The sequence below is a fragment of the Rhinolophus ferrumequinum genome, chromosome 7 (genome assembly GCF_004115265.2).
Source record: "Rhinolophus ferrumequinum isolate MPI-CBG mRhiFer1 chromosome 7, mRhiFer1_v1.p, whole genome shotgun sequence".
In the NCBI taxonomy this organism is placed as follows: Eukaryota; Metazoa; Chordata; class Mammalia; order Chiroptera; family Rhinolophidae; genus Rhinolophus; species Rhinolophus ferrumequinum.
In genome coordinates this window covers 71314573-71602930 of record NC_046290.1, presented here as the reverse complement: position 1 = coordinate 71602930, position 288358 = coordinate 71314573, and positions in this window count along the sequence as shown.

Here is a 288358-nt window from a genome sequence, read left to right as displayed (position 1 = left end):
TTGCTGGTTTCTTCTTTTAGTTGCGCATATATAATTTATATTTCCTCAAACAGAAATTCTCCTTGATGTTGACACTAGGATTAATGTGCCTATCAGGCAGTTAGCCCAACTTGCCATTAATAATGGGAAGGTCAGGGGGTCTACTATTCATTGGCCAGTGAGTATTATATCATTTTATGTCTATCATAAACCTCTAAGCTCGGCTGGGCATTTTATAAAATGCATGAGGCTAAAATGGGAAGTAAAATGTAAAATGTAGATGGATCAGCACAAACAATTAGGAAAAAAAACTGCTTAAAGAGCATGCCCTTTGAATCAATAACATCATCTTTGTTTAATAAGCACAGCCCCTTGATTTATCAGGAAAAACTCAGATTCATTCCTCATTAACAGGAGATTGTACTGCAGGCTTTATTTACTTAGAAAACCAAATTGGAGGAAATGCTGCGAGGTTCTACTTGTATGTGGTCTTAATAATTTGCAGTGAGCCTTGACAGACCTAGGAAGTTGCAGCCTTGCAAACTAGGAATTACTTCATATGATGTAAATTATAGAAAAAAAGAAATCATCTCAATTTTAAGAAAAATCCATAATTATTATTTCTTAAAATAATCATCTGCAAAGTGTAATATTAATACAAGGCTGGTCTAAAATAGAGCTGAAAATCCCCCGTATCGATACTTTGGGTGTTTCCAGGAACAAAGTGACAAAAAAATGTTAGGTACAGGACATTGAAATGCAAGATTATACAAAGTTTAAAGAAACTGGTGAAATGGCAAAATCATACACGTTAGTCTAAATGAAGGTATATTTGATATGTTAGGTAAGTAATTAGGCAAAATAGGTAGTTCATACATTGTCCAGAGAATTAATTTCACAGATTTGTCTCTGGAAATGCATATTAAACTAAGAACCCATTTTGAATTCTCTGATTTTCAGTCAGTATGTACCTTTGGCTAATGCACAGAGATGTGGGTAGGACTTGACATTTTAGTTTTTAATTAATTACCCCACTAAGTATTCTGCCTGAATGTGCTATAGAAAGTGAAAGTAAGTACTTCTTTGACTAAAATGTCATTATTTTTCACAAACTATACTAAAGGCCAGCTTAATGGGTTACAGTTTCACAAATAATTAGACTAAATTATAAAAATGTCAAAATAAATGAAAAGGCATGCCCTTTGATGTGTTTTCTTTATTTAAAACATTACTAATTTGCAAACAGACTAATTTGCCAAATTGGCAACATTTAGTGCTCTTCCTAGCAATCATGTGAATCATCTTGTTTTATCTATTTAGGTGCTGCTTCCAATTTATAACGTTGCATTACTAAGGTAAGATCCTGGCAGTTTTTCTTCTGCTGCAAGTAAATTTATATTTCCAACTGTATAATAAAGACTATCTTTTCTATACAACATGATTTAAGCAGTACTGTTAAAAACTTACTTAACCAATATCAATTCCCTCATTGGCCTGAAATTTTCTCCATTAATAACTATGGTTTAAATGCTTAAGTGTATATGTGGAGTCTTATTTCCTGACTTATACATTCACAATAAGAATATGTAACCTTGCACACTTTCTCCATTATCTTGTTATATTTAGTCTTAATAAAGTTAATACCTCAATTATTTGGAGCCCAATTATTTGACCAACTTGTCACTGATTTCAATTTATTCTTTCTAGTTCATCTTTCAAGACATTAATACCTGGTTTATGGACCTGTTAACATACAGTCAATGACTTCTCTAAAGTCACCAATATCCTCTATCAATAAGTTCTTGCTTCTAACAAAAACAACATTCTCAGTGGCATACAGAATGCATTTATTTCTCACATATTTGCAGCACAGCTAGAGTGGCCCTGCTGCTCTAGGCTAAGCTGAGGAGGGCATCTCTAAGTGCAGGCTGAGTCTAGGTATGCTCTATGAGTCTCGTATTGTACTTGGACTAGAAACTGGCCAGGGACAGTCTTCTCATGGTGATGGCAAAAGTACAGAAGGACAAGTGGAAACATGTGAGGCCTCTTAAGGCCTAGGTTTGAATTAGTCACTCTCACTTTTGTCCCTATTTAATTGGTCAAAGTAAGCCCCACAGAAGAGCCCCATAACAAGAGGTTAGGAAAATATACTCTGTCTTTTGTGTCAGGAACAGCAAAGTTACAAAGCAAAGAACATCAATGCCAGGAAGGGTGAAGAATTGGGGCCACGTAGCCATGAATAGCCAAAAGGATAATTTCTTCTAATATATCTTCTTTCTTTGAACTCTTTAGAACTCATGGTTTCTTGATCTCAGTTCTATCCTGGTTTTTCTCTGCTCATCATTTCTCTTGCTTCACAAATGACACTTCCTAAGGCTCCTTATCAAACTACTTCTTTTCCCTTCTCATTCTATGCATTTTCCACGAGTAGTCTCATGTATGGCTTCTATTCTCACTTATATTCTGAGAACACTTAAATCTAACATTTTATCCTTCATCTCTCACTTGATTTTCAGCCTCAATTTTCTGAGAATGTACTAGACTTACCAATCCTAAAGGACATTAATAAGTCCAAACTCAGTATGTCCACAACTTAAATGTTGTTAGACATTCTAATTATCAAGCCAATTGCTTCTATTTTCTTTAAATATCTTAATGACACCTTCTGTACCTAGACAATAAAACTTCAACTCTGAGAAACAAACGTAGCAACTTTCTTTACCTGACCTTCCAAATTTAATTAGTTGCTATATCCTGTTAAAAAGTCTACCAAATCCCTTTCTTAATATTTCTGCAGCTCTTCCTCTAATTTATTTGACAAATTTTATTATACCAAAATAGCCATCAAAGCATTGGGTTAAGCCATTAAAAGTCCAGAAAGAAATTAGTCTCATATATAATGTAAATATTAAGATATTGATAAACTACTAAGTAGTGCCTGAAGTATAGAGGGGTAATTTTTAGTGAGGTGAATTCGGAGCAACGTGATAGTCTAATTAGCTTTTGGATTATATTATAAAAAGTGGGTAGAATTTAGATATGTGAAGAACACAAGATGGCAAGCAAAAAGAGCATTCAAAATAAAAAAAAATTGAGTATAATTACAAAAGAAAATTGAAGTATTTAAGATTAAATCTGAGGAAGGTTAGAATGTAGCCAGTATTTGGCCTTCATCCCATTTTATAGGTCCAATTATTAAAGTGGAGGAGTCACACATTTCCTACTCTTTATCTCTGAATCATAGGCACAATTTACACTGGCAGTGTTAGACCTGAGAGTCCTGGACAAGGGCCAATGCCTGGTGGTGGTAATGTGAGAAGTTTTTAGTAGTGACACCAATGTGTGTGAACTATAGAATCACATATTTTATGATGAGATATTGCTTCTGTTGTTAGCTTTCCAGTCACTTTGTTTCTTTCCAATTTTTTGCTCCAGCTTTTAAACTTCCTACTGGTTTCATGATTGACTCAACATACCTCCAAAGTATCCATTTTCTGCTTAAGTTGATTAGGAACAGTGTTGTTTGTTTTCAACAGGGCCCTGTTGTTGGTCAGATTCTCCAAAAAAATGGACTCTATAGTTAGTATGTGTGCTAGAGATTCATTAAGGAATAGCTCTCAAGGTAAAATAATGCGTCAGGCAGAACAGAGAAAGGAGAGAGTAAGCATGGACATGATTTCAGGCAAAGTCCTATGGAGAGTGAGTTCCATGTCCACCCTGTAGGATATTGTATATTGTAAATTATATTTTAGAGATTTTTCTCTTCAAAGCCATGGTACTGGACCGCATACTTCTATGCAGGTCAGTCACTGGAGAAGGTCCAACTCAGGGGTATATAAATCATCAGGCACTTCTAACTGTATGCTTACTTAGGCAAGGCAGCTCCAGTAGTTCAATGGCAGTCCTCCACGGAGAGGTCTAGGTGCATGCTATGAGCAAAAGCAGATTCCAGAGGAACAGAAAAGGAACCCACAGAAAAGACAAGAGAGAAGGTTTTTAGATGACACACTGATAGCACTTGCTATAGACTATATAGTTGGATAACATTTTCATGAAAAACTAAATCTTCATTTGGTCATCTGTCCTACTTAGGGGTACAAGAAAGAAAATGTTGTTAGTATTCAGGAAATGTCATCCAGCAAACCATGCCTTGCAGTGACAGGCAGCATAGAATAATGGTTAAGAGCATGGACTATGAAACCCAACTTCAAATCTCAGCCTGCCACTTTTTAGAGAATGACCTTTGGTAAATTACATAACCTCTTCATATCTCCGTTCCTTCACGAGTAAAATCAGGGTTAATCATACTGCCTATATCAAAGAAGTTTTGTGAGTATTACGTTAGTATTTCTACAAAACTAAAACAGTGCTGGTCTCATGATAAGCAGTAAACAGTTTTAAGTAAATCAATGCAGTGGTGAAATATCAATGACATTATCATCTGCAACTTCCTAACCATTTCTCTAGTATAGAATATTGCAATTGGCAAAGATCCATGACAGGTACATTTAAATGCTGGGAGCTAAAATTTTGCCCACATAGAAATACATTATTTTTGGCTACCTGGCATTAAAATTTTTTCTTCTTGTTGGGGGCAGGGTTCCCAATCTGAAGGAAACCCTGCTTCCTTTTTAAAGGACAAAAGAACCTTGCTTCATTTCTCCTTCTCTCTGCTGGCCAAAGTGTCAGAATATTAGCCCGGCTCACCACTCGAATACTTTCCTTCTAGGACTTTGACTCTGGTGGGAGTGACTAAAGCTAATGGGGCTGCCTTTAGGGAGGCAGAGGTGGTGTCAAGGGGAGGGGTGCCCCGGTAACAGTGTTTGAAATGGACATTTTCCTGTGTGGAGCCGGCCTCATGTGTAGCCTACAGGAGGGCACCATATTTTCTATATTGAACCCTCCTTTAAGGGCCAAATCTGAGACCACATTGGTGGGGTAAAATCTGCATGTGAATACCACCTTGGTGACATCCTGGGTCCCGCCATGCACAGGTAGTACTGCATTGCCAGAGACACTCCAGCTCCTGGGCAGATGGCCCTGTTCCACAAGCAGTGGAAGACTTTTACGCAGCAAACACCCTGCGACAGCCTGGGGAACTTTTGTTTGTGGCAGTGAGACACAACCTGTGCTACAGCCTCTTGTGGGTGGTTCTTGGGAAGCTGAAGGCCTGAGGCGAGTGATGGATGGTTGCAGTGTTCTCAGGGCAAACTGCGAAGTGGTCACAGGCCGGGCAGTGGCCCAAGAACCGAATCAGTATTAACTTTGTAAAAAACCACTCATGATGCCTCGTGAATCCCTGGCCTCTGGCCCTGCCCAGCTGGTGCTGCATCACCCAAAGCCCTCTTAAAACTGGGTTAACCCGCCTGGCCTGCATACCTAAGGTGGCTCTATGAGCGGCTGAGCCTTATGGGCAGCCACCAGGTGGCAAGAGACCTAAAGGGCTCTGGACCTTTTCTAAGCTTCCCCATGCTTGATACTGCTGGCAGCTAGACTCAGTTCTCTGTGGCCACATGCCTCCAGGTCGAACACAGGCAGCAGCTAACCACATATAGCTTTGAAGTTCCTACAAGGTAGCCCCAGCTGGTCACACACAAGGCTGAAATAGGCCTGCAAGAGTGTCTTCCAAGAGACACTAGAAAAACACTGCCAGAGGCCAGCTTCAGACCACACCAGGAAACTACCTGGTTAGCTCCACTAGCGACATACCCAAAGAGTAGTCTTAATAGGCACAAGAGCCAGCAAGAGCTAATCACCCTCTGAGGCGTCAGTCCCCACACAGCAGCTCATACATTGTGGGCATAGTCAATCCTCACAGTTAGCCCTGGAGTCAGTCCCACCCACTGATGCATGAAAAAAATGATCAAGGCTCAACTACAACAGGAGAACAAACACAACACACACAAAGGACACTCCTGGATCACGTGCACAGGAGATCAGGGAGACTGTACCATTGGACCACACAGGACACATACTACATAAGGCCACCCAGCAAAACTGAGAGACACAGGAGATCTACCTGATACATAGAAGCAAACACGGAGAGGAAGCCAGAATGAGGAAACAAAGAAACATGTCCCAGATAAAAGAGAAACCTCCAGAAATAGAACGTAATAAAATGGAGGCAAGCAACCTACCAGAGACAGAGTTTAAAACACTGGTTGTAAGAATGCTTAATGAAATGAATGAGAATTTTAAAAAAATAGTAAGCATAAAGAAGGACATATGAGGTCTGACAATTTCCTGAACTTGTTGCAATGGTGTTGCTAACATTTTTTGATATCAGAGGGATTATTATGAATTTGTACCAACTGGACAAACAGTTAACCAAGTTTACTAGTTGGAAGTGTTAAAAAGGCTGCATGAAAAAGTCAGACACCTGAACTTTTCGCCAAGAATTCATGGCTCTTGCATCACGACAATGTGTCAGCTCACACAGCACTGTCTGTGAGGGAGTTTTTAGCCAGTAAACAAATAACTGTATTGGAACACCTGTCCTACTCACCTGATCTGGCTCCCAATGACTTTTTTCTTTACTCGAAGATAAAGGAACTATTGAAAGGGAGACATTTTGATGACATTCAGGACATCAAGGGTAATATGACGACAGATCTGGTGGCCATTCCAGAAAAAGAGTTCCAAAATTGCTTTGAAGGATGGACTAGGCACTGGCATCAGTGCATAGCTTCCCAAGGGGAGTACTTCAAAGGTGATTGTAGTCATATTCAACAATGAGGTATGTAGCACTTTTTCTAGGATGAGTACTTGAACTTAATTGTCTGACCTCGTATACAGAAGGTGCCAAAAAAAGTATACATGTTTTAAGAAAGGAAAAAAACTGTATTAAATTTACGCTGATGGTAAACACTTTGAGCATCTCTTGTAAGTGCAGAAGTCAAACGTGACTTGTATTCATCTTTTGTTATTGGTATATATTGAGTATTACAGTGCCAATACAGGTTTTCCCTTTCTTAAAATGTGTATACATTTTTTTTGGCACCCTCTGTATTTTCTGTGGAAATATGTGTGTGTGTGTGTGTGTGTGTGTGTGTGTGTGTGTGTGTGTGTGTATGGTCTGAAGGGATCCTAGAATTCTCTGAAATGATTTGTATGATTTCAATGATTATGACTCTATCTGATGGGATGCCTGCTGGGTTGTTTGATTCTGTTTCGTGTAGTAGAAGTAGGTGGACTATACCATTAGCTGAGATGATAAATGGATGCAAGAAGCGTAGGGTGAAGAATAGGGTGGCAGGAGCTTTGCTGACAGAGAATAATCATGCATTGATTTTATCAAGTTAAATTTATTTTTAAAAAGAACCGAAAACAATAAAATTCTACATCATAGTATAGTTTTGACGATTAAATTAGCCTCAGTACTTATAATAGTCATTGGCACATAATAGTGATTATTTAATTATTGTTAACTCCTTCAACCAGTATACAAATAGATAAAAATGATTTAAATTTATATTTCTTTCATACATTTATCATTTAACAGAAATTATGACAATAATGATTATAATGGAGAACATAGTCTTGGAATTTTAATACCTGTGCCTGCCATTAATTGATCTGGATTTTACTTGATATCCCTAGGTCTAAAAATGCAGTCTAATTTAAAAAACTATGGTAATCATAAATAATTAACTGACTGAGAGAAAGAAGATCATTTTCAATACACTGAATATATATTATATGGATATTTGAACTATAACATCATTACTAATATATACTGAATGTATATCCTTATTATTTATTTAAATTGTCAAATTATGACCAATACTGAAAACTATCAACTTTCAATTATGTGTGCGTGTATGTGTGTGTATTCCTAAGAGTTGGTAAGTACAGATGACTAAACAGTAAAGTTGCAGGTTGTCATCCATCATTATTTGTTTAGTGTAGGGGTTCTCAACCTGTATCGCACATAGAATTACCTGGTGACTTTTTAAATAAGACCAGTGCCAAGCACCTCTCTACTCCGAATAATCTTACTGGTGCCCAGGGAATGGTAGCTGTAAAAGATCTCAGAAGGTTTTTTAAGCAGCCAATATAGATAAGCATGGCTTTGCGGGGAATCTGTGCAGGATTTTATACAAAGTGTATACTTGTTGATCTACTGTAACATCCTTTCTTATCAGAGTTCTTTAATCATCTGTGTGGGGAAAGCCTCCATTTGTCTTCAGTGGATGATCTTTGAGTCACCACTAATAATGATGTCATTCAATTTCCAAAGGAATTGGAGTTTATAACTAAGGATCATTAAATGATAATATGGCATAATTTAAGAAATTACTTTAATTAAAATTTTAAAAATTAGAGAAGCTTTAAAAGTTGTCTGATTTCCCAGAAAGACAAATATAATTATAGTTCATGCATATCAGTAAATCGGATATACAAATTTTTAATCTCCTAGTATAGATATATCACTATTTCAGAATCGTGAGTTGGACTTTCCATCTTAAGGGGCTCATATTTTTATCAGTTGGCTTATAATTATTTTAATTGAATCAATTAAATGCATTTGTGCAAATGACTAGAAGGTATTATGTGTGTATTATGGAAAGTGAACTTCAAGGTAATACTTAAAATAACTGCAAGTGGAAATATTAAGTTGAAATATTTTAATGTCTTTTTAAGTATCACAATATACTATAACCACACAGGGACTAATACCTTGACCATTATCCCTGATTAAAACATAAAGTTAGCTATAGCTACTAAAATAATACTTAATGGTAAAAAGAAGATTTGTTCCTATAGGGTGTCAGCAATAGAGGTAAGATTTAAAAAACAAAGTAGGAACTTGATTTTAAGAGAGATTTATGCTGTTCTATGATGCTCAAAAAATTACCTATGCTTAAATATATCCCATATAGACACATATGGTCAGATGTAACCTATATTGAAACAAATTGAGTTTTCAGTGGCAATGTCTTTTAAAATCCCTGTTATTCTCATGATCAAATAATTCTCTCTTCTATAGTTATAAACTTAATTTAATACAAAAAAAAACTGAAAAAAGACTACTAATGTATGTATAGTTTTTAAATTTCATATAAAACCAAATAAGTGTGTTGTGGTAGACAGAATAATGGTTCCCTAAAGATGTCAACATCCTAATCTCTAGAACCTAGGAACTGTCTTATCTTACATGTCCAAAAGGAGCTTGCTGATGTGATTAAGATTAGAAGGGAATATCACCCTGGAAATTTCCAGATGGGCTCAATGTAACCACAGGAATCTTTGTGAGAGAGAGGCAAGAAGGTCAGAGTCAGAAGAAGGAGATGGAGTGATGGGGATAGAGGTTGGAGTGTGGTCATTTGAAGATACAGGAAGTGGCCACAAGCCAAGGAATGCCAGTGGCGTCTAGAAGCTGAAAGGACAAGGAAAAGGATACAAAGATTTTACCTTGGGCCAAAAGAAACACAGCACTGCCAATATTTTGATTTTGGTCTCATAATACTCATTTTAGACATCTAACTCCCAGAATTGTAAGATAACAAATTCATGTTATTTTAAGACATTGAGTTTCTGGTAATTTGTTTTATCAGACAGGAAACAAACAGATCACTACATACATTACCTATTTTTTTTCATAATAATTACTCAAAATAAGAAGACAAACAATACCAACTCAGTAGCAAAGCCCCAATATACGTCTTCTAATTCCTTATAAATCTTACTAATTGTGGTCTGTTTAACATGACTTACTTCCATTGTAATATTTAAATTTCATGATCTAATTTCTGGCTAGAAACATATAATTTATATTGTTTAAATAACTTTATATTTTATTATTTATTATTTTTCACCATAAAATTAAACTAATCTTATCGATAATTCAGAAAATAAAAAATAGTGAAAAGCTTTTCTAATTTAATTTAATACAATAGTTTTAGAATACAGATGTACTTCCTCCAAGTTAATAAAATTCAATACAATGATGTTTCCCCGAAAATAAGACCTAGCCGGACAATCAGCTCTAATGCATCTTTTGGAGCATTATATTATATTTTGGGTCTTATATTAACTTTTGCTCCAAAAGACGCATTAGAGCTGATTGTCCCGCTAGGTCTTATTTTCAGGGAAATAGGGAATGTCTGATATTAATTCTATATTTCTATATGCTTGTTATAATGTTTATGTTATTTTGTATTTTACCTTTACCATTTAATGTAATTAAAACTATGTACTTGATACATAGTTTCATAACCATCATTTAAAATTCCTACACAACATATGCTTCAGTGGATATAGTACCATTTCTTAACCATTTTTCTACTGTAGGACATTTAACATGTTTCCAAGATTTAGCCATTATTAATAATGCCAAACTGCATTTTACTGCGTGCCTTTTTGCGTTTGGTTTCTATAAAAAACAGTGATTTGACTCCCTATGACCTTTTGATAAAATCAGACATGCTGGTCCGAATAAAATTTAAATACTACAATAGTTTCTTCATATACTCAATATACACATACACTCGTATATATTGATATGTATGTAATTAATATTAAGCTTAATGTACCAGACAGTGTGCAAAGTGATAAGTACAGATTGATAAACACGACAGATGTGTTCTCTACTTTTCTGGAATATTCAAGTTATGGTAGTCCATGTGATCAAAACACTTAAATATTTTAATGCCAGTAATTATTTAATATTTTATTCTACTGCCCTTTTCTCACTAGCATGTGACTGAAATTGATTTAAAAATTATTTACCTGTATCTTTGAGTATTTACTATCGACTCTGTTCATTTACACTGGCTATTAAATTAATCACAGATGATTAGTATACCCCCTTGTTTAGATCGGGAGGTTTAGACTTGAGAAGACAAGTACATTACTCAAGGTCATATGATGACTAATTAGCAAACTTGAATTGAAATCCAGGTACTCTGAGTCAGGCAGTCTCTGTCCTGGCACTGCTCTGTTTCAGTAGTTTTGATAGTTTTACATATCTTATGACTAATGACTCCCTCCCAATTTTGCCTCCCACTCTTGGTATAAAATTCTTGCCTGTGCGAAGAAAAGAACTGCACCATATTCCAAACCTGTAACTGTGAACCTGACTTCATTAGCTACAGGTCCTGCCTTCTAACCAACTAATTCAATAAACTTAGAAAATGATGATTTTAAGTTTGTATATTATTTACTCATAGAAATTAGAGGTGATTTGGGGTTTACAAATAGGTTTTGGAAAGCTTTCACCCAGCATCCAATTAGTCTAGGAAGATATTGTGTGAGAGATAGGATTTCAGAATATAAAAAAGGAACAACTTGGTGCCATGAATGGACAAGCAGACAAGAGAAGCAGGAAGGAAATGCCAGGAACAAGAATGCCTTTAGATGTCTTTGCAAAACTTTGGAGCTAGAACTAGAATAACCAAAGGAGACGAAAACTAAAATTCAAACAAAGGACTTCAAAGAGGACAAAATTACGTATTTGATCCCCAATGTACTTGGCAAACACAAAGTTTCAAGTCTATGAAAAGGGCAATGAACAAATTAAGATGTCAAGTTAAGCAGCAGTAATCTCAAAGATAAGATGCCTAAGAGAGGACAGATTCCTAAAAAAAGCAGAAATTTTGGCTAAGTCACTATATGACTCATAAGTAAATATGGAGATATTGCATTAACAGATATAAAAACCTGGCAATAAACAATACATGAGAAGTAAAATACTGTATATAAGGAGTAAAATGCAGTTATTTTAAGTTGTCTTGCTTAATGAATTACATTTTCAGTGCTGATGATTTTTTTTATACTAAGGAGATGTTAGAGGAAGATTTCTCATTAATACTGCTTAGCAATTGTTAAGTCACCCTGAAATTAGGTAGGAGAAGAATGTTCCAGTAAATATAATTTTAATATAAATCTGTGAGAAAATAAAATTGTGTTGGGATCTTAGCAGCCTCTGGGTAGTGTTATGATATACCTTTTTTCTTAAAGAGGTAAAAGACTTAAAATACCAATTGACATTCTGAATAGCAAACAAGAGAATCAACAGGCTTGGAAGTTCCACATAGCTGAACTGGTTCTGTGAGAACACAACTGCTCACCGCCCAGCTCCGACTCTCGCTCCACGTGAACAACCAGCTTAATCCGCAGTGGTAGCCAATCCTCCACAATAGCCTACACCAATCCCTGTCAAGGGTATTCATCCCTTGTGTAACCCCTTCCTACACTGTACCAGGGTTGGTGACCAATATTTTTATATATTCATATGACAGGAGTGATGGAATGTAACTTTACAGTTTAGATTATAAAATACTATGGTTTTTATCTTGGGTGCTCTCTTGTTCACTTGTGCTCACTCTTCCTTGGCTCATTCACTTTGGGGAAAGCCAGTTGTCATTTCATGATGAAACACAGGTAGAATATGAACAGCCCACATGGCAAAGAATGATGGTCTTTGGGCAATGGTTAATGAGGAACTGAGGCCTGCTAACAACCATACAAGTAAGTCTGGAAGTGAATGCTCAGCCAGTATCAAGCCTTGAGATCACTATAGCCACAGACAACAGCTTGACTGCAACCTTGTGAGAGAATCTGAACAAACACCATCTAGCAATGCTGCTCTGAGATTCCTGACCTATAGAAACTGAGAGATAAGATAAAAAAGGTTATTGTTTTAAACTGTGGAATTTTGGGATAATTTGTCATGCAGCTATAGATAACTAATACACCTACCCTTATTGCTGCCTCTGCTTCCTGAATGTAGAGGAGAGAATAGATTCTGCACTGGAGGAATTAGAGTGCAGAAGAGCGGGAAATTTTTCAGGTAAAGGAGGAAGAGGAAGAATAGGTTACCCAGCCAGTGTGGCATTTCCATATGTATCTTCGACTCTCTTCTATCTACTTAATTTTAAGCTAATGAGATAACATAACTTTTTCCCAAATGTACCTTATATGTGCTTACTTATACTATATTTTCCTCAGGGTTTTACTCTCCACGTTCATGTCTGTTTATTCTTTAGCCTCCCTTCCACTTTCCACTCAGAGACCCAATCATCCTGTGAATCAATAATTCATTTTATAATTTTCTCCATATAAAGTAAAACTTTTCTTATTTTTGCTATCAAAAAACGCTGCACATTTCCTCTTCACTTTTTATCATTGGCTTTGTTTTATCATGATTGGTGCAGGTTTTTCAATTAGATTTTAAGCTCTCTGAGAGAAGCATTTATGAATGAATTGTTTGTTTTCTTATGACCAGCATTTGTAGGATTGAATTAAATTAAAATAAACTCTGGACATAAAGTTACGCTAAAATTGTAGTACTATCACTGCATTTCTTCTTGTTTATAATGTAGAGGAGAAACTTGACTTTGAAATCAGGGACATAATATCACATAGATTAACCAGATGGTAATTACATAGGCTGAGCTTGTTTTCCTTTCTTTCTTTCTTTCTTTCTTTCTTTCTTTCTTTCTTTCTTTCTTTCTTTCTTTCTTTCTTTCTTTCTTTCTTTCTTTCTTTCTTTCTTCTTTCTTCTTTCTTTCTTTCTTTCTTTCTCTCTCTCTCTCTCTCTCTCTCTCTCTCTCTCTCTCTCTCTCTCTCTCTCCCTCCCCCTCCCTCCCTCCCTCCCTCTCTCTCTCTCTCTTTTTCCTTCCTTCCTTCCTCCTCCCATTCTTCTTTCGTTCCTACCTCCTTCCCTCCCCCCCTTTTCTTTCTTCTTTTCTTTCTTTTTTATTAAAAAAAGTTTTCCAGAGTCTATTTTTTCATATACAGAATAATATTAGATCTTCCTGAGAAGAACTACAAATCTTAAGTTTTATATATATATATATATATATATATATATATATATATACACACACACGTATATATACACATATATACATATACGTGTGTGTGTGTATATATATATGTATATATATAACATCTTGTTCAATTCATGTATATTATAAAGACTCAATGCAAGATAGAAAATAAAATTGACCATCTAGTTTAGTTTCAGAAATGTAGCTATCAACAGGATGGGTTAACTTTTTGAATTTGTCATATTAGAATCTTGTCTGGAATCTGCATCAAGGCAGCCAGCCAATTAGTATTTAATTCCTAGGCAAAACAAAATTTAGCACTCATTCATTTTCAAGTAGGTATTGCAGGATAAGAAAATGCCACATTTTATGTCGTATTCACATGCTGAATTGCTAGGGTTTGAGCTAGGGTTTGAGACTAATAGAACTACTTGTTCAGTAAGTGGAACTTATAGACAAATGCTTAAAAAGGCTGACAAGTTCTGGCTTGTATCTATTAATTTCGCAGAAGACATGTTTTGTCCTTAAACAAAACATCATGAATGCACAGCTGCAGAATATGTGAAAAACAGTTCAATGGTGCACTCTTCAATCAATGAGGCATTTTAAAAATGCACACAGCATTGTTTCAGCTAATGGCCTGGACATAAACTTGCAGATTTTGGACTAATTCCAGTATTCCTAGAGATTGAAAGAAAATCAGCCATACCTGTGGGAGTTTGCTTACAGACCCTCATATAATAAAGGTCAATCTCACTATCCTGGGGGGTCTTTAGGTTGCTATGGGAGATAAAGGCAATGTTTTCTGTATCCAAGCAGAAGCCCTTTTAGTCAAAATTCACATTTGGGGCAAAATCAATAATGATAAATGATAATGCTCTTTTAATTCCCCCATAAAGTGCACTACTAAGAGACACAGAAATCTATGCATTCTTAGAAATAGTAATTGTTGATGAATATTCATCGCTTAGTGGAGCTTACATTATGTATATTTAAATTCAAAGCATACTTGTAAGTACCTTGAGAGCCTTTAAAAAAAAAATCAAGGTGATGTAAATTGTCACATTGGTAGCATTATTATTTTTGTTGATACCGCTCCTCAAATAGCTTAGCTTTACCATTTTTTTAAAAAATAATCTTTTATATTCCTTCCAGAGAATGAAAAACATCTAAAATAAGGAGAATATTCCACAATGTCTTGCACTACGGCCAACCGTCAAATGTGATCTTTGTCAATGCCCACAGTGCAGAGAGCCAGGCCATGTTGTGGGGAAAGCCATCTTCTAGGAGTGACAAGTTCTAGGTACATCAAATCTGTTCTAGTTTGGGTTGTGGTTCAGGCTCTGACTTTCAGGAGCTTTCTGAAGTCTGACCCTGACATTCATTTATTCTTTCTGAGTTGCTTTTTGAATCTATCAACAATAGAAACAAAAATATTTGTTATGGGGTTAATATGTGCCTGGCACTCTGCATGGAGTGTCCAAAAGAGTTTGAATAAGATAGACCTAGCAGTGGGTCTTTTAGGGCATACAACCTCATGGGTGAGACAACTCAGTAGCCTCTAACTGTAATTGTAATTGCAATTGAAATGACAGGCAAATTAAATCTTGCTCTAGGCATTCATAGTTACAGCGCTTAACATAAGGCCCGGTGAAAGGGACAGCAGCACAGAGGAAGTGCCATTTAAGGTGTGACATGAGGGATGAGATATTAAGTGTAAAGCAAAATGCAGATGTGGACTATCCTTATTATTTGTCAAATCGGCTCAATTTTAGAAGCCAAAAGTGACATTTGCATTTACAGGTGTACTTCTTGGATGGAATTATTCAAATCAGCAGTTGAAAATGATTAAATCTGTTTGACTTTACAAGAGGAAACTTCCATTTTACTGGTGAAAGAGTTTGTTTCCACCTGGACAGGTGCATGGGGGGAGCTTACATGCTATTCTTGTATTCTATACAGTGGATACATTTCTTTTATTATTTAAAGTTAATATAATAATATTCTATGAAATATTTGAAATTATTTCTCACTGGGCAATTCTTATTTAAGAAAAAAATCACATTGTTGAAGCTAAATATACCTTCCTATTTAACGTTATTATTTAAAAATTACATCGAAATATATTACTATATTTAAATATATATTATTTTTCAATTATAATTAAATATAATTCTATTTTAAAATATAAAATCCAGTTTTATATTTTGGAGCAGACAGCCTTATTGGCTATTTTAATCTGAAGCAATCACTTCACTGAATAGCTAACAAGTCTCCTCTCCTGTTCTACCCTCCTCTCCTACAACTTACCCAAAATCAGAAATGATAGCAGGGGTTTTCTGAAGTGAAAATAAAACATTGCCACTTGTACCATAGTACTGGACTGAAATGAAAATCTAACACATCAATAAGAGTTTAAATGAATAACTAGCAAAAATAAAAACAAATGCCATAGTTCACAGACAGCTCTGTCTTTTGGGGGCACAGTGGAGTACAAGATCAGAGTCATGTCAGGACAGAAAATTCTTGAATTAAGACAGAGAGATTTGAGTAAGAGTATGAATAGTTCAGCATTGCTTTTATTCTCCACTCCCCTTCCCAATATAGAATTCAGCTTTAATAATGATTAAAGAAAGAATAATGCCTGAACTCCATCCGAATGGCTTTTGAGTAATCTATTCATAGCACTGGGCTTGTAAGGGGGATTGAACAGATCTGCACAACCAGTCGTGGGATATTACACTGATACTTCTTCTCCAACATCAATACCAATTAAGGCTGCAGAGAGAACATTGCATATTATTTTAATAGGATAGGAATGTTTAATCCAGTCAGGTGGTTCTAGATGAATGTGTTTGTATGTCTGTCATTAAAATTTGGTGGCTCTTGCTGCTCAAAACAGACACATGTTGAATGTTTAAAATTTCCACAGATGTTATTTATTCATCAGGATGGAAAATTTCCTGCTCTCTACTATATAGATTCTGCCTCATTAACATAAAGAAAAAATTAAGCATAACAGCAATCTTGCTTAATGTGTACACATAGAAATATTGTCATAGGCATCTGGCAATTGGTCAGGATGGTGAAACTGCTAAATGAATGAAACTGGCAGAAGTATGATATCCTTTTCTCTGGAAAAAAAGCTTATTAGAGATTTTGGTTCTATGTTGTATTGCTCTTTACTTTCAATGAGGTTGTGATCAGCATCCACATTCAGATAAAAGATGCCTTTACCAATTACTTGAGATACTAACATTTATAAAAAATATTCATTCTCTTGAGAAGTAAAAATTGATTTCTCTTAAAGGCATTTTTTAAATAAAATCTTAAAAAAATACTAACTTTTAACATCAATAACATCTCACAAGCTTGTACTTGAGATCATAATCATAAAAGAAATCCAGCTAACAGACACATATCCTTTGCTACATTCAAGAAAATATCATTACAGAAGTTTGATTATTACTTCTGAAATTCCCTTTTCTGTCCATTAAGAAATACTTTGTAAACTTCTGTAATGTAAGGTATGTCATAACAGTAGAGTTTGGTTTTGACTTGACTAAGAAGTTGTAAAACAAACAAACAAATGAACAAACAAAACAATGGGAAGATTTGCAACTGATACAAGCATCTTCCACTATCTTTCTTTAGACAATGTTCACTAGCTTGTTGCTCTATGCTAATTCTTTTTATGTCTGTCTTCCCATTTAGGCAGAAAGCTTCTTGAAAGTAGGGACTATATCTTATTAATTATTGCAGGTCGGCATGGAGGAGGCATGATATATTTTTGTTCAAGGAGTAAATAAAAACTCCATATTATTTTCCTGGGGTTATACTAAATTATATCTTTATATTGGCAAGAAATAAAAAATAAGACATGGATACAAAATTCATTATACAAGTTATGATTCCAAAAATATTATTTCAAACAAACATAGAATATTTTAGCTTTTGTAAAAAACTAAAATATCCAATATATAAGCAATGGGCAAATGGAATTTGAAATTAAAAACTCATTACCATTTACTTTAGCATCCCCCCTCAAAAAATACTTTACAAATGTACAAGATCTATGTGAGGAAAACTACAAAGTCTGATGATAGCTATCAAAGAAGGCTAAATAAATGGAGACATATTTCAAGTTCACATATAGAAAAACTCAGTATTATCACAATGTCTATTCTTACAAATTTCATCTATAAATTCAATGCCATTCCAATTAAAATCCCAACAAATCACTTTGTAGATATTGACAAATTCATTCTAAAGTTTATATAGATAGGCAAAAGACCCAGAATAACCAACAAAATATTGAAAAAGAACAAGTAAGAGGACTAACACTACCCAACTTTAAGACTTAATGAAAAACCATAGTAATCAAGACTGTGTGATATTGGCAAAAGAAGATACAATTAGATCAATGAAACAGGATACAGAGCCCAGAAATAAACTCACACAAACATAGTCAACCGATCTTTGACAAAGGAGCAAAGGCAATACGATAGAGCAAAGACAGTGTTTTCAACAAATGTTGCTTAAACAATTGGATATCAACATGCACAAAAAATGAAACTAGACACAAGACCTTATACCCTTCAAAGAAATTAACTCAAAATAGATCACAGGCCTAAATGTAAAACACAAAATTGTAAGACTCCAAATAACATAGGAGAAAATCTAGGTATCCTTGGATATGACGATAACTTTTTAGATACATATTTGTTTTAGATACAACAACTTATTTTCATGGAATAAATAATTGATAAAACCATACTTGATTAAAATTAAAAACTTCTGGTCTACGAAAGAATGTTCAGAGAATGAGAAGATAAGCCATAGGCTGGGAGAAAGTATTTCCAAAACACATGTCTGATAAAAGGTTATTAACCAAAATATATAAAGAACTGTTACAACTCAACAAAAAGAAAATGAACATACTAATGAAAAAATGGCCCAAAGACCTGAACAGATACCTCACCAATAAGGAAAATAAGCATATGAAAAGATGTCCCACAGCATATGTCACTAGGAAATCGCAAATTAAAACAACAATGAGACATCTCTATATACCTACTTGAATAGAATTCAGAACACTGACTAAAAACTAGTGAGGATATGGAGCAGCAAGACTGCTCATTCAGTGCTGGTGAAAATGCAAAATGGTACGGTCTCTCTGGAAGACAATTTGGCAGTTTCTTATAAAGTTATACTCTTAATATAGGATCCAGCAATTGTGTTACTTGGTAATTACCCAAAGGAATTGAAAACTTATGTTCATGCAAAAGCCTGCACATGGATGTTATAGTAGCTTTATTCCTCACTGCCAAAACTTGAAAGCAACTAAGATGTCCTTTAATAGGTGAATGGGTAAACAAACTGTGGTACATCAAAAAATAGGATATTGTTCACTAATAAAAGGAAATGCACTATCAAGCCATAAGAAGATATGGAAACATCTTAAATACATATTACTAAGTGAAAGAAGTCAATTTGAAAAGGCAGTATACTTTATGATGCCAACTATATAACATTCTGGAAAAGGTAAAACTATAGAGACAATGAAAAGATCAGTAGTTGCCAGGGATTAGGGAAGAGAGAAGGATAAATAGGCAGAACACAGAGGATTTTTAGAGCAGTGAATATACTCTGTACAATACTATGATGGTGAAATAATGTCATTATACATTTGTCCAAACACATAGAATGGACCACAACAAGTATGAACCCTAATGTAAACTATGGACTTTGGGTGATGATGTGTCATTGAAGGTTCAATAGTATAGTAACAAATGTACCACTCTGGTGATGGGGATTCCTAATGGGGAGGCTGTGCACGTGTGGGGGCAGAGGGTGTGTGGGAAACCTTTGCACGTTCTGCTCAATTTTGCTATGAACCTAAAACTGCTCTAAAATAAACTTTATTAATTAAAGAAATTTAAATTAATTTTTCAGGTGAGAAAACAAATTTGAACCATACTCTACTAAAAAAAAAAAATAATACTTCAAGTTACTCACCTGTGTTTATTTTTCCTGGTAGTTAAACTTTCAATTCTCATTGGAAAAGAAAGTGAACTTTGGCAAGTATTGTGCTTTTTTTTGTATTGTGAAGGGTTATGTCAGGGATTGTTAATTCCTTCTTATGACATAGGCAGACTTTCTTTGCACTTAATTGTAAGCAGTAACTACATTATTTAGGGTACTGTTTGCAACCAACAGAAAGCAACTTTTAGTAGTATAAGTAGAACATTAATTTCTTAAAAGGATGTTTTAACACTCATGGAATGTCTGAGAGCTCTGAAAGGCTGGACATGGAAGCAAAGCCAGAAGCAGTACTTCAGACCTCACTGTTGATCTGGTTCTATGAAAACACAATGGGAACTATCTCTGGCCACAGATACTACAGCTTGCATTCCCAACACCACCCATTTTGGACACACAGTGCCTCTTCTTGAACTGCAGCCATTGATGTATCTGGAAATTGTGTATACTACTGGTATAGTTAATGTCACTTCTGACATTCTTACCAGAATCGATTCTGTTTAGTTCCTTCTTCTTTTCATCATTAGTTTTCATCATTAGTTTCATGCCTTACACTGTGTCCCCGATGCAAGGAAACTTAGAAAAGTAACTTTCCTGTTTTTTCTATTTCTATGTGGAAAACAGTTCATATCCTGCCTACTCAAGAATATATATGCCATCAGCCAAGTAAATATACTTTCATTTATTTTTAACCATGAAGTATGCATCTGGTCTCCTTTTTGTTGGTATTCTGAAAACATATATATATATATATATATATATATATATATATATATATATACATTTATGTTTATATATATGTTTATATATATATATATATATATATATATATATATATAAATGATGCTATGATGTTGTGGTTTCATCCTTGTTTCCTTTTAATGGACACATGTCAGTGTGGTATATTATAAATTGGAGAAATGAGATTTTGGTGGCTGGGAGAAATAGAATTAGATAACTACTAGTGAGAATGGATGCAAATGTTTCATACATTTATTTAGTTGGTGAGTTAATTCAGAATTCCTTTGAGAATTAGTTGAATGCTTGGATCTTCATCCCAGAGAATGCACATACTTACAAAATTGTGCAAACCATTTTAAATAAATAAGCTCTGGATCAGCAGAATTTAGATTTATCAACTAATTAGATGTGGAAAGTGAGAGAACTGGAAAATTCTCAAATTCAAACCTGGATGATAAAAGTAAGCAAGAAAGTGAAGAATAAGTTTTGTTTTGTTTTGTTTTGATGAAGAAGTTTATATAGTGGCAAATATATTTGGTTTAAAATATAACTAATACTTCCCATTAAATTGCAATCTATGATAAAACCTGTTTGTTGCAGACTGGCTAATCTTGAGGAGAATAATAGATCAATTTGCTAGTTATTAATACGATAGTGTTGAATTGTCAGCCAAGTCTTTAATATCACGGTGCAGAGAAGTTGGAGGGTGCATAGTTTGGGGGCACAACATAACTTTTGGATACATACATTGTATAGAACAGACATTGGAGGAACGCAGCAATGCTAAGTATTGGGGCACTGCTCTCCAACCTCTTAGAGTGAAGAAAATGAAGAATGGCATATAGAATAAGCTGAAAGGTTTCATCACTGATAGTCCTGGTTATATTCAGCCATACATTTTAGTAAAAATGCTATGTCTTCAGCCTTTAAAGAGTTGCACAGTTATTTCCTAATAGTAAACTAAGCACTATGAAAAATTTGCTTCATTTTGATTTTCATGTTGCAATAACCTCTGTCATTGTTGAAGGAGGGTAAATTTTCATTGCTCCAGCCATGGCTAGATTTTTATTATATTGCATTATCAAGTAAAGAAACAGAATAATATTTCTTGAGATCATTTACAATAGGATAAGATGCCATCAATTTAGATCGTTTATTGTCAGTCTCATTATAAGTTGAAACAGACAAGCTGACCTCTCAAATTATTTCTCAGGATAAATTAATGTGCTTTTATGAGATAGCTAACCCACAAACTCATTATCTAGCACTGCTGTACTAGTCTTTTTTGTTACTTATAGAATACAGTGAGAAACTAGCTCCCTTATTTTTCTCCCTTCACTGGGATTAGAACTGGTAAGTGACACAGAGAAATAAAAACCAAAAATTATAGCATGTTCACAAACAAGGTGGGGTGGGTATTTGATGGATATGGATATCCGAGTGATTCTTCATCTCCACCTTGATTCATCGTTGAGCCATATTGAATTAAATACATGTGATTCATTACATTGTATCTCCTTGAGAAAAATAAAGATTATTTTAATTATGCTATTTTGTCTTCATATAAAATTTAGTGAGGTGTTGTTGCATCATTAGCATGGATTTGAGAATAAGTTGCTTGACTACTTGGCAAATTTTTTAGCACTATCTAAAATTTATTGATTGATGGGAGAATTGGCACTTTCAACTTAAAATTAGTTTGCATATTTATTAAAGGCATTAATAATTAACCTTGAATAGTTAAATAAAAACGAAAATGCAATGGATCCTATGTATACATATATATAATCTGTATTATACAAGGTCTTATAATTAAGTTCACAAACTCATCCTAGAAAAAGTGCTACATACTTCATTGCTGACTATCACTACAGTCACCTTTGAAGTACTCCCCTTGGGAAGCTATGCACCAATGCCAGTGCCTAGGCCACCCTTCAAAGCAATTTTGGAACTCGTTTTCTGGAATGGCCATCAGAGCTATTGTTGTATTATCCTTGATATCCTGAATGTCATCAATATCATCTTCCTTTTAATATTTCCTTTATCTTCGGGTAAAGAAAGAAGTCATCGGGGGCCAGATTAGGTGAGTAGGGAGGGTGTTCTAATATAGTTATTTGTTTACTGGCTGAAAACTCCCTCACAGACAGTGCTGTGTGAGCTGGTGCATTGTTGTGATGCAAGAGCCATGAATTGTTGGTGAAAATTTCAGGTCCCCTAACTTCTATTGGGCACTTTGACGCTTTGTTTCAGGGTCATATTGGTACACCCATGTTTCGTCACCAGTGATTATATGGCCCAAAATATCATTTTGTTTCTCCAAAAGGTCTTGGCAGACTTTGACTCTCCTTTGCTTTTGTTCATCGGTGAGCTCCTTCGGGATCATTTTTGCACACACCTTTCTCATGCCAAGATTTTCAGTTAAGATTTTCCTAACTGTTTCTCTATTGATTTTTCCCTGGTCTGCTATACTTCTCACAGCTGATGATTTCGAAGCACAATTCGATGAATTTTTACAATGTTTTCATTAGTTCTGCTCGTTACTGGCTGCCCTGACCTCTCTTCATCAGTGATGTGTCCTCTCCCCTCAGAAAAACGTTTATTCCATTTGTACACTGCCGTTTTCTTCATAGCATTATCCCCACAAACTTGGACTAACATGTCCCTGATTTCATTTTCATTCTTGCTAAGTTTAACTAGAAATTTAATGTTTGTTCATTGCTCTAATTCAAGCTCAGACATTCTCACAATGACACACAAAAAACACACAACAACAATGAACGCCACTCAGCAAGAAACTGCTACACGTCGACATGATCACAGCTGTAAGACATTGATATACCAAGTGTGGGGACAGAGCCCCAGAAAGCAGTTTCCAGGCTCTCGGCCTCATGTGGAAAGGTGCTGGCTCAGGTAGTAGATGGCCATCAGCTGTGGCTGGTTGGCCGTCAGCTGTAACCATTGAGCCATTGGCCACTAATATAACTGCCATGGCTACAGAGGGAAGTCGAGGAGAAAGGAGGAGACTGAAGGAGAGTGGAGGAGAGTGGAGGAGAGTCGGTCGGTTGGCAGCAAAGTGGACAGCAGGTCGCACGTCGTGTAAACCCAGCCTCCAGTGAGACCATAGTGGTATGACTTCCCTACCTATGGCTCCGTGGGTGTTCCTTTTTGGCCTCACCATATCCTGCGTTCTTGTGTGGTGAGCGGGACCAGAGACCCCACAGGGTCCCCCGCACGACACCAAAGTTAAGAAACCTCACGGAGGTGTTTTGACAGTGCCGCTACTGTAAGCACACGGTGGCAAATTCTCAAACTTAATTGTCAGACGTCGTATATAGGCATATATACATATTTAAAATCCTGTATGTTTATATTTGATATACCTCAAGTGGTATGTTTGTATTTAATAATGAGTCCATTTCTCTAACATGTGCTTAATTAGAAGAATATCAACCAATGTATTGAATCACTGAATTTTAGAGCCAAAAGGGACTGCAAGAATTATACTGAAGTTCTCAACCTTTACTTTACACAGATGATATGAAGGGTAATTAAAAACTTGCCCAATATCATAAGGTTGTTAATCACCAGGGCTCAAGTTCATGTTTGTCATTCAGTCTCTTTCCCAACATCTTGATCTAAAATGTCTCAGATTTTTTGTATTTATTTGTTTTTTGAGCAGAACAAAAATGAGTAACAATTTATGAAGTTATTGATGAAATCATATTTAAGAATATTGAAAGACACTGATATGAAATTATTATTGCTATTATTTTTATCAAGACGGCAACAAAGATATAAATATTTCAGGCTCTGGTGCCAAAATATTGGAGTACTAATCCTTTCCTCATCGCTTACAATCTGAGAGACTTTGAACCAATTAATCAGACTCTATGCCTGTTTTCTTAACTGCAAAATACTGTAAAATGGGAATGAGACCAGACCCTACATCTTAGGTTTTATGTGAAAGGGTTAAATCTGATAAAGCTATATGTACAGCACAATGGGCAGTTATTGATATATAGTGAACACCCAAAATATTCTCTTATAAATTGAATTCTAGTTCTATTTTTATGAGAGGGAATCTCCCTTGTAAATGCACACTCTTGGGGGAATATTTTATTTAATTCATGTGTACTTTAACAATATTATAATTTTTATTTGGAAGAGTGAATACATTTGAAAGAAAGAATTTGTATTCAAAATATAGTTTATATCTGAGGAATCCCTAAGGAATTTATGAGAACCAAAAGTAAGTAAATTCTGGCCTGAAACAATTGCCTCATTTATTAGACAGTATACCTTCCTCTTAAGTGAATGAAATATTTTGATCTCTATGAGAGCTGTAGATAGAATTGAAGACATGGAAGTCTATTAAAAATTGCATTATTAACCTCAATTATAAGTCTGAATCCTAGTGAAATTACTCTCTTACTCTAGATTTTCTGAAAACTGTTTCATGGGATAGTGACATGATTTTCATTTTGAAGGAAAATTAGACTTGCTGGCTCTTGGTACTGTATTTGCATACACACATATAATGACGGCCTGGGCAAAGAAGAACTTCTTTCTTTGTTGTAACAGGCCCTTCAGCCGTATTTGATCTATTCCTTTCATAAAGAAGAAAACAACAACCCTATGGAGTTAAAGTCACACTAGTCCCAGTTATACACACACTGAATTTATGTACAGAAATACTGTCTATGGCTAATTTTATACTCTTTAATTTAGGTGCAAAACTGGGTGAAAAATGTCTCCAAAAGTAGAAATTAAGATAGAGACAATGCTTCTTTCTTCACTGCCTGAGGAATGTCCATTCTGTGATATAGAAAGATTATTTCAAATTCTTGCTTATTTTTTTTTTAATTTTCCTTTTTTCTTGGATATAATACAGTAGTTTTGACTATAATCATAAGACTGTGTTAGATCTCCAGAACTTATTTATCTTTCAGTTGGAAGGTTGTACCCTTTTAGCAGTATCTCCCCAATCCCCATCCCTCAGTCCCTGGTAACCACTATTCTACTCTGTTTCTACAAGTAGGTCTTTTTAAAGTTTCACATATAAGTGATATCATACAGTATTTTTGTTTCTCTGTCTGATTTATATCATTTAGCATAATATACTCAAGTTCAATCCATGTTGTCACAAATGGCAAGATTTCCTTTTTTGCATGGCTGACTAACATTCTATTTGTGTGTGTGTTTGTGCGTGTGTGTGTGTGTGTGTGTGTGTGTGTATCTCACATCTTCTTTATCCGTTCACCCACTGATGGACAGTTAGACTGTTTCCATGTCTTGGTTATTGTGAATAACGTTGAAATAAACATTAGTGTGCACATTTCTTTTCCATATCACGTTTTCATTTCCTTTGGATACATATCCAGAGTTGAATGCTGGATCTTACGGTAGCTCTACTTTTAATTTTTTTGAAGAACTTTCATATTGTTTAATATAGTGGCTGCACTAAATTACATTACCACCAACAGTGCACAAGGTTTACTCCACATCCTTGCCAACACTTTTTATCTCTTGTCTCCTTGATATTAGCCATCCTAACAGGTGTGAGGCAATATCTCATTGTGATTTTGATTTGCATTTCCCTGATGATTAGTGATGTTGAGCATCTTTTCACGTATCAGTTGTCCATTTGGATGCCTTCTTTGGAAAAATATCTACTCAGGTCCAAATTGTTAATTTGTTGTTGTTATCGAGTTGTATGTGTTTTTTAATAACTTTTGGGTATTAACCCCTTATCAGATATACAGTTTTCAAAGATTTTCTCCCATTCCTTACTTTTCCTTTTCATGTTTTTAAATTGTTTCTTTTGCTCTGAAGAAGGTTTTTAGTTTGTTGTATTCCCACTTGTTTAGTTTTGCTTTTGTTGCTTGTGGTTTTGGTACCATATCCAAAAAATCACTTTCAAGACCAATGTCAAGGAGATCCCTCCCTGTTTTCTACTAGGGGTTTTACAATATCAGGTCTTATGCTTAATTCTTTAATTCATTTCGAGTTAATGTTTGTGAGTGGTATAAGATAGAGGTCCAATTTTATTTTTCTGCAGGTAGTAATCCATTTTTCCCCAACACCATTTATTGAAGAAACTATCGTTTTCTTATTGATATTTCTTGGCTCCCTTGTCGAGTATTAGTTGACTGTCTACATAGGGAATTATTTACTGGCTCTGTATTCTGTTCTACTGATCTATGTGTCTATTATTAGGAAGTACATAGTATTTTAGTTACTATAGCTTTGCTGTATAGGTTAAAATCAGTAAGTGCGATACCTCTGATTTTGTTCTTTCTCAGGATAGCTTTGGCTTTTGGAGGTCTTTTGTCGTTCCATACAAATTTTAGTATTTTTATTCTATTTCTGTGAAAAATGCCATTGAAACTTTGGTAGATTACATTGAATCTGTAAATAGCATGGTTATTATAGACATTTTAACAACATTGCATCTTTAATTCAATAACATAATGATGTCAGATACCAGCTATCATCAAACCTATAGGAGATATTTTCATTCATTAATCTGGAGTACATTCCCGGAGAAAGAGTATAGAGTAGGTATGAAATCAAGCATAAGAAATGAGACTCTAATACTCTGACAGTTTAGTCTTGGTTAAAATGAAAATGTTAATATTTTATGCCACAGTTTCCCCTTACAACTTCAGCTGCTTTACCGTTTGAAACTGCTGGAAGTATGAAGTACAAATGTTTACAACAAAAATTGCAGAAATACAACTGCTTGAAATATTACTGTATTGATTATCCATAACTTTCATGTGACTTGACACCTTCAAAAATTAGTTAATGAGTTAAGAAAATTGGTGTACATCCTTTGTATATTAGGTAAGGGTCTAAAATTTAAATTCCCACACAGTTAAAAAAAAATGATCCCACCAACACATAGATAGATCTCTAGCTAGATAATATCCTGATTCTTAAGATTCTCTTTATGGAGACTGAGGTTGTGTCTATAGGAGATTAACATTTCAACACATTTTCCAGCAAAATAAAAATATTCTGTGGTTTATCTCTCATCCCAATATAACAATATAATCTGTATTTCTGTGATTTTTTTGCAATTTCACATTCATCTTCTTTTCCATTTATCATTTTTAAATGAATTGATTGATTTTGACCAAATTTTATATATGATTAAACATATCAATACATACTTGGAGTTGTTTAGTTCCTGCAGGGACTGCCAGAACTTGAAATGGGTAATTTTCTGTAATATTTGATAAATATTTTGTAATATCCTGTAATGTTTTTACTGTAATACTTGGTGACTATTTTGACACAGTTCTCCATATCTGAAAGAGACATCTGAGAGCTCGGCAACACTCATATTATCAATGAGGCTTAGAATGGGACCTACTTAAGGTCACATGCACAGTTAGTAACTTAACTGGGACTAGACCCCAAGTCTGTACTCTTGATTCACTAATCTATTTACCAGTAAAATTGCAATGAACGTTTATAAATGTGTAGAGATTCTGTATATTTTAACTGAGTTTCCACATATATAAATAACTCAGTCACTCCCTAGTTTTTAAAAACTGGCAGGATTTGGTTTGATTTGCCTAATATATATAGAGGGAAAAGAGAGAGAGTGAGAAAGAGAGAGAGAGAGAGAGAGAGAGAGAGAGAGAGAGAGAGAGAGAGAGAGAGACAAAACTCCAAGATACCAGTGTCTTATACAAAATCAAAGGTCATAGACATGTAATGATCATTTAAATTATTTTCAAATAAAATATTCTGGTCAATACCTACTATTCTTTTAATTAGTAGACAGATGTAGAACAGTCCATCATATTAAAGTTTGTTTTGTACTATTTAGAAACTCACCTTTGTGTGGCGACTCCATTGACTCAATTTAGGGAGTTTAGGATATGTTCATTGGCTTTAGTCTCTTATGATATACCTTTCTGTTGTTGTGCTAGAAAGTTGTCCTGTCCCTACTTACAAGTAAGCACCCTGCTCATTATTTAATGTACCCTACTACAATGATTTATCAAAAATCATAATTTCTTATGTATATGCAAATTTGTATCTATTGACTTTGTGATGGGAGTTTGATATATGCATTTTTAATCATCATTCTAGAGTTCTTAATTCAACATTTCAGACATCACCGAAGATGATTTCAGTATTGAAAGAGGCATTTTTGCAAAGAGTGAGAAAATGAAATCTACTTCAAGCTGACAATTAAACTGCATTTTCAAATGTTTCAATATAAAGATGTAGGTTCATTGCTTTTTCAAGTTTCTGATCATTTTGCATAATAAAGAATCCATTTTTTAAAAATAAAATACTACATTTCAATTATCTTGAGTTAATGGGAAGGACTGCAGAATGCCAATATAACATATTTTGTTTTTCCTTTACATTTCAAAGATCTCAGAAATAACAAAATTATACCAGGATAGATTTTCGCTGTTCTTCTCATTTTCAGAAAATATAAGAGGTTGAAAGTAAATTGAACAGGAAATGATGAACATTGTGGTTTCAGAGTGTATGAACATCCTCTGAATCTAAATTTCGAAAATACACATTGAAGTTTGTAAAGCTCTTGATTCACATTGTTTAAAATTTTAAATCCAGATGATAGAGCTTTCTCTGTTGGTACTATAAGATAACCGGTAGTTTCCCTTGCTCTTTAATTCAATTATGCTAACTAATCCCTCTGGTATAATGCTGACATTCTGGTTTATTTCATAGTAAACATGGCTGTTTCTTACTCCATCAAATGTACATATTCACAGCTTGTCAAAAGATTTTATCTCAATTTCATTCTCAGTAAAAGTCAGAGATTAAACTCTTTGACATCTTTTCGGCAACTCTTCTTAGAACTATAGATGACTGAAGCAAAACTCCTAAGTTTTGACTATGAGACTAGGATATATAATAGCTTAACTGCATATGTTAAACTACAAGACATTTTAGCACCATCTCAAGAACCAGGGATAATGGACAAATCCTTCAGAATATGCAGTGAATTTCATTGTCAAATGTTTCTGTTTTTTTTAAGGATCTACATCATATTTGAAAATATTGGCAATTGAAGTAGCCACCACTAACAAAGACAGCTAATTCAAGAAGCTACATTTACGAGGACATAAGAGAACTATGGGAGAACTAAGTTTAATCAGAACAAGGGTAAGACAGTATTTGAGATGAAAAGGAGAAAAAAAAGTATTCCTATTCCTATTCCCTCCAAGCTTTATTATCTGACAGTTTTGATTTTAAAGGGGAGAGAATAGTTCTTTAGAGGGCCTTGAACTTGCTTCCTGAGATAAATGGCATTGCTATCATCTATTACAATATTTCATGGACAGAGCACCCTAAATAATCAGGGAAGAAGAATACATTTAAATCTTTTAAAAAGACAATAGAACATATCAAGTCTTCTTTCTCAGGACTCACCAGGCCCACATGTGTCATATATTATCACAGCCTTCCCCCTATATATTCTAAATCAGTGTAGTGGGTCGAAGAGTGGTCTCCTAAAGGATACATCCACATCAAAACCCTAGAACCTGTAAATTTTGCGTTATTTGGAAAAGGGTCTTCACAGATGTAATTAAGTTAAGGATTTAAGATGAAAAGATTATCCTGGGTAGCCTTAAATCCAGTGACAAGTGCCCTTGTGACAGACACACAAAGGAGATTTGCCAGTAAGGAGAGGAGAAGGTGATGTGGATACAGAGATGAAAGTAGACTGACGGGGGCACAAGCCAAGGAAGCCAATGACTGCTGGCAATTACTAGGAGCTGGAAGAGGCAAGGATTCTTCCCTATAGCCTCCAGATTTCAGACTTCTGGCCTCCAGAACTATGAAAAAATACATTGCTATTGTTTTAAGCTACCCAGATTATGGTGTTTTGTTATGGCAGTCCTAGGAAACTAATACAATCATTAAGTATCCCTGACAACTTATTTTACCAACTCTTTCCTTTTCAAATAAAACGGACAAAGAGTTATTAAATGCCACTCTTAGAATGCTGATGCTTCATCTCAAAGATAATGAATTAGCTCCAACAGAGCCTCTGGTTTTACTAACGCAATCATTATAGAAACATATATTTAATGTACTAAAAGGACCATATGATTTTAAAGTGATCTCTATCTTATTTAACAATTAAATATTCTCTTCTTGAATATGACAGAAAGAGAAGAAAACACAACATAGCGTTAGATTATTATCTGGCTTTGGCATTACATATGAGAATGGCTATCATCAAAATATTTTTCTTCATATTCCAACTTTGTACTCTCTTTTCTTGATTCAGATACAAATATAGTAACTGCTAGAAGTTAGGATCATCTCCTAGGTAACATAGGAGATAGCATCATTTTGATTTACTTATCATTACAATGGCAGTTGAATAGCTAATCCACAAATGTATGTCTGTGCATATAATATATATGTATGCATCAGAGTGTATATATAACCCTATAATTCCTATGTCTTAAATCAATCAGCATCTTTTTCTTGCTTTTACCCTCCATCATTTATGCATATATGTATATTTCCTATGTTCCAAGAACATGTTATGCAACTGATATAATTTTTATCATGCTTAAGAGTATCTTAAAAGTGATAAGGAAGCAAATGCAAATTACACACACACACACACACACACACACACACACACACACACACACACAAAGAAGGTGCCAAAAAATCGTATACACATTTTAAGAAAGGAAAAACATATATTAAAATTGTAATACTCAATATATACCGATAACAAAACATGAATACAAGTCATGTTTACTGCAATTACAAGAGGTGCTCAAAGTGGTTACCATCAGCGTAATTTTAATACAGTTTTTTCCTTTCTTAAAGAGTGTATACATTTTTTTGGCACCCACCCTCTGTATGTATAGCTTTTCTTTCCTCAGGCACTACTAACTTCTGTACTCTTTAAGATTGGGAGAATAAAGTGGCAATCATATCAACCACCTAGCCATCCCAGTTATACCCTGGCATCATTACATCATGTAATCTTCCACTGGGTGTGCACTATTACAATTTCCTCACCCTAATCACCACCCCTTCAGAGTGTGACTTTGTCTTTGTTGTTGTTTTAAAGGGTATCTCGCAGTTTCTTTATCGATACTGGGATCTTGTTACCATTTTGCTCAGGGATATAGTCTGATGTCTTGGAATTCTTGAAGTGGACACAAAATAGGACTCTATGGTGCCTTTTTAATGGAATCTACCTCTACTACAATGGGAAGCTGGTAATATTTTCTCAAACTAAAGGGCAAAGAGTTTTAGGTCATTTGTACAAGAGCCCTGTGGAACCAGATCATTATAACTGTGATTATGACACAGATAAACTTCTAACAGATTTCTTGCTATTTTTTAAGTAAAATAATGAAAATACATAGCTGACTATATGGTCATAAGAAAATGAGGAAATCATATAAAATGGTGGTCTGGAAATAGATCTATGAGCTCATATTCCAATTATACCATCAGTGTTACCCTGGAAAAATAACATGTATCAGCCATCTACAAGAAGAGGACATTTACTTCACAGGATTGCAGTCTATACTACTTGAGTTACTGAACATCAGGTATTGAGCATAGTATCTGCCACCTAGTAAGTGTTCAATAAACCAATCTTATAGTCATACAAATGAAAATATCTGAGTGAATTATGTGAGATGCAAGGGAAGGATATAAATCTCATAAATGTAGAGTTACATATGACTGCATAGCTATATGCACGTCTTTCTAAGTTCTTCAATTTTTGTATTCATAAGTAAGCAATTTAAATTCCTTTTTTATTTTTGTCTAAATGATTAATTTAGGATTTTAAGTCTTTTTTAACATTGTTTTGAAATTATCTTGAATTCCAAATGAAAGAGAACTGAAAGAATTCTTGTATACATTCCATTATGAAATTAACAATGGAGAGAAAACCACATCAGCTTGTTTTAATTGTATGAAGAATTTTCTTCAGAAGTGTTCTCAGTATCCACTCTCAAGACTTATAGTTATGCTTGTTTTCTTTTCATTATGTTTTTGTTGTGTTCTCTAATTTTATTCTTCTAGAACATTTATAGTTTTCACATACTAAATATTTAGCCCTAGCTCTCCACAGATGCAATAGGAGAATATATGAGTGTTAATAATGAATCGCCAGCAGCTAATCTTAAGTTTTCCTTAGTTTGTAATAAACATTGGATACCTGCCGGGAGTTGCCAGTGGAAACATGCTGAGATAACAGCTCTGCTCATAGTCTTTTCAGACATATACTAATTCCACTGTGCTGTGCGATTAAAGATAGAAAAGACAGGTTCATGACTCAGAAAATTTAGGTAAGGCTTTTTCCTCCTCTGCTTAAAAACAAGTAACAAAGCCCATAAAAATGAGTTGCTTGAAAACTATCACTGTACAAGTTAGACTTTAGTAATATGTATTCCTGAAGCTAGGAGGGAGCTGAAGCTCTGATGTGCGTCAGCTCATATAAATCATTTAAGCATCTCTACAAATATTTATTGGCATATGTAAGTAAAAATAATAAAAAAAATCATTTGGACTTGTTAGCACAGTGTAGTTGTGCTACAATAAGAAAAGATAACTAAACAGCAAACCAGTGGCATAGCTGAGTAGCTACCCTGGGAAGTAATAAAAGACAAATAGGGCATGGTAGGAAATAAGCCAATGGAGATAATAGAGAACCACCCTGCTTCACATGGAGAGAAGCTATATAAATTCTGGTACTGGGTGAGCTACATGTGAAAAATGGTTCAATAATTGGGGGTCAGCAAGGACAGGATTCTTTGAGCAGGCTCTGTAATGAGGAAAGATGCTGTAACATTAAAACAAACAAAAAGAAAGAAATAATACCCCCATTTTATAGTACATGGGTGAGGGTTTCACATTCAATGCCGTTTGGAAAAGCCAAGTTGTATAGGTTTCTATGGGGAGCTGAGAATGATTTGAAGATAGAAGTCTAATAGTTTGAAATCACCATCATAGAAAAACGAGAGTGTTCCTACAAAACTTATGTTGGTAACAAACATAATGTTTGTGTACACAAATGTAAAGTACACATACTTCCTTAAATTATGCCTTTTCTTATTGTGACTATTGTTTGGGGAAATTTTGAAAAGACAGATGGTACAGGTGAAAAGGAGATAGCCTTTGAAAATAAAGGTTGTTGCCTAAGTATCTTAGTTATCACCCCATGATGTTTCCTTAAATTTGTTCTTTCCCTGTGTCCCTCTATTCCCTCCACCCCTCCCTTCCTTGTTTTTGATTAGGTCTACATCTCCATTCATTTATTGGAACCAGGAATGCTAATTAAATTTTGAGCTGGGTTCTACTACTGAAGCATCAAGTTGCTTGGTTGCTCTATCAACAATTAAAAGATGTCTTGCCCAGAGCAACATGGTTCAAGCGATTGAATCTAAAGAGAATAGCAAATACTGTGTTTCTCATGTCACTTTCTATCACTGAAGTAGGTGCAGTAGATGCTTCATTACCAGCATTCTCGTCTCTTTATCATTGATGAAGTTGAACAGCATTAGCCAAGCATGAAATATTAGCTCTTTTTAAACAAACACATCAATCTTATGTTTTCATGTTCTCAGTTCATTATTGGAGTGATGGAGTGAAATCACAGCTTCTTTGTAAGGTTAGGATTAAAAAGAGATCTAAACTGGATGAGTGACATTTGGTTCCATCACTTATTTTTGGAGAATAAATAATTACAGAGATATGTAGAGCTAGAGTTTCTGGTCAAAAATAAAAAGTTATGCCTCTAAATATAGTATAAAATAAACATGTATTAATTACAACAACTCTGGATATTGAATTATCATTATTATTATTGTTGTTGTTTCTTTTCTATTGTTTTCCTAATAGTTTTCAAATCAAATGCATATACAACATTGAAAATAGAACAAACTCAGAATTTAGGAAAAATCAGAACAATTTATGAGTAAGAATAAAAATTACTCTTGATTTTTTAATATAGAGATAATCATTGGTATAATTTTGTATGCACTTCTCTTTAGTATCTTCCTTTTTTATAGTTGATTTCATATTTATATATAATTTAGCATTTTCTTATCTTTGGCTTTTATTTCAATTCATTATGTATTTCTACTGCTATTCAAAACTCAGAAAACTCAATTTATATATCTCCATAATATTTCAAAATACATCTGCAAATGGTTAGCTTGCTTTACTCTACACTTTTAAGCATTCATTTAATCCCAATTTTAGCTATTATAAAAATAATGACTATCATCGTGCAGAAATATATATTTCTGATTATTTCTCTAAATTAAGAACCTTTTCTTATCTCTTCTTACATAATGTTAATTTTTTTCACACATCACACAAGCATTAACTCTCCCAGAAGCATTGCTCATTATATGATGCATATGCCTGATTTTAAAATTCTCATTAAAAAACAAAATAGAAAAGAAAGAAAATTAAAACAAACAAAAAAGCTTTTGTTAATTTGGTTAAATACACTATCACCTGTTATACATATTTTTATTTGTTTATTAAACTTTAACTAATCCTCTTTCAATTATTAAATATTTCAATATTTACTTCTCCCTTTTGTGATTGGAACACGGATAGACTTAATTTGGTGCTGAATTCTATTATTGAAGAATCAAAGGTATAATACACACTATTGCCATTTTGTATATACGAGTATGTATGCTCATTACAAGTGATACAGAAGATATGACAGGAATATTTAAAGGGGAAATCCCAGTTTTAAATTTTATTTTCATGGTCATCATACAAGTAACACAAGAGTTTCCTGTGCAGCAAAAATAAAGGCCTGGCAAAATTGTTTAATGAAATGGAGCCCATAAATTTGGCATTCCCGGATGCTCAAGTAGTTCCTTTTCTGGTAAAGTGATTAATTCCTCTGAAGAAATCTTTAAATAGAATTGTTGCAAATTTTTTTTACGAACTTCCTAAAGGAATGCTAATTTTGATAATATATGTCAAATTCGTGTAACCATAACAAACTTGAAATAAAGCGTATATCCAGGAAGTCATGAAAGAGGAATATGAAAGCCAAACTGAACAAATTAAAACAAAGCTTAATCAAATAAAGTTTGCAATTATAGCTCAGGGCACTGTGAGTATACTTAAATGAGATTAGTGAAGCACTGCCAGTGCTTTAAAGAAATATGGAGACTGGGAGAAGTTCCAGAAGATGCACAATAAACCAAATCAAATAACTAGAAAACAAAGTTATTGGTGAGCTTAAAGACAATATTGAGAAGAGTTTAAGAGACATTGTTAAAAGGATGTTTTAGGACAACAAAAACAATAACAAAAATTAGTGATAACTAGGATCTATGTGAATGAGCAAAGAATACAATTTTTCACTAATTGCATTAATATCATATAATATATGTATACACACACACACACACACACACACACACTCACACGAATGTCGGGCAATTAAGTTCACAAACTCATCCTAGAAAAAGTGCTACATACTTCACTGCTGAATATCACTATGGACACCTTTGAAGTACTGCCCTTGGGAAGCCATGTACTGATGCTAGGGCCTAGTTCACCCTTCAAAGAAATTTTGGAACCCTTTTTCTGGAATGGCCATCAGAACTGTCATCATATTACCCTAGGTGTCCTGAATGTCATCAACATGTCTTCCTTTCAATATTTCCTTTATCTTCAGGTAAAGAAAGAAGTCACTGGGGGTCAGATCAGGTGAGAAGGGAGGGTTCCAATAAAGTTATTTGTTTATTGGCTAAAAACTCCCTCACAGACAGTGCCATGAGAGCTGGTGCATTGTTGTGATGCAAGAGCCATTAATGGTTGGCGAAAAGTGCAAGTCATTTAACTTTTTCATGCAGTCTTTTCAGCACTTCCAAATAATAAATGTGCTTAATTGTTTGTCCAGTTGGTACAAATTCATAATGAATAATCCCTCTGATATTAAAAAAAAAGGTTAGCAGCATCATTGCAACAAGATCACGAACTTAATTGTCAAACCTTTTGTATATACATATATATTAGACTAAAAATGTGGTAGATTATGTCATTAAAATGGTGGTGTGAGGTGAACCTTTTCAAATCTCCCCTGGAATTTACCACAAATTGAACAGCTGTAATTCCACAAAGGACTCACTGGGCAGCAGACAGGAAAGAATAAGGCACACAAATGAAATCATTTAAAGGTGGGCAATTTGGGTGAGTGGGGGAGAAAGGATGGGGGAAGTGCGGAGACACTGGCCGAAGGCACAAGAGCAGACCTACTAGCTCAGCGCTCCGAGCTCCCAGCATTCCAGAGCTACCACAGTCGCAGGAGAGGGAAGACTTCGGACTGGTAGTACTCCGCTTATGGCCCACAGTCCAGCCTGAGGGACCAACATACAACAGAGCTGAACCAAATGGAAACACACACAGGCTCTGAATCTGGTGCAGGAAGAGCTTTGGAGCTTCAGAAGCTCTCCACATCTCCCTACAGAGGTGGACACTGTGACCCAGGTGAACTGTTCACAGAGGAGAAGCCTGCCTTCCAAGGAATTCCCCCCCCCGGTGTGAGAAGTCAGAACAGAGCAGAGAAAATATAACACTATAGAGTGAGGGAGAATAAAAGGCTGCAGTCAGAAAAATAAAACATTCCACCAACACCTATTGGAAAACGAAAGACCCTTTACTATCAACCTGTTGCAGAACCCACTCCTATAGATGCCTAGGTGGAGCAATAATAAATCAGTAATTGCCATGAATAACCAAGGTAACAAGACAGCTCAGAAAGAAAATGAGAAGTCTCCAGAAAATGAACTTAAAGACGTGGAAATATGTGGCTTAAATGACAGAGAATTCAAGATTGCAGTTCTGAAAAAAACTCAACAAGATGCAAGAAAACACAGACAGGCAGTTTAATGAATTCAGAAACACAATCAAAGAACAAAAATGAACATTTTACCAAAGAGATTGAAACTTTTAAAAATAACCAAATAGAATTTCTGGAGATTAAGAACGCAATAAAAGAAATGAAAAATGAAATAACCAGCTTACGTAATAGAGTTGACCAGATGGAGGAAAGAATCTGTGACATCAAAGATAGAAATCTGGAAATGACATAGATGGAAGAAGAGAGAAACTTGAGAATTAAAAGAAATGAAAGAACTTTCTCTGACTCCATCAGAAAGAACTGTAAAAGAATAATGGGCATACCAGAAGGAGAAGAAAGGGAGAAGGGAACAGAGAGTATATTCAAACAAATAGTCAACAAGAACTTCCCAAACTTGTGGACAGCACTGGATCCTTGAATACAAGAAGCAAATAGAACACCTAATTACCTCAATCCCAACTGGCCTTCTCCAAGGCACATTGTATTCAAGCTGTCCAAAATTAATGACAAAGAAAGAATCCTAAAGGCAGCCAGAGAAAAGAAGATGGTAACTACAAAGCGAAGCCCTTTATATTGTCATCGGATTTTTGAATAGAAACTCTACAAGCCAGGAAAGAGTGGACTCAAATATTCAAACTATTGAAAGAGAGAAATTATGAGCCAAAAATAATATATCCAGCAAAGATATCCTTTAGAAATGAAGGAGAAATAAAGATATTTTCAGACATATAGAAGCTGAGGAAATTTTCTAACACATGACCGCACTACAAAAAATACTGAAGTAGGCTATTTGGCCTGAAACAAAAAGGCAAAAGAATACAAAACCACGAGTAGTATTACAAATAGACAGACAGAAGCAGGAAATGGCAACTCTTACACCAAATAAGACACTATACACTTAAACATAACATACAGGGTAAAGAAGAAGAAGGAAAAAAAAGAAAAAGAAAAACAGAGAAAAGACAACTTGCTACTGCAGCACAAAAATCAACTCACAGCATAAATAGGGATAATTTGTGACAACAAAACATAAAACAGGGGAGAGTAAGGTCTGAACCGGCAAAAGAAGTGGAGAAAATAAGTATGCTGAAGAAAAGGGAATACTCTAAATATGAAATTTTCCTTTATATAAACTTAACCACTCAAAAAAAAGAAATCCAGAACTGAAATATATAATTTAATAAAAGAAGAAACAGAGGGAAAAATCATAGAATACCACCACACTGAAATAATAGACAGCAACAAAAAAGCAAAGGAACAATGGAGACACAGTCCTACCAGAAAACCAAAGATAGAATGATAGGAAATATTCATATATCAATAATCATCTTAAATATAAATTGACTGAACTCACGAATAAAAAGGCACAGAGTAGAAGATTGGATCAAAAAACTAAACCCAACCATATGCTGCCTCCAAGACATACATCTCAACTACAAGGACAAATATGACTCAAAATGAAAGGGTGGAAACTGACACCCTAAGCAAATGGTATCCAGAGGAAATCAGGTGTATTCATACTAATATCAGATAAAACAGACTTCAGGATAAAAAAGGTAACAAGAGAAAAAGGTGGACATTACATAAGGATAAAAGGGACTATACAACAAGAAGACATAACAGTCATCGATATTTATGCCCCCAATCAGGGAGCACCAAAATATACCAAGCAACTACTAACAGAACTAAAGGGAGGAATTGACCAAAACAAAATTATACTGTGGAATCTAAATACATCATTAAGCTATGGATAGATCATCCAAACAGAAAGTAGAGAAAGAAATAGCAGTCATAAATGACACATTAGATTAAATGGACATAATTGATATTTATAAAGCACTTCATCCTAAAATATCGGACAATACATTTTTTTTCTAATGTACATGGAGCATTCTCAAGGATAGACCATATATTGGGACATAAAACTAGCATCAGCAAATTTAAGAAGATTGAAATCATACCAAGCATATTGTCTGATCACAAGGCTTTGAAATTGGATAGCAACTGCAAAAAGAAAGCAGGGAAAACACAAATAAGTGGAGATTAAACAACATCCTTTTAAAGAATGACCAAGTCAAAGAAGAAATAAGAGGAGAAATCAAAAGATATATAAAAACAAATGAGAATGAAAATACATCCTACTAAAATTTTTGAGATGCAGCTGAAGTAGTTTTAAGAAGGAAATTTATTTAATTGCAGGCCTATCTCAAGAAATAAGAAAAATCCCAAATAAATAACCTCACATTACAACTTAAAGAACTAGAAAAAGAAGAACAAATAAAAGCCAAGGTCAGCAGAAGAAAGGAAATAATAAAAATCGGAGCAGAACTAAATGAAATAGAGAACAAAAAGACAATGGAAAATTAATGTGACAGCTAGTTCTTTGAAAAGATTAATAAAATTGACACACCCTTGTGTAGACTCACTAACCAAAAATGAAAAAAGACACTAATAAACAAAATCAGAAAGGAAAAAGGGGAAGTTATCATGGATGCCACGGAAATACAAAGGATCACCCAAGAATACTATGAAGGACTATATGCCACCAAATTCAATAACCTAGAAGAAATGGACACATTCTTAGAAAAATATAGCATTCCTAGGTTGAATCTCGAAGAACTGGAAAATCTAAATATATCAATCACCAGTAAGGAAATTGAACCTGTCATCCGAAACCTTCCCAAAAGCAAAAGTCCTGGACCAGATGGCTTCACTAGTGAATTCTACCAGACCTTCAAAGAGGATCTAATACCTGTCCTACTCAAACTTTTCCAAAAAATTGAAGAAGAGACAATACTCACTAACATTTATATTATGAGGCCAAAACCTGGTAAGGCTAATAAAAAAAAAATTACAGACCAACATCTCTGATGTATACAGATGCAAAAATCCTAAACAAATTTCTAGCACATCGAATGCAACAATGCATTATACATCATGACTAAGTGGGGTTCTTCCCACGGGCACAAGGATGGTTCAACATAACCAAATTACATCAATTTGATATACCACATAAACAAAATAAAGGACAAAGATCATATGACTATATCAATAGATGCAGAAAAAGTGTTTGACGAGATATAACATCAATTTATGATTAAAACACTTAATAAACTGGGTATAGAATGAAAGTACCTTAACATAATAAAGGCCAAATATGACAAACCCTCGGTAATCTTAGCTAATAATTAGTGGTGAAAAACTGAACACTTTGCTCTACATTCAGGAACACTACAGGGCTGTCCACTGTCACCTCTGCTTTTTAACATAGTATTGGAAGTCCTAGCCAGAGCAATCCGGCAAGAGAAAGAAATAAAAGGCATCCAAATTGGGAATGAAGAAGTTAAATTGTCACTTTTTGCAGATGACATGATGCTATATATAGAAAACCCTAAAGACTCCACCAAAAAGCTCCTAGAAACAATAAATGAATACTGTAAAGTTGCCGACTATAAAATCAATGTACAAAAGTCCACTGCATTCCTATACTAACAATTAAATCTCTGAAAAAGAAAAGAAATCCTTCTGCAATTGCAACAAAAAGAATAAAATACCTAGAAATAAAGTTAACCAATGATGTTAAAAGAGCTGTATACTGAAAAGTGTAAGACATTTTACAAAGAAATTGAAGAAGACACAAAAAAATGGAAAGACATTCTGTGTACATGGATTGGAAGAATAAACATAGTTAAAATGTCCACATTAACCAAATCTACATACGTATTTAATGCAATCCTCATCAAAGTCCCAATGGAATTTTTTAAAGAAATAGAACAAAAAATCATCAGATTTGTATGGAACCACAAAAGACCCCGAAGAGCCAAAGCAATCTTGAGAAAAAAGAACAATGCTGGAGGTATCACACTCCCTGACTTCAACTTGTACTACAGGGCAACAATAATCAAAACAGCATGGTATTGGCAGAAAAACAGACACAGAGACCAATGGAATAGAATTGAGAACACAGAAATAAAACCACATAAATATGGACAGATAATTTTTGACAAAGAAGCGAAAAACATACAATGGAGAAAAGACAGCCTCTTCAATAAATGGTGCTGGGAGAATTGGAAAGTCACGTACAAAAGAATGAAACTAGAATGCTGTCACCGTGTACCAAAATTAACTCTAAATGGATCAAAGACCTAAACATAAGACCTGAAACAATAAAATGCAAAAAAGAAAACATATGTACTAAACTTATGGACCTTGGTCTCAAAGAGCATTTTATGAATTTGACCAGAAAGGCAATGGAAACAAAGGCTAAAAATAAATGAATGGAACAATATCAAACTAAAAAGCTTCTGCACAGCAAAAGAAACGATCAACGAAATAAAGAGGCGACCAACAGAATGGGAGAAGATTTTTTCAAACAACTCCTCCAATAAGGGGCTAATATCTAAAATATATAAGGAACTCATGCAACTCAACAACAAAAAGACAAACAATCCAATTAAAAAATAGGCAGATGACCTGAAGAGACATTTCTCCAAAGAGGACATACAAATGGCCAATAGCCATATGAAAAAATGTTCAATATCACTAATCATCAGAGAAATGCAAATAAGAACCACAGTGAGATATCACCTCACCCCAGTCAGAATGGCTATCATCAAAAAGACAAATAGTAACAAGTGTTGGAGAGGCTGTGGAGAAAAAGGAACGCTCATACACTGTTGGTGGGAATGCAGACTGGTGCAGCTGTTATGGAAGGCAGTGTGGAGGTTCCTCAAAAAATTAAGAATATAATTACTATATGACCCAGCAATCCCTCTCCTGGGTATGTACCCAAATAATATGAAAACATTTATTCATAAAGATATATGTGCTGCAATGTTCATTGCAGTTTTATTTATAGTGGCCAAGACATGGAAACAACCAGTGCCTTCAATAGATGATTCGATAAAGAAGTTGTGGTATATATACAGAATGGAATACTATTCTGCCATAAAAAAAGATGAAATAGTACCATTTGTGACAACATAGATGGATCTTGAGATTATTATGCTGTGCGAAACAAGTCAGACAGAAAGGGTCGAGAACCACATGATTTCACTGATATGTGGTATATAAAACTGAAAACAACAAAAGAATAAAACAAACAAACGAAGAAACAAAATCTCATAGGCAGACAATAGTTTAATGGGTACCAGAGGGTAAGGGGGGAGGAGGGTAATAGATGAGGGTAAAGGGGATCCAATATATGGTCATGGAAAGAGAATGGACTCTGGGTGGTGAACACACAATGTGATATATATGTGATGTATTACAGAATTGTACTCTTGAAATCTATGTAACTTTACTAAGAATTGTCACCTGAATAAACTTTAAATAAAAAAATGTTTAAAAAACTAGAAATAAGTAAGTAAACAATATCTCAGGAGTTTGAGACAACTTCTTATATAATGTTTATGGACAATATGGAGACATAGCAAATATATGACATAATTAAAATATATGATTTAATTAAAAATTAAATTATTGTGTATATGTATTCTCACTACATGAGGGTACTTTAAAGCAACATGGGAAATATAACAGGAGTATCTAAAGGAAAAAACATGTCTTAAATTTTATTCTCAGAAATATTTAGAAACAAGCTAAATAAGTATCAATTTAAGGAAAGTTTATAATAAAAAACTTTATGAAAGATTGTCATAATCAACATTTTTGACAATGATTTGCACTGCAACATGTCAGACAGATAAATACTCATTAATTAAAGTATTGAAATAAAACATTTTGAGAGTATGGTCATGAAGTATACTGATTATGTGTAAGTGGGAAGGATATTTGTTGGTTGAAAAATTATGAACCAGAAGTTAATGACAACTAAAAGACGGTTAACTGTAAATGATGATTTTAAAAATTTAATTGTTTCTATTGATTAAACAATAAATGTGCACTGCTGACTGGTAGGCCTAGACTGGTTTTACTTGGCTTAATTCATTAAATATCTTAATGTTTTTTCCCCTAAACTTGCCTTATGCTAATAATCTAGAAGACAATCCTCCAATATAAAGTTAATAGATTTCTTCACATTATCTTGAGCATCTTACTGGTGTATACACTGTTTTCCTGAAAATAAGACCTAGCTGGACCATCAGCTCTAATGCGTCTTTTGGAGCAAAAATTAATATAAGACCTGGTCTTATTTTGCTATAAGACTGGGTATAATATAATATAAAAAATAATATAAAATAATATAATATAAAATAATATAATACCGGGTCTTATATTAATTTTTGCTCCAAAAGACACGTTAGAACTGATGGTGCGGCTAGGTCTTCTTTTTGGGGAAACAGGGTAGTAGTTTGTTTCATTTGATTTATAAATTAGTTCTGGAGAAATTGACAGCTTTACAGTATTTATCATAGCATATGCCATGTTTCCATTCATGAAATTCATTTTTGTGCATAAGTACAATTTTGTAGTTCTCCTGATATAGTTTTTATATTTATTTTATGGTTTCTTGCTAGGCTAATTATATTTTTCATTATTATTATGAATGAGGGTATTCTTCCATTGTATTTCATAATTGCTTTTTATTACAATACAGGAGAACGTATTGAGTTTTGAAAATTATCCAGTTGGCTTATTATCTAATTAGTCTAAACACATTTTAAATTGATTGTCTTAGAATTTTTAAGGTATAATTCAATATACAAGATGAAACTGAACAACATCCTACAATTAAGTCTGATACAGCAGTTGAAAGAGCTATGGCTTAGGTATAGCAGCAATTATGAAAATGATTTTATCTTAGTCACAGGTAATTATTATTTATGAATGATTATTAAGTGCCTCCTGGCACTATTCTAAGAACTGGTGATGTAGCAGTGAACAAAGACAAAAATTTCCACCCTCATGGAGCTTATATTTTAATATAAATGGACAATCCAAGTCCACACCCTGAGTGAATGAGAAGAAAAGCCATCAGAAAGTTTTGAGTAGAGGACGGACATGATCTGACTTTTTTAAAGGCCCACTTTAACATTTTAGCATTGTATGGAAAATATGCTGTAGTGAACAAGATTTGCAACAGAGACCAGTTAGGAGACTGTTAGAATGATTTAGGTGACAGATGATGGTGGCTTGAACCAAGATGAGAGATTCCATTTTTCACCATTAAAAGGTAGTGAGAAATTGCTGTGGATTCTTCATTTATCAGAAGGAAAACTTGATAGGATTTGTTGGTAAGTGGACATGGGACATCAAAAAATTAAGAGATTTGATATAAATTTGAGTGTAAAATTGTAAATAAAAGATGACTTATTTTAGATTGCATTTTAAGAAATCTCCAGCACGGGGCAATCCAGTTAAGGTGGCAGAGTAGATAAACGCCATGCTTGCCTCTTTTCATGATCACATCAAAATTACAACTAAACTACAGAACAAACCAACACTGTGAATAACCTAAAGTCCAGCTGAACAGATCTATGTACAACTAAGAATACATAGAAGGGGCAGAGACATGGAAAGGGCTGGTCCTACACCGTGTATGACCATTAAAAATCAGGAGGGATATCTTGGCTGTTGAGGTTCCTCCCCTAGAGGAATGAGGGGTCCCAGCCACACATCAGGGTCCCCAGCCCAGGGTTCAGGCCTGAGGAGATAAGTCTCTATAATTTATAGTTGTGAAAACCAGAAGAGATTGTGGCTGAGTGAGACGAAGGCAACTCGAGTCCCAGAAGCTCTCCTCTTAAAGTGCCCCTGTACAAACTTACTTGCTGACGGACTCTCTAGATCAGAGCTCCAGCAGTGGGGTAGCAGCTCAAAAGTCACCAGGGACATAAAGGAGGAACTAAATTGTCTTGCTTCAGGGCAATGGCTGGAAGGACATCTTTCTCCTGGACAGAGGAAATGGCAGAAGCCATTATTTCTTTGTTGATATGTTTCCCATCCTGGTGTGTAGACAGAGGGCGCTACCATATCTGAGTCTCCATCAACTTAGCTAACACTATTCATCCCTCTCACCCTGGTGATTCCCAGAGATCCCAATCTATGAAACTCGTGGGACCACCCACAAGCCATTCCCAGTGTTTTTCTCTGTAGGAATAGTCTGTCGTGGCTCATGCCGCAAGTTTCCTAAAATCTCTCCAAGTTTCATAAAACTGAAATAAGCAGCATCTGAATTTGGCATGTCCTGTACCTCTAGCTGAGCAGCCTTCAGCCCGGCACTACCAGCATCTGGCCTCAGTTCACAGGTTGGCCTCTCAAGGCACCTTTAAGCACAGCACTGGTGGCAGCCATCTGTAGATTGCCTTGTGGCTCATGACAGGTGGACTCAGGCAGGACACAGGCTGTGGCTAAACTTGGTCTATGTTAGGCCTCCTTTCAAACGGCCCCAGGATTGCTATACCCACTGGCCAGCTTCAGACTCATCTGGAGCATCACCTGCCTACCTCTATCATACAAGGATGACACACACAATGGGAGACTGGGCAGGCATCAGAGTCCTGCTAAAGTGATTCCTGCTCCATAAGATCAGCCCCTGAACAACAGCTACTCCACTGTAGTCACAGCTAGTCCTCACAACCAATCAGCCCATGGTTCAGTGCCTCCCATCAATATGCAAACAACAACCAAGGCTCAACTACAACACGAGGGCACACACAACCCACACAAGGGACACGCCTGAAAGACTGTGACCAGGAAGACTGCACCACTGGACCCCATAACACATTACTACATAAGGCCACTGTACTAAGACTGAGGGGCACAGATGTCTTACCTAATATGTGGGAACAAGCACAGGGAGGCAGAAAAATAGGAAGACAAAGAAAAATGTCAAAGGAAAAAAAGAGAACAAAGCTCTAGAAAAAAATTAAACTAAATGGAGACACACAATCTGCCAGATGCAGCGTTCAAAACACTGGTTATAGGGATGCTCAGTAATCTCAGCGAGAATTTCAACAAAGAGATAGAAAACTTAACAATGGAGATAGAAAGCATTAAAAAAAAGTCAAATAAAGAATACAACTACTGAAATGAGAATACATTTGAGGGAATTCACAGTAGATTAAATGAAGCAGAGGATCAAATAAGCCATTTTGAAAATTACGCAGAAAACAATCAAACATAACAGCAACAAGAAAAAGAATCCAAAAACTGAAGATTATTTAAGGGTCTTTTGGGAGAACATCATGCATAACAACATTCACGTCATAGGTGTACCAGTAGGAGAAGAGAGAGAACAAGGAATTGAAAACCTGTTTGAAGAAATAATAATGAAAAACTTTCCTAACTTGGTGAAGGAAATACAAATATAAGCACAGAGAGTCCCCCAAAAGATGAACCCAAAGAGGCTCACACCAAAATTGAAATGCCAACCATAGGTTAAATACAAAGAGACAATCTTAAAAGCAGTGAAAAAAAAGCGGTTACCTACAAGGGAAGTTACATAAGACTGTCAGGGGATTTCTCAACAGAAACTTTGCAGGCCAGAAGGGATTGGCATGAAATATCTAAAGCAATGAAAAGCAAGGATCTACAACCAAGATTACTAAGCAAAGCTATCATTTAGAATTGAAGTTAGACAAAGAGCTTCACAGACAATAAAAGGCTAAAGGAGTTCATCAACACCAAACCAGTGTTACAAGGAATCTTAGGGAGGCTTCCTTGGAAAAAAAAATAAAGATCCTAAATACACATAATAAAATGGCAATAACTATATATCTATCAACAAATACTTTACATATGCTGTCTACAAGAGATTCACTTAAGATCAAAAGACACACACAGACTGAAAGGGAAGGGACAAAGACATTTCATGAAAATGGAACCAGACAAACAAAAAGACTGGGGTGGAAATATTTATACTAGACAAAACAGACTTTAAAATAAAGGTTATAACAAGAGACAAAGAAAGACTCAGTGATCCCACTTCTGGGTATTTATCTGAAGAAACTCAGAGTGCTACTTCAAGATGATGTGTGCATCCATATGTTCATTGTAGCATTATTTACAATGGCCAATATGTGAAGGCAGCCTGGGTGTCCATCAATGGATGAATGGATGAAGAGTAGGTAGTACATATATACAATGGAATATTGTTCAGCCATTGAAGGGAATGGGTTCTTGCCATCTGCGGCAGCGTGGATTGACCTAGAGGGTATTGTGATGAATGGAGTATGTCAGACAGAGAAAGACAAATGAAATGTGATTTAGCTTATATGCAGAATCTAAGGAAAAAACAAACAAACAAAGGAGAAACAAACTCACAGATACAGAGAATATTATGATGATCCCAGATGAGAGAGGGATTCGGAGAGTGGGTACTAAAGGGGAAGGGATTAAGAAGTACAAATTGGTTGTTACACAGTAGTCATGGGAACGTAGGGTATAGCACAAATAATATAGTAAATAATATTGCAAAACTATGTATATTGTCAGATGGGTCCTAGATTTATCAGGGTGATAGATGGGAGAAGGTTAGGGGATAAGGTGAAAAAGGTGAAGGGATTAAGGAGCACGGATTTGTCATCCCAAAACAGTCACGGGATGTAAAATAAAGCATAGGGAATATGCTTTATAAAGCATAATGAATAATATGGTAATAATTATGTAGGGTGCCTGGTGCATACTAGACTAGTCAAGGAGATTATTTCTTAAATTATATAAATGTCTAACCACTATGATGGACACCCAAAATTAATGTAAAATAATATTGAATGTCAACTGTAATTGAAAAGTTTAAAAGGGGGGGGGGGAAAGTTGAAGAGGGATAAGAGGTTCCAGTACATATTCCAGTATATATTAGCTATAAAACTAGTAAGTCATGGGGATGTAATGTATGCATAGGGAATATAGTCAATAATATTGTGATAGTGTGGTACAGTGTCAGATGGTTGCTGGACTTATCATGGTGATCACTTCCTTAGGTATATACATGTTGAATAATTATGGCACATACCTGAAACTAATATAATATTGTATGTTAGCTATATTTTAATAAAAATCCTTAAGAAAAAGAAATCTCCATCATGAGTGTAATGATAACTCCGGGCTCCCGAGTTCATTTCTACCTACAATATTACATTCACTTTTGGATATCATAATTTAAACAGATCATAACCTAACTGAAATGGGCTCAGATGAGTGTCTCCATATGGTCAAGCACTGAAATCATATAGTACGAAGCACACATTAACCTCATTTTTAGAATGGTCAGGTGAGAAATTATGGCTTTTCCATATACTATATTGTGTCATGTGGAAGAAAAAAAATAAGCTTTTTAGGAATGGAGTCCATGAGGCAGAGCTAGAATCTAACGAGTGGAAATTAGAGTGACATGTTTTATACACCCTGTTTCTTAATTGTTAATGTCATGTCTGATCTCGATGAAACAGTCTGTCTCTGGAAACAGAATTCCTGTTTATTCAAGGTATTTAAACCTTGTTTACATGACAAGTTGAGAGAGATATTATAGCAGGATATTAATGTCAGTTGAGTGACCCAATCTGAAGATATTGGTTATTCCACAAAATTGTTTTATTAGACCATTTGACATATACAATACTTATAGCAGGGTATGAATATATAAATATTTAAGGGTGTATTAAAAATTAGTTATCTTGACACATTCAAGATAAGTAATCATTCCATTTGTTCTTCTTTTCCTAGTTCTTTAAGGTGTAACATGAGGTTGTTTATCTGGAATTTTTCTTCTTTCTTGAGGTAGGTCTATCTATGTAATTTTACTAACCATTGTAACCCCAATAAACTTTAATATTAAAAAAAAATAAGTAATCATTCTAAATGACTTTTTTCCAACAATTAGAATTAACAGTAAAATTGCCTCAATTGTATTAATTGTGCTTTGCTGTAAATGTTTCTGCATTATTTCATTTATTTTACTCCAATCTACAGAGCCTTATGTAAAGTAAATCTTCTTTCCAATTTCTTAAGTGAAAAAATATTTTTCCTCCAAATAAGCACAGTAATGATAATCCCTAGTATGTTTATCTCACTTGATTTGAAATAAAAAAATGCCTAAAGACATTTTCTCTTCTTTCACTTCTTCTTTTTTTTCAATTGGTTGGGTTTAATTATAAAATTCATTAGATCATAACAATAAAATTGATATAGTAACTATCTAAGGCAAAAAGTTTTGCAAACCAAATTTCAAATATTTATTTTTTAAACCTTTCAAATAGCCCATCTGATTTTGAAAAGTTAAAAGTTTTTATCAAACTTGCACAAATATTTGACATTTAGCGGCATCAAATTAATAAAGTAATTGAATATTATTATTATAATTTGGAAATTATGGATGACAATTATATTTCAAAAATAACAAATTTATTTTAGAAGAGAAGATGAAGAAAGGCTGCATCAGCATAGAAAGTTTATAGTTTTAGTAGGTTATTCATTTATGGCTTAAATAATTTTACAGTGCCAACTATACTTCTCTGGTACTAAAAATCCTGTAGTTTGATTCCCAAGATACATCCTTAACTTTAATGGTAATCAAGAAAAACATCTGGGATCCAAGATGGTGGAGTAGATAAATCCCGTGCTTGCCTCATCCCATGAACACATCAAAATTACAACTAAATTACAGAACAATCACCCTGGAGAACCATCTGAAGTCTAGCTGGACAGAAGTTTTATAACTAAGGATATAAAGAAGAAGCCACATCAAGACTGGCAGGAGAAGCGGAGATGAGAAACGCACCGGCACCTCCCTGTGGAGGAAGAAAACTGGGAGGGATATCTCAGCCACAGAGTTTCCCCTTCAGAGAAGCAAGGGACCCCTTCCTCACAACAGACTCCCCAGCCCAGAGTACTGGTGCTGAGAAGAGGAGGCCCCACAACATTTGGCTGTGAAAAACAGTGGGGATTCCACGATCCAGATGGGAAGGAAGGGTGTGGGAAACCCAGACATCCTCTTAAGTGGCCTGTGCACCGACTCACTCACTTGCAGGTACTCACCTTGGGCTCCGGCAGAGGGACTGTGACTCAGGTCACTGTCAGAGACATGCAGCGGGGCATACTGAGGTGTGTGGCTTCAGGTGAAAGCTGGAGGACAGTCGCCATTTTGCTGTGTGGGGCCCTCCTCCCATGTAACTGGCAGGCGTGGGCACCATCTTTCCTGTGTTGAGCCCGCCCCCTCTGGCCAAATCTGAATCTGATTGGCTTGGTGAGCTCCACTGCTTCACCCTGCTGACTCACTGGGACCCAGCTATTTACATTTGAAAGAGTGGTATGTGGCCAAGACCAGCTCTAATGGATAAAGATTTCAATATGTGGAGAAGAAGGATGGCATAATTAGGAGAAGGATGGCATAATTACAGAGATATGGCATAATTACGGAGATATGGCACTATGGGGGAGAACAGGAGGTTTGTTTTGTGGAGAACTGGATTCCTGAAGCTTGTGCATCTACTGCTACAGACAAGAAACTGAACAGTTTCATCACAAGGATCCTTCCTGTTGGCCTTTTAACCATATCCATCTCCCGCCATCCTGCATTCTGCCTCTGGCTTAAACATTGACAACTTTAATATGTTCTTCATCTCTAATATTTTGTCATTTCAAAATGTTATATAAATGGAATTATACAGTACAATCTTTTCAGATGGTCTTTTCTAAACTCAAAATAATCCCTGTAGATTCATCCAAGTTGTCGTATGTATCAATAGTATGTTCCTTTATTTATTTATTTATTTTTATGTAACTTAAATTTTTTTTATTAGTTTCAGGTACACAAGACAAAGTAATACTTAGACGTTTATCATTTATATCCCTCACACTGTGTGAACCCCCCTCCCCCATCCACTATCCCTCTGACATCATATAGAGCCATTACATTTCCACTGTCTCTATTCCTAATGCTGTACTCCGCTTGTAAGTATATATATATACATACATACACACACACACACACACACACACACACACACACACACACACACACATATATATAAAATTATAGTTGGCATTATTGTTCAGCTTCAGGTGTAGAGTGCAGTGATCAGGCATCTACATCATCCCTGAGGTGGACTCCCAAATGGGACAAGTGTCTATCAGATACCCTACAAAATCTTTACAACATTATTGATTACATTCCCCAAATTAATTTTCAAAACCCCGTGGCCATCTTGTGGTTACCAACTGTTTTCTAATCCCCTCACCTTCCCCCTTATCCCCACCCTCCCGCCCATCTGGCAACCCTCAGTTTTTCCTCTTTGTCTCCCAAACTGTTTCTGATTAGTTCATTCACTTATTCTTTTCTTTAGATTCCACATATAAGTGAGAGCATGTGGTATTTTTCTTTCTCTGTCTGACTTATTTCACTTAACATAATGTTCTCTAGGTCTGACTTATTTCACTTAACATAATGTTCTCTAGGTCAATCCATGTGGTTGCAAATGGTAAGATTTCTTTCTTCTTTCTGGCTGCGTAATACTCCATTATATAAATGTACCACATTTTCTTAATCCAGTCATCTACCGATGGGCATTTTGGTTGTTTCCATGTCTTGGCTATTGTGTATAGTGCTGCAATAAACATAGGAGTCCATAAAGATTTTTGAATTAGAGTTTTGGATTTCTCCAGATAGATACCTAAGAGTGGAATTGCTGGATCATAAGGTAGTTCCATTTTCAGATTTTGGAGATACCTCCATACTGTTTTCCATAGTAGCTGCACCAATCTGCAATCCCACCAACAGTGCACAAGCATTCCCTTACTCTACATCCGCGCCAGCACTTGTTTGTTGATTTATTGATGATAGCCATTTTGACTGGGGTGAGGTGGTATCTCATTGTGGTTTTTATTTGCATTTCACTGATGGTTAGTGAGGTTGAGCATTTTTTCATATATCTGTTTGCCATCTGTATGTCCTTTTTAGAAAAATGTCTCTTCATGTCCTCTGCCCATTTTGTAATTGGGTTGTTTGTTTTTTTGGAGTTGAGTTGAGTGAGTTTTTTTTAATAAATTTGTGATATTAACCCCTTATCAGATATGTCATTGGCAAATATCTTTTCCCATTTAGTAGGATCCCTTTTTGTTTTATTGATGGTTTCCTTTGCTGTGAAAAAACTTTTTAGTTTGATGTGATCCCACATGTTTATGTTTATTTTTTCTCTTACTTCCCTCCTGCGAGGGGATATATCAGTAAAAATCTTACTCCGGGTAATGTCTGTGAAGTTTCTTCCTGTATTTTCTTCTAGGAATTTTATGGTTTCAGATCTTACATTTAAGTCTTTAAGCCATTTTGAATTTATTTTTGTATATAGTGTAAGGAGGTGGTCCAGCTTCATTTTTTTGCATGTGTCTGTCCAGGTTTCCCAGCACCATTTATTGAATAGACTGTCTATACCCCACCATACATTCTTGCTTCCATTGTCATAGATTAAATGGCAATATAAGCATGGATTTATTTCTGGACTCTCTATTCTGTTCCATTGATCTATATGTCTGTTTTTATGCCAGTACCATGCTGTTTTGATTATTGTAGGCTTGTAGTATAATTTGATGTCAGGTATTGTTATACCTCCTACTTTGTTCTTATTTCTCAAGATTGCTGAGGCTATCTGGGGTCTTTTATGGTCCCATATAAATTTTAGGATTATATGTTCTATTTATGTGAAAAACGTCGTTGGTTTTGATAGGAATTGCGTTGATAGGAATTGTGTTGAATATGTATATTGCCTTAGGCAGTATGGACATTTTAACTATATTAATTTTTCCTATCCATGAACATGGTATGTGTTTCCATCTATTTATATCTTCCTTCATTCCTTTCTTCAGTGTCTTATAATTTTCTGAGTACAGATGTTTTACTTCTTTGGTTAAATTTATTCCCAGGTATTTTATAGTCTTTGGAGCAATTGTAAATGGGATTGTTTTTTTTTTTTTTTTTTTAATTTTTCCTTCTGATGTTTTATTATTGGTATATACAAATGCAACTGATTTCTGAATATTAATTTTGTATCCTGCTACTTTACTAAATTCATCTATCAGCTCTAATAGCTTCTTGGTGGAGTCTTTAGGGTTCCTATATATAGTATCATGTCATCTGCATATAATGACAATTTTACTTCCTCCTTACCGATTTGGATGCCTTTTATTTCTTTTTCTTGCCTGATAGTTGTGGCTAGAACTTCCAGCACTATGCTGAATGGAAGTGTAGAAAGTGGGCAAGCTTGCCTTGTTCCTGATCTTAAGAGGAATGATTTTAGCTTTTCCCCATCGAGTATGATGTTAGCTGTGGGTTTATCGTATATGGCCTTTACTATGTTGAGATATGATCCCTCTATTCCCACTTTCTTAAGGGTTTTTATCATAAATGGATGCTGGGATTTTATCAAATGCTTTTTCTGCATCTATTGGTATGATCCTGTTATTTTTATTTTTCATTTTATTAATGTGGTGTATCACATTAATTAATTTGCGGATGTTGAACCACCCTTGCATACCAGGGATGAATCCCACTTAATCATGGTGTATGATCTTTTTAATGTATTGCTGAATTCTGTTTGCTAATATTTTGTTGAGGATTTTTGCATCTATATTCATTAGAGATATCGGCCTGTAGTTTTCTTTTTCTGTGGTGTCTTTGTCTGATTTTGGGATCAGGGTGATAGTGGCTTTGTAAAAAGTGTTTGGGAGTCTTCCCTTCTTCTGGATTTTTGGGAAAAGCTTGAGGAGAATAGGTGATAATTCTTTTTTGAACGTTTTGTAAAATTCACCTGTAAAGCCATCTGGTCCAGGGCTTTTGTTTGTTGGGAGATTGTTGATTACTGATTCCATTTCCCTGGTGGTAATCAGTCTATTCTGGTTTTCTGTTTCATCTTGAGTTAGCCTTGGAAGGTTGTACGCCTCTAGAAATTGTCCATTTCTTCCACATTGTCAAATTTGTTGGCGTATAGTTGCTCATAATAATTTCTTAAAATTTTTTGTATTTCTGCAGTGTCTGTTGTCACTTCTCCTCTTTCATTTCTGATTTTATTAATTTGGGTCCTCTCTCTTTTTTTAAATGATTCTGGCTAAAGTTTTGTCAATTTTGTTTATCTTCTCCAAGAACAAACTCTTGGATTCATTGATCTTTTGTATTGTTTTTCTGGTTTCTATTGCATTTATTTCCACTCTGATCTTTATTATCTCCTTCCTTGTACTCCCTTTGGGCTTCTTTTGCTGTTCTTTTTCCAGATCCCTTAAGTACTCCCTTCGGGCTTCTTTTGCTGTTCTTTTTCCAGATCCCTTAAGTGTGAAGATAAACTGTTGATTAGTGATGTTTCTTGTTTCTTTAGGTAGGCCTGCAATGCTATGAATTTCCCTCTTAAGACTGCTTTTGCGGCATCCCATAGATTTTGGGTCGTCGTGTTTTCATTTTCGTTTGTCTCGAGATAGCTTTTGATTTCTTCCTTGATCTCCTGGTTGACCCATTCATTATTTAGTAACATGTTATTCAGCCTCCATGAATTGGTGTGTCTTCCAATTTTTTTCCTGTAGTTCATTTCTAATTTCATAGCACTGTGGTCAGAGAAGACAATTGGTATGATTTCAATTTTCTTAAATTTATCAAGAGTTGTATTGTGGCCTAACATATGGTCTATCTTGGAAAATGTTCCATGTGCACTTGAAAAGAACGTGTATTCTGTAGCATTGGGGTGAAATGCTCTGAAAATAACAATTAAACCCAAGTGGTCCAATGTGTCATCTAAGGCCATTGTTTCCATTTTGATTTTCTATCTGGAAGACCTATCCCTTGTTGTCAAAGGTGTGTTGAAGTCCCCTCCAATGATAGTGGTACTGTTGATCTCTGTCTTTATGTCAGTCAATATCTGTTTTATATATTTAGGTGCTCCTATGTTGTGTGCATAGATGTTTACTAGGGTTATGTCCTCATGTCGGATCAATCCCTTTATTATTATATAGTGCCCATCTTTGTCTTTTAATATGTTCTTCATTTTAAAGTCTATTTTGTCAGATATAAGTATTGCAACTCCAGATTTTTTCTCATTTCCATTTGCATGAAATATCTTACTCCAAACCTTCACTTTCAGCCTGTGTGTGTCTTTTAATCTGACGTGAGTCTCTTGTATGCAGCATATACAAGGGTCTTGCTTTCTTATCCATTCTGCCACCTTATGTCTCTTGATTGGAGCATTTAATCCGTTTACATTTAAAGTGATTATTGATAGGTACATAGTTATTGCCATTTTTAAATTTGTAGTTAGATTGTTTTCATCTTTCTTCTATTTACAGAAGTCCTTTTAGTATTTCTTGCAATGCTGGCTTGGTGGTAATAAATTCCTTTAGCTTATTCTTTTCTGGGAAGCTCTTTATCTCTCCATAAACTTTAAATGATAGCCTTGCTGGATAAAGCAATCTAGGTTGTAGGCCTTTGTTTTCCATCATTTTGAGTATCTCCTGCCACTCCCTCCTGGCCTTCAATGTTTCTGTAGAAAAGTCATTTGATAGTCTTATGGGAGTTCCCTTGTATGTAACCCTCTGTCTTTCTCTTGCTGCTTTTAGGATTCTCTCTTTGTCTTTAACTTTTGCCATTTTAACTATAATGTGTCTTGGTGTGGACCTGTTTCGGTTTATCCTGGTTGGAACTCTTGGCACTTCCTGGGTTTGTATGTTGGTTTCCTACATCAGGTTAGGGACGTTTTCGGACATTATTACTTCAAATATGTTCTCAATCCCTTGCTGCCTCTCTTCACCTTCTGGTATTCCTATGATGCACATGTTGTTGTGCTTGATGTTATCCCAGAGGTCTCTTAAACCATCTTCATTGTTTTTTATTCTTTTTTCTTTTTGTTGTTCTTTTTGGGTGATCTCTGCTAACTTGTCTTCTAAGTCGCTGATTCGATCCTCTGCTTCATCTAACCTGCTGTTAATTCCTTCAAGTGAGTTCTTTATTTCAGTAATTGTGTTCTTTAGTTCTAACTGGTTGTTCGTTATGATTTCTACATCCTTCTTTATGTCATCTCTAAGCTCCTTAAACATTCTCATCATCAGTGTTCTGAACTCTGTCTCTGATAGGTTGGTTACCTCTGTTTCATTTGGTTCCATTTCTGGAGGTTTCTTCTGTTCTTTTATTTGGGATATGTTTCTTTGTTTCCCCATTCTGGCTGACTCTCTGTGTTTGCTTCGATATGTTAGGTAGATCCCCTGGAGTTCTTAGTTCTTGCTGGGTTATCTTATGTAGTATGTGTCCTTTATATTTGACTTGCACTACTTCGTTCTTCTCCTCTGCGTGTGCTCTAAAGGTGACTCATGTGTTGTGTATATTGTCCTGTTAAAGAAGATATTTAATTGCTTTTCACTTGTGAGTAGGTGGGGTTAACTCCTAGGCTGACTAGTTGTGAGACTTGGCTCTGTCCACTGCAGGGTGTTCTGTTGCGTGATTATTGACCACTTAAATGTAGTTTGGCCTCTATGGGCTCTTGTAGCTGTAGAGAATTCCCTCTGGGTGTGTCACTTGTAGGTCAAACCTGGTAGTACTCTGGTTTGGTGTGGAGTTGGCCTCTGGGTATTTTGAGTCTTGTGCCTCTTAAGCTGGCCCTTCTAATTTTGTGACAATAATCCTGGCCAGTAATTTAGGAAATTCTTACAGGCAAACAATCAAATTTCCAGGAGTTATCTTTGTCTTTCTTATTCTTTCTTTCTCAAGAAAACAGCTGGTTGTCAGAAGAGCTGTATAACACAATGTAAATTTATAAGTTTTTCCCATTCCAAGGATCCATCGTCTTGATGTGGACAGTGAGGTCTAGTGAGACACACCAAGCAGTCTCTTTACAGCTCCAAGAGACTTCTTAGTAAACCAACCATGTTATCATGAAAATAATTTTGTATGGATGGACTAATACTTTATTATATATACAATATTGAGGTCTCCAGATCTCATATTTCTCATAATCCTCAAGGAGTAACATTTCTGTTTCTCCCATTGGAAAAAGCACTCCTATTTAAGATGTTGAGCATGGAAAAACAAAAATAAGGGCCAGGGGCTAGCTTTTCTGACCATCATGATGGTTCTCTACTTGCACACAAACACAGAACATTACCTTTCTATCTTCTTCCCACTGTAGTTATCATCTCGTAGGCTTAAACTTTTTCCTGGGACTGTGTGTTCCTTTTATTGTTGAGTTGTATTCTGCAGTATGGATGTACCAGAGTTTGTGTAACCACTTGCTTGTTGAAGGATATCTAGGCTGTTCAGAGTTTGGGGATATTGCAAGTAAAGCTATTTCAAATATTCTGGTATAGGATTTTATGTAAACATACATTTTCATTTCTCAGAGGTAAATGCCAAATAAAATTGCTGGGTAATATAGTAATTGTATGCTTAATTTTTTAAACAACTGAAAAACTGTTTTGCAGAGTGGCTATAATATTTTGCATTTTCAACAGCAATGTAGGAGCGATCCAGTTTCTCTGCATCCTCAGCAACATTTGGTGTTGTCACTATTTCTTATTTTATCCATTCTGATCATTTTGTAATGATAACTCATTATGATTTTAATTTGCATTTCCCTGATGGCTAACAATGCTGAACATATTTTTTATGTGCTTATTTGCCATCTGTATATCCTTTTTGGTGAAATATATGTTTACGACTTTTGCCCATTTTCTTATTGGATTTTATTTTTACTGTTGAATTTTGAGTTCTTTACCTATTCTAGATACTACTAGTCTTTTGTCAGATACGTGATTGAAAAATGTTCTTCCAATCTATAGCTTGTCTTTTCATGTTCTTATGAGCTTTTGCAGAACAAAAGATTTTAATTTTGACTAGATTCAATGTCATTTTTTCTCTTATGAATCATAATTTTTAAGTCATCTATAAATACTTTGCTGAAAAAATTATGAAGATTATATTCTCTAAAAGTTTTATAGATTTATGTTTTACTTTTAAGTTCATGATCCATTTTGAGTTATTTTTTAATGAGTTGTGAGGTTTAAATTGAGGGTTGTTTTTTTGTTGTTGTTGCTGTTGTTGTTTTTTTGCCAGCAAATGCTCCAGTTCTATTTGTTGAAAAGGTAATCTTTCTTTCATTGAATTGCTTTTTTTAAACCTTCCTACAAAATCAGTTGAGTATATTTGTGTGGTCCTATTTCTGGGTTTTCTATTTTATTATGTAGATCTATGTATTTATCTTTCTGCCAGAAGCATAATATCTCGATTACTGTAGCTATACAGTAGACTTTAATTATCAAGTAAAATGATTCCTTTCATTTTATTCTTATTTCAAGGTAAGTAGAGATACTAAAGAGCCTATAACTTTCCATATAAATTTAGGCAATGTCTATGTCTACAAAAATCTTTGTTGGGATTTTTGTACAGATCGCATTAAACCCATAGATCCACTTGAGGAGAATTTTTATGTTGAATCTTGCAATCCATGAACTTGTTATCTCTCTCCATTTCTTTGAATTCTTTCATCTGCTATTCCAATTTTAATACACGCATGCTATAAATATTTTGTTGTCTTTCATTTTGTTTCATTATAAATGGTATTGTACTTTTAATTTCTGTTTTTTTCCACGATAATTGTTAGTATATAGAAATGTTACTCATGATTTTTTGCAGGCTAATTTTGTATCCTGTGATCTTACTATTTCTAATTCTAGGAATATTTTTACAGATTCCTTGTGGTTTTCTATAATCATATCATCTATTACTATAGATAGTGTTATTTCTTCCTCTCCATTCTATATGTCTTTTTTCTTGCCTGATTTCACTGGCTACATCTTAAGTATTATATTGAATAAGAATATTGAGAGTTGATGTCTTGCCTTGTTCCCAGTTTTAGGGGGACAGCATTTCGACGTTCACCATTAAATATGATGTTAGTTGTAGGTTTTCAATGTCTTTATCAAGTTGAGTATTTAGTGTGAATGAGTGTTAGATTGGTTAAGAATATTATGCTGTAGTCTCTGCCATTGGATAAAAATCCAATTCTCTGATTTCAGCTATTGAGGTCTCAGTCCCTCTGGTAGTGAGTGGTACACCCTTCTCCCTGTCCTGACCACAAAGCCACTGTGCCTGCTCTGGGAATGTGACTATCTTTAGTCTTTCATTTAAGTCCTTGTAAAAGTACCTAGGAATGAGGGGAAAACTTTTCAAAGCTATAGAAAAGGTGTGGACTGTTTTTATGCACCTTTTATAACACATATTTCTCTTTGCAGGTATCTGTCAAAACATTTGCTTCATTGTAATACACCTCTTTTTTGTTGAGAGAGGAAATAAAGCTCTCACCGAACTACTGAAGGCTACCTAAGTTTGCCAAACATTGTTTTTGGTTGAACAACAGCATAAATTAGGTCAGTTAACATGTGGCTTTGCAGAGATGAGGTTTTGAATTATTTGGCATATGATACACCGCCAGGTTCAATTCTTGTGAAGAACCAGGGGAAGAGGAATCACATCTAAACAGCAAAGTGAGTAAGAGGCAATTTCTCTGAGCAACAATTTCCTGTGGGTGAACTGGTAACAACCTTTTGGACAGGAGGAATATTCTTTGCCACAATAAGACAGTGTCTTCTGAAGTTTTCCTAAAGCACTGGACAGAGTTGGAGAAGCAGTGTGAACATTTTGGAATATGATCTGTAGAAAGTGATTGTATGTGTGTCACAATAATGACAGAGAAAAAAAGAGCATGGAAGATGGATATGCTGAGTGAAAGAATGGTCCATTTTACTTCCCACAAGTCCTAAGGCACAAATCATATCCTCTATCTTTTCTCTTAAGTCCAAACTGGGCAAAATGACCTATTTGACAACCTTGTCATGGTCACTAAAACAAACAAATCATCAAACAGAATAAAAACTCAACTCTGAATGGTATCTCTTTAATTAAAAAAAAAAAAACCATATTGCTATTGAATATATTAAAATAACAACAACAACAACAAAAAAAAAACAAACAAAAAACCTCTGAGAATTTTAGAAATTTGACTAATCTTTTTTAAAGTAACCCATCTCTATTTACAACACTGTGAAAAACTATATGATCTCAGCTTATCCTTGAGTTTAACTAGTGTCTTAAAATCTACTAGAATGAACGTGACCATGACCATGATTTAAAAAAAAAAAAAAAAATGTCTGATGGCAACGTATTAGAATACAACCATTTACTTAACACTTCTACCACTAATCTATTTCTGTCTGGTCCATGGCTACATATACCTCTGGTGCCAAAAAAATGTATACACATTTTAAGAATGTTATCTGTGCTCAGACAGTCTGCCATAATCAGAAGTGTCTGGACGCTGATGGTAACTACTTTGCACTTTGAGTACCTCTTGTAATTGCAGAAGTCAAACGTGACTTGGTTTCATTTTTTATGATCAGTATATATTGAGTATTAATACAGTGTTTTCCTTTCTAAAATGTGTATACATTTTTTTGGCACCCTTCGTAGATTTTGTTTTCTTTCTTTGAATTCCTTCATCTTAATTTTGGAACAAATGCAAAATATTTATACCTTTCTCAGATTGACAGCACACCAATTGATAAAGTATTTAATTTGTGAGTTTTGTTTTTATTGACTTATTTTAACCATTTTTGGTATGCTTTTGTAGTCTAAAGTTTACAAGGCTCTTCAATGAAGGGATTAAATGAGGTCACATTAGTGTTAACACGGAAATTCCACTGAGTTGTTATGTTTCACCTGCACAATTGCAGATCTCATTCTCCTAAAAGAAATCTCTGCAGGTGTCCTGTGACTGCTTAGGGGGTGTTTCACATTCATTCAGTATTAAGTTTACACATTGCAGTATTGTTGTTTTCCTCTTAAATCTTCACTATTGATTGATTGTATCAACTTGTTCATCATTCTGCTGTATTTGCCCTAATTGTGGTATCTCAATGCAACCCCCCAAAAGCCAGATATTAAAAGTCACCACATTTCTTTCTACCATTAAAATGACCTACAAGACAAAACCAGACGGAAGAGGCAATATCCTGTATGATTCAATTTATATGACTTTCTAGAAAAGGCAAATTTATAGGTGCAGAAACAGATCAATATTTGCCAGGGGCTGGGGATAAGGAGAAAGATTGTCTACAAAAGGGAACAGGTGACTTTTTTTATGGAACTATACTTTGAATGTGGTTGTGGATAAGCAGTTGTATGCATTTGTCAAAATTCAAAGATACAAAATTTATCTCAATTACAAAAATATCTTTCATGAAAATATTTCTTTTAACATGCCTACCTCCATAATGGAGTACAAACAACCTCTGTGGCTGAGTTGGATTTTGAGGGGAGGGTAAAAGTTATAATCTTTATCTAATTCTTTTGGCCTCACTCCCTCTCCACTTCTTTATCTCCAAACAGAAGGCTTTACATAAATTTGTTCATAACACTTCTTGGCCCAATGATACCAACTCTAGATACACAATAAAAACTAATATTTAAATTTTCTTAAATTTAATTGCAAACAAGTTTCATTGCAAAAACTGTTTTCTAGTAATGTTCAAAATTTAATCAGTAGGGTGTATAATAATGTTATGTTAAAAAAGACCCATTTGATTGACTTGCTTTATGGCTCATGGTAGCAGTGAATTTGTAACAGATGCATACTCCAAAAACTAAACATGTCTGCAATACCAGATAACATTTTTGCTATCTTGATCTTCCAGTTTCAGTTTTGAACACAACACAAGAGTTATTCTTTCCATCTTCATGCAATTATGAACATTAAATTTATATGTAACAGAAATCTCTCATTTAAAACCACTTTAGTTCTTTTTTTTTTCAGTGTTTCAAGTAGTTCTTATCTATTCCTATAAACACATTTGCAAATATGTGTTTGCAAACATGTAAAGATTAAGATGTCTTTACTGAGTCTTCTCTCCTTCAGCCCGGAGACCTTCATTACATATTATGATTTCATTTCCCTGATAGAAATGTGATCCTTTTTCTTATCTAGTTTATTATCATTGCTATTTTTGTTATTAGATGTATTTTTCATTTTTCATATTTTCTTAAATTTTACTGCCCAGAACTGAACAGCTCTTTAAGATATCTGATTAGAAGAGATCAGAAATATCACAGCTTTCATTGTATACATGTTTCTATATATGTAAACTAAGATCAGATTGATGATTTTTTTGCTTTTTGACATATACGTGGCTTGACTTTTTTTTTTTTCCTGGAGATTTTGGTTTAATTTTCCCTTCTATCCCAGTTTACTATTATTTAGAAATTTGATCAATATGCATTAAAGTTTCTCATTTAAGTCAATGGATAAAGTATTGTCTTAAGGTCCTGGATGAAAGATCAGTGTGATCCATTAATTGGAAACCTCTGGGTATAGTTTCTCATCCAGATACAAATTTACCTAATTGTGTAATCATTCAATTCATATTTTTCCATCTTATTCATAGGATATCGTGAGAGACTTTTAGGTACCTTACTGAAATCTGGATATTTCTTGTCTTCTGCATTTTTCTGATTTTCCAGTCTGGTAAGCCTACCAAAAAAGAAAATGAATTAAATCCAATGAGGCTTTTTCTTAGTCAACCCATAGTACTGATCATTTCTTTCTTTTGTATTTGTTTGCAAACCATTATTTTAACTATCAATTCTGAATTCTTGCCTGATATTGATTGAAAATTCTCTGATTTTAAAAATACAAACATTTTTCCATTTCAAAAATCAAAATTGCAATTTTTCCATTTCCAGTTCCAGTATTTTGAAGTCTATTTTGTTTTCAGTTACTCTTGATATGTTTTTCCCTCTTCAAGGACTATCCCACAAGGGAAATTAAATTTAATAAGGAAATAAACATTTTTTCATTGGTCTATTAAAGTCTTTTTAAATAATTCATAAAAATAAGTAAGGAAATCACAAATTCCCAAAAGAGAAATATGCAAAACAGTGATCCCTTCCAAAAAAAAAAGTGAATGTTTTATTTAATATAAAATCACACATTTAAACAAGTTGCTGCTTCTCACCTATAGAGTTACCAAAAATGCATTATTTCATTTATCAAAAAGTTTTGACTTACATATTTATATCAGGTTCTAGTCTACAAATTAGGGATTTAGTGGTATGATATCTCTATATCTATCTATCTATCTATCTATCTATCTATCTATCTATCTATCTATCTATCTATATCTATCTATCTATACATACATATATTTTTCCTTGCCTTTTTGGCATTCAAATTATAATTCAAAACTAAAGAAAACAAAGCATGGATTCTATAAATAAGTTTATTTCTGATAGTGAAACAGCTATAAAGAAGTCACGATGGGATAGAGAGAGACTGAGATGGCTGTTTTAACTCTCTTTGTCAGGCATCTCTGGGAAGTGTGTAATTCAGCTAAGAACCCAGTGATGTGAACGAAGCAAATGAATGGAGATTCAGGGGAAAATGTATACAGTCAGAGGGAAATAATTTAAAGGCTTTGAGACAAAGGATCAAAAGAAGTCCGATGCGCCTGATGTACAGCAAATTCTGGAGAGCAGAATCAGGAAAAAATCTGGGAGATAGACAAGAACCACATTGTATGGACTCCACAGTGATGAAGAACAGGGACAAAGTTGGAATATAAAAAGCTGGAGAGTGTTATGATTTGATTTTCCTTTGGAAAACAATCTCTTTTACTGCCTTTTTAAAAACTGGCTGTAATGGCTAAGTGTGGAAATAGGAAAATGGTAGGAAGCTCTTATAGTATTCAAGGTAGGAGATGATATCTCGGAGTATTGTGCTAACATTGGAAGTGATGATAAATGACTGGATATGGATAGGTTTTGTACATAAGAGAAGACAGCTCTTTTCTGATGGACTGGATATGAACTGTGAAATCAACAACAAAAAAAGCATACTTTCTAGGATTTATGCTCAGCACCTGGGTAGATGGTGGGGACATAACTGAGAAGAGAAAAACTGGGGAGATGTTAGCTAAGTCATCCATATATTTTTGTTTTGGATTTTGTTTCTGAATGGCTCCTTTTGTGTAACAGCCTATTTTTGCTTCATAAAGAAATATTCTCTTATCATTCTGAGCTATTAATTGTAGTGCTTTTAAAGATGTCTCTGTTTGTACTATTAACTCTGATCTTTTTGGTCTTGGTTCTATACTGTTTTGTGTTTAGTACCTTTTTGAATCAAATGTTTTGTGATTCTTGATTGTAGGCTCTTTTGTGTAATACTGAGATTCTCTATTGGCCTATGAATTATATCAACAAGAATTGTGGTGCTTGGGGTGAAGGTAAGTCAACACTGGTCTTCAAAGAATGAGGGCTCTGGTAATTTGTGAGCAAACTGGGGCACTGGCTTGAGTTGTGATACAAGTGTGGATACTTAACACTTCTGCCCTTGAGCAATTATCTCTGCTGCTTATTACTTGATGTAATCATCCCAGGTTTTGTTTTTGTTTTTCAACAGCATTGCTTCCCCTGAGTCTAGCATAACCCACTGTGCTGAGCAGGGCACTGTCTAACTCTCAGGTTTCTATTTGTTGTAACTTCAGCAAAAATGTGGGTCTTCTATTGAATCTGTTTGAGAACTCTGCTTTTTAGATGCAAAAAGAAAAACAACAACAAAAAACAAAGATGTAAAGTTGTATGATCTCCATCTATCGTCTAGACTATGCCATTAGGCAAATAATAGGTTGAAAGTGGAGTTCCAAATGAGTAGGTGAGATTTCTCTACTCAATGAACAAAATCCTGTGCTGTTATCTTTGTCAACTTTCACTCCAGTCGTATAGTTGAGGTCAGGGTATATGAATGCAGGCAATCTTGCCTTATTTCTAGCACTCACTCAGATTTTCCACTATTTGAGGATCTGCAGTTTCTTAGAGAAGGAGAGAAAGAGGGTGCTGTTACAATTTGTCTTCTGGTCATTGTATAGGGTTGGCGACTATAGTGTTTAAAAATCTTATCCTTGCATTTATGTCTCTCTTTAAACATTTTTAACATGCACTCCCAATATGTCCTTTACTTATTCACTGGGATAACTTTTAAATACATAGTTAGGATTGTTTTCTTGAGGACTTTGACATCTCTTTGGGAAACTCCCTGGAGTTCCATGACATCATTATTTCTGTGTTACTCCCAATTTTTAACATAATAAAGTTTGCATCTTATAATTATAAAACTTAATAATTTAAAGTTGTAAAACATAGCATACCAATTACAAAATGCTTGAAGAATATATAAATCAAAATTAAAATAATCCACAATATAAATATATAGAAAATCAAAAGTATAAGAATTTCTAATACACTATATTCTTCCTGTCTTCTTTCTTTTGTTCTACTTATTCAATAGAAATTTAATTTGTTTCAGAATTAAATTAAATTATTAAAAAATCAACAATAAAAATTTCCTGGATTCCCATAATATTAACATTTTACTTTATGCCTGCTACATTGTCCATGAGCATATTAAATTTTTACATATTTAAAATACTATTATTGAAGTTTGTATTTTATATATCTGATTAAAATTATGCCATGTGTATTATTCCATTTTGCTTTACTTTTATTTATCTTTCTGTACTCTCTCTCTTGTCTTCCAGAGAAAAAGTCTGGTGAATATTATACCTCTAATTATTCATTTTTTTATTATAAATATGGAAATCTCTGTTTACCTACAGTTTGCTTTTTCTGGTAAAATACATCACATGCTTACTTCTATATTGATACCTATAGCTCTAACTTGTTATATTTAATAGCAGAAGAATATTATATACGGCATATGTATACACCTAATGTATTTTATCCTTCCCTTAGTTATGATCAATCAGACAATACTGAAATATATATCACTGCACAGATATGCTGATAACATTTGTTTCCATAGGATAGATTCTAAGAAGTAGGATGGCTAGATGAAAAGTGTAAGTGTCTTAAAAATACGTTACTAAATATTTCCTGATTATTTTTTCATTCCCTTCAACAATGTATGAGACACAAGAAGAGAAGGTGACGTGACCACAGAGGCGGAGATTGGGGTAATGCTGTAGAAAGCCAAGGGTGCCTGGAGTCCCAGAAGCTGAAAGAGGCAGGACGGATGCTCCCCTGGAGTCTCCGGAGGGCATGTAGCCCTGCTGGCACCTTGATTTCAGCCCAAGAACACTGATTTTAGACTTCTGGCCTCCAGGACTGTGAGAGAATAAAGCCACCAAGTTGGTGATAATTTATTACAACAACAACAACAAAGAAAACAATATATGAGAAGACCCTTGTCTCTGCCTCCCTACAAGCACTATTAAATTTTTTACAATCTAAATAAAAAAGGATATATCCTATTTGCTCTACTTTCACCCTAAACCTTAAAATAAGCAAAGTTTTCTTGCTTCCTTTTCATCTGCAGTTCTATTTTGAAATTATTTCTCTACACACTTGTTCATTTATTTTTTTATATATGTATTTTTTAATTTGTAAAAGCTCTGCATATTTTGCTTATAAATATTTTGCGTGTGTTTTGAATTATCCAGACTTTCTTTATTAAATAGTAGAAATCATATATTACGTACAATTTGCAAAACATTTTTGTTACTTAAGATTATGACTATGGTGTTTTTAATTAAGGATAATTAGAGTATTGGAAAATGCCATTCTTAATGGGAGCATAATAATTGCAAACCTGGCCTCACCATAATTTACCCATTTGCCTTATATTTGTCAGAGAGGTTGTTATTTTTTTTTTTACCATGAAAAATAGTGCCTGTATTAGAGCATTTATTGTTTTATTCTTTATACTTTTAGTGTAGGATCCTAGAAAGAGAATTAGTGGATTCCAACACACGAACATTTTAAATATCCTAATAAACATTCCTAATAAATATGAAAGTTATTTCTTTTCACTTTCTTTTACGGTAATTCCATTGGAAGTAATTTAATTGGGAAATTAATATTTCTACCTATTACAGTGCTTTGTTATATATTTTGTTTCACTGGATCTTTGTATAAAATTAAGCATTCCTCTTTTGCTTAGTAGATTACTTCCTCTATAATTCCAGTGGCTATTAGATTCATTCCATTTTTTCCCCCTTTTGAACAATAACTCCCCGTATGCTAATTTTGTGAAAATGGTGCTTCACGTTTAATAAATCTCCAGCTTAGAAGGTTAAAGAAAGCGATTGACGTTCACATGTAGTATTTAAAGATAAGAGTTAAAGATAACTCTCCAAGGTTGCTCTTGGATCCAGGAATTCGTGCTTGTGATTCTTCCTTGATTTTTCCCACCCCCGACTTCCTTGGTCTGCCTTCCTCACTTCATTAAGGTTTCTCCTCAAACATCAGCTTTTCTGAAGGGCCTTTCCTTATCACTCTTTATTAGAGCCTTTTTTCTTCATCCTTCTCTACCTACTCACTTTGCTTTTTCTTTGCATCCTACATTATATTTCAGATAGCAAAAATTGTTTTGTGTTAAATACTTTATTTGCTTTTCTGACACGAAAGTAGATATACCAGAAGAACAAGAACTTTGTCTAATATGTTTATTGCTGTATTTTCAACACCTAAAATATTGTCTTTCAATCATAGGTGTTTGTAGATATTTGTCAAATTAGTAGATATTTGTTAAATTAATGTTGGGCTTTGTTCAAGCATTTGTTATTTCAAAGTGAGTTTTACGCTTATTTTCATGTCAGTAGGGATAATATTGACAGATTGTGGATCTTTTTTTGTTTTCTTGTACTTCTGAGTATTACAAATCTTTTATTTTATTTTATTTTATTTTATTTTATTTTATTTTATTTTATTTTATTTTATTTTATTTTATTTTATTTTATTTTATTTTTATTTATTGGGGTGACAATTGTTAGTAAAGTTACATAGATTTCACCTGAACAATTCTGTATGTACAATTCTGTATTACATCATCCATAAATCCCATTGTGTGTTCACCACCCAGAGTCAGTTCTCCTTCCATCACCATATATTTGATACCCCTTACCCTTATCTCCCACCCCCTCCCCCCTTACCCTCGGGTAAACACTATACTATTGTTTGTGTCTATGAGTTTTTGTTTCTCATTTGTTTGTCTTGTTCTTTTGTTGGTTTTGGTTTATATACCACATATCAGTGAAATCATATGGTTCTCTGCTTTTTCTATCTGACTTATTTCGCTTAACATTATACTCTCAAGATCCATCCAAGTTGTCACAAATGGTCCTATATCATCTTTTCTTACTGCCAAATAGTATTCCATTGTGTATATATACCACAACTTCTTTATCCATTCATCTATAGAAGGACATTTTGGTTGTTTCCATGTCTTGGCCACCGTAAACAAACCTGCAACGAACATTGGAGCACACATGTCTTTATGTATAAATGTTTTCAGAAATTTTGGGTAGATACCTAGGAGAGGGATTGCTGGGTCATATGGTAATTCTATTCGTAATTTTTTGAGGAACCTCCACACTGTCTTCCATAGCGGCTGCACCAGTCTGCATTCCCACCAACAGTGTATGAGGGTACCTTTTTCTCCACAGCCTCTCCAACACTTGTTACTATTTGTCTTGTTGATGATAGCCATTCTGACTGGGGTGAGTTGATATCTCATTGTGGTTTTTATTTGCATTTCTCTGATGATTAGTGATTTTGATCATTTTTTCATATGTCTATTTGCCATTTGTATGTCCTCTTTGGAGAAAGGTCTCTTCAGGTCGTCTGCCCATATTTCAATTGTGTTGTTTGTTTTTTTTGTTGTTCAGTTTCATGAGTTCCTTGTATATTTTGGATATTAGCCCCTTATCGGAGGCACTGTTTGCAAAAATCTTTTCCCCTTCAGTTGGTTGTCTCTTTATTTTGTCGATGGTTTCTTTTTCAGTGCAGAAGGTTTCAAGTTTCATATAGTCCCATTCGTTTATTTTAGCTTTTACTTCCCTTGCCTTTGGAGTCAAATTCATAAAATGTTCTTTGAACCCAAGGTCCATAAGTTTAGTACCTACGTTTTCCTCTGTGCAGTTTATTGTGTCAGGTCTTATGCTTAAGTCTTTGATTAATTTTTAATTAATTTTGGTACATGGTGACAGATAGCAGTCCAGTTTCATTCTTTTGCACGTGGCTATCCAATTCTGCCAGCACCATTTATTGAAGAGGCTGCCTTTTCCCCATTGTATGTTTTTTGCTTCTTTGTCAAAAATTATCTGTCCATATTTATGTGGTTTTATTTCTGGGTTCTCAATTCTATTCCATTGGTCTATGCGTCTGTTTTTCTGCCAATACCATGCTCTTTTGATTATTGTAGCCCTGTAGTACAAGCTAAAGTCAGGGAGTGTGATACCTCCAGTATCATTCTTTTTTCTTAAGATTGCTTTGGCTATTCGGGGTCTTTTGTGGTTCCAAACAAATCTGATGATTTTTTGTTCTATTGCTCTAAAAAATGCCATTGGGATTTTGATGGATTGCATTAAATCTGTATATTGCTTTGGGTAATATGGCCATTTTAACTATGTTGATTCTTCCAAACCATGAGCATGGAATGTCTTTCCATTTCTTTGTGTCTTCTTCAATTTCTTTTAAAAATGTCTTATAGTTTTCAGCATATAGGTCTTTCACATCCTTGGTTAAGTTTATTCCTAGGTATTTTATTCTTTTTGCTGCAATTGCAAAAGGAATTGTTTTTTGTATTTCTTTTTATGAGATTTCATTGTTAGTACATAGGAATGCAATGGACTTTTGTATGTTGATTTTGTAGCCGGAAACTTTACTGTATTCATTGATTGTTTCTAATATCTTTTTGGTGGAGTCTTTAGGGTTTTCTATATATAGCATCATGTCATCTGCAAAGAGTGGCAATTTAACTTCTTCATTCCCAATTTGGATGCCTTTTATTTCTTTCTCTTGCCTGATTGCTCTGGCAAGGACTTCCAACACTATGTTGAAGAGCAGAGGTGATAAGGGACAGCCCTGTCGTGTTCCTGAACGTAGATCAAAGGGCTTCAGTTTTTCACCATTAATTATGAGATTAGCTGAGGGTTTCTCATATATGGCCTTTATTATGTTAAAGTATTTTCCTTCTATACCTATTTTATTAAGTGTTTTAATCATAAATGGATGTTGTATCTTGTCAAATGTTTTTTCTGCATCAATTGATATAATCATATGATTTTTGTCCTTTATTTTGTTTATGTGATGTATCACCTTGATGGATTTGCAGATGTTGAACCATCCTGTGACCCGGGGATGAACCCCACTTGGTCGTGACGAATAATCTTTTTAATGCATTGTTGTATTTGATTTGCTAGAATTTTGTTTAAGATTTTTGCACCTGTATTCATCAGAGATATTGGTCTGTAGTTCTTTTTTTTGTGTTGTCCTTACCAGGTTTTGGTATCAGGGTAATGTTGGCTTCATAAAATGAGTTAGGGAGTATTGTCTCTTCTTCAATTTTCTGGAAGAGTTTGAGCAGGATTGGTATTAGATCCTCTTTGAAGGTTTGGTAGAATTCACTAGTGAAGCCATCTGGTCCCGGACTTTTGCTTTTGGGAAGGTTTTGGATGACTGATTCAATTTTGTTACTGGTGATCGGTCTGTTTAGATTTTCCAGTTCTTCATGGTTCAGCCTAGGAAGGCTATATGTTTTTAAGAACTTGTCCATTTCTTCTAGGTTATTGAATTTGGTGGCATATAGTCCTTCATAGTATTCTTGAATGATCCTTTGTATTTCTGTGGCATCCGTGATAACTTTCCCTTTTTCATTTCTGATTTTGTTTATTAGTGTCTTCTCTCTTTTCATCTTAGTGAGTCTAGCCACGTGTTTGTCAGTTTTATTATCTTTTCAAAGAACCAACTCTTTATCACATTAATTTTTTCTATTGTCTTTTTGTTCTCTATTTCATTTAGTTCTGCTCTGATTTTTATTATTTCCTTTCTTCTGCTGACCTTGGGTTTCATTTGTTCTTTTTTCCCTAGTACTTTAAGGTTTAATGTGAAATTATTCATTTGGGATTATTCTTGCTTCTTGAGATAGGCCTGTAATGATATAAATTTCCCTCTTAAAACTGCTTTTGCTGCATCCCAAAAATTTTGGTAGGATGTATTTTCATTGTCATTTGTTTCTATGTATCTTTTGATCTCTCCTCTAATTTCTTTTTTGACCTGGTCATTCTTTAAAAGTATATTGTTTAATCTCCATGTATTTGTGTTTTTTCCTACTTTCTGCAGTTGATATCCAATTTCAAAATCTTGTGATCAGAGAATAGGCTTGGCATGATTTCAATCTTTTTAAATTTGCTGAGGTTAGTTTTATGTCCCAACATATGGTCCATCCTTGAGAATGTTCCATGCACACTAGAAAAAAATGTATACTCTGATGTTTTAGGATGAAGTGCTCTATAAATGTCAATTATGTCCATTTCATCTAATGTGTCATTTAAGGCTGCTATTTTGTTATTTATTTTCTGTTTGGATGATCTATCCATAGCTGTCAATGAATTATTTAGGTACGCTAGTATAACTGTGTTTTGGTCAATTTCTCCCTTTAGTTCTGTTAGTAGTTGCTTAGTATATTTCGGTACTCCCTGATTGGGGGCATAAATATTGATGACTGTTATGTCTTCTTGTTGAATAGTCCCCTTTACCATTATGAAATGTCCATCTTTGTCTCTTGTTATCGTTTTCACCCTGAATTCTGTTTCATTTGATATCATTATGGCTACACCTGATTTTCTCTGGATACCATTTGCTTGGAGTGTCAATTTCCACCCTTTCATTTTGAGTCTATGCTTGTCCTTGTAGCTGAGATGTGTCTCTTGGAGACAGCATATGGTTGGGATTAGTTTTTTAATCCAATCTGCTACTCTGTGCCTTTTTATTGGTGAGTTCAGTCCATTTACATTTAGGGTGATTATTGATATGTGAGGATTTCCTATCATTCTATCTTTAGTTTTCTGGTAAGATTGCGTCTCCATTGTTTCTTTGTCTTTTTGTTGTTGTCTATAATTTCTGTGTGGTGGTATTCTATGATGTTTCCCTCTGTTTCTTCTTTTATTACAGTGTATATTTCAGTTCTGGAATTTTTTTCGAGTGGTTACAATTAATTTTATGTAGAAGAAAGTTTGATATTTAGAGTATTCCATTTTCTTCAGCATGCTTACTTTCTCCATCCCATATTCTTGTTCAGGCCTTTAATCTCCCCCTTTTTATGTTTAGGTTGCCACAAATTATCACTGTTGATGGTGGTTGAATAACCTCCTTTAGTATTTCTTGTAGTGCAGGTCGTGTATTAGAAAATTCCCTCAGCTTCTGTATGTCTAGAAAGGTCTTTGTTTCTCCTTCATATGTAAAGAATATCTTTGCTGGGTATATTATTCTTGGCTCATAATTTATCTCTTTCAATAGTTTGAATGTTTGGTTCCACTCCCTCTTGGCTTGTAGAGTTTCTGTTGAGAAATCTGATGATAATCTAATGGATTTTCCTTTGAAGGTTACTGTCTTCTTTTCCCTGGCTGCCTTGAAGATTCTTTCTTTGTCATTGATTTTAGACAGCTTCAATGCAATATGCCTTGGAGAAGGCCTGTTTGGGTTGAGGTAATTAGGTGTTCTATTTGCTTCTTTGATTCGAGGATCCAGTTCTTTCCACAAGTTTGGGAAGTTCTCATCAACTATTTGATTGAATATACTCTCTGTTCCCTTCTCTCTTTCTTCTCCTTCTGGTATGCCCATTATTCTTATATTGCTCTTTCTGATGGAGTCAGAAAGTTCTTGTAGAGTTCTTTCATTTATTTTAAGTCTCAAGTATCTTTCTTCTTCCATCTGTGTAATTTCCATGTTTCTATCTTTGATATCACTAATTCTTTCCTCCATCTGGTCAACTCTATTTCCTAAGCTGGCTATTTCATTCTTAATTTATTTTATTGAGTTCTTAATCTCCAGAAATTCTATTTGTTCTTTTTTGAAATTTCAATCTCTTTGGTAAAATGCTCATGTTCTTTGATTGTGTTTCTGAGTTCATTAAACTGCCTTTCTGTGTTTTCTTGCATCTCATTGAGTTTTTTCAGAACTGCAATCTTGAATTTTCTGTCATTTAAGTCACATATTTCCATATCTTTAACTTCATTTTCTGGAGACTTTTCACTTTCTTTCTGAGGTGTCTCATTGCCTTGGTTAGTCATGGCATTTAATGATTTATTATTTCTCTTTCTAGACATCTACAGGAGTGGGTTCTGCATCAATTTGATAGGAAGAGGTCTTTCTTTTGTTTTTCAAAATGTGTTGGTAGAATGTTTTATTTTCTCTCCGACTGCAGCCCTTTTTTCTCTCTCACCCTGTATTGTTATGTTTTCTCTGCATTATTCCAGCTTCTCACACAATGGGGGTATTCCCTGGAAGGCAGGCTTCTCCTTGTTAACAGTTCTCCTGGGTCACAGGTCACCGTGTCCCTGTGGGGATGCGGAGAGCTTTTGAAGTTCCAAAGTTCTTCCTGCACCAAATTCAGAGCCCATGTGTTTCAGCAGTTCTGCTTACTCCTGCATCAATCCATCGAAATAGGTGGGGACAAGGGTGGGGTGAGTTGTGAGAGGTGGTCCAGAGCAATGGTGGCACCCACCACCACAGCCAGTCCTACTTCCACAGCTCCCTCCTCTTTGCCGGAACTAGTTGGGTTGCGAATCTGTGTCTACAGACCACAGTTCTCAGAACTGCAAATATTCTGTTCTTTTGATCTGACACTGCTACTGTTCCTCTTCTAGCACTGGGCAGGTGGGGGCGGGGTGAGCTCTGGGAGGGTAGGGAGGGTGCGGCTAGTCTCAGTGTCTACAGCTTCCATGCTCTGCTCAGCAGTGAGGGCTTAAACCACCGTTTTCAGGCTTCTTCCCTCAGTCTGCTCTGAGGTCTCTGCCATGAGCATTGGGTTCAGCCGTGTTATATACTGTCCCATCAGCCCTAAGGGCCATAAACGGAGCCCTAACAGTCCGAGTTCTTCCCTCTCCTGCAGCTGTGGTAGTTCCGGGATGCACTGAGCTCAGAGCACTGAGCTAGGTCTGTGTCCTGAGCCTGCAGGGCTCCGTCTCTGCACTGTTCACTCCCCTCCTCACCTCCCCCGCCCCAGCGCGATTCGCCCACCTTTAGGTGAATTCAGTAGTGGGCCTCTTCATCTTGCCTGTCCGCTGTGCAGAGAGTCCTTTGTGGAGTTATAGTTGTTTGATTAGTTTTAAATTCCAGAGAAGATTTACAGAGGCTCACCTCATGCCGCCATTTTGATGACCTCCACAAATCTTTAAAATAAAAACAATTGGAAAAATGATGAACTTAATTTGGGAGAGAGACATATTCCTTTTTGAATGTAAATATTTTAATGACTAATGCATAGAAAGGAAGATACAAACTCTCCCATTGTCACTGTTTTGTGATTTTGTTGAGCAGCTTGTCTTCATTTGGACAACCATGTACTCTGTGTTACTGTTGTATTGCCATATCGAGATGGCTGCAGTTGTCAAACAGAGATTCTAAAGGTAATTTACATGTTATATAAAAAGGTTTCAAAAGGATTTTAGAAGCATGCATAAACCCACAAGCAACAATATGTTATTCATTACATACAATCTTAAGAGCTCCTCAGAATTTGGGTTGTGATTGGTTGGCATGCTGGCATTTAATGTTCCGCATGAGCCACAGGCACAGCTAGAAATGCTGTTTAATGTTTTGAATCACCACTTTTATTACCCAAACTTTAAAAAATGTCCTATATAATAAGTGCTTTTGATTTATATTAAAATGCAAAAGGAGTCTAATATAAAATAATTATAGCATCATAACATTTCCGTTCTGGACAACCTCTCCTTCGCTCTGAAAAAAATTATGGTTTACATAATATACAACAGGTTATTTATTATACATAGATACCACCATGTATTCTAACTATTGATAGGCTGAGATTTTCCTTTATCACTATTTTATAATTTCATTTCTTCTGTTACTTCATTTCCTATCTATCATCTGCCTGTCGATCTATCTATCTTTCTACCTGCCTACTTCACTATCTTCATTATCAAAATTAGAAGGGTGTGGTTACACCAATACATTAGAATAATGTAACAAACTAATGGTAATCATCAAAGAGTTCTATAATTCGTTGACTAGATCTCTTAGATTTACACTTCGATATCCCAAAGATTCAGCCATTCTCCCCTATTCATTCAAAATAAACTCCTTCCATGCTAACATTAGCCAGGATCAAATCAGATTAGCTCTCAGAGGAGAGCCTTGAATTATAATAGGGCAAAATAAAAATAAGTGTAAGAGCGACAATTCAAGGATGTTGCTGCTAGGGATGTGCTACAAATTGTATTCCTAGCTTTCAAGCAACCAATGTGAGGAGAAGAGCACAGTTCTAAGATTTATGTCTGAGGTTTGTTTTGTTTTGTTGTTTTGTTTTTCAGCCTTCTGTGGCATTTTAGAGATCTGCTTTATTAGTTACTAGTGTTTCCTGAAGAGACACTATCACTCTTTTTGCCTTACAGAATAACTTAAAAAAAAGAAAAAGCCTAAAACTATAGCTAACATATTGCAAAAGGGACACATTTGTGTAAGTGTTTGTGTGTGTGAATTGCACAGAAAAAGACCTCTTAATACATATCTATAGTAGAAGGGGAAAAAAGAATATGTGTAGAATCTTATGTTTAGGTAATGGTTTTACTGTTTTGCTTTAGTTTGCTGAAATCTAGGGGTTTTCTTCAAGGACAATCTGCAATATTATATTATTTTCTAGAAAATTTATCAACTGACTAATCCAGTTGTACTTATCTTTCAGGGAATACTTAAACAGCGTATTCCATAAATTGGTAGGTTCAAAAAAACTATCTTTTTTATTTCTTTTTTCTTTTTAACTTAGTGTGTGATAGAAGAAGCTAAATAAACATATTTTTGATATCCAGGGGTAGAGATTATATAACTCTTCTTTGCAAAAAACATTCTCCTTAGTAGCTTGGTAGAAAGTTCTCTCTTGAGGCTAAGCTAATTCTCAGTATGATTTAAGCTTTTGCCACCTAATTTGGATAGTACTTGTTTTCTGGGCACTTGGAAAAGCTTCTCAGTGTGCTGGGCTTCTGTTGCATTTTTGGCACAGTGCTCCAAGGTCATTAATTTGTATTACAATGGTAAGTTTAGTGATTAAATATGGTTTTGAAAACATGAACTTCTTAGAGTATTTACTTATATTAAAACTAAATATAGCATTTAGTAAATATTCTAAATCTATGCATTTACTTTGGTAAGTTTGTTCTGAATTTTCCATGAAAAGTTGATTTGTTTTGTTTTGTTTTGTTTTGTTTTTGTCCATAATGAGTAGGTAAAAAAGGCCCATGGTTTTAGACTTTGCTGAAAACTGGGAAAGTTGTAGCTCTTTTGTGATAAGTTTTGAAATATAAATGTCTTTTTAATAAAATCGCTTTTGTGTCCTTTTAGTCTCAAACGCATGTTTAAATATTTGTATGGTTTTATTTTATTGTAGATGGCATAGGGAAGGTTTGGATGTGATTCAGCTGTTTTTGAAATCATTGCAGGCAATTTCCAATGTTGTATTTAAGAGTCTATCAAACCTGTTATTAGGATTTTGAAAATGACGGTGCACATCTAGGTAATTGTAGCTGTGGCACATAACAAAACAACAAAACAAATTAGATCACTGTTTGGTCATTAACCAGTATCTCAGCATTTGACCATTAGGATCAGTGAAAAAAGCTGAATCAAATTGAAATGGTTAACTTCACAGCACCTTTAAGATATGAGTTTTCTGTACTCATTACAAGAATAGAAAATGCTACTGTCATGTGGGTTAAAATACATTAATTCCACATAAAACACCCTACAGATGGAAAGGATATTTGATGTGTATGGCTTTAAAGTTTTAACAGATGAGTGTATCCCTGTGGGACCACAGACCATTTACCATCACTAGATTGATTTCTTTCAATGCTGAGGTCTTGATGGCACTTTTCAGCACAGTTCATTGTGAGCAGAACGATACTTCCAACACACATTAACTAAAGAGACTTCAGAGGCTGTATTGAGGAAATGAAACTCTGAGTGGTAGAGGGGATAGAAGCACTTAATAAGAATCCTTGATAAGGTTTATATAAATAAACTATTATAATGATTTCTAAGTTTCTTTATAGGCATTGAAATAATCAAATACTCTTGTGGTTAGTGCAGCACTAATTTGTTCAAAAATATTTTAAATATTTTTTAGTATTTCTTTTAATTTGTGAAATGCACATTCTGTGGGGGAGGGGAGTGGTAGATGAGGGTAAAGGGGCTCAAATAAATGGTGATGGAAAGAAAACTGACTCTGGGTGTTAAACACACAATGTGATATATAGATGATGTATTACAAAATTGTACACCTGAAATCTATATAACTTTACTAACAATTGTCACCCCAATAAACTTTAATTAAAAAAGTATATTCTGTAATTTTTTTCTGAAGTTATTTTATTTGCAAGATGGATACATTTCCAAGATGAATACCCCAAATGACAATTGATATCTTTTAAAGGGAACATGCACTAATAAATTAACATCTAAAGGATACTACTAACATACATTTTATTTTATCAATCTTTACATAAATTTTAAATGACAGAGAAAATTATGCAGGGTAAGGACACCAAATTAAACACGATAGTTATCTTTGGATGTGAGAATTTTGAGACATTTTAGTTTTCTTTCATGCTTTTCTATATTTTCTACCTATTTACTTTTTAAATCAGAAAAATATATACTAAAACAAGATCATTTTAAGGAGTAAAATCAGTTAGGGAAGTTGTCCAACAGAAATTCTGCCGAATGAACTTCAGCCTATCTTAGAAGGGCTAATGGCTATTAACTTTATTTTGAACAGCAATACATGAAGCAAATGAATTAGGGTGTTAAATTAATTTCTAATGATAACCATTCCCGAATTTGTTTAATTCAACCAGGTTATTTGTGGCTCAAAAATTAATTTAAGCTCCAATAATCATGTTTTTGTACTATGTTATCAAAATTAGTTAATATTCCATGTGATTTTGTCACTTTGGGTTACATAAATATAAAGATAGAGATAGACAGAGATATAGATAGATATAGATAGAGATATATCATGTCTGTGTGTATAATACACACATAATATATATTATATATAACTAAATTATAATATATAATACAAATAATACATTTTATATAACATATTTTACATAATATAATATACCTATATTCTGGGGGGCAGGGTGGAACTAAACTTTTCACACTTCAGTTTATACAAATTGGGTGTTTTTCATTTCCTGGCTACCTCATTCAGTTAAGAGTTCTCCACATTGATTTTGTTCTCTTCTCAAATTCTTTAGTACTTACTGTCTGAACTGTCTAAGTGGAGAGTTTGTTTGTACAGTTTATGTTCCAGTGTATGCTAGCTCTGTCTTTGCAAAGACATAAAATCCTTAAAGTTATGATATCCATTTCTTTTTCAAGTCTTCATACCATGGTAGACACTTAAAAATATTTACTGACATATTGATTTGAAACATTTGGATATCCTGTCAATTTATTATGTTAACGTGCATAGTGCTCCCTCTCCAATGTAAATGTAAAAATAATTTTTTATTCCCATTAACATTCATTGTTTCACTGAATTATATAAAAACACTAATGTTTTTATGGAATTAAACTTTTTGACTTTTAAAATCTGATTTAGTCTGTGGCTTAAAAATCAATCCTGATATAACAGTGTTTCCTTTTCTGAGTTTATCACTAAAATCCATGTAAGAGAAAAAGAGAAATGAAAACAACAACTTTAACATAAATATTTTAGCTAAACTACTGTCAAATTATGAGTGGAGTTAATCACAATTATAAATTCAATGGCAGTAACTTATATCAAACAATTAAACAAGCAAGCATATCAATAAATCTGAGCAAACTAGATCTTGCCTTTTGCTACCTGGTACTTTGTCCCATGAAAGAGAGAGCCTTACTCTTTTATCCCCATCCTCTGGTGTCTGCCTCTTGATTTAAAGACCTATATATTTTTTTCCCCATAACATAAACTCAGCTGTAAGTGCTGCTTTTTGGGGTGCTTGGAAAACTGATCTCTCTCAATTAATGGCTTTCTACATGTCTTCGGAGTTTGAAACTGTCAAAAAATAAAGACAGAAAGTTTCCAGACACTGGGAGCAAAATATATAATTAGGTGCCATTCTCAGTCTCAAATAATTCTCTTGTTTCCAGAAGAGGGGGTGACACTGGGTGGCAAAACATACTGAGGAGGATACTAAATTGTTGTACTTTACTGGGTCAGAAACTACGATTGAGAGGTGGTCGTAGGAACAGCACATCATAAGGACAACTGAGCTATGCTGGATCCATGCTAGGAATGGGACTATGCTAGGGGCTGTGGAAGTAAGCCTTCCTTTGAGATCCAGTGTTAAACAGGGTATTTGGTCTCAGAGTGGTGAGTGAGGGAAGTTGAGGCATATTCAGAATGTCAGCTTCCAGTAGAGACTGTCTGTGGAGACCATTCCTGTAGAGGATGGGGCCCATAAAAACACCATAAAAAGAAAGGAAAGCAACAACAACAACAACAACAACAAAATACCATAAAAGATAACAGCAGAATTTCACAATTTCAAAGTTCATTATTTCAGGTCCAGTTGATAATCTGAGAAAATATATTCTTAACAACAACATCAACAAAAACATTATTTACTACCAAGAAACAAAAATAAAAACTGTAAGAGCCAATTAAAAGACAATAGGAAGAGATGAAAGATTTTCAGCAGATCTACAATTTAGTAGTCAAATTAAAATTTAAATGGGAAGAGGGTGATAATTGTCGCCATGCAGCAGCCTAACCGTTTGTCTTCTTATACTTGCCCCCAAAGAAAGGAGAGTCTGTGAGACGGATCCTTTCAGGGACTTTGCTAAATCTTTGTGTTTACACCTCATGTCTCCCTGTTTGGCCCCCAAAAATGGCTGGTCAGCCAATGACAAGTAAGATTCCCCACATGGGGGACAACTCAAGCCAGGCGCAGTCGGGTGGGGACCGACAGGGGAACCCACAGGGTTTGTGGAGGTGGGCACAGCCCCTCCATCTTCCCCAGGCTAAGAAAAGCCTCTGCCTCTGTGGCTGTATTCCTTCCCAAAACCTATAAGGAAAGAGATTCAATGCAGTGCTCTCCATCTATTCATATGTATATAGGTTTTGTCCCTTGGGGAAGTACAAACATCCTGAGACTTATGGTTCTGCTGCCTGCAGACAAGGGTGATTGGCTTGAATCAGTTTCCTATTATACTGTATGGAATTCACAGATCTTGAGATTGACAAGCTTTATCTCCTTTACTTCCCCAACTAACTAATAAAAGCTAATGCGTAGGCCTGATTAGGCACCACAGCCCAGACCTTGAGGCTGCTGGTCCCTTGGCCCTCGCACTTAAACTCTACCCACGGCTACTGTGTTTTCTTAACCCTGCGCCGCCTTCCTTGCTCCCCACAACCTTCATTGTGCTGGACGCAACAATAATAAGATTGTTTCAGGTAGGCAAAGTCCAAAAAGTATGCTATGGAATTTAAAAATTGCAAGATACAAATCAATGTAAAGGATTCAAGAATAGAAAAGGAAAAACCATGAACTAAAATTCCAGATAATTCCAGAAATACTGAGAGTACTGTGTTGTGTGTGTGTGTGTGTGTGTGTGTGTGTGTGTGTAGGGAGCAGGGTAGGTGGAGAGTGCGAGAAAATCATCTTAAATTATAGGAGTAATCATTCGAGAATTTTTACTTTCTCTATGTCGATACAAAATATGTATTCAAACATATACATTAATAACATATAATAAAAAAAAGTAAGTAGAGAAATAAAACAAATATAGTAAAAAATAAAAATCTACAGGAAAGAATCAAAAGAAATTACAAGGATTCTGAGATGGGACAAAACGAAGCCAATCTATATGTTATTTAGAAGAAATAAATCTAAAACCAAATGACTGATAAAAAAAATAACAGAATCAGTCATTGTGTGCCAGATATAAGCAAACAAAAAAGGATATATGCAAAAAAAAAAAGAAAAAGAAAAAGGATGGTGCTAGTCTAAAGTAGGTTTCCAGTCACAAATGGAATAGTTATATATTGATAAAATATGCAATTTTTTTGAGACGTAGGATTAATTACAAGAAAAGATAACATATTTGGTTACATAGTGTGGTAGGCTAAATTCCAAGATGACCCACGCCACCTCTCCTTATGTAATCTCCTCCCCTTGAATGTAGACAAAATCTACATCTGATGAGATATCACTTCCACAATTATGTTATGTTATAGGGCAAAAATTAAAAAGTAATAATGGTCCCAAATCAGTTGATTTTAAGATAGAGATATTATTTTGCATGACCTGATCTAATCAGATAGCCCCTTAAGAAGAATCGGGCTTTTTCTGGAGAGATTCAAAGCTTGAGAGGGATTTGGCACCAGAAAGGTTCTTCATTGCTGGCCACATGGTAAGGAATGTGGGAGGTCCCTAGGATTTATGCTCAGGCCATGGCTGGTAGCCAGTAAAGGACCAGGGATTTCAGTGTAAAAGTGAAAAACAATAACCTGAATGAGTGTGGAAGTGATTCTTCTTCAGAGCTTCGACAGCCCAGCTAATACCTCATTTCAGCATTATAAGATTCTGAGCAGAGAACCTAACCAAACCATGCCTGGAATTCTGATACACAACTCGGTGAGCTAATAACTAAATGTGTTTGTAAGTGGCTAAGTTTGTGATATTTTGTTACATAGCAATGGAAAACCAGGATACATAGAAACAAAGTGCTCAATTACTGAATTCAGATCTGTACATTGTCAGTGAGGCATTGTGGAAAACAGGTAAGGAGAGGAGGGGAATTCAGAGTGCTTGCAACTACAAATAGTGAACTGAGATCACAGTGGAAACTCAACAAGTAGAACTTAGAACTCAGAAAAAAATGGCAGTGTTCATGGGCACTCTCCTTGTTACTTGGTTATTGGGCCTTTCAGGGCACGGTCTGGCATTTGGGGCATAGGTTCTGTGTTTTCAAGGGGTTTTCATCATAAACAAAGGATGAGATTATAAGGTGATGGTTTGGATCTTTGGGACCCATAATATTTTGTATATCCTGTACTTTGATCATAGCATCTTTAAAAGTAATTATATTTGTGTTTTCATATTGTATCTACTTCTTATATGGTGCCATGTCTCATGAAATGAGACCCTAGAAGCAGCAATGACTAATACTGTATTAAAGTATTTAATGCACGGCATGGTGTTTATAGTTAATAATGCTATATTATGTACTTGAAAGTTGCTGAGAGCAGATTCTCAATGTTCTCAACACAAAAAAAATAAAAGGTAATGGTGTGAGGTAATGGAGGTCTTGGTTAACACTCTGGTGATTATCATTTTGCAATATATATGTATTTCAAATCAACACATTGTACACTTTAAACTCACCCAATATTATATGTCCATTATATCTGAATAAATCTGGGGAAATGGATGTGCCTGGACCCGCAATTAAAAAAAAAAAGTGCTGAAAAATTCTGTAATAAAATTTAAAGCTACAGTGAAAACTACAGTTTTGAGAACACTTTTTTTTGTTTGTTTTGATATACTGAATTTTTTAAAAAAGGACATACACATATGATGTAGAAGATTAATTCAATAAATAAGCTTTTAATAGGAAATAATCGACAAATAAAAACCCTACAAGCCTACAAAGACCACAAATTGCCTTATAAAGTCAATGGATATTTAGATATATTGAAGCCATGCTAAGCCATTAAGAAGAAAAATTCAGATAGGAATTATATGGAACATTTTCTATCTTTGGCATGTAATGAAATTAGAAATTAAGGGTAAAACAAATAAAGTACAAAACTGTCTGAAGCTAAAATATTTTAACCTTTGGATAAGAGAAGAAATTAAAAAGAAAATTACATTTTATTTAGAACTTAATTGTTGTAAGTCAAAATTTATAAAATATGACAAAATACTTTAATTAAAATTAATATACTTAATTATATTATTTTAACAAGTAATAAATTTTAATTATCGTTTACAAACATAAGCTACTAAAATAAATATGAAACAATCTAGGAAAACATAAATATGGCTAACAAAACAATAAAAATTACCAATAAATTTAAGGATTTAAAATACATTACAAAAAGACAGTAATATATGAGTAATACAGTTAACAAACCTATGTCTTTCAAAAATTCAAAGACAGAAAAAAACTCATGGCAAATCAAGTCAAGGAATAAAAAAGAAAATAAACAGAATTTCACAGCATAGAAATATAGAAATCAGCATAACTCAAAATAAGATGCATTCGTTTAAGGGGATACTCTATAACCTCATAATTTTATGATAATTATTCTGATGAATATTTTTATGCTAATAGATGGGTATTGTATAAGAATTCTTTATGCTCATTAGCTTCAGGGCACTTGCACTCACAACTGTTTTCCTTAGTCCTTTGCCAGGCCCTCATAAGAAAGATTGGGAACATGGGAGGGAACTGGTGACAGTTCCCCTTGGGAAATAGTAGGCAGGTAGTGATCCTCATCTGCTTCTCGAGACCTATTCCAATATGAGGCAAAATCTTGAAGCTATTGGTGGATGGGCAGCAAACACTGTCATCTCCATGGTCAAATCTAAAGTTCATTTAGGGGAGGGGTAAAGGCAAAAAAGTCCTCTGTTCTTGAGAAGCATCAAGGAACGCTCTCTATTGATAAGAAGCCGAGGTCCGTTCTTTCTTGGAAAAGGTCAGGAAACTCTGCCCAAGAGCACCACAGACACAAAACAGAAATCAGCTGTCATTAGAAGAGTAGTAGCATTGCTAAGAAGCTGAACACCTAGGTGCACAGATCTCTTAGGAAGACTGAAGCTGTACCTGGGGAACAGAAGCCCCATGGCTCCCACCAAGGAGAAAAGCAGTCAACCACTGCGGGAGGGGTAAGGATGTGGTGAGGGATCCCGTCAGCGGCACTGGTATGAGCAGCTATTGCTGAAAGTTGAAGGTAGAGCTGGTGCAATGAAGCAAACCATCCAGAATCCAAGTCACATTCTACGCACAAGGTAACATCACACCTTTCCTAAAGGAACTGCATTAATGGATGCATTAGTGGTGCATTAATGGAAAGGATAGAAATGGAAAAATGGAAATCCAGTTCAGTCTCTAATTAGTTTGACTTAACCTCCCACAATAAAGGTCTGATAGTAGCTGACACTGCCTACTTCCAGGCATAGATAATACCCCAGTCTTTCTTCCACATACACTGTAAATGTTCAATCAAGTTTACTATACACATATACCAATGTCAAAAAATAAATTAAAAATAATCGGATTTATAGAGACCCAGATATTAAAACATCAGACAGGAACTTTAAAGTAACCAAGATAAATATATAAAAGGCTCTGATGAAAATACGGCTAACATGAAAGAATTGAGCAAAAAGAACCAACATCAAGAAAAATTAAAATGAATACTCCAAGGTTTGATTGAAGAACCATGTAAAAATTATATATGATGGACATGATTAAAAACCTTTTGCATGGATACAGATATGCCACAGAACATACTGGTTTCTGTCAAAACTACCATCTAGATACAATATAAAGCCAATGTATATGTATATTTAACTATCAATGCTTTCCCATCTCAACTTTAATTTTTTTTCGCTCTAATTTGATATAGGAGTATACCGCTCTTTATTATTTCCTTCCTCCTATGTATTTTCCTCAGGAAATTTTGTATATGCTACACAATTTGTCATTTATGTATATTCAGGTAAATATTAGTATCATCCCCTCAATTCTAAGTATGTAATAAGGATCCTAGGCATATGAAAAATATTACTTTGTTTAATTGGAGGGAAATTTTTCAAAAGGTTACTCAAGATTAAGGCAGAACTGACTCTACAACCTCTGAGCATCTCCAATGCTCTGCTACATCATCTATTTGTGTACCTCTACTAGATTTAATCCTTTGAGGGCATGGAACATTGTTTTATTTATCTTTATATCTGCAATATCTAGAAGAGTGTCTAGCATATTCTAGATACATGATAAATTTGTGCTAAATGAATGCATGAGTGAATAGATAAATGAAAAACTGCCTGGGGCTCGGTTGGAGTCTCTAGCATTATCCTCCTGTGTTCATTTGGCCTCAGTACAAATGAATGATCTGATGGTGGGCTGGATAATAATCTGACTAGCTGGTCAGTGGGTACAGCATGAACCCTTGCCTCCTTTCTACATTCTAGAAGTCCTGGCAGAGGCCTCTTCCTTTGATATAGCAACAATCCACACTGTAATTTTTGTTTTTATAGGACCTGCATGATAGAAAGTTGTCATTGTAGTAGTTGTCTTTTTTATTTCCATCACTATGATATTGAACTTAGACTTGCTTAGATGCTCTTTACTATAATGCTGATGAAGATTCTCTTTATGAGCACTTCTTTTTATTATCCTTATTATGTTCCGTAGGTTTTCATGGTGGTATTTCACTACTTGGTAGTAAAACCTGATTATTTTTATTGTATTTATAGCTAATAGTTATTTTCTTATCAAGGTAAGATTTCTATTCTTAAATCTAAATTTCTTTCTATTTTCCTTCATCAGAAAAGAGTGTTATATAAAAGTTTATACTCAGAATGATGAACATTTAATTAAAATATGGAGTACCGAAATTTAATGAAATGCTGCTATTGGATCACTGCGTAGAATATCTTCTAGTTAAATTATGTTGGGATTTCCATTTAGGGAAGTAGAGGCAGGCATGAATTTTATTGTAGTTAAACATTTGCTGACAAGCCAGGCTTTCAATTTAGCTTTGTGCATTGAGTAGATAAATTTTATCTTGTTCAGTTTTGTATTAGAGAATGTTTTCCAGTTAGATACTTCTCTGGGAAGGTCTTGTCCTTGACCAGGAAAAAATCTTCTGCTTTACCATCTTTAGTTGTATGAATGAATCATGTGAAATAAATATTCAAATAAGTAAATAAATTGATATTGATCAATGGAAAAAAATAACCAATATTGTTATAAAAAGTTGTTCTAAGATAGTATGAAAAATAATCTGAATATTGCCAAATGAGCATTATACTGCAGTAATATGTTAATTAGATATCAGCATAATACTACAACAAAGTTTGTTCTTTTGGAATGCATTACATATTTTAATAAATAGATGCTAAATATTTTAAAAAGCATTAATTGAATTTCTAAATGTTTTGAATAAAAATTTCCCTTGTATATAAAACAAAACAAAACAGAAACAAAGCTGAAAGCCATTCTTCCAGTTCTGTACTTTATTGCACATTTTTTGTGAGATAAAATAACAGGTTCTTTCCTGAGTTAAAGTATCAAGTATTATTTTATACATTTACTTTGTCTTGCAAATAAATGTTTAGAAATTTATATTTACCAAATAACCTAGCTTAAAGATTGGTAATTGAATATTTTTTAATTGAAAAATGATATGAAGTATAACAATTCTTTCATGCTTGTAGTTTTTCTCTACAGACACTTGGTGGTGATATCAAGAGGCTGTTTTTAAAAAAAAAAAAACTTCAGAAATTGTTTTATACAAAAAAATATGAAAATAAGGTCTGAGCTTTTAAAGTTAGTGCTTTGAACAAAATGTAAAAATAAATATTCCTAGGGTGGCCGGATGGCTCAGTTGGCTAGAGCACGAGCTCTGAACAACAGGGTTGCTAGTTTGATTCCTGCATGGGATGGTGGACTGTGGCCCTTGCTACTAAGACTGAAAACGGCAACTGTACTTGGAGCTGAGCTGCGCCCTCCACTTGGAGCTGATGGGAGCTGGAGAAACACACTGTTCCCCAATTAAAAAAAAAAAAAAATTAGAAAAGAAAAGAAAAGGAAAGGAAAGGAAAGAAAAACAGAAAGCAAAGAAAACCAACTGTAAAGAACATTATGAATAAACTGACACTCTCATTAAAAAATATATATAAAAATATTCTTGTTTATTAATAATTTGTCCTTTCTTATTTTGGCTCAAAAACACTGAATGCTCAACATTTTGCCTATTTTCATAATTGGATACCCTTTATTGTGAGAGATATTATTGCTTAATATTTATTCAGTCACCCTGGGTATTCCATGAGAAACTTAGATAACAGATTTAACAGATTAAATAATATTACTAAGTACTTGCTTTAATCCAAGCTATGAGACTATAAGGCAAGTAATTTGCAGGTTTACCATATTGTTTATCAGAAAATATTTATCCCTCATAGCAAACAGAACATTTCTATCTCTCCTGACTTCTCTCTGACACTGTTTTGTATTTTGTATACTCATTTGTAATACTATTGTATACCCAACTTCTTCACTCAGAAATATAGTCTAGGTTTTTCAGTTATATATATTCCATGTTTGTATTCAATATATAGATGAACCTTACATTTTAAAACAGAAATACAGTAGCTCAGTTTCTAATTATAAAATATATGTGAAGATAGAGTAAACAATCATTCAATAATAAAGAGCTCTAAAATCTTTCTAGTTTAAAATAACAAAGGCTTGCTGATTTATCATGATACATGTTTATCACAGGTTTCTTGTGGGCTCTTCCTCTGTTGGATAGAGATTGACTAAGCAGTCACCATCTGAAGACTTGCTGAGTATGAATGCAAAGATACATATAGTAAAATATACATTGCTCTTATGAAGTCAGCCCACAAAGGAGCAGGTAATGTGTGCTCATATTTTTGGCAGTGCCAAATTTGATGGGCACAGGAAAGTTCAATTCTACCCGTAAGTTTAGACACTGGGGAATCAGAAATAAACAGTAAACTGCATTAATACAATAATTTATTTTGTAAATCTCTCACTAATTGATATTTGTCTTCTTTCTTTCTCCTTTCGTTCTTTTTTCTCCTCCCTCCTTATTCTACCTTCAGTTTCTCCTTTTTCTTGTGAGCCTGCATTTCAGATATGGTTTCTCTCCAAATTTTAACCCTTCTGCGAACTCCTTGTTACTGCTCTTACTCAATGCTTGATGGTCCTTACTGGGGTGGGTACTCCTTGCTGTCCTGGTTCAGCCTCAATCTTCCGTTGGCCCTATCTTCCTGAATCTCACAAGTGCATCTTTTGCAGTGACCCTGCCCCTTCTGCATCAGTAGGAGACTTCTAATGTTCTGGCCTAGGACCATTTTCCTACTCCTTACTCAAAGATAGAGGACAGTTTTCCTTTTCCCTAGCCATAGGAATAGTGGATCTTTCCCTATGATCTGAAATGGCCCGCTAATTGGCTCTTTTACCAGCAGCTTAAGACTTCTGTAGAGGATAAGGATCCAGATGTTCCCTTGTGTCTTTTCCATAGTGTTAAATGTTCCTCTCCCAGGCCTTCAGCATAATGAATACGTTCTGTTGTTTCTCCTCCTGCCTTCCATCTTTCTCCTGGGCACCCAGTGAGGTTCTAAGGAAAAGAGCCTCCAGGGGGCGCAGTCTGCATTCTCGGGAGCTTTATATTTCCCTGCTAGCCTGCATTTGGCCTTTAGGAATTTGTTAAACATTTTAGCTGAATTCTTCCTGGCTTTTCCTTCCTGGGGAAGAGCCTACACCCCATCTCTTCGTGGAGAGGTCTATCTTTTCTTATACCTCAGCTAATTAGTGGCCCTATGGTCTTAGCTTAGTAATAGGTTAGGAAATTATGATATGGTGAATGTGTAAGGCACTTACAAGTTTTTAATGTTTAGTGGAAGCTAAAAGTCCTGTAATGACTCTGGCTTAACAAATTAAATGAGTTTGTTGTATATTATGTGACTTGATGCCAGGGTAATTTATGTTCACCTTTTATTCCCCCTTATTACAGTAGTTATGGCTCCTTGGAATATAATTTATATACTAAAAATCTAATTCAAACAGGCTTAAGTAAAAAGGAAAGAAAACATAAATTAATTAAGTTATATATCTAAAAGTTTAGAGGGAGCTCCCAGGTTGGTGGACACATGGAGGTACTGGGTGAATAGCACACCCAGAGAGAGCATGGAAACTCTGTGAGCCTTCCCTTAAACCATGCCCTGTGCATCTTTTTCATTTGGCTGTTCCTAAGGTGTATTCTTTTATCATAAATTGGTAACCTAGTTTAAAATATAGAAATAAAAATTTAGTAAATTAATAAAAAGTTTAGAGATAGATTTCATTTTTTTTTCACTTCTAGATATTTTGAACCCTGAATATGGTTCAAAAATGACTAAGTCCCTCCTTTCTGCTCCATATTTTCTGTATTGGCTGCATTTCCAAAGAGATTGCCCTCTCTGGTGGCATAAAGACAGTCATCCAAACAGGCTTAATACCACACAAATTTGTGTACAGCTGGAAATACAGTATATCTTTTCTTAAGTGTTTTAATAAAAATACTTGTCCCACCCATCACTGGCTCTACTTGGATAATATGCTAAACTCTAATGCAATTATGGTGGCCATGGAAGAGAATTTTCCTGGTAACTTAAGCACAAATCACATGGTAGATCCTTAAATATTGTTCAGTGAGTCAATAGATGCTTCGTGGCCAATAACGAAAATGGTTAGCCACATTCTTCCTAGGTTTTATGTGGTATTACTGTGAAAACGATAAACTCAGTCTAACAAATAGCTTATAAAACTTTTCACATTTTCTTCTTGTTTATGACATTGTTATAAGTAACACAGGTGCTGGGCCACAGAGTTTTTTTTCCCAGATTAACTTTCATTTAATAAATGTTGCTCTTTTTGTATTCCTACTATATGAGATACTCCATTTTAAGATTTATACTGTGCCTGTTTTTTTAATACCCATTTGGAGTATCATTTCTTTGGATTTAAACTATTGCTGAGTATCACTTTTAGGATCTGCGAGCATCAAAGGAAAAGACAAAGCTACAAAAGAATTTCCAGTCAAGATGGCAAAGTAGGTAAACACTGCACTTGCCTCCTTTCACAACCACTTCAAAACTTAATCTATTTTCTAATTATTTGTATCTTTAGCATCTGCCTTGTCACTTTAATATTTTTTTTACTTTATAATATCATCCACATTCTTTCTTTAATTTACCTTTTTAACTGTGTTGACAAAGTATGAAACTATGCTACCGAAACTTAAGCCTTTTATCCTGATTTATTTATTTATTTTTAATTTGGAAAATTAGCTGATAAAGAAGCTTTTGCCGAAGTACAAAAGAATGTTTTATTATGTGACTGTTTAAAAATATCTTTAATTTTGCCTTCACTTATATTTGTTCGAGAGTGTATACAATCCTTTACCCTTAAAACTTTACAGATATTTACCTAGTATCTCCTAGAATTTTTGACTGAAATTGAGAAGCTTGACACTAATCATGTTATATTTGATTTTTTAGGTAATTTGTCTGTTTATATGATTGATTTATCAACTTATTCTTGGAATTACAAATTTTACCCTGTTAAAGTTAACTGTTTATGCTAACTCAGTACTCTTGCCTTTCTCTCAGTTCTGGCATCTTCTTTTAAAATCTGGATTTGAACTATTCCTGAGTATCACTTTTAGGATATGCCAGCATCAAAGGAAAATATAAAGCTACAACACAATTTCCAGTTAAGATGGCAAAGTAGGTAAACACTGCACTTGCTTCCTCTCACAAACACATCAGAATTACAACTAAACTAGAGAACAATTATGGAGAATTGTTTCAAGTCTAGCTAACCAAAGTCTTACAACTAAGGGCAAATAGAAGAAGTCACATGGAGATTGGTAGGAAGTGTGGAGCCATGGAAGGGCTGGTCCCACACCCAAGTGTAGTGATTAAAAACCAGGAGGGAAATCTTGGCTGCAGAGGTACCCCCACCAGAGGACCGAGGGGTCCCAGCCACATACCAGGTTCCCCAGCCCAGAGTTCCGTTTCAGGAGGAGAGGTACTGATTGCTCTGGCTGTGAAAACCATCAGAGATTGTGCCTAGTGAGATGAGGGCGGCTGGAGTCCCAGGCGCTCCTCTTAAAGAGCCCACACAGACTTACTTGCTGACAGATTCACTCACTCTGAGCTCAAGTGCTGGGGCAGCAGCTCATAAGGCACCAAAGACATACAGAGGAACTGAATTGTCTGGATTCAGGGACAGGGCTGGAGGGGTAGCTTTCTCCTGGATGGAGGAGCTGGTAAAGCCACTGTTTCTGTGTTGAGCCTGCCCCCACTCCTGGCATATAGACACAGGTGGCTGCCATATCTGAGTCTCCATCAACCTGGCTAACACGCTAGGTTCATTCCCCCCTTGAGGTTCCCTGAGACTGTGCCCCACCCACTTTTTGGGTCCACATAAGCCACTTCCAATGGCTTCTCATATAAGAGGATTGTCTTGGCTCATGCTGTGGACATTCCTAAAATCTCTCAAAAATTCACACAATCCAAACAAGCAGCATGTTGCTTCAGCATGTCGCATACCTCTGATTGAGCAGCCCTAAGCCCGACACTAGTGACAGCCAGCCTGAATTGGCAGCTTGGCCATTTGAGGAACCTCCAAGCCCAGCACTGATGGTAGCCATCTATGGACAGCTTTGGGGCTCATGCCAGGTGGGCCTGAATCTGAACTTGGGCACAGGCTGAATATGAACTTGGCCTAAACAGCGCTTCTCCCTAGCAAGTCTGTTGGCCATCTTTGAACCAAGCTGGAGCATCAGCGGGCCACCTCCAAGGGTAACACACCCAAAGGGCATACTGGGAAGGCACTAGAGCCCTGCTAAAGTGAATCCTGCTCCATAGGGTCAGTCCCTGAACAACAACTCCATCACTGTATTCATGGCCAATCCTCACAATCAATCAGTATGAGGGTCAATCCGTCCCACTGATGTGAAAATGGCAAACAAGGCTCAACTACACACAGCACACAAAAGAGACACACCTGGAGCACACAGCTCAGGTGACCAGGGAGACTGCATCACTGGGCCCCACAGCACACCTACTACATAAGACCACTCTACTAAGACCAGACAGCATAGCAGCCCTACCTAATACAAAGGAACAAACTCAGGGAGGCAGCCAAAAAGGGGAGACAAAGAACATTTCCCAAAATGAAAGAACAAAACAAAGCCCTAGAAAAAGAACTAAACAAAATAGAGACAAGTAATCTTTCAGATGCAGAGTTCAAAACCCTGGTTATAAGAATGCTCAATGATCTCAGGGAGAACTTAAACAAAGAGATAGAAAACATAAAAATGGAGATAGAAAACATAAAAAAAGAACCAGTTGGAAATAAAGACTATGATAACTGAAATGAAGAATACATTAGAGGGAATCAACAGTAAGTTAGATGAAGCAGAGGATCAAATCAGCAATTTGGAATATAAGGTAGCAAAAAAACCCCAAGCAGAACAGCAAATATGAAAAAAAAATACAATAAAATGAGGATAGTTTAAGGGGACTCTGGGACAACATCAAGCATACCAACATTTGCATCATAGGAGTACCAGAAGGAGAAGAGAGTGAGCGAGGAATTGAAAACCTATTTGAAGAAATAATGATGGAAAACTTCCCTAACCTGGTGACAGAAATAGACATATAAGCCCAGGAAGCTCAGAGAGTTCTAAATAAGCTGAACCCAAACAGGCCCACAAAATGACACATCATAATTGAAAAGCCAACCAAAGGTTAAAGACAAAGATAGAATGTTAAAAGTAGCAAGAGAAAAGTAGTTACCTACAAGCTAGGTCACATAAGACTGTCAGGGGATTTCTCAACAGAAACTTTGCAGGCCAGAAAAAATTGACATGAAATATTCAAAGTGATGAATAGCAAGGATCTACAACAAAGATCATTCTACCCAGCAAAGCTTTCCTTTAGAATCGAAGGACAGATAAAGATCTTCCCAGAAAACAAAAAGCTAAAAGAGTTCATCACCACCAGAGCAGTATTACAAGAAATCTTAGAGGGATTTCTCTAAAATCAAAAAAGAAAAAAAAAAAAGATAAGTCTATGAATAATAAAATGGCAATAACTATCAACAATTACTTTAAATGGCAATGGATTAAATGCTCCAATCAAAATATATCGTGGCTGAATGGGTAAGAAAATAATACCGTTACATATGCTCCCTGTAACAGACTCATTTCAGATTGAAAGGCACACACAGACTGAAAATAAAGGGATGAGGAAAAGGTGTTTCATGAAAATGGAAACAAATAAACAAAAAATCTGGAGTAGCAATACTTATACCACAGAAAACAGGCTTTAAAACAAAGGCTATTAACAAGAGACCAAGAAGGACCCAGAAATCCCACTTCTGGGTGTTTATGAGAAAAAACCCAAAACTCTACTTTGAGGGTATGTGTTCATCCACATGTTTATTGCAGCGTTGTGTATAATTGCCAAGATGAGAAGGTAGCCTGGGTGTCCATCAATGGATGAATGGATAAAGAATAGGTAGTACACATATTTAATTAAATATTTCTCAGCCATGGAAGGGAACAGGTTTTTGCCATCTGCTTTGGCATGGATGAACCTGGAGGATACTGTGCTGAGTAGAGTATAACAGACAGAAAAAGACAGATGTAATGTGATTTTGCTTATACATGGACTCTAAAGAACAAAATAAACAAACAAACAAAGCAGAAAAAAACTACAACAAAGGAAAAGATAAAGCTAAATTTATAGCATTAATTGTTCTTGATTATAAATATCTAGAAAATTCTCTAAAGTATCTATTATTTTGAGATATCCCAAAATACGTTTAAGGAAAAAAAAAAAAGAAAGAAAGAAAAAGATTGTCACAGGCCTCCAGCAGGACAACGTGTAATGTCCTATGGCAGCAAGTCTCCAAAATGACTCCTACCCCAAATGCTTGTCTTCTGGCATTCATGAACTTGTTTAATTTTCTCTAGACTAAATAGGGCTGAAGCATGTGACCTAAATTATAGATGTATGACTGCAACCTTAATCTCTTAGCGTTTTCTCTTGGGAGAAGCCAGGGACCATGTCTTGAGAACCCTCTAGTACTCTGGAGATGCTTATGTAGGGATGAACTGAGGTCCATGATTAAACCAACTTGTCAGCCATTGGCATGAGCCAACTAGGAAGCAAATTCTGCAGCAATAGTGAAGCCTTCAGATGACTGCCATCTTATTTTACAACTTGACTTCAATTTTATATGAAGAACTAAGCCATAACTGCCTAGCTAATCCGACTTGCAGAAATTATGAGAGATAACAAGTGTTGATTGATAAATAAATTGATTGATAAATAAATTGATTGATAAAAAAATTGATAAAATATTTTCAATTTTATCCTCCCATCAAAAACTCATTAAAAAAATCAAAACTTCTTCCTCATAATAGTACAAATATTTTTTCCTCTCTTACTTAATCTGAGAACACTTAGGATAAGCAACTATTTCCTTCACAAAATACCTAGTTAAAATAAATTTCTAATGAGCATCAAACTGCCATTTATTAATATTGATAATGGATAAATAATATTTACTAAGTTTTCTTTTTACTAATGGTTAATAGAATTTATACCAAACTACAACAGAGTTTTGTTGAGTCTTTCAGAATAAAAAGACTATTCAGTCTGAATTTCTACATGTGTCACAATTTTATAATTAAGCATGAGATAATACAGTACAAATATTGTTACCACTACTGAATGCCAGCAGACAAGGCCTGCCTGTTGCTATACATCACTGTTAAAATTTTGATCAATTTTCTTCAACCTTCAAGTGATGAATACAATTATTGAATACTTGTGGATACTTAATATTGACTACTAATTGTCATCACCACTGCATAGAACAATCTGAAACTGTTTCCCATCTCAACTGATACCACCATTTTTCCTTACAATATTGAAAAAAAATAGGCTTCTTATATTACTACAATGATACGTACTAGAATTTTATAACTAACATTTTCATTACGTCTATTTTTAAAATTCTGGAATCTTAAATATTTTATTAAATTTAGGTATATACATATTTCAACCCACAGTCCAAAAAAATGGAAAAGGATGAATGATAAACTATAAACCAAATAATTTTATACAGTATGCAAAAAAAATTTTGTCAATGACATTTTGCTGACATTATTCTTTGAAACAAGAAATTGTATTTTAAGAGTAGAGTACGATACTTTGTTTCTCAAACGCTCCTAGTTCATTTGGGAGTCTATGAGTCAAAGTGAAATTAGTTGGCTAATAATAATGCATTAACCAAACAACCAAATTATAAATATATAACTAAATAACACAGTATTTTATTAGAACATCCGAGGCATTTTTCTTCCCGTTTTCTTGGACAGAGTTAGCTTCTACTCCTCTCTTTCATGCATAACAAAGGTATTTATAATAGTAATAAATAATCTAAGGCCTTAGATATGCTGCTTGACAAGTATGCTGATTATTTGAAATTAACTGTGTATTGTAGCTAAATGGCAATATGGGATTTGCTTGGTTTGATCTTTTGTTCTGTAATTATTGTTTGAAAATTCAATAAAATGCAAAAACAAATAAAGCCACTAATAATAAGAATAATTGATGTTTTTTGTGTTGTGTGTATTATACCCTCTATCTCTAGACTGTGAAAGAATGCAGCTGTGTTGATTCATTATTAAAGAACTACTTGCAAAGTTAATCCCCGACCTACCAAATAAGAGATTAGCAAAACAATTAAATTGCTTTAACTCTTGATTATAAGTTTGATTACATTAAAATTGATACTCATCTGTGATGTGCCATGATTCAATTTTGTCCTTCACTGGAACATAATAATTTAATAAAACTGTTGACTATGGAATTTTATCAATATATGAAACAATAAATTCAATTTCAGCTTCAACAAATACAATTGCATTTGTATCATTTTAAAAATATTTACAGATTTGTATCTTATAAGAGAATTTCCAAATTACAAAATTGTCAATATTAGGCTTGTTAACAGATACATAAACTGTAAAATCAAGAACAAAATTTTCATATGTTATTTGTTTCATTATAGTAAAATAGCATATTTCTTCTGAATTCAATGTATAATTTTATTCAGAGAGTAAAATATTAGATATCATCACTAGCAGAATTCAGAAGCCATTTTCACATTAATTGTAGAATTTTTCCATAAGCCATTTTCACATTAATTGTAGAATTTTTTCTTATGAGTTTATAAAGTTTATGTTTAACTTGCAGACTTGTTTTATGAAGTATCACATTATCTTTACAATTACAGTTATGCTACAAATTATGTTCTAATTTACTATAAATTATAACAATCTACTATCACTTTCCTAATTGTTAACTTATTTTTGTGGTTTTTTTTTTTTACAACACTATCTACTTATATCTCTCTCAAGTTTAAGCCTAACACCTTCCTTTGAAAAAAAACTTTTTACATCTGTTTAAGTTAAGGAAGATTTTTCCTGTGATCCAGTGCTTCCATGGGGATACTTCCATGATTAATACCAAGCTGTCTATAAGGTATTGGATATCTAATGATTAGACATGGCTATGTCTGCATCTGAAGTCAAGAAGTCAAGTGAGATATTTAATGGTTTTCTATAGTCAGTTTTAGCAAAAAGAAAACAATTCTTTTCATCCAAATTTTAATTAGAGAATTACTTTTAAAGATTAAAATACTCTTCCTTTTTTTTCATCAAAGAAGATAACACCATCACTGAAAACAGAGAAAAGAGATGGCCAGCTCTGTGCAAATCAGAAAATTAAACAAATCCAGCTTATCGCCAGCAGAATTTAGAAATTGCAAACTTTCTGTGGGGACAAAGCCAGGAGTGCCTCACGTGGAAAGGTGCTAGCTCAGGTAAATGGCCATCAGCTGTGGCTAGTTGGCCCTCAGCTGCAACCAGTGAGACATTGGCCACTAATATAACTGCCATAGCTACACTAGCAGAAAATGGAAGCTAGGATGAAGATTGTGGCTGAGCTAGCAAGTGCGGATCGCAGTCAGCATGGCTTGTTGTAGCTAGCAAGTGAGGTTGGTTGGCAGAGAAGTGGACGGCAGCTTGCGGATAGTGTGGCTCCTGCTTCCTGTGTCTCCAATCCAGCTGCCAGCAAGAATATAGTGGTATGACTCTCCTATATATGGCTCTGTGGGTGTTCATTTTTGGTTTCACCATATCCTGTGTTCTTATGTGGGGAGCGGGACCAGAGACCCCGTATGTCACCCTGCATGACACTTTCTTAGAAAGACTATATTCAAAACTTTAAGAGCAAACCCAAAAACTGTGCTGTAGTTTCTCCTTACAAAAAGGTGGTGCCAGGAACACACTGGAGACACTTGGCCAACCCCTTCCTATCCATTGGAATGGTTCTCCGAGACTGAGGCTTCCGGGTCATACAGGGATGCCCACCTCCTTTAGGAAAACAGAGTGCTTTCCACAGAAGAGGCCGCAATGCTCCAAGAGATCCTGGAAGCCCCAGCAGTGCAGTTAGGAGAAAAGAAAAACTTGTGCTTTCTTGCCACCTACTGGAAAACAAAAGAAAGACCTCTACTCATCAACCTACTAACAGTGAAGTGTAAAATTCTTTAAAAAGAACTTTCATTCTCACAAATGCCCGGGCGCAAAATAGTCCATCGAGCACAATGAAAAACCAAGATAACAAAGGAATTCAGAATGAAAACGAAAAATCTCCAGGAAACAAACAAACGAACAAACAAACAACAACAATAAAAAAAAAGCTTTAAAGACATGGAAGCATGTGATTTCAATGACAAAGAATTCAATATTTCAAGTCTGAAAAAAATCTCAACAAGATAAAGGAAAATTTAGAAAGGCAATTCAACAAACTCAGACATAAAATCAATGAACAAAATGAGTACTTAACTAAAGAGATTGAAACTATGAAAAATAACCAAACAGAAATCCTGAAGATGAAGGACTCAATGAGATGAAGAATGAACCAGTGAGCTTAAGAAATAAAGCAGACCAGATGGAGGAATTAGTGACATAGAAGATAGAACTCTAGAAATGACGCAGGTGGAAAGAGAGCGAGAATTGAGAATAAAAAAGGGGGAAAAAAAAAAGAAAGAACTGTATGAGAACTATCTGATTCCATTAGAAAACACAATATAAGAATAATGGGTATACCAGAAGAAGAAGAGCAAGAAAAGGGAATAGAGAGCCTATTCAGAGAAATTATTAAGAAGGATTTCCCAAACCTAGAGAAAGAACTGGATCATAAAATCAAAGAAGCTAACAGAACAATTAATTATCTCAATACAAAATTGCCTTCTCCAAGACACATTATATTAAAACTGTCAAAAATGAATGACAAAGAAAAAATTCTCAAGGCAGCCAGGAAAAAGAAGATGGTAACCTATAAAGCAAAATATATTAGATTATCATCAGATTTTTCAGCAGAAACCCTACAAGCTAGGAGAGAGTGGAATCAAATATTCAAAATATTCAAACAGAGAAATCATCACCAAATAATAATATACCCAGCAAACTTGTCCTTTAGATATGAAGAAGAAATAGACTTTTCCAGACATAGAGAAGCTAAGAGTATTTATCACAAGAGGTACATACAGGAAATAGTGAAGGGTATTCTTCTTCCACCTAAAACAAGAAGACAGAAGGATACAAAATTATAAGCAAGATGAGTGACAGGCAGAAGCAGAAAATTACAATCCTTTTTCAGAATTGGGTATCAAACACTTAAATATAACATAGAGTTTAAAGGGGGTAAAACATTTTTTTTTGAAGTATATTATAGCTGCTGCAATTTGAAAATGAACTCACAGCATAACAAAGGATAATTTGTGACAAAAAAAAAACAAACATAAAAGGTAGGGGGTAAAGGACTGAACTTACACAGATGAATGGACATAAGTGGCAATCAGAAAATAAATACTGTATATATGCAACTTTGTTCTGTACAAACCTAGTATAAACACACACACACACACACAAATGTAGAACTGGGACATACAACATAAAAAAAGAGGAAACAGAAATAAAAAATCATAGAATACCACCAAACTAAAATAAACAAACAGAAATATAAGGGAAAAGAAACAATGAAGACACAGAGCTACCACAAAACAATAGATAAAATGGTTATAGGAAATCCTCATATATCAGTAATCACCCTAAATGTAAATGGACTAAACTCACCAATTAAAAGGCACAGAGCAGCGGGTTGGATCAAAAAAACAAAACTCAACTATATACTGCCTTTAGAAGACACATCTCAATTGCAAGGACAAACATAGACTGAAAGTGAAGGGGTGGAACATGAAACTCTAAGCAAATGGCATCCAGAGAAAAGTGGGTGTAGCCATATTTATATCTAACAAAATAGATTTCAAAATAAAAAAAAGGTAACGAGAGACAAAGATACATATTTTAAAACGATAAAGGTGATGATATATATGCACCCAAACTGGGAGCACTAAAATATATAAAGCAACTACTAACAGGACTAAAGGGAGTCACTAACAAAAACACAATAATAGTAGAGGCCCTAAATACCCCATTGAGAGCTATGGATAGATCATCCAAACAGAAAATCAATAAGGAGATGTTGGCCTTCAATGACATATTAGACAAAATGGAGATAATCAAAATTACAGAACTTTTCATACCAGAACACTAGAATATACATTATTCTGTAGAGCACATGGAACATTTTCACCGATAGACAATATGTTGGGACACAAAACTAGCCTTATGAAATTTAAAAGGATTGAAATCATACCAAGTATATTCTCTGCCCATGATGCTTTGAAATTAAATCAACTGCAAAAGAAAGCAGGAAAGACAATAAATATATGGAGATTAAACAACATGCTACTAAACAATGACTGGGTCAAAGAAGATATAGAAGAATAGATAGAAAGATATATAGAGACAAATGAGAATGATAATACAAAATATCAAAATTTGGGAGATACAGCAAGAGGAACAATAAGGAGAGTAGTTTATATTATCACAGACCTGCCTCAAAAAATAAGAAAAATCTCAAAAACAAACAAACAAACAAAAACAAAAACAAAAAACCCTAACAGTCTACCTTAAAGAACTAGAAAAGAGAGCAAACAAACCCCAAAGTCAGCAGAAGGAAGAAAATAATATAAATTAGGGAAGAATTAAAATAGAGAAAAAAAAGCCAGAAAAATTAAAGCAAGATAAAACTGTGTTTTTTTGAAAAGATTAATAAAATTGACAAACCTCTGGCTAGAATCACTAAGGAAAATAGAGAAAATCAGAATTGAAAAAGAAGTTACAACAGACGCCACAAATATAAAAGACTATACAAGAATAGCATGAAAGCTATATACCAACAAATTTGATAACCTAGAAGAAATGGACAAGTTTTTAGAAATAAATAACCTTCCTAGAATGAATCATGAAGAACCGGAAAATCCAAATAGACCAATCAACAGTCAGGAAATTCAAAGAGTAATTAAAAACCTCCTAAACAAATACAAGTCCAGGTGCAGATGGCTTCACCAGTGAATTCTACTAAACATTCAAAGATTTAATATCAATGCTTCTCAAAATCTTCCAATAACTGAAGAAGCGGCAATATTTCCTAACTCATTTTATGAGGCCAACATTACCTTGATACCAAAACTGAACAAGTACAACACACAGACAGACACACACACACACACACACACACACACACACACACAATTATAGAACAATATCTCTGATGCATATATATGTAAAAATCCTAAACAAAATACTGACAGGTCAAATACAACAATACATTAAAAAGTTAATGCATCACAATCAAGTGGGATTAATTCCAAGTTTGTAAGGATGGTTCAACATATGTAAATCATTGATGTGATAGATCACATTAACAAAATAAAGGATAAAGATCATATGATCATATCAAAAGATGCAGAAGAAACATTTGACATGATACAACATCATTTTTTATTAAAACACTTAACAAAATTGGTATAGAAGGGAAGTACCTCGACAAACCCTTAGCTGATATCATACTCACTGGTGAAAAACTGAGGGCTTTTCCTTTTAAAGCAGAATCAAGACCAGAATTCCCACTCTCATTACTGTTATTCAACATTGTATTAAAAGTCCTAGCTAGAGCAATCAGGCAAGAGAAAGAAATTAAAGACATCCAATTTGGGAATGGAGAAGTAAAATTATCACTTTTGCAGATGATACGATTCTTTATATTAAAAACCCCCTAAAGACTGTACCAAAAACTATTAGAAACAATAAACAAATACAGTAAATTTGCAGGATACAAATCAATGTACAAAAATCCATTTTCTTCCTATATATTAACAATGAAATTTCAGAAAGTGAAATGAAAACAATTTCATTTCCAATTACAAAAAAAAAAAAAATAAAAAAATAATTAAAGTCCCTGGGAGTAAATTTAACAAAAGATATGAGGAACTATACGCAAAAAACTACAGGAGATTAGTGAAAAAAATTGAAGAAGACACAAAGAAATGGAAAAATATTCTGTCTTCATGGATTGGAAGAATCAACATAGTTAAAATGTCCATATTATCCAAAGCAATATGTAGATTTAATGTAGTCCCCATCAAACTCCCAACTGCATTTTTCAAAGAAATAGAACAAAAGATCATCTAACTTGTATGGAACCACAAAAGACCCTAAATAGCCAAAGCATTCCTGAGAAAAAAGAACAAACCTGGAGGTATCAGACTCCCTGAAATCAAATTATAGTACAAAGCCACAATAATCAAAACAGTATAATATTGGCAGAAAAAACAGATACACAAATCAATAGAACAGAACTGGGAGCCCAGAAATAAACCCATATATATATGGGCGCTAATTTTCAACAAAAGAGAAAAAATCATACAATGCAGAAAAGAAAGCCTCTTCAATAAATGATGCTGGGAAAATTGGAATGCCGCATGCAAAAGAATGAAACTAGACTGCTATTTGATACTATATACAAAAATTACATCTAAATACCCTGTTTCCCTGAAAATAAGACCTAGCCGGACAATCAGCTCTAATGAGTCTTTTGGAGCAAAAATTAATATAAGACCCGGTCTTATATTATATTATATTGTATTATATTATATATATTATGTTATATTATATTATGTTATATTATATTATATTATATTATATTACATTACATTATATTATATTATATTACATTATACCCGGTCTTATAGTAAAATAATACCAGGACTTTTATTAATTTTTGCTCCAAAAGACGCATTAGAGCTGATTATCTGGCTAGGTCTTAATTTCGGGGAAACACGGTAGATCAAAGACCTAAATCTAAGACCTGAAACGATAAATAAAATACATAGAAGAAAACATAGGTACTAAACTTATGGACTTTGACTCAGAGAAGATTTTATGAATTTAACTCAAAGACAAGGGAAGTGAAAGCAAAAATAAATGAATGGGACTACACCAAACTACAAAATTTCTGCACAGCAAAAGAAACCATCAACAAAACAAAGGGAGAACCAACTGAATGGGAGAAGATATTTGCAAACAACACCTCTGATAAGAGGCTAGTATCCAAAATACATACACACAACTCAACAACAAAAAACAAACAATCCAATTAAAAAATGGGCAGAGGACCTAAACAGACACTTTTTCCAAGAAGACATACAGATGGCCAATAGATATAAGAAAAGGTGCTTAACTTCACTAGCTATAAGGGAAGTGCAAATCAAAACTCTAATGAGGTACCACCTCACACCTCTTAGAATGGGTATTATCAACAAGACCAGAAATGATAAATGTGGAGAGGATGGGGAAAAAAAGGAACCCTCATATACTGCTGGCAGGAATGTAAATTGGTATAGCCACTATGGAAAACAGTATGGAGTTTCCTCAAAAAAATTAAGAATAGAGCTACCATATGACCCAGTGATCCCTCTTCTGGGTATATACCTGAAAAATCTGAAAACAGTTATCCATAAAGATATATGTACCCCTATCTTCATTGCAGCATTATTCATAGTAGCCAAGACGTGGAAATAACCCAAGTGTCCTTAGAGGGATGATTGGATAAAGAAGATGTGGTATATATACACAGTGGAATACTACTTAGCCATAAGAAAAGATGAAATACTGCCATTTGCGACAACTGGATGGATCTTGAGAGCAACATGCTAAGTGAAATAAGTCAGATAATAAAGGACAAGAACCGTAGGATTTCACTCATATGTGGGATATAAAACAGAAAGCAACAAACAAACAAAAAATCACTGATACAGAGAACAGTATGGTTTTTACCAGAGTGGGAAAGGGGGTGGGGGGAGGTTGAAGAAGGTAAAGGGGGTCAAATATATGTTGATGGAAGGAGACTAAATTTTGGGTGGTGAGCACACAATGCAATAAACAGATGATATGTTATAGAATTGAATTGAACCCTGGAAACTTACATAACCTTATTAACCAATGTCACCACAATAAATTTCCTATAATGGTATCTTTAGATGGAAAGTGAAGAAAACCTACATATCAAGATTCCAATATCTAATGCTTGTTTAGCAAATCATAGTAATTATTTTTTGAAATTTTCCCATAGATGTTTAGATTTAATATTGCATTGTAGGAATCATCATCAACAGGGAAAATCTGTAATCACAAACCTATACATTTCAAAAAGATTTCAAAAGGGGATTTTTTTCCCTTATACATATTTTATAATTAAATAAATACATCCTTAAAGTTTAGAAAATTTCCAAGATACTTGTTTGCATTGAATTAACAGTTTTAGTTAAAATAATGCCCAGCGAATATTGTTTAGATGTAAACACTCTCTTTGGCAGGTTCTTAAGAAAGTAATAATTTCCAGGATTTTTGAAGTGTGTTCTCCTGAATTCTGTTCCGGTTTTACTTAGAATTATATGTACAAACAATAATAACAAAAAAACTCAATAGAGCGCAGGCACGTCTATCAGTGATTCAAAATTATAGGCATCCAACAGTTCTACTTTAAAATATCTGCTGAGAAAGTAATTAGTGATAGACACCAGGAGATGTATTGAAACTGCTTATAACAGATTTACTCATTCAAGTAAAATATTTGAAGTAAACTACAGCAAAAATCATTGGTGGGTTAAAAAAAATTAAATATAGCCTATGCACTTATTCATGCAAAAATGTTTATTCAATACTCATGTTTTGGTGTTTTTAAATACTCTAGAGGAAATATATGAAATTAATTTGTGAAAACTAGTATATAAAGTCTGACCATGTGAAATTGCCATCAAAAATGGTTAAATGTTAGTAATTTCATATGGATCACCCTAATCCAGGCAGGGAGATCACTGAAGAGGTAGTTTTAGTGTCCCAGGGAGAGAGAACGTGGTACTTTTACTAGTTCCTAGTAATAGATATGCCACTTAGTAAAGAGGCACTTAAGGAGAATCAAAAAGATTTAGTAACTGGATGTGAAGTGTGAGCAAGGGGGCGGTGGAGTCCAAGGTGACTTTCTTGTTTATGGCTTGAACACATGAACAGATTGTCATTTATGAAGTATGGAACACTAAAAGAGGAACAGTTTTGTTTTGGAAGGTGGGGTAGCAATGGTAAATTCAGTATGATTTTGGTCACGTTCACATAGTATTTGAGGTGCCACTAAGACATCCTAGGGGAGGAACATGGATGGTAGTAGGGTAAGCATATGTAACAGTCATGGACATGTTTGCTCTTTAGGCATAGACGTATTGAAACAGGGATGTATAAGATCATTTACATTGTATAGAATGAGATAAGAGGGCCTAGAGCAATTAGAGAATTACCAAGATTTAGGTGGTAGAAGAAACCAAACATTATCCAAAGAAAGAATATTTAAAGTTGTAGAAAACTAAGAGCATATTGTGGTATAGGGAGAATTAGAGACTGTTTTTATTGAGTGGTCAGTAATGTCAAGAAATACAGAGATTCCAAACAGAATAGTGGTTGAAAAGCATCCTTTAATCTTCCAGAAGTAATTGGTGACTCTGATACAAGCAATTAAAGTGCAATAGTTGAAGCACTTTCTTTGCTGGAGGGGTTTGAAGTAGGTAATCAATTACTACAGAGTCATCAAAGATGATGAGAAGATCCATATTTATTTACATGGAAATGTGTTTATAATGTATAAATAAAATTTTATACATCAGGTTACAAAGCAGTATTAAAGTACAATCTATTTTATAAGACTATGTGAATATACACATAAAAGTATGAAATGACTGTAAAAATTGAGCAAAAACTCTACACTACACAGTTTGCTTAGAACTTCATAGTATTGCCTCAGAGGCTTCCTATGAGAAATAAAAAGGATGATCAGACAATGAATAATTAGGAGCTACAATTCTATTCAGGAAGTCTTGCCCCTTTCTCACCAAAAACATCAGTTTACTGAAGTTATATCTGGTTTTGGGTATATTTGTAATTATTTTGTAATGTCTCCACATAACGTAAAAGAAAAAAAAGAAAAAAAAAAAGAAAATGTTAAAAGCCATGTAACAACCACAGAAATATCTCTGACACATAATCTTTCTCATAACACAAAAATTCAAAGTTATGTAATAATGGTTTCACTAAGACTAATTGATGGGGGGAAAGGTACATGAAGAAAAGGATGTTCATATTTTCAATAACAATTCTTCCAGAATATCTAGGCAATGTCCACATAAGTGTTGAGTTTTGTGAGAGTATCTGAAAAGCTTAATGATAATATAAATCTCTAAAATTTAAAAATCTAAAATGGTATATTTAGTAAGATTATGCATTATTATATAGTGGGGGATTTCAAACATATTAAAACTTGTTGGTATGGATGTAAGGTTACAATTATTACAGCTGTGACATCAGTTGGGAAAACTAATCATAGTATTTCTACTGAAATTCCTAAAGATGGATTGTGCTGGATTTACTCAGATAGAAGTTAGGTTAGCAAATGCAAAAAGAAGTATGCATATCAGGTCAAAGTAACATTCAAATGCATTATATAATATATTTCATTTCCTTGAGTTGGCCAGATTATTGTTCCAATTCTTCATTATGTTTCTAAGCATGTTATGTTTAACTATAAATTGAAGTACAATTGTAATTGTGAAACTTTTCTCTCAGGAAAAAAATGGAGATTAATTTATCAATTTCAAAAAATATGATCTGAATTTGGATATATGTGCTAATTATATTTTATACTTAAAACTACCATCTCATGGTTTTGTGAGTGTACTTTTAAAACTCTGTAGTGTGTGTGTGTGTGTGTGTGTGTGTGTCTATATATGACTATGCCCAGATATATAAATAATCTCAGTGGTGAGGTTTTATTCATAAGAATGAACATAGACAATCCTAGATGTTAGTAAGTAGCACCTCTGAAATGTTTCAAGTATTTTTCATTCTGTTCCAGGATCTAAAATGGAGGGTGAACCAGCCACTTTCACGGGTCTGGTTTAATAGGACCAATTTCTCAATAGTTTTTTTCTCTACAAATAATTTCTCACAGGCAACAAAAATTTTCCAGTGGCCTCTATTACTGTGATTGACGGAGAATATGTAGGAAGTTGGCTAATGCGCAACCACAGTGTAAGAAGCAGTGTTCTACTATTACCATTTTCAAAGTGGTGGCAGGTGTGAAACAAATTAACATATAAAGGAGAAAAATCTCTTTGCTAGGTAATGCTTTCACTTCCTTTCAAAGAGGTTATACCAGAAGTTCATTTGGCATCTAGCAGTCTTGCCTCTCTCATTTGGGTCAGAATTAACCATTACCAGGTAAGAGAATACATTTTGAATGTTGTCATCCCACGCATTTGATATGAATGGGGAATGGTATTATAATATTATTTTAGCCTCCAGCACATATTATCTGAGTATCCCAAAAATATTTTCACAGAAAAACATTAACTGAAATAAAAGACTATAAAAGATTTATTCCTATTTACGAAGTTTGTTTTCATTTCACATTACAACAACTAACTACGAGGTGAATAATTATCACATTACTACAATAAAATTATAAGAATCACACAGACATTTACTTTTGTTTGGATACTTCTTTTAAAATTTTGTTCATTAAATCCTTTTATTGAGAGAGCCAATATTTAGTAAGAAGTTAGGCCACGCTACAAATTTTCATAAATTATGTCCATTCCCACAGATTTGCAAAAAATACAACTTTCTTTCCACTAACATGTTCATGCTGCTACTAAGTGTGTTGCAGGTTTTGAACCAAGGTCTGGTTGTTCCGAAGTCACAAAACATCTTAGCCTTTTGAAATTGCTGCAGACATCAAAATAAACAAATATTTTGATAATATAAAAATCACCCACGTGAATGTTTTCATTTACAACACCTAACCCCAGTGACTCTGATATTAATTGCTTATTTTCTTTACAGTACTTAACACATTCTGAATTTTTGATGATATATTACCAATCTCTATTTTCTCTCTCTCCTCAACTTGAGGGCAGCAGGGGCCTTATGCTTTGTTTTATTCATCATTGTATTCACATAATCTGGAGCATTTCTTGGTACCAGGCAGGAGCTCAAAAAAATATTTGTTGAAATTTAAAGGATTTTTAATGGATGATAATTTAAAATTTATTTCATTTTTAGAGTTTTATGTCTTATATTGCTTTAATTGTAAGCAATTAAAATGAAACATTTGTAAATTCTTAGGTAATGGCAATAAAATATAATATTGTAAGAATTGAAAAGCAGGATGTTCTAAAGATGTGGACATTAAAAAGGATCCACGTTTTATTTTTAAAATGTATACCACTTGAAATATATTGCCATTTACAAGTCATTTGAAATTATTATATCAAATACAAAGCTAGGCCTAAGTATCAAAATTCTAAAAAATATAACCTAAAATGTAATATAGTTAGGATAAAGCTATTCTGATATTTTGCTTAAAGCATCATATTTTAAAGCTGATCTCAACCCAAGAATATCAAAATGGATATTAACTATTTTTTCATATTTGAACTTTCAGTGATATCTCCATTCTCCAAGCTCTATCATTCTACTATCTACTTCATTACTTCCATTTGCATTTTGAGAGAATTTTTATATTTGTTTTCCACAAGACTGATTAAAGTTTTACCACAGTTAGAACTTTTCTTTATTGTTTTTGTTAACCAATATTTTATGCAGATTTACTTACTATATTTCTGTTTTGGTTTCCTTGAATTTCTGCCTTATCTCCTCCAATTTTCTTAATACAGCTATATTCTCCTGTAGACTCATTATCTTTTTGCAGACAAGTTACTTTGAAAAAAATGGTTTTATTCCTTGTAGAAATTAATTTGCAGATATGTGCTCCCTCAGACTTTGTGGCAATATTCTCTTTTCCTGAGATCTCAACTGCACACACTGCTTTGTTGTTTACTATATTCATCCTTAATTAGTAAGAGAGCTATCCATGTCAGTATTTGTTATGAAACAATTTAATCGGATGCTTGATGGTGATATACGAACCCCAATTCAGAGCTGAAGTGAAAAAGAGAATTTATTGGCACATCTACCCCAAATTTCCAATGGTCAATCAGGTATGGATGAATCTAAGAACTCAAGTGAGATTTATCAAGAGTCACAGTCTGCATTGCACATTGCTATTCCATTTATTTTGGCTGCATGCAGGCAGGCTCTTTACATATCTTGACAAGATGGCCATCACATGGTTTACCCTCAGGAACATTTGCTCAAAGATCTTCATTTTCCCCATACTGTAGTTTCAAAAATGTTTTTTATGATTCATTTGGATTTTCTCCTCAGGCTATTTGTGAAGCAGTCAGTTTGGCCTGAGGTTTGTGAATATGCTGGTTCAGCCTACGTTTCATGCTCATCTCTAATGAAGAAGAAAAGGATTACTCTTGTCAACTGCATGAAATGAGAGTTTGAGGAGAGTCTCCAAATAAACGTCAACCATGAGGATAGAGTTGCTAGAAAGAAGGAAAACGATTGTTATCCTTCACAGATCATAAAAAAAATACTTCTTGATCTTGCTCACTGTCTAGAAAACTCAAGTTTCCCTGATTCAGGAGCAATGGCTTGGATTTCAGTTCACAATTTCTGATTAAAATAATCTGGAAATTATAATAAGTACAATGGAAGTTTTAAAAAAGTTGGTTCTAATTGGAACATTGGAAGTATTTATATAAACTTGAACAGGTCGTTTGACATTTCAGGATTTCCATTTTCTTAGGTATGAATTTAGGTAATTATACTCTCTGAAATCCTCATTTTATGATTAAATAATCAGGTTGTGAGTTGCTCTTTTGTATGTCACCACCCCCTCTCTCTGTGTCTCAGTTTCTCAAGCATAAAATAAAGTGCACAGTGCCTGTCCTTTCTGACCTTTTAGTGTAAAGTGAAAGGATAAAGTGAGTGGAAGGAATGTACTGTGAAATACGTGACTAAGAAAAGTTTTCACTTTCTCACTGCAAGAACTAAGTTATAGGTCATTCTGTTTAATCGATTTCTACACAGTTCTCTTCAAAACACCTCAAATAATGCAAATTTCTGTTGATGTGATATATATTAGTCATATAAATCCCATTTGTGCATAATTTAATAAAGTCCATAACTGTTTCTTCTCTATCCTCAACCTCTCAAATACTTATGGCACCTTGTAAGTGAACCAACTTATTTAATTGAAAATAATATTAATAATAATAATGGCAGCTCACATTTATTAAGTGCTTATTTTAAAAGAATTAAACTAACATCCATACCATATAATCCACAACACCAAACTTTAATTATATTGGATATATTTATGAAATAATATTTGTGGAAACATAGAGATACCTGATTTACTTTTCAGTACAATAGGGACATATTAGTACAACTACTGACTATTTATATGGGACATTAAAAAATTATGTCATATCTTATGTTAATTAGTGATTGTCACAGTGCTCTTGAGGTGTATATTTTTAGAATATTTTCTGTTGCTTTTATAATACGAATTAAATAATTCAGTTTTTCATTCCCCCCCAGTTCCACTGGAATACATAACACTGAATTATTTAAGTTTTAACCTAATTATTTTTGTTACTCGTGAAACAGTATTTGAGTTTTCTGGCTGTATGAAAAATTTATCAAACTTCCACATTGCTACTAATTTTTACCTGGTAGCATTTAACCCATCAGATATACCATTTAGTATAAATTTTACTCTGTAATATTTAACCTATTTCTGATCAAAGTCAAACATTTTTTTTTAAGTGAAAACCATACAGGCTTTGCATGAACAAAAGCCCTCTCATTCGTTTTTTACTTTCTATCACATTTCCCCATGGTGTTATATATTATTTAATTTGTAAGGTGAGACACCGTTCAGAGAGCCCCTGTGATAATATACATTCATTCTTTGCTTTGTGATGCAGTAACTACTTACAGTGCTACAGTTATAATTATAATGTGAACAGTGCAACTGTCACGGGGTAAATGTGCTCTTTGAGCGTGGGAGGTATGCAGACACAATTTGGAAATTTGCTGAATAGAAAAACATTAAATGCCAATTCATAACGAAAGAGTCCATATAAGAAGGGCAAACTAGAAGGCAGTAGAAATTAGTTCTTTTGATATACTTGTCATCCTCAAAATGGTTTCTGAAGAAATACTGAATTTATTTGTATTTTATTCTTGGATTACCTATTTAGTGACCTCATTTTTAGTGTTTCATGAAATAACAGTGGACTCTCTATTGTTATAAAAATAAATGACAGTTTTCACTATATAAAATTGCATAACACACTGTACACATGTAAAACAGGATCAAGGATTATGTCGTGATGATTTCAGATGAAACAATGCATTTGGGATTTTATTCATAAAAATTTAAATGTCTTAAAATAAGGATAAATTACTTGAAGGTTATATCTAACTTCTTAAAATTAATAACACATATTTCAGGGTAAGGAAGGCAAAAGAATGTATTCAATGAATCCAAAAAATAAATTGAGGAAAATGAGTATTTTTGACTTAAAATATCTGAATTTTGTGTGTTTTTTTAATTTCATTTGTTTGCTTTGCTGCTTTTAACAGTCATCACTCCTTAATTATTTTACTAGATTTCTTATCAGAGTAATCAATGTTATTATACTGATAAGCTAATGCTTCCATAGTTGTATTTCACTGATACATACATAATTTAAAGTACTTGGGGAAACAGATTGAATTCGTCATATAGCCTCAGGAGAAAAGAAATATATACATATATAAACCAAGTAATGTGAATTTTTAGCAGCCTAAAATATTTATAATGGTCAAACTTTGGTTCCTTGTGTGTTGTTATAATGGAAGGGTGTGTATTTTTGTATTGTTTTTTCAAACTGTGCTTTACTTATGCTTCTTCTACTGGTTCAGAAAAGGATTATTTATCCTTTAGATGATATTAGATTAATATACTTTTTACCAAAAGAAAAGCACAAGGCACTAATTCTATGTCATTGGAATGTCTTCTGTAGCCTAAAATACAAATTCAAACAGCAGTTGGGAATGTCAACTGCGTTTGAGACTGGTCAATTGATGAAAATGGTTTGTCTTACTTATTTAATTCCCATAATTAGACCTGTTCACCATGGCTGCCATACAGTGTGCTTTTAGCTACAGTGACCTGTGCTGTTACAAGAAATAAGTTTTGGAAATGGTCTTTATCCTCCCAAATAAAGTTAGTGCATCCAGCTTTGGAAACTGACAGCAGTAATATTCCCCATCTAAAGCTGGAGCTTAGCCCTGTTATACTTATTAAAAAGCCTATTCATACAAATTAAATCCATTCCATATCCTGGCCTCTGATGACAGCTCCATTTTTTTTCCTTGTCTGGTTTGAATTACCTCAAGTCTGTACCCAGAAAAAATTTATCCCTTTCAAGAGACTTCTCCAAGCCTATAATAAATTCACATGGGTCGTCCCATCAATGTAGTGAATTTGCATTATTATTTCATTATGAGGAGGAAAGAAAGCGGATTAGATCTCTTCCAGCATTGGCAGAGCCTAATTCAACCTGAACACATGATTAAAGCTGGCATTTATGGCTATAACTGTCAAAGAAAACTAATTGTAAACTGAGAGCTGTGGGTAATTATGGCTTTTGCTATTAGACCATTTCTCTCCTATTTATCACAGAACCAACGACAGACTTTACTACTGTTTGCATTTAGTTCTCTGATTACTATGAACCTACTTATGCAAATGGAAGTTGATCTATATTTTCAAATTGAGGGCTTTGTGTAGTTCAATCATGTATTTAGTATGTGTGCTTTACTGTTTTTTTTTCACCTTAATTTTTTTTCTTTTTTTGGGGGGAGGGAAAGGAGAACTGACACTAACACCACTGTGTCCAAGACAGAGCATCTTGCATTTTTAAAAAATTACAAACCCTGAAGCAGCTGCTTGGTAATTAGTTTGACATATATGCTATTGAAACTATCTTTCATAAGAGATTTTTAAAAATTATTCTCTATTATGTGCAGATATATATGCTAGGGCCTTTAGAACTATGTACATACATGTTTATATATTTTATATTTATATATGTACATAAGCATGAATAACTATACACATAGAGAATACATACATATAACCATGCGCATAGAAAGATGCATATTGTACACATATCATACATACATATCCACGTATGCGTGCACATACATACATACAGACAGACAAGCAAACATGAATATATCACCAATAAGCATTGTAAGCTCTTAATGATGCAACAAATATCTTTACAATTTTATGGTAGGTAGCTGTATGGGGAAGTGGCTAATCACATAAACTCTAAAGTTTATCTACTTAGGATTTAATTCTAGTTTTACCATTTGCCAGCCATGTACATCTATACAACTTTCTCATTTAAAAAAATGTGTAAATATTATTATGATTAGGATAACAGATAAATGTAAAATAAATTGCCTACAGTAAATGCTCAGTTAATATGACCTTTTAGCTAGTTTTATAAAATGCTATTATTATGACTGTAAACCATTGCGTTTCTATGAATTTGTGCTGCAATATATTTTAAGGTGGAAATATAATAATAGCGATAGACATAATTCAACTATATGCTTCAATTTTATGGGATAGTTCTAATTCATGAAATTGTATTCTATTTCTTAAATGCCTATTACTTAAAAGTTTAAGTAGCAGAAATAAACTTTATAACTGTAAAAATTATTTATGAATAGTAAATTACATATTAAAGGGAAAAAAAACTTATTTTGTCTAGTACCCTGGTTTTCAGTTCAGGGAAGAGTTTCACTAAATCTTATGAAATACTATTGATAATGAGTGGAATAAATCATACTTTGATAATAATAGGCTTTTTAAAAATATCAAACAGTGGAAAGTCTTGCTATTATGGATATTAATACAGTTGCAGTAAGCACCTGCATTTATTTCATTGACACTTGCGTTTTAAGAGAAAAAAGTTTCAATGAGAAAACAGAAAAAGATTTTGAAAATGGGATGGGTCAGCTCAATTACGAAAATCATATTTTATCACTTCTGAGGGTCAATAAACAACATTTTATTCATAATCACTCAGCAATATTAAAAACTAAAACCCATAGGTTATTGGGATTCTGTAACTGTACCAAGTTTTGGTATTTAATCTAGTCAATAAGTGTGAATGATTAAAACCATTAATTTCTACTGTATAAAGTAATGATATTAGTTTATAATCAACTTTAGATGATACATTCAATAAGTAAAAATGGAGACTTTGAATCAGTAATGGTTTTTCTCATGACCTTACTGATAAGTCTTCATGTTTGTGTGTTACCTTTCTATCTCTGCACATGCATTTGTGTGTGCCACTTTTTCACTTTTTATTAGTTAATAGACATTGACTAATGTTTCTACATGATCTCTGTATTATCCTTTAAATGACCTCTTAAAAAACCATTGAGTCAATATGTCATAATTTACTTAAACCTTATGCTTCTACAGACAGAGTTTTAGGTTGTTTTAAAATTGTTATGTATATAGACCAGTATGAAAATCTCAGAGCGTATTTCTTTGCTTGAATTATTTATTTAAGCCTAGTTATTTGGAATCAGATAACATTTTTCAAAAGTATGAAACTATGTTTTTAAAACATTTTTGCCATATTATTCTCCAAGAAAATGGTATAAGCAATATGGTTTTCCTAACAGCATTACAATGTCATTTTGGTTTTACTTTTATTCTTTTGTTAATTTTGCAATGGTATATAAACAATCTCAGTTTAAAAAACTATTTTCTTGTGTAAAGTATTTGTATTTATTGAATTTTTTCTTGTGTATTATTTCCTTTAAAACAAAAAATGTGAATAAATTACAGATCTTATTTAAAAATGCATTCTTTAATGTTAGGTTAAATACCAAAAGTAACAAATTAACAATTATGAAATCAAATTCATTATCTGTGTGTACATTAAATTACATCTAATTGTCTGGTTTTTATTTTCTGACAGCTTCCACTTTGCTTATGGGTCCTGAAGGACCACTGATAAATAAATTATGCTTGCATTTCAGAAGTCTTAATTTCATGTTAAAATGACAACCTGAATCAACACTTGTGATAGAAAGAAATTTTCTCAAGAAACAAAGCATCACTAAATACATTTACCTTCTTTAATTCAAATTTAGCTGAAACCATAAACTAAAAATGTGCTTCTTATAGTGTACAGGAGAACATTTTAGCTTATGTACCAAATTATTATTAAAATCAGTGTTTATAAAATCACTCAAAATATTTATATGTATTTTCTAATTCAGGTCATGGTTTGCATAGATAAAAATTATTTACCCAATAAATCTAGCATTTTGAATGAGAGAAACATATATTTTTTCACAATGATATTGTCATAAATTATTGTAATTCAGTGATGATTTAGTAATAGAGTTTTTGCCTAAAACTGATTCTCAGATGAACTTAGTTTAAATTTTCCACAAGACACAAATTACAGTGTAAATTATATTTCTTCCTTGTCGAAAAAAAAATCTCTAGATCTCCTCTCATTAATGTAAAAACAAAATTTGATTCTGCCAACGTGCTTGTAGTGTCAAGTAAAAGTTGTTGAAAGCATTATTAAACATATTTTATATATTAAGCACTTTTATTAGATATTTTGTTATAAATATAGCCCTTTATTATTTTTACTCATTGAGCATTGTTAATGATGTCTCTGTAAGTGAGTAGCTTGAGATTAAAAGAAGCTATCAAATAAAGCAAGGCATAAAAAATGGAAAATATGTTATAGATTGGATTGTGTTCTTAAGAAGATATGAAGAGAATTTCTCAGAAAATGTAACATATATAATCAGAGTATTGCTGGATTTAAGAGGAGTAATATATCACTGAGCAACTATAGTCCAAAGCCTGCTTTTACATTATTAAGCAAAACAAAATATATAACCCAAAGGATAGTTCAAAACAAAAACAAAACTGAATTCCCAAAATATTAAATGGGATCCTGGGAATTTAGTGAGTCTTAAATGATAGTGACTGAAAAAACACTTCTACACTTCACAGAAATATAGATGCTTTAATGCTTATTGTGTGGGGGTCAGTGCCATGAAGACTGAGGTTTAAAACTGATGTGAGAACTCCTGGTGCTTTGGCTTAAATTATTAAATTATACACCAACATTTTAGTTAACTTTTTCTTCCACTCTAGAATGCAAATTTAAATAACATCTTTCTTAATGACAGCCTTACTAATACAGTGTTTGATGGCATAATAGGAAACATGAGTATATTTCTTTGTTACTATTTCCTTACTTTTATTTCTTAACAGTAATATGTGCCAAAATAACATAGATTTTTTTTTCCTTTATAACTTGCCTTTATTTTAAGTGCCATTTGGCATGAGAAGCACTTGGGCTTTCATTATGCAAATTCTGAATGACACAAAGTGCAGAAGAGGATAAAAGTGCGTATGTCCTCCAGGGAGGGCATACATATCTAAATAAGTGGGTACTCTACAGAAAATGGGGGGATTAAATAAGCAAATTCTGAAATGAATACCATTCTTTCCCCCTCTGTTTTGGGAACACTAATAGCTAGGCCTTTATTCTCTAGCCAAGATCCTAGAATATTCCTCTTTAGAGAAAATACTAAAGACATTAACATTGGTTATTTCCAGCTAGATACTTTCAACAAAGTCTAGTTGATAAGCCCCATTCACATGCTTAGAGTTTCCAGTTGGCTTTATAGCATCTTACTCTTAAAGATGAGATATAAGCAAGGATCACCATATATCTAAGGAAAGCAGAGATCAAATAAGCTAAAGAAATAATTTTAAGTACTATCATTAGTTTAAGTACTGAACTGTCATTCAGTGGTATGCTGAAACTTACTGGTTTCAGGGCAATAGCCAGTCGTTGTATCTTCTCTCTACTGTGCATGCAGTGAGTGTATGTTGGTATCTTGGAATCTGCCGTGGTGGAAGTATTTACAGCATTGAAATATGCTAATTCTAAAAATACAGTGCTATTGTTAATTTTCATAGAAACTACAGGAAATATTATATCTACAAACAAGAAGAGGATGCTACATTTTTAACAAAGAAAACTCAGCCACTAAAACAAAACTCTTCAACATTAAAAATATGAAATATACAACAGAATTTTTGGAAAGTTTTTACTCCTCCAAGAAAGAGCTAAATAAAACAGAATCAAATATAGGACAGAAAATGAAAACAAAAACAAAAGAAAAAAAGCCTGCTAGTCTAGATGTTCAACATTCTATCGGTAGAAAATCCAAAAAGAAGCATCAGAGAAAAATGGGGAAGAGGGAACAATTAAATTATTCCATAATATTTCCCACAGCTAAAAATCATGTTTCCTGATTGGCAGTACTTACTAAATTGATGAAAAGAGATGCATACCATGATATATCACCAGTGAATTGCAAATTATGAAGATAACAAGAAAATCCTACAAGCTTCCCAGGAAGGAGGGGCTTGTCTTAATAAAAAGACTCAGGAAAAATAATTTTTACTGTTTGGATTTCAGCATAGGATGCTTGAAGGCAAAAGAGCAATATCATCAAATTACTGAGCAAAAATGATTTCCAATCCAGAGTTCTACATTTAGTTAAAAACACTCATACAAAGATGAGTGTAAAGACAAATTCAGACAGGTATCTAAGACTACTGAGGTTCTCAATCATAATGAGAAATTAAAAAATAAAAATAAAGGGGAAATAAACATGATGGGATCCAAATACGGCAGAGAGGGAAAAGGAGACTCCAGGATTATAATGTGCAAGGAATCTATATAATTGTTCTACAAGTAGAAGTCAAAGTTCAGATTAGAGCAGGTGAGAAGCAGCCAATATAGGTTCTTTGAGAAGATCCAACTCATAGTTCACATGCTAAACCTGAATGTATTCCAAGGAGATTTGGACAACTTGCTGGATGTTTTAAGTTATATAAGTAGAAAACTATTCAAAAAAGAAAGGCAAGATAAAACAAGATAAAATTTACTCTGAAGTGAATAAGAAGTGAAGAAAAAAAAATTATGTATGCTCCATGGCTCAGTGGTGAATAGTATTTATACATTCATCATTTCAAACACTAGAAAATGTTCTAAGCCAACATTTGATGTAACTGCATTATAGGTGGGGAGGAAAGTGTGCTTATTTGTTGGGTTATGAGACAGGAAAAGAGAAAAGGATAATAAAGTGAAAAATCACAAGTTTCTTATTGAGAAGTCAGTAAATAATGCCTAAAGTTGGGATGTAGCTATATTGTATTATGTATATATTTGGTCATACATTTTAAATATAGGACAAAACTGAAAGTAGATCACTCTGCGAAGGAAAAAAGTATTGCTGATAAGGCGTTTTCATGACAATCTTTATGGAATTATTTGACACTTCAAACTATGTCCATGAACAATTTTGATTTGACTTAAAAAGTAGAGTAGAAAAAAGCCACACATATACATAGGGTAGTACAATATTTAAGAGTACTGGCTCCAGAGTCATATGGGTTTGGCTAGTTCCAGAATAACAAAAAATTGATTCCGTGATCTTAGATAGGTTATTTAATTTCTCTGTGACTCAGTTTCTTACTTTGCAAAAAGAAATGATGCTAAGACTTATTTGCCATTTTTATGTAGATTTAATAAATAATCTATGTAAAGTGAGTAGAACTTCTTGGTACATAGATGTTGTAATTAATACTACTATAACTACTTCATTATTATATGAACTTCTCATTCCAATCATTAGTTCCCCATCCCAGAGTAAGACTGGTAATTTTGGCTGTCATCTAGTGATAGTCCATGTGTATATGTATGTGTATTACATATATTTGCATACATATGGGGGTGTATATGAAAAAAAAAATATATATATATATTCATTTTTACAAATAGAACATAATACAAGTAACATTTTTATCTGGCATATATCATTTAAAAAGTAATTGTACAATGTATGAACCAATAGAGATCTAACTTATATTTGTGCTTCAAAGTCTTCCATTATATAAATATACCATATTTTATCTTCTTTCTTATTGCTGGATATAAATAAAGTAGGTTCTCGTCTTATATTTTGGGAGAGTGGTTCTGTAATTTCCCAAATGAGGAAGCACATCTCTGGTATAATCTAAAAGTTGAAACACTAGGTTAAATGATATGCAATTTTGAAAATTTTAATAGCTGCTATTAGAATTGTAAGAATATTTCAAAACCCAAAACGTAGCATACTGCCTATTCTGCCAGCTTTCACACCTTGAGGACTTAGTGAATGAAGCAGTAATTTCCAGTGTGTGTGCAGAGATACAATATAGGTGACTTTTCATAAAATCAGGTTACCCAGTGTTACCAGTCTGGTGAGGATGCTAGCATGAGGCTACAATGAATGAGCGAACATCGATACAATGATGCCAAACATCAGTACTATATGCCAAAAGTTTATTAAAAAGAAAGAAGCTTTGCTTCTAAGCAAAGAAACAAAAACGAAAGAAAAAAAGTCAAGAATTTTTTTGCTTGAATTATCTGACTGATTTCTTAATTTCTTTTTAAAAACTAAATGTATCTTAAACATGTATGCTATCAGTTATAAAAATACTTTGTTTGAAGAAATACAATATGAATGTGCTTTATTCCTCCTCTGCTGCCATTTTCTGATGTTTTCTTTGGGCATTTACTCTTGTATTATCTACAGCACTAAATGGTTCTGTGATGCCCATGAGGACTCTATAAATGGATGTCCCTATCCCACCAGTAAAATTAATCCATTCTTTATATTGATGTAGTAAAAGGAGCATCAGACATAGAATGTCTGAGAGAAAAAAGTAAAAGTGTTCAATTTTTCAAGGTCTAAAATAAATCAAATGCGATAGAAAAAATATTATTTAATGAACAAGTGTTTAAATGAGAAATGACTGGGAGATTTTACTGACAGAAAAGTAGATGTGCTCTCCATCAGTTAAAACCAAAAAAAAAATTAAGCCTATACTTTCCAGTGAGATTTCTAGACATAAAAGTCAAAAATGAAATATGCCATTCGTGTGCCTATTTTCAGACATAGAGAAATCTAGGTGACGTAAAATATAATAATAACACTGAAGGTTAGAAGTTCAGGAAAACTTCGTATACTGAAATTGTGCTCTTCGGACACAGTTCACAAATGTTTGTTTGACTTGAATATGGTTTTCAAAATATGCCATCAATTAAAATGCAGGAAACATTATATAAAATCCAAAGTTCTGGGTTTTCTTGAACGATTTAAATAGCTGGAACACTGAACTCAAGCTGAGTAGTGGGGCACACTTTCTAACTTGGCACTCTCCATGGCACTTTCCTGACATGAAGTCAAGTTTTACTTGACATACAGCATTCTGTGTCCTCTGTTGCTTTTCTTCTCCTTGGACAATTAAAAGTGGAATATGAAAGAGAAGGTTTTGTGTTTGTAGAAAATTAAGACAGGTCACTTTATCGTGGAAATGAATATTCTTACTTTTTAATATATGCAATATGTGTGCCCAGAAAAATTCAAGATAGCATTTTTACAAATCCAGCCAAATTCCCTCATTTATTTTTTTCTTGATTGGATTGTGTTAGCTTTTTGATTTTGAGACACCTCATTTAAGAAGACTTGAGCAGGGATTTGGGTCCTAGTTAGGAACATAAACGATGATGCTAAATTCTAAAGTCTTCCATGCAAAGTAACCAGAAGAAGAATACCAATAAGTACCCAGTCATTATGCTCCCTGGTATTTCCCAAAGGAGTTGAAAACTTATGTCCACACAAAAACCTGCATGTAAATACTTATAGCAGTTTTATTCATACTTGTTAAAACTTAGAAGCAATGAAATGTGCTTTAGTAGATAAAGAAAGAAATAAACTGTTAAATCTTGAATGGAATATTTTTCAGCACTGAAAATAAGTGAGATGACAAGCCATGAAAAGACATGGAGGAATGCTAAATTCATATTACTATAGTGAAAGAAGATAATCTGAGAAGGCTACATACTGTATGATTATAGCTATGTAACGTTCTGGAAAAGGAAATAGTACTATGGAGACAGTAAAAAGAATAGTGGTTACCAGAAATTGGGAAGGCAAGGGAGGGTTAAATAGGCAGGGCACAGAGGATTTTTAGGGCGATGAAAATATTCTGTATGATGCTATAATGATGAATTGTACATTTTTGCAGACCCAAAGAATATGTAAAACTAAGAGTAAACCCTTATGTAAACTATGAACTTTGGGTGATTATAATGTGTCAGTGTAGGTTTAGCAAGTGTAACAAATGCATAATTCTTGTGGGGTTGTTGATAATAGGGTAGGCGAGCCCTATTGGGGGCAGAAGGTATACGGTGAATCTTCAAACTTTCTTGTCAATTTTACTGTGAATCTAAAACTGCTCTACAATTTTTCTTTGAAAACAAACAAACATCGAGCACATTTTCAGTGCAATAAGAAGTCAGACAAATCTCAAAACTCCAATTACCATCAAGTGATACCAAAAGCATCTGATACCAAAGAAACCATTTAGGGAGCCTGTGAAAGTGATAATGCTTTTGTGGGAAAGAGCAAGGAGTGTGGAGGTGGCCGTACTATGGTAGATCTCTGAAAATTTCAGCAAACATTTGCTCTCAGAAGGGAGATCCACCCTAACAGGGTACCACTCTGAACAAAATTGATATGATAAAGGACTTTAGGCCTTTACCATCTCTAGAAACATGTTCTAGAGATGTCAGATGTCAGAATCTGGCGGCAAAGTACACCTTCACAAATGAATATATCACTCAGGAAGGCAAGTACTATAATCGCTAAATTTAGGAGTACAAGAAACCAGAGAGAAGCAGGATTATGGAAAAGCCCTCTTGAAGAAGATCAGGTTCTATAAAGGTCAATTATAAAGAATGATCATGTTTTATAATAACCTATTCTTATAGTAAGAGATAACAGAGCCCCTAACCAACAAACTTGGAAAAAAATATGTATATGTATGTATGTATGTATGTATGTATGTATGTATGTATGCATACACACACACACACACACACACACACACACTGACATTATGCTAAGTAAAATAATTCAAAAGTAAAAAGCCAAATATTGCATAATCTCACTTACATGTGAAATCTAAAATAGTCAAGCTCATAGAAGCAGATAGTAGAATGGTGGTGGCCACGGCTGTATGAAGTGGGTATTCGGGAGATGGTGGTCAAGGGGAACAAAATTCAGTAGTGGAAGATGAATAACTTCTGGAGCTATAACGTACAACACGGTGACTATAGTAAACCACATTGTATTGTGTACTGAAAATCTAATAAGAGGTTAGATCTTAAGTGTTCTTAATATACAAACAAAAAGGTGGTACCTATATGAGGTAAAGAATACTACTGTTCTGTACACGTGACATTAAAATATATGTTAATTAGCTTGATTGTGGTGATTATTTCACAATGTATATCAAATTACCAAGTTGTACACCTCAAATATATATAATTTTAAATGGTTAATTACACCTCAATAAAGCTGTAAAAAATAAATAATGGGTTTTGATTAAATAATGTTCTAGAAAATTTTAGCAGAAATCTAGAATCACTTAAAAGAATAATATAATGTAGGGTTTTTTTTTCAGGATTAGATTAAGTCAATATTAAGGTATATATTAATATATATTACATTATTTGGAAAGTATGAAAATATCATCTGAGCATTTTTTAATATGGTGAAATGCCTTTAACAAAATTCAATTCACTTCACTTATTAAAAAAAAATCTCTCAAAAATTGAAAAAATAGAAATAGATAAAAGTTTCCTTAGTACAATAAAGTGTACTAATCTCAAACCAAAGGCTAGTATTATCACAATAGGAAGAGACTAGAAACATTTTCAGTAAGGTCAGGAATAAGACAAGAATATAATCTATTACCATTATGATCCAAATAGTCTTTGTAGCTATTGTCCAATAAAATTAGAAAAACAAATATGAGACATATAAACATTGAAGGAGGTTAACTAATAATTAAAGAGAATCAAGTAAAAATAACTTATTAGTGTAGAAGAACAAACAATAGCATATACTGATAGCTAGTAATGTAAAACAATAACTTTTATATACTTCAACAACTACAAGCCAGAAGAAATATGATGCAGGAAATGTCTGATTTATATTAGTAATAGATAAGATAAATTGGATGGAATAAAACTTTGCAAGAAATGTTCAAATTCTACATTACATTTTTTAAAAGTATTCCTGAATGACACAAAGTTGTAAACAAATGGCAAGGCTTAGTTAGACATTTTCTTAGAAAAGGAGTCTCAATATGTTCATCTTGTTTATATATCCCTTCTCTTATTTCACATATTGAATAATATGACACTTAAGATTTCATTAGGATTTTATCTGAAATTACTAGTCGTCACTATTAAATACTTTATTATCCACTTCAGACTAACAGGATAGTGCCCTTCTCAGCCCCTATGAGCAGGGACAACTGAGTCATTCTAGACCATGAAATAAGAATGGCAGTTACTTGTACCCTTTCAACCTAGGAGAATAAAAAGTATATGGGTACTTCTATATCTTTCTTCCACTTGAGGAGGAGGCTTTGTTTGGAGATTAATGGGTCCAAAGATTGGAACAATTTGGATTCTTCAGTTACAATGCTGAATAGAACTATTTGGGAAGTTGTTTGGACATGGCAGAATTTATGGGAGTAGAACAAAACAAAACAAAATAGACAAAATAAACTTTTTTCTTTAAGCCACTGAAAATTTATAATTGTCCATTCCTACTAATTAAACATCTAATTCTGACTAATACACAGGAAAGTTGATACCAGAAGTGATCTGTTTACATAACAGCTATAAAATATGTGACACTGACTTAACAGTAAAAAACTGTTACAAATGTAATATTTAATATATAAATGCAATTAGCACTTCATTAAAATACAAAAATGTTTAGATTCGATTAAAAATGAATTCCAGTCATATACTACTTGTAAAATACATATATATACTAGGAGTGCCAAAAAAATGTACACATTTTAAGAGATGTTACCTATGTATTACTTTTCGAAGTTGAATTGTGTTGTGTTGCAATGTTCAGTGTGATGTTCACTCAAAACATAGTGTTAATCAAATGAATGCTAGTGTCATTCATTGTATTACAATTTTAATAGTTTTTTCCTTTCTTAAAATGTGTATATATATATATATATATATATATATATATATATATATATATATATTTTGGCACACTCTGTATGTAAATTGAAAGTATAAAGCGAAGGTACCTTGGCTAAATAAAATTAAAGAGAAGGCCATTATCACCATTTCTAGTTAACATGGCAGTGGTGGATTTATGTGTTCAAAGACAAAAAGAAAATAAAAGGTGTAAGATTTTTCAAGGACACTAAAGTAGCTCAAAAAATCTTTTGACATTCACAACTATTGTGGTTTTCATAAAAAACATGAGACCCTACTGTCAAATGTATACCATTAATATGAGTAGTATATTTTCTGAACATAATATAAATAATTTAAAAAAAATAAAATTGCATAATATAAATAATTAAAAAAAATAAAAACCAAGAGCAATTTAAAATATATAAAGTATCATTTATAATGACAATAATTATTATAACGTGTCAGAATAATTCAAACAATAGCTGTGCAATAATGTTTATGGAGGACATTAAAAACTTTATTAAAAGACATTAAAATAAATACTATATTGAAATGTGTAACATATTTATGAGAAAAAAATATCCTAACTATGGTAATTATGTACATACTAATTTATAAATTCCTCACAATTTCAACAAAGACTCGTTTAGTTTCTTTTTCTTTTTTATTTCTTTTCTAAATTTGGCAAGCGGATTCTCACCATTATAGAAAAAAGCAAATGGCTAAGAGCAGCCAAGAAAATTTTGTAGAACAATTTAGCAAGGGTCAACTTAGCAAATATTGAGTTGTAATATAAAGCTATGGTAACTAAGATAGTATCTGAAACAAAAACAGTTTTGTTATGATTAATTATTTATATTAAAAACAATAAAATTCCAACCCCATACCATAAACAACAAACTTTAAAGAGTTAAAATATATCAAAGAATACACTGCTTTAGTAGGGAAAAATTTTATAAACAAGATGCAAAACACATAGCATAAAAATTGGTAATTCTAATTCATTAAATATGTATAAATTGGAAAGTAAGTTGGCAATATTTAGCAAATTTGAAGATGTACTCACCATATGACAAAGTAACCACCTCAGGTTACAGACCACAGAAAATCTTTCACGTTTGTACTGGGAAACAAAGCTAAGCATGTTTCTAGTAGCAGTGTTTTTAAATAGTGAAAAAAAAAAAAAAAAAAAAGATGAAACAACTTAAATGTCCATCAACAGGAGAATGGATACATAAACTGTAGTTACTCATATAATGGCTTTATTCAGAGAAGTGAAAATAAATTATTTATTGTTTACATAACAGTACAAATAAATCTCAGAAATGTACTATTGAGCAAAAAAAGAGAGCTGCATGATTTTACATATCTGAGAACATATTTCATAAAACAGTTGTATAAAATACTAATATGAAAGTTTGCATATATATACTTTGCACAAAAAAATGTAAAATGAAATAGATGAGATACAAGTCTTCTGTAAAAGATTGTGAAGTAAGTACATACTCTGCTAGCCTTGTCCCATGAAGACATCAAATTAAAACTCAACTACAGAACAACCATCACTGAGAAACACCTAAAGCTGAGCTGAACAGAATTGCTATAAATAAGGATATAGAGAAGCAACCATGTTGAGACTGGTAGGAAGGGAGAAGAAATGGAATGGGCTGATTCTATACTCATGTGTGGCAGTTAAAAATCAGGAAGGATATCTCAGTTGCAGAAGTCCCCCTTGAGGACGATAGGGTCCCAAATCCACACCAGGATTCCCAGCCCAGGGTTCCTGTACTGGGAAAAAGAAGTCCCAATAATTTCTGTCTGTGAAAATCAGCACAGATTGCTGAGTGAGGTAGAGAGTGGCTGAAGTCCCAGTCACTCCTTTTAAAGGGCTCAACCACAGACTCACTGGCCCCAAGGTCAAGCTTGGGGCAGCAGTTAGAAAGGCACTAGGGACATATGGGGATAAACCGAATTGTCTACAATTGGCTACAGGATGAGGGTTAGAGGGAAAGCTTTCTCCCACACAAAAATGCTAGCAGAAGCCATCGGTCCTTTGTTGAGCCTTCCCCTCATTCAGCAGATGCTCACAAGCATGAGCCATATCTGAGTCTCCATCAACCTAGCTAACATAGTTTGTCCCACCCTAATCACTCCCTGAGAAACCACCCCACAAAACTTGAGAGCCCACCTAACTTGTTGGCCCATCCAAGCAGCTTTCAGTGGCTTTTCTATACAAATGGCCCATCTTGGCTCATGCTGTGGACTTTCCCAAAACATCTCAAATGTTCACAAACCCCAAACAAGAAGCATGTGGCCTCAGTGTGCCCCATATGTCTTACTAAACAGCCCCTGGCACTAGTGGCAGCCAGTCCCAGTTTACAGCTTAGCCACTCCCAGGCACCTCTAAGCTCAGCACAAGTGGAAACCATCCACAGATTAATTGATACCTCATACCAAGTGGCCTTCGACAGATCACAGGCAGCAGCTACACCAGAGCCTCTCTCATAGGTCCCAGAAAAAATATACCCAGAGCCCAGTTTCAGATCATACTAGATCACCACCCAACTATCTCCCAAAAGACAGACTCAGCAGGCACCAGAACCCTGCTGGAGTAAATCCTGCTCCATAGGGTTATCCCTTGCATGACTGCTCCTCTACTGTATTCATTGACAGTCTTCAAACCAATCGGCCTGAGGGTCATTCCCTTCCCTTGATGTGTCAACAGTAATCAAGGCTCAACTACAACAGGATGACAAAGACAACCCACACAAGGGACACACCTGGAACAACCAGCTCAGGTGACTAAGGAGATTGCATCATGGGGCCCCACAGGACACCTACTACATAAGGCCACTCTACTAAGACTGGGAGCATAGCAGCTCTAACACAGAAACAAACACAGAGAGACAGCCAAATGGGGGAAAAAGGAAACATTTCCCAAATAAAAGAACAAAGCTCCAGAAAAAGAATTAAAGAAAATAAAGACAAGCAATCTACCAAAGACAGAGTTCAAAACAGTAGTTATAGGATGCTCAGTGATCTCAGTGAGAACTTTAACAGAGATAGAAAACATAAACATGAGATAGAAAGAAAACAAAACAAAAACAAACAAATAAACAAAAAAAAAACCAAAAAACAAGCAGTCAGAAATGAAGAATACAATAACCAAAATGAAGAACACATTAGAGGGAATCAACAGTAGATTAGATAAAGCAGAGAATCAAATCAGCAATTTGAAAGATAAGGTAGTAGAAAACACCTGATCAGAACAACAAAAAGAAAAAGTAATCCAAAAAAATGAGGATAGTTTAAGGGGCCTCTGGGACAATATTAAGCATACCAACTATCATGCGAGGTGGCTTGCGGGGTCTCTGGTCCCGCTTCCCACATAAGAACGCAGGACATGGTGAGGCCAAAAAGGAAAACCCACGGAGTCATAGGTAGGGGAGTCACACCACTATAGTCTCGCTGGCGGCTGGGTTGGAGACACAGGAGGCAGGAGCCACACGATCCACAATCCACACTCTGCCACACCATGCGTTTGCCAGCCACCATCTTCTTGCTAGCCCCCATTTTCTGCTAGTGTAGCCACGGCAGTTATATTAGTGGCCAATGGCTCACTGGTTACAGCTGAAGGCCAACTAGCCACAGCTGATGGCCATCCAATCACAGTTGATGGCTATTTACTACCTGAGCCAGCACCTTTCCACGTGAGGCCGAGAGCCTGGAAACTGCACTCCTGGCTCTGTCTCCACACCAACATTCACATCATCAGAGTACCCTAAGGAGAAGAGAGAGATCAGGGAATTGAAAACTTATTTGAAGAAATAATGATGGAAAACTTCCCTAACCTAGCAAAGGAAATACACATACCAGCCCAGGAAGTGCAGAGTTCTAAACAAGAGGAACCCAAAAAGGCCCACACCAAGTCACATCATAATTGAAATGCCAACCAAAGGTTAACGACAAAGAAAGAATGTAAAAGCAGCAAGAGAAAAACAGCTAGTTAGATAAAAAGGAGTTCCTATAAGACGATCAGGTGATTTGTCAACAGAAACTTTGCGGGCCAGAAGGGTTTAGCACAAAATATTCAAAGTGAAGGAAAGTAAAGACCTACAACCAATATTAGTCTATCCAGCAAAGCTATCATTTAGAATCAAAGGACAGATAAAGAGCTTCCCAGACAAGAAAAAGCGAAAAGAATTCATCACCACCAAAGCAGTGTTACAAGAAATGTTAAAGGAGAGAGGAAAAAAATATATACGAATAATAAAATAGCAATGACTGCATACCTATTAACAATTTAAGTATAAATGAATTAAATGATCCAAACTAAAGTCATAGGGTGGCTGAATGGACAAGAAAACAGGGCCCTTATATGCTGCCTATAAGAGACTCACTTCAGATCAAAAGACACACACATACTGAAAGTAAAGTGATGAAAAAATGACATTCCTTGAAAACAGAATCAAACAGAAACAGCTGGGGTAGCAATAATTATCCAGAAAAATGGACTTTAAAATGTATAGCAAAAGACTTTAAAACGTATAGCAAAAGACTTTAAAGCGTATAGCAAAAGACGAAGAAGGACCCAATAGTTCCAATTCTGGGTATTCATCAGAAGAAACCCAAAATGCTAATTGGAAGAAATATATGAATCCATATGTTAACTGCAGCATTATTTACAACAGCTAAGATATGAAAGCAACCTAAGTGTCCACATATAGTTGAATGGATAAAAAAGAGGTGGTTCATTTATGCAATTGAATGTTACTCAGTCACAAAAAAAGAATCAAATCTTGCCATCGGCAACAATATGGGTGGACTTAGAGGGCATTATACTAAGTGAAATAAGTCACACAGAGAAAGACAAATGCCATATGATTTAACTTAATGTGAAATCTAAAAAACAAAATAAATGAACAAATGAATAGAAATGAACTCATAGATACTGAGAACATTTTGATGGCTGCCAGATAGGCGGGGTTTGGGGGAATGGATGAAAAAGTGGAAGAGATTAAAAAGTACAAGCAAACTTGTAGTTACAAATAGTCATGGGAATGTAAAGCACAACATAGGGAATACAGTCAATAATATTGTAATAGCTATATATACTATCAGATGGTACTAGAGTTATCAGGGTGATCACTTCGTAAGTTATATAAGTGTCTAATAACTGTGCTGTACCCCTGAAACTAATATAATATTATACATTAACTGTAATTTAAAAATAAAATTTATTAACAAAAAGAAATCAAGGAGAATGACAACATACAAATTTTTGAAAGTGGTTAAGTATGACGAAAAGAGGATGGGAATGATTTTTCTGAGAGCAACGCTGATGGTTTCAACATTATGTGTAAGCTGGGGGTTGGGGATACATAGGTTTCTTATACTAACTTTTAGACTTGAAGGATGTCTGATATATTTCATAATTTTTTTCCTAGAAATAAGGTTTAACGTCTAATAGTAATTAAATATGAAAGACCCAATTAACCAGTTTAATAAAATTTTGAAAAACAACCGTTAAGAATATATGTGTAAGATAAGTTTTAATTTTTAGGGAAAAATATTTTCCTTTCAATTATAACATGAATATTAAAACGTTGTACTGGTACATAATAATCCTGGATAATCAACATGTGTTTTTTAACAGAATAATTATAATTTAGGAGCAAGTGAGGGCTAATTATAAATTAAACCCTGTTTTATAAAAGTAGACGAAATGATGAATGCAATGTTATATAAAGCAAAATTTGCAGATGTTATGCATCTTTTGCCTTACATTTCTAAAGTGAGAGAGCAAACTTACATAAGTTACATTCTTCAATAAACTTCCATTTTGTTCAAGACTGGACAACTAGGCGGCTTAAAGAATATAATGATTCAAGAACATGAAATCAGTAGATGACTGATTCAAAACTTAATAACAGCCAGTTACTGATCCTTAAGCTTAATTTAACCAAGTTGCCCTGACTTACGGTCTCGTCCTTTGCCTTTTTAGGAAGCATCAGAGCTACAATATCTTGAAATATGAGTATATGTGAACTAGCCTTTTCAGGGTAACTTCTAAATATAATGAGTGTGCTTTGGCAAACCCTGGTAGGCACAAGTCATTTTGTCAAGCTATTCTGTTTCGAGTCATGACGATACCTTTGGATTCAAACCATCAGGCATCAGCAGCTGCTGCCTAAAAGGAATCTACCTCTAGTAAATTGATGCAGAAAAGTTCTGCCTTCTCGACAAGATGTTAATAATGAAATACTACATTTGGAATTGACTAGTCCTGGAGATATCTGCTTTAAAATGTCACCTGGATTAAGAAGTACAAACTTCCAGTTATAAAATAAGTAATGAGGATGTAATGTACAGCATAGGGTATAGAGTCAATAATATCATAATAACTATGTACGGTATCAAATGGTACTAGATTTATTGTGGTGATCCCTTTGTAAGGTATGTAAATGTTGAATCACTATGTTGTACAACTGAAACTAACATAAGTCTGTATTTCAATTATAATTAAAAATAAATAGAAATAATTTAAAAAGACTCAAAATTATATGAAACCTTTAAAAAAAACATAAAATGGATAAATATTGAGATCATCCATGGTAAGCAAAATAAGTCAGACAGAAAAAGTCAGGAACAATATGACTTCACTCATATATTTGATATAAAACTGAAAGCAACAAATGAACAAGACAAACACACAAACAACAACAAAAAAATCATAGACACAGATAACAGTTTAGTGGTTACCAGAGGGTAAGAGGGTAGAGGAGTAGTAGAAGAAGGTGAACAGGGTCAAATATATGGTGATGGAAGGATAAATTTTTCTAGAGATGAATAAAGAAACGTATTGTTTCAGAACGAACTCACACACACACACACACACACACACACACACATACACACACACACAGGAAAAACACTATAAAAAATAGCCAGGTTGAAAAGACATGTTGATTATAAAAAGGAGTTATGAGTTTGGCAAAAGACTTTTCTTCTGCAATAATAAATTTAAATAAAAAATGGAGAGCTTTGAGACATAAAAGCTAGTACTCAATATTTTTATACTCAACTATCTTGTTTTTTAGATGTGACAGATAACAAAATACATATTCAAATATGTGGATAGTCATTAAAAATATGAATTACTTTTGAAATAATTACAGAAATTAATGGAAAACGAAGTAAATTAGTGTTTTTTTGAAGAGAAAACTTATAATAGAAAAGAGCTGTCAGTGAACATTGAAATAAATTGTCCATAGTTAAAGATAAGCAAATCTTTCACATAAGGTTAAATCTGAATGGAAAAAAAGTTTAACATTAAAGAAATAATTTAAAAACAATAATTAAGTAAAACTATTACAAGTTGTCTGATATCCAAAAAGTACTAATAAGGAAAGAGGGTACGTGGTTGTGAGATTGTGAGCCTGTCATGAGATATCACAGTACAGAATGACAAAATGACATAAGGAGGGTTCAGGAGGTATTTTTAAGTAGGAAAAATAGGCTCCATTGTATGTAACATATGTCCCTTATATGTTTTATTGTTAGGTATGAATTATTGCTACCATATCATGTTTGGAATGATATAATCTAGATATTATCAGCATTATTTCTATGCATGAGGATTACAGGAAATCAATGTTTATATTTAACTTCTGTTTTTTTTCTAAATTTATCATGGCTGACATACATAATTTTTTAAAATAAAGAATATTACAAACATATCTGAAATAAACATATCAAAATATTTTCTTTGAATATCAGTGGTATCAGAGATTAATGATATATTTTATATTTATCTTAATGTGGTTTTAATTATTAACTCAGAATAACTTTGACATTAAAAATTATGGTAGAATAGTTCAGAGCCCCATTTTTGTTTATAATAAAACTGACTACATTACAACATGGAATAAATTCTATTTGATACTGAGGAATGGCAATGCTTAATAGCAACACCGTTTTGTCACATTAACCTAAAATTGAATTATGGGTATACAAAGTTTGAGAAACAGTTAAGGCAGCATTAGCTCTCTTCTTTTAAGCTATGAGGCTTTGCTTCTAAGTCAACCACCATTATGAAATAATGTGCTATCTTGAAAAATAATATGTGGTCAGCCGTGATTATTAATGCCAGAGCATAATAATTAAAATTCTTTTCTAGGCAAGTAGGTCATATCCTGCTTATATGACAGGATATTTTATGTTTGGTACTTAATACAAGTATAAAATGCAACAATAGAAAAAATATGCGCATATATATATATGTATATATCTGTGTGTGTGTGTGTGTATATATATATATATATAGCGGTAAGATTTGGATTTCTCTGTGGCATTTGGAATTTTCATAATTGGGAAAGCCGGGTGGCCTGACCTCCAGGGAAGAGAGCTAAAGTGAGGGGAGTGGAAACCAAGAATACAGCAGAAGATAAAAAACACATGCAGCATGCAGCTAGATCACTTAGCCTGATCAGGAAGGTAAGAGGGCAGGTAAGGTGCATGTCTTCATAGGAAAAAGAGTCTTTATATGTGTTGGTTAGAAATGAGAATAGTGCAGAACTGGGATTACGAGGTGGGACTGAAAAGGATGATTACAATTTACAAGGAGAGGCTCAGAGACAAATAAAAAAAGTTTGGCAACATATTCATGGTCATTAAAGCAGCTGAGTTTCATGAATCTGGAGTCTGCCAGTGTCATTATTCAGAGTTCCTCATGTGTAAATCAGTTTGTGGGCAAGGAACTGGTGTATGTATTTGTTAACAGTAGGAACATATACAAGGAGTAAAATAAAACAGCATCAATGAAAAATATGCACTTATTTTTATATTTAAAATAATTTGATCATGAGGAAAAGGTTTTTTTCATGGAAATAAAACAGGGAAATTCAAAATCATATCACTTACTATTTAAAGTACGATATAAAATGTCTCACAGTTAATGTTTACAGGTCAAGCAGAATTACAAATCTAATTATTTTTAATTGAATTGACTATGCAGAAAATTCCTTTGTGAGGCAGTTTAAAACTACAAAGTTTGTTAGTAAATATGTTACATATTACATATATTGAGAAAACTAGGTAGGTGATGGAAGTAAAAGAAAAATAATACAAGAAACTCCTGACAGCACATTCAATTATACTATTAATTCAGTGCAAAGTGGAAACTTGAAAGCAACTGACAAAAGTGACTTTTGAAAAGGGGAGCATGGATAAAGTTGAAAGAAAGTAATGTACAGTCCAGCTGCTAACACAAAGGAGGAAATAGAAACATTTTGTACTTCTTGGCACCCTTCTCTTCTCAGGTTTTCTGTATTTCAGTTGTTGATGTTCCTAATCCATTAGGGTTTTACTTTCTGGCAAGGTAAGAACAGAAAAGCCTTGATTGTGCCACTATAAACAAAGTTTAAGTAATTATATCTCAAAAGCCTTCCAAAAAGGATTTCTTTTCTCTGGACTCTGTAACTGGGTGTTGGGAAAAGCTTCCTGGTATGGCATTTCTCAGTTTTCATTTTCACTTTGGCTAAGAGGCCTATTTTGCTCTGTTTTTTCTTATTTTGATAGATCCAAGTTGGTTTCATTTCTTGAGTAGCAGATTACTCTGAAATTATTGCAGGTGGCTAAAAGGATTTGGTTTTGTTTCAATTTAGGCAGACTTCAATATATTGTAGTTTCATTTGTGTAGCAGAATTTTACTAGTTTACCTTTGCTTGCCCATTCTTTATGTACTACCAGCTAGTTTATCATTTATGTGATATGCTTTATAGATCCAATATATTTGAAATCAATGCAAGATTTGTCCAGGTTAGAGTTTTGCTCTGAGTAATGAAAGGAAATATGTTTCCAGAAATTAAATCAATTTAAAGAAATAGTGTTTAGATGGTATTTTTAAAATCCTCTTCCATATATTGTTCAACAAATTCACTCTTAATTGTAAGTCTTTTGTCAAATCATAACTCTGAAATACCTTCTCTGTTTATCTTTATTTCCTTGTTTGTTTTCTCAAAGTTCACTCCTTCTATCAAAACTTTCAGAGGTAATTTGATCCAAATTTGATAATTCTAATCATTCCAAATTGCCTTGTCATCTGTGTAAATATGTCATACACTTTTTTTTGGGTGGAGCATATCACTATGAACATTTTATCTTGAGTAAAAGAGAACTGATAAAGACAGAGCTCAGTCTTTGAGTGAAAAACAAACAAACAAACAAACAAAACCCCACAAAACTGGATGAGACTACGTAACATTCAGGATCATTGTTGTTAAAATTTGTTTCACTGATAAAATTTTAGAAACAAGGAGTAGATAGTCATGCCTGTTGTCTTAGCTCAAGATGTGATTATGACAATTAAAAATGAGACTCTGATTCTGATATAGCAACCTAGTAGGAGACTGACTGGTATCTCTCATGATAGAAGTAGAAGTGTTTTACAAGAAGAGTGAATGCCCCAGGATGATGCTTAAGTAACCAGCTACAGTCCTTAGCTTATACCTTAGAATAGTATGTTATATTTATTGAATGATTCATGTGGGTCAAGCACTTCTTGAATGCTTTGCCTATATTAACTAAGGTAATCACAGCAACCCTGTGAAGTAGAAACATTACTATACAAAGATGAAGAAACTGAACCATAAGGATAATAAACAAAGGTCATATAGATAGTGAGTGTGTGGTCAGTATTTATACCCAAGTGATCTAGCACCAGAGCTTAGATTTTTAAATACCGACTGTACAGCATCTGAAATAGGTTCTGATATCAATTAACCATGGTCAAAGAAAAGTCACATTTATCTACCTCTTTCATTCTTAGAGGGGATGTTTGGTCTTAGAGGGTTCACTGATAGTTGGCAGAGGGGTTAGTTTTTCTACCACTATGTCCTTTTTGCCTTAAAAAGTTGCAATAAATAGACTTGTTTTCTAAGATATGGGTTCTGTGTGACCTAATTTGTTTTACCCATGTATATGGTTGGGTAGAACTGAAAGGGTTCTTTTTTAATATCCTAGTTGAAAAACAAAATCAAAACAACAACAACAAAAAAAAAACAAAGCAAAAAACTTAGGGATCACACAATGATACTGTCATTTATATTTATTTGTTGGTTCATTTTATTTGTATTAGCTAATCAATTTTATTTATGTAAGTAAATAGATACAAACACACACTTGTATTCCAACTAGAAGGTAGGCTTTCTGTGTTCTATTATAATTGTGTAATATAAGAAAAATAATTATTTCCAAAACTTTATATCTAGAAATAGGAAAATAACAAGTCCAGAATGTCAATATAAGTTGTTTGTGACCAAATCAGGACAATAATTCATCTGGGCAGACTCTAAACTAGTTCTCTTTTTACTATAACATACAAATGCGGGATAAAAAAGGTAAGGTTCATGTATTAGGCAATATAATTTTGCAATTCAGCCCAAGACATATAACTGATAGGAAATAAAATCACATTCAAAATAATTTGAATAAAAATTAATATATTAAAATGCATCTAAATTTAGTATTATCACCAGAGAAAATCTACTAATGACATAATTCATGAAGCTTGCACCAAGAGAAAATTCTTTGGCTTGTCATAAGTCTGATCACATGCTTAGAGTGCTTAGAGTGTGAGTTGAACACTCAATACATGTTTATACTACAGGTAACATTTGTTTGAACTATCTGCTCACTCATTGGCAGGGAGACTATTCACACATAATAATTAGAAAGTACTTCAGATTTAGACAAACCTTGATTACAATGTTGACAATTCCATGTACTTGGCCAAATCACTTAAATGAGTGCTGTTTCTTTGTCTATGAAAGGAAGATAATGTTGTATATGATCACTGTTCTCAGTCAAATATATAATGTGCTTAACACTCTCTAACATATTTACAAAATTTAATAAAAAATAATTTATTTTTATTGTTGGTATTATTAAGTGCTCAATGGCAAACCTTGTACAATATGCGCCCCCTCTCTCCCCCAAGATTGTTCCATAGGGTTTAAACCAGTAGGCAACATACTTATTTCTTCTAATTATACAGATAGTCTTTTCAGGGAGAAGGTTGTGAATAAAGGAGAGTTGTATAAGGAATCCTAAGTAAACTCAGTTACGTCTAGAAACACGAAATGTGTTCTGGGGAGGTACCATACTAGAAAATACATAAGGTTCATTTAATGTGTTGTGAAATAAGTACATTTGGGAAAATATAAAATGTTGCAAGAAAATTATTAACAAATAAATAAGAGTTCTAGAAATTTTAAAATAACTGTTAAGAGCAGCTATAAACATGATTATTAGATTGAGGTAAATCACTTAAATCACTTATGTATGTGTTGGTCATTGCTACTATGATCAGGAAGTGCACAGATCAGGAAGATTTTCATTCTTTTCTTTCTTGCTCCATAACCTAAATGTAAGTTAAACATATTTCAAAGGTTATAATTTGGTAGAAATCTTGATTGGCACTGTAAGCAGAAGTTGTCAGTGATAACATTGCATTGTGTACCCAGAGCAAACAAGATTGTTTTTTGTGTTTTTTTTTTCAAACAGAAGTGATGAAAATTTTTTCCAATAAAAATTTCTTTCACAATTGATTTTTTTGAGTTAAAATGACTTATGCCTACCATTATGAGTGTATACATTTGTGTAATTCATAGAATGGTGCAATTTATAGATGGAAGCAATATAATACAGTGAATAGACTTTGCAATTGTACAGTCAAGTGTTCAAATCTTGCCTTTAAATGGCATTTTTAATATGTGAATGTAGATACGAATCTAGAATTATTTAAACCACAAAACTGTTTTTTTCTTATCTGTAAAAGAGAGACCTAATGGGATACCACTTTACTCAAAGTCTTCCTAATGGTAGTTATTGTTATTGTTTTTTTATTATTATTATTATTATTAATGCTAGTTGTTTCCTCTTCTATTATCCCAGAGCACTTCTTATCATATTGCTCTCTCTTTACAACTCTGGAATAAAACAGAACATAATGTAGGTGCCTAGGGATATGTGCTAAATTAATGAATCATAAGCTATGAGATAATATAAATCTATTAGTATATGTACACACAGGTAGAAATCAAACAGTGAATAATGAGATATTATATTGACTACATAGGTGCAAACATAAACAAAAATTTTCTACATCTGAATATGTTTTCATTTAAATGTAGTCCAAAACTAGCATGCAAACCAAAATAGAAATAGTATCGATGCTTAGTATTGCCATGTTATTTCTTTACAATTAAATATGTTTACCATCTTATGTAACATGATTCACTCTGCTATTTGATAACTTTAAACATTTTAAAACATGACAGAAATATTTAAAAAATGTAGTTTATGCTAGTAACAACTTGCTAAACTAGAGAGAAAATGATCATTGAACTAAGAATGACTTGGGTTAAAATCAAATTTTTTAACCTTGACATAAAACTAAATGAAGATAGAGTACAAAAGAAAAGTATAAGAAGAAAAAGTGAAGAAAGGTTGATGCGAGAACATTAATTTGGAAAAGGAAACAAAATGAGAGGAAAAAGTTAACAAGGGAAATCAAACACAGGTGGGATTCTATTTAAATATATGGAGACAGTGAAGTAGTAGGTAAAATAGTAAAAATAAGAAAAAAAATATTTTTTTTCTCCTTTTACCCAGAACTACAGTAGCCAACCAGCCTTTGTAAAGAAGGTTTGCACGATTCAAATTAAAGGAAAAACAAATTAATTTTGCTTTTGTCCCTTCCTGGAAATTGATGATGAAATATAAGAGAAAGATAGGTGGTTCTCTTGTGTTAAACAGTGGGTTTTGGAGTAGTTGGTCCTTATGTTATGGCAGAGATGTTAAAGTATCTTTGAATATGGCAAAAGCAGTCTAGAAATTGTATGAGAGTAATAAAGAAAAACTGAAGGGAGAGGAAAAGATCTTAAAGTAGGGAGGGAGTAGAGCCATGTGGCCATGTGAAAGCCCTCTGTCACACTAGAACGTAGATTATATATGTCTACACTTGTGTTAGTGATATTAGGTGGAAACTCAGGGGACAGTTTCTGAGTTCTACACCTGGGATGATGTAGTAGAATATCGGGCCAGCAATGTGAGAGTTGTGTAATGGACCATAAAGAGAAAATGTAACTAGCAGTGATTATGAAAAACACTATTGCACCACAGCTGGGATAGGTTTTTGGTAAATTATATCGAACAAATCTAAAAAGCTATGGCACCTGAGTTGACATCTAGCTTAAAAGGGTTGGAGAGTGGTACGCATAGCAATATACTCAACAGTGTGAGCCCACTATTGCTAGATAATAAATTAGTCAAAAAAACAATCAAATAAATAAAGGAATGCTGATTTCTTAAGACTTAGTGCTAATTTAGTTTTTATCCATTTGATTAGCAGTTATTAGTAAAGTAATTGCCACTCCAAAATTTTTAACCTCTCTTTTCTAATCCTGTTTTCTCAAAGACCCAGTTTCAGTTACTGCAAGAGGACAGTGAGGATGACCCAGGCCTACCCTAGGCAAACTGTCAGCAGAACTGTGTTGACTCTAGCGAATAAATATTATTTCTATCTCTCAGGGAATTGGGCTCACTAGGGAATTGGGTTTTCAGAGGCAATTTACCCTCTGGCTGGTTTTCTAAAGGACTATGTTAACAGATAGGAGCTTCCAGTGTACTTAATTTTGAAATATCATTTGACCTTACGTCTGAAGGTAACACTTGGGGCATAATCTGTTCTAAATATGTTTACCTGCTTCTCACTCAAACAAATTGGACCTAGTGGCAGAAAATTATTTTATACATCATTACTTACCAAATATGGAACAAACTTGAATGACAATAAAATCATTCTTTCTAAAATCTTAACCTTTAAACCACTTTTCACTTGACTGTCCAGGAATTCTCAAGAGAGCTGAATTAGAAGAAATGGTAGTTGACTATATTTCCATTTTCAGTAAACACTTATTGGAGTATATCATATATACTGAAAGTGCACAAATCACAGTTATCACAAAGTATGTACACTCATTTATTTTCTCCTCTATATCTATCTATCTATCAATCATCTATTTATCTATCTCAGTATATATATACATATATATATATGTATATATATACATATATATACATATGTATATATATATATCTGTTATTTATCTATATATATCTATATATCTACATATCTGGTATATAAAGCAATTCTCTCTTGAGGAATACAATAAAAAATATAACTTCGCATTGTCTCCCATGTTCCATTAAAATGTATTTGGTGTGGGAAATTTAGATTTTCCCTTTCTCCTTGATGAAATTTGGGACTCTGGCTGAGATTCTCTACATCTTATCTTTTTGGTCATTCTTTGGTATTTAAAGACTTTCAGTCACTTTAAATTATAAACACAGTCCAGATGTCATGTTAAAATTTTACATTCTGAGTCCATAGTCAAAACTATAAACTTGGCTTTAACATGGATCCTCTCCCCTCTTCACTGCCAGAGCCACCGCGGGGAGGGTGCTTTCCTCTTTTTGCTCACAGCACATCCTTCTCCTTAATTGCTTAGTCCTCTTCTCATCAGATTCAAGCTCAGGGAGACAGAAGTGGAGAGAAGGGTACAGTTTTCCATGGCAGCAGGTATTTGTGATTTCTGAATCTATCTCTATGGTATTTCCTGGGTTCTTCAGAGGCATATCTCGACTGCCTGCTCCTGCACAGATTGATTCACCTTCCCCTCCAGGTCTGTATTCTTCCTGCAGCCCCAGTTTTTCCTGCAGTCCATGTCTCACAGAACCTGACAGGTAACTTTCATGGACAGTCTTTACAATAACTGAGCTCTCTATGCATTCCCCAAACATTCTTATGCCTGAGTTAGAAAGGTTTACTTCACAAATACTATCCTTCTGCCCAGTTGCCCCGGGGCAGCAGCAATATCCTCTGGCCTTAGGCATGTTCCAGAGAGCAGCTCAGTGTGCTCCCTTAAACACGGGAAATGTATCTCAAGCTACCTGATGAATCTCTTTGGAGTTACTGTGGATGAACTTGAGGTAAAGGGCATGGGGTTGGGAGTCACAGCATAAGGAGTGACACTCTCCCAAAAAGAAAGCCAAAAACAAAACAAAACAAAACAAAAAAAAAACAAACCCTCTTCACAAACTTTCCTTTTTATTCTGTGGATCTGTTTCTACCTTCCTTCTGGGTCAGGAGGCCCTACAAGTAAGGCCTTCATGTCATAAAACCATTCTCAAATATTTATTTTGAAAGTTTTCATTTTGTTCTCTCATCTTACTTGCAACCTCTATTGTATTATGAGTGCTTGATATATTATTCTCTTGTATATCTATGGGTGTCTATAATAGTTATAAATAAGATTTTTATATAGCACTTATTCTTTATTTCCTTAAATATATATCATGATTGTTTCCCTATGCTAATAAAGATTCTTCTTTCATAAAATTTTAATAGCTGTAGATTATTCCTTTCTATGAATGCACCATATTTCATATAAAATATTTCCTACTTTGGACAAACTGCTTATGATTACTTCCCCTAAATTTTTACTATTGTTAATAAAGTACTACTCATATAAATTCTTAGTGGAAACATTCATGTTTATTTCTTTAAGATAAATCCTTAAAAAGAATTGCTGAGTCAAATGTATGCATATTTTTAAGAATTTGGGTATATATTTCCAAATTGTCCTCCAGAAAGTTTGTCACAGCAGAAGTGTATAAAGGTTCCTGTTTAATTCATACTTGGCAATAATTCATATATAATTTCTTTAGTCTTTCTCAGATGATGAATAAAAATTAAATCTCACTGAGAATTTATCATCAATTACTAGTGTGTTTGAAACTATATATATATGTGTATGTATATATGTGTGTGTGCGTGTATATATATATATATACACGCACACACACATAGTATTTTTATTTGAGTTTAGAAAATTGTTCATTTCTTTGTCCACTTTCTATTGGTACATTAATTTTTTATTTATTTGCATTTAAATATTAAGGATATCAAAACTTTGGCCTTCTGTATCTTTCAGAATCCAGTCAAAAAATGGAAAGCACATTGTCTACTTCAAACAGAAAATTTAATACACGAGACATAGTATAAAAGTTTTGGAACATCTGAAAGAACCAAAAAGAGAGGGGACGGGTAGGGGCGTAAAAAGAATAAGCAACCTGACATCAAAAAGCCACAAGTGCCACTGAGAGGGAGCCACAAGCCTGTCCAGCTGCTGTGTAGTTACAGGGGTGGCTCCATCAGCTCCATCTCCAAATTGTCTTCCCTGATTTCACTATTTCCCCCCTATACTCAATCCTAGGCACAATAGCTAACTCACTGCTTTTAGTATACAGATTGGAAGGTACAGTGCCTCTTATTTTAATTATCTAAAAACTCATTCAGCAGAAAAAAATCTCTAGAACCCTTATGATATTCTTCAAGAACACTTACCGTATCACCACCCCAATCTCACAGTCTAAAACGCTGATTCTCTTCTCTTTTGTTTTTGTCATACTGGTCCACTTGCTTGTCTTCAAATCTCACAAACATACAGTCCTTTCACGGACTTCTGCTTTCCTCCTGTCTGCAGTGATCTTTCCCATTTATCCCTTTTTCTCGCTCCCTCCCTGTCTTCAGTTTTTCTTCAATCTTGCCTTTTCAGTCCGGGCATTTTGACATTCCTAGTTATAAAATTACGACCCCCAGAGCTGGTATTTCCATTCCTGTTGCTTAGTTTATATTCCTTCATTGCACTTACCAACATCTGATGTATACAATATTTTCCTTATTTACTTGCCTATTGACTGTCTCTTCAATCAGAATGTAAGGTTAATGAGGGATATATCCAAATCTATATCTATGAGCCTATCTATCTATCTATCTATCTATCTATCTATCTATCTATCTATCTATCTATCAATCATCTATCTATCTATCTATATCCATCTACATAGGGTGCCAAAAATGTATATACATTTTAAGAAAGAAAAACTGTATTAAAATTGTAATACTCAATATATACAGGTAACAAAGATGAATACAAGTCACATTTGACTTCTGCAATTACAAGAGGTGCTCAAAGTGGTTACTATCAGTGTGCAGACACTTCTGATTATTGCGAATTACTGCTTGAGCAACCTTGACCAAAGTGTCCACTTGTATACAGATTTTTGGCACCCTTGGTGTGTATATATATATATATATATATATATATATATATATATATATATATACTTCACTACTATATCTTCATTGCCCAGAATGGCGCCAGGCATTTGGAAGAATCTTGATAAATATTTGTTTAAAAAATGATTTAAAAGTTTAGTATGCAATTGTATGTGTATTTATAGACTCTACGTTCTATGAAGTTATTTACTTGTCCAAATTTGTACTAGTGCTATGTTTTACAAATTATTACATCTCTGTAGTAGATTTTAAAGTTTGAAATTTCAAACATCCTGTTCTAAACAAACTTTCATTTGAGAAATTTTAGATTTATAGAACAACTGTGAAGATAGTGCAGGGTTTCTAAACACACTACTCCAGTTTACCTAGTATAGACATCTTATATTAGTACAGTACCTTTGTCAGAGTTAATGAATCAATATTTACACATTATTATTAACTGAAGTCCATAATTTATATTCATATATCCTTAGTCTTTATCTAATATCTTTTTTTTTTTTTGATTCAGGAATCCTTCTGGGATACTACATTGCATTTAGCCATCTTGTATTTTTAGGCTCTTCATGGCTACAAAAGATACACAGGCTTTCTTGTTTTTGATGACTGCAAATGGACTGAACATTTATATCCCCTCAAAATTCATATGACAAAATTCTAACCCTCAATATGATGATATTAGGAGATGGGGCTTTTGTGAGGTGATTAGATCATGTGGGTGGAGTCCTCAAGAATGGGATTAGTGTACTTAAAAAAGAGACCCCAGAGAGATTCCTCCTCCTTTGTGCCATGTGAGGACATAGTGAAAAGACAGCAGTCTGTGTACCAGGAAGTGGGCTGTCATCAGACAGCAGATCTGCTGGAGTCTTGATCTTAGACTTCTGAGCCTTCAGAACTGTGAAAATTTCTATTGTTTGTAAGCCACCCAGTCTATGGTATTTTTTAATATCTTCTTTTTAGTAAAACTGTCCCTACAGCAGCCAGGAGGGACAGTTTTGAGAGGTACTGGTCAGATATCTTGTAAACTTACTCTCTGTTGGAATTTTTTTTGATGTTTTTCTCATTATTGGACTTGAGTTATGGGTTTTTAGAAGCAATGCCACAGAGGAAAAGTACCCTTCTCATCACATCGTATCAAAGGCACATACTGTCAACATGACTTAACACTGTTTGTGTTCATCTTGATTGCCCCACTGAGGTAGTGTTTTTCAAGTTTCTCCTATGTCAACTTGCTCTTTTTATCCTCTTTCCATACTATATCCTTTGGAACCAAGTCACTACATTCAGTTCACACTTAAAGAGTAAGGCATTGTTCCACTTCTTAATAGTAGAATATACACAAAACGTATTTGAGTTTCTTCTGCATGGTTGATTCACCTATTCTCTATTTATTTATTTATTTAATCATTTATTTATATAAGTATGAATGCATGAATAGTTATTTTACACTACTTTGTTGATCAAAATTTGTAGCTTCGGTCACTGGGAACTCTTTGTATTGGCTCCTGCTTCCCTTTGACATATCACATGACTGTATTTTTGTTGTTATATGTTTGTTAGTTTGTTTGTTTTGAGCAATACCTTATTTTCTGGCATTGAAGATGTTCTAGGCTCATATTGTGTATTTCCTGCCCTAGTCCTAGAACAGCCCTGTATCCAAGGGTACCCTGGTTCCTTTAATCCGATTATGGTTTTAAAACCAAGACATGGGCAATAGGGGGCTCAAATATATTTATTTATTTATTTATTTATTTATTTATTTATTTATTTTTCACTTATTCATTCATTCATCAATCATTTCTTGTGTACTTTTACCTATACATCCCAGATGGATGTTAAAATTATTGCTTCACATTTAAAAAATATCCTATTATAGTTACTACAATATGCAAATATTGACTTGAATGAATGTATTTACAATATTGAGTAATTTCCCCCATAACCAAGGTTTATTATATAAACTACATTTAGCTTTAATCTCCTGTTTTCTAATTCTTATAGTTATCATTTCCTTATGATGACAAAAAACTTTCTACAAATATTAAATATAATAGTGGAGCTATTTTATTTGTATTTCAGTTTTACTAAAAAGAAGATATTAAAATGAAAGCATACTCTGATTCAGTAATAGAATCTTGTCAATCTATGGTTAAACATTAGGACATATGCAATGATGGGCACTTCAAATTTAATTCTGATAATATGTTGGCAATTTTAAGATCACCTAGAAGAGGAAATGTCAAAATGCCATAAGACCTACTCTAGGTAAACTGATACTACAGAAACTTTAGTGCAGTCATTATAATTCTGAACTACACATCAGTTTTCATCAGGATGTTTCTAATATAAGTACACATTTCTTACATTTAAAAATAGCTATGAGTAATCATTAGGTTTATAGTTTTCTCTTAAATCGGAAATGTTGCCTATTCTTTCAAATATGAATTTGGTGAAACATAGAGATAAAGCTCATAATGGCATCCTAGGTTTAAACTTATAAGACCAAATCCTATCATTTCTAATGTTTCTTTTTTTCTTAAAGAGGTAGTTAAATGTACAACTGCTTAAATTAAAATTATTCTTTTCTTTGACTGCTATTAGTAGATATAGTAGATTCAACAGATTATTAAATATTTTGTTTCTATTTCAACAGTTTGCATTCTTTGTTTGTTTTTCTCTAAAACAAAAGCAATTAAAGGCATTATAATTCTAGAGATTATTAAGGACAATGTCTATTTTTTTCAGAGATATTTTAGTTTCCAAAGTTTTCACATGAGGAAAAATGGATAGCATCAAGTATATACACTAAAATGAAAGCTATTAATTATTGTTCACTTACTCATTATAATATTGAATAATAACCCTAGGTTTGCGATTGCCACCTAACAGAAGGAGGATTAACCAAAAAAATTAGTTTATGCTTGATGAAAATGTTGAACCTTGGAGAAGAATCTGAAATAGAAATAAAAAGTAGACAGGATGTTTTTTCCTTTTCTGAGTTGTTCATTTTTTTTTTTTTTTTGATTACATAGACTTATCAAATTTAAGTGCTACTTAATTCTACTTTTAATGCAGACACTTGAATAAACTTTAAAAGTTTATCCTTTCTTAAAGAAGCAAAGACTTTTCAAAGTTTGTGATATATCTCTCGGAAGTTTATAAGTAATATTCACACCAAACAATATATGTAGTCAGAGGATATTTTTGAAGTTTTGTCATTTCTACGTTTTTTTCAAAACTTTAAAACTCATTCCTACGTTAATAATCCCCATCAGCTGGAGGATTATAGGGAGCCAAGATATATTCAGGGAGAGGTTTATTTCTTCATGAACACAGTAGCTCTATTTGTCACTCCAGCCTCCAAAATTATCCAAAGGCGTTTTTGTTGGAAGCTAGTGTGCCATTGGAGGATTTGTTCAGGTTGCTTTAGTTTCTCTAGGCAAGACAATGAAAATATGAGTAATGAAAGAAGTAAGCTCTCAACCAGGTGTTGGCAAACTTTTCTATAAAGGGGCAGCATGTAAATATTTTAGGCCTTGTAGGCCATATTATGTCTGTCACAACTACTCGACTCTATTGTTAGAGCATGAAAGAAGCCATAGACAATGCATAAATGAATGAGTGTAGCTATGCTTCAATAAAACATTATTTTTAGACACTGAAATTTGAATTTCATATAATTCTCATGTGTCATGAAATATTATTCTGCTTTTGAATTTTTTATACCTTTTAAATTGTGAAAACTATTCTTAGCTACAGGTTATACATAAACATGAGACAGGGTGAATTTTTTTTTTCTTGGCTGTTTGTTTCCACTGACCATTTTTTGCTGACTTCTAATATAAACTTTGAACCCTGCCTCTCAGGACAGAATGTACCTAATAATTGAGCCATTGACGGTAACAGACTTGACCGTCTTTCAAGTGATAACCATACATCTGGTTCTGGGTCTGTGTCACAATATTGATTTCCCAAAATGTTTTTTTTGCCTACTCTTGGAAATAATATTTCTAGAAACTATGAGGATTAGATCAAAGCACCAGAGGTATTATTTGTACAATTCCTGAACAAAAAGTACACATTCCCTTTCTTTTGGTGAGGAAAGAGGTCCTTATATGTTAGAAGGATATTTCTTGCTTTTTCCCACATTGTGGACTCATTTACCACCTTGGAAAGTACAAAGAATATTTCTATGAGATGAAGTAAATATAAATTTCACTAAAAAGAAGTTATGCTGTAGTTCAAGATCAGCCCTAACAGATCATCATTCTCTCTGCTGCAGTTGCATGTCCTTAAAACTTTACCTCAACAGCATCATGGGGTACGCTGGAAGAAGACTAGTTTGGGTAAGTGGAGCTACACGAAAACATCAGGCTACATCAATTTTGAGGTGGGCATGAATATGATAGAAAGGTGAAAAAGAGGCTAGGAACATACATTTTATTTAACTTAAAACTTTTGTACATCAATTCCTTAAGACTATTCAAGATGAAGACAATCTTCTATGCATAGTTAAAGTAAAATATTTAGGACATAATAAGGTATGGATGGTCAATCTTCCCTTTTGGTCTTAATTTGAGAAACTCATGATTTGAAAGCTAAAGCCTAAAAAGAATAAATGAGTTGCTTATTTCACCTGGGAAAATAGCAAAATGATGAGTAGAAACACAAAATTTATTTTGAATAACTTCAAAGTTTTCTAACCATATACTGTATTGATCCAAAGCACTAATAAGACTATCTTGTTATTGAAAATGAAACTATGTTATTGAAACTAACAAATAATTTATAAATTTTAATATGTGAATTGTTTATTTGGCATTGCCCATTTTAAAGGAGAAAAGATTTAATTGGCAAGAGATTATGCCGTTATATTTATTTCAGATTTAAAACATGAATTGTATATCCTGAATGTTCAAGCACAATACATGCAATATAGTCAATAAAATATGAACTATTTCACCATAGTTGAATAATTATTTTTCAGATTTGATATAGTTTTGACTTGCTTAACGTATGCCTGGGCTTATGTTGAGTAGTTTTAATTTATTTAAATAATATGTATTTTACAGTGTATCCATAAACATTGAGTATAATTGATAACATGTCCAAAATGCATAATGCCATACAAAATCCATGACTTAGTATAATTGACCTAAAAGTAGTAATTCCACATTTAACTACTAAGCTGGTCAGCAGAGGAAAGATAAATATATCTATTGAATTGTTTTAATCAGTATGCATTCTCCACCCAAAATTGTGGTTGGGTGAATTCCAGAATGACTTTATTTGTCTTCCTCATATTTATCAAACCCTAAACTAGAATAAGGGAACCAAAAAACAACAACAAAAAATTGTCATAAATAGAAAATCTTAAAATTAACTATTTTTGTCATTCTGAGGAGGTTTTTTTTTTTTTAGTAAGACCTCACATTTGGCTACAGAAAAGCAAGGTGGTTTCCATCTTTTCGAGACACAATGCAGTACGTTGTTCATTGGGCTGGTTAGCCTGCCAAAATTCCTTGGCAAAGGGAAGCCTCTGGCCAGCTCACTGTGATATAATAAATGATCTGACCAGATTGTCAATGAATTGAGATCTGAAGTTAGAGTAGCTTTGGGGATGGAGAAATTAGTTATTTCTCTTCAACTCTTGCCCCTAAATATATGAAAGCTCTGAAAAGTGTACCACAGATCTCTGGAAAATTAATACTGTAGCAAGTAGTGGTGTGTTTCTTAGTTGTTTAATGTTATGAATCATTTATTTACAAGGGAATTTTCATTATTAAACATTTATTATGTCTGATTTCAAAAATAACACATGTTCATTTGGATAATATGGCAAAGTTCAAAGAAAAGAATAACAGCTATCCATAATTTTACTACCTACACATATCCATTGTTAAAGTTTTCATACATTAATAGCTGTTTTCTCTGTATTTATAGATTATATTATATGTTGTGTGTGTTACTTTGTATTCTACTTTTAACAGCATTATATTATAGCATAAAGAATTTACCAAGTCATGAAAAACTCTAGGTAATACTACTTAAATATACTTAAGTATTCAATCATAACAATAATATTTGGTCATTTAATGTATCTCATACCAATATTTTTACAACTTCAATATAAAGTGTTTTAATACCTAGATTTTCTCACAGAATTAAAGCAATCTTTTTCACATTAATAATCTAAAATAACATGAACTATAATTCTGACATCTATGTTAAGTTGTTGCCATTTTTAATTTTTGTAGTAGCTGCCCTAGTAAGTTTATTTAAAGAAAAATAGAACTCTATGTTAGGAATAACTTTCAAGTAACTTTAATGCCCTTCACTGAGAATATGCATAGAACCAGGAAGGGCTCAGCCAACATGTGAGGTATCAAGTGTGTCTTGTGTATTTTATGGCATCCTGTTTGATGTAGACTTCCTTTGCCTGAGCGTGTTTGTTTCATACACTCTAAGAACATTCGAATATTCTTAAATTTTGTTCTATCTTGGGTAATAAAATTTACTTAGATAAATCAAGTTGTATAAATGTTTAGTAATTTATGGATGGTATTCTGTAAAGATGTGATATCAACTAAACACTCCTCCATATACCCCTTCCATGTTTTGTTCATTCATATGCTTTCTTTAACCCCATCTCCTGGTTCTCAGCTTTCCATAATTTTCAATCATCCATACTAGAACAGTAATCTAGCATAAACATAAATATATTAGTTCATTCAACTAAAGTTTAATAAATAATTAAAATTGCCTCTGAGAGTTGTAATCCTTGGGAATACAGCAGGATACATGACATCAAACCTCTTCTATCACGGAGCTGTTAACACTTAAGGAGAAGACATTGAATAAACAGCAACAAAAATCTGGAAAAAAATCAGACAGTGGCAAGTAGTACACTGTTAATTACAATGAGGAGAACTGATAAAGAATGGCTACTTAAGATTGTATGCTCAGAGAAGGCACCGATAAAGAGGTGACCTTTAGTTGAGATGTCAATATCATAGAAGAGTCAACTGTGAAGACTGGAAGGACAAGTCTTTCAGACATAAGAAAGAGCTAGTGCAAATGTTTTAAGGTAGGGACTAACTTGGTGTGTTCAAGGAATATAAAGAGGGTCCATATGACTGGAGCACAATAAATGAGAGGGCAAATATGGAAAACAGATTGAACAAGAAAACGGGGGGTCAGATGTGATATGAATATGTAAGCTAAGATGAGGATTGAGATTTCATTCCATTTGTATGAAGAATCCATTACAAGGTTTTACAGAGATTAGTCATTTGATACAAGAGCTAGCAATACAATTTTTGTTTCTCCACTATGGATTGTTTATAGGTACTCCAATAGAGACAGGGAGACCATTTACCAGTTGTGGTAGACAACACACACAAAAACGATTATAACTAGGATTTGGTTTACAACAGTATATGGATGGAGACAAGAGGACAGATATGAGACATGTTTTTGAAGGTAGAAGATGAGATAATAGATTCAACCAAGAAGGAGATTTTTGGCTCAAATCGCAAATTGGACATTTGCGTCCCTTTTGCCGGAATGGAAAAGACTGACAGTAGAGCTGATTGGGGAGATATTTCAAAAGTCTGTTCTGGACATGCTAACCTCTAGATACCAAAATAATATGCAATCAGAGATATTAATGAGGCAACTTAATATATGACTCTGGAAAATTAAGGATAGATAAGAACAGTGAATGCTGGAAATAAAGACATAGTAGTTACCTCCCTATAAATGGCATCTGATGTCATGATGTAAGATATGTTATCTGTTGCAAACACATCTAGTTCATGGCATTCCTCTAACACAACTGCTTATATTCACAGATACTTGGCCTTTTCAATACCAGTGATCTTCACCTTACTCTGTTTTGTCTCCTATTCCCACAGCTTCATCCTGGACATTGGGTCAGGCATGACTCATTATTTCAACATGCTTACAGTTCTGACCTTCCTCTATAATTACTAAGCAAACACCCAGCCCAATCCGAAACATATTGTCTGTGCTCCTATGGAATACCACCTAAAATACTATTGCCATAAAAACACTTCAACACATTTTTAAAAGTTGTTTTCCCTCTCCTATCTTTAAAAGATTTTTTACAAAATGTCATATTTAGGATTAATGTGGCTATAATAAATTAAAAATGGCATAAATTAAAACTTTAAATTTTTAATTGTTATGACCTTGAAGAATCTCTTGCAATTGGTTCAACAGCCCATTGACAAACGGTGGACATTCTTGTGATTCTCTTGTACTTTGCTCATGGCTATAGAGAGCAGCTCCATTTCCAGGCTTTGTATTAACATTCAAGGCAGGAAGAAATTGGGAAGGGAAGAAAGGTCACACCAGCTATGCCTGTCCCTTTGAACCCATCCATTTCCTCTCCATCTTTACTTTTTTGAGCTTTAGAAAATCATGTTCCCCTCTTTTCTCAAAGCAACTATTCCACAGTTGTTGATTCTGTTCTCTCCATTCATATTTCTCCAACATCATTCCTCTTCTCTTCCCTTGATGCCATCATTAAAATCTCTATTCTCTACTCACTTCTTCTCTTTAGTCAAATAAAAACATCCAGGTGTCTTATAATAAAAATGCCTTTTCTTTGTCTTTTAGCCTTCATAACTATACTCACCATCTCTCCGAGTTATGTTCCATTCAATTCTTAGCCCATTGTGTTCTTTTCTTTCCCTCATCATTCCAACAAACTGTTCTTTCAAAGGTCACTGGTGACCTGAATAATAATATCAAGAGCAAGCCCTTGTTTTTCTCACTTTTTGACTAACTCGACCCTGTTAACTAGCATTTATCCTTCTTAGAAGTGTCCACTTAAAAGCGTCTTGGATTCCATATAAATATTACCTCTCAAATCTCTGAATGTTTCTGGAACCATCTGTTGATGGCCTTCTTTGCAGGTTCATCTTTGGCATATCTGTATTCCACCAAATTTTAAACCTGGTTTACTGGTGTTTATTTTCTCTGATTAATTGCTATATGTGATCTTACCACTCTCATGGTTTCCACAAAATATGAAAGGTAGAAGACTAAACATTGACATTTCCATTCTGATATCTTTCCTGATAGCTTATATGACACCTATCTGCATGAAACATTTAAATGTGCCATCACCAAATTCAACATGTACAATGCTAATTTAAGATAGTCCATGATTTTCCATTTACATGGAAAGAAAACTACCACATCTACTGCTTAAAATTGTTCAGTTGCTTTCCATCATTCAGAGGATAATTCTTCAGTGTTACCCCACTGTTCACAGAATTCATATGAGGTATTTCATGGAAACAAAGAGTATCTCTGCTCCAGTCTTTACCTGAAACCTGGTCCACATGTGATTATATAGTCTAATCTCCCTTTATTCCTTTTCTCATACTTTATGTGTTGGTAAAACCAAGGTGTGTGTAGCTCTTGGAGCACAACATAATACACTCTTCTCACTGATCTTTCTTCTGAGATTGTTCTTCCTAGCTAGCTGTCTTCATCCACTCAGTTATTGCACGTTCTTGTAAATTTAGCTTGACACCGCTTCTTTCACATACTTCATTCCTGGTCCTCACTTCTCTTCATACTTTTAGCTTTTTCCAGTCTCTGTATCACACTCCCTCCAGAATTATCGATGTAATTTCAGTTCCCCCAAATGTGATGACCTTTTGCACTCTTAGACTTTTTCACAGACTCTTCCATTTGATATTTCATCTCTTCTCCCCTTGCCTCACCCTCATACTTTCCAACAGCTTTCCTCTAAGACATTTCCATTTTCATCATAGATATTTCTTCCTCCCAGAAGTCTTCCTGAGCATCTGTCTTGATTTGATCCCTTTAATGTGGTCTTATAGCATGATAACAATATAAAAAACCTATAGTAGTTAACACGTCCCAGATAAATGTCTAAGTATTTTGCATATATTATTTAACCCTAACAATAATGCTGTAAGATAAGCATGGTTATTTCCCCACTTTAGAGATGAGGAAACTGAGGTATTGGAACATTAATTAATTTACCCCATGTTCAACAGTTAGCAGTGAAAGAAACAGACTTTATGCTCAGGCAAGCTGACTTTGCTCTTACTATGCAATATTTCTTCCATCAGACACATAACTATGTTTACTTGCTGTTATCATTCACCAGAATATAAAATCCATGAAGACACTCATTATTGCATCCCCACCATCTACCCAAAAGCATTTGAACACATTGGGTACTCAATAAATTTTTGATAAATGATAAAGAGACATAGCTAAGTGTTTCTCTTCTGTGTTCTCTTAGCACTGTGGGGATATCTATGATTTTTGCTGAATTCTTGCCATTATTTACTTACAGCCTTCTTGGCCTTATTTAATTGTCAGCCCTTCTAGGACAGAAATCTTTACTTATCCCTCAATCTGTCCCAAGTGAAGCCAGGTGCTCAATACATGTTTGTTGTACAAATCTGTAAATAATACCGATGGAAGCAATGTACATAAGATTTTTTGGGTGGACCTCAACAATCCCCTTCTACCAGCACTTCTATGTGGCCCTAGAAAAATATTTATTGCATGATACTTACGTTAATCATCTATTTTTAAGACCTCTTTCTATTTTACTATAAATGATGATTCTGAAACAAACCTTCCCTAGTGTCTAATACTTTTATAAATTTTAATTATCTTCAAATATTCCACCACAATCCAAAAACATAGCAAAATACATCTTAATAACCCACAAAATACTCAGTACTAAATTGATTGCCACAGAAGCTAAAAAGTAAGCAGAAGTGGGCAATGCAATACAGAAGTTAGCTGTAGCACAAATAAATCTCTGTAAATGTAAATGATACAGTCATGCCTATCGTCATATTCAGGTGTCAAGATACACAGCGTTGAAAGAATATCTGAAGTGAATGTACACAGGTGGATTTAGTTTGACAAGTTTTCCAAGAGTTGAATCAAATAGAAACTTAAAGGAGGATGATGTGGTTTTATGCATTTTTAAAAAAAGGTGTGTAATCCAGAAATGACAGTGAAAATATATACTTTAATACCACGTGGAGAATAATTTAAAATATTTTCATTTTTAAATATTTATAACAAGTCATAAGACTATATATAATAGTTTGACCTGCAAATCAGAGATGAACTCATAAAAGTCCCCTTTCCTTGAAAAATAGTGCAGGCACGGGCTTAATTTTTATTTTTTATTACCGTATTGTGCTTATATTTCTACATATCCTCAGCAGAATCCCACGTATCTTTCTACCTCTGCTCCATGAGATTTCTTCCCTTTTCTTTTATTCTCTTTCTTGTTTAAACAATATTTGGCATTTTAATTCCATGGAGAGCAATTTTAAGTACTCTTACCAATCACCACCTACATTTCTAGTACCTTATTAGTTCATTTCACTTAAACAACCTCTTTTTGAAATGAGGAAGTAGGGCTCAATGCTTTGCATCATAAGTATGTGACATCTAATATTAAATTAAACATGTATGAATATTTTATAAATATGAAATATATATATATGTATTCACTATATTTTTCCACGACCGAACTAATTTCAAATGCTCATCATTAACCATGTGCTACATGACAGAAATGAATAATTTGAATGAGAAAAGATTATTAATTTCAAAAGATAGTTATTTTTAACATAATTTTTTATTTGAATCTTTTCCAAGAAGCAATTATGAACTTGATTTGAATGAACCAAAAATTTCCCTAAAGAAACACCCATTTCCCACTTTGTTGAAGAGTTTGATTTATGTAATCTTCTCATAAAACATCGTCATGAACCTGAGAAAAATGGTGAAGTAGCATGTACCAACACTGACAACATCAGTTTTTGTGAATTCAGACATTGAGGCCATATCTCTAGTGCATGTGTTTACATACATCAGCCCAGAAGAAACAGGATAAATGAAGTCTGTAGACACAACCTGCATTAATAAATGAAGAGGGGGAAAAAAGTCACCCTGTTGTACTTTCAGCTGGCCTTTCTATGCATACACTCAGTGTTATAACATCTAATCTGGTTTTATCCCTTCCCTTTGTCAGGAGAGGATCAAATCTGGGGCTCCTTCTCTGGCAAACTGCTTACCAGGAAAAGAGAGATTTCTATAAAATAGTCTAAGTGTCCCTCTTCTTCTTTCTGAACTCGCTTTCGTCTATGAAATTGAGGCTGCAACCCACAACTCATAAATAATTTCATTATTTTGATTTTCTGATTCTTAATAATCATGTTTGTGTTTTCTACGCAGAAACTTTACAGCAAACTAGCAACAACTGTACAGATGCACAGCTAGAATTGGGAAAGTGTTTCTTCCATCTATTACTGGGAAAGAGACATTTGCCTGAGCAAACAAAATGTGAAGAGTCAGATTTATTTACAGCTTTATCACTACATTAGTTAATATGGGAGGAAAAAAGAAAGAAATGTTGACACTTTGTATAAATAATAGATATCAAAACAGCTAACATTTGAATGTGCCAGATGTTGTTTTATCTAGAGGCTTCACTTGTGTTATCTCTTTATACGTGACAGTACTCTATCATGCTGGTGTCATCCCCATCTCTGCTTCACAGATAATGAAACTGAGAGTTTGTAAGTTTTCTAACCCTTAGCTATTGAGCAGGACTGGATTTGAGCTCATGTCCGTCTGGCTTCAGAATGTGTATTCCTAAACAGCATGCTACATCATTCTATATTTAATACCCCAAACCACAAAAGAACTTACTATTAAGCACTGTTTAAATTATATGTTTTGTTAAGTTCTCTATAATAACAAAGTAAAATTTAATAACCTTTAAAACACAAGTCAAGGATGAAACACAATAAATGAAATAAGCTGTATCTTAGAATGTCTCAAGTATTGAAATGAATTTTCGAACTTGTGAAAATATTTATACAGTTTTTACTGAAATATTACATACTGCATCTACACCAATCTCTTTAGTAGTCTCCTCAACAAATCTCATTATTCCACTTTGGGTCTCTCCTTGGCTTATCTTTAATTATTCTCTCTCTGTATTTTTAATCTGTCATATTTTGTCAATCCTATCCTCCATCATTGAAAAAGTTTATTTAAATATTTTGGCTTCTTATGGTCTTCTACCCAGGGAAGCATTTATTTCCTTTTACATATTTTTGAATGATCTTAGGAAGGTGGAAGAAATACATATTTGCTCAGCATGCTGCCTTGAAACGGAGGCTTTGTATATTTAACTTTTTAAATGACAATGATTGAATAATTGTAATAGACCTATCAGATGTTTAATATCAGTAGTGAACTACTATTGCTTAACTCCATTCTTTGTTTTTATTTTTGGATTTCTGTATTTTCTCACACAAAAAGGAAAATAAAATTTTATTAAATTTACTAAACTAATTTGAACTGTTTTCCTCCTCTGCCTCAGGCCTCTTTGCAGGATTTATTATTAGACAGAAAATAAATCACAATCAACAGTGATGGTAAAACAAATATGGATAAAATAGTATTAAATAATTATTAAATTATAAAATACTATTTAAAAACATTTATGTGCACCCAACCAAATGGGAGAAGAGTTTTGCAAACAGTGCCTCCAATAAGGGGCTAATATCAAAAATATATAAGGAACTCATACAACTCAGCAACAAAAAGACAAACAATCCAATAAAAAAAAATAGTCAGAGGACCTGAAGTGACATTTCTCCAAAGAAGACATACAAATGGCCAATACACATATGAAAAAATACTCAACATCACTAATCACCAGAGAAATGCAAGTAAAAACCACAATGAGATATCACGTCTCCCCAGTTAGAATGGCTATCATCAACAAGACAAATAGTAACAAGTGTTGGAGAGGCTGTGGAGGAAAAGGAACCCTCATACACTGTTGGTGGGAATGCAGACTGGTGCAGCCACTATGGAAGGCAGTGTGGAGGTTACCTCAAAAAATTACCAATAGAATTACCATATGACCCAGCAATCCCTCTCTTGGGTATCTACACAAAAAATCTGAAAACATTTATCCGTACAGATATATGTGCTCCAATGTTCATTACAGCTTTATTTACAGTGGCCAAGACATGGAAAAACCAAAGTATTCTTCGATAGATGATTGGATAAAGAAGTTGTGGTATACATTCACAATGGAATACTATTCTGCCATAAGAAAAGATGAAATAGTGCCATTTGAGACAACATGGATGGATCTTGAGATTATTAGGCTAAGCGAAATAAGTCAGACAGAAAAAGTCAAGAACCATATGATTTCACAATATATGATATATAAAACTGAAGAACAAAAGAACAAGACAAGCAAATAAAGAAACAAAAACTCATAGATACAGACAATAGTTTAGTGGTTACCAGAAGGTTAAGGGGGAGGAGGTGGTAGATGAGGGTAAAGGGGATCCAATATATGGTGATGGAAAGAGAACTGACTCGGTAGTGAACACACAATGTGACATATAGATGATGTATTACAGAACTGTAGACCTGAAATCTATGTAACTTTACTAATAATTGTCACCCCAATAAACTTTAACTAAAAAAAACACATTTATGACTATAGAAATTTGTAACTCAGTTTTAAGTAAAGACTGAATTTAGAGTGAGATTGAACAAGCTATATAAATTCAGTGTTGGGGAAAATTTCATGATTTATTTAAATATATAATAGAAAAAAATTCCATAGAATTTCAAATAATTGATAGCTAAGAAATTTACTATCAACTTCTTTTCAATCATATCACATACTTCTGCATAGGCATTGCTATTTTCTGTTACATTTTCTGAGATTTGCAATATTCCTGTGTCTGAGGATTACTATATAAATGTAGCACATGCCTGTGTCCTATGATCAAATACACTATTTCCATGGTGAGGTTTTATATGAATGAAGTCATGGTCCAGGTCCATTGATACTCCCTTGGACCTCTGTTGTTATCATCATGACCCTCAGGAATGCTGCTTTCTCTTCTACCCCTTGAGTAAGAGTGCAGACATGACTTTTCCTTGATTCTTCTGAAAATAGATAGGCTTTACACTTTTTTTAAATGGCTCTACATTTTTTTTTAACTGGAGAAAATAAAGTTTTAATGCATTAACATGGGGAATTCATATAAGCATGAAAATTCGCTGGACTGTTAAGTTTTTTTTTTCCAGTATGAAACAAGTTAGTTTATTTTTTGATGTTCTTCTATTTTTTTTTTTAATTGTTGAGTACATATTTGTGCAAAAAAAGAAGGAGAGGAGAAGGAGGAGAAGAAGAAAGAAACCTGTATGGGATTTTGAGGGATAAAAAATTTAACCATCCATCTTAGTCACTAAGAAACTAATAGTAAATAACAGTTCAAAATAAAACTAAACTACATTTGAAGTTGATTCTGTGTTAATTCCTTTTAGAATCAAAGTAATACAGAAAATATAAATTGATTCTGAGAGCCCACATTACATTCAATAATTAATAAACTTTTAAATTTCGGAAAAAATTTAGATTTACAGACAACATTTTAAAGGTTGGACTATAAGTTTTAATAAGAGTTTCTGGAAAGAATCCTGGAAACATGGCAGGGATCAAGCAGAGTCATGCCTACAGCTGGCTACTGTTTGCAGTCAGAGACATCTGTAGACTTTTCAGACTTTACCCCACTACTGTGTGTGAGTAGCTCACAATGTTGATGTAGAACATGAATTTGTTAAATATACTGAGGAATGAAACTCCCTTCCTCCTCAAGGCCTTACTCTTCCTTCTTGGGGTTGGAAATGGAAAATGTATCACTCAAGTCATTATTTTATTTCTTTCTCTCTAAATTGTAGCTGCTTATGTGAATGATATTGACAGTATTATTTATTTATTCATTCATCTATTCATTTATTTATTTATTTACTTATTTATTTATTTATTTGTTTATTACATTTCCTCTGGGTATTGAGTCTTTGAAGTCTATCAGATTTCTGCAGGCTTTTTCACCACATAATCTCCCATCCAAGAGATCCTCCTTTGACAAAACCTCGTTTACTCTTTCTTAGCTCTTCCCCTACAGCATATGCTTCTGAATATTCCTTGCCCAGCCAATGTTCCCCTTGTATGAAGCACAGGTAGTATTGCTCAAGCACAATTACTTTTTCAGGTGCCCACTTGATCCATGGCAAACCTAAATGCATCTTGTCCTGCTCTTAAAACTGCCACCTCTTTCTACACTGACATGAAAAGGGGACATATAAGCAAGTGCACACCTTATGTAGATGTCAACCAGGGAAGGGAATGAAATGCTAGATTCCTCTTCTTCCTATGGGCACCCGTGCCTCTCTCTTCCCTTGAAAACCTCTCCCTACAAACCCTACCTTTCTAAGGGACAAGTCTAAAGATCCGTTCTCTTTCTTGGTCTTGTAGGAAAGTGGTGATGGGTTAATGGCTTCAGGACCAATTTTACATTCTGTAAGCCTAGGGTGAAGATGGCTAGGTCCAAATTTTATGGTTACTTTACAATGTGGAGTTTCTTAGCACCTGTTTTTCTGACTTTTAGCACATTCCTGAAAAACTTAAATGCCAGTGGCTAAAACATGTCCAATCATTTTTCAAATATTTAACTGGATCTCTGAAATTCTCCTCATGTTGAATTTACTATCTATCATGCTTCCATCCTGTTCATTTATCAAGCTTTAATAGATCAATTTTATTTAGCATATTGTCAATGAGTTTGTACATGTCGTTCCTATTCACACATAATTACTTGAGGTTTTATGTGATCAAATGATTTCCTTGCATTTTCATAGGTACTATTATTATTGCCTTTGCTTATACATTTAGCATTTAAGAAAAATTAAGTAAAATACCTTTCTATTTTGTGCAGCAAATATTCCCCAAGAGAAATAATGCACTGGTGAATAAAACTTTCATTATTTTATTTTCTTGTAAAAATATTGATGATTTAATTTGTGAGATTTCCTGTCTAAATTCTACTTCAATATGCTATTGACAGGAGAACTGCCCAAATAATAATTTCCAAAGCACTGTAATCTCAAACTAACTTTGAAAATAGATATACTCAAAAGAAGAGCAGAAGAAAATTTTCACAGAGGGAGTTGGGCTATGTAAAATCATGTGAAAATTTTATTATAGTTTTATGGAGTATTATCTTTTCACTAAAATATTTTAAATACAATGGCTAAACCATAAGATAGTAAACAAAAGAATACTTTGTATAAGAGACGATGCTTTGTCACACGGGAAAAAATAGTATATAACACACTTTACATATAATGCTATCATGAGGTGTTTTATCAGAATTGCTGAAGTAATAGAGTTCTAAATATGTTTTATTTGGTGTTTGGTCTTAGGAATTTGAATCGTTCAGCTGAGCTATCAATATGAGCTCTTTCCTCTCTCTAGCTTTTGCTCGCACTCTTGCTGTCTGCACATTGTAAGATTTTGGTTTTTGCTCACTAATCGTTAAGCTTCCCACTTACTAGAACGTGAATCAATAGAATTTCTTCTCTACATGGATTTAAAAAGTGAATCTTGATTTCAATAAATGCCTTATAGAACTAAGGATTTTTAGGGCATGGATATGTTAAATACAAGGCAACATTACAATTAATCCTCACTCTTGTAAAGCTTAGAAATTATTGAGAATGCTTTGAACATAGACGGCCCATAATTAAGTGATGCTATTCTTAATGAAAATAACTGTTAGAGAGGTTTTTGGTTGTTTTGTTTTAACCAGCATATTCCCTATGCTGAACTTGACAACTATTTTTATAACTGGCAATTTGCATTTCTTAATCACTTTCATCTTTTTGTCCAATTCCCCAATACCCCTCCCATTTAGCAACCGTCAGTTTGTTTTCTATATCTATGAGTTAGTTTGTGTTTTGTTTATTCTTGTATTTTGTTTTTTGATTGTACATATAAGTGAAGTCATATGGTATTTGTCTTTCTCTGACTTACTTCACTTATCATAATACATTGTAGGTCCATCTGTGTTGTCACAAATACTGTAATAACTATGTACGGTGCCAGATGGGTACTTGACTTATAAGGGTGATTACTTTGTAAGGTATATAAATATCTAATCATTATTTTGTACACCTGAAACTAATATAATATTATGTCCACTATAATTAGAAAATAAATGGGAAAAAACAGTTCAATCAAATATTCATTCAGTTATAATAGTATAGGTGCTAGTGGTATGAGAAAAGGAAATAATGTATAATTATATTTAATTTTATCAACATTATTACTTCTTTTTTAACTTGCTATATATAGTCAAATATGATCAACGTGGGAATTAAGAGAATCTGAAAAATCATATTGATTTAGGAGCACTTGAATATGTGTTCTAGTTCTGAGACTCTGTCTGTTATCTAAGACTATTTCTGTTAGCTAAGATGGAAACCAAGTATTATGTGTGGATTATTGAAAAAACTGTGATTTATTACATATTTTAAAGTTAGAGATAATAATATAATTACTCTAAGTTGCACATGAATAACCTTGTGAACTGTATTTCACATATATCAATTGATTATTATTAATATTGATAACCATAATAATGATTATCGTTCAAGTATTTACTATTTGCAGAGGATACTACAGTTTCAAAAACAAAAAGCCACAATAACCATTTGGCACAGATATTGTATTCTATATTGTTATTGCAGTTTTAAAAAGCCATGCAGCAGAGATTCCATTCCATATTTTATTGACTGCCTAATACACTGTATTTCTTTATAATATTTCTGAGAAGAAAGCAAGGTATTATCACTAATCATTCAATAGATGAGACTCCATGGTTAGGAAGATCTCACAGGTTTTGGATAAGTAATAAATCTCAGTTCTTGTGACACCCTTTATAAATCTTCTTCAATTATGCAGATTTGGGGTGTGAAGTTAGATACAATCAGACTGAAAACCCCACATCCTTTATGGCACTAAGAAAGGTTTATAAATAATAAATTCAGAAGACAAATATGTCTACCTACAAATGTGTAGAATTTCAAAGGAAAGTAAAGCCGTATGGCAAGGGCTTTATTCATCTACCTCATAATCTGTTAGGAGAGAAATTTTGGTAAACAGTGACATCTTGATTAGTTGCACTCTTCATTGTTTTAAACTCATTTTCCTTTTCTCACATTTTTAAGGGACCCTACCTTAGAACCAAAAAATTTGTTTCTTTCTTTTCTTTTTTTAATGTCTTTCAAGTATAAACATCAACTACTTATGCAGTTGCTTTGAAAGAATTTTAGACAAGCAAACAAAACAAACTGCTTACCACTTACTCTTAATGGCTTGTAGTATAATGATATTGGGTCCATTTCCTTTTCTTCCCAACTTTATTATACAACTCCATTGTTTTTACACAATAAGAAACATAATACTGTACTCTGCTTTTTCTCCCTTTAGAAGGCTAGTAGAATATGGTATCTCACAATGAAAAGAATTGTCTTAAGAAAAAAATATTTTACATTTTCTGTGACAACAATGATTTAAAATAAAATCTATGAAATTACAACCATTAAAGAGAATTTCCCTTTTACTTCAGGTTCTTGTCAGAAGGAAGAAAGATGTAGCCCTTAACACAGTGTTGAATGTATTCTGATACTCTGTATTTAAAAAGATGTATCTTGCCTTTCATCACTGATCTTTTGTATTGTCCAATAAGAAGGAATAATGCATTTCATTCAACCTGTTGTCAAGAGCCTAAAACCAGTAAGGCAGAGGCATGATGCTGTTAAGATATAGCATATATAATTGCAATAATATTCTTCACTTTCAACATATTTTTGCAGGGATTTTCCAACATCTCTTCCTTTGCTCGTTGAGGTTCAGATGAATTGCGGATTTGAAATGTCAATGGACTAAGAGCTCAAAATATTGGGTCTAGTTCAAGCTGAGCCATTATATTCATTCAAAACATTTTAAGTGGAATAATTGTGCATGGACCTTGTTTTATTTCCATTTCCTCACACAGAACTTGGCATGGAATAAGAACTAAATAAATATCTGTTGAATGAATGAACACATGAGCTCAAATTGTTAAAGTTGTCTGAGTCACAGTTTCCTCAGCTGAAAAAATGAAAATAATAATATCTGAACTGTGACAGCAATAGGAAACTGTATGTGTGTTTGATTTCTGTGTATATGTGCATGAAAATATTCTGTAGTTTGCATAAACTATAAAGTACATGGGAATGTAAAGAATTTTTATTATTTTTGTTAATACTGGAATGCTTGTTGAAGATATTGAGTGAGAAAAATGAACACTTTATGATACTTATTCACTATGATAAAGATCAAACACCTGTAATTCCAAAGTTTATAAATACAAAAAGTGAGAACTACTATACTTATAGAAACTACTATACTTATAGTTTGTGATAAATCTCCCTGACCAGAATACTACATATCTGTTCCCTAAAAGGTAACCTGAATACCATTTAATGCTGTCAATAGGATATTCAAGAAGAAAAAATTAATGTTTTACATGTCAAACAGGGAGATGTTTCTTTCACAGTGCACTGCCATTAAATATTGACATCAACCAGAACTTCATTAAAGAAAGTAGTATGTTTAACATTTGGATTATTCTTAACCTTAGAAAACTCACTGTGATTCGTAGAGGCAAGTCAAAAATGAGGCAATGGGAGCAATCCATCCGTGTCGTAGGCCATTCATGAGGTGCATTGTCTGTAGAGAATTTAAAAACAATAATAAAACTTTGACTAAAGTTGGTCTGCTTTTTATTAACACTGTGCCTCAAGTCAGTGATAAAATGTTCCTTCCAGAAAAAAAAAAAAAAGAAAACTCATGTGGTTCTAAGTTCTAAACAATTGCTGCATTTATTATTGAGTTTTAATAATGCATATGTAAGCTTCAAATTAGCACATTTCTATTACTTATCCTTTAACATTGTTAAATTAAATTCCACATAGAATACAATGTTTACTGGATCCAATAAACATTGTATTCTATGTGGAATTTAATTTAACTCTCAGTTATACAGCTGGGCTTGATACACACATTTGTTTCCAGAATGGGTTCAAAAAAATTTAGAATCATTTGAGCTCTCTCCAAGTATTGTCCATGGTTCCATTTAAATAGCAGAGTAGAAATAAACAATGACAGTCCAATGATTGTAAAATGAAGAAACAAAACTTGAATTGATCACCTGGACTTTCACTTGTGTTTAAAATATTGGAAAGTGTTAGAATTGATCCTAAAGAAACAAAGATGTAGGTCAGTATTGCATATTCTGGAATTTATTGTAAAATGAGATTTTTATCATTCTATGTTAAGTTTTTCCTTATATTTTAGATTTTTAAAAACTGTGTATATCAGTTGTATTATATGAAAGAAATTTTTAAAATTAAAATGAATGGAAAGTGTCAACCAACTATGAGTAGATAGCATTACAATTATTGCTGTACTGTCCTTTGACCATAAATACTTTAAGAAAATTAATTTTGATAAAGTCATTGATGAATTTAAAGATTAAGACTCACAAAAATAATTTAAAGTTATTATAAGTCATTACAGCTGTAAACCAACATATGTGTAAGATATTTTCTAATTCTTTAAAAGATAGTTATAATTAAAAAATACCAATCCACTACATTATTCCCTCTTTGTACTGTAATAATACTTCAAATTTATATTTTTAAATTTTTTTACTGAGATGATCATGTGTATGAAGTTCAGTAAAGTAAAACCTCTACTTTCTGTCTTCTCTTCTTCTGGCTATTATTGCTTTCTTTCATTTCACGATTACTTACTAATGATCTACCTATGCTAGGCACGCTACTGTTATGGACTTCTAACCCACCTACTATCACGTGAAGAAAAGAATGTTGAAGCTGGGTATGTCTCTTTTCAAACACTATGGAAGGAATGAATTATTTTTAATAGCAGAGAGATTGAATTCTCAATTGAGGTTCATATAGTAAAAAGTTACAATTTTAAAGTTCTCTTCTGTGTTTGTACATACAAATGTGTAAATTAGGGATGGCACTAAGATAATTAGAAAGGGAACTATTCCGCTGATTTGATTTGAAATTTTCGTTCAATAAAATATGCTATCAAGAGCATGAAAAAGTAAGCCACAGACTAGATGAAGATATCGTAATACATATAAACAACAAAAGATTCATATCCAGAATTTATGAGGTATCTTTATAAATCGATAGAAAAGAAAACAGGGAAGACAAATGAGAAAAACCTTGAACAGGCTATCTAAACGACTAATATACACAGACAAGTGTTAAATGTCATTGGTATAAGGGGATTATAAATTAAAACCATAGTGTGATATTACAAACTCACAAGAATAGCTTTATTTAAAAGAAAATAAGAGACAGACAATACCCATTGTTGGCAAAAATGCAGAATAGCTAGAAGCTTATATACATTCATTAAGAGTGAAAACTGGTACAACATTTTGGAAAATAGTTTGGCATTATCTATTTAGGTTGATAATATGCCAACTCTGTGACACAACAATTTCTTACAAGAGTATTCCTGATGGCCATAAATTGTAATCATCCCAGTTATTTATCATTATCAGAATAAGTGAATTATCAGTGATCTATTGATGGAATTGAATGTTCTACTTTATTGAAAATGAAAAAACTGCTACATGTAACAAGATGTATTCTCACAAATATCATTTATGTAGAATATAGAAAGCATATATAAAAATTCCTACAAAATTTATATTAAGTTCAAAACTAGGTAAAACTAATATATGAAATTAAAAATCAGGATAGTACTAACTTTGCTGACTAGTACTAATGACTGGGAGAGATCTCAAGAAGAAATTTTGGTTTTCTAGTATTCCATTTGTTAAAGGTTTTTATATGCATGCTATACTTCAATAAATACTAATTAGAATTAATTATAATATATTGCACTTATTGTAATTTCAATAACATAGCAAATTTGTACAAGAACTCCATTGTAGATCAGAGCCACAGTGACTATATCTCCACTATATAATCACACTAAACATAAATTGACCTTATATCAACCTTTGTTGTAATACACTGGTACAAGTTTTTATATTTTATCAAAAATGTTTTGAATATAAAGTCATTAATAAGTAATTTAGATAAAATTGGATTTTGAGATTATTTGAGGAAGAAATTGTTACATATGTTCCTAATATGGCAATTCCGTATCTCATTCACAATTTAATACTTATCTTACAGAATTTCTTGATTGCCTAGTGGAATTGCTATTTAAAGAGTTGTAGAGAATACATGTGTTACATTATTCTTAACATTTCCATTATGAGTTTTCACAGATGTATTGAAATACACATTAAGGACAATTGCTTTGACACATAATTGATGCTTTTAAATCAAGAACTGGACCTAATAAAGGTTATATCATACCTGTATTAATTTTTCTAATTAGATATACTATTATTTGTTATATACCAATTCAATTTTTTTTTCCAAGAAAACACAAATAAACAGGCAAATTCTCTTGGTAAAAACTTCTGCATCTTTCCCAAAGATAAAAGGCGGGGGGGATGTGGCAGTAATGTAGTATAATGGCAAGAAATATAAACATCTGCCTTTCCTTTTGATTTACTAAGGTTTTGCAGAGTATTTGGTATCCATAGAAGTCAATTTTATAATTACTACAAACCATATATGAAATTTCATCAAATATATAATTGTTGTGGTTATTGGTGATTTAAGAACAAAGCCCCCACATCAATGCTGTTTGAATAAATTTACCTGTATTTAATCAAAATTTTAAAATAGAAAAAAAAATGTTTACTAACCAAAAGAATGAAATTCTGAAAGGATTGACAGACAATTTATTCAATATTAATAAACTTTTATTAATATTCTTTTATCAAACAAGATTTTTTTCAAGATGATGTCTAATGATACCATTAGTTCTTAAATTATTTTTAAATTATAATTTTATGTAAAAATAAACTGAATTTTTCTTATATCAGGTACTGATATTAAATTATTTACTTGAAAATAATGGAGTTTTTAATGTACTGATATCCCTCAAAATATGAAAAAATATGACTTAAAAATAATGCACGATGGAGTCACAATTTAATACAGCCTACTGTTTGTTTTTAAAAATTCAAGACTGTTAAGAGTGAATGTTCTCTAGTATGAAATTAATGTCATTTGTCTATTAATTAATTAATAATACAGGAGTAATTATGGAGGGATTGCTATTCAGGTGAGAGAATATTGTATAAAGATCCTTAAGGCTGAATGAGCACGTCTGGAGCCCAGGTTACCTGATATTTTGATCCATGCTCTTAACAACCTCAGATTCTCTGAGCTTTTCAGTCGTCATTTCAACTTGATGGTGTCATATGATAGAAACATCCAAGACCTGTCCTGTTAACTGTTTGCAACTATTTGCAAAAGCTGACATGCACATGAATTTACTGATTTTTTAACCTTTAGAAAATAGTTCTAACAGTTTGTGCTCAGCAGCCATTGATTCCTGCAGAAATGCCATGAGACAATTTTTAAAACTTTAACATCACGTTCTTTAGGAACATGTACTTTAAAAGTCTGTATGTCTGCATTAGTTACTAGGCTCTTCTCTTTAAAAATAGCCATTCAGAGCAATCATTTTCTAAATATTCAATGCCAACTTCTAATATCTCCCTCAGTTCTAATATTCAGGTATATTTTTCATTTCCAGGTTCTTTTATCAATGCTTTTTTTTCCCTTGAATGGAGTTAAGCTAATATTCTGTTGTTACCTTACAGATGAGTATTAAATTATATTATCTACTCCAGAAAATTTTTTAAAGTTGAAAATTAATTCAATGCAGAATCTCATTCCTTGCTCTGCTATTTGGGTAGTATTCAGTTGCATCACCTGCTAGTTAGTAGGGTTTGAGGAACTCCATTTTGTCCAAAGTTGCTTCTGATGTAAGGTGTATGCTTCTCAGATCATAAGATTCATAAGCCCCCTTTATTCAAAAGCTCCGCAATTCTGTAGTTAGTTGGTACAGCCACTTTTCATCGAACACTGGCCAACTATGCAGCCAGTAACCTCGGTTTCTGGGTTAGTGGATGGGCAAGCTACTTAGTCTGATAAGCATATTTCTCTTTTTACTTTGCCTTCCTCTGTGTCTTTTAGCTATGTGACAACATGCCCTGTAGGGCTTTAATTATTATTATTTATTTTTGAAACTTGAGTAACATGTAAATATCATCAATTCACCTTCAGAACATACTTCAGAACATCACTCTAATCATCATGGTTGATGTTATAAATGTAATAAAAAAAAGCCTTGAAAGTGAGCTTATTTGGCAGTTATTTTTTGGTCTTAGTACTTTTAATACCAATGAACTTATTATTCTTGATTTTAGGGAAAAAAAAGGATTTTCATGAAAAAATACTGCCAAACAAAAAGAGAGAATAAATATAATAGTTTATAATGTTTGCTTTGACACCAAATCAGAGTATCATAATGCTTGCTCCTCTCGTTTTATCACACATGGGGTCACAGAGAGACAACCCTTAAAATCCATATTTTCCAGGTACTACTTAGAGAAGTGTGATTGGGTAAAAAGTTCATTTTCTTTCCTATTATGTAATTTTGCTATTAAAGATAATTTACTGCCATTTTCATCAATCATGCCCCTAGAAAAAAACATTTCTATGTATTACTGGTTCAGTTGTAGGTTTCTATTAAGGAAGAATATTCTGCAATACAAAATGCAATTTAAAAAAGCCTTGAATCTGCTATAGTTTGCTATAGTTTAATAATATCGTTATCTCCATGACTTAGATTTTCATCCCTTAAAAAAGTATGACATATATATGAATCTATCAACTATATGTCCTGATGAAATAATAATTGCAATTGTTATTTTTATAAATTATTTTTGTTAATGCCAGTATAAAACCATTACTATATTTAAAAACTTGCTTTTAAAAAATAATTTCCAAATTTAGAAAATATTAGAATTCTAACCAATTTGAGTATCCTCATAAAATTCTAAAATTTCAAGATATGCTTGTGACACACAAAAAATTGACATTAACTGGACTATCCAAATTAAGAAAGTATTAACTTATTATTTAGTTCGTCATTAGGAAAAGATTCCCACTAAAAGTTAGTGAACACTTTCTTTGTGTTTTTTTCTCGATATTTATCCTTTTTTCCTTCCTAAATACAGACTCACAATCAGGTGCCTCTTGCCTGGAAATTGTTTGCTATTGGGAAATGAAAGTATGTCTTTTTATTCTGAAATTTAATGGTAGGACAATGAAAGACCAAAGTGTTGCAATTGAAATGGAGAGATGTGATACCCTATATGCTTTAACAAAAAGCTTGAAAAGGAAAGATGGTTTTGTTCAGTGCAGTATTAAATGGATTGAACATGTTGATTTTGTTTAGATTTTTGATGATATTTATTGGTTTAATTTTGGATTCAAATGAAATTGATATGTTTCTCAGGTATCTTTTAATTATCAACTTTGAATAATTAATAATTAATTATAGATTTCCATAATACCTCTTTTTTTCTCCTTGCAGTTTATATTTCGGGGGGGGGGGGGAAGAGTCGCTTGGCAGAATTTCCCAAAGTCTGGATTTTCTTGATTGCAACATGTCAATTTATTGAACATGTTTCTACATATTTTATATTTCTTGAAAATTAAACAGGTAAATCTTGAGGCTTGATCTGATTTAGGATGAGAGACTTCATACATGGTAACACGTAATTTTTTTTATTACAACATAAGCTAGAATTTTGGAAACTTATTGTTGACAATTATAATTACATTCTCTTTATTCCTGAGTGATAATGAATTTCCTTGCTGATGAGAATCACTATAAAATATTCTGTAGCAGAAAATTTGGGGAAGAACCAAGCCCAGTCTCTGGTGTTTGGATTAGGCTTATAAAGTGATGAGATACCTTGACATTTCATTGGGAAAACTTGAGCAGAGTCTTGATCAATGAGACCTGTTGAGCATTGGGTCCTAATTAGCAGTACTAAGGTACTCTTTCTATTTTCTTCTATCATGACTCCAAGAGTAAAGTTTGTTTATCCTGTCCTGTAATAAGCTTTCAGAATTAAGGACAAACCTCTGTCAACTCAGTGCAAAGTAGTACAGGGGATTCATTCTTTCATTCCTCAAATATTAATTGAGTACTTAGGCACTGCGTAAGGAACTGAAGGTATAAAAATTAATGAAAACAGACATGCTTCCTGTTTTCATGGTATTTATGGTCAAATAAGGAAGACAGATAATAATAAAATGATTATCATAATTAATATATAATTACTAATTGAGAGAGTGCTCTGAAGGGAAACAATATTATTTAATAATATCATAAAGTGAAAGGAACAAACTCTGAAGAAGTAGAAAGAAATAATGAGGACAGACCAGAGATAGGCACAATTTTGAGGTGATTAGGACCCACCAGGATATATTTATGGAACATACAAATATTTCTCAGCCAATTCCAGATATTGATTGAGGTAGAAAACCTTATTCCTGAACAGACTTCTAAGACTATTGAGATGAAGTCCTCAAACTTGTTTTATTAGATATTGAATAAAAGGATTATCCCTGGAAGTAAGAGAGGTATGAGCTATTTGGTTTCTATCTCAAAACTAATTTTAAAACACAGGGGTTCTTAACACTTCAGTTTTCCCTGATGGCCCACACCAGAAATATTGAAAGCAGAGAACTACTCGTATATCTAGTAATAAAAAGTTTTGACTTCTGCATAGGTCCAAATATAACTTACCTGCTATGTGCAATACAAACTAAACGATTGAATGATTCTATTAACTATACCAGTATTAGGCTGACCAACTTGTCTAGAAATACAGAGAGATTTCTTATGGACCACATGCAAAATAACTATAAATAACCATATGCAAAACCATAAACACAAGCTAAACAGATTTGGAAATACAATCATTTCTACACCATGAAGTATTTGTCTACTTCAACAATTCTTTGTGTGACAGAGACACCAAAGACACTTTAATGTAAACGAACAAATATATATACAGAGGGTGCCAAAAAATGTATACACATTTTAAGAAAGGAAAAAACTGTATTAAAATTGTGATACTCAATATACTAGTATACCAATAACAAAAGATGAATACAAGTCAAGTTTGACTTCTGCAATTACAAGAGGTGCTCAAAGTGGTTGCCATCAGCTTAATTTTAATACAGTTTTTTCCTTTTTTAAAATATGTATACATTTTTGGCACCCTCTGTGTATATGTACATGTAATGAATAGGAATAGGAATCAGAAGAAATAGGAAGATAGACTATAAGACATAATTTAGAGATAAAATAATAAAATGCAAAAAAAAGATTTTTTACTTAGCAGTCTGTTACCTGCCTTGTTCATGTGGACCGTTATTCAGGGAAGATAAGTGTTGGCAGATGTGGCTTCCTTATGGAAAGAACTTAATGTCAAGCAGCTGAGCAACTGTACCTCTTAAAGAAAATTAATCCTGAGCTCTCCAATTTGGACTTCTCTCCTCTCCTCTTTCCTCCTTAAATTTCCATCTGGAGTTTTAGTAAATGATAGCAGTCTTGATGGGATCTAATGGTCTGAGTGATTTTATATTCCCAAGTCCTCCTGCTGGTGAAATTCATAAGTACGTCTTATATGTACCAATGTCCAGGGTAGAATGATTCATCTGAAAACATGGCCAATTAGCTGATTAGAAATGATATATTATCATCTACATAAATATTCTCCTTTCTATTACTGTATCTTTTCTTTCCTGTCATACTTTTCTCTAGATGTAACAGATTAGATATTATCAGTAGGCCTAATTTATAAGAAAAGAAAAGTACTATTTTTAATGTATTTTATATATTTAACCATGAAATTTGAAATTCTTGTAGTATGAAAGTCCCATTTTTTTTGTGGGGGGCTGTTGCATTTCACCTGGTTAGAGCCCTTCTACAAAAACCTTTTTAAAAATTCATAATAAACACCCAGTTAAACAATGACAAGATACCAAAATAAAAGCCCACTGGATAAGATGTATAGAAGGGGGAGTCAGCTAAATATTTATGTACATATGCATACATGTATGTGTGTATTTATTTATTTGTAGGTGGAGTATAAGTATATAATCCTACTATATCACTGGGTATTGATGATGATGAACTGGAGGAGGAAGATAGTGATTTTTGTTCCAAGGGCTACTCCAGGTTAGTGAGCTGCTCTGTGAACGACGGTGATTCCAATGAAACCTCCCTCTTCTGGAATGTGCCATTTTCCACATTTCAGTGAAATGGTTCCTTATCTCTGTGTGGCCTAGTCTGGTTCTATGTGTGCGGTCCTTCATTTGTGTAGCGTCCTATTATCCTATCCATCATCTCACAAGATGGTTAAAACTCCTCATGGCATTCTAGATCAGTGTTGTCCAAGAGAAATGTTATTCTTGCCATGTTAGTAATTTTAAATTATATAGTAACCACATTGACAAAAGTAAAAACAGTGTAATTAATTTTAATAATGTACTTAACTTAATATCTAAAATATAATTTCAACATATAATGTAAAAGTCATTAATGAGTATCTTATATCCGTTTTTTAGACTAAATCTCCCAAATCTGGTATATACTTTTCACTTACAGCACATCTCGGCTTGACCTGGCCACACTTCAGGTGCGCAGTGGACACATGTACCTAGTAGCTACCATATTGGAGAGCACAGCTCTAAATATTAGCAGCAGGTCTGATTAAACTTCTCCTTCCTGGGACCACAGGCCAAGGTGAAGCAGTTAGCTGCATTAGCAAGAATGTCCTCAATTTGCACACACCAAGAAACCTAGAAATGAGATGACTGTGTCCCTGACATAGGAAGTGAAATAATACCCTTTCTTTTAAAGTTCATTCTGCCTTGGAACATATTTACATTAGTCTCTATGACTCAATTCATAAGCAGGGCATCTGAAACTTTATTCTCAGTCTTATTTCATCCCACAGCTAGATATCAGGCTTTTTCATCCTTTCCCCTTAGAACTGTTAAGTATCCAATTGTTGACAGAGGCCTTAAAATACCCTCATAACACGCTAGGCAGAAATAAGCAAATCAGTAGGAAACAAAAGAGAATTCCAAACCCACGTGAGGTTGTGACTCCTATAACCCATATACTATGCCCATAGGCAATTAGTATGTTGGTAAAACCAAAAGCATGGTTATTTCTATTCAGATAGAACTAGATTCTAATCCTGCTTCTATCATCTGTTTCTGTACTTAACATCTTCAAAATAGGAGCCCTTTTCACTCTAAAATAGGAACAACAACATTAACAGTATTTGATATTAAGAATTGCAATCGCAACCATACATTGAATACTTGCTTTGGATCAGATTCTTTGCTAAGGATTTTATATCCATTAATATTTATTGAATGAAGCAAATAAATCTCACTAAATGAGGTAATATATGTAATCTTGCTATCTTATATTAGCTTATCAATGTAGTCACTATAATAAAACAATAATATTAATACTAATTGCTTTCATTATTATTTTCTAGTCTGTCTTCAATTTTCTTAACTGATGATAACATCTCAATTTTCATCACAGACAGAAATCCTCTAAGGATAAAGTAATGTGTTATTTATTATATAAATCCCCAGGGAATAATTTGCTTATTACTTATAAACCTTTGGTGCTCAGGTGTTCAATAGATAATGAATGAATGAATAGATGAATGAGCCTCCAAAAGGGGCATTTCTGAATTCAGCATTCATGCTGTAGCAAAGCAAGACTTTTTCAATTATGCTTTCTATTCCATTTAGAGAGGTGTACTTACCTGACAGCCTCCCAAATTTGTCAAAGCAAACTAAAGGAGATACATGCTATCTAGTCAGTGAACCAACCCAAATGTTTTTTTTAAAAGGAGATATTACATTCATTGAAAACAGGACTGATTTGATTCCTCATGTTGCCCTTTTCCTGCCCCTGCTAAGGACCACCCCACTGTTGTGCTGCCTTATTTGCTAATGGCTGGAACAGACTGACATACACAGTAGCAAATCCTGTGGGTGAAGAACAGAGCCACATAAAAAGGGCTTTGTTTTTGCCAGCTTTCAGATTTGGGGATTCATTGAGTCTGCTTCTTTTTTTTTAGAAAATCATAGAAAGCATCAATGTTTTTAATGTGCCATATACATGTAAGTTAAAAATAAACCATATCTATTTCTGAGCAAATGCTGAGTTAATGCCCTTCTGTGTACAAACTTCTAATATGAATTCTAATTTAGAATACTCATTTTATAAGAGCGACCAGAACGTACTTACAAAGATATCAACATTTCTTGGAAAATTGGGTATTCACAAGTAAAAGAATAAAACTAGACCCCTATTTTACACCACTCGTAAAAATTAACTTGAAAGATGTGAAAGACTTAAATATAAGACCAGAAACCATAAAACTCCTAGGAGAAAACATAGAAACAGAGTTCCTACACAGGGGTGTTGGCAATAATGTGTTGAATATGACACCTAAAGCATATGAAACAAAAGCTAAAATAAACAAATGGGTCTACAACAAACTAAAAAACTCCTGCACAGCAACTGAAACAATCAAAATCATGACAAGACAACCTACAGAATGGGAAAAAAAAAATATTTACCAACAATATATCTGATATGGATGGGGTTAATATCCAATATATATAAAGAGCTTATATAACTCAATAGCCAAAAACACCCACAAATAATCCTATTAAAAATAATCAAAGAACCTAGGTTTGTTTTTTTTCTTAAGATTTATGAATGGCTAACAGACATGAAAAGATGCTCAACATCACTAATCATCAGGGAAATGTAAATCAAAATCACAGAGGAAAAACTGAGGACGGGAGGGGTGGGGGGTGGGGGGAGGGTGAGGGGATTGGAGGGCAGTCGGTGACCACAGGATGGCCACGGGTTTGAAAATTAATCTGGGGAACGTAATTTGGTGGTTACCAGAGGGTAAGGGGGTTGGGGGGTGGGGGATGAGGGTGAGGGGGATCAAATGTATGGTGATGGAAGGGGAGCTGACTCTGGGTGGTGAACACACAGTGTGATTTATGGATGATGTGATACAGAATTGCACACCTGAAATCTATGTAATTTTACTAACAATTGTCACCCCAATAAATTAAAAAAAAATAATAAAAAAAATAAAAAAATCACAACTGGGTATCATTTCACACCTGTTACAAAAAGACAGAGATAATGGGTGTTGTGACGATGTGGAGAAAATGCAACACTTCTGCACTGTTGGTAGGAATGTAATCAGTACAGCCACTATGAACAACAGTATGCAATTTTCCTCAAAAGAAATAAAAATCTAACTACCACATGATCCAGCACTTCTGTTTCTGGGAATATATCCAAGGAAAACAAGTACACTCTGTTGAAGAGATATTTACACCCCCATGTTCATAGCAGCGTTATTTACAATAACCAAGACAAGGAAACAACCTAAGTGTCCATCCATGGATGAATGCACAGAGAAGTTGTGATTGTATAAACAAGAAAATATTATTCAGCCATAAAAAGGAAAGAAATACGCCACTTATGGTAACATGGATGGACTTTGCAGGCATTTACAGTAAGTGAAATAAATCAGTCACAGAAAGACAGATATCACATAATCTCAGTTCTGTGTGTAATCTACAAACAAAACAAAACACCCAAGTCATAGAAAAACAGATCGGATTTGTGGTTGCCAGAGGCAGTGGGTTGGGGGAGGGAAAATTGGAGAAAGATGGTCAAAAGTTATAAACTTCCAGTTATAAGTAACAGGGATATAATGTATAACATGATGACTATGTTAACACTGCTATATAGTATGTTTGAACATTAAGAAAGTAAATCCTAATAGTTTTTATCACATAATAGTTCTTATCACTATGTAAGAAACATTTTTTTCTTTTTCTTTTTTATCTATATAAGATGATAAACATTAACTGATCTTGTGGTAATCATTTCACAATATATGTCAAATCATTATGCCTACACCTCAAACATATGCAAGGCTGCATTTCAAGTATGTCTCAATAAAACTGGAAAAAAACTGAATGGAGGAATAAAAGATAATCAATATTTTGTATTAAATGTTATTTTGGATGACAATCATTACTTTTAACTCCACCTGTCCTTTCAAACTTCACTTCAATGGGAGTATTTTTTAAGTAGTTACATTCCCTTACATGATGTACTTACATGAACATCAAAATAATTGCTAATTTGGATGTGAACATGTATCAGATATACAGATTATTTTACATGTAAGCTGTTTATTTAAAAAACTTCCACCATACAAGAACAAAAATCACTAAAGAGTACAATTTTCACTGTAGTGGCTCAAGAATTCTTGGTCTAAAATTTTCAGGATATTTCCAAAGTTGGTATTAGAGCTTCAGATGACAAGCTACACCAAATAAAAAGGATTATAATTCTTCACCCATGATCATCTGGGAGATATTTTAGATGAATTTTCTACTTGAAGAAATGAATAAACTTCGAGGTCTTTTTCTCAGAGAAATAGATATAAAAATATGCCTCCACCTTCCTTCCTTCCTTCCTTCCTTCCTTCCTTCCTTCCTTCCTTCCTTCCTTCCTTCCTTCCTTCCTTCTTTCCTTCCCTCTTTCCTCCTTCCTTCCTTCTTTCCTTCTGTTCTTCCTTCCTTCCTTCCCCTTTCCTTCCTCTCTCTCCCTCTCCCTCTCTCCTATTCTTTCTCTTCTTAGCAGAGAAGTAAAGCTTCGAAGATTGATGTCAGAAATGAGCTTCTCTCAGAAGGTCTTGTAACTACCTTGTCAGAGTAAAACGTATGCACAGACCTGCTAAAGAGCTTCCTGGGAAGCCGGTTCTCTGTCTGCTTACCGTCTGTTGGCAAGGCATCTCACAAGCAGGGACGGCAGCACGTGATCCAGGGATGCACTTGTCTGCCCTTTGATGCATGCAGATTCAAGCCGACATGAATTGTGTTATGCAGAACACTTAATGGAAGTAGTTTAGAAAGAGAAGTGGCTTTTCAGGAAATTGATAAGAAACTTAGCTTGAACAAGCATTGAAAGACAAGGGCATTATAAAAAATGAAGGGAAGCATCAAACTCTTAAGCTTATCAAGCCATCCTAGTTTCAAGATCTATACAGTTCAAAGGTGAGCTAGAGGACTCCAGCTAGGAAGGTTTCCAGATTTATGGATTCTGTCTTCAAGTTATTTAATTATGTACTTCAACTATTTGCTAAATGACAATTACAAAGAATTAAAAAAAAAATACAATCTAAACACAAAAAAGCAAAAAAAAACCCTTCTGCATTATTAAGCGTTATACACTCTCAAAGAATTCTCAATAAAGTTGAAGAATCTGGCTGCATAGATGAAGGTTAAGTCATCAAGAGAAAAATCATGATTTTCTCATTTTAAAAGATCTATAAAAGGGCATACTGTGGAACTTGTTGTGATCACTTGCGATCATAAATATTTGAAGGTAAAAGCTTGAAAGGTACATCTGTATCAAATTCTAAAAATACATAAAAATAAACTTCGCTTTTCCTAGACATACGGCAGATCAACTTATCATTTGCAATAAAAGGAACCTCATCTTTAACATTTGTGACCAAAATAAATAGGAATTATGTTACTAGTAATTACTCTCATTGGTTTTACTCTGTATTCATTATGAACCCAGTTGGCGTACGTATATATTAACCGAGAGTCATTACATAATTAGCACTGCAAATATCTATTAAATACATTCTATTGAATGTATAACTTTTGATAGGAAATCTATTTTTCTGGGCCGTAGTGTCCTTAATTATAAAATGATTGATTTAAAAAATAAAGGGCTAGAACAAGATATCTAAAGAGTCAGAATTTTTTTTGAGGGTGGGCATAAAGAGATATATCCTGTTGCACGTATCTATATTATTCTACTCTTTCCAATATAAAAAGCTGATTAATTGATTTGATTATTTTCTTGATACTTAAAGAGACATATGAAGCAAAATAAAGCTATTGCTTTAAGGAAATTGTTTTATAGGAAGTTATTAGGTATTTCTGTTAAGATGTATTAAGAATAAATCAAAATTATAAAATAGTTTTATACCAAGGTTCAACAATAAATAAACATCCTTGGCTCTTTCTTTTACCTTTTGAACCATACACGGTATTTTAACTGACTGATCTAGTTACCTTGAATTCCGGTTTGTCCCCATTAGATTCTAAGTAATTATCTGTTCAGATGAAGTAAAGAAATAAATCACCTCCATTTTATATGAGGTGTTGACATTTATTGATTTAATGTTCTCTTAAAATCTTTTGAGGAAATGGTTTTTAAATTACAACAATAAGTAGACAGAAATTAATGGACCTACCCAAACTAGAGCAACATGTTGGCATGCAATTCATGGTCAAAATTTCATGAGTGAATTTTATTTTTCACTCCATGTTTCAGTAAGGAAAATTATGAAGCCATATGTAGCTATCCTTCTGTAACTTGTACTGCTCGTTCTCTGTGAGATAGTGTTTTAGGATATTGCTCTGTTGAGAAACATAATTATTTCCTTTCAGATACTGACCATGTAGTGTGTTTTCTGACTCTGCTAGACTGAAAGTCCTTCAAAAGCAAAATCTTTGAAAAAACAATTTACTCTAAATAATTTAGGAAGAAGAAATAAACTATTATGGATATCATAAATCTGCGTTGATATTTAATAAGAAAATGTGCTGTAATATAACATGCAATATAAACTTTACTAAATATATAAAAATATGAAGCATAAATCATATTTCTTATCAGTCTTCAACATAGATGTAGGTACACATAAATGGGGCCTCTCCACGAATACATATTTAGCCATTTTTCTTTAGCTCATTTCTTGTTCATTACCTTGCTGCTCTAATTAGTTTTCTCTAATAATTTATACGCTTGCTCTCCTTTTCAGATTTTGTCTGTCTGTTTATGGTTAGAACAACAGGATAAATAAAATAAAATAAAATATAAAATATAAATATAAACTTTACTGGAAATGCAAAAATCATTTTAAAGAATGTATAAACCTGACTTGGCAGGTTTGGACTTACTGCAATAAGCAGACTGATCAACTGAATAGTGAAGTTCAGGAAATATATTCATTGCTAGAATTATATTGATGCCTCTTAGGACTTGGCCTTTGAAGATGTTTTGGAACAAACTCTATACAAAACATCTCTGTAAAAATCTGTCCTTAACTTACTGGTGTATAGCTCATGACACCTAGTCATTCCCTACTGAATTTCCATCAAATGTTATTTTTTTTGCTTCCTTTAAGAATTTAAAACCTCATATATCCAATGGCATACTCATTCAAAACCCGAACACCTCTCACCATGATTTTTCACATTCCTGATTAATCCCTGAAGCACAGAGGAGAAGTCACCTAATTCACTGCATGAGCAAATAAAAAAATCTATAGCAAGACAGAAGCCCAATGATTATACTGAGAAAAGCACTTCTTTCTGTCTCACTTTTTTCTTGTGCATGTAATAATAATCACTAAAAAACAAGTGATTTTTTTCCCTGTTATTTCATTTGGTAGAAAGGCTTTATTGCTTTCAGCTTATTAGCCCCTAAACAATTAAGTTAACACATTGCAGAAATCATCAAACAATAATAATGCTTAGTGATTCTATATAAGATGTATTTGGGAGAGGTTTTTTTTTTAATGGAATTGGTATTTGAAATTTTATTCCTTCTTTTATCTTATTATTTGTACTTATAGGCCATACAATTTTAACATGACTGATTATTGTCAGCATATGCAGTGAGGTATGTTTGATACTTTTCGTAGAAAATTTGTGGTGACTGTAGGTTTTCTGTGCAACGATAGCAGTGCTGGAGAGACAACTGTTTGATTTTGAAGGTAAACATAAAAACTCATGATAAAATCCATATCAATGCCTTTAAAGTCCATTAAAATGAGTATATAACGATAAAAAAATCATTTAATATCTGGAGATATATCCTACCCTTCTGAATTAGGTATCGTGGGTGAAACAAAGACGAAAGCGACTGGATCCTCTTTTCAAAATTCTAATATATAAAACGACAGTGCACTATATTTTCCATGTCATTCTGAGGGGTTCACAGAGCATCGGTAGTTCATTTTAAACATCTCTAGCTTATAAGGAGAGTACAAAGAAAAGTCTTGAGTCACAACAAAAAATTTTAGCAAGGCTAATAGCATCATGTGAACAGGTGTGTTAAAAAAAAAAAAAAAAAGTGGTCTTGTTGAAAATCACTTCCAAAACCTCAACTCTGGGATGCTTTAGCATTCTGAATCATCCTGTAAATTTGATTATTTAAAAGAGTGAGTGAGTGATAAAAAACATAGAAAATTTCTATTCAGGCTTTGAATAAACACAGTTTAGATAAGTGCTGAGTCATGAGAAATGAATAACTTATAAAGTTGGAATTGACAGTTAATGGTACAGAGCCATGGTTATTTAGTAGAGGTTTGAGACAGAATTAGGAATTCTTGATCATATCAACTGGGGGGGGGGCAAACAGAGAGCAGAAAAACACAAAAAATGAAAATATGACCTTGGTAGATTTTATCAAAAATATCATTCTTTGCTGTGTAGCTTTGTTGAAATGTCATTAGATCAGAATACTATCTGTTCTATGTCTATGAGGACCTCTGACTTACAAGACTTGCTTCCCTTTCCCATTTGTGATTCATGGCCCTGGCTGGATTCTTAGAACATAGTAGATACTCTATTAATGAATTAATGAATTAATCAACAAAACATATCATGTATTTAGTGGCTGTTTTGTATCTTTTTTCCATAAATGTAATATTGTACATGATTTAACTTTGTTATTTTTTTCCACCAAATAATCTTTCCACATCCTGTTTAAGTCATATTTAACTAGTAGAATGGCTTCATCAACCTAAAATAAAATTCTCTCTCTCTCTCTCTTTCTCTCTCTCTCTCTCTCACTCTTGCTCTCACTCTTTCAAGGACCCATTTGTGTTTCTCTTCAAATTTCTCCCAGAAAATATTCATAAGTACTTATTGACTATATTTGTGTTCAAGAATGGGATATGTCATTTATACAAAAGATCAAGTTCTTGCCTTTCATGAAGCTTATATTTTAGTGAAAGAAAAAGATATAAAACATAAAATTATATAATACAATATCAGACAAATGAAACAGGAACAGAGAATGGAGAATAACAGGCCATTTTAGACAGAGTTATCAAAGAAGGCCTCTATGCAGAATTAGCATCTAGAATAAAATATTTCACGAAAATGAAAAGGCAAATACAAAGATTCTAATGCAAGAAAGAGCTTTGTGAAGGGAGGATCAGAAAGCAGTCCAGTGGGGGTGGGGGTGGGAGTGTGAGATATGAATGAGGGGGAGATTGATAAGAAATGTAATCAGAAAGGTTGGCAAAACCAGATGTTTTATGACCATGGAGGAGTTTAGATTTTTATACTAAATGTGATGGAAGCCACTGGGAGTTTTGAACAGGGAGTGATATAATTTAGGTATTAAAATTAACTGCTCTGTGGCAAACTGACTGAAGAGACAAAAAACGGAACATAGGAAGAACAGTAAGGGAGCTATTGCTGTCTATGGTGGCTGAGATGGCGGTCACAATGAAAGTGGTGAGGACAGTTTGGATTTAGCATTTATTTTAATGCTAAAGTCAATGTGACTTGCTGTAGATTGGATATAAGATGTAAAGGAAAGACAGTAGTCAAATATGACTCTACATATTTTGGCTTAAAATAATCTATGATGATGGCCTCATTAATCTAAGTGTAGGAAAATGGGAAAGGATCAGTTTGGGGATGGGGATTTAGGTTTCAGTTTTAAGCATATTATAATAATATTTACACGCAAAGTCAAGTGGATATTACACATCCAATTAGAAATATCAAGTAGGTAGTAGACTCGATGAGTTTGAAACCAAGAAAAGAAGATGTAATTGGATGTGTAAAGTGAAAGTCTTCAACATACAAAAACCATTGTATTATAGCCATATGCCATTTAGTCTTGGGGTCTTCTTCCCCAACATAATGTCCAAGAATATTGGGAGTTTATTCAATACAAAATTGTTGGTCCTGTTCCCATTTATTTCTTGAAGAGAAAACTGGGATTGTGATCAGTCTTCAAATTGACCCTATTTTCTAGTGCTTTTGCTTCTCCTCTCTCTACTTGTGTGACTGTTTATGGCAAGTGATCCTTCAGGTTTTGATGCTATCATATATACTGCCTGAATGATTCTACTGAAAGTTTTAAGGAAAATGTAGTTTTAGAAAAAGGCAGCCACTTTTTCGCCTTTTTAATTTTAGCTATGATTTGATTGCAAAACTACTCAAAATTTGTCTATGCATACAAATCAGCTGGAGATATCTTTAAAAGGCAGACTTTGATTCAGAGACTCATTTGAGTCCAAGTTGCTAGTCCATGGGCCACAGTTTGAATAGCATGGCATTACACCACCATACACATGGCTCTTCGTGTTACAGCTACTTAGTTTATGCTGACATACTCAGCTGTCGTACCTCATGCATGCCTACTGTTTCAGGATGGCTGGTCAGGAAGAGCTTTCATCTTGAGCCAAACACTGAGCCACAACAGTGTACCACCCACAAATATTTCAGTCCTAATTTTGAGGCTAGATTATCAATGCTGATTGCCTCTGACCTTAGATTGAGATTCTAGAAGGTGAAAAATATAAGTGGTGTGGGGCTTGGGAAATTTTGTCTGATAGTAAACCTATTTGGAATTATCTTAGTCCATCAGAAGGGGTCCAATGACACTGAAAGAGTTTGAATCTCAATCGATTTGCTCGAAGGACGATACTCCTCAGAACAAGAAGTTTTGGGGAGGGATGACTTTGTGGATTCATAAGAATCATACACTTTCCCCATAATCCTTAGTGCCTATAAGAATTTGCCTTTGCCTACGGGGCTTGGCTTGATTTGATATGGATTATCCTTGATATCTCAACGTTTTAAGACAATAATAATATATAAAATCAGAACGATAGAATCAGTTGTGAAACTTGCTTTCATCAATCTTTCCATTAATTATATTCTGAAGATGATAACATTCTTGACTAGTAAGCAATTGATTCCTTGATGCCATCAGACAGATTGTAGACAAACATGGCTCTTAATATGACAAGGTAAGGATTGACAATAAGAACATATTAGCTTTTGTTGATCACTATATAAAACAGATTTAGAAGTTAATAATTGCATGACAGTCCAGAAATCATTCTCAAACTGGCAAGTGTAACATCATAGCCAAGTTATTTTTTAATAAGAAATGAAATAGTGCAGTCATGATTGCCTCTGGAAGATAGCTAAGATACAAAATGTACAATCAAAAAATAGTTAAATCTCTTGACTTGATATTGAAAATTGAAGGTTACTCAGATTGTAGGCTAAGAACTTCACTGAGAAAAAATACCATTTTTGTACTATTTTTTTTAACCTTGGTATCAAGTATACTGACTTATCAGATCGTTTGGATTTGTTTAAGAGAGTCAGTTAAGTAGTCTTTTCACATTAAGATATTATGTCAAGTCAGAAATCCTAAAAAGCAAATAACAATAAACAAGTAAAAGTGCTTTACTGAGACTTCTCAGAAAGTATATAAATGGTTTCATATTATTACTGCTCTTTTGTTAGATAACGTTTTACAAAACTTTTGCCTACTTTCACTTGGTTCACCTGCAATCTCATGAGACTATTCTACATCACCAGAAACTCCAAGCAAGTAAATGACTATAGGAATAGGAAATGGATATGTTTAAGTGTTTCATTCATGGTGAAAACAAAGTTCAGTTGAGATTTCCATTTATTGTTAAACATTATTACTAACATGAATGTTTTATCTAGTGGTGTAGGGATATCTTAATCGACTACATGTTCACAACTTTTACTTTCTTGGTCTACTGAGGCAACTTTAATTAAATGTTGCATTTCAGCTGTTCAGCATCCATTTCACCTGATTTGGTTCAAATCATCTCAGTTTTCTTTTCTAGAATTACTTCTACCTTCACTGTATGAGGTTATGGTGGGTCTTAAATCAGGATATTTTCAGTTTTTCAGTAGTGAAAGGGTAGATTTCTGACATCTAAACAAATTGGAATTTGTTCTAGTACTTTCCATTAAGAATGGAGTACAAAGAGGAAAATAATTTAGATGCTTTTATTCCAAAGATGGTATCTTAATGAAAATATTGAGTGATCCCTATCAGAGACATAGCTTACCTTTCCCAAGCCTTGTTATTTAGCTATTATTTATATCCCTTCATAGCCTTCAAATAAATGTCATTTTTACCTAGTTATTCAACCTTGGTTTATAAAATCCATAGATACTGAAATTTGGAAATGTGAAACTTTACTTTTTAATCTCAAAAAATTTAGTATCACTTTTTATGATAAAAAGAAGTTTGTATTGTGTAGGTATTGTGAACGGAAAAGGGGCCACATGTTAAACCTGACAAGCTCAGGAGACTGAAAATAACTACATAGGATGGCATGCATATAAAAAGGCATAACTAAGGTGGGCTATGGCGGGAAGTCACATCCTTGGCCTGTGGCTTCCTTGACAAAGGTCAGTCTTTATCTTAAGTGACCCTATTTGTTGTCTTTTTGCATCTAAGATAACATACCTTTGGAATGACAGAGTAATCTCTTTTTCTGGACTCCCCAGGGGGCACAACCCACCACACCAGAGCAGGAAACTACAAAATCCCTCATTGTTATCTTGTTCCCCAAATACCATCTCTATGTGCTATAAATGCTAATTATCCTGTACCCACCAAGGTAAAATAAGTGTGTGTCTCTCCATTTTGCTTTTTATTCAATCCCAGAGTTTTCCTTGCTTTGCTTTCTCCCACCCCCTTAATCTACAACCAATGGATTTCATGTAACCTTCTTCCTTTGATTCTAATGTATAAAATAAGTTGCAAAATGGCTACTTTCCAGAGCATTTTCTCAATCTGTTGAAACTTTGCTTCCCAGCAATTGTCATAGGTTTGGCTCAAATAAATTCTCTTAAGTTTTCTCAGGCTGGATGTATTTTCGTCAACATCACATTCACAAAAAATCTTCCAGAAATAGCAACTTCTTACAAAGTCTCTTTGCAAAAAAAGTGGTAACTAAGACAATCTTAGTACTGGATTCCTGATAAAATACTGCTAGAGGTATGTTAACTAATTATTGACAAACCATAATAGGGTCAACTCCTATTCATTGAAACTATCATTTATTAGAATAACTAGAAATAACACAGTATGTTAAGAAAACTGCCTTAAGAAATATAATAAACACCTTAAGAAATATAAAATACTTTTAAGGTTTTATTATATATAATAAGAGTAAATTACTTGGTGATACATGATGTATTTCACCATTATAGCTCTTTCATCCACTCAAGTGAATTTTGACTGGCACACTCCCTCAGTGTAGTGCTTCATGTTAACAAGTATTAATTTTTTGGTATTAGTACATTTCCAAAGAAAGCTCTGATAACTTCTACAGTCTGTTTAGAGCTGGCATAGGCTCTATGTACTTGATCAGCAGATGTTCTGGAATACATTGTCCCATAATTCTTTACTACTGTTGACATAAACTCTATGTGTATGTTCAGTATATTCATTTATACTAGAAATAGATTTCTGAAGCCTGAAATGATGTGAAGCCATTTTAATGCACATCTGGGTCTTGTATAAGTATGTCCTTAATACTTTCAGAACTTTCAAGAGTATACGTACATATCTGTGTTATTTATTTTTATGTTAGTTGCTTTAAAACAAGATGAATGCTCTGAACATATAAAATCCAGGTAACATCTGACTGGCAATAAACTCTTTACTATATAATAAAAGTATTTTTTTAGAATTACAAAGCATATGCTTTGAAGAACTGATCCATTTCATTGCAGTTGTCAAATATATCAGTGATACTGTTTTTAGTACTCTTTTATTATTCTTTTGATATCTGCAGGATATTCAGTGATATCTTGTTTTATTCCTGATATTGGTAACTTGTGTCTTTTCTCTTTTTTTGTCAGCCTTGTCAGAGATTTGCCAATTTTATCAATATTTTCAAAGAACCAGCTCTTTGTTTCATTAATTGCTTCAATTGCTTTATTGTTTTCAATTTCACTGATTTCTGCACTTATTATATCCTTCCCTATGCTTCCTATTTGTTATTTTACTCTTCTTTTTCTAGGTCTTGAGGTGGAAGTTTACACTATTAATTTGAGAATTTTCCTCTTTTTTAATGTATGTATTTTATGCCATAGATTTCACTTTTAGCACTACTTTAGTTGTGTCCCACAAATTTTGATATATTTTATTTTCATTCATTTCAACGTATATATATATATATATATATATATATATATATATTTCAACATACATACATATATATATATATTTCAACATACATACATATATATATTTATTTATATATATATATGTGTGTGTGTGTGTGTGTATATATATATATTCCTTTGGTACTTCCTCTTTTACCCAATAGTTTGATTTTTAGTTTTCAAGTGTTTGGTGATTTTCCAGTTACTGTTTTGTTATTGATTTCTAGTTTGATTCTTTTGTGATTGGAAAACACACTATGTATGACTTCAATTCTTTCAGATTTTCTGATATTTGTTTTATGGTCTAGAATATGGTAAATTTAGATATATGTTCCTTGAGTGTTTAAAACTATTGTTTATTCTGCTGCTGTTGAATGGTATGTTCTAAAAATGTTGATTAGTTTCTGCTGATGATTTTCTTAAGTTCTATATTCTTGCTGGTTTTGTGTCTAGTTGTTCCATCAGTTATTTAGAGAGAGTGTTAAAGTCTCCAATTACAGTTGCAAATTTGTCTATTCTCCTTTCAGCTGTATTAGTTTTTATTTCACACCTTTTGCAGCTCTTTTGTTTGGTTCATATACAATTAGTATTGCTATGTTTTCTTGGTGTATGGACCTTTTTATCATTATGCAATGTTCCTCTCTGACACTGGTAATTTTCTATGCTCAGAAATCACTATCTGATATTAATAAAGCCATGTCTGCTTTCTGTTGATTAATGATTGCATGATATAAATTTTGCTATTCTTGTACTTTCAACTTGTCTATATTGCTATATTAGAAATAAGCTTCAAAAGACCATTTATACTTGGGTCATGTTTTTTATTTGACTATGCAAATATTTATTTCTTTGGTATATGTAGGCCATTTACATTTATTGTAATTATCAATATGCTGGGGTTTAAGTTTACATTTAATTGTTTTTGTTTTCAAATATTTTAGTTATGTTTGTTCTTTCTGTAATTTCTTTTCCTTTTTCTTTGTGGGTTACTTGAACATTTTTTTTTTTTTTTTAGATTCCATTTTGATTTATCTATAATGTGTTTTTGTGTATCTCTTTGACTATTAGTCATTTACTCCAAGCATTTAATTATATATGTATATGACATTCTACTGATGTTAATATTTTACCAGTACTAGTAAAGCACTTACTTTTGTAAAGTATCTTACCTCCCTTATCTATTCTAATTTCAAGCTTACTGATTTTTTCCTCTATGCCCTCCATTTTGCTGTTTCATTTCATTTTTTATCTTGTCATATTTTAAATTCTAAAATTTTCATTTGGTTTTTCTTTATATGTTCCATTTCTTTGCTGAGACTTTTTAAAACTTTGTTTCAAAGGTCTGTGTAATTTCCGCTTCAAATTTTTTATGATGGCTACTGCATTTGAAGTTTTTGTCAGATAATTCTAACATCTGTTTTTCTCCAGTGCTGGCATGTATTGTCTCTCTAATTCAGTTTATGTTCATCCTGATTCTTGATATAAGTGATTTTCAATTGAAATCTGGATAATGTCATGTTAAAATTTTAATTTGCATTTGCCTGATGCTAATAAGAATGAGCATCTTGAAATATATTTACTGAAACTTGGATGTATTCTTTTTGGAAGTGTTTATTCAAATTTTCTGCCAAGGATTTTTAACATGAATGGATGTTGAGAATCTTCAAAAACGTTTTCAGCACCAATTGAAATGAACTACCCCTTGTTTTTCTCCTTTATTCTGTAATGGTGTGACATATGTTGATTGATTTTCAATGTTAAATTAGTAATGCATTACTTTAATAAAACTTGCTTGTAATCTACTTTTCTTCAATAGATTGCTGGACTTAACATTTTTTTGTAGAATTACTGCCACTTTCTTTCACTGTAATGTCGTTTTGAATTACTTCAATGTTATCAGCTTTGGGTATCAAGAATATTCAGGGAAAATTTGCTTTCCTTTTCTATTTCATAAAATGTTTGTTTAAGTTTAGGGGTATTATTTTGTATATGTTTGGGAAGATCCAATAGGAAGCCATCTAGATTTGAAGTTTTCTATGTGGTGAGATTTTTACATCTCTCTTTAATTGATACAATGATATTTTGATTTTCCACTTTTGTGTGTGTCATTCACCCCTAATGTTTTCAAAAAAACATTTCAAGCATAAAGTCAAAACGTCCAATGAGCATCTATATAACCAATGCCCAGCTTGTACAGCAAGTATTTTGCTGTTTGCTTCCTCATATCATTTTATGTATTCAATCTGCCATGTATCCATAAAACGATCTTATTTTTTGATGCTTTTCAAAATAATTTGTACACTTCCAAATATTTCAGCCCTAAAAATTTCAACATTAACATTAGTAACCACATTGATATTTGTTTGTGTTTTAAGTAAAAGCCACAAATATTGAAATGCACAGGTCTTAAGTGTACATGCAATAACTTTTGATATACAACAGTAATAACTTCCTTTCAAGATACAAAAACTAGTTTTGTATTTTTTTCACTTTGGTGTTATTATAAATAAAGCTGATTTATCTGATATTTTAGTTTAGCTGGTATTATTACACCACTACAGCCATCTTATGCTTAAATTTTGTCCAAGTATAGAGACGCTACCAGATTCTGCCTACATTTGGTTTGTCTCCAGCATATTTATGTAACTAATTTTTATAAAATACCTAAAATCTATAGGTGTTAGCTACAGGAGAATTTGTCTTACATGAGCTTATTGGAAGCAATAGAATTATATGTAGAATTGGTAGATAGTATATTTCATCTAAATTTTCAAATTTATCAGGACAAAGTTGTTTATAATGTCCTTTTACTATGTATTTAAGTGTGTAGACTCTCTGGTAATAAGCCTTTTAAATCTTGATACTAATTATCATATCATGTCTTTCAACTTTTTATGAATTTATCTGCATTGTCAACAGTTAATTGATTTGGTTGATCTTTTCAGCATAAGATTTTGTGTTGTTTTTTTTTTGTTGTTGTTGTTGGTCTCTTTATGGTATATTTATCTATTTCATTAGTTTCTGATATTCCCTTTCTCATATGCATCATTTTCCTTTCTTTTTTGTCTTCTAGCTTTTTTCAGATATATGTATTAATGATTAGTAGTCATTATTCTTCTTATAATGTATGTGTTTACAGATGTAAAATTCCTTCCAATTACTGTAAGTATTCCATATGCATAAAAAACGTGCGGTTATTAGTTATGGCATTCTGTTGTATCAATTGGTTCAAGTTTGCTAATCTTTTTCATCTTAACTTTTCTTGTTTTATCAGGTATAGAAATTATTGAGATGGAGGAATTTTCTATTATGATTGTGTATATGATTAGTTTTCTTTTTATAGTGTCAATTTTTGTTGTTTTGATTAGTGTTTGCATAGCATATCATTTTCTATAGTTTTATCTTCAACATTCTTGAGTGCTTATACACACTGTACAGTAGTATTAAGAGCATATAATTGCCATCAAAGTTTTGTTTTTGTTCAGTTTGAAATATTTTATTTTAATTCTACTATTTAGTCATTTATATTTAGTATAATTATTGATATGTATAAATTTTGATTTATCATTTTATAATTTTCCTTTTTATACCAAGAGTTCCATATTCTTCCTTCTGTGTGCTTTATTTGGGTTAATTGAATGCTTTCAAAATTTATTTTACATTTTAAATCTTATTAATTATTCATTACTTTCCTAATATTATAATTTTTTATAGAAATTTTTATGATTGGGTTATTAATGTCTAACGTTAATGACTACTTTCAATATTTCTTCAAGTTCACAACACTTAGAGCTATTTAACTGCACTCATGTTTTTCATTTTGTGTTATTATTTTGTGCCTTTCAGTTCTACGTATATTTAAAAACATATAAACCACCATTATTCTTTCTTTTTATCCCACTGAAAGATTAAAATGTACTTTGAATCTGTGGCTTGATATCTTTTAACAGTTATGAGAACTTCTGGTCATTATCACTTAAAATAGTGTGGTGTTGAGTTACAATCCTCAAAGCTTGTCCAAATCATCCATGTACACACAGAAAATAGGACTTCGGACAATTAATGAGATCAAATGTAGGGGATTTAAGTAAGTCCTTTTATTTAAAGAAGTCCTAGGTTGTCCGAGACAAGGCCTCTGGACTGTCAAGTTTTGTGAGCTTACAAAGCTCACAAAGCTTGTCAAAGCAGAACAGTTATACGTTAAGTGTCTCAAGTATCCAAGGTAACCGAGTTATCCTCTAAGTTGTATTTTAGTAATCAGCTAATATAAGTTATGACTAGTCATGACCTCCAATCCTTGAGGGGAAAGTGACTTTTGATTTTCTGTGACATCCTAGCTCATTAGATCAAGGGTCAACAAACTTTTTCTTTAAAGGGCCAGGCAGTAAATATTTCTGGCTTTGCAGGCCACCTACTTTCTGTCACAACTACTCAAATCTGCCATCATAGTGTAAAAACAACAATAGAAAATGAGTAAATGATTGATCATAACTGTGTTCCAATAAAACTTTATTTGCAAAAATAGCTCACTGACTGAATTTGGCCTATAGGCCATATGGTAACAACTTTCTGGAAGTGTGCAGATATGATGAAACATAATCTTTTAATTAATAGCCTCTTTTTGTATTGTGTATTTGGTCCATTTTAGTAAGGGTATAACTAGACCAACTGAGGTCTTTAAAATTTCATTACCTTTTATCTCCTCCCATCTGAACTGTCTTTTGCCTCAGGATATTAGGGACAAATTCAATGTCTAACATATTGTAGGAGATGAATCAGATACTATGTTATCAATCTGTGCAATCATCAAGTCACAGGCCAGGTATTATTCTCCTTCTGGGAGTTCCAGAAAGAAGTTGTTCCATGCACATGTTAATAGTGGCATTAAATTTATAAAATAGATCTTGAACAGACAGATTCAAAGAAGTGGAAGCAATAAGCAGGACAGTTTAGTGAGAGGACCCAGAGAGTACTTGAGGCAAAAGCAGAATCTAAAGGGTATTTGAGATTCCAATAGCTGAAATCATATTCTTGCTATAAAGAAGGAATGATGGGATGGTGATGGGTTGATGATAGAGTCGAATGAAAAGGGAATATCCTGTTTTGGCAATTATATAGACATTTCTTGCTTACATTAAGATAAAATTGTAATAGAGTTATATCATTCTGTCATACAAAGACTGTCATTTGTCCTTTTGAATTGTATCTTTTGTGCTAAAACAACCAATTTCTTCTTCTAGTGTTACCTTTCTGTAAAATATTGACAAGTATCTGTTTAGACTAGTATAGAGAAGTATGGTTTTTTCCAGTTGCTTAACATTAGGTATTATTAATTTTGCCTGCAATTTTTCTTTTTCTGAGCAAAAGTTTATGCAAAGTGCTCAGCAAGCTCTTGTAATTCTGAGCAGCTGTTGTTTGTTTTCTAAATTTTACTTTTCTAACTAAATCTATGGCCTCAGGTTTAAGACTTTCAGCAAAAAAGATGGATGGAACAGTAAGGACAAGTTATAAGGTCTTTTCCCTAATAGTGACTAGAATTTTCTATGAAGATGGTAGTGATAACGTGTAGAAAATGGAGGATGGTTGTTTTTTTTTTTCTAAGGCTGGGATTTTTAAAATATGCATTGTATTTTAGAACAGGTTTTTTACAGAAACATTGAGAATATAGTACAGAGACTTTCTTTATATTTGCACCAAGTTCCCCTATTATTAATATCTGACATTCATATGGTGTGTTGTTGACAATTAATCAGCCAATACTGATACATTATGATTAACTAAGGTTTAACTTTATTCAGGTTTTCTTAAATGTCAAGTATCAAAGCACATTTTTTTTGGAAGTCTCCTGTACAAGACATTTGTAACTCCTCCCAAATTTATTTATTTATTCAATCATTTGTTTATATAAATATAGACCCATGGATATTTATTTTATACTTGGTGTATAATGCAATACTACTTTATCTTCTTGCCCAAATTATTCTAGTTTTGGCCACTGAGAACTCCTTTAGTTCCTCCATCAATGTTTGTATGTATGTGTTTTTAATCATTTTCTTATTCTCTAGAAATATAAGATGTTCCAGGCTCACCTTATATTTTTTCTGCCCCAGTCCTAAAATCTGCCATTTCTCCTGGGATCCCTGGTTCTTTTGATTAGTGGATGGTATAGACAGCAATATTTGAGAGCTAGGATGGGATTTTTGACTGATCAGTTTTGATAGAAATGCCCATAGGGAAAGCTTTTGGCTAAACTGTCTATTCAAAGTTCTGCAGAATAACCACTGAAGTCATTAACTGTCCTTGATAAAATCCTGCCAGAGTTTTAATTATTTAGTTATATTCACATCATAACATTTGTACATATAAGAAGGCAGACAACAAATCTGAGTTTTACTGAACTACTGAGAAATCCATACACAAATGATAATTAACAATAAACAGACAAGAATCTTGGCACCACACCTGACCTCAGTCTTGAGTGCCCTGGGTAACTAAACAGATACCAGTCAAGGGCCTATGCCAGGGTCAGAAAAGATACAGAGTAAAAGCTTAGACAGCATTTGAAGCAAGTAATAAATGTGCTCATTATAAGCAGGATTTACTAAACTGCCCAGGCCCTGGGATTCTGAGGAGGCAGACATCAAGAGGTCCTGTTGTGATCCAAGAAGTAACCTGGGCTGAGTGTGATCTGAGTGGCAGCACCAAAAATGGTGGTAGAAAACTAACCTGAGCACCGTTAAGTGTAGCCTCTACTCAAAAATGCAACAGCATGTTCAGCTTTGAAAGAGTGTTTTATGTTTAGGAAGACTGCCAGAGTTTTTGTAGAGTTTTTGCAGAAGGAGTAATATAAAGTGAAATAAGTTTTGGGAACTGTTGGTTATAAACAGTCCTTGGAAGAGGGAGAGATTGTTCTTGTAGTTTAGCAGCTGATGGTTAGGAGATTTTGATTTAGCAAAAGTGGTGGAATAAAAGAGTTATTCGCTAATGTTACATAAAGGTCACCAGGAGGGGTGGGAGGGACAGTTTTAGGGGCTGAGAATATTGGAGAGTCATACTGGAAAATTTTCAATCATTTGGAGTTTCTTACATATACGTATATTAAGAAGCATCAGTGTTCTTCAAGATAAATACACGTATTATACCCTTCCTATACTTAACTATATTAACTAATTTTAATGTTTTAAATTAAATGTAGCAAGAAAATTGTATGAGAGAATTGTATATTTTTATACTGTACATTTTTTCAGATGCCTCCTTGTCCATATTAGATCCTGAATAAATATTTTGAGAGAAACTAAAACTTTTCAATAGAAATGTTTACGATTTATTATTTAAGAACCATATGCTCATTATAAAAATAAAAAAAATCAAGGGTGACTGGTTAGGTCAGTTGGTTGAAGCACGGTGCTAATAACATCACCAAGTTTGCCAGTTCGATCCCCACATGGGCCACCATGAACAGCAGCCTCCTTAAAATAAATAAAAAGTAAAAAAGAACCAGTGGAAAATAAAAATAAATAAGTAAATCATAGAAACAGAACTAGGAGAAAGAAAAATCCTCCATTTTTCCTCTTTATCTGTATTCCTACCCCACATATTTTCCACAGGTAGCCAGGCCATTATTAATATATGGTATATATAAAATATATTTTAATGTGATAATAATACCACTAGATAATATTTACTGAGTAGCACCAAAAAAGGGGATAACTGTTTTCCATATTTATTCACATTTATTTTCTAGAAAAACCATTTAAGGTAGTGTTATTACTATTTTCATTATAACATATAAAGAAATTATATAAGTCACAAAATAGGGAACTTGTTCAATGTAGTACATCAAATGAGAGAGCTTGATTTCAAAATTGGGATTCTGACTTCAGATCCCATATTCTTAACAAAATGCTATTACCCATTCCAATTTTTAATCTTTTCTACAATTTGCTCTTATTGCTAAGCGGTACATTTTTTTTTTTATCTCTTTTCATGTTGGAATATATATATATCCTCCTAACACTTTTGAACAGTGACATAAAACTTAGTTTATGAACATAGTGATTTATTAAACTACAGTTTTATTGATACACATAAATGGTATTAATTTTTCAGTGAAAATCTTTGTAAGTATATTCCTAACGCTTTTTCTTTGCTGTAATAACTTTAGGATACATTTACAGAATTAGAACTACTCAAAGAGTTTTAGTATTTATATGATTATATCAATTTAGACACACAGTGGTTCTGAGAGTGTGATAGGTTCCTTTCCAAACTGTTGCCAATATGAGTCATTGTCAAACTTTGATCATTGCCAATCTGATAACTAAAAAGTCTTGTTGTTATTTAATTATAAGTGACTTTGATTTTATTTTCATTTGTTTACTGGCCATTCATCTTGTTTGTCTATTAACTGCTTCTTGATGCTCATTGCCTATCTTTTAAATTAGATCTTAACCTTTTTCTCCCTGTTAAGAGTCTTTGTGCATTAAGGACATTAGCATTTATCTGTCAGAAGTGAAACTTTATTCTTGTTAATTACATTTTGACTTTCTCATTGTTTACTTATTTTCACAGAACTGTCTTAACTTTTCATATAATAAAATTTATCAAACTTTTTCAATTTTTTGCTTCCTTATTTTTTTATGCTTAGAACTTAACCAATCTATGAGCATAGGCAATGTCTACACTTTTTTCCTAATTGTTATTGTTTTTTTAATTTCCCTTTTAAATGTTTTATTCATTTGTAATTTATTCTGTTGTGGTATCTTTTTCTAGCCAGTTGGCCCCAACAATTTATTGCTTAGTCTCTCTTTTCTTCACACATTTTAAATGCACAATATATGAAATGTTCATGAAGAAACTAAAAGTTAAAAATAGAAACAAACATGATAGAAATATTATGGTTTCTGTAGAGTTGCATTCATCTACATTTTTAAAATCCGAGGAATATTTTACTTTAAGAAAAGTGGAGCTCCAGATGAAACTTTTGCTAGTTGGCCAAGAATTTAAAACTTTGCAAAAAGTTTTAAAGCGTTTAAATAGTTTTAAAAACTATGGTGTTTTAAGAATATTAGAAACACATGAAGAAAGAACATATGCATAATTCTCAATTTAAAATTTTAAAAAGTACACATTGTACACTCTTCCATGTACACAGAAAAATATCCTTTTCCTTTTCAATATCCTTTCAGACATCTGGATATAAAACAATCTTGGGGAGTTTCTTGGTGCACTGCACAGTCTTATAAGTGCTTATTCTTATATATTTCTCAAGCATACTACGTAGGAATACAGTAGATGCACGTCTCATGTTGCTGTTAGACATAAACAGCAAAATAAAAATATCAAATTCCTGCTACAAAACACTGATGCTGAGCACAACTAAATATCACTGGTTAATAATATCTTTAGGTGTAATTGCTAATTGCCTACCTGGTTGCTGATTCTGCGTGATTTTCCGATATTTTAGTCTTTTTAAAAGTCTTTCCTTTGGACCTTTGAAAAGTGCTACAATACACTCTTTATTCAAATGTAATATTGTAGAAAAATGTGAGAGGATACTTTGTCAGCCTCTCTGACTTTCCAGGGAGAAATTTGGAGAATTAGACAGAAAAGTATGTATCAATCAAGCTGCATGACTCTTATCTCAATGAGTTGTACACTACACATGGAAGTGTTGCTCTTTTAAATGGATGGTAAACGCCATCTGCAAAAGTTTATATGATTTTCTAAAACCTCTGGAGGAACTCAGCCATAACTCCTGAGTGCATATCATACATGCAACCATCAGTCTCTTTGTTTACACATGGTGGGATTGTTTATTTTTAGATGTAGTGCCCCTTTGAGTATGGATGTGTATAAACATGAATCAGAAAAAAAGAGTATGACAGAATTCTAGAGGGCGATATTTAATTTTGCTTTGAAAATGAGCTGTCACCTATTTCTCATGTGATGAAAATGAAGCTTGTAATTTCCCAAAGGTATGCAGTGGGAAATAGGTAATATTGGGAAATCCATCAGAGGGCTTTTCTCCTGTAATGAAAAATATGGACATGAAGAGAAAGATTGTTTCTGCTAGTCATGGCAGCATTTAAGAAAGTATGGAAAGAGACCTTACTAGAAAACTGAACATAAACAAATATACCACTGAAAATTCACAACTTCATTTTGCAGCTTTCAGTGTGACGGAAACACATACATAATGAGTCAAAGGGACAGGGGCTGCATTTTCCCCCTCCCCTCCTAGTATTATGAGCTCACTTTCATTACGTAAGTAGGCAAAGGGGCAGGAAAAGACAAGAATGAAAGCAAACAACAATGCCTTTTGAAAAAACTCTGATTAGATACGTTCTCTTCTGTGAGTATCTTTAGTTATTTAGTGGGAGACTTCTGTATGGGTACTAGAACATTTATTATGTAGCATTACTTTCCACTGTGCCTTCTTACTTCAGTAGGGAGTGGTATCCAAAATATAAGGAGATAATTTAGAAAAATTGATTGAAAATAACAAGTAAAAGTGATTCCATTTTGAAAATTTAACCAAAAGATCAATTTCTGTGTTCTTTTGGCTACCCTGTATCCCTGTATACCCTGGCTTGCAAATATCTTTTTTCTTTGCCTTAACTTCTTTACCAAGAGTAATTTACCTCATTTTTTTATTAGTTTCAGGTGTACAAAACAATGTAATAGTTAGACATTTACACCCCTCACAAATTGATAATCCCCCTCCCCCAGTCTACTACCCCTCTGACATCGTATATACCTGTTACAATTCCACTGACTCTATTCCTTATTCTGTACTCCGCATCCTGTGAATATATACATTCACAACTATAAAATTATAGTTGACATTCATTATTATTCAGCTTCAGTTTCAGGTGTACACTGCAGTAGTCATGAATCTACAACGTCCATGAAGTGATCTCCCTAATAAGACAAGTGTCTATCGGACACCCTACAAAATCTTTATAGCTCATTTCTTTATCTTTTTAATATTCCTCTTGTACAGAATCTGGAATTCTTTTTATCTTTATAACTTTGAAATTGCTCTCTAGTGATAATATATAATAATTAAGCATATGTAAAATAGAGAATCTGTATCTTTATATGCCATTGCATATATGTTCTATTTTACTCTTCTTGCAGTGAATTACCGTGTTTCCCCGAAAATAAGGCCTAGCCAGACCATCAGCTCTAATTCGTCTTTTGGAGCAAAAATTAAGATAAGACTCGGTTTTATATTATATTATGTTATATGAGACCCGGTCTTACTTTAATATAAGACCTTATCTTATATAAAGACCTTACTTTAATATAAGATAAGGTCTTATATTAAAGTAAGACCGGGTCTCATATTAATTTTCTCCAAAAGATGCATTAGCGCTGATGGTCCACCTAGGTCTTATTTTCGGGGAAACGTGGTATGTGTTGCTATTTAAAAGTAATGAAAAGGTTGCAGGGTAACATCAAAAGTAGAACAGACTCCTTAAGATATTCTATCATTTAATTCACACTTATCTTCCTCCTGCAAATAAATCTGTCACTTGGCTAAATAGCAGTTCAAATATTAGATGAGTCATTCCACATATTAAGATTATTCAGATTTACTGAACTGGAGATTCAGAGCAGGGAGAGGCAAAGCACAGGTTGGAAGTTTGATAAACCAGACTGCAGTAGGTAAAGACATGGTGAAAGATGATTCAAATAAACACCTGCTTTGCAGATGACTGGGATTCCAGAGTTCTAGGATATTGGAATAAACACACTGTAAACCTGTAGGCTGCTTTTAAAAAGAACTCTTCGAAGACTAGAACATAGGTAGGGGTCAGAAAGAAAACTCAAGGTTTAGCTTAGCAATTTTACAAGTTCTCTTAAGAGTGAAGTGCTCTGATAATTACCATAACTTTTTTGAGGCATAAGACATACTTCTACCATTTTCATTCAGTTTAGAGACATTTCTTAAAATAAAAAATAAGAATGGACATTCATCTTGATCTAAATATATCTTTCGATGCTACCATTTATTGCATAATAATGACTTCAAAGTATATAGAATAGACCACACAGCTGTCCAGATTGCACACAGTAACTTAATAATAAGAATTGCAACATTAGTGAATTAACTGTATTTTCCTCCTAGAATAAAAAAAACAAACAAACCTTGAATGTACTGCCCATGAACCATTGATAATCAATTAAAGGTATGGAATTAAAGATGTTGAATTAAAAGTGAGTTCCTAGAAGGAATGCATTCTGCTTACCTGTATCCACATCTTTTTGAATAATTCCATAATGGATTTAACTTGGGGAAGAGAAACAGGGTTTGAACTAGTCTTGCAGCTGCTGTTGCTGGTATTGCTGCTGGTGGTATTACACATTGCATCTCATCAGGAAAAGGCCAAGAGTCCAGGGCCGTTGTCTCTAGCACTCAGCAAGTTGGGCAGGTCATATGCATGGCCCAGTGAGAGATTATCATGGGCTATTCTTCTTACTAATTGTCCACACCAGAACCTTCGAATCACCCTAAATTAGTATGAATCTGTGCGCAGACCTGTTGACTCTAGTTCCCTGGTAAACAGTATTATATAAGAGCATATTGGAGATGTTTGATGGAATCAGTGGTTGAACTATCAAAAACACTATAAAAGTCTACCCATGTCCAACCTGATGTAAATGTACTAAACACATCCACATAAGAAACAGGGATGTACAGGAGATAACTTTCTGCTTTTGATAGGAAATTTATAATTAGGAAGAAATTTTTCATGAATTTTGGTAACTTTAAGAAATAAACAGCTGGTTTTAGAAATAAACTCTTTACTGTTGTAACTGAAGAGAGAATAGTTGATTTTTTCCCCCTACCGGAAATTTTGATACAGCAAAAGAATATCTGGACTCCATCAATGATAATCATTTGATGAAATGTGATTTCAGTGAATAATGAGCCGAGCCTCTATCTAAATCCAAAATGGAGTTTAAAACCATTCAACTTGAGCATTTCTGATGTGATGTATTTCATTTTCATGATTGGCAAAGATAGGGTTAAAGTTTGTCATTTTTGACACCATGTTTTTTTATGTGATAACATTTCAAATCACTTGGGTACAATGACACAAGGTCAGAAACTACTTAATTGTGAATGAAGACATATTTGCCACTATTTCAGAAAGATGTCTTACTTTTCTTATTGACTTGCAAGTGATCTGTATATAAAAATAATCATCTTTTGTAGGTTTCTGGGTATCAATTTTTTTCTAATTTGTAACTTCTCTTTTGACTGTTCTCAGTGTTGATTTTGTAGGTAAAATTTAAATTTCTATTACTTTATGCCATCAAATTTATTTTCCTTTGTCTTCTTAGGTTTGTCTTGCTTTAAAAAGGTTTCTCTACACAAAGATCATTTGAAAAAAAGGCTTACTATCATTTTGCAAATTGGCTTGCTTCAGATTTGGATTACCAAATATTAATCATAGAGAGCCTTTTATAATAGTCGTACATATAATGTTATAAATATCAATGTTTTCATGTATTGGCTTTATCTGTTTTTTCTTTAAACATTTTATGTAAGTTAAAAAAATAAATACCTTTTAGGGACAGATTATTTCTTAAATGAAGTATCAAATCTGGTTCTGGAAAGGTATCCACAGGAAAACTTAAGAGACAAAAAACTTTTAACAAATTATTGTAAAGATAAAGTTTTTGAAGCCAAAGCCATTAGTCTATCACATACTTTTATTTTCTAATGTAGTTTAACAATGTAGGTGATACTATGTATTTTGAGAAATTAATTTTGAGAAGTTAATCATTTTGAGAGATTAACCATTTTGTTATTTTCAGATTCAACCTAGTCAATCAATTATTTCTTATGAGAAAAGAAAAACTTTTACTGTCATCCTGGCTACACTTGTCTCTGTTCCATTAAGTATATATTAATGGTGGAGACTAATAAAAGTTATTGACATTTACAATCAGAAAGATTGTCATAAGCAGCCAAATTCATAATAATCAATGAAAATAACTGATGCAGAGTCTTACACGTTATTGCATTCAACAAAGAAGCATCATTCAACTACGAAACTGAAAGACAGCACTAATGTGCGATGCAGTATTGATAATTTTTTTAAGAGTTTTGAAAAAATCTAATACAGTTGATAACGATCTTACCATGGTCTTAAAGAGCTAAAATATAATTCAGATATAACAGCTTTTAAAGTATGACTGTTTCCTTGTCTGCTTTTCTGGCTTCAGATTCACACATATGTATATTTTTACAGAACTAATTTTAGGCACAATCTACATTTTTTTAAACAATATTTAGGACACAATAAAATGGTGGTATAATGCATGTTGGAAAATATAGCAAATTGGACTCAATGTTTTTACTCAAATGCTTTCTCTTCTCTTTTCTCTTTGTCTCAATAATCTTTCTGTCCAACATCTATTCAGAATTCAGAATTTCAGGGATATTTTAAAATCACTTGCCATGGAACTTCTAAGGTTGTCATTTTTCTATTATAAGAAACGTTATATTTACTCTTTTGTATTCACAAGTGTATTTTCACCAAAGAAAGAGGTGAAAAGATAAAATTGTAAGGTGGAACAAAAATATACATAAAGCACATAAAACAAAAATGTAAATTCTTCACACTATCACAGGTGAAGAAAGAGACAGATTATTTTAGGCCTAAGGCAAAATTGATGTCTCTTCATGACAAGGATTTTACATCTAATTTAAAAGTAGTGATGGCCAGAGTGAAAGGGAATGGGGGATGGGTGGGAAAAATGAAGGGGGATATAGTCAATAATGTTGTCATGAGTTTGCACAGTGACAGATAATTACTAGAATGAGTGGGTGACCACATTGAAAGGTATAAAAATGTTGAACCATTCTATTGTATACCAGAAACTAATATAACTAATATAATATTTCATACAAACTCTATTTAAGTAAGTAAATAAATAAAAGAAGTGGAAAGAAAGTCAACTAACCGATAATAGTAAATGTCATAAAAAGAGACATTTTGATGTCACTTTACCCTTCATTCATTGAAAATAATAGATAATGGTTTGTTTGTGATATCAGAGAAAGAAAAGGAGATAAAAAATTGGGAAGAATAATTGTTGAACAGTATCTTATTCATAAAGCATGGCAATTATGCCACTTATATACTTCCTAAATGTTGTGATTTGTAGTTTTTTATTTCAAACTACATTTAACCTTGTGTTTACTTCAAACATAAAAATATTGAGATAATATTAAATTACTGTTAATGTGATTTCTGCAAAATCAATCTCTCTTGTTCTTTCTCTCTCTCCACTCCTCATAGACCTAGTCTTTCCCCTGGATCAATAACCCTCAGAGTGGCAGAAGACAATAGCCTGGACCAGACTAATGATCACGAGGCCTGGATCTCTGGCTGGCTAAAGATAACCTCTTGACCTAAATTATGTTTCAGCTCCTGATCCCTAAGGTGGCTACTTTTCCATGAAACCAGATTGAGGGATACCAGAGCAGACCTCAGAGCTATCCTCAAGATCTGAAGAAATAACTTATTACCTTTACCTCACCTCCAACCAGTTGGCTCCCAACACAGCCCTGAACCTCTAATCCATGGTGTCTTGATTTTTCCCTATATAATGTGTAACCTATGTGTTGTCAGGGAATAGGGTCTTTCATTGCACCAACTCCCGCACTTCAGCTTGGCCAATTCAAGATCAAACCATTTCCTTTCTACAGTGCAAACTCCTGCTCATACATTTCTTTCAGCCAGTGCAAGCAGGCAGACAGATTCAAATATTGGGGTTTAATAACAATAGTACCTCTCAATATATTGTATAGAGTACCAGCTTTGCGATATCAGAAGCTATTACTGCTATGATGCAATGGAGTATTGTGAACTAAAATATTTGGGGGACAATTTAAATTGGTATTCTTATTGTAAAACTTCTCATAACTCTTAATATTATAATACCTACTTTGAATTTGCATAAAGGAAAATATGGTATTACCACATTCCAAACATAGCGACTACAGAATTGTTTTGCTTCAAGAAGAGTCTTGCAGAAATATTTTACAGCACAAATTTTGTCAGTGAGATGGTTTGTTGAAAATAACAGGTAATTTTTTCTTAAGGAAAAATTGTTGTATCTCAGCATATTTGAAATTTACAAACAAGTGTGATTTAATAGGGATAGGGGCCTATGAAGTGTACCTAGCATACGTGAGTACTCAATAGGAGGCAGATTTATTTTTATAATTTTTTACTTTATTATTATTTATGGAAGTTTTCAGTGAATGAATTTAAACCATTCTTAAAATGCTAACATAAAATTTATGAAAATACATTTTCTAACGTAAAGGACAATTGAAATATCAGATAAACACTGACTCATTTTAATGATTGGTATCAGAGATCCTTCTCAGGAAGCAAAGTAAACCTAACTATAGTCATTGATTTTCTAGTGTCAGTATATGTTAAAATTATCTTACTGACCCATGACAACAAATCATGTATTTAATTTTTTTAATGCAGGTATTTGGTGATGATTTTTAATTGTTTCTACTCAATGACACATTTGCAAAACAATTAGGTGGTAATAAATATGCCATTCCCATTCAGGAAGACAAATGAGAGATAAGTATGCCTTTGCCCTTGGTTAAATGCTTATTTGGAAAGTCATCCCTTCTCAAACTTGAATTCATTTAAAGATCCTGGGGACTTTTTAAAAACAAATTCCTAGGCCTCACCTTCCCCAGAGATTTCTGATTTAGTACATCTGAGATTGGTCCATGAAACTGATTTTTTCTAACTATCCCAGGTCATTCTCATCCATGGACCATACGTGGCCAGATATTACGTTAAGAGGACCTCAGAGACTTGCCTGATCATGCTCATCTTCCATTAATATGGCTATATTCTCATAGTTCACTTGCTTTTTAGGGGTGTTGGTATTATTATGATGTCACAAGGAAGATTTAGCAAATAGAAGGGCAGCACTTGCACTTTGTCTAGAAATAGAAACAGCTTAATTCTGTTTTAATCATGTAAGAATTAAAAAGAAAGAAACATAATTTATCATAAATGTGCCGTATTATTTACAGATGACCAATATACTGAGACATTAAAAGCAGAAGAAACGAACGTTTTACCCCTCAACTATGCTTCTCAAGAAAAAGAACTTTCAAGGTTTAGTTATATTCCTGAAAACTCAAATTACATTGTATTTTCTGATTTATTAATTCACACACATTTATTCAACACCTATTCAAGATTAGGCACTGTGCTTTGTGCTGGGTACAAAGCTGCAGAAAAGACATCTCTACCTTCAAGGTACTTCCAGTTAATTGACACAGAATTCCAAGTCAGCCCCAGTATTCAGCAGGTACTCTGAGATTGGACAAGCTAATTGGATTGTGACTAATGACAATTCTTTATGATTAAAAGACATTTGATAAATGAATCTATATTTGCTTGTGTATCCATTTTGATTTTTCAGCTTCATTAAACTATTTTTAGGTCTTTATTCTTATAGAAATACTGGTAATGTTTTAAAATTATTATCTACCTTATAGCTCTTCCACAATATTGACCATTTTAGTTCTTCGTGGTATTGGGGGAACCAACCTTAAAGACATTAAAGACAATCAAGGTAGTCCTTGATTTCACCAAGTAATTATTTTACATTACCTGCCTTTCCCTAAGGCAGTGCAGGCCTGGACTTTGTGTTTTGATTTGTAAGTCAGTATTTAAAAGACAGTTATTAACTTCCAAGGAATAGGAAATTCCATGGATAATAAAATGCCGTGAATATTATAATCTCACATTTGTCAGCTGTAGAGATAAAATTCACATATCTTGACATTTTATATATTCATTATCATTTATAGGAAGACAGATATAAAGGGACAAAAAGACACAATTTAATAGAAGCTATTGTAATATTGCCAGCATACATTTTGAGCAATGGTTTGATAATGAGCTTGAGTTATTCGTGGAGATTTTTCTCTCTCTTTCATAGATGTACTTTGTAGCAAACCTTTAAGCAATTATTAATTACAACTTTGAATTGTAATTAATTAAAGTTTTCAAAAACATACATAAATACATATGTATATGTGCACACTTAAATGCACAAACACAGCTATATATACACACACATTCATATGTATGTATGTGCATGTGTATTTGTAAACGTTTAGAATTTATCCACATACATAAGATTATTTTCAACATCCCTTAACCATTCATTGCAGTCTCTTTACTAACTCTGGGTAAGAAAATGTACATGAGTAATGGTGGCAATAAGAAATACCACTTACATGATTAGAATCCTTCAGTTCTTTTTCAGGAATGCATTTCAAATACCTCAACCAACTAAACAGGATTTCTAATCTGCATGTATCAAAAAGACTTTATAAGTTTTCTAATTTACTATTCAATAACACACAGAGTTTCTATAACAACTATGTAAAAAACATAGTATCTGTGTTATAGTAATTGAAAAAAGAGAAATGCTCTATATACACTCAAATACATATAAAATTTTTATAATAACCCGTCTTTCAATAAGTAGCCTAATATGTTATACACATAAATAGAACTTCATATTATCTTTCCTGGAGAATAGTTATATCTGTATTTATATTTATACCTATACGTATATCTATATACAAGTCTACTTTCACAGACGTTAACTAGATACAGAATTTCTACATTATGGAAAGTTGTATTCATTACTAAATAAGTGACCAGTATTCTTGATCAAAGTCTCTCCCACTGGTATTTATTTTTATTTAGAAGACAAGATTATTTTATTCATTTACTTTTTTGTTTTTAAGACTTGATTTTTTTTTTAGGAGTTTTAGGTTTACAACAAAATTAAGAGGAAGATACAGAGTTCCCATATACCTCCTGACCAGTCACATGCATAGCCTTGTCCTATTATTAACCTTACTCCTTAAATGCCACTTTTCTTTTTTGCCAAGGATGAACCTACACTGACACATCATAATCACTGAAAGACCATAATTTACATTGCAATTCACTCTTGCTGTTATATATTCTATGGGTTTAGATGAATGTATAATGGCATGCATCCACCATTATATCACCACGTAGTTTCACTGCCCTAAAAGTCCTCTGTACTCTACCTATTCATCCCTCCCTAAGTCCTGGCAATCCGTGATATGTTTATTGTCTTGATATGTTTGTCTTCGCCAGGGTGTCATATAGTTGGAATCATAATTTGCAGCCTTTTCACATTGGCTTCTTTCACCTAGTAACGTGCATTTAAGTTTCCTCTATACCTTTTCATGACTTAATCGCTCATTTCTTTTTAACACTGAATAACATTTCATTGTCTGGATGTAGCATGGTTTATTAATCTATCACCTAGTGGAGGACATCTTGGTTGCTTCTAAGCTTTGGCGATTATGAAAACTGCTGTAAACTTTTGCGTTCAGGTTTTTGTGTGGACCTAAGTTTTCAACTCCCTTGGATAAACACCAAGAAGTGTGATTGCTGGATCCTATATTAAGAGTATGTGTAGTTTTGTAAGAAATTGCCAAACTGTCTTCCAGAATGGCTGTGCCATTTTGTGTTCTACCAGCAATGAATGAACATTCCTGTCGCTCCATATTCTCATCAGCATCTGGTGCTCTGAATTTTGGCCACTCTAATTGGTATGCAGTGGGAAATTTTATAAATTCACCTCTTCATTGCACTCACTATCACTATTGTCTCCTTGCCTGTTTTGTGTCTGTTGATGCTTTTACTTTTTGGTCTCACTATGTCATCACCACACATGCTAATAACTTCTGGTTTAGGAATGGAGATTTCTTTGTTTTGATGATCTCAAAATAAAGTTGTATTGTGTTCTCAAATTCTCAAAGCTATTTAGTCTGTCAACCGTTCTTACAATTCCTTGTGTAGGCTCCTTCTCCTGGACTCAGTGCAGTATGCATGAAAAGAGGTAAATCACTTATTCAAACACTATTCTCATGTTGCATGTGCTATTTTTACTCCCAAATGCCTGTCTTCCCTAGTTTATCTCGACTGCCTTCCACTCTTCCTGATCAACTCAATTATTATAAATATACTAGTAAATACCTTTGCTAAAAGTGAATTTCAACCATTGTAAATATTCTTTGCCTAATTGAAGATTAATGTCCTTGTGTATTGACTATAGCTGTGAAAACTGAAAGATATTTCTCATAAACCTATGTCTATGTTGTTACTGAAAAAAACATGAGGGTGCTCAACACTTCAATTTATTCGAAAATTGAATATAAAATTATAAAGGTAACTTAAAACTTCAATCTTAATTTTTTACTTTAAGTATGTTGGCATTGTCATAAAGCGAAAATTAGATAACTATAATATAATTGTGTCCTGAAAATCACACACATATACTGACTCTTCCCAGTTTTATAGGTCAGACTTAAAACTCTAAGGAATTAGATAGTTCTAAATAACCACTAATTAAGGAAAGCTACCAGTTTGTTAGCATTGTGACACAATGTGAGACACCAAGATCCATATGACCAAGGATTATGTCAGATTTCAATTACTAAATCCCCCTTAAATATGTTAATTAGTTCCTTGCAATAACTATTTCTTAGAGAGTTAAAAGTTATGAGCAAAATATAGATCTCAAAGTATACCTCTGACAATACAGTAACTTTTAAACAAAGGCATTGGGCCACCCAGGACTCTAGGATAAAGAATCGGAAACCATCAGGTTGTTAGAATTGTTACCACTGCCAGCTATAATTTCAATATATACAATGCCTTAATGAGCACTTGTCACTATTAAACTTCTCACCCACATTCACACAGAGATCATATATTTTTCCATGGTATTATCTTAAAAATAAACAATGTTGGTATATAATTGATAGTATTAATAGGAGTTGCTCTGTGAGCCAACAAAAATTATTCAGAATTTCAACGAGTTTTCCTGATGGGTGTTTAAGCAGTCTCTATTTTCGAAGTAGTTTCTCCTCTTTAACTGAAGAGTTGCTGTCTAAGGCTGGCTGAATAGCGCTATTAAATTTCCGCATCTGGACATCTTTTCTCTCTTCAATCAAACTGTTCATCTTTAGGGACATGAAAATAATCATTGTGCCAATAGCAAAAACCATTTCTAACAATTTGATCCTGTGTTACTGTGAGAAAAAAATCTTGCTTTCTGATTTTATCACACAGAACATTTATATTCTTTTTGTAAACTAATAAAATGAACTGAAATTGAACCACCTAAATCAACGTTGCATTAATATAAGTTATCAATTTTTGATCACGTGTAACTCACAATGGGAGGAAGGTCAAATCTCTTGTTAGGCAATAGTCTTGAACCCGAGTACACACCTCATAAATTCTCATCCAGCACTACATTTGGATTGTATTCAGAACATTGAAAATATTTACACCTGGGCTGGTAAATTTCCTCTCATGTTATTTCCATTCACTCAATAGGCAATTTTAAATTATTTTTTTAAACTTTGAGAAACATTTGTTTTTCCTGGACAATAGTCAAAAGTCTTTCTTTTTCTTGGGTCTATTTTTCCCCCTCTTCTTTCTTCCATGACTTAAACATCTTCCTTAAGTAACAGAGCTGTTAAAGTTATAGGGCTTTTGACAAAATACTTCTAATGTGGAGACCATCCTGGATAAAAATGATCGAGTTCTGCCTGCACTCCTGAACTTTTTTTTTCCCCAATGAGATTTCTTTGCTGCAATTCACCTCCCAAATAACATATCTATATACTATACGTATATCCATATCGATATTGTTTTCAGTGAATTTACTTATTTCCTTCACTGCTAAGAATTTTTCAATCATTTTTCCACCACATACTTCTTTTTTTTTTAAGTACTCATATAGTTGGTATACAATCTTACATTAGTTTCAGGTGCACAATATAGTGACTCAACATGTATATACCTTATAATGTGATCACATCCCTTAATAATCATCTGTCACCATGAATATATCACAATCTCATTGGACATATTCCCCTTCATCTTTTTCATCCATCTCCCCCACCCTTTCCCCTCTGGCAATCATCAGTTTGATCTCTGTTTCTATGAATCTATTTTTGTTTTGTTTTGTATGTTCATTTGTTTTGTTTTGTTTTAGATTCTACATATAAATGAAACTATAGAGCATTTGTCTTTCTTTGTCTGACTTATTTCACTTAGCATAATACCCTCTAGGTCCATCCATGCTATTGCAAATGGCAATATTTCATTCATTTTTATTGCTGAATATTGCATTGTATATATACACCACTTCTTCTTTATTGAATCATCTATCAGTGAATACCTGGGTTGCTTCCATATCTTCCCTATTGAAAACAGTGCCTAAATGAACACACAGGTGCATATATCTTTTCGAATTAGTGTTTTTGTTTTCTTCAGCTAAATACACAGAAGTGAAATAGCTGGATCATGTGGTAGATCTAGTTATATTATTTTTTTTTTTGAGAAATCTCCCCCACCACTTAATTCTAATGGAGTCTTCACTTAAGTTATTCTATGAATCAGAATCAGATGATCCTATAAACTTAATTTCAACATGAGACAGTAAGATATATGTGGTAGGTTAACAGGTAAATTCTTAATCTAAATGTGACAATACTTAAATTCAGGACAGAGATATGGCAAATCTCCAACACAAAAACCTCCAATAAAAATAAAGTTGAACTTTTAATCATTTTTATAAAGGTGAAGAAGTGTTTGTAAAGGATCAAATCTGACATATTAGCTCTTACATCAAACCATATTTAAATATTTTAAAGTAACAAATACTGAGTAACTCATGTTGAACAAACACAGACACAAAATAATGAACATCTTTATTCTAAATTAATATTTTGGGGTGTAAGTAAATTTTTAATTATTTTTCATACAGATGCTTATTGACTGGTATTGTATAATTCTATAAGAATTTTTAAGTTGAAATATTTCTCCAGTTAGAAAAATTTGCAGTTTTGAAAAAAAAGAAAAACAATGAAATACATTTGTAAAAATAAACTTTCAGGTAAAGGGGATCAAATATATGGTGATGGAAGGAGAATTGACTCTGGGTGGTGAATATACCACGTAATATACATATGATGTATTATAGAATTGTACACCTGAAACATATGTAACTTTACTAACAATTGTCACCCCAATAAATTTTAATTAAAATAAAAGAAACTTGCAGGGCAAAAAGAGGTTTTTTACAAAAGTGATGATGGCACAGGTGAATTGATAGATAACCTCATCTATCACCATGACACACAGGTAAGAACAGAGGTCATGCAATCCTTCTGAAAGGTTTTATTTCCATTTGTTTAATGAAGTTCTTTCTTCCAACATAGTATCGACCAAGGGTTGCGAGTAGAATAAAGGAAAACTCATGTTTATTATTTTTAAATAATTTTTTTATAATTAATGGAACACATACCAATTTTAGGATTCTGTTGGTCATTTCATATCAACTTCTGAAATAAGTTAATAAACTTTAATCTTTAAAATTGTTTTAGATAGTTAACATATAACTTGTTTTTCCTTTATAATAATGTTTTCTAATGGTCTTATATTGTTTCATGAGATTATTATTTCCCTGTCACAGTTGATTATTTTGGTTCCTAGCCATTCCCACTTTTATCAGTTTTGTTTGCTCTTGAAATCAATAAAAACTTGACATTACAACCCCCATTCAAACTACTAAACACAAAATGTTTTTATTCTCACCACAACAGCTACCTAGTTAAATCGGTATACTTTTTTCTTCCAAATATGCTCTCCATCTAAGTTATAATATTTCTATTGTCTGAGCACAATATCTGAAATCGCAATTTCCACTGTGCTCTAAACAGCTATCTATTTAAATCAGATGTTTTAGTAGTAGCGATGGTAGATTTCAAACTGTCGAAGTGTTTTTTTGTGTGTGTGGTTTGTTTTTTTTTTGTCCTGCCCAGTATTTTTTAAATGTTATTATTTGTTGTTAACATTTAAAATTATGGAGATTTAATATAAAAATAAGATTTTCTGATTCTCATAACAATTGGGATATCTGGTATGTCTGGATTGACTCTAGTGCAGCATCCACTCAAGCTGAGTGGCTATTTCCTTGTTAGGATATATGCACTGTACTTCACCTACTCAAGGAAGTTGCTCCTGCTTCAGCTGGTTGACTCCCATGGGCATTTGAGTTCATAACATTTGATCTTAAATTTATGTTTCCTCAGCTGAGTTCCAGTCTAACTTCCAACTGCTCTTTGACAACTTCTTGACAACATCTTAAGCCTGGTAATCATTTCTGTTTCTATCCTGTTAGTTCTCTTTTTATTTAAAAGGCTAATTTGGAATTTAGCGTAAAGATGATTTGGTTTAGCTAAATCACCAGTCTCCCAAGTGGATTATAAATCCATTAGGCAGATGGACTACATTTTGCATCAACTTATATGCCTTGCTTTTTAGTACAATACCCTGAACACATAATGATTTTTATAAGAGAGTATTCTATTTTACTTATGGCTTAGTATATAAGGAAGTGCTGCTTTTTTTTTTCCAAATAGAAATTTATTTTAAATGAACATGTATTACACATTTCTGGGCACTCCAAGTTTATATCTTTCTCCCCAACTTGTTATGACGCTGTCTGAAAAAGCTCAGAAGAAAATGCTTGATTTGCAGGCAATCATGTTCAAGTAATTAGTTTTGGTTCCAGTCACTAGAGTTAAATATTTGCAAGTAATTTGCAGGATGTGGAGTTTGGGGAAAATGTAGAAAACTGCTACAGGTATCATTATTGATAACAAGAATTTTCCTCTGCCTCAGTGATGATTTATCTATACTATGGAAATGCAACTCAAAATTCAGATGGCACATAATAATCCATGAAAATTGTACTTTCATTATGTAGTAAGTGGAATATGTAAGAGATATAAAATCAGGAATGGAAAAATTAAACCACATAGATCACAGAAGTGCAAAGCCCTTAATTAGAGTTTAAATTGTGACTTCCGATTCTTCAAATGCAGCTTAGGTACTTTCCTAAACTATAAATAGATTCTATGTATGCAAATTAGAGTTAATTTGATTGGCAGAATAAAGCATACTTTAGGACAATATTTTAGTCAGCCCCAAATTATTTCTTCAGAATTACTCTAGAATTCTTGGTTGACAACTTGGCTTTTACTCTCATACAAATGTATAACTCTACTGCATTTTCCATTATTTACACAGGAGTTGAAAAATTCTTGTGTAACCAATAGAAATATCTCTGAAGATTCTACCATATTTGGGCAGTAGAGCCGAACTCATTAGGCTGTTTATTTCCAATCAGTCATGCCAGTAAAACATTTCAACTCCAATTTGTGTTGTATATTTATGATACCAATTCAGTTTTTGGAAATAATGTTTTAATAAATATTTATTGAATTAAATAATACTCATATCGTTCATTACAATGGAAATTATTGGTAAATATTTGAGTTGGTAAAATGCTGATTAGTAACATCAAAATTTTTTTCATAATTTTTTCTATCATTCCTCTGACAATATTTTTCAAATTATTTTAATTTTGATTTATTTTTTCTGAAAAGGTTGTTCTTTTTAATCTCTTAGAAAAATTAAACTTGAAAACAAAATATGACAAATTTTCAAACACACAGTGGGAGACTTTCAAATAAAGAAAAAAAGCATCATGAGCCAGAAAGGAAGAAAGAAATCCAAGCAAGAGGAGAATGCATTTAAGCTAACCCTGTAGCAACTCAGTGGGGATAACTCGCCCAAAATTGAACCCAACATGAAGTGCCTCCTATTTTGGGAAAAAGAATGTGGCCTTTGCTATGGAAAATAGAATTGCTGAAACTCCAAATGATGGTTGACAAAGACTCGTTGACCAAACTCTAGTCAGGTTCCTCTGAGCCTTCTTCACTAGGATGCAAGATTTACTTATTAAAAACTCTTGCAGAAAATCAACACAAATGACTTCATCCACTCCACCAATTTCTCTTTCTCTTTCTCTCTGCGCGTGCACACGCACGCGCGCGCACACACACACACACACACACACACACATGAAAAATCACTAACATACTAGTTTCTAACAGCTCAAATCCTCATTCATAGTATGACCCTAGCTTCCCTTGAAATGCCTGCTTAAGAAAACTTAAGTATGCTAAAAGAACTTATGTTTTCTCCAGCCAATACTTGAACATAGGTCCCTGTCTCCCTTTCTCTGTGGGAGGGTAGTGTCTCAGTTCTGTCAGCACCACTTAGCAAAACCAGGTGACCTAGCATATGGACAAACCCCTCTTCCTGCTTTTCATAAATTCCTTTGTGCCTAACTCTGCTCAAGGCCCCAGTTCCCTCTCCACACTTCCACATTCTCCCTTTAAAATGCCAAGTTTGTCTGACCAAATGGAAGTTTAAGGGACATTCTTACTAGTTGCAATAATTTATTATTGAATAAAATCGGACCTTGCTACTTTCATGAGGGTCTATCTTTGTTTGTCATTGATATGGTCCATATGACAAATGGAGATTAGAAGCACACTGTTCACCCTCCAGAGAAGTTGAGAAGATGCCTACCTTTGACTGTGTCCATGAGAGAACAAAACAAAACTGCAAGAAATTAGTACCCCAAATGTCTAACCTGAATTAACTATAAGAAATCACTGCCCTAATAAATCATTATTACATCTTTTGTTATCTAGAACATACTGAACTAGAGGGAAATTCACCCTGCACAAGATGAGTGCAAAATCAAAAACTGCAAAAAAGTCAGGGGAAAAAAGACATGAATAGGAATTAAAAAAAAATTAAGAACCCATTGAAGAAAAAATATTTGAAAAACATGAAGGTAACTATCAAATTTGAAAGTTGAAGAAAAAAATAAAATTAGTGATAAAGAAATATAGATCCATATGTTAAAGAGATAATTGAAAAATGAGTCAAACAATATTTCTAAAGGGAAAACAAAGTGACTATATCATGGCAATATTAATTTTCTTGCCAGCATTATGTCCCCATTTTTCTTTCAAATAATATTCTATTATATTTTTTCAAACATTCACTGTTCTATTTATTTATTTATTTATTTATTTATTTATTTATTTATTTTATTTAAATTTATTGGGGTGACAATTGTTATTAAAATTACATAGATTTCAGGTGTGCAATTCTATATCACATCATCTATAAATTACATTGTGTGTTCACCACCCAGAGTCAGTTCTCCTTCCATCACCGTATATTTGATCCCCCTTACCCTCATCTCCCACCCCCAACCCAAACATTCACTGTTCTTCTACCTAGTTACTACCTCATAGCATGCTGATTCCAGACAATTGCGAGGATAAGTCTGACTAGTATGAGAAAAATTCCCACTACATAGCTAATGATTTAGTTCTGGGATAGGAATATACCACAATTTTGCTCAAGGAGATATGATGGAAAAAAAAGTCTATAGTGCTAAAATAAAAGATATATACATATATATATATATATATATATATAATTAAGTTATGCTATATGTGGATATTCTGCCTATAAATTATACATAACATATAATATATTTATATAATACAACGATATAATATAATAATACAATATAAATATATTACATTATATATTAGTATGCATTGTATATTATTATATATTAGGCTATTGGGGGAATTATGGATGCACAGGAAATGGAAATGGAAAAGGAATTTGATGATAAAAACATGAACTGAAGTGCATAATAAACCTATCCTGCAGGCAATACAATCTCTAGACTTTTTATTATGCCAGGTATTTTACTGTTTTTTTTGTTACTCACAAGCTAAATCATCTTAACTGATACACTAAATTTAAAACTCAGTTAATAAAATTATGTTAGGTAAACCTAAAGAGAGCATAAAAATGATGAGAAAAAAATATATAAAAGAGTTATCATCACAGTTAAAATACACAAATAATATTTTACTATCTATATTATCTTTATATACAATTCCCTTCCTATATTTATAGTCACATAATCTTTCTGTATATAAAATACATGAATATATACATATATGTAGACATACATGTACATACACACGTGCATATATAATTATCCATATGTAGAAATACCAATCATAGTCAAAACAAAAATGAAGGGATGGAATGATAGAGAAAGACAGAAAATTAAGTAGGAAATTTTCACTAGTGCATATGTTACCAATCTGCACCTTCTTTGAAAACTGTTCTCAAAATTCAAAGCAAAAATTATAACTTGCTTTTCTCAATTACTTTATGCTTCTCCAATCAACATCCCAAAACTCAATGATAGTACATGTCACTTATTTTATCAATTAAAACAAAGTAAATGCTATTTGAGAATGGAATATATTCCAAATAATTGGAAATCTACTTCATTTATTTAAACTGCTATATACTATTTTATTATATAAATTTATCTATTACCATTATTGGTGAATTAAATCTATATTTTCTAACATAGATTAGCATGGAAAAAGTTAATGTTAAGTGAGAAGATTTGCATTAAGTATGAAATTATTTACACAATACATTTTTATATATTGTTTTTAGCTACAGGTATATATCTGATATTAAAATATGGATGGTGATGTTACAAATTAAAGTCCTAAATATGCTGACTCTAGGAGGTAATGAAGACAATGGAATTAAAAAGGAAAGCAAACAGGTATGTGTAATTCTTGTTTTACATATATGCATAAAGCAAAGAATGAAAATTTCAACCATTAAATATTCTGGCTGATGGATACATAGGTATTCATGACATCATTTTCTATTATTCATCATAAATACTGTCAAATAAAAATAAATACATAAACAAAAGTTATAATTCTGCTATATCATACAAATAAATTCTGAGGTCATTGGCTTCCTTGTGTACTAGATAGCAGGGTTCCATGGTTGACAGTACACAGATAACTAGAGGTGGAGAGAAGTTAGGTAGATAAATTTGGACAAATAATTTAATATTCCCAAATCTTCGGTTCCTTTATAATAAAAACAAGATGATAACAGTGCTTGCCTTGTATAGTTGTTCTGAAAATGCAACGAGACAACATATATAAAGTTACAGAATATAGAAGGGAATAAACATATGTTAGTTCTTCTCCCATCAATAAGTATCCAGTTTTTTTTTTTAATAACTCGTTCCAGAAGAAAGGAACAGTTTTGTTTGCCTTCATCCTTAATTATCTGCTTAATCAATTATTCTGAAGATATTCAATGATATTCTGATATTCTGGGTAAGCACTGTAACACTTTCGAATTTTCCAAGAAGACACATTAACCAGAATTCCAGAGTAACAGTATTTAAAATATTTGTTATATTGTATATGACTAGCTTACATGATTTAGGTATATTAATTGTTTATTGTTTCTGTTGGTGTTTGAATACTATATACCTTTATCTGCTCATATTCATTCTAGAAATTTATCTTTATTTAACTTATGTTTTAAATTGTTCATATTTCTATTTGCACTGTAAATTGCATACCTCACCTTAAAAGTAATAATTAAAAAAAATTAACAGGCCTTTGGATTGGGGAGGTTTGTTATGGTAACTTTTTTCCCTGTGAAATGTTGAAGTTAGGGTATTATTACAGAATGCCAATAATATTCAATAAGGCAAACTGGCTTTGAAAATAGTTTTACCTTTGAGAATTTGTCCATTTTCAGTCTGATATTCTTTGACTGATATTTAATAATATGTTGCCATGGTAGGAGATAAGAGGTAGAAAGTATGTAAGAAGTGGGATCCAATATTGCATATTAAGTTACTTTCATTCTTATAGACCAATTTTTATTTATGGTTTGATATATAACTGTCACATCGTATATCTTTCAAAAGAGGTGCTAGTTTGAAAAGGCAGGAAATTACACACCAAAGTATATTTTATCCATATACACACATAAATGCACACTCTCTTTGTCTCTCTTCTAAATTTCAAAACTGATCACTTAAAGAAGAATATTTAATTTTCATATATTTCTATTAGATGCCACCTATTAAATAGAAACTTAAATACAAAATGTACATTGTAGTTGGGAATTTTAAAATTGTAAATCCACTTCCTAATGTTGCAACACTCACGGTAGTCTGTATCCCATGGCTTTCTAATAATTGTAATCTGCTTTGCCCCCTGTGTTAGAGATATAATTATGTTAACAGCTTTTCTACACAGGCGCCATATATTGCCATTATGAAGCTAACTTCATTTAATTAGCATCATGTAGTAAATTAGCAGTTATAAAGACTGCTGGGTACAAGGGGATCTCCATTTTCTCACCATTTAGTTAATCTTCAGTCAATGTTAAGATTAATGCTCACTGAATTTCCATAGCAAAATCACCATCACCTCCTCAGATGTTGTGATTCAGCATTTTTTATGGGTTTGGAACAAACAGTTTTCTCCGGATGCCCAGAAGTTAGGATTATTGAAACCCACCCTGTTCCTTGCAAGAAAGACACAGGAATGCAGAGACAATGCCCATGGGAATGCATTCTGCCTTCTTTCAAAGCAACATTTTTTTTTTAACAACTTGATAAAAAGAGTAATATTTGCTAAAGAGTAAATAGAAAAGCAGAATGGTTCCTTTTAAAAGGAAATTCCCAGATTTTATTAGCATTTTTGTAAGAAGATTATTTTATGCTTAGTGCTTGGTAGAAACACATAAATTAAATTATATTATTATTTATCCCATCATTGGGCTTATAGCATGCTGTGAAGATGATTAATAATTTCTGTGTTTGTGTGTGAATGTGTGCTTGGTAATTCATTGTGTTTCAACTTCATTAAGAATTATTTTCAGAGTAGCAAAATCTATTAGTTTCAAGCAGAAATTATCAAAATCACAGTCACAAAAAATGCATTTGCCTAATATAGAAGAAACATGATACATACTTAAAATGTCATCTCATCTTGGTATTTCAACATAAGATAATTCTACAGCTATACAAGAAAAACTCTATAAATAACTTCCAATTTATAGCTTTATGATCAGTGTCTGTAAGTAACAATTCAGGCTCCAGAAATAAATATTGAAGAAAATCCTCCCAAAGCACTGTAGAAAGTAATGTAAAAATAAATAAATAAATAAATACGTAAATTTCTATTTTCCCTCTGGTTCTGCACATCCCCAGCAAAATAATCTATAAACACTGAATATCATGCATGTGTAGAAAACAGTTCACACATGTTAAAAGTAAAAACTACACTCAAAATGTGTAGTGCTCCTCAAACAAATGATGAGGATGAGGCTGTACTACTTTAAATTATTTGTTTCAGTGTTTCCTCACCTACCGTGTTTCCCTGAAATAAGACCTAGCCGGACAATCAGCTCTAATGCATCTTTTGGAGAAAAATTTAATATAAGACCTGGTATTATATTATTATATTATATTATATTATATTATATTATATTATATTATATTATATTATATTATATTATATTATTATAACCTGGTCTTATAGTGAAATAAGAAGGTCTTATTTTAATTTTTGCTCCAGAAAACACATTAGAGCTGATTGTCCTGCTAGGTCTTATTTTCGGGGAAACACGGTAATAGAACCTAAATTGTTTGATCTAGATTATGTGCTTCATGGAACCCTCAGTCATGAAATTCTATTGGATGCTATGCTGATCCTTGAAAAACATCACCTAGCACCAGAAGCATTCCTGTAAGCCCAAAAGTTTCTGTCATCATTACAAATGGTCTCCTGGAGTGTATTATCTATCTCTCAGAGGGGCTGGATTTTTATGACCCTCATCCTATTTGGCTGTCCTGGACCTTTGCAGTGGTTGCTCTCAGACTCTCATAATTCCCAGAGACACCACCTAGCAGTGACCTGCCTCATACCTTGTTCAAAGCCCTTTGGCCCATCACAGAAGAAATTTTATTCCCATGGGGCCAGGAATAAAATAAACTAGTGTTTTAGCTTGCTAGGCCTAGCAGGGAAGACTGCCAGTTCACATGCACTTGCTTACTTGCCCTGTAGTCTGTGGATCATACTTGGGTATTTTCATTGAATTCTTGAAACCTGGTGTCTCTCTGGTAACCACTCTAAGAACACAGATAGCACAGCTGACATGTATAAAAGAATTGACCCCTGTGAGGCAAGTGTTAATCAATGGAAACATGGAAGCCAATAAGTCAATTCTTCTCTCATCATTTTCCTGCAGAGATTCTCTTGAGACGTATTTGTCATTGGGTCTGTACGAAGATATACTTTCCAAGCCTCAGTTTCCCTTTTCTCTCAATCTTGCTTTCCTTGGAATTTAAACATAATAAAATATAAGGCACTAGGCTCATTTTTTCAGGCAAATAAATCATCTATCTGCACATCTGAAGAGAATGGGAAGGTCTCTGGCCAGATAGCTAAAAATTAGAGTCAATACATTAAACTCATGCCCTTTACTCACTGGGAAACTCCCCGTCTCTTTAGTCAGATCTTAGCTACTCTTCCATACAATTTAGATGTGCTTCATTATTTTATTTTGAAGCACATGATATTGGAAAGTGGCAAATTTGAAAAGATGATGAGGAATTTCTACATTGTCATCTTTATATGAAGAAAGTTACAGTGAGGAAGTAAGGAATAAAAGAACTGAAAAAATAATAAACATGGCTAATACTGTGCTGAGTCTTGAATACTTTAATATGTCTTGGAGCCATTACTGCTATAAAACACAAAACAAAAACTGATTTTATAACAATGGCCTGGATAATAAGGGAAAACTCAAATTATGTTTATTGTATTCTATGTAAAGAATGTGGGCAAGTTCCTTGGAGACTTCTTAACTAGACAGATAAAATAAAAATGTCTTACTACAAATTGGATTTATTATGGGGATGTAGGGTATAGCATAAGGAATATAGTCAATAATATTGTAATAACTATATATGGTGTCAGATGGGTACTAGATGTATCTGGGTGACAGATGGGAGGGGCTTGGAGGCAGGGTGGAAAAGGTGAAGGGATTAAGAAATACAAATAGGTAGTTATAAAATAGTCATGGGATTTAAAGTAAAGCTTAGGGAATATAGTCAATAATATGGTAATAAGTATGTATAGTGCCCAGTGGGGGTAGACTAGTCAGAGGGATTGCTTCCCAAATTATGTAAATGTCAAACTACTATTCTGTACACCTGAAATTAAAATAAAATAATATTGAATGCCAAATTAAATTGAAAAGTGAAAAAAAAAAGGAGAAGAGGTGAAGGGAAGAGTTTCATATTTCCACGTATAAAACAAATAAGTCATGGGGATGTAATACACAGCATAGCGAATACAGTCAATGATATTATGATAACGTGTTATGGTGTTAGATGATTGCTAGTGATCATGGTGATCGCTTCTTTAGGTATATAAATGTTGAATAACTATGGGGTACCTGAAACTAATATAATATTGTATGTTAGCTATATTTCAATAAAAATCTTAAAAAAGAAACATTAAAAAACAGCTTATTAGTAAATTAAAGCAAGTTACTTCATTAAAAAAATGTCTTGATGCTTATATTTGAGCTAGACATAATGACAAATATAGCCATGTAGACGTTTCATTCTTTAAGTTTCCAGATCATATTTAATGTTGTCTTTTTTCTAGGAGCTAAATATTTCCACATAGTAATCTGAATGTATGTAGATTAATACTCATAGTATCTAGAAAAGATCATATAGTGAAATAACACAACTGTTTTTTAAGGTCTGATTGTGCAAATCATACAAATATTTCTAAGTCCAAACTACACAAAAAAAGAGAAAATTGGAATAGATCCATAACTACTAGAAAGAAAGAATTAGTAATAAAAAATCTGACAATGAAAAACCCTGTACATGATGGCTTCACTGGTGAATTCTACCAAACATTTAAAGAAAAACTAACAACAATCCTTCTCAAAATTTTTCCAAAACCTGAGGAGGAGGGAACTCTCCCTGACTTATTCTATAGGCCAACATTATTCTGATGCCAGTCCAGACAAATACGCTACAAAAAGAGAAAATATTGATGCAAAAGTTCTCAACAAAATACTAGCAAATTGAATTAACAGCATATTAAAAGAGTTATACAGCACGATCAAGTAGGATTTTTTTTTTCCTGGAACGCAAGAGTTTTTCATCCTATGAAAATTGATTAGTGTAATATCTAATATTAACAAAATGATTATCTCAATTGATTCAGAAAAAGCATTTGACAAAATTCAACACCCTTTTGTAACAAAACACTCAATATTTAGGATTAGAAGGAAGCTACTTGAAAATAATAAAATGATATGTATGAAAATCCCATGAACACACAATGTGACATACAGATGATGTATTATAGAATTGTACACCTGAAACCTATGTAAATTTACTAACAATTGTCATCCCAATAAACTTTAATAAAACAAAACAAACAAACAAACAAACAAATGCCAAAACTCATACTCAATGGTGAAAGACAAATCACTTCCATTAAGATCAGGAACAAGGAAATGATGCCCACTGTCACCACTCTGTTTAACATGGAACTGAAGTCCTAGCCAGAGCAATTCGGCAAGAACAAATAAATATAAGGCATCCAGATCAGACAGGAAGAAATAAAATTATCTTTGTATAGACGACATGATCTTTCATGTAGAAAATTCTAAAGATTACAGATTACACACACCCACAAACACACAAACTATTAGAACTAATAAACAAATTCAGTAAAGAAGCAGGATACAAAATTCAGTTGCATTTCTACACACTGACAATGAACAATGAAATAGAAATTAAGAAAACAATTGAACTTTTAATAGTATCAAAAAGAATACGTGTTTAGGAGTCAACATATCTAAGAAAGTGAAAAACTTGTAAAATAAAAACTATAATTCTTTTTTCTGAGAGAAATTAAAGAAGATATAAATAAAGAGAAAGACATCCTATGTTCATGGATTAGAAGACTTAATATTAAGATGTATACAACCCAAAGCTATGTACAGAATTAATGCAATCCCTATCAAAATCCCAATAATGTTTTCTGCAGAAATAGATATGTCCTCCCTAAAATTAATATGGAATCTCAAGGAACCTCATATATCCAAAACAAGTCTGAAAAAGAAGAAAATGAGAGGACACACACTTCTGGTTTTCAAAGCTTAAAACAATGCTACAGTAATCAAACTGCAGTACTGGCAAAAATATAGACATATACACCAATGGAATAGAGAATCCAGAAGCAAACCCTTGCACATATAGTCAAATGATTTTCAACAAGCTTTCCAAGAGCATTCAAAGGGAAAAAAATCATTTTTTTCAACAAATAGTGCTAGAAAAACTGGATCTGAACATGAAAAGAATAAAGTTGTACTCTCACCAAATACCATGTATAAAAAATTAACTTATACCATGTATAAAAAATTAACTTAAATGTATCAAAAACTTTAATGTAAGACTAGAACTATAAAATTCTTAGTAGGAAACGTAGGGCGACATTTTACAACATTGGATTTGGCATGATTTCTTAGATATGACAACAAAGGCACAGGCCACAATAGAAAATATAGACCAACTAGACTGCATGGAAAATTTTTTTAATTGTGTGTCAAAAGACAGTATCAACAGAGTAAAAATATAACATAGAGAATCGGAGAAAATATCTGCATATCTTAAACTAATAAGGGATTGCTATTTAACTTCTAAAAATCGACACCAAAAAGCAAATGACCCGATTCACAAAGGATTTGAAAAGACCTTTCTCCAAAGAAAATATGTAAATAGCCAATAAGACCACAAAAAGATATTCAACATCACTAACCATTTGGGAAATGCAAATCAAAACTACCATGAGATACCATCTCATACCCATTAGAATGGTTACCATTAAAAATAATATCAGAAAGTAAATGCTGTTAAGGATGTGGAAAATTTGTAACCCTTACGCACTGTTGATAATATTACAAAATAGTACAGCTGCGGTGGAAAACAATATGGTAATTCCTCAAAAAATTAAACACAAAATTACCATATGCTCCAGGGCTCAAAGAGATATTTCTATATTCATGTTCATAACAGCATTATTCACAATAGCTAAAACACAGAAGCAACCCAAGGATCCATCAATGGATGAATGAATACGCAAAATGTACCATGTATACAAAATAGAATATTATTCAGGCTTAAAAAGGTAGGAAATTCTGACATATACTGCAACATCGATGAACTTGAGGACATTATGCTAAGTGAAATAAGCTAGCAACAAAAAATACAGACTGTATGGTTTTACTTAGATGAAGCACTTAGAGTAGTCTAAATTATAGAGACACAAAGTAGAATGGGGCACGCTTAGGGCTGGGGAGAAGGCGGAAATATAGTTATTGTTTAATGGGTATATAATTTCAGTTTTACAAAATGAAAAGAATTCTGGAGATTGATGGTGTTGGTTGCACAAGAATACAAATGTACTTCGTATAATCACTTTTATGTTATGTGTATCTACCACAATTAAAAATGGAAAGAATACGTGAGTATATATGAGGTAGAAATAGTTATAAGAACCTCATAATTAATTCCACTAAGAAACATTTAAGGTAGGTTTTGGAATTACTGTTAGGAAAAGTATGGTGTATACTTTGGTACAACTTATCCAGACTCGCACACCTTGTACATGAGAAAGTTTGACTTGAACCCAAGTAGTGGCAATAGAACCTGCACTCTTAACAATTACATTAGCATCTGTTTTTGACAGTGGAAGTAAGGACAAAAATGTCCTTATGTTACAGATTTATTTTTAATTTTTGACAAGGAGTAGAACAGTAGTGCTTAGATCTCTTATCAAGACGTGTCCTATTGATTAAAAATGTTAGTTCTCAAAGTTGCTGTAAGGATTCAGGAAAAAAGACATTTAAAAGGATGAAGAGAATGGTAAGAAATGGCTGAGCAGTACTAAGTAGTCAGAATCATGGTTGTGGAATGAGTTGGTCCAATTCCAATTTACATCCTATTTAGGTTTTAGACAGAGTAGGGTCACGTTGTGAATTGGGGTCTACTCTGTGCCAGCCTTGGTGCTCAGTGCTCTCATAGTGTGACTTAACTTCATCTATCACAGTGATCCTGTGTTAGGGAAACCATTATCGATTTATCCGCATTCCGTTGTTTTATATTATCAAGAATATTCCGATTTAAACATTTTCTCAAAACCATGTTTACTTCTTTATATTGCTATGTAATGATAAAGCATTGCCAGTTTTATTGGACTTTTATTTTCTGCTTCTATTTGGGTAAATTTGGGTGAGATATTATTTTTCTTGAAATTTTGTTTGATTTATCTCAATTCATTAGGGAGAATATATATTTATAATGGCTAATTCCCTTTATCATCATATCTTATTCTAATTTCCACCTCCCCACAGGAAATCCCCTTAATGAATTTATACTGGATCTTTTATTTGCACATGTTCTTATAAAATATATACCTTTTTTTTTTCTGTGCATGTATTTTTCTCTCCAGAAACTATATATTCTTTATTCAGTTATGGGAAACAGAAATATCTCTTTACATCAGAGGCTGGACGAGGTTTTATGCAAGTTAGTTCCATCTTAGTAAATCCCATCTGCCATCTTCTTTCTATAGCACACAGAGTGCGCTGTTTTTCCATTGATGGGCCACCTAGTACTTGTTACTTTAGTCAACCCCACACCTTCACCTTAGCCTGCGGCTCTTACCTACAAACTTGTCAGGGTATGTCTGGTATTTGTAAAACTCATTTTTATAAATTCAAATACCATTAACGTGTTTGCTTTTATTAAACAAGTCAAAATAACTAAAACGATAATTATTGATACATTTAAATTTGAATTTTTCCATCAATCTATGTAAATGTTTGCCTTCCGTTTGTCATGATCAGTGTGCATAGGAGCTCAAGGGAAAATTGTGCAATCATCATAATTAATATAATACTATTAAGCCACTGTCATATTTGAGTTTGTAGTATGCTGACTCTAAGAAGAATAATTATCTGTAAAATCTATGCCAAAAAAAAGATAGCACATTACTACTGAATTCATGCTGACCTTCTCCATTAGAATAAGATAGACTTATGATTTATTTCAATATCAATTAGCTAGAACTTAAGAGAAACTGCTAGGCAATTAGGATAATATAGAAAAGTGACCTTAAAGGCTACTCTTGTGCTTCAGATATAATTCAAAATATTGTTGATAATCTATAAAACTCTGTTTTACGATGTAGTTAATTTAAGTTTCAAGGTGAAGTGCAGAATGGAAATAATCAGCTGGATCATTCAGACATAATACCTTGTTTTTAAATTACCTTTGTAAATTGATTTTTTCTGATTAAATAGGACATATAGTAACATGCTACATTTTATGTGTATTAATTTTAAAGACTCCAATACTTCACATGGAAAATTACTTGCAAATGACACAATTCTGTTAAGTTGTATTGATCAAAGCACATTAACATTGGCACCAATCAAGTATGAAATTTGGACTTAGATCTAAACTTATTTTTTTAGATTTAAACTTTTAAATCCAAATAATTAACAACCTTTTTATTAAATAAGTGAAAATACCACTATCAAATTGAATAAAGAATACATTTCTTATTAGAAATAAATTGAAAAGTAGTTAAAATTATAGTAAAATTTTTGCTCTTGAGATTTCTAACTCAGTCTAACAAATGTGGTTGATAATATAGTTTATGAGATTATCTGCATCAGTATGGGCTTACGTGCATCAGTATGTGATTTATAAACCACACAAATAAATTGTCAAAAGGTAGATTCTCATCAGCTAGAAACATGATAAAAATTCCTAAAGGGCAGATGAGTTTCAGAAGCTTCACTTACATAAGAAAACTCTGATTTCATTTTTAACATATACTTTCCATTTTTAATAGGTGTTGGGGACAGAATGTTTTTTGCCAGTGTATATAAAGTATTAATCTTGGAAATATAATTACTACATTTCTTGTCTTGTGGCTGAAAACAGCATTTTGCAAGAATATATGATAATCAAAATATTAATTTATGGATTTAGGGATTGGTTATTTACAGCAATATTCTGATAACCACTAGAATTTCATCAATATCCTGATAGTATCAATAGGATGTTTAATGCCTAAGACCTACTATTTGATCACTTTCTGTATTTATCTCCCCTCCTTTTTATTCCCCTCCCTTATTGTCCAGACCCTTCCTTTCATCTTCTCTCTTTTCTCTTGCCCTCCTCTCTCTTCTCTCTCTTCTCTCTCTCTCTCTCTGTCTCTCTCTCTGTCTCTCTCTCTGTCTCTCTCTCTGTCTCTCTCTCTCTCTCTCTCTCTCTGTCTCTCTGTCTCTCTGTCTCTCTGTCTCTCTCTCTCTCTCTCTCTCTCTCTTCAGCTGAGACTTGTTACCTATTTCTTCTAATTCAACTCTTGAGAGTATAATCTCTGGAACATATATAAAGTTCTCACAGATCAACTGTTGACTTCTTTGTAAAGCCTTAAATAGATATAAAAACATTTCCCTGTCTTTCAATAGATTCCCCCTACCTCTGGCGTAATAAGCATTGCATTTTGCTCATTTATTTATATGTGTTCCTATTCCCTGACCTAGAGACCCCTTTGAAGGCTAATGTTCTAGCTATCATAGTATACTTAACCTTAGTACAATTTGTGAAACACAGAAGATTATAATAAGTACTTATTTCGTAAATGGACACTTGTAATTTTTGGCCAATTTTCCCAATTATTCAAATAAATTCATCTAGTTCTGTGTATTTTACTTCAAGGGAAGTAAAATAGGGTTATACAGACTAGAAAATGCATTTTCCCCTTTAGAGATTCCTAGTCCAGGTACGAAGATAATATATGTAGGAGACATTTTCAAACACATAGTCTTCATCATCTGAAGCAAGAATCTCAGAATTCCAGCATTTGTATTCCCAACCAGAGAAGAAGAGAATCTTTCATGTGCCACAATTGTACCAGGGAATTGCTTGGAATTATGTTTACCTTTCTCTACATATCTTCTGACATGGGTGAAATGACAGTGAAGTATTTTGATCTGGAGTCAGGATATAAAATGTCAGACCATAAAGTGATAATAATAACAGCAGCAACTGTGATAGCAATGAAAGCACCAAAACAAAAAACAAGATTTATTGATGACTCTCCATGACTGAAAATGCTGACAGACTTCAGGCATTTCTTGGGATTATAATTTTTCTTTGTGGGTGTGTAAATCCTACATTCAAGCAAAACTCTTGAGAGCTTTGCATGAGTACCAAATTTTACATGCTTAATTTGTAAGAAACACTACAGGGTCTCTACATGGTCTCATTTGAGAATCTTGGACAATAAATATATAACCAAAATTCACATTCCAAAGGTAAAATAGTTTTGATCATCATTATCAATGAAGAATACTAAGAAGTAAAAGGTTTTACTAAATGGAACTCTAGAAAGAGATATAGCAATGTGATTGTATTTATCAATTATTTGCTATATGCCAGACAATGTACTAAGTATTAAACTTTTAAAACATTCCTCATTTATATCACTTTATGCTCACTGAAGAAATATTAGTATGCCCATATTATATAAGTGGAACTAGGTAAGACAGGCTAAGTAACTTCTACTTTGTGACTTAGAAGTAGATGTCTGAATCAAATTCAAACCCAGTTCTGTCAACCTGATTGAAAAGCTATGCTATGAATTACTAACTCCTCCACTTTTAACAGTGATATGCCTTCTTCACTACTATGCCAGAACAATTTGCTCTGCACTCCCCCGCCACAATGGGAATTTAGCTCTTCTTCTAGGTTTATTAGTGAGTAGCTCAAAGAAAAGATAGGGAAAAATATGAAAGGCAATTACAATTTTGTGAGAGGACAGAGGAATATCTCTGTTAGAAAGGAGATAAGAATATCTGAAGACCTCCTTTCCCCATCTTATTTATTACAGATCATATTTAACTGAATAGGAAAACAATCTAGAAATAATAGCTACCATATATTACGCAATGTGTGCCAAAAATTCTGTTAAGTTTTACACACACACACACACACACACACACACACACACACATGAGGTCTGACAATTAAGTCTGCAAAACTGTTGCAACGATGTTGCTAAGCCTTTTTGATATCAGAGGGATTATTCATTATGAATTTGTAACAACTGGACAAACAGTTAACCAAGTTTATATTTGTAAGTGCTGAAAAAGCTGTGTGAAAAATTAGGTGACCTGAAATTTTCACCAACAATTCATGGCTCTTGCATCACAACAATGCACCAGCTCACATGGCACTGTCTGTGAGGGAGTCTTTAGGCAGTAAACAATTGTATTGGAACACCCTCCCTACTCACCTGATCTGGCCCTCAATTCTTTCTTTACCTGAAGATAAAGGAAATATTGAAAGGAAGACATTTTGATGACATTCAGGACATCATGGGCAATATGACGACAGCTCTGATGGCCATTCCAGAAAAAGAGTTCCAGAATTGCTTTGAAAGGTGAACTAGGTGCTGGTGTTGGTGCATAGCTTCGCAAGGGGAGTACTTCAAAGGTGACCATAGTGATGTTCAGCAATGAGGTATATAGCACTTTTTCTAGGATGAGGTCGTGAACTTAATTGTCTGACCTCGTGTGTGTGTGTGTGTGTGTGTGTGTGTGTGTGTATAAAATCTCCAATTGTTAAAATACTGCCTCAATGTAAATGTTCGTTTCTTGTTTTACAAATGAGGAAAATGAGGCCAGTAGAGATGAAATGATCTGCCCAGCTATTGTGGAGCAGGGATTAGTTTTCAAGTATTGAATATAAATGCCTATAAAGAATAAAATGCTCATATACTCTCTACTCTAGCAAGGTAGAAGAAAGATTGGCAATATTGAGAAAAGAATGACTCTTACATAGAGATAAAGAGATGGCATCACTACCATAAACTATTGCTGTAGAAATGAAGATATATTTCCTCTTGCATTATGAATTCAGCGTTTCTACAGATGAAGCAGTGACTCATTTTAAGGGAAGACACTAATATACCAATTGGCAGTTTTACCTATCATTTAGTAAACACTTAGATTTTATTCTCTACAGCATAATCTCTATTCTTACATGAACCTACAGAGAAAGTAGCAGAGATTTACAAAGTTGGAAGATCTTGCTAAAGGAATGCAGTTAATTCATGAATAGAGTTAAGGATTTAAATGTATCACTGGTTAATACCTTGACCTATGTTCTTATCTAAGAAAACCATCATGTTAATAACGTCCTGTTAATGATATTCTATTAATGCCATTCTAAGTGTTGAATATTAGTAAAACACAAAGTAATGTCTGCCCAGAAAATGGAGACTTTTGAACTAGATGAAGTGTATAGTCTCAGCTAACCAGACTTTATTTCTACCTACTCAAGGGTCATCACAGATATTAATATCCTGTGACCAAGACAGAAGCAATAGCCGCTGGAAATCACTGCTAAATTGAGGAGGAGTATCTGAGTGATCTTGTGACCACCAAGAACACTGCTTAACCCTGTAGCATATATATGTATTAGAGAAATCGCTAGCTTTAGATGAACTTTTAGTTCTGAGAATGACTGTTAGTATGCTATGACATCAGAATCTCATTTGCTCTATAGCTCATCTTATATACTAAAAGCTATTATCAGTTGCAACTGGTTAGAGCTGGGATAAACAGAAACTTAACTATATATTTCTGAGTGGGTTATCGTTATCTCAGGGAAACATAAAAATCAAGAATTCAGTACATGTTTGATAGTGTTAGAATCGTTTTAGTATAATGGGGAAATGTAGACTGAGTTATATGATAATTAAGGAAGATTCATATTTAGACATGCAAATGTCACTATGAAATGTAGATTAATGGACCAATGTTGTCATTAATCTATCCTTTAGAGGGAGATCTCCAAAGAATAACTATACAAATTTGCAATGTTTTTTTTTTTTTTTTTTAATCAGTGACTTGGATCATGACATAGAAGCCACTCTTTCCGTATTTGTGGATGATGGATTAGGAGGATTATCTATTATATTTCATGACAGTGTCAGAGTTCAAAAATCTTGAGAGGCTTGAATGATGGACTAAAACCAATAAAGTAGAATTTGACAGAAATAAATATAAGATTCTCCATTTAGATTAAAAACAGGTTATATAAGCATAGATTCAGAGAATCATATCTCAAAAGTAGCCCAGTGAAAGGCTGGTTTTGGTGGTGACAGAAGCCAACAATGAGACATAAATTTAAAGCAAAAGTCTAGGATGCTTTAACAGCCCTGTTAAATGCATGTAATTCCTATATGGCAGTGATTTTTAAAGTCTGAGTCTAAATCCATTATTGAGTCTTGAATCAATTAGTGGGTTCTAACGAGCAACTTATTATATAACTAACAATGAAATGGGGTAGGAAGGATAAATGGAATAAAAAAATACAAGATTGCATTGTTCATACAAAGGAATAATTAAGAAACGGGGAGAGAGAGAGAGACCCTAGATTATTAGCTCTATGGGGACAAGAATTTTTGATTTCCAATGACTGCTGAATCCACAATACAAAGATGAGCACATGACACATGGGATATATCCAATCAATGTTATACACTAAATTATGGTAAAATATTTTTTTACTACAGGTTATATTGAAAATGTTTATGAGCCATAGCTTTCTGTCACTCAGCATAATCAAGACACTGGGGCATTGGAGCATCTAAAAACTTTGTAAGATGTATTAACAAATTACAGAGGCTCCAGATGAAGTTTACCAGGATGCAAATCTGATTTATAAACTATACCATTTTAGAAACTATAGAAGTAGTGATGCTGAGTCCAAAAATATTCTGGGACCATGACACATGTTTTACATAAATGAAGAATTTTTAAGTGAAACAACGAATATTTCAGTAAAGAGTACATTAGGTGGCACACTTTAAAAAATGTATTTGTACCAGGGATTTAATAACTATAATGATAAAGGATATGGAAATTACAATAGTGCATATGGTAATGATCAAAACACATAGTGGCTGTGGCGGCTATGATTAGACTGGGTATAAGTATGGGAATTATGGATATGGACAGGGATATGCCTACTAGAGTGGCCAACAGAGGACTTACGGCGAGGCATCATGAGGGGGTGGCAATCACCAAAGCAATTATCAGCTATACTAAAGGAGGACATTGGGGAGAAAACAGGAGGAGATTGGTAAAATAACCCAACATGCAGGATGACACTGAAGACTGGTCTTCTGTTGATCTAAGATTGTTATTTTGTAAAAGACATTCTAGCGTACAATACACAACTGTGTCCAACTGTATATAGTTGTTAATTAGTTCTCTTTGTTTTTACTTTGTGTTTTGCTATCTATGTTATGATTCAATGTGGATTTGTGTTTATACAAATTTTAATTGTATGATTTCATGTTAAACCTCAAATAAATGCTTCCCCCCCAACAAAAAAAGGAAAAAAAAGTATATGAATGTTTAATATTGTGGAAATACCAAAAAATAATTTTTTATAAACAATATTTCAAGTAGCGAAATTGCTTTCAACACTTCCAAAAGTTGAAATGCCTTAATACTAACGTTTTTAGAGCACATAAATTCCTTCATTTGCAAGGAGGACAGATACTGTAATTCTTTCCCAATTTACTTAATATTTAGTTCAACATTTTTTAGTGTAAAGATTATTTCCATATTTTTAAAAACAATGAATTAAAACAGTTGGCTAATTGGTTGGTTATGCTGGGAAGTATAACTGGTAGTGAAAAGGAATTCAGACGACAATTGCATTGTAGTAATAATATACTAATGATATTAGTTTAACCACTTTTGTTGTCTCTCAGAGAGATAGAAAAATGGCCCCAAAACAATGTATACGTATAATGAAACATCACCTATTTTCTTTAAAACAGAATAAAAAATACTTCATGTGATAGCTTAGATTGAAGAAAATTAGATGTTGTTTTTAAACCCAACCTGAAGTCTAATCATATAGTCAGTGAAATACTTAGCTAATTCTGGTCACTAGACCATAAGACAGAAAAAAAATTGAATGACATTATTGGGATGAGCCGACAGATCTAGAATTCAACAGTTTCAACTCCAGTGGTGAAATATTTTGCAAGTAAACATAAAAATTTATTAATATTTTGGAGTTAAATTTATATTTTACTTCCATCATTTACTAGAGTCTATATTTTATCATCACTTTTTTTCCAAAAAGCAAATAACACCTAAATTTGAAAAGAAATTAGGTTTTCTTTTCTTATTATAAAGACAATATGTAGTTTTTGTAGATAATTCAAAAAAAGAAAAAGTGAAACCGGATAAAAATAAATTAGTTATTATGTCATTATTCAAAGCAAACATTGTTAACTTTTCAGTATATAGTCTTCAGTTATTTTTCATACATGGATTTTTATTTATTTGGGATTATGTTAAGATTAGTTTCTTACATATGTATTGTTTCGTTGACCTGATAGATTATTTTAAAAATACTACTTTTATAACTTTATAAAATATGTACTTTTTTTTTGATAGGAGAAGTTCTACATCATTTTTTTTCTAAGTAGTCATAGCTAATCTATCTCTTCTATCAGATGAAATCTAGCATAATTTTGACAAGGTATAAAAACAACCTCCTTGGTATTTTATTGGAATCTCATACCTGTAATCTGTAGGAGTAAAAGAAAGCATCTTTATATTTTTTTCTTATTTCCATCCATGAATGTAGTATATCACTCTCAGATATGTAAAAATAAATTTGCTCCTGAAAATGACCTGTATGTCCAAGAGAACTTCTCTATTGTACTCTGACGTTAATTTGTCCACAAAATATGATCAGATCCTGTTATTGAAATTGTATTTTCCCTCAAGAGAAAAAAAAAAGAATAAACTACTGTCTTAAGGGAAATAGATTCCAGATATTTTGAAGACTATGCGCAACCTTTGGTTAAATAAAACCCTTCAGGAATTTATTACTTGTAAAATTGAAACAATAAAAGAAGGTATAAAATTCATCATAGTCTGAAAATCAACTTGAGATATAAACCACTTTTACTTACAACTTTTATTGCTCTACAGTCATCTAAATTCTTTTTTATTATTATTCTGATTTTTATCCCTCCTTAAAGTCACCTTTAGGTGATATAACATTTTTAGATTAGACATTATTTATATCAAATACAGTTGAATATTAGCAATATTATATCACTCAACGTAAGGTGGCATCAGTGACCTTGTGGCTTTCAAACATTAAATTATAATTTCAGGAAACTACAGAGGAAGACACTTTTAAAAAGAAAAAAGCTCATTACAGATTTAAAAAAGAAAAAGTCATTAAAACTATCCATAAATTAATTCTAGTACAGTCCAGGACTTTGCAAATGAGTACCAATGTACCTTAGTGAATTTAAATAGAACTGAAAATCAACTATTGTTCATGATAAGCAGAATCACTTCAAAATAAAATTAGGATAAAGAGCAAGATTGTTAAAATGATGATAAGGAATACTGCTGTTTAAAAAGTTATTCAGGAATATTTATATGTGTATATGCTAAATACTATCTATTGTTAGTTCAATAGAGCTATGTATTAGTTGTCAACATCTCAAAATAGTTTTAGGAAACTTAACAAGCAAAATAAAAAACTGAGCAACAAAGGACATGGGTTTCTCATTTCAGCAGAGTTTACACCAGCAATTTCAAGAGAACAAATGGTAAAGCATTCCTGACATTATTTAGTAGGACAACCTGTTTCAGTGGGGGTGAGGAGCTCAGAAAATGGTCTTGACTGACGATGTGCTCAGAAACCTCACCGGAAAAGAAAAACCAGAAACATGGAGATCAATAACGCCAACCTAATGATCACTCAATAGTAAGGAGAACCAGATACACTACGTCTAAAATAGTACATACAACACTAATGAAAATAAAAAGAAAGTAAACATGAAGATATTTCAGAGACTGAGCTATAAGAAAATGTTTACTTGGCATATCCTCTGTGCTAAGCACTGTTTGAAGACTTGGGGTATATAGTAATACATGACATAGACAAAGTCCCCATTCTCATGGAAACATATGTGGGCAGGCATGGGACTATGGGGTGTGGAGGGACTTGGGATTGGCAAATATAGGTAATAAACTACTAAATCACTTCTTCAAAGATCAAACAAACAAAAAGGAGCAAGATAATTTTAAATAGTAAATGGATGAAGAAAACTAAATTTGATGGGAGCAAGAATAATTGTTTTCTGGAATTCAGAAAATGTCCTTTGAAACAAGAGTATTATCATTGGCTTTGTAAGCATAGGCCAGCTTGACTTTAAGTGCTATGCTCTGGGGGTAATTTAAGGTGTTGAAAGTGAATAGTGAATTAAGTCACAGAATACAAATGAGCCTTCTAAAGTGAGTATTAATTATATTATGTATCCTAGTTCAACTCATTCTTTAGAATGTTATTTTCTAGGGGCAGAGGGATATGGAAAGAGAGACACTAGAAATTTTGTTGAGTTAAATAATAAACATGTTAAAATATTGGATTTAAAATATCATTGATCAATGACCTTATCTGAAATATTTCTGTTTTTAATAAATCAACACATCTTTTTTCCTTATTATGATCTATGCAGTGACTAAGATTCTTCAAAAACACAATGGTGTGAAAGCTCTTGGGGAATTTATAAATCAGTAAACATGAATGATAGCTAATGTTAGGAAAAAGCAAACACAAATAGCACAATATACAGTATTGTAGATATTTAAGTGAGTTGTGATAAAGGGAATCTTCGATATATATCATATTTGTATAGAATGCAATATGACTCTGAAACATTTCTTAAATGTGTGACATATGGTAAAATAGGAAACACACTACAAGTTAAGCAGGGGCATTTGGAAGTTTCAGAAAAATGAGTCACAAATGCTTAACTCTGACAGGTGAGTATGCACATCAAATTAGTATCCATAATATAAAACGTTTAAAACACCTATATACTTTTAAAAATGACATATGAAGTTATACTTATTACTAAAAGTAAAGCATAAACATAGACATTGCAGATGCCAATTACTAATACATCTTAACTATTAATTATATGTCCTAATTATGCAATTTCACGTACAGCACTTACACTAATTAGATAATTAGAATGTGACCAGAACTTGCTTCTATATAACAAAATGCCTTATTTTATTTCAGACAGAGAGAAAAAATATAATCCTCCAAGCTTTTCCTAAACAAGGATAATGGTCTCTTAGAAAAAGATTAAATACTATGGTGCAAATAAAGGTAATATTTTCCAAGGAATCTGTGTGGATCTAGTTTCTCCAGAAACACAAAAATTAACTATACCTTCCATTGCATACAACATAAGAATTCTGACATTCTCTGTGATATTATCAATAATAACTGCCTCTGTAAAGAGTATCAGTCACTTTCTTGTATCTTCTTTGAAAACATATTACCAAATTATAATGGTTAAGAGACCCAAAGTCAAGAAAAAAGATAGTAGAGACATGAGTTAAGACAGCCTTACTTTTTTGCATACAGATAAATTGGTCATTACAAATGTACCTCCTTTCCCCCACTAGTTAAATCCCTGGAAAGTATGCATATATTAATTTTCCCAGAACTCTCAACAATGTTAAATATGATGATAGAGGAAGCTCCTGAAACATAGTTCCAAGTTATGTAGGCAACTATTATCAACTGCTGCTGATCTTTATAATAGAAAGATCAGTCTCACAACTCCTGAATCCGATATTCTTAAAATCACTAAAATTAAGACAACCATGCACTATGTATTACGCAATGTGATACAATATGAATTACACACACTACAATAAAATATTCATGGGGGAAAGGAAAAAAAACACAAAAACCTGAATCGACCATATTTCTCCAAAAATAAGACCTAGCTGGACCATCACCTCTAATGCATCTTTTGGAGCAAAAATTAATACAGGACCCAGTCTTATTTTAATATAAGACCAGGTGTTATATTATATTAAAATAAAACCAGGTCTTTATAATATAATATAATATAATATAATTTACCAGGTCTTATACTAATTTTTGCTCCGAAAGTTGCATTAAACCAGATGATCCGGCTAGGTCTTATTTTCAGGGAAACACGGTAACTACCAGTTTATAGGCAATATGGAGAATAAAGATTAAAGTTAAACTACTCTATGAAGCTGTAATTAGCCATATCCAGAGTTTGAATGGTTCAAAGGAATACACCACTGTCATGCAGGGTAGCATGCGGCGTCTCCGGTCCCGCTCCCCACATAAGAACACAGGACATGGTGAGGCCAAAAGGGAACACTCACGGAGCCATAGATAGGGGAGTCATACCACTATATTCTCACTGGCGGCTGGGTTGGAGACACAGGAGGCAGGAGCCACACTATCTGCAACTTGCCATCCACTTTTCTCTGCCAACCAACCTCACTTGCTAACTGCAATCCACGCTTGCTAGCTCAGCCACCATCATCTTGCTAGCTCCCATTGTTCTGCTAGCGTAGCCACAGCAGTTATATTAGTGGCCAATGGCTCACTGGTACAGCTGATGGCCAACTAGCCACAGTTGATTGCCATCCAATCACAGTTGGTGGCCATTTACTACCTGAGCTAGCACCTTTCCACCTGAGGCTGAGACCCTGGAAACTGCACTCCTGGCTCTATCCCCACACTCCACCCCTACAGGGTCTTGTATCACAATCTACACAAGTGTCTTCCACGAGGGGCCCTGTGCGAGGAGCCTAGAGGTGAATGCAGTATCCTGGACACAGCCATGCTATCTGGGCACAGCCAGAGTTTCTCAGGGCACCACCAGTCCTTCTGGGCACAGCCAGACTTCCTGGGCTCCTTAGGGTACCACTAGTCTCCCTGGGCATTGCCAGGGCCTCTCAGGGCACTGCCACTCTCTCTGGGCACAGCCAGACATCTTGGGCTCAGCCAGGGCTCTCAGGGCATAATCCATAGTCATTTGCCAGAGCTGTCCTGGGGGTGAGGGCAACCTTGACCTCACCCTCAGCTCCCATGGAGGACTCAGCAAGCATTTCCTCCTGGGATTACAAGTCCAGCATCCGGGCTGCCTCAGCAAGCACTTCCCAGCCCACAGAGCCGCAACGACCTTCGCTTTCTCTGGCCTATACTGGTTGGGGAACCGTCCATGTCTTCCTACCCCTCCACGGGGGTCCAGCTCTCCGGCAGCTGCTCCTCCTGGTCTTCCTGGGACTGAGTGTTCATACGCACAAAGTGCTCCACCATCCTTCGGAGAGCTTTGGCCGGCACCGTACCCTGCTCGCTGTATCATGTGTTATGCAGGGTGTCATGCAGGGTCTCCTGTCCAGCTCCCCACATAAGAACGCAGGACATGGTGAGGCCAAAAAGGAACACCCACGGAGCCATAGGTAGGGGAGCCATACTACTATGCTCTCGCTGGCAGCTGGGTTGGAGACACAGGAAGCAGGAGCCACACAATCGCAACCTGCCATCCACTTGTCTCTGCCAACCAACTTCACTTGCTAGCTGCAATTGCCGTGCTAACTTCAATCCGCTTTTGCTAGCTCAGCCAACATTTTGCTAGCTCCCATTTGCTGCTAGCGTAGCCACGGCAGTTATATTAGTGGCTGATGGCTCACTGGTTACAGTGAGCAGCCAACTAGCCACAGCTGATGGCCATCCAATCAGAGTTGATGGCCATTTACTACCCGAGAGAGAGCACCTTTCCACGTGAGGCCGAGAGCCTGGAAACTGCATTACTGGCTCTGTCCCTACAACAACTAAGCAGCATCAGCTACTCAATGGAATGAAAGGAAAAACATAAATGGGAAATGGGTATAAAGTAAAGAAGATTTAAGGTGCATAGTAACCAAATAGAACATGTGAAACTTATTTTGATCTCATTTAATCATCAACTGTAGAAGACATTTTGAAGTAACTTAAAATATTAGCAATAAATATTAGCATAAAGATATTATGCAATTATTATTTTATAAGGTATTATTCTGTTTTTGTTATGTTTAAACAAAATGTGATTATCTCTTGAGACATACACAGAAATACTTATTTCTGTGTGGAGAGATGTGAAGTCTGTTTGCTAAAAAAAAAATTGAAACAAACACATAATGAAAAAAACTTAGTGCATATGTGTTGTGGACAAAAGAGGACAGATGAAATAATGGCAAAATATTGATAACTGTAGGAGGTTTGGAGGCAGAAAAATGACCACCCCACCCACCAAAATGTGGTCCAGGTCTTTCTTAATCCTGAACACCTGTGGATATCTTGTTATAGGGCAAGGGATAATTAAGGCCATAGATGGAAGCTCATCAACTGAACTTGAGAATAAAAATATCTTTGAAGATCCTGCAGTGGTAAGGGATAATGGGGGGGGGCATGAGGTAGGGGAGTGAATCCATATACAGTAGGTCAGGTCATTCAATAATGTCCCTTCATTATAACCTTAATGAGATACCATAGGAACTTAATATTTTTATATCAATTAACCTGTGGTAAAATTGGTTTTGTTATACATTGTTTCACTTACAGTTGCATAACCTATGGAGGATGTTAAGTGAGTACTTACTGTAATCATAAGTGTCCTTATAAATGAAAAAAGGAAGGCAGAAGAGAGAGAACCAGAGAGATGGCAACATGCAAAGGACTTAGCCTGATGTTGCTGCTGTGAAGATTGAGGAATGACACCACAAGGCTGTAAGCAGCCTCTAGAAGCTCGAAAGATAAGAAAAGAGGTTTCTAGAGTCTCTAGAAATGGAATAAAGCCCCATTTTTAGCCCAGTGAGATCCATTTCTGACTTCTGACCTCTAGAACATAAAATAATAAAACTGTGCTGTTTTATTTATCTACTTAAAATATTTGCAGTAATCACCGAGTAGGTGTTATTTTTTTACAGCAGCAATAGAAAAATAATGTACTAGATTATGGGTACATGGGTTTCATTATTCCTCCTACTTTTGTGTTTATTTTAAACTTTCCATAGTAAAAGTTTAAAAAATATATATATTAAGATTCTGAAAAAAAAATTTCAGTACCAATTTTTTTATTAAAGTCCAATAGCAAACCTTAATTTAAGGATATGGAATCTAACTTAAGTAATATGACTGGTTATAAAGATGTCTTTGATATATAATCAGAGAAGTCATAATGTGTAATTATTTGAGTAATATAATATTGTTAAAGAATAGGGAAAAAAAAGTGGGCAGTGTCTTCATGACGGATTTGTGAGGCAAGTATACCAAACTATATCGAAAACCACATAATGAGATGATCAGAGGAGATGGTACACACCTTTTGTGCCATTTTTTGTTAGCGTTTACTGTTAACTTTGGAATTTTGGAAGTGAGGCATAGTTGAAATAATAAATTTCCAAATAAACAGCACATTTTTAGACCAAAAAGTCAAAGGGTGATAACCTATTATTTCCTTAAGCTATAATTTAATACTATAATATTTTATTTAATAGAATTATATTCTCATGAATATTTTTATGTCAATATTTTTATCTCAACATTTTATGTCAATATTTTTATGACTTTTTGAAAGGTGAGAATGTTTTTTTTCTTATCATCTGAAAAACAATTCCTCAAAGAAAATTAATTCAATTTTAATGCATTTTTTAAAAAAAGACTTCATGATACAAAGAAAATAGAGATTACTTAATGAAATTTTTTTCTTTAAATGCCATTTTAAAGTAATAATAACAAAAGGTGACATAAAAGTAGTGGCCTTTATTTGTGATTCTTCTGCAATGGAGTGACATCTTATGAGTAAAGGGTAAATACCTCTCTCCTTATTCTATGAAATTTGCAAGTGGCATAATATTTCTTTTACCTCAATAGCCCCATTTCATATTTCATGTAGGAGAGGAAAAGAAGTGAGAGGAAGAGATAATGTTAAATTCAGTCATGAGAAATTGGTATGGTGATAAAAGGGAAGAGAATAGGTGTATTTTTCATCAATATTGTGGATTTGGGTGAGACCCTATATTTGTTTTTATGACAAAACTTAGAATATGGTCAATAATTACATTGAACAGGTAAGCAATTACCTCACCTATGAAATAATGAATCAACTTGGGTTATTTCACAGCTATGCCTTCACTACCTGTCTACTGTACCTACAGCAACAAGTGCAAGTGATATTGCCTCTATTTCTAACATTCTTTGTAATTAAGGTTTAAAGGTAGAGAAAAATACGTGAATGGTTACCTCAGTAGAAATATTTAATGCTTGCTTTTATGTCTGCACTAATTCTGTCCTGTACCCATCTTTTCCAGGGAATTTCTGGGGAATTGAATTACTTTGCTTCTGAAATTAACCCTGAAGGGCTACACAATTATTGGGCAAGACTGGTTGGTAGCTTATTAGCATAGAAAAAGATATCCATCCAATGAAACTTCAATTTGCAAATAAAACAATGATGAATGAAGCAATAAAATGGTGAGAAAGGTTACTTTCTATCCATGGGGAAACAGTAGGGCCAAGTGTGCTGAAGTTTTATGTTAATATAAAATCCTTTCCAACAAAGTACCCAGTTTTATAGCCTAACAAATTGGTGCCAACTTATTTAAACATTCTAACAGCAGAGGAAAAAACAAAACAAAACAAAAAGCATGAAAACCGTTTAAGGAACATCTGTTTAGAAGAAAAGCCTGGAATCATTTAAAATATATTCAACATAAGATAATGAGCAGGAATGAAATCAACACTGACTTGCCCTCAGAGATATGATTTTAACGAAAGTGGCAACAAACAGTGAATATTGCGAATAAGCTTCTCCAGAACTATTCCCAAAGATAACCAAAAGAAAGACAATTTCCCGAGAGTTGTCAACAGTGGTACGACCCTAGCTGCAAATGGAGTGCAACCCACATTTCTATCTGGCCAAATCTGTGATGCCCCCAACCTGATGGTTGCCAAACCAAGTTCTCAGAACACAAAAGGAGACAAACAAAATGGCAATAGCTGTCCCTGGGAGAGAAAGATCAGCAACTAGTGTTTTTGTTTGTTTGTTTGTTTGTTTTTTTGGTCCTGCCAATCTCAATTTTGGAAAAAACAAGAAAAAAACAAACAAACAAAAAAAACCCAAAAAATGTTACCTTCATGTCATGACCAGGTACCATAAAGATCTGGGAGAGATGACTTTGAGAAGAATTTTCAACCTTTGCTGTCTTCTGCCGGTTTTAACAAGTTGCCATTTACAGGCTCCAGAGGAGTGCTGTGTCCCAGAGGATCACCCTTGTCACAAGAAACTGTAGAGAAGAAAAATAAGTTTTCCTCAACCCTTTACACTGAGTACTTGGTTGAGACTCCTTTTTCTGTAGGGCATAAAAAGATAAGCTCACCTAAGACGGTTAAAATTTCTCCACTGTCACCACTGCAATTAAATATTATTTTTGGTAAGGCTAACCTACTTATTCAGACTTAAAACAAACTTATACACTTGATGCCTCACTGTCATGCAGGGACTCAGCTTCTGCTCCCTGCACAAGAACGCAGGATATGGTGAGGCCAAAAAGGAATACCAATGGAGCCATGAATAGGGGAGTCATACCACTATATTCTCACTGGCGGCTGGGTTGGTGTCACACGATCTACAATCCGCAGCCCGCTTCTCTGCCAACCCACCAACCAACGCTCCAACATAGCCACAGCAGTTATATTAGTGGCTAATGGCTAACCGGAAACAGCTGATGGCCGCCCAGCTGCAGCAGATGGCAATCTGATTATAGCTGATGGCCTTCTAATAACCAAGCCAGCATCTTTCCATGTGAGTCGGAGAGCCTGGAAACTGCTCTCTAGGACTCTGTCCCTACACTCACCCTGCAATTAGCCCAGTTTACATAGGGCCCGGCCTGACCCCAGAACCTGACCTATTCCTAGTCGGACCCAGTTAGACGTCACATCCGGTCCGGTTTGTGTATCAGACCAGGCCAGTCATGGGACTGGTCGGATTTCTAAGTTTGACCCAGTCCAGTCCCGGAACTGCTCCAGTTTTTAATTCAGACCTAGTCTGACTCTGGTGGTTTTCAGACCCTGTCTGGAAAAAGAAATGCTCAAATAAAGTCTGAAAACTCTTAGTGCTTAAGCTGCGAAGCAGCTGAGATCCTCCAACCGAGGACTGACCCAGAGGCAGTGAGAAAGTGGCCAAAACATGCGCTCAATAGGTAATTAAGCTTGATTTCTTGTTGCTTCTAATGGCCTTCAGGGGACTCCTTTGGTTTCTTCTTTTGATACCAGAACTGTAAAAAGATAAACTGAGGCATAATAAAAATTTTAAGATTTCACTTGAGCAAACATTTACTTGAGTCAGGCAGCACCAAACCTAAAGTGGTTAGGAGAGCTCCGTCAACAGGAGCTGCAGGAGAGACTGTTACAGAGAAAAGGCAGAAGGAAATTATAGCTTAAAGCTTAGTTGGCTGTTTGTGATTGGTTGGCCTGAGCGTTTTGACTTTATAACCTTGTCGACATAAGAAAAGTTCAAAGCTGTAGAGAAGTTTAATGAGTTCATTTGAGCCAAATTGACAATTGTGGGGAAGCAAAATCTCAGTGGACTAAGAAAATGCCCCAGAGAATGGCAGTGTTGCGGCTCATATTGTACATCAGTCAAAGGAGGAGATCTAAGGGGGGATGATATGAAGTCCATTGGTGGTAGATTAAGGTGGGGGTGGGGGGACCGGAGAAAGCAGATCAGGGAAATCTCTGGCATTGGATACAAAGTAAAATGGAAAGACACATACTTCTTTTACATCTGTGGGCACAGGATGGTTAATAATGAACACTTACAGCACATAGAGATGATGTTCAGGGAACAAGATAACAATGAGAGGTTCTTTAGTCTCCTGATTTGTTACTGAGGGTTGTGTCCTGAGGGGTCCAGGAAAAGGGATTGCTCTGACATTCCAGGATATATTATCTTAGATGCAAAAAGGCAATAGGCAGGCTCACTTAAGGTAAAGGTTAACCTTGTTAAAGGAAGCTACAGGCCAAAGATGTAACTACTGGCCATGACCCGCTTTTAGTTAGGGATTTTTATGTTCAAACCATCTTATGTGGTTAACTTCGGTCTCTGAGTTTGTAGGGACTACTATGCTGCCTCCCCGAGCTTGTCAGGTTTAGTATGTGGTCCCCTTTCTTGTCCACACTCTTGAGGCATTACAGGCTTAGATTTTGGTTTGCTGACCTTGTAGGTCATTAGGTCATTAAAGCCATCTCCGTCTAATGGTCTCTTTGTTTAATTAAACAGACCAAATTCAACATTAGTTCCCCATCACTGACTTTCAGTGTAAGATTCAGATATTTGTTGTAGGTAGTTCTAGTCTGAATAAATTTGTAGCAGCGACAGAAGTAAAAACGTTTTGAACATGTGGATGTAGGTGATTATAGTGGATATATTTTATTTTTTTGTTGGTTTCTGAATTTGGTCATCTTTTAAGAAATAAAATAGTTTTTAAAAAACCCTGAACAAAAAAATAGTACTTTTATTATAATTGTCTCTGTTAACATGTCATGATTGTGACTTTTTGTAAGTGAAATTGAAACAGATTAAATTACACTCTTACCTTGTTTATTTCACAGGTGTAGAAAATCTCATTAAATTAATAGAGGGCAAAGGAGGAGAAAATGTTTTTAAAATTAGTAATATCCATGTGTCAGTAATTCGATTTTTACTAAGAAATCCCATATACAGGCTTTATACGGTAGTAGACAAAATGAGTCTAAAGAAACAAGCAATGATTCTTCTCAAAAAATATAACTGACATACATATAGATTGGTTGTCATCTTTAATTTTATGATTACTTTATACAATAAAACAGTATTTTAATATCCACAATGAAGGCTATCTTTGATTGTTGGTGGTAGGTTTGATTCATAATCATATTCAAAAGTCTTTTGTAGTCATATCTACATTCATGTTTCAAACAAACAAACTGCTGTTTCAGTGTTGGCTCCATGATGGAAAAGAATGTGACTCTCTTGTTCATGTTTCAAAATGCAGAAAAAAAACTAGAAAAATAATTCAGAAAATAAAAACCCATTTTCTCCTTGTCAACTTTTATAAATTGAGTGATTAGTTGGGGCCATAACATTTTTATCACAAAATAAAATATTATAAACTTATTTTATAATAATAGAAAAATGACTAATTCTCCTACATCCTTAAAAAAGGGAAAGAAAAAACAGGACTGTAGCTATCTAAGGATTACAATGCATACATGTAGAAAAAGTTGTTAAACAAATCACAGTTATTGTCTGTCTATTTCATTATCTTTTTTCTTTCTCTTTTTTCTTTATTTTTATCATGTTTCTGTCTCTATTGTTAATTTGGATACCATATATTTTACACATAGATTATGATAGATTTTCTGTAAATTCATTTCAATAAAACTTTTAAAATTAATAATGCATAAGGATCCTCAAAACTATAAACTCATGAAAGAGCAGATATTTGATTATATATTTGTGGGTAGTTATTTCCCAACTGGAGCTCTGAATAGGCATAAACATTTTCTTGTTATTAATATATCCCACAACTGGCAGAAGAGACCACTCTGCTGGCATTATTTATGCATCAGTTTTGACTTGCCACTTTCATGGACTCCAAAGTTCTCAATTGCTGTACCCGTAAAGCTATTAAGATAAAATTCTTTGAACACAAAGGTTTTAGAAGACTCCCAAGTTAGCCACACATACTTCCAACTAACCACTTTGGTTTTTGGCTTCTTCTTTTTTGGCTGCTTGGGATTTTTTCTTTTTTCCTTACATTCTTGTGAGCTCGTTGATATAATTGAGAGGGTATTTATAATATTTTTATCCAACATTCCTAAGTGTCTTTTAGAGTTACTTAAATTAATTTTTCTCTCATATCACTTAATATCTCTCCATATACACATACGTGTGTGTGTTTCATGTGTGTGTGTTTGTATGTATTAGAACATTTTTCCTGACCAACAGGACTGGAATTGAGTTAACTGATGGAAAAAATAGTTCATACACCAGAGTTCATACATTGTAATATGCATTATTTGCTTACAACACTCATAGGAAATATGTGTGCTAAAAATACACATTTTTTAAAGCTATGCTTTGCAAAGGTCATACAAGTATGCTTTCTTCCTTTAAAAATCGTTCCTGCAGTAGAAAATTCACAAGTTGTAGTGGATTAAGTAGGTGAAGAAGGCAAATGAGCTTCAAATGTCACTTTGAGTTTTACTTAATTTTTTAAAAAATGTGTCTTAATTTAGGAATAAACTCCTTATGGATGCTTCATGAAGCCTTTGGGAGTTATGAACTGGCTATCAATGGAACAACACCTATAAAACTAAGACAAGGAGAAGATTACCTGTAATTTCAGCATCCCCCTCTCCTCAAATAACGTACATGGAAACCCTTTTATGGATAGTACAAATGTGAGCGCTGGAATTCCCCTACAATGTCTAATTTTTATACATATATTTAAAACAAGGAGCGTAAACTATGTGAGGAAAAAAGATAATATGACAATGAATAATATCTTATAATGACTACATAAAATTTCTCCAAGCATTTATTTTCTAATTTTATTTCTTTTTCTCTTAAATCTCTAGTCACCTAATTTCCAAAAGTCACAGTCAGTGCTGAAGTCATGTACTAGCCCAATAGTCTGAGTATCGTATGCCACATTGCATAATTATACATGCCAATATAATCAAAATCTTAATGAAACCCAATAAAGCTGTCTGTGTTGTGGCTCTTCAGGTATCTTGTCTCTTTATTATAGAAGTCAATCTCATTTGTTAAGCCTTTTATAAATTTGAAATAAGTCAATGATATTTAGATAGCAGGTGTTTTATTGAGATCTTGGGAAAATAAACCAATTATTTTCTCTATATTTTTAATTTATTCCCTATCCCTCTTTTCTTCCTTTTTTCCCCCCACATTATCCTGTGTTGTGTAAAATTCGACTTGGGTTGATTTCTACTACTGACTGAAGAAGTCTCATATGCACATAAGACTACATAAAATATGTGTAGTTTAAATAATAGGTATTAATGAATAGCCATATAACCATCACCTGTACAAAAAAGAACATTTCTAGCACCCTTGAAGCTTCTTCATGACCCCTCCCAACAATATTTCTTCCTGCAGAAATGATCACTCTTCTGAAATCGGTTATAATAATTTCCTTGCTTATCTATTTTTTAAAAATTTATTATGCATTTATGAACAGCATTGTTTTGGTTTGTTTTTAGATTCTATAAATTTACACTATGTATAATTGTGTGCCTTGCTTCCAATGCTAAATATTATGAGCATATTTCATGTTGTTGCTTACTACCTGTCAGGGTTATCAGATGAACAAAAATTATGTATGTATACCGGGTATGCCAAAAAATGTATACAAGTGGACACTTTGGTCAACGTTGCTTAAGCAGTAGTTCACCGTAATCAGAACTATTTGGATGCTGATCGTAACCACTTTGAGCACCTCTTGTAATTGCAGAAGTCAAACGTGAATTACATTCATCTTTTGTTATCGGTATATATTGAGTATTATAATTTTAATACAGATATCCTTTCTTAAAACATGTATACATTTTTTTGGCAACCTGTGTGTGTGTGTGTGTGTGTGTGTGTGTGTGTGTGTGTGTATAGATATAGACAGATCTATATATGCATATAAATGTATCACACACAGGTTATACACATCTATATATCTATATAAGTATATATGTGTATATGTGTGTGTGTGTATGTATAAATATACATATGTATGTATATATAGTTTGCATGCTGCCAATATTAGGATTTCAGAGAAACAAATACAATACAATAGAACACTGTATAGTATATATTGTCTGTGTGTGTGTGTGTGTGTGTTTGTGTAGATATATATAATTTGTAGTTTGCACCCACAGTATCCATTTTTGTCCACACATAGCATTTTCAGATTTTTGTTAATCTGGTAGGTTTTTAATGGAATCTAATTGTGGTTTTAATTTGTTTTTTTCTGAATACTAAATGAATTGAAAGATTTTCCACATGTGTTTCAGAGATTTTGATTTCTTTTCTGTAATGCCTAGACTTAAAAAAAAAACATAACATAGACTTAAAAAAAGCATAACAAATATTTGATAATGTATATTTGATCAAGTTACACTTGTCTTTTAAATATAATCAACCTATAGAATTTACTGGCTTATTTCTGCTTCTTTTTTGACTCATATACATCACTATATTTAGTAGTTAAGTTTTCTTTAGAATTCAGAACATTGAGTAAAGGTTTAAGAAGTATGGTTGAGTAGAAAAGAGAGAAAATATAATATCTAGGTGAGTAAAATTAGTTTATCTCAGAGAGTTTGTTAATAAATTTGAACTGATATTCCATAAATGTAATGGATAAAAATATTGAAGATGTTGTATAGAGTAAGAGACTTATTTAAGTGAATTGAAAATAGTTTGTGAAATTTTCATGGAAAATGTATATTTTATGTTAGATTTGAATCCTCTAGTTAAAAAAAAAAAAACAGTTTTATTGAACATTAACCAAGTGTCCAGGATCATCTGACGTAGTTGGAAAAGGTAAACTATGAAAAAAATCCAGAGACACTGGTTTTGCTATTCAAGAGATGAGATTATTGCGTATAATCACAGTTAATGAAAAAATAATAGTAGATAATATAAGTTAAGTTTTTAATACACCCTATGAGTATTATAGGAGTTCAGAGAAATGGTCTAATTGTGGACAACAAAGATAAGATGGTAGGTGTCTTTCTCTTTAAAGAGGGGTAAGAGATAGACTGTCAAAAGAATCTCAAAAGGGGTAAATAGTACATGTGGATAAAAATGAGGCAAGGAAGATTTTGGTAGAGGAGAAACATTTACTGAACATTCCTTCAAAGCAATGTTAAGCTTGACACTCATGGCATATACATGAGTCCGAGTTCTTAAAGTATTTTACATGTCATTAATTTTACATGGAGAAATACTGGTGTTAGATCAATATTGGTCTTTAGCATAGGGTCTGATAATAATATTATCTTTAATGTTTTAAATCTAAATGTCTACTTTTTATGCTTAAAACAAATGCTTTTATTATTTTCTTATGTTCATGCAATCCATTGTGAAGGAAAAACTGTGATAATTATTGAGTTTGTTCAATGAATTTAGTTAATAAAAGTAGCAAAGTCATTGGGACTAGAATTATACAGTGTTTCCTCATTTTAAAATATGACATTGTCACTGTATACACAAAAGTTGTGATCTGGTAACCAGCAACTCTGAATTCTCAGTGACTTATGACAACAAAGTTGTTTTGTGTTTTTTTGTTGTTGTTGTTTGTTTGTTTTTATTTCCTGGTTGTTTCTCATGTAAAAACACGTTCTAGCAAACAAAACTCCAGAGTCACAATTGGACCCAGGCTGATAGGGCAAACACAAATTGGAGTATTGTTGGTCACTTTGTCAGAGAAAAAAATAAAGCTCTGCTGATTTGTACACTCAATTAAATATCTAGTCAAAAGGTGTTACAAATAATTTGTTCTACAAAATTTGTTGGCCAGAATCCTCAGTGGTCCCAAGCAACAATAAGGGTCAAGGAAGTATACTATGTGCCTGGGAGATTGAGAGTTGGAAACTTTCAGTGAGCAAAACTAAACTTTGCCCATTTGAATTGCTACATCTTTTCTTCATATAATAGATATCACCTTTATAATGGATACACTTTTTAGTTATTCTCTTTTGTTTATCTATATTTTATAAGCAATTTAACCTTTTCTGGTAATATTGCCTTTAATTAAACTCCACACTTTATTTGGATTCCTAGTTTCCCCCTGCTCTTTTTCTGTTCTATGATCCCATGGATGATACTACATACTACATTAGATTTAATTATTCTGTTTGTTGAGCTTCCTCTGTTTGACAGTTTCTGAAACCTTCTTTGTTTATGTTGATGTTGACATATTTGAGGAGTACTGGTCAGGTATTTTTGCAGAATGTCCCTCAGTTTGACTTAGTATGATGTTTTCTGTTTTTTGTGGTCCCCCCCACAACCCGGTTAAAATGGAGCAATGGGGTTTTAGGGAGAATACAAGTGTAAAGTGACACTCTCATAACATAGTCTCAAAGATACCCACAATCAAAATACTTTATTGCTTAAGATATTATTGATCACCTAGCTGAGGTAATGTTTGCCAGGTTTCTCCACTACAGTTATACAGTTATACTGCGTATATTCTATATGCTACACTTTGGAAAATTCATGAGAATGTAAAGATGTTTCCCCTTCAGAGGTTTAGAAAAAAAAGCATGATATCTAAGCCCTTAAAGCACAGAATAAAGCAATAAAGTTAAAAATACTGAGGTCAAATTCTTACCAAAAGGTAGAATGTACTTCCTCAGCCTAGAAAAGGAATAGTGCCAGTTTATATATCTTCAAATAGAAGGTTGCCTTTGTTTCATTAAATGCTCATTATTGCTGTTAAGATTTAGATTGTTATGCCTTAATGAAGCTTAATTGCTACACTTAAAGGATATTTAAAATTTTGCTGAGAGTATTCTGGAAACATTCACTTGAAATTATTGAGGAAGGGAGTAAAATAAATTATTACATAGAAGAGCTAAAATAGTCAAAAGTAAATTAAAGTATTCTAAAAGGGCAAAAGTCATTTACAGATTAAGGAAATACAGAGGTAATTATTTTGGTGGATGAATAAAGGGACGGATTATATTACTAGAATCAAATGTGCTTGAACAAATAAATATAAACCAGCTAAGAATCACAATTATTTGGTGTTTCTAGTAATCTTTTTATAATATCTTCATCCCAGGTAATCAGAACATTTTTAACTGCCTTGAATGACAAAGACTAACAGGTATGCCAGGATAAAGACAGACAAATTAGTTAAGTAACCCTATAAATTGATAAGCTTATTTTCATGGGCTAATAACATTTTCAATTCATTTATTCCTATTCTGATTAATTAGGAGAATATTTTGAGTGGATCCTGGAAGATTTATTGCTAATTAGTTTGGTTCAGTCAAACTTGCTGTCTTGTACAGGATATAGTGAAAGCCCTTACGTGGGGTTATGTTTATCATGCGAATAAAATCGCTGGATTAGGTCTCTGCTTAAGTGGATATTTTTAAGTAAATTTTCCTCCATCTTATTGTATGTCCTTCTTAAATAGGAATGGCAATGTGAATTAAAAATGGTAACTGCTCGTTGGGCTTTAATACTTTACATGAAGTATTCCAAACATTTGTCCTTTCTTCTCATATAAATTAATTAAAGAAGCTGTGCATTTGCATGTATCAAACATACTCTATTAAAAAGGTTACACTATTCCCTATGACATTTAAGTAAAAACAACATAGAGAATATGGTTTTGTTTTTTCAGAATCATGGTAGAAACAGAAAGTTGAATTCACATTTGCAGTAAGACCAGGAGAAATAATTTCTTTATTGATAATAATGCTTAAAATATTTAAAAAAAATGATATTTGAAAGAAAATGGCCATGGTCTTAGTGATGTCCTATGTTTGTCCCACCCCTGTCATAGTCCGGTCTCCCTGCTGTCAACACTACACAATGCCAATCCATTTCCCAGTCCTATCAGGTCTGTTGTTTTAAATCCCTCATCTGAGTATACCACACTTCGACAAAACACACACACACACCCACAAATCTATTCTAACTGCAGAGGAATAGTTTGAATCTCTTAGTATATTTTACAAAGCTGACCAGTCTGGTACTCTGGTCTTCCTAGTTGAAAACTAGTTTTGGGGTATGCCAATGTGTTTACAGATTCCTTATTTTTCTCATGCTCATTGTGCTTGTATTTTTTTTTAGCTTTAAGTGTGTTTTTTCAGGACCCATTAGCTCCAAGTCAATTAGTTGTTTCAATCTAGTTGTGGAGGGTGCAGCTCACAGTGGCCCATGTGGGGATCAAACCGATAAGCTTGTTGTTAAGAGCACCGTGCTCTAACCATCTGAGCTAACCGGCTGCCCCCCTCATTGTGCTTGTATTGATGTCATCTCCACTCACAACATCTACCTGCTTATTTCTCATTGTTGAAGATTCTATTAGGCACCTCCTCTGTAAATTCTTCCCATATTCCTCAGGAGTGCCTTCTTCCCTTAGTACTCAGCTCATTCCTGATGAATGTGTACCCTGTTGTTTGGGTCCTGCTTGTTTAGTCATTCTTCTTTTACTCCAGAATATATAAGGGATTTTGATTTTGCATTCCTCATCTCAAGTGAATAGCACAGTCTCTGCCAAAGAGTAAACCACTCGATAAATATTGACAGAGGGAAGAAACAGAAAATGTCGTTATTTTAATTGAGGTGAGGAAAATAAATGCCATCAAGAAATACCTAAATATCTGAAACTAAAAACAAAAAATAAAACAAACAAAAACAAAAAAAACTAAACAATTTCATCTTGTTTACAGTATAAGAATTATTTTTTTCTCAGTTACTTAATATGATAGACACTGATATATGACATTTTTCTCATAAAATTTCTTCTTTTACTAGTCATAATATTTCAAGAGAAAAATCCTTAGATATGGATTTATTTCCTTTTTTCCCCTCATTTTGAAGGAGTCAGTTAACAACTGGTGGTGCCTACATGCCTAAGAATTGATGCTGTAAGATCATCTAACGTAATACTAAGCCTCTACATATTAGAATATACAAAGAAACAAAGGTGTCAATAGTTATAACTCTATTGAATTATGAATTCCTAAACAATACTTTTCTGAAACCTCTTCTTAGAACCTTCTTCTCATTGCCATCCTGATATATACTTGGAATTCAAGATGTTTTCCACAGGCCAGCTCTGAGTCTCTGGTTATAATGGGATGTATAGTGAAGGGGGTAAAGATCATGGGTTATTTAAAGAAACTCTGTTGCTGAAAAATTCTAATTCCAACCACCCTTTAATTGCCCCACCACTCCTTTAGGAAACAACTAGTCTACTCTTGGGAGTTAGAAGGATGGTTAGTGTCTCAACTTAGATAGAGAGTATGGCTTTACAAATGTAAATATGCAGTAGAGAGAAAGAGAGACTGATCTTAAAAGAATTGTAGGCTGGACTATTGACATGTGGGCTGGAAGCAAGTAGAAAAAAAAATCAACTCAGTCATAAAAGAACCACAGAACTTTGGGCCAAAAGAGAAAGAGTATGCAAAATTTAAAATGATATATTTTACAAGCTTGAGGCAGATTTAAGTGAGTACATTCTAGAATGCTATCTTCACATATGATTCAAGAGAATGGCGGAGAAGGAAGTACCATTCAGAGGGCAAAACTAAGGGCTATGGATAAGTTTTGTGGCTACCTTCAGGAAGTAGAAATGTTGACTTAATCAAAGAATATTCCCTATCACCCAAATTTAGCATCAGTATGGCTATGGAACAGCAACTGTTCTGTGTTTCCAATTCTTTCGCTCTCTGAAGGAGGATTAGTTGTGTGAATAATTGGTTCCTATTCCACAATTGTATCATGTTTATACGTTGGACATATGTGTGTGCAGATAACCTGGCTTTTTGAAACTTAGATCTCTGTATCAAGAAGATTCACATTTGGAACAAATGCAAAGTCTGTATCAAGTTCCTGGATTTTAAGAATCCAGGAGTATATTCCCTCACCCCACTGACTTCTGGTTTTACACTGTAACTTGCTCTGGCCAGTAGGATGTGCGGAAGTAATCAGTATGCCAAACTGATAAGAAGTTTTAGGAGTGACATTGTGGTTCCCTTTTCCCTTTTGCTGCTAGAACACATAAGAGTATGTCAAATATAGGCTGTTGCCTGGTGGCTGGAATGAAAAAGACCTATTGAAGATTACTAAAATGGAGACTCAGCTGCATTGCAGCTTCTATAGCTTTTATGTAACCTGAGCAAGAACTAAACCTTTGTTGTTTCAAGCTATTAAGATCTTGAGATTGTCTATTCCAAAGCATAACCTACCAACAGCTGACTAGTAACTATCTGAGGACCACCTTCTCATGATTTGACTGTTAGTAGCTGGTGCAGTCTGCTACAAAGTTCCTAGTAAATAAATACTTGATATATGCATGGATAAATGGCATGAAGCTGTCTAGTCATTCATCATAAGGCATCTTGTTTGAGAAAAGCCTTAATATCAATGCATTGTGTCTCAGATGCCTATATGAGTCCTCAGGTAACTTCAGGAACCAAACCTTTTAGAGGACTGAAATTTCTTTTGATGGAAAAATCTAGATTGCCAAAATAAAGATGCATGTGAAATGTGGGTATAAATTATTCCATCCATGTGTCTGAATGGATGAAAATTTATATCAATGCAAAATGTCTAATAATTTATCTCCTTTAGGTCAATAAGGCAAAGGTCAACAATTTCCTGGGAAAAAATAGGCAAAAGAAGTTAAAATGGCTCTTAAATGAAAGTTGCATAAAAATTAAAATTAACAAGATAACAGTTTTCAAACATTAACAAATTTAACATACATTACAAACTGTGATAATTCACAGCACTGGCAAGAATTAGAATAAATAGGCAAGCTCATATATTGCTGGTAGAAATTTTCCTGAAATTTGGCAATATCCCTCAAAATTAGAAATAAAAACAAAAACACATAGCAGAATGTAATTCTTGAACATTGTACCCTTAAATATTCTCTAATGATAATTCCATTTGCTTCTTTCTCTTCACATTACACAGTATGATTTTATACAAGTGTATCAAACAAATATACTTACATATAAGCAAAATGGCCTATAGGTGGATGTTCAATACAGTATTGTTTGTAATAGTAAAATAATGGAAATAATCTGAATGTCAACAGGGGAGAGATAGTGATGTATTCATGTAGACATTATGAAGAATTAGTAACTTTATGGATTATCATCTGGAAATATACCCAATATATATTGTTGTGTGAAAAAAGGAAGATGAAGAAGAGTATGCACTATAGTGGCATATAGACCAAATTAAAAAATGTATTTACCTGAATACATATGATGCATAATTAGGGTGACCACATATTTCAGTTTGCCCAGTATATTTCTGATTTTCACCTCTTGTCCTGGCATAATCAACAGCTGCACACCCTTTCACTCTCAAAAGTGTTGTGGTTTGACTGATAAATTAATGTGTGTACCTATGTTTACGTGTCATGTGCCTAGAATATTTTTTTAAATATGCACAAGAAATACAGTGAGGGCAGCCACCAGGTTGGCTGAGATTCTGAGGTGGAAGGAACACTTAATTTACTCTATATATCTTTTATGTGACATTTATAATAACCATGTGTATGGATTGCTAATTTATAAGTTAGTATAGAAATTTTGAAACTAATTTCCCAAATTGATCTTTATAAGATTATAGAGAATGTGAAATAATTGTGAAATACAGAAATAATTATTAAAATAACAATATAAAATCATACTGTGTAATGTGAAGAGAAAGAAGCAAATGGAATTATCATTAGAGAATATTTAAGGGTATAATGCTCAAGAATTACATTCTGCTGCTACAGTGCCAAATTGTGGCCCTGAAGCAGAGTATAATTTTCTCACTGACCTCATGATGTTTTTTGCAAAAATAAGATGTTTGAGATAATTATAATGAATTCCAGTATTTAAATAGACTCCTCACTCGTAAATAAGTCTAATGTATTTTCATTCTTCACCAGGATATAGTATCTATTTGAACACGATGGCAAAGCTCAGAGGTCTTTTTTTTCCTCCAAATTCAATCTATTTTTTTCCTCAGGCCAGAAGGCTGTCATAAAATCAAGTATTGTGGGACAAGCTTCACTTATTATTTGTTAGAATATAAGCTCTGGTATGGAAGCAGATTTTCCTGCGGGTTCACTGCGATGCCCCATTAACGACAATAGTGCCTAGCATATCCTCAGAATGCAATAACTATTTGTTGCATAAATGAATTAATGAAGAAAATATTACAGTTTTACAGGCATTCTCATATTCTAATATCGGTGTACACATTGCATGCACTTTTTTCAAGGTGATTCATTTTAACAGCACAACTAAATTTAAAATCAGTGTACTTTTGAACCAGCAATTTTATTTTTAGAAATGCATCCTGTGAGGATACTGACACAGTGCACTAGAAGTCTCACACTCGCATGCATACATGCTCAACGGGACTTTACTAGAAATAGTGAAAATGCAAGAACTCTCCATTTTTAGAGGAATATAGTCAATTATTATAAATTCATTAATGGAATATGATGTAGACATTGAAAATAAAGTAGATATATATCTATGACTTTGAATTAATTTATAAGAAAAAAAGAAAAGGGGAAGGGAGAGAGGGAAGAAGTGAGGGACGGAGCAGCTTACCAGCCAGGGTTCCCCATTGGCACTAACAAATATGAAAACATAGCCAGCAATGAAATCATTAAAGGTTAACTATGTATTTTACAAACATTTCTAAAATTAGTATATATATATAGAAAGAAGAAATATATATATATACGTATATATATACATATATATATATATATGTATATATATACGTATATATGATGTATGTTTATTTGGTCATAGTTGTGTTTCCTTATTATTAAGCTCCACAAAAGCTGGTACCCTGATTTTTGTCCTCACTCCTTTGCCACTTGTTCCAGTTCATATTAAACGCTCAAAAATTACATGTTTTTTGGATGATGTATCTAAAGCTAAGGTATCTAGAAATAGCTCAAAATTAAAATCAAAGATCAGGTAAGGAGTAATATCATATGTTCTCTGCCATGTGAATTAGACAGATTTAAAATAAGAGCGTTGAACAGGTTTCTTGTAAAGGCCTGCACACTTAAAAATATTTTCTATGCCTTATATTTGGGAAGAGGCCCATGGCTCCATAGTTTGCTGACAGTTCTTTGAACTACTGCTGCTTTATTATATACATATGGACAGGCACAGGCACGCTTCAGCTTCTTTTGTACTTTTATACTTCTTCTGGCAATCCAAGCAGCATAGCTATCTCCATGCCTTTTGTGTTAGGTAATGATATTGGCTAGGATCATTATGCAGATGTGAGAGTCTGCAAAATATCTAACAAGCATCCCCTTTTCCATGCCTCCTGCCTCGTGAACATAAAATGACTTTTATTTGGTTGGACAATGCGACTCCTATTTATGCACACTGTGTGTAATTCTATTTATTTGTCTCATGGTCTTTCTTTTCGTCAAGTAGAACTATCTGATTTCAAAACTACTGATAGTCCACATCTCTTTACTCTGATGTAATGTAAGGCCAAGTTCAATTGGATTTTCAAACTATTTAGCATATCTCTAAAGTTGGTAAAGACTGTAACTTTATAACTGATTTTTAAAAACAGTGTTTCTTTAAAAAAAAATAATCCCCAAAATGTTTTTAGATAGTTTTGGTAAGTTAGTTGATATCTTGAAGTAGTTTTAGAAATAAAGTGTTGCATAGATTTTATATAAGATTATTTATGGGGATCAATTTCACTTTACTGACGTTTATACAAACAATATTTCCTAGTGTTTTGCTGTTAGAATGTGCAGGAAAAAATGAGTGTCTCAAAGAGCCAGAAGCTAACCAGAAAAATAAGAGCTTTGAGTTCCCATCCAGCTTTTTGAGCCAGTACTTCCTGTAGGGCCTTGGTGAGTTGAAAGATGATAAAGTTATTACTGGGTAAAAAGTAACCCAAATAACGTTTTTGTATTATTTTTGAAGTCTAAGAAGATCTATTTAATTGAAATATTTATCTAAAAATAATTGAACTCTTTGAGAAGAAAACATAGACTATAATTTAAATATTCCTTGACCTCCTGCTTTCAAACAGGTTAAAACACACCAATATTAAGGTGAAAATCTATTTCCACATAATTATATGTGGAATTATACAGGCATTACTACGGCAATTATAGTCCTTGGGTTTGTGAGAGAGTAATATCTTGGAAGGCGTTAACTATAATAGGTATGTGATAACTGCTGTTTGATTGACACTCAGGTATTATTTGCAGGACTTCCAAGGGAAGAAGATTCTATCTCATAAAAAGCTGGACGCCCCCAAAGGAGGAAAGTGTAAGTGTTCTTGAGAAGATGTTTATTTGAATATGTTTTCAGTAGGGAATTATAAGAGAAATCATCATCCTATTAAAATTAAGTCCATATGGTAAAAATAATATTTATAGAGCTTTTATAATTTGTCAGGCATTTCATACATATACAATCTCTTTTAATTCTCTAGAAAACTATATCATAAAATTTTACAAAGAAAGTGACTAGGGCTTAGAAAGGTTAAAAATAAGTCCCAAAGATTCTACCTTTAGTAAATGGTAAGCCTTATATTTAAACAGGCAATTGGATGAAAGTAGTAAGTTATATAAACTAAAGATACATTTCTACTGAAAGTATTTTTATTTTAAAATTCTGAATGTCTAAGTGAAATATAAGAATAGTATTTGAGTTCCTATTTTGCATACTTTTTGAAAAGTTCTCTCAATTATAAGAGGAATTTATCTTGATAGTGAGGTATTATTAATGACATATAGGTAAAAACAATTTACATTATTATGCATCTTGCCTCTTAAGAGGTATGCAGTCATTAATATTGAAGTACAGGAAGCCAGTTGATGAGGAGATGCCTCTGTTTGTCATATGTAATATGTACAATTTTTCATAAATTGTCCTGTGGTTCATTAAAAATCAAACATCAGTTGTAGGAGGGGCAGTTTTTTTTATGTTTTAGATTTAATAAAACCTTTTTAAGAAGAAATGACTGATATACTTAATGTAGTACTTGCTATATAGGATTTGGTTAATGCATGCTTATTTTTTAATGAATTAAATCTAAGTTTGCGTAGGTATAAAAAATGCTACAAGAGTTTTAAAAATAAAGCTATGCTTTAGAATATTATACAAAGCTTGGACACCTAATCCTGATGTCTTTCATATGAAGTAAAATAAGCGTATGTAAGAAATAATTTTTGTTCTATATAGTAAATTTACTTTATGACATATGCTCATTTTGCATATTGATTTTGTTTTACTTTAATCACCTACTGTAACATGAAAATATCTCTGACCTAAAACAAGCAAAACAAGTTTGGTGCAATCAAATATATTATTGTTGTCGAAAAATATGTGATGAGAAAAAGTAGGGCTCAAGGTGCAGAGCTCACCTTTGCTAATCAAAGAATATATTAGTTAGACTATATATTCTAATGGAAGCTGTTTGGGAAGAAAAAAAGAAATATATATATATATATATATATATATATATATATATATGTATATAAAAGGATAAATTAGACTGTTTAAAGGTTTATGGAAGTTATATGATTGGTGAGATAATGGTTTTGGAGAGACCTGCAGGGAGATAGGGTTCTAGTCGTAAAGGAGTCCATTTTGTTAGAGGGTGACAGTTAAAAGAAAAGACAAGTATTATTAGATTAAAATGACAAGGTATTATGAAAATGGTAATGAGAAAGGTAAGTGCCTTCCTGTGGCAGACATGCCTGTGCAGACATGAGAAGACCTGTGAAAGCAATGCATCGAAAAGATAATGAGGTAGGATTTTGTTGTCGCTGCTTCCTTGTGTTTTTTTGTTTTGTTTTGAGGTGTTTTTTTTTGTATATGTATAACCTATTACGTAGAATTTTTACAAGCTGTAAAGTTACGAAAGAAAAAAAAAACAATGTGAAAGTTTAATTGAAGAGGTTATTAATAAGCCTTGAAAATGGTGCTTAATTTCTCCCTATACATTACTTGTATCCTACGTAAAAACAGATTCCTAGTTATGGCAATGTTTTAGAAACTTAATATATTACTTAATGGATTAGAAGGATATGAATAATGTCTTAAAAAACAATTTAATTGTATCACAACAGAGGCTAAGGATGCATTCATTCACTACCAAAAGATCCAGCTGAAGAGACATATGTTTTCCTTAAAATAATGATGTATAGAATGTGTGAAATTTATTTTGCAAACAAGCCTGAGATTTTACATATGTCAAACTTGGGAGAGGTTATGTTTTTCATGAAAGATGTAAAGGATTCCTTTTAAAAAAATTAGAAGCAGAAAAGGTTCAAACTTATTTTATTCATGAGTATGCCATAGCTAAATTAAAATCCACAGTTTTATATCTGGTATTCAGAAAGAGTGTTTCAAATTGAAGGACTTTCAACTATTTGTTTAAGCATGGATCTTAAATCACTCTGAGATTTTCTTGGATAACATAAAACATAATGGAATTTACAGATGTTAGCCTGAGAATTAGTAACTGTATCAGTCCTATTAATAATGGGAATACTTGATGACCTAGATGCCACTAAATGGAAAAATAAAGGAAACAAAACTAGATTTACCTTGTGCCTACACTTTATGTAAATGTGATTCACATTATTCAGAATTTCAGACTCTATTACAAAGGGAAACTAGGATATCAAGCTATCTTGTAAGAAATAACACAGGCACCAGGGTTAAATCTAGAAGTATTAACCTCTGTGATTCTTGTGTTTACCTTCATATCTTCCAGCATTTCATTGGAACCTTAGTCTGTTTTCATCTTCTCTGTCTCACCATATACAGAAACAAAAAAATAAATACTTAGAGAAAGCATCGACATAAGTGATAAAATGAAAGATAATAACACGTACTTGGAGAATGAGTTTTTCTCCATCCAAACATTAAAGGAATTCTAAATTGAATATAATATTTACACATTAATTAAATAAACTAAATACTACAAAATTTAATCATTATCTTTTTTTCTTCTGTCAATCTAGAAAAAAATAGTTTATGGAGGGAAGGGACTGGTGGCATAGGGGAGATGCAGAACAAAAGGACGGAGTAGAGAAGCAAGAGCCATTTTACATGAAAAAGCAAAGAAGATCCAGAAAGTTGTTGATTCTGGATACCTATCCAGTCACAGCGTCTGGACCACTTGCCTTAGCAGTTTGAACCACTAAGCTCATCTGAGTATGAGTAAGTGGTCTTGGATAATCTGTATAAGCAGCAGGACAAGGAAGCATCATTTTCCTAATTACATTCTATGGAGAAATTAAATAAAACTAGTTTGAAATAAAGCTAGTTTGAAATAAGCTAGCGCAGTATTGGACCGTCTGCCATTTAATGCATACAGTTTAAATTACTTGTTAATTGCAAACGTGCGGCCTTCTTTTGACCAGTGTTCATATGTCTTTCTTTTAAAACGCAATTTGATTTTCTGGATGACCTGCCATAATACAGTCCTCTAGATATTCTCTTTAATCCAAAGAAAAGGCGCAGGGAGAGGTTGCAGGATTAGCCTCTTAAAAATACTTAATTTTTTTTCCAGTGAATAAAAATCAGCAAAGGACTCTTATTTAATATTTTTATGGCATTCACTATTGGTTTGAGACTTTCAAAATGCAAATTATCAGCTATCAAAAAATCACATGAGACTACTACTTCAAATGATGAGTTACTTGTTTTTCAGGTACTGTTATTGATATTCAAAGTGGCAGTGTATTTATGTATGTTCAGCTCTTCTTCAGAGTAAAGATACTTATGCTACCCTTCAGGGAAGTTAAGTAGGAGCATTTGTAAGTTTTATAATTGGCTCTAAATTTCACTTTTAGAAGAATTTTACACTCAGGCATGTTTTATTTAACATCTCAGAATGGCAAGTGAGTGACTATTCCTCTATCAGCAAGATATCAATGAAACATTAATTTATACCAAGTAGAAAGGAGGGGAAAAATACATCGGACAAAATTTAGGTAATAAGAAATGAGGAATAAACATTAACAGCAACTTAAATACCACACAGCTTTTGGTCTGTAGTTATTATCCCAAACCATCTTCAGTATAAGAAAATAACTTTTCAAAGTCTTTCTCTCTGTAAGAAACCTGGTGTTATGTAATGGTAAGATACTCTGAAAATAATGTAATATAAATATATATATAATCACAGTCTCTGGGTAATCCCACTCCTGAAAATTTGATTTAAGGAAACAATTATCCAAAAGCAGAATGCTCAGCAGTTTGTTCAAATTTAATCTATAAAATCATAAAATTTAAAATCTTATGTAAGGAGGTTTTTAAGGGTTATGATACATCAGCTAAAGGGGATGTTATATAGGTATTAAAAATTGCAAATATGAAGGAGAAAGGAAAAAGTTTATACAAAAGCACAGAATTAGACTTTTTAAAAAAATAAATTGGTATTTATAACATGTGACATAAGGATAAAATGGTATAGAAAGGCAAAAAGTTATTGAGGTTAGCAAAATGGTATTGAATGTGAGTTGTATTGAATTGTATCAAATAGTATTGAATATATTGTGCTGTTGAACCATATGATGTGGGGCTAAGACAAATACATATCAATTTTACCCCTTTTGAAATTAGTGTTAAAATCACTATTATTGGTATCTTAGTTTTTTCAAAAATATTTTGATATTTCATATTCTTATCAAATTGTTATTTTGGTTTTAAATGAAAAGAAATTCTAAATTAAATATATTTAACAATTCAATAAATCATATAATATTTAGTCATTAACATTTTTTCCTATTCTAGAAAAAAAATCACCATTTTATACATCTGGCTCAAATCTTTTGTTGTTAATGAGGCTAGGCATAAAGTGAGAAACTGATAAAGATCTTGTTGACAAATGGAAATTGCTAGGAATTAAAATTAGCTCACTTATACTAATCGATATTTAGAAGACATTGAGGTATACACATTCATTAGAAAATCATTACTGCACATAAAAGATGTATTTGAAGCCACACTAATGTAGAAGTTTAAAAAATATGTTTATTGCACATCTTAATAGGTGAAGAGTGATACGGAAGGAGTCATTAGTGCGTTGTTTGTCAAGTGTGGTTAATAGACCATTGCAGTTCTATTTGGTCTGTCACGTTTTCTGTAGATAGAGCTGCTTCTGTTAGTGGTGGGGTGAGGGAGAGAACGAAAGAAACAATTTTCTTTGTGTTTCCAAAATTTGAAATGTGATACGTATAGTTCATTCAGAATTTGATTCAATCTTGTTGTGCTTTTAACAATCTATATTCTTAAAGTTTTCTCAAGAACTACTGGATCACATTTTTGAGAGAGGTTGTCTCTTACCATTCATTATACAGAGCACAGTAATTTTGGTCAAAGTATTTCACATCCTTTACTCTTTGTTGTTTATGTTTAAGAATTTATCATATGTCACATTTCACTGCTATTACCCTTATTTAAGATATAAATCAATGGCTCAAAAATGGTTTATTTAAAAGTTGTGGGGACAAAGTAATGTGAAAAATACATTCAGAATAATGTATGGAGGAACTAAGTGCATATATAGAATGTGTAGACCATGTGCTGGGAAACTTCAATTTCATAAAAGCAGCCATCAAATATAATTTAAAACTAATAGAAAATTTAAGGCTGAATATTTTAAAACTGGATTTTACTGGATAATTTCATTGTGTCTGTAAAATGTTTTTCCAAGAATAACAAAACCACTAGAGACTTTTCATAATTTTCTATTAAATTCAAGTGACTTCTCTGGAATACAGTTGATATTTACCCAACAAACATCAAATAATGTTTTCCTGGGTGTAGATTAGCATATTCTCTGTTTGTAAGGAGGTCTTATATATGTTTACAATATCATTCCAAATTATGTTACTGATGTTAATTTTGTAGTCGTGCTACTTTTTATTGTAAAACAAATGATTAATTAGTCATTAAATGTGAGGAAGAGAACAAAATTGCAGAGCGTTCGTTAATATAATTACTCCTTGGAGGGAAAAAAAACAGTTGAAAATTACATTTTTTGCAGAGACATATATAAGGCCAATTATAAAGTTAGTTACAAATACTACCCTCAGAAAGAAACAGAAGTAGCTATTGGAAAACAGTTTCATAAGTGCAATGTTGACAATGTTATTAAATCAGTGACATAAGATGTGAAAAATCTATTACTATTATGCATACATACGTACATATCATCTATTTTCTTTATGTTTAGATGGTTGCTATCACTAAATTATGTAGTATGTTTATATGTGTGTGCACACACACAAAACATATCTATATAAGTACGTACATATGCATGTATCTATAGTTAAAGAAGTGTTCTACTTGTTAATGAAATTATATGCATTATAAAAAAAGAGTTTTTTCATTGTATAACCTATGCAGTAAATTGGAAGAGGATCAAAAATTATAAATTTGTATCAGTAGCAAAGAAGTGTTTAAATGTATAGGTAGAGGCTTCTCAGTATCCTCAGTGTTTTTTCCCTTAGAAAAGTAAGTAAATCCCACATCATTTGATAGCTATTTCCCTATTGGTCAATTAATTAGCTATTGTTTGCTAAAATTCTACAGAGATGGTGATATTCACTATCCTCATTTCTTTACATGATCTTATTTCTCCACTACTTCCATTTGGCTTCAGGCATAATATTGCCTCTGAAACAATTCTTGATAAGGAAACCAATGAAATGCATTCCTCTAAACCCATCAGGGACTTTCCAGCACTTATTTGAGTTCTGAATAGCATTTGAAAATACTTAGCCATTTTTTTTTCACCTCCTTAAAGAATCTATATTTGCTCATCTGAAAAAATTTTTACCTCACAATTTCTTACTTTATTATAGTATTTTAATGCTTTTATTTTCTTTATTTCATAATTTTATCTTTTTAGAGGGAACATCAACTAACCTGCTATTCCCCCAAACAGAGGTCTCACCGTTATTCACAACTGTTAATCATTAATCCTTTATGAAAATTACTTTTTAAAACAATGGCTTCCATGATATGCCATTATCCTCATTTTCTATTTTTATCTTTGGCTATGTCCTGGCTTTTTTTGTTGTTGTTGGCAAAGGCATCATTCTCCACTCATCTATTATATTTTTTTCAATTCATCAAGATTTCTCTTAAATTATCTTACCTTTTATTCTACTTAGTTTAAGATATTTCATCCAAGCTCATAGCCTCAGTTGTTACTTACATACAGATGACTCAAAAGTACCCCCCAGCTCAGACCTCATTTTCTGCTCCAGAACTGTACATCCAATAGCTTCTTACATTTTTAGGTAACAAATCAGCATGTCACAAAATAAGCCCATGACCACCCCCACCCCATATAGTCCTTTACGTTTATTCCTTATGACAGTGATAAGAATCACTACCTGTGTTTTTACGATGATGAAGAATCTAAGACATACTCCATGTGTTTCTTCTTTCATATCCCAATATTTAATTTATCACTGTACTGTGTAATACCTCTTAAATAGCTCTCATATTTCTGTTTTTCTCAACTCTACTTCTTCACAGTTCAAGCTCTGAAATTCTCCTGTTTGGTTTACTGCAGTAGCTATTTAACTCTTTCCCCTTAGACATTCTTGCCATGAAAAGTACATTGTCCACATTACAGAGTAATAGCTTCAAAGCAAATCCGTTTATGTTGCTATTTTTCTGTTTAACCTCTTTATTCATTTATCTAATAGGTATTTATTGAGTGCCCGGTATGTTACAGGCATTGCTCTAGGTGCAAAGAAAACAGGTGAAATAATACTAGTAATAACAACAGCAACAACCATCACCACCACCACCACCATCACCACCACCACCATAGCCCTTAGTTTATTTAATAGACCTTACATTGTGAAAAGGACAGCATACAGTATCAAATAAACACACAACTGTAATATGAAATGTCAGCAGTGCATGTTTTGAAAAAATATGAATCAGGTTATATGGAAAAAGAGTAAAAGTGATGCTATTTTATTTCTGAGGGGTTCTCAGTTAAAGTAGAATTTATTTTTAATTAAAGTTTATTGGGGTGACAATTGTTAGTAAAGTTACATAGGTTTCAGTTGTACAATTCTGTAATACATCATCTATATATCACAATGTGTGTTCACCACCCAGAGTCAGATGAGGTAAAAAGGATCAAATACACGATGATGGAAGGAGAACTGACTCTGGGTATCAAGGCAGAATTTGAGAAGACTCACACTAAAGTGAGAAGACAACGAGGAAGAGTGTCTCAGGCAAAGAATTAAAAAATACAAGCAAACAAGGAAAAAAAATCCCACAAAACAAAACCTGACAGCCAGTATGACTGGAGTAAGAAAGAAATGGTAGGAATTTAGGTCTCAGACAAAGCAAGGGATGAGACAGGAGGGTACAGATAATATAGGATTTTTAAAGGACAGTGTTTTAACCCAGTGCAGTGTGAAACCTCAATTGCTTGAGAATAGGGAGCAGCAAGTTCTTGCTTATATTTTGTGAAGCAGTTTCTTTGCCTTTTTTAATAGATAAAAGATTATAGGAACATAAGAATGAAAGCAGTGAATTGAGTTAGAAGGGTATGCATTAAACCAAATGGAGAAGATACAGACATGACATAATTGGAGCAATGGAGGAGGTAAAAATGTGGATGGGTTCAGGATATACATATTCTGATGGCAAAGTGCATAGAATTTACTAGTATATTAGATGTGTGCTATGAATCAAGGGGAGGAGGCATGACGACTATAAAACGTTTTTCAGAACAATCAGGTGAATTATTGTACAATTTCTTGAGATAGGGATAAAAACATAGTTGGAAAAAGATTTAATAGTTTCGTATTGAAAATGCTAAGTTTGGGATACCTAGTAAACATTCAAGATGAATTCTTGAAAATGTATTCATGTTTATTAGTATAGAACTCAAGAATGAGGTTAAATTAGAGATCTAAATTTGGCAGTAAATAGCACATGATATATCAAGCTGTGGGACGAGATGCAATCACGCAAAAATACAAACAGATAGTAAAACAGATCCCACCAGACCAAGTTAGTAGGAGCAGCCAGGTAGGTAGGAGGAAAGACCTTCTAATGATTTCCTAAACGTAATTGAATGAATACATTAATAAGTTAGTTTGCATATAAATTGCAATCCACAGTGAGGTTTGTCAAAGAGAATGAGACCTGTTTCTCAATTTTTTAGTCCTTATTTTAGTGAAAGATATCACTACTGATCCAAGTCACTAAACCAGGAATTTAGGACAATACTTTGATACTCCTCTCTTATTTTCCTAAAGGAGAAATCTCTCCATTATATCCCTGTCCACATTTGATCTATATGTTATATATATATATATATATATATATATATATATATATATATATATATATATATATAATATATATTATATATATTATATAATGATCTATATGTAATATATATTATATTATATATACAATATATATAATATAATATATATAACATATAATATATATTACATATAGATCAAATGTATGATATATACACACACACATATACACATGTATATATGTATATATGTATATATATACTATCTGACAGAGACACTGAATATGTGTATCCATTTCAAATATAAGACATAAGGCATATAATTGAGTTAGGATTTTGTAAGATAAGAAACTATTTGGATGTGCAAACTTCACTACAATAATTATTTATCATTAAATTCGAGTTGGATGTATTATCATAAGATGCAAACCACATTGTTTCTATTACTGATATGAAACCATTATTATTAATATTAACAATTTTATAATGTTTTGGGTTCCATTGCAGTAAATAACTTTTTCTTAATTTACCTCAATGTTATGGTCCATGTGTGTTCCAGTGGTCTCATCAATGGTCTACAGATGCCAAGAGTTTGAGAAATGCTGCATTAATGAGTGGCCTGAATTTATAAAACAACTGTTTCAAATACACCCCCGTAGATAGTATCTAAAATATTATTATTCACCTGTTCTCTTGGCATATACTCTTTTTTCTTGGAAAAAGCAATGTATGATGGTTGAGGAAGATCGATAACTCTTTTTTAGGGCCCAAAGCCATGTATCCATTCTATCTAATGATAGATACATTTGATTGACAATAAACAATAGCTCACAGCTGAATCATGGAGACTATAGTAATATTTATTCCTGTTCTATCAAAGCATATTTTAACATAAGCAAATACATATTTTAGCAGTCATTCTAAAAGGTTTCAAACCCTCTTTTAAAATACTTTGTATGTAGTAATTTGCCCCTCCCTGTGAGAAAGAAGTTTGCTTTGTTCTTAAATATATAGAAGAACAGATTCATTTCTGTAACATTATGAAAAATGAGAACAAGAGGTCCGAGAAGGTATTCATATGAATTTGGATTCAGAGTCTCTTCCTTCCTTGAAGACAGTCACAGAATGGTCATGGGAAATTTGCACCTGAGCTTCTTTGACAGCATGCTATAGTGTGTTGAAGGCATACCCATTTTTTGACTTCTAAACTGATTTGATTAAGCAGTTAGGCTTGGCATTTCTTGAAATAAAACATGTCTTCACATCTTTCTATTCTTAAGAAAGAAGAAAAACTGGCAGTAACTGGAGGGGAGCTTGCAGCCCTGTAAAATGCTAAATATTTTATGGATTTTTTATGATAAGAAAAATGGTGGTCATGTTTAGCAAACAGAAAGATGCTGCATTAAATTCTCTGTTTAATTTATTATAGTAATAGGCCTGTTTAGGAAAACAGGGAGTTTCTCAATGTATGCAGCTGATTCACATCTCCCCCAAAAACGCTTCCGAAGGACAGAATCTTTTCCTTTCAATTTGGTGCCTCCATGACTCTGCCAGGCCTGCTTTTGATTAGGTTTACAAAGATAAAAGCATATTACCTTAATTGTCAGACATAAATGAAGAATGAAAGCAAGGATTCAGTTTCTTATATTTTCCTTTTTTGAGGTCCCAGTCAGCTGCTAATCATTATGTTTCAAGTGAGTGAGAAGGGGGAGAGGGAGCGAGGGAGGGTTTGGTTCATTATGAGTATCTCTTGATTGGAGTCTCATTGTTAAAATAGATGCTAGGTAAAACCTACTGAGGTTCTTCTATTTATTATTTTATTAACCATTTCTCCTCTATTGGCTAATTTTGAATTTCACTGAAATATCTACAAATAAGGCTTTATATCTCAGTGATAATAGTCTAAACTGCATTAGGCACCTAATCTGCTTACTATCACTTTTCATAATAGTAATTTTTAAAAATGACTTTGATTTTAGAAATACTATGTGGAATTTAAAAATTTAAAAGCAATGGCTACCACCGGCAGAATGACTTTTGGATAGTGGATAATTATAATTTCTCTAGAAACTAAATTAATTAGCTGTTGTCCTTTCCTAAGGAGAAAGCTTTGTACTTTGCACATTTCTCAGTAAATATTTATTTGACAGAAGAGCCATGACTAAGCAAGTTAGGCTACTTGGCATCACTTAACATGGTATAATAAAATAGAACTATGCAGTCATCGACTGATTTCCTCATGTTGGAAACAGACAGAATTCTGAGACTACAAAAGGAATAGTTTGAAAGGACACAGTGCTAAAAACTGTTGGGTTCATTTTACTTTATTGGGTGGAAAAACTACATCAAAATGTATTCAAAATAATATGAAAATTCAGTTGTTAATAAGCAAAGATGAAGCAACTCTGATATTTTGAAGAACAGAGTTCGTAATGCAAAGGAAACTCTCCGTTGCAGCCCGATTTTCTAGGCTTTCAAAACCTTCGCTGTAGTACATGAGAATTGGGTTGAGGAATTTTATAACACTTTATAAGAATACTCCCAGTACTCACATGATACACATTCAGCAAACATACATATTCGTTTAAAATAATTTGGTTCATAATTTCAGGATGAAATAGTTCTCTTTTAAATATAACTCTGGGATTGTGGAGCCTGCTTCGTTTTAGGATAGGGATTCTGGACTCAGAGAGACCAAGTGACAGAAAGATTACCTAGAGACTTTAAGAAAATTGAAATGATTTGACTCCTCACAAGTTTTATAACAATAGTTATGTGGCTTATTAATGTGACTTTTCATCTGTTTGTAGAATATCTAGTGTGATTTGACTCAATTACTTGCCAGCTATGTGACCTTAAGCGAACTGTGTACTTCAGTATCTCTTTTGTAAATGGAGGTCATGATTGATGGTGCCGATTTAATAATGCTGTAAGGATTAAATAAATTAATACATGGAATTGGCTTAGAATCAACCTTAATCATTAAGCCTGGAAAGCATTTAAAAATATGTAACATACTATTGTCACTATCTTGTTTGAATCTCTGTGTGTGTTTGTGTGCGCGTTACTCATATTTTAGAGGAAAAAAGGCTTGAAGCTTGAGGTTGTTTGTAATTATAGTTTCTTTTGTATTTGGTGTCATTTTCCCCCTCTATTTCACTCTGTCTGTTTCTTGCCTAAGATGTAACCATTTATTTTTAAAAAACAAAACAACATTTTTAAAAAAAACACACACAAAAAAACAAAACAAAAAACACAACAAACTCAAAAAATATTTTTTCTGAAACTTGTAAGTGTAAAGGGTGGGAAAATGTGAACTGATATTTTTTGAGACTCCTATAATCCAGGCTCTGAGTGTATCTCATTTTGATATTGAAGTGCCATTAGTCTATAGATGAGTCCATGGATATACTTTCCTCCTTTGTTGGATATCTCTCTCAGAGTTAGCATTTACCAGCTGGAACTTTGCTTCCCTATTGATTCACTCTCACTATGTTGTTGGTCTTCTCTGTTAAGCAAAACTTTATGCAGCTATAGCTAATTAGACTCCTTTGCAAACAGCATTCCAGCAATTTTCGATTTTCCATTTGAATTCCAAAAACTATTCCTTACCTCTTCATCAACTGTGAGCCTGGAAATTAAGGCTTATATTACATTTTAAAATTGCTCTGTAGAATGCGTTTTTCTTCATTAAAATGTTTTCTTCATGATGTTGACCTCAGGAGATGTAACTTATTTTGTTCATCCAATCCCAAAAGGAAAAAGAAGCAATACGTATAGTGCATGTCAGTTATGTCATATTAAATTTTATAACTTAACCTGGAATCTCTTTTCTGAAACTATTGCCATTATTCAACTGATTCACACAACAACATTACATAAAAATGAATCTAATGTTTAAAAGATAAATTTTGTACATTTTTTTCACTATTAAAATTAAGATAATACCTGGATTAGATTAGTCAAAAAGCCATTAAATTACAATGTATACGATGGATTAATGGATGACACACACCAATTCTGTTAACATAATATTGATATTGTCTTATTTTGATTTTATCAAGAAATAATAATTTTACACCATGTTACAGAACTATGGACTACTCAAGAAAACTTTTGTGTACATTGAGAAGGTAATATTTTAAGAAAAGCTGCTTTACAACACTTCCATTAATTAAAAAAATATTAAATAGTATCCTGCGGGACTATCATATTGCCAGAAGTTCCTAATGAAAAAAAATGCTATCTATGCACATTTCAAATCTTGGGATTTGAAGTAGTGAGAATATTTTGAAAAGCATGTTCAATTTCCAAAGTAAATGCACTAAAATACTATTAAGGCTGTACGCATTTAAATTTTTCACCTTGTTAATTAATATGCTATATTTTTGTTTTACTACTTCTCTTTGCTAAAATTAAATAAGTTAAACTTTTATAAGGCTAATCCATTTAGAAAATTTCGAAATAAGAAAAACAATGTTCAGCTGGTTTTAAAATGAACATAATGGGAAGGATGCTGAAGAGAAATGAAAAGTAAAATTCAGTTCATTCAAAATCTTGTCACAGAAACCACAGTTATTGGTCTTTATCCTAACGGCAATAGGAAGCCAATGGAGATGGGTAAGCAATGAGTTGTCTTATTTAGAATTGTGTTTTAAAATATTACTATCATATTTCAATAGTTGATTAGAAGAATCCAAGAGGATATATAGGGACAGTCTAGATTTTCCTGGTTTTAAAACTGAGAGGAAAAAGTGGCAATAACTGAATGAGAGCATGCTATAGGTATTCATACATATTTAAAATATTTATTGAGTCCTTCTGTGTTTCAGGTCCTATTGTAATCACTTGTCGGTGAGATGAGTATGACATTATGTCCGTGCTCATAAAGCTCACATTCTAATGCACCAAAAAGTCAGTAATCAATCAAACAAATAAAGCAGTCAATTCTAATTTCTACAAATAAAAAAGTGTGAAGGGATCGAGAGTAGTAGCTTTGTATACTTTTTTGTGGTGAAGTCAGGGGAAGACTTTTTGATGAGATGACTATTGATCTGAGATTCAAATTCCAAAAACTTGAAATGTTAAGAATTTTATGGAGAATTTTCCAGAGATTTGGAATGTCAAACATATAGGTTTTGTGAATTTTTCTGGCATATTCTGGTATGAAAAGAAGGCTAATGTGTCTGGAGTTAAGAGAATGAAAAGCATCGAGGTATAAAAATGGGAGTTAAGAAGCAAAAGCTAGATCTTTACATTTTTAGATAGATCAGGCAAGTCCCTGTAGGCCAGGATCACAGGAGTCTCAAATTTAGTCTAGGAAAGGAAGACTTTAATGGAGATGTGATATTCAATATGTTTTTAAAAACTCACTGGCCATTTGATGGAAAAAGAAGATAGGGATGTATTCAGTAATATAAGCTAGGAATAATGAAATAGTGAAATGAGTTGGAGCCTTTTAAACAGTACAGGTAAGATATTACAACTTTGGAATAGGTTAGTATTATTGGAGAAGATGAGAAATTATAATGTTTTTCATATCTTCTGGAATTAGGATCAATAGGATACACTGATAGACTGATTATTTAAGCACATCAGGGAGATGAATTTGGTTGGATCTGGTAATATGCGTTTATGGGAGACTCTCCCGAATAAAGAGTTGGCATGTTATTTGCTAAGACAGGAAACACTAGAGTAGGAACGCTGCTGTCTGTTTCAGACATACTAAGTTTTAAATTCAAGAGGAGATTCTAGGTAGGGAGTTAGTTGAGATTTCATTACAGATACACATTTGGAAGTGTCTGGCATATACTTGATAATTTAGAGCATTTTAGGAAAGAGTAGTGATTGAAGAAAAAAAGGAAAAGAAGAACATCACATAAGTTCAAATCCTGAAGCACTCTATCATATTAAGCACTGACAGAGGACTTGGAATCAACCAAAGGGCTTGAGATACTTTGGGCAGAAGGGTAGAAGGGATGCTAGAAGAAATAATATAAACTTATTTGGGAAACCAATAGGAGAAATTGAAATGAGTGTCAACCCTTCTTCATGTTGCTAAGTGGTCAAGTCAAGTAAAACAAAGCAGAAACTAAGTGGGAAGTTTTGCCTTGATAGGAGGAGGGGACTGTCACAATTGTATCCAATGGGTAGGAGAAAAGGAGAATTCCAAGTGCCTTTCAATTTGTAGGTGCTGTAGAAAGATGAGGTAGTTTCTGTCCAACAGCTTTTATGTTCTCAAGGAAGTGAGTCAATTAACATGAGTATATTGGAAATATAATGTTAGAGAAACAAGGGGAGAGGTCTGACATTTTTTAGAAAAATAAAGAGGAATCTGATTAGAGAATTTGAGCTGACTTTCAGAATTCATTTTAGTGTCCAGTTAAGTTTAATTATCATGACTTTATAGTAGAAGTAGAGATGTGAATATTTTTTATTTAGTCAGTAAGCTGTCACAAAAATTCCATTTAACTTCATTAATTCAGGGTATGATAAAAGAAAATGGATAAATGACTTTTTGAAATTGGCAACACAGTATTTGACCACTTAAAATAAATTTAGTATAAGTTAAATGTGGAGAATGCATTGATAAGGGAGGTTAGTGTATTTGAAAAATAGTAATTAAAATTAGTATTTATGTATTTTTAGAGAGTTAAAGCATGAGGTGTGTGTTGGTTGAAAGGAAATAAAGAATTCAATAAACTATCAGTATCAAAAGGGTAACAACTACAATGGTAATACTTGAATAAAAAAGCTGGTAGAATAATGTGATGTTGGTAACCTGCAGGTCTTTGAGTGAAATAGCTGAATTAGAGTATAGAAGCATTCCTAGATTATAAAATTCCCACAGAACACAAGGGATGGGTTCTCAACTTTTAATTTTGTAGAGGGCTCTATACATACAATTGTTCATGTAAGTTTTTTACTTGACATTTTTTGAGATAACTGTAAATTTACATGTACTTGTAAGAAATAATACAGAGATACTGTATATACTTTACCTAGTTTCTCATGAATGATAATGTTGTAAAACTGTAGTTAAAGTATCACAACCATGATATTGATATTACATAATCGACAAATTTAGAATTTATCAGTTTTACGTGTAGTCATTTGCTTATATTAGTTTGTGTCTCTATTCAGTTTACTACAACTATATCCCCTGTGTAGGTTTGTGTATCCAACAGGACAATCAAGACAGTGACCGTTCATCACTGTAAAGACCCCTCATGTGGCCCTCTTATAACCATACTCACTTCACTCCAACACCACCTTCCCTACGCCCTATGCCCTGGCAATCTCTAATATGTTCTCTCTAAAATTTTATGTTTTCAAAATGTTATATTAAGGAATGATATAGTATGCAACCTTCTGGGATTGGCTTTTTTCACTCAATATTAATTCCCTAGAAGTTACTCCACATAGTTGTTGCATACTGATGATTTCTTTTGTTGAGTAGTATTCATGATCTTTATGAATCAGTTTAACCATTCACCTTTATTTCCCATTCATTATTTGCATATAGGAATTTCATTAGCAAATAAGTCATTGTTTTCCTTTTCTTTTATTATACTAATTGTTTTTCAATGTTTTAATCCATTGGCCTAAATCTTCAGTGTAATAATAAGAAAGGTGGCAAGCAAGCATCCTTGTTTTGTTTCCTCAGAGGAAGAATTTCAGTAATTTGCCATTAAGTAGGATTTTTGTGTAGGTTTTTGGTAGATATGTTTATTATATCAAGGAGTTCCTTTCTGTTTCTAATATGCAAAGTTTTTTGTCATGATTTCATACAGAAATTTAATGCTTTCCTTCATTTTTTGAGATGATCATATGGTTTTTCTCTTCTTTTTTTGGTTAATGTGTTTAATTATATCAATTGTTTTTTTAATCACCCTTGCATTCTTGGAATAAATTTCACCTAGTCATGATGTAATATACTTTTGATGTTTCTCTGGTTTGATTCGCTATCTTGTTTTTAGAATTTTACACAATTAAGTTGCAAACTTGCTGCAATGATGTTGCTAACCTTTTTTGACATCAGAGGGATTATTCATCATGAATTTGTACCAACTGGACAGTTAACCAAGTTTACTATTTGGAAGTGCTTAAAAGGCTGTGTGAAAAAATTAGACAATCTGAACTTTTGGCCAACAATTCATGGTTCTTGCATCACGACAATGCACCAGCTCACATGGCACTATCTGTGAGGGAGTTTTTAGCCAGTAAATAAATAACTGTATTGGAACACCCTCCCTACTCACTTGATCTGGCCCCCTGAAGGTAAAGGAACGATTGAAAGGAAAACATTTTGATGACATTCAGGGCATCAAGGGTAATATGACAGCTCTGATGGCCATTCCAGAAAAAGAGTTCCAAAATTGCTTTGAAGGGTGGATTAGGCATTGACGTCAGCATAGCTTCCCAAGCGGAGTACTTCAAAGGTGACCATAGTGATATTCAGCAATGAGGCATGTAGCACTTTTTCTAGGATGAGTTCGCGAATTTAATTGTCCGGCCTCTATTCATAACTTTTTTGTCATTTTATGAAGTCCTTGTGGTTATTATCAAGGATATGAGGACACATAGGATATGAGAGGTAGAAAATATTTCTTCTTTACTCTCTGGTGGACTTTATGTAACACTGATATTCCTTCCTTATATTTTAGGAAGAATTCACCTCCAAAATGATTTAAGCCTAGCATTTTAATTATAAGAAGGTTTTAAGAATAGATTCAATTTTAAAAGTGATATAGTAGAATTTAGATCTCCTATCTTTTTGTGTGTCTTAAGTATTATTATTGTTATATTTGTTACTTGTACATATATTTAAAAACAGAACGCCTTACTATTTCTGGTTTTTATACTCAGAGTGTATTTATATGTATCACATTTTTAGTCTTTGTTTATCACTTCTACTTGTATTTTCAAAAGGGGTTATTCATGGCCTAATATAAATTTTAGAATTTTTCATGCCCTCTCTTTCTCTTAAAATAGTCAAAATTGGCTGTGATTTTCATTGGGGCTGTGTTTACTCTGTAGATCAGTTTTGGTGCTAGTTGACATGGTCTTTCTCGATACATTGATGTATTTAATGATTCTCAATAATAATTTTAGTTTTAATTATACACATCTGTATACTATTTATAAATTCCTTTCTATGTATTTAATTTATTAATGTGTTTATATATAGAAATATTTTAAAATTTCATCTTCGTGTTTTTGCTCTTCTATAGATATACGACGTACTACACTTTAACCTGAATAATCTGTTTACTTGATACATTTTCTATCAAAATTCTATGAATTTTAATAATTTTTTATATGCTTTAAGTTTTCTGTATATAGCTATATGTGGTCTACAGTAAAAGCAGACAACTCACCCTTCTAACATTGGGTCTCATAAATCCTTAATCCAACTCCGCAAGATTATGAAGTACATTTTTTTCTTTCATATTATTGTAGCTCATAGGTTTAGCAAAGATTTTACCACTACATCAAGGTAGGTCACTCTGATTACAGCATTTTATAACTGTTGCCTCACAGTGCAACACAGCTTATTTCTATAAATATAGAAGCCAGTGCTACAAATTCAGGGTTTTATGTTAATAACTTTCACTTAGGTACCAACTTCCCTATTAGTTATCTATTGTCATTCTATATGTTACCTACTACACAGCACAAAAATTTCAGTGGATGTATCTTAATTAGGATTCCTTTAGGGCTTTTGGGTCTATGTATTAGTAGTAGAATCTGCTAAGCTAGTGTGATAAGCTACAGATAGATATCTCAACCTCAGGTCAATGTATATTAGCTACCATAAATCTATTCTGATCTTGTTCTATGTCAGAAACTCTCAAAAAGGTTTTGGAAAATGTCTTGAGGAGACTATCTTAATGTTTGAGATTGGAAAGATTTCCAAGTTTAATTCTTAAGTCCTACAAAACCACCAAAATCTTGGCTGTTGTATTTTTACATCAATAATGATACTCTTAACAAGCAAAGCCCAGATTCTTAGCATCCTGGCAATCCCTAAATCAGTAGATACCCCAGAGAAAAATCAGCTGCAGAAAGTCTGCTCCATGGTTCTCCTGTCTCTGGACTCCTGGTATGTCTTCTAGCCCTCATTGCTTCAATAGCTCGTTGATGTCTTTTAATACTTTTTGGTTTTTAATCTACATTTTCTGTTTGATTTTAGCAATAGTTACTCCCTTCTTTCTGGAAGTGGGGCTCTTTCTTTTTTTTTTTTCATAAATAAAATATTAGTGTTATTTTCAAAATCCTTTTAGAAATCTGACGTGTTTGCTTTTTTACTCCATAGATATCATCACTCTTGAAGTTTATTGGGTCATTCCCATTCTTGTGTTGAGACAATTTTCCACAGCATCTCTGCACATCTTGAATAAGCTTTTGGTCCATACTATCTTTTCAAGGATGTTTCTATAATACACAGCTTTAGAAAATAGAGGACAGATTTACTTGCTGTCCAGTAATAAAAATAATGTCCCTTTCTAGGGAAAATGTTGGGCAGCTTTACTAGTTTCCCAAGATCTGGGTTCTTAGTTGTGAGGGAGACCCACAGTGTAAATTAAATAGCATTGTCTCCATGGCAAGTTTTGGGCCAGAGGAACCAAGGCGAATATAAGTTTCAAGCTACCTGCTGTGCCATGAGTAATGAAGTCTTTGGTTTCTGCCCCTAAGTATTGTATCTTATACTAGTATCCGTGAAACTGGGACTTAAAATGTTGTTAGCTTTGAGAAGAGTAAAATCTCCGACCCCTCACTGTTCTTTGTGGCAGTTTTACACTTTACTACACATATATGTGTCCACTTGTTTTGCATATAGTGAAATTTAAATTAAGGGTATCATTTACATGGCAATATCATCAGTTTGATAGATGTCTAATTATAGCTTGTTGGTTAAACACACATTACTCTGATTATAGATGAAATTGAATAAATTGTCATTTATTTGATTACTTTTCAGGTTGACTCATCTTTAAATTGTCTGTTTTTAAATAGTTACATATTTTCCAAATACCATCTCCAAGGCAATATTTTACATTTAACTACCTTTATGGTTTCCTTTTATTTTAAGAAATGTCTATATTGAATTTAACAATTGATTTATCAGATTATAAATTTATAAATGAGTTATTTTTCACCTTTAAAACTTTATTAATATCTATTTTTATGATCTGTGCCTTTTGTAACTTATTTAAGCAATTTATACTTAATATTTATTAATATTTTATTCCATATTTTAATGTTAAAATATTTGAAGTGAGAATTTAAAAAAGCGAATTTGTTTTCTATAATTTCTTTCCATATTGGTAGCAATTGTATAATTTTAATCTCTATATTCGCATTTGGACAAAGATATGAAGATTAAAGAAACAAAAAATTAAATAATCAATATTTTTCAAACAACTGCTTTATGTGCTAGATTTCTTTATTTTGGTTTCTTTCAGGGTTCTTTATTCATATAGTCTACCCTGCACCAATATACAACCTCTTAGATTCTATGGCTGTAAAATATGGCTTGCTATCTTGTATATTTCTATGACTAAATATTTCTCTTTTCTACTATATTATCTTCTTCATAAATTATCTATTCATTGTTGTATGATTCTTCCATTTTGATTTTTATGATCATGTTGCCACATTATCAAAAAGTAAAATAATTTTAATCATAAAACATTATATATGTACACACACACACACATATATGTTTTGTCCTGTGTGTGTATATGTATATACGTATATATATATATTTATAGAAATAAGCTATTGTTAATATAGCTTTTTTCCCCCACCATGAACATGGTATATTGATTGCTTTTTTATTATTTTTTAAGTATTTAAGATGATTTCTTTTAATGATTAAAAAAAATAGAATTGTGATTACCTTACATTGTTGGGGAATCATAAAAGGTATTGTTAATGGTATATTATTTAAGTATAGCATGATTTTTATATAATGCTTTAAAACTTACACATATCATCCATGTATTCTTTAATATGAAAGAACACACAAATAGTTAACAAGGTTGAGATGAAGAATGTAGCTGAAGAATGATGTGGGAACAATAATATTTGTGTATAGAAAATCAATCATTTGAATTATTTGATCATTACAATGGGCATATGATATGTTTGAGTTTTGGGCAAACTAATAAAGATTAAAGAGAGAAAAAAGTCTTATCAATAAATTTTTCGAATTCTTCCATAAAATTCTTACCCGTTTTTATTAAGTTTAGTCCAAGAACCTTATATTCTAACACATAAAATAAAGAATTATAGAATTTTATACATAGGCAACCTGCAAATAAAGGAAAATTTATTCTTTTCATTGTATTTATTTATTTATATAATCTAGTCATTAGCTAGGAATTCAAATATAACTTTTGTTCCAGTAAGCTTCAATATCTTTTTCTTCTCAATGTCAAGTGGAATGCAATATACATCTTAAAGAATATAACATTTTCTTTAGGCCTATTTTTGTAAATAGACTTGATATCTCCAATGTAAGATATGGGCAATGTTTTAATCTGTTTCAGTTTTTGATAAATATTTAACTAAAAAGTGTATCTACATTTTTCTGGGCCTTTTTTTCCCCTTTCAGCATTCCGAGGATATTATCCTCTGTTTTCTAGAATTGATTACTGCTTGCAAAGTCTAGTGTCAGTTTGATTGCTTTTCTAATAATAGAAAATTTACTTACTGTTTTTTTTAGGATTAGTTTTTTGTCTTTTATGTTCTGTCATTTCATCACTAGTTGAAGATCCATTGTATTATCTAAAAACTTGTCTTTTTTCAACGCTGCAACTGTTTCAGCCATTTTCTGATTGCATATTGTTTACCCCACTATTCTCTTTTCTTATGATACTCTATGAGATGTACAATAGTCCTTCTTATTTCCTATTACATATCTTTTTAACCTCTTTCACATTTTTATCACTGTAATTCTATTGTTTGCATTTTGAATTTCACTTAAATCTGCCTTCCAGATTGCAACCTTCTAGTAGCCTAATCTACTATTTAATGTCATATGAGTTATTAATTTAAATATTTATATTGATTTTTAGGAGTTCTATTTGATTTTTTCCCAAATATTTCCATTTATTTTATACTTATGTTCTAAGTATATAACTCATTTCTTATGTATTTAATTGTTTTAAACATAGTTATTTAATATTATTTTTCAGATTATTCTTCTCTGAGGTTCTTGGGTTTGTCAGTTATATAGGACTCTAATATAGGATTTTTTTCACTCTTGTTTTCTTTGTTTCTTTCCTTCCTTCCTTCCTTCCTTCCTTCCTTCCTTCCTTCCTTCCTTCCTTCCTTCCTTCCTTTCTTCCTTTCCAATGCCATCTTTAGTGCGGAGACTTTTGTCTGTGGGTGTTCCACGTGTCTTGATTATGAAAGTACTCCTGATACAGAGGGAATTGTGACATTTCTTTGTGGACCTCATAGGTTTCTAGGAAACTGTTTAATTTTTATGTTTATCTGTTGGTTTCATGTTTTCTCACTTTTCAGATATTTAGTTTGTAACTTACAACTTAAAGTGGTCCAGGCATGAGATTTCAAATCTTCAAAAATAACTTTTTTTCCTCCTTTTTTCCCAAAGATTTATCAAGTATTCATCTTACTTTTAGCTTTATGCAGGGTAAAGAATTCCAAATTTCTCATCACCACTCAACGGCTGCGTCTTCCATCCTGGTGTACTTGCCAGAACCCCAACCTCAGCAGTTAGGACATGTATTTGACACTAGAATACCCATGGATGTCCCTGTCTTAATCTGTACTTATTCTCTGATTTTAATTTCTCATGACTTACTTGTTTATTGTCAAGTCCAGTTATATATTTAAAAAAATGTATATGGGTACTGGTATGAGGTGGGAAACAGGGGAGGGGAGTCCATAGGAGTTTAGTTTTTCATATTACTTGAAGCCTCTAAAGGTGATTATTGTATGTAAATCTATAAGTTTCTCCTTTACTTGGACAAAACTCTTAAACATATTAGTGACAAAAATTTGGGTATCCTAAATAATGGCCCACTAGAGTAAAGCACTCTGAGAGCAGAAACCATTTAAATTTGTACCCTAATTATATTTTACACATATGTATGGCTAATGGTATTTGGTAAATTAAAATTTATATAGAATATGTATAGATCTATGTTCTCAAATAAAATGTTCTGTAGAAGAAATGAAGATGAAGAAATTAATATACTTATGAAAAAATATTCCATGTGTATCACAAGTTCCTACTTAATTAAAGGGCCTATTTTTAAAATAAAAAATATGTAAGTGATTATTTGCAAATGTTGAATGCACTTTTCCTTGCTCTAGGTAATTCAATAAAATCTTTAAGATATTTAAGTTGGCAATGCCTCAAGTGAAACAGTGACTTTCAGTAAACTGGTAAATTGTTCTGGTTACTTGAGAAATATGGTTTCATTTATTATAAAGGCAAATTTTCACTGACCATGTTAAAGAAACAAGTTGTTTTCTTGTTTTGTTTTGTTTTAAGAAAAATATTTATTCCTTTAAAGTGATAGAAAGTGTTGAGTATATATTTTCAGGCAACATTAGGGAAATTTTGTTAATTGAAATGTTTTTCATTATATTTCTTTCATATTCTATCAGGTAGATTCTCCTTGCCTGAATTGCAATCAAATAATAATTCATAAGATACCAACAGATTTATGTAGGGCAGGTAGTGATATTAAAAACGGGAGAAGTTCTCATTTTGAGAAAGTTTGACCTTTTATTAAATCTGTTAAGGAAAAGAGAATTAAAATCTCTCTGGCAGATTTCACAGGCCTCGATTGTGAAAGGCTGTAATTATTATCACAGAACAAACTGAGTCAGTTAGGCTTCTGGAATTTGTGTTCCACCATCCTTATCCGCCCTCTAACTTATTGTCAAAGTCCTGAGCCCAGGCTCTCTATAACACTCTCAGCATTTGATTTAGTTTATAAAGATAAATTAATTACAGCCATCTCTCAGAGAGGGAAATTGCATTATAACATGCTGAAGTAGTCTATGACTAGAAGGAAAATGAAAAAAAAAACAAAACAAAGAAAACCCCTCAGACTTCTGAATATATTCCACCGTCTTTCGTCCACAGACGAAAAGGAACTAAGGAGGAAAGAAACCACCCTAATTATAAAATGTAGCTCCATTTTCTGTCCTGGAGACCAAATATCTTAAGAAACAGTTATTTCCATGTATTTTTTACAATTTATGCTACATAATCCCCCACACCCTAAACAAATACATATTAAGCAATAAAAATTATAAGAAATAATGATTTTAATATTTGAGTGAACAGTATTAATTTCTAGCACTACTTAAGGTGTGATTTAAAATAATGTGATTGTTTCTTATAGGCTTCATATTAAATCCAGTATAATTTTTCTACCCCATTCAGCTGGCATAATTTTGTATTATGATCAAGAATTTATTTCATATTTTAGTGTTTAATGCAGTGAAAACAATAATATTGTTCTCACTGGTAGCTAGTTAGAAACATGAGATTATCATGCTAAGTGAAATAAGTCAGACAGAAAAAAGTCTAGAACCATATGATTTCACTCATATATGGGATATAAAACTGAAAGCAGCAAAAAAAAGAAAAAAATAAAGACAAACAAACAAGCCAAAACTCATAGACACAGAGTACAGTTTAGTGGTTGCCAGGAGGTAAGGGGGAAAGGGAGAGATAAAAAAGGGTCAAGGGGGTCAAATACATGGTGATGGAAGGAGAACTGACTCTGGGTGGTGAACAGACAATTTAATACATAGATGATTATTACAGAATTGTACACTTGAAACCGACATAATTTTATGAACCAAGTCATCCCAATAAATTTAATTAAAAAAAATAACAGTAAAGCAAACTCCTGAACACCAATCGATCAATTTAAGAATAAAGGCTTGCTTTTGAAGTGTCAAGGGTAACCATTTTCTTAGTGACCTGTAGATAACTAACAACCTGTATTTTGTATTGATCAACCTTCAGTATTTTCATAGTATTGTCACAATGCTAAATTGTTTTCCAAAGTGGATGTATGAACTACCATTCCCAACAACAGTGGATGACTATCCTCTTTGCTTGGCATCCTAGCTAATCTTTGGTATTGTGCAAGAAATTGAAAATCCTTCAAGAGCCTAATTCATATAGTGTGTGGTTTAATTCTATAGAGAAATTAAATTTCATTCAGAAATGATTTTATATATTAAATAAAAGGACAAATCAGTAAATGTAAAGACTATTAGCAACTAAAATGTTGGCGAGTGGTTCATCTCAAGGGCCTTTAGAGTGTGTGTAGTCCTTTTGGTCTACCATGAATATTGTCCTCTATGATCCCTCCAGTCCAAGAATGCAATACAGACAGAAGTGGATCACTTGCTTGACAATTAAATTGCAAAATCCTGCCTACCCATAATTTAAAAATTGTATCAGTCTAAAACTGATTACAAGAAAATAGACCTAAAGTCTATTAAACATGAATTTATTACAACCATTGATCACTAATACCTCCCTCTTACTAATCTTATCAACATATACTGAGGTACGTGGTTATTTTCCCATGTTTTGTAGAATATTAAGATGCTGTAAACCACTTGGAATAAAATTCAAATTGTGTAATATGGCTTACACTACACCTTTGTAACCTCATTCTCTATATTTCAGCCTTGTTGTCCTTTCAACTTCTCAAACATACCATGTTTTGTTTTGTTTTGTTTTGCCTCTTCTTAAATAGTACATGCTGTTCTTTCTTTACAAAGATGCTCACTCTCTGAAACACAAGTGAATGAATGAGTAGGTAATGGTGAAATTTCATTGATATTACCTGTTACATTTGTAACCCTTTGGACTTTACCCCAAGGGATCTAACTGTTCCAAGTTCCTCTTAATCAATGTCAAGGCAGGATACATGATTCCTTTTTGGCACATCTGACATCTAAATATCCCAAAGCAGTCTAATGCAAACTTAACATTCTCTTGCCTTCTTTTATTACAGAATTGATGCTTTCCATTACACAGATTTTCCCTTAACCTGGGTTTCATGTATGTGTACTTTTTTTGCCCCTTAATAATGACGTTTTGAATCTTTATGCAATTTACCAAATTTTATACCAATACATTTATAATTTACCTTGTTAAACTTGAAAATAATAGTGGATATTATCTTGTTATATTCTTATATTTAATTTAATTTCAGGATTTGCATATTTGTACTATACATTTTCTCACTTGTGTAAGATTAAATGATGAATCCCTTATATGATATTAGTTTTCCTTATGTGCTAGCCCTGGGGTTGATGTTTTATAGATATGATCTATTCATTCCTCACAACAATGCCATAAGCCACAAATAGTTATTCTCAATTAACACAGGAGGAACTGGACCTCAGAGGTTAAGTAATTTGTTTAAGGTTGCACTGCTAATAAATTACTCTGGCAGGTCCGTTGATTCTAAACCAAGCTCCTCAATTCTATATTTCAGTCTTTATAGAATACAACCACAAAATTTTATTAACACATTTTACTTATAGTTTTGCTTCTCTCTTGCATATTTTTAGAGCTCCCCTCTCTCTTTTGTTATGATATATTCAACTGAGAAACGAAACCAGTATTCCCTTTTTAAATTATATGAGAGACAGACGGACAGACACAGGAGAAAAACTCCGAGTTTGCCTAACCTGTTTGGTTTATGATGCTGTACTTTTCATAGTTTTTTTAATCACTCAGATTTTGACTGAAATGGTTTCTAAAATAAAGTGTGTAGACGTAAGCTAAAGAGTTGGTTAGGAGGTCCTTGGGGTTATCTAAGGGGCACCTACTATGGTCCTACCACTCACTGTTGACACAGTAGGTTATCAGTTACATATTTAAGATTTCCTTTAATGTGCTGCATCATAAAGGTAGGATGAAGGTGTATCCAAGGGGGTCCAACACTGAGATTCTCCCACTCCCTCTCGCTCTCCCTTTCTTTCAACTTTTGCTTTCTATCCTTGCGAATGCACTGCCGGTAGGAGGAGTTATATACCTGGTTATCTAATTTAAAAGCATATTAAGTTATTTAGGAGAGTTTCCCCCTAACTTTGATATTTGAGGGAGCTTTTGTCTTGTATAGAGAACATTAAATAATATACTAAAATGTATCTTTACATGTAGTTTTATACAAAATGCACACAAAAAAATCTCTTATATTAAACCCTGGTAAAATGTGATCATCTTTTAAATATTATCCTTTTATCTGGGGTTGTCCGGTCCAGGGAAGTGCATATAAGAGGGAAAGAAGAGAAAGAGTGTCTTGCTCAGACTCTCTTGCATGAAAGAGGGATGTTTAAACTAAATGGTATGTTCTCATAGCCCTTGAAACTGCTCTGCCTTTGTTGTTCACATAGTTGTTCACAGTGCTTTTTAAATAGGCTTTAAGATGACCACCATAGTCTGAGAGCTAACCACATTTTCTCACACGAACGGGCCATATTATACTTGAGCAATATACAGTTTATTTCTGAAGGCTGTACCAGTATATACTCACTAGTGTTGATAAGTACTGAGCACCCTCACTGACTGTTATTTCCTTGTGGAATAAATTGTATCTATCATAGAGCAAGAAACTTAAAAGCACTTGGGTGGATCTGTTTCCTCACTAAATTCTTCTTATTGGCTTAAGCTTAGTACAGCTCGGACTTTTTAAAAATTATTATTATTATTAAATTGATTGGAGTGACATTGGTTAGTAAAATTCTGTAGGTTTCAAGTATTCATTTATATAATACATCATCTGTATATTCTACTGTGAGTTCACCACCTAGAGTCAGTTCTTCCATCACTATATGTTTGACTCCCTTTACCCTCTCTACCCCTTAACCTTTTGTAACCACTAAAATCTTCTCTGTGTCTATGAGTTTCTGTTTCTTTCTTTGTGTATCTTGTTCATTTGTTGCTTTCAGTTTTACATCCCACATATAAATGAATTCCTTTGGTTCTCAACATTTTCTGTCTGACTTATTTTACTTATCATGATAATCAAAGCATCAGTTCATGTGTCTCAAATAGCAGTATTTCATCTTTTCTTATGGCTGAGTAATATTCCATTGGATATATGTACCACATCTTTTTTATCCAATCATCTATCAAAGGATACATTTTTATGGATAAATGTTTTCAGATTTTTTTGGGGTAGGTACCTAGAAGAGGGATTGCTGGGTTGTACGGTAATTTTATTCCTAATTTGTTGAGGAATCTCCATATTGTTTTCCATAGTGGCTGTACCAATTTACATTACTGACAGTGTATGAAGGTTTCCTTTTTTTCCTCTACATCCTGTCCAACACATGTCTTGTTAATAATAGCCATTCTTACAGATGTGAGATGGGGTATCTCATTGTAGTTTTGATTTGCATTTCCCTAGTAGCTAGTGAAACAGAGCATTTTTCATATATCTGTTGGCTATTTATGTGTCTTCTTGGGGTAAGTGTCTATTCAGGTCCTCTGCCCATTTTTTAATTGGATTGTTTGTTTTGTGGTTGTTGTTGAGTTGTATGAGTTCTTTATATATTTTGGATATTAGTCCCTTATTGGAGGTGTTTGCAAGTATCTTCTCCCATTTGGTTAGTTGCCTCTTTGTTTTGTTGATGGTTTCTTTTGTAGTGCAGAAACATTTTAGTTTGATATAGTCTCATTTATTTATTTTTGCTTTTACTACCCTTGCCTTTCAGGTCAAATTCATAAAATTTGCTCTGAACCCAATGTCCATAAGTTTGGTACCTATGCTTTCTTCTATGCAATTTATTGTTTCAGGTCTTATGTTTAGGTTTTTGATCCATTTTGAGTCAATTTGGGTATATGGTGACAGATAGAAGTCTAGTTTCATTCTTTTGCATGTGGCTTTCCAATTTTCCCACCATCATTTATTGAAGAGGCTTTCTTTTCTCCATTGTATATTTTTGACTCCTGTGCTGAAAATCATCGGCCCATATACGTGTGTGTTTTTTTCAGGGTTCTCACTTATATTTCATTGGTCTGTGTGTCTGTTTTTCTGCTAAAACCATGCTGTTCAGATTTTTCTCACTTTGTAGTATAATTCAAGTCAGAGAGTATGATAACTCCAGCCTCATCTTTTTTTCTTAGGATTGCTTTGGCTATTTGGGGTCTTTTGTAATTCCATATAAATCTGGTGACTTTTGTTCTATTTCTTGAAAAAATGCCATTTGCGTTTTGATGGGGATTGCATTAAACCTGTGTATTTCTTTGGTAATATGGCCATTTTAAGTGTTGATTCTTCCAATCCATGAACACGGAATATCTTTCCATTTCTTTGTGTCTTCTTTAATTTCATTTAATAATATCTTATAGTTTTTAGTGTACAGGTCTTTCACATCCTTGGTAATTTTATGCCTGTGAATTTTATTCTTTTTGTTGCAATTGCAAAAGGAATTCTCTTTTCCTTTTTTCCCCTGAAATTCCATTGCTAGTATATAGGAATGCAATTGATTTTTGCACATTGATTTTGTATCCTGCAACTTTACTGCATTTGTTTATTGTTTCTAATAGTTTTTTGGTCGAGTCTTTTGGGTTTTCTATATAAAACATCGTGTCATCTACAAAAAGTGACAGTTTAACTTCTTCGTTCTCAATTTGGATGTCTTTTATTTCTTTCTCGTGCCTGCTTGCTCTGGTTAGGACTCCCGAAACTGTATGGAATAACAGTTGTGATGGGGGACATCCCTATCTTGTTCTTGATTTTAGAGGAAAAGCTTTCAGGTTTTCACCATTAAGTGTAATATTGGCTGAGGTTTTGTCATATATGCCTTCATTGTGTAGAGGTAATTTTCTTCTATACCCATTTAATTGTTTTCATAATAAATGGATGTTGTTTCATGTCAAAGGCTTTTGCCTTATCTATTGATATAACAATATGATTTTTATCTTTTATTTCATTTGTGTGGTGAATCACATTGATCAATTTGTGTATTTTGAAACATCCTTGTGCTTGGGATGAACCCCACTTGATTGTGATGTATAATGTTTTTAATGTGTTGTTGTATTTGTTTTGCTAGTATTTTGTTTAGGATTTTTGTGCCTCTATTCCTCAGATATATGTTTCTGTAGATTTTTTGTTTTTGTTTTGTTTGTTTTTTTTTTTGTTGTTGTTTGTTTTCTGTTATCCTTAACGGGTTTCAGTATTATGTTGGCCTCATAAAATGAGTTAGGAAGTATTACCTCTTCAATTTTTTGGAAGAGTTTGAGGAGAACAGGTATTAAATCATCTTAGAATGTTTGGTAGAATTTACTAGTGAAGCCATCTGCTCCTGACTTTTGCTTTTGGTGAGGTTTAGGATAAATGCTTGGATTTCCTTACTGTGGGATCAGTCTATTTAGATTTCCCAGTTCTTTGTGATTCTGTCTGGGAAAGCTATATATTTCCAAGAACTTGTCCGTTTCTTCTAGGTTATTGAATTTGGTGGCATATAGTCCTTCATCATTTTCTTGTATCATCCTTTGTATTTCTGTGATATCTGTCATAACTTCTCCTCTTTCATTTCTGATGTTGTTTATTTGTGTCTTTTCTCTTTTTTTCATAGTGAGTCTATCTGGGGGGTTGTCAATTTTATTAATCTTTCGAAGAATCCGGTCTTTGTTGCATTTTTTCTATTGTCTTTTTGTTTCCTATTTTATTTCAGCTCTAATTTTTATTATTTCTTTCCTTCTGCTGAAGGTTTCCCTTTTTTCTTTCTTTCTTTTTCTAGTTCTTTAAGACGTAATGTAAAGTTGCTTATTTGGGATTTTTGTTGTTTCTTGAGATGGGCCTATAAAGATAATAATTTCCCTCTTAATACCACTTTTGCCACATTTCAATAGTTTTGATATGATGTATTTTCATTCTCATTTGTTACTGTATATCTCTTGATCTCTCCTTTTATTTCTTCTTGGACCGAGTTGTTCTTTAGTAGCATGTTGTTTAATCTCCACATATTTGTGTTTGTTTCCACTTTATTTTTGCAGTTGATCTCTAATTTCAAAGTACTGTGCTCTGAGAATATGCTTGGTATAATTTCAATCTTCTTAAATTTGCTGAGACTAGTTTTGTGTTCCAACATATTGTCTATCCTTTCTATTCCATGTGCACTAGAAAAGAATGTATAGGCTGGTGTTCTAGGATGAAGTGCTCTGTAAAAGTGCTCAGTTATGTCCATTTGGTCTATGTATCATTTAAAGCTGATATTTCCTTATTGATTTTCTGTTTGGATGATCTATCCATAGCTGTCAGTGGTGTGTTTAGATCCTGTACTATAACTTTGTTTTTATCAGTTTCTCCCTTTAGTTCTATTAGTAGTTGCTTTGTACATTTGGTGCTTCCTGATTGGGGGCATGTATAGTGATAAGTGTTCTGTCTTCTTGTTGCATTGTCCCTTTATCATTATGAAATGTCCATCTTTGTCTCTTGTTACCTTTTTATCCTGAAGTCTGGTATGGCTATATCCAATTTTTCTCTGGATGCCATTTGCTTACAGTATCAATTTTCACCCTTTCTCTTTGAGTCTATATTTGTCCTCATAGCTGAGCTATGTCTCTTAGACGCAGCATTTGGTTGGGTTTTGTTTTTAGATCCAATCTGCTGCTCTGTGCATTTTTATGGTTGTGATCAGTGCATATACATTTGGGGTGATTATTGATATATGAAGATTTCCTATAGCCTTTTTGTTTTGTTTTATTTTGTTTTCTGGTAGCTCGGTGTCTCCCTTATTTCTTTGCCTTTGTGTTTTTATCTGTTATTTTAGTTTGGTGGTATTCTATGATTTTTCTCTCAGTTTCCTTTTTTTTTAAAGCTTGATTTTTTTTTTTTATTATTTCAGATGTTGAAAACAATGTAATATTTAGACATTTACATCCCTTACAAAGTGATAATCCCCCTCCCCCAATCTCCTACCTTTCTGACATTGTTATATAGCTGTTAGAGTTCCACAGACTCTATTCCTTATGCTGTACTCCACATCCTGTGAATATATACATATACATACACACTTCCATATATATATATATATATATATATATATATATATATATATATATATATATATAAATTAGAGTTGACATTCATTGTTATTCAGCTTCAGCCTCAGGTGTATACTGTTTCCTTTTTTTATGTTCTGCATCTCAGTTCTGGGTTTTTATTTGAGTAGTTACCATTAAGTTTACATAAAATAAAGTTTCACATATACAGTAGTCCCTTTTCTTCATCATGCATCTTATGTCCATTCCCCTTTGCAAATTCAGACCATTATTCCCTCTTCTTTAATGTTTTTATTATACATTATTCCTATTTATGCTCTGAGTTGATTTCTAAGTTGCAGTAGCAAATTGTCTTCTTCTCTCGCTCTCTCTTTTTTTTTTTTCCCCTTAATGAGGGTGCAGCTCACAGTGGCCCATGCGGGGATCGAACCAGCAACCTTGGTGTTATTAGCACCACGTTCTAACCAACTGAGCTAATCGGCCACCCTATCTCTCTGTCTCTCTCTCACTCTCTCTCTTTTTTAATCTTTGTTACCCTTTATGTAATATTTAAGGGTATAGTGCCTTATTCTGTGTAGGGGTAGGGGTTGTCATTTCCTCCTTCTGTCTCTGTGTTAGTGATCTTGCTCATAGTTTTGTATCATTTTGTTTTTGTTTCTGGTTGAATAGCCTCCTTCAGTATTTTCT